Here is a 288,358-nt window from a genome sequence, read left to right as displayed (position 1 = left end):
CAAATAGCCACACCATCATGTTGCATAACCAACCATAGGACGCAATCCACAGTTACTCTATCAGAGACTCAATCACAGAATTTCAGGGTGAGATATCAAATCAATACTCACCTTGTAACCTTTTTCCAACTTCCTTCCTGAGCAACGGATGAGACATGAGAAATTTGAATTTGGTGGAAGTTCCTGAATCAGCACCCAGGACAACATCACCAGAGATGAATGCTTTGTGATTGGATTAAACAATATCACCTGCCATAAGCTAAAAAGGCTTATCTGATAAAGCACAGAATTCTGATATTGAAAGATGATTAAGTAAATCAGCAGCATGTTAAATATTAAGCATATCTTGGAACGTGATCACTGTGCTAGAGGTTACCGCATCATAGGAAATGAATCTTAAAAAAAAAAAAAAAAAAAAAAAAAAAAAAACAAGGTCTTTGGCTCTAAGACTCTGCTGAAGCATAAAAATGTACTTAAATGGGTTCTAGAACTGACCTTAGAAAGAAACACGGCTGCTTGAGGGTGCATTATTTCTCAGACCCCCTAAATATGTTCTTTCCTAACTCCAATGATGTTGCCCTCAAATATCATCAGCTTTTAAGGAAATATAGCTAAATCCATCATCTTGGCAACCTTCAAATTAAGATACCCTTTTGACTTTGTATATTGTTCCCATTTGAAAATTTTCTCTCCCTCTTCCATAATATTATCAGACTCTCTGGCCTTCCATGATGCTACAACAAATCTCTAGTCTATTTATTCTTTAAATACTTATTGAGTACCTACCAGGTGCCAAGTTCTGTTTTAGGCATTAGAGAGGTAAATTAGTGACCAGCAGGCCTTGCCATCCTTTGTGATCCATGACTTCACCAGTATTCTATTTTTCCTGCTTCAAGTCCATATTGTGTCTCCTCCATAATACTGGGGACTGTCTTATTGCCTGCCCCTAGTACTGTATAACCCATATTCCTCTAGCCCACAAGGATCTCCATACCCATAGTACCTGATTACTGTCCTCCCCTAAACAACCATGGCCAAATTTACCAGTTTCCATTTTAGGAGTTTCCATTCTCAATTACCATCCAGTAGAGCCATCCCCAATCCACTGTGTGCAATGTCCAACTTGCTGCTCACCTTCTCAGACGTGCTCACTTCAACTTTCTACCACTGTGATCTCCACATAATCCATGACAGAACTATATCTTAGTTTAAGACACAAGTAGAGCTCATAATTATATTATTTATAGTTGCCCCTAATAACACTAATGATATGACCATCCACTTGTGGCTCAGTTTATAGAAAAATACTTGCCTATCACTTTTGCATCATTCAAGTACTCTCTTCTTTTTCCTTCTTCCTCCTCTTTCTCCTCCTCCTCCTTCTTCTTTTCTTCTTCTTTTACTCCCCCTCCTCCTCCTCCTCCTCTCCTCCTCCAACTCCTTCTTCTTCTTCCCTTCTTCTTCTTCTTCTTTTTCTTCTTCTTCTTTTTCTTCTTCTTCCTCTTCCTTCTCTTTCTTCTTTTTTTCCTCCTCTTTCTCCTACTCCTCTTTCCTCTTTTCCTTCTCTTTCTCCTTCTATGACTTCTCTTACCCCCCCCTCTTTTTCTCCCCCTCTTCTTCTTCCTCTTCCTCCTTCTTAGAGAACATCCTATAAGCTCAAATTTTCTATAAAAGTTTTTGCACTATTTCTAGAATTATTTTTTTTTAAAAATCAGCATTGTTATGGCATGAACATACCCTCCAAAATATTTACATTTCAAAAATATATTTTATGTGTTTATACCTGAACACGTTTCTGTTAGTAATTTAGTTGCTTATGTCCATTAGTCCAGTCTATATTATTTTTTAAAATTTTTTAATGTTTTATTCATTATTTTTGAGAGAGAGAGAGTGTGTGTGTGTGAGCAGGGGAGGGGCAGAGAGAGAGGAAGACACAGAAATTGAAGCAGGCTCCGGGCTCTGAGCTGTCAGCGCAGAGCCCAGTGCGGGGCTCAAACCCATGGACTGTGAGATCATGACCTGAGCTGAAGTCAGACACCCAACCAACTGAGCCACCCAGGCGCCCGACTCCACTCTATATTATTGAATACAACTTCTTATGAATCCAATTACCTAGTAAATGGTAATTAATATTCTTTACTGTAAGCATGAAAGGTAAGAAATGGGACATAAAGGTAGAAAGAGAACAGCTGTCTGCCTACTCTACCATGTCTATGGAAAATAATGACTTGGAACATAAAAGAAACTCTCCAGAAGAAAAAGAAACTAGCAAGTGAAGATTTCTGATCTTGGTTTTAGTTGGTGTTGGATTGTTGGGCTTAGGAAGAAGGGAGTTGGAGGGATTTTTTGATAAGTGAGAGGTTCTTTTATTTTATTTTTTATTAGATAGAGCACACAACCCAGAAAAGTTGGGTTAAGCCATGGACAATCTGTAGAACTTGACACCCTTGAGAAACCACTCCACATCTCTGCAACTTATTCCCCTTTTACGTCTGAAGTGACAGGGTTGTGCTAGAGGGCTCTCTGATCTCAGAATAGGACAGTTATTCATGGTTTCCTGCAAACTGTACAACTTACCTGTATAATGATGTAGGCAGAAAGGGGTGCTCGCATCATAATCCCCTTGTCTCCAGTTTGTATCTGATAGTCCAAGCACTGGAAGATGTTCTGAGGGCTTCAGAATACTCCACCAGTGATAAGCAATAACAAAAAGCATATGAAAAAGGGCTTTTGTTTCATTGCTAAACCTTGGGATACACCTTAAGAATCATCTACGATATTGGGGTGCCTGGGTGGCTCAGTCAGTTGAGTGTCCAGCTCTTGGTTTTAGCTCAGGTCATGATCTCATGGTTTCATGGGTTTGAGCCCCATATCAGGCTCTGCACTGGCAGTGTGGATCCTACTTGGGATTCTCTCTCCCTCTCCCTCTCTCTGTACCCTTCCCCCACTTGTGCTGTCTCTGTGTCTCTCAAAATAAATAAATAAAAATTAAAAAAAGAATCATCTAAGATATTATTGCCCATTATAATTAATGGGCAATAAATTATGTTGCATTACTTCTTAGGTAATATTAACAATTAACAATGAAGAAAAACAACCAAATATTTAGAATCACAGATATTTGCAAAACAGCATAGTATCACCATTTAAATTATCCACATGTGAGTGGACACTGAGGACATTAAAGGTTACTTCAAGTTTTCATCTAGTTATTACATAAGGTCAAAAAGGCCGCCAAGATAAAGAAGAGGGTGGGCAAGTGCTATAAATTACAATCCTTGCTTTAAACTGCAGTTCAGATTTAGAGATACAAAGGGAAAGAATAAAGTACTTGTGTGGAGGATGTATGTGTTGAAAAGATAAAATAAACTGAACCAGTCTCATCTAAAGTGGTATTCTTCAGATGAGAGTTTAGTAAACACTCACCATGTGTTAGGCACAAACAAACCCTCCACTCACACTTGGAAGAATGCCCAGGGGCGCCCGGATGGCTCAGTCGGTCCCAAGCATCCAACTCTTGGTTTCAGCTCAGATCATGATCTCATGGTTTCATGGGTTCGAGCCCCACGTGGGCTCTGCACTGGAAGCATGGAGCCTGCTTGGGATTCTCTCTCTCCCTCTCTCTCTTCCCCTTCCCCATGTATGCTGTCTCTTTCTCAAAATAAATAAATAAACTTTAAAAAAAATTTTTAAATAAATAAAATTTTACAGTTCATGAGTTGAGCCCTGTGTCAGGCTCTGTGTTGACAGCTCAGAGCCTAGAGCCTGCTTTGGATTCTGTGCCTCCCTCTCTCTGTCCCTCCCCCACTCATTCATATTCTCTCTCTCTCTCTCTCTCTCTCTCTCTCTCTCTCTCTCAAAAATAGACATTAAATAAATAAAATTTTAAAAAATAAGATGCCCAAAATATGGGTCCATACAATCTATGAGCTTGTAGTCAGGTTGCTGAGAAAATGAACTAGCACTTAACCCACAATCAGGAAAATTACTAAATGCCAAACTCTTGGAGACTCATAAATTCATATAAATCAAGAGAGAGAGAGAGAGAGAAAAGATTCCTATAGTCTGGAATTATTGGATTCCCTAAAGAACAATGGGGTAAGTCAAAGCATCAGTGTTGGAAGTCTGACTCTCATTGGACACTTGCCTGTTGGGTGCCCTGGGTTGCCTATGCGGTAGAAATGGACATCTTCAAGAAGCCTGGGCAGTTTCTGTGTTGCAAATGAAGTACATGAATATACGAGGTGAGTACATGATCACTTGAAGTGCTTACAGAAGAATAATATAATTCTTGGTAATAGAGATGTTGGTAACCAAAGGGGGAAAGGGTAGCAATTTTGCCATGAAGAATTCCAATTTAGGATGGTTTTAGTCTAGCAATAATGTCAGGCTCTTCCCACAGTTAAGAGACAGACTCAATTAGGAATGTACCCTGTGGGCATTAGGTGCAATTGCCATCCTAGGGACAAACTGCACTCAATCAGCATGGAAAGAATTGCTGCTGTGCATCAAGCTTACAGCTCAATTCACTAACCCAGTAAAAGCTACATAAGGAGCAGCATCTAAAACACAGGCAGATTCCATTAACAGTTGGATCAGACACATAAAAAGTATTAAACTTTATAGTTATTTGTACTATGTAGAGTCTAAAAGAAAAAGGAGAGTAGCATTTGCTTTAGAACCTTCTTCCAACCATCCCCTTCCGAGTCCATTCCCCTCCATAACCAGAATGGCCTTCTGACTAGTCCCCTCTTTCTTGCTCTCCATGCTCCCAAACCATCACCCTCACTGCTGCTACCCCAGTCTCCCTGAAATATAGCCGTAATTGTTCTTCTTACCCTGCTCAAAAGCCTTGCGCGATTCCCAGCCAGCCCCATGGTGTCTAAATTCCTGCTCTCTCCATTTCCTGTCTTGTTTCCCCAATAAGCTTAGCCTTAAGTTCATGTTCCCTGCACAGATCTCTAAATTTTCACTTCTGCCATGGTCTGTTCCCTTTCCCAAGTTGGATGCTCTCCCCTCATCTTCCTCAATCCCTTTGTGAAGGTTTTAGAAATATGTCCACAAATACTTTGCTACTCTTTCCAAGGAGAGGTGGAATCTAATTTCCCTCCTCTTGAATTTGGGGTAGACTTAGTGGCTCACTTCTAACAAACAGAACCCAGTAGAAGTGATGATGACTCCTGGCCCACCTGGATAGAAATGCACCTAGAATCATGTAGGGTTGGACCTCTCTTGCAGAACTCCATATCTCTAGTATAGTGATGTGTATAACTTGCACAATTTTTTCTCTTATTAGAGGTTAAGATCTTTGAGGATTTGGCTCCAAATGTTTCCTCTTACCACAGAAGTTAGGTGCAGGAAAAAAAGAAATGGTAAATATTTGTTGAGCGAGTGAGCAGCTAGATTCTAATCTGAAATTCCTTTCCTTACCTGAAGACCTGTCTATCTGTGTTTATTGTTGTGATTTTAGTAAGGAATCACATACAACTGAAGAAGCCAGACACAACGTAAGAAATACTTCATTCTTTCATAACTTTTACAAAAGGGGGAAAACGCTCCAAGAGACATAATTAGCATATTCAAATTTTCCAAGCAGATCAGGTAGGTAGAACTAAACCATCACCATTTTGATGCTAGTCCTTGTCCAAAGCAAGGTATGAATTGAGAGGCATGGAAATCAAGAGATGACCACATTCCTGACCAAATCACAAAGTGCTCACCAATTTTTCTTCCCACTAAAGACAGAAACTTCTCTCTTTCCCATTGTTTGTGAGCTGACATCATCCCCTAGACCACTTTGACCCTCCTCACTATGGCCTCCGATTTGCTTTGTACAATATTAACCAGGAATCAACAGCAACATATGAAAAGTGAATAACCATTTTTGATTGTTTGTATCTAAAATCCAGGCTTCCCGTTTCCTCTGAGTAATGGAAAATGGGAAAACTGATTATGAACTGAGCATTAAATGTTCAGAGCATTTGGCTTTTAAAAATGAAAGCACAAAAAATCATTATGCTTTGTTGGAGCTCTCCAGACATAAGTACATAAAGAGAAGGATTCTTCCTGCCAGCCCTTGTCTTTGCCACTGGTAAGGGGACGTGCTGTCAGAGCCCGTGTCTCTGCTTCCTTTGACATATTTCTAAAGTGTCTATTATCAACCAATGTTCAGCCATCAGGGAAGCTCAGATTCAGGCAGTAATCGCCTAAGTAGGCAAACTGTACCTATCTCTTATGCAACTGGATTTGATCCTTGATCTGAAGCAACCACAATAAACCTACTGAGACATTTTGTACAGGGATAATTGTTTTTATAGTAAATCAGTATCCATTTATAGATCATTATATACTGTAAAACAAGGAATATGCTATTTATGCGTGAACTCTCTTGCATTCTTGACAAGTAAGACATCAATTCAGCTGCCTCCCCTTTCCTGAGCAACAGTGACAGCAAAAAAATCAGTGAGTTCCTGAGTTTCAGTTCTTCCCAGCTTGCTTTCAAATGTTAAAATAACATTGTCTCAGTTCCAAATTCCTTTTTTTTTTTATTTTTCTAACGTTTATTTATTTTTGAGACAGAGACAAAGACAGAGCGCAAGTGAGGGAGGGGCAGAGAGAGAGGGAGACATAGAATCTGAAGCAGGCTCCAGGCTCTGAGCTGTCAGCACAGAGCTCAAAGCGGGACTTGAACTCACAAGCCGTGAGATCGTGACCTAAGCCAAAGTCGGATGCTTAACCCACTGAGCCACCCAGGCACCCCTTCAGTTCCAAATTCTAATAAGATTTTTAAAAAGTGTCGTTTCTCAGTTTCCAAACTTCATCCTAAGGGTTTTGACCACTAGTGTTCCTACTCTCTACTCCCAAAATAGGGGTGGGACAGGGGGGCAAATTTTAAGGGACTGAAACCCTTTTGAGTAGTATTATTCCCACTGCCAAGTGTTAGACAAAGAGCACCTCTGCATTATTTTCTATGCTGGATAAATGAAATAAAGATTTAGGCAATAATTCAGGAAATTTAATCAATGTTGCCCATCAATATGGGTGATTCAAGACAGTATAATTTCAGTGCTTGGTAGTATAAGTTTTCAGCCTGGATTCTCTAGATAAATAACTATATTTCTCTTTGTTGGTGTGGACAAAGCTTTAAGGTGAAACCTTGCTTTTTCTTTTTTCAGTAGACATACCTGCCATTCAAATCGCCACACTTACAGCAGCATATTCTATCCAAACCAAACTAATGGACTCTAATGCACTATTGTTATTAATTTTCCTTATGGGTAGTGAAAATAGGTTCTCCCACATCCGGCTCTTTGGTTATTTTAATAAATCTCACCTCAAGCCCTATTGAATTTTAACTGGCTGAAGAAAGTCAGCAAGAACATAGCCATAGATTAAAGCAACGCTCGTCATAATACAACTTCTTGAAATGGAAGTGTGAAAAGCGAGGACAGCAGAGAAACAATCACGTGAAGATTATGCAGATGGAAGTCAAGAGGGAGAGAAAAGTCGCAGAAGAAATATGAAGAAACTCAGTGTGGTAATACAAAATTCCTATGGGTGTCTGGAAAACACCACAGGAAAGCAACCGTGTGTCCCTAATATAGAGAATAACAGATAGTGACCAGATGTGGTTCTGAGAGGCTGTTTTTTTGAGTCAGGCTTTTTTTTGGAAATGATAAACCTAATATATTTTCAGGATAAGAAAAGCTTCAGCATCACATTGGTCTGTTAATGGCTGCACATACAGATCAGTCACCATCACAAGGTGACTTGGTATCGTGGCTCGCCCATGCCCGCTGTCCTAACAGTGTCATCTTTCACCCTCAAAAGTGCACCAGTTTGGAAAACAAATTATTTGATCACCCTAATTTTTAGTGGGTTAGTGTTTAGAGGGAAAGAACAATGACATAATAAATGCATGTATCATCTTAAAACCATCTCATCTACCTCCCTCATCTCATGTTCCTCAGACTTGGTGAGAATAACCAGTAAATATACTGCTTCTCAGAAGCCCTCAACCTGACCCTTCTAATCCAGCTAACACACACACACACACACACACACACACACACACACACACACCATATATCTTCTTTGGTGATGCTTTTATGGAGATGTCCAAATTATTCCCCAAACAAGAATTGGTTCTTGTCTGCCAACAAGTGTTATCACTTTATCCGGCATCAAGATCAAGAACCACTGGTTCATTTGGTTTTACTGATCCTAGTTCATTCTGTCTCAATGGAGGCAGATCCCATAAGTAAAAATACATTAACCATAAGTTGGATTCAACATAGATAAACAGTGACAAAATGCATTCCCCAAACCCTGGTGTGCTTGCGAAGATTATGGCTGTTGGCCAGTAGCTCCACTGCACTTGGGTTGCAGAGGCTTGGAGAATAAATACCTCCATCCCAAGGACTCATAATATCTGCAACCCTCTGCTTGAAAGGCACTAGATCCTATCAAGTTACAAACAAAATTTTTTTATCTATTTTTAATTTCTTTTATTTTGCTCTAAACCCCTGTAAGCCTTCTTAGATCCTTCTGCCACAGTGTGGAAAACACACCAATAACCAAAGATGGTTCTTGCCTGCATAGATCTTAAAATTTAGAAGAATAGGGAAAACAAACCACAGGTCTCTGGTACAGAACATGATACAACAAGCGCCATGAAATAGAGACAAAGTGCTATTACAGTTCAAAAGAAGGATGAAATCGTTTCCATGGGGGTGGGGGATGGATGATAAGAGAAGACTTGGCACTGGATGGTGGATGGTGCTGTAATTGGTTCTTGGGAGGTTGTATAATGAGGTTAGATAATGGCAGAGATATTGAGGAACAGGCTTTTTGGTGGAAACAGCATACATAACGGTCTAGGAATTGGGGAGCCTGGGTAACTCAGGAAGTTAAGCATCCGATTCTTGATGTGAGCTTGGGTCATGATCTCATGGTTTGTGAGACAGAGCCCACATCGGGCTCTGCACTGACAGTGTGGAGCCTGCTTGGGATTGTCTCTGTCCCTTTCTCCCTGACCCTCCCCATCTCGCCTGTGCTCTCTCTCTCACAATAAATAAACAAACAAATAAGGTCTAGGAGTTAAAAAGTGGAGAGTATAATTGGGATAAAACAGTAACTCAAACCAGCAGAATGGCTATTTAGGGGTAAGACTTGTCCTGTCTAAAAAGTGTAGACTTCTGATATATATCTGAGGAGCCTAGACTGAGAAAGGAAAATGTACATGTTCATAGCATTGGAAGTGGGCGAGACTACCTATAATCTTATTAAGAATGTACCCAAGGGGCGCCTGGGTGGCCCAGTTGGTTAAGCATCTGACTCTTGATTTCAGCTCAAGCCATGATCTCATGGTTTGTGAAATCAAGCCCCACACCGGGCTCTGCACTGACAGCACAGAGCCTGCTTGGGATTCTCTCTCAATCTCTCTCTCTCTCTCTCTCTCTCTCTCTCTCTCAAGATAAATAAATACATAAATAAACTTACAAAAAAGAAAATAACAAAAAAATAAATACATAAATAAACTTACAAAAAAGAAAATAAATATCTGTTATTCAGTGCACAATTACTAAAGCTCAAACAAAATGCAGGTACTGAATAGTCCACTACTGCATACACTCACACAATGGCTGCTTTCTGCTCAAACAGAGAAATTTGGCCACGAGCTCCAAAGAGACCACCCCCCCCACCTCCAACACAGATGCAGGGTGTGTGTGAGAATCAGGAGACAGAACAGCCCCGGATCCACGCTCCTGTAGAATCCCATGTTCGTGTCAGGCAGCTGTGGTCCAGGATCACCCGTCCCAGCTCAGATCAGCTGCAGCGACGGATTTGACGCTCAGGCGAGAAGCAGAGCACAGGACACAGCATCGGGTCTCCCCACCTGCGTGACAGTCTCACTTTCCCCCACTCTAGGTCACCGTCAGTTTGATTGACGCACGGAACTGTTCATCTCTCTCCTCCCCAGGGAGGGAAAGGAAGAGAGAGTGCAATATTGTAGAGTGAAAAGTGGTTTTATACGCATCATCTTAATTTTCAGTGATGGAGAAAGAAGAAAAAGAACAAGAATTCTAAGTAGCACAGAAAGGTTCAAGGTTAATTTGATTGGCAATATATGAAATGCCACTTACCTCAGGCCATTTCAAATTGCCCCTCATTCTCTCCACAGTGAATGAAATGATTCTTTCCAAAGACAGGGGCATCAACTGATAATGGCTGCTATTACATATTCATACACCACTTTACATTCTGTAGCTTACTTGGCAGGAATTCTTACAAGTCCCTCTTCACAGATGTCAGAGGTGAGGTGGGGACCGAGCGCACTCTCACGGGCACTTTCAGCGGACAGAGGAACAGAGACCGGACAGCAGGTGGAGGAGTGAACCGCACCTGGTGTGCAAGTAGACTGTGCCTCTAACTGCCCGCCTTCCCACCTCAGCACATACTGGAAAATGCCCTTTCCAGAGACCTGGTGCTTTCTGTGTTATTAAGGACCATTTGCAGAACCCACAGCTTTAACAGTAAGGGGTACTTCTCAGTACTGGGAGGAGGAAGAAAGAATCATTTTGTGCCTTGAAGAACAATGTGAGAATTATCTTTCTACATTAAGGATAATTTCCTTATCCTAGAGAAACTAAGAACATTTGGGTTTTTTTTTTTTAAGGATTAAAAACAAAACAGGAGAAGTCAAATCGTGAGTTTCTATGCGCAGTTGACTTTCCCGGCTGCGGTGCAACCAAACATTCTTCTCTGGAGCCCAAGCCCAGGGAAATGGAGTCCAGTCAGTTCCCCATGCGTTTCCTGTCTAGTGAGCAGCAGGCACAACACAAGCCATTCTCATCCCCAGACAGGCCAGTTTACCCCGCACAAAGGTGCAGCCACAGGCAGAGTTCTGGAATAAGCCCATGGAAAGCTGAGAGGAAAATATGGGTGGCTCAGTGAATGCCCATCCCACCTTCAAAAGAAACAGAGCACAGGGATTATTTACACAGAATCATTAGCTTCACATTTTTAAACCATAATATTTCTCTCTCTCTCTCTCTGCCCCCCGCCCTCAGTTATTTAGTGACATGCCAATTGCTGAATTGCTTTTCATGATTAACTCTCTTATTTCAAGGTCAGTGATTGCCCTTAGCGTGATGACAGGGCTCAAGGTTAACACACAATTCAGATAAACCTTGAAATGTTGACCTATCATAAGTTCAGTGTAATTAAAAGGTGTGCCTATGCCTGAGCCAACTGTTTGAAACATGTTTTCTAGAAACCTAATGTATCTGAACTTGGCCGGAACATCTGTTCATGCATTTCCTTCACAGACCCATTGTTCAGAGCAATTTTCATGAAGCCCTAAAAATCTGCATGAAATTAATGACAGCAAAATGAGCTTCAGCTTATTTTTTAAAACTAATTTTAAATAAGAATTTCTGGTTGAAAAATAGGAGGCAAGGACTTTGGGGTTATGTAGTGCCAGAGGATATAAGGTGGGTTCAAATGCTTTAGGAGTAAATGAGGCCCTGTTGGTAGACTCTGTGTTTTGACATGCAATGGCATTTCTTGAAGAATTGTTCCTTAGAGTTATTCTGACCACAATTGTCTTCAGTGAGATTGATTTTTTATTACTAATGGGATTGATGCTCCCAGGTATATGACATAGAGAAGGAGAAAGTAAGAGAGAAAGAGATATTCCCCATGAAACTCTTCTAGAATAGTCTTGCCTCCTGCCTCTAAGCATCATTCCAGGATGCCAGGATGCATTTTGGCCATGTGTGGGTTAGGAGGCGCCCAGGGGCATTGCTTAAGGAACAAGAGGCAAAATTCTTACACCAAGAGGACAGTTGATCCATCCACGTTTGGCAGTAAATCAGCATGAAATGGTTGAAATTGAACAGGGCAACATGCTAAGAACAAGGAATGTGTCTGGGTAAACTAAATTCTTTGTGAAAAACACCTACCTAGGGTTTGTAATTTCAAATCTAAAATAATCATGTTATCCAGAGTGGTAAAGCCGGGAATTAGTGGCCAAACAGACTTAAGTTCTGAGAGAAAAGCTCGCCTGGGTAATAACTATGGTGATTTGTCCCACATCCATCAGACCCAGGGGCAAGAAAGGAAGGAAGCATGATGACACATACCAAATCATTCTGGAATCTCTAATACATGAGCTCGATTGCAAAACTAATATTATCTTTCTGGCTATTCTCCAAATTCTAAAATATTGATCGTCCATTCTTCACAGCACTAGAACAAATAATCCTAAAATGTGTATGGAACCAGAAAAGACCCCGAATAGCCAAAGCAATCTTGAAAAAGAAAACCAAAGCAGGAAGCATCACAATCCCAGACTTCAAGCCATACTACAAAGCTGTAATCGTAAAGACAGTATGGTACTGGCACAAGAACAGATACTCAGATCAATGGAACAGAATGGAGAACCCAGAAATGGACCCACAAACATATGGCCAACTAATCTTTGACAAAGCAGGAAAGAATATCCAATGGAATAAAGACAGTCTCTTCATTCAACAAGTGGTGCTGGGAAAACTGGACAGCGACATGCAGAAGAATGAACCTGGACCACTTTCTTACACCAGACACCAAAATAAACTCAAAATGGATGAAAGACCTCAATGTAAGAGACAGGAAGCCATCAAAATCCTTGAGGAGAAACCAAGCAAAAACCTCTTTGATCTTGGCCGCAGCAACTTCTTACTCAACACGTCTCCCGAGGCAAAGGAAACAAAAGCAAAAATGAACTACTGGGACCTCATCAAAATAAAAAGCTTCTGCACAGCTAAGGAAACAATCAGCAAAACTAAAAGGCAACTGACAGAATGGGACAAGATGTTTGCAAATGACATATCAGATAAAGTGTTAGTATCCAAAATCTATAAAGAACTTACCACACTCAACACCCAAAAAAACAAATGAAGTGAAGAAATGGGCAGTGAAGAAACAGTGAAGAAATGGGCAGAAGACATGAATAGACACTTCTCCAAAGAAGACAACCAGATGGCCAACCGACCCATGAAAAAATGCTCCACATCACTCACCATCAGGGCAATACAAATCAAAACCACAATGAGATACCACCTCACACCTGTCAGAATGGCTAACAAGAACAACTCAGGCAGCAACAGATGTTGGTGAGGATGCAGAGAAAGAGGATCTCTTTTGCATTGTTGGTGGCAATGCAAGCTGGTGCAGCCACTCTGGAAAACAGTATGGAGGTTCCTCCAAAAATTAAAAAAAGAACAACCCTACGACCCAGCAATTGCACTACTAGGTATTTATCCAAGGGATACAGCATCCATCAAAGGGGCACATGCGCCCCCATGTTTATAGCAGCACTATCAACAATAGCCAAAGTATGGAAAGAGCCCAAATGTCCATTGATGGATGAATGGATAAAGAAGATGTGGCATACACACACACACACACACACACACACACACACACACACACACACCATGGAGTATTACTCAGCAATCAAAAAGAATGACATCTTGCCATTTGCAACTACGTGGATGGAACTGGAGGGTATTATGCTAAGCAAAATTAGTCAGTCAGAGAAAGACAAATATCATATGACTTCACTCATATGAAGAATTTAAGATACAAAACAGAACATAAGGGAAGGGAAACAAAAATAATATGAAAACCAGGAGGGGAACAAAACATAAGAGACTCTTATAGAGAACAAACAGAGGGTTACTGGAGAGGGTGTGGGAGAGGGGGATAGGCTAAATGCATAAGGGACATTAAGGAATCTACTTCTGAAATCATTGTTGCACTGTATGCTAACTAATTTGGATATAAATTTTAAAAAATAAAATTTAAAAATTTAAAAAAAGATTGTCAAAGAAGTTTACAGGCTTAATAAAACAGGTTAGACAACTTCAAAAATATATATATATATTGATCGATAAAATGAAGATCATAATATCGGCCAGCTATGGTGGTTGTGGGAGTGAAATAAATATATAGCTCAGCCTCGTGCTGGATGTACAGCAAACTCTCAACTAACAAATGTTGTCGCCATTATGACCATACGTATCACTTTCACTCTTCAGTATTTAGCCATGAATAGATTTTATCGGAAAAGATGTATATTTGATGATAGTCTTTTTTTTTTTTCCCATTCACCGCAAGAGTATGTTTTGAGTTCCTTCTCTGTCTTAGGCACTGGGCAAGGCAGAGGGACTGAAATCCCAGGTGAGCAGAGTCATGAAGATGCATAATTCATGGTGGCTGATGGGGTGCTAAGACTGAAGACCCAGCCAGGAGATGTCAACTTACCACTTGGGAGGCCTTGCCAACCCAACTTTTAGACAAAAGGGAGTTATTTTTGCAAAAAGTAAATAAATAAAACTTTCATTTTAGCAAACCTAAGTAAGGTCTCTCTCAAAAGGATCCAAGTATACTGCAAGGAAGTATGAGCCAAACAGAAATGTAAGCAGTCAATTTGGGAGAACCTGTAAGCATCTGAAAGTCAGGAAAATGAAAAACATAAACTCACAGAATGGAAAGAGAGCCTCAGGCAACACTAAGCCATTAGGACTGATGGTTATTCCGGTGCAAAGGACCTCAGAAGATGAAAGCATCATCTTCAGCCCTGTCCTGGGTTTAACCACATTGGTCCGCACCCACACCCCTGTTCACACTGGTTTTTCTCCCAGGCTATCCTGCAATGCACATTTGTCTCAAATACTGGTCCATATGCTGCTTTGCCAAGGCCTTCAAGTACATGTGCACATTCTAAATGATAAGCAAGTGACTGTATTAGCTTTAGTGAACACATTAAGCCTTAAGGGGAAAAAAAATGCATGACTAGCTTTTGTGGTCTTTAATACTGACGATGTTTTTCCTGCCTTTAAAACATTCTTTTTGATATCATTCCCTAAAAGCGTCCAATTTTATTCACAATAAAAATCTGCTATGTGCAATGCCATTGTCTCCTTATAATTATTCGTAACAGTTGAGAATAATTTCCGTTGCTTTTATCACAATGCTAGCCTTCCCAACCTCTCATTTTTACATTTTGAACATTGGTACAAATTTTAAATCTATTGAACCACCCATGGCTAACCATAGCATTGCATTAAAAATCTTGTACCTCCCCTTTACATCAATTTACAATAATTCTTTGTTTTAATTGTCATTTAAATGTATCCCATACTTTTGTAAATTTCATCCTTCATCTGTATTAGTGCTAACTTTTCCATTTAGATTTCTGCTTTTGTCAAGTACTCCAAAAAAAAAAAATACATAGGAACACCAAAGCAGAGGCTATTTATGAAATGGAAATGCTACCGATAATGTGGATGAAAAATGAGATTTCATAGTGAACTGTATGACTTTCCAGGTATCAGGTAGAAAGGGAACTACTTTATACATACTATCTCATTTAATCTTCAAGACAATCTTAAAAGGTGCTGCTGTCATCACACCCATTTTACAGATGAGAAACTCAGGCTGGAAGACATGCAGCCATTTGTCAAATGTCACAAAACTAAGAAGAGACAAAATTCAGAGCTCCATCTGTCTCGCTCCAAGACCTAAGCCTTTTAAGCATTATACCACGTGTAGGAAATTTTATGTGCACTTTTATGCATGTGCTTTTGTGCAAAATGATTTTCATTGTTGAGGCAGCCAGAGGAAATCCCACACAATGGAATAAAGGCTTTGGCACTTTTAAGCCTCTTTACACTTTCATTTTTTTCCTTCTAATGTACCCCTTGCTATTGCTTGGTTTCCATTCAATCACAGTTAGAATGTCATAAAAGAGGTAATAATACAAATGATACTGAAATAACACATACAAAAATCCATGGAGAAAACAGAACAACATGAAAGCGTAGTCACAAAGCCCCTCACCTCGTGGTGGCTACTGCCTGCCCAGCATCCTGGCTTTGCAGCCAGCAGCCACACGCAGCATCACTAAAATTTCCATCTCTAAGATGTTATTATGGGCCTCATAGAACAATCTGTGTAAGGTCATATTTGCATAAGTCAAGTGTTCCACAGTCTGTACAGCGTCTTTACCTAATGCAGGATGAAATCACTGGCGTGGACCATAATTAACCCTCCAGATTGCCTTAAATGCCAGCCAGCTTTCACTTAGAGATGTGGCCAGAACATGGAAGGAGTGAGGTGGAGTTGACTATAGTCAGCTTACAAAAGCCAACACACAGAGCTCAGAAACCATTCAAGAAATACTCTTCTACACACCAATGTCCTTTATGTAATACGTTAGTACAAACAAGGGAAAAGTTAGTGTGTGAGTTGGCAACAGTGAGGACTTCAGGGGACCGTGTATGATATTACCAATTGTCATCCTTGAGCCCAGTGGCTTCCTAACTGAATTTCCAGAAGCCCTGGTTTCCTACCTCACAGCTGCTTTAGGAATGAGAGAAAAAGACCCAATTAGGGAGCCTACGGGTCTTCAATGCTTCCCTCAACCAGTGTGACTTCACTTTTGTCTGTTAGGTATGCTGGGGTTTCATGCACGATTTGACTGGGAAGAGTATATGATGCTAAGTATGAAGTCGGAACGCAGCTAAATCAGGGCAACTTCTACCTTTCACTTACATGCAGATGGTACTGGTCAAAGATTTAGCATCCTGCCCAGTGAGTGAAGCCTGGCTAGAGGCAAAACCTAGACCGGAAACTAACTATTTGAATTCCTGCTCCAGCGCTTAGCCCACCACACCTTGAATCTCCATTCATGACTTCTACTTCTTTCTACTCCCACCCTGGAACATGCATGGTTATCTTTTCCAATTTGGATAAATGCATACATGTGAGAGAAACACAGGTGGTTCCTTCATCACACCTTTAAAAACTGGGCAGACCCAGGAACCATGTAGCCTTTGAAAGCAAGCATCCACATCCTGTATTACATGTCTGAGCTCATGTGTATTAATCTATCTAGCCTTATTCCTTCAGCAATTACACTGTATGGTTCTCTAAGCTTTACCAAGCACGTGCACATATTTAGTCCCTGTGTAGAAACTGGCCCTTTTGCAGAGCAGTGGGAAATTATTTATCCTACTGGGAATGTTGAGGTTTACAGTTAGATGGGGCTTTACGGATGACCCAATCTAACTCTTCCAGTCTATAAGTGAGAAAACTGAAACCCAGAGAGGTTAAATATTAAATCAAATGATGTCATTAGGTCAGCACCGAAGACCAGATCAGCTGATTCCTAGCACCCCTCACACCATATGTTCCGATTCTATGCAGTGATACCTAGAGATTTCAGCGGGCCTTAGTGTTCCTGAAGATTTTGATGATTCCACTCATAGCTGAATATATTACCTGGCATATGGATACTTGACAGCTCAAAGGAAACTTATTTGCTTCTTTGTAGGAGTACCTCTAGGGACCTGTAGGGACCTTTCCCATAATTATCATAAATCCTCATGCTTTCCTTCATAGTACCTATCACAGTTTTGTGATATTCATTCATTACTTACTTACTTAAATGCATTTATTTACTTAATGCATCTTTCTTTTTCTTTCTTTCTTTCTTTCTTTCTTTCTTTCTTTCTTTCTTTCTTTCTTTCTTATGAAAATATAAGTTCTATGAAGGCAGTTGCCAGTTCTGTCTTGTTTAACATTTTTTTTTCAGACTGTAGCACAATGGCTAGAACACTGCAAAAGTTGAATGAATGAATGAGGGAATGACGAATGAGCAAATGAATGAATTTCACAGTACCTTAAGAATATTTCTATTGCTACACCTATAATATGGTATTTAAACCATGCACTTGTGGTTTAATAAACTAGGAGCTTCCTGAGGGTAGTATTTGTGCCCTCTTGTGTTGGCAATGCCTAGCTTATGTCTTATCAGTATGAAGAAGCCTGCCAATAAATGTTTATCAGATAAATAAATACATCCATTCATCAATAAAAATCTAATGATCCTACATATATAATAGGTATTCAAACACATTTACTGACTGCTTAACTGATTGGTTGGTTGGCTGATTGATTCATTGATAAAACTCCATAAAAATCATATGTTTTCAGGGTGGCATTTTTAGAGAGCCTTCTCACCATCACAGAACCTAGTGTATTCATGAGCACCCAAACATGTTTATTTGAAATATGATTCCTCTGAATTTTATTGTTCTACCCTTCCTTTTCTTCTCTACTAGTTAAGACAGAAATATATCCATCTCATGGAATAAGTTTTTATGCCTATTCAGGGAACTGTACAAAGGTAAATCATTCAAGAGTGGGGTAGAGCAGTTTTCTCTATATACGTCACTTCAAGTTCATTGAATCTTTACCTTGAAAACCAAAAAGGGGCCAAAGTTCAGGGTAACCACTTATGACTGTGAGCATCACGGCATGTAATAAAATAGTCATAGAGCTACTGTTTATTGGATTTGAGAAGGTCATTCTGAGTAGGGCTCAAGGCTAAGTGCCTAAGTGTATCATGGGTAATGCCTTGGATTTGTCAGTACCTTTTAAGAACATCTTTGCAAAGCAGATGACAGCCGTGGAAAACAGAACACACATACACACATTCCCATAGATCTTTTCCACTAACATTTTGGCTTTTCTTTTGAAATTTTACAACCTCTATTCTACAAAATGCAAACATAATAGAGACAGTCTCTCAGCAGCTACTGAAGGAGAAAAAAGCAACAGGAGTTAGTCTTTGATCTTTCCACCATATTCCAGGCGGAATGAAAAAAAAACCACTCTATTTGGCAACTGGCATGTATGTAGACATCTAAGCACATATATATTGCATCTACTGTTAGCCCTGCTCTCCAGGGAGACCAGGGATCGATTGGTAATTGAGATCTGCCACTGGTTTCAAACACTTCAATTCGTATAATCATTTTACCCTCTCCCTTCACTGTAAACCTTGGTAAAATGTTATTTAAGCTGCTTTGCCTCCTTGTTTCTCCCCGTCAATTGGTAAAGGGGTTTTAAAAGCGTGAACTCGCCAAGAGGCAGGCACCATGACATGATATAGGGAGGGTTAAATAAAGGACTGAATTATACATAAACTGTCCCTCAAAGGCTACATCATCAAAGGTCACCCATATTGTGGCTACATCACCTACTAGATGGCTCATACATGAAGGGGTACACTATTCAGCACATTCAATACTCCATACACTTTGGGCCCCAGCAGGAACCTAAGGTTCCTGGGCGCATTCGGTGAATTGGTGTGGTAAGCCATCAGAAGCTTATTTGGAAGAGCTACTAAGGAGCTGCCTGTTAGAGACCTCACCAAAGGGCAGAATGAGCATAAGCTGAAGGAAAGTCTCAGCATCAGAGCGTTCTCAGTGTGACTGAGGCCTACAGAAAGAGAGCACTACTGGGGGGAAGGAAGGGAATAGAAAAAGTTGTTTCACTAAAACCACAAGGCTTAGGAAGGTCCCCCTCTTCCACCTCCCAGAAATGATAATGCTGCTGCTGCTGCTGCTGCTGCTGATGATGATGATGATGATAATGGTGGGGGAGGACGAGCCAGAAGCCAGAGAGCAGCTGTCATTCTCTGCTTCACAATAAAATATAATGTAGCTCCCATCACCCTGGGACTCTGATCTGCAAACCGCAAAACCCAGAGACTGCCTTGTTAAAGTGGAGGGGTTGCATTAACATCTGGCAGCAATAGACATGCTTATAAGCACATCTGGGGAATTTCTGAAGTATTCAAAGTCCTGTGTGAGCTTCTTGGGACAAGTGAAATTTGGGTCCATGTTCATGTTTAAGTGCTCTCATTTGTACCCAAAACACAGGGAGGCTAGAGGAATCTCGGGACATATATATCTTCCTTTGTAATACCTTAGAAACTTAAATGACCATCAGATATATGTGAGTTGGGATCTATAATCCACATGATCAAGTGCAAAGTGCATTTTCACAAAATTAATTAGCTGTCCACTCCCTATGAGGACACTGTGCTAAGTGCTCTATGGAACTTTAAAGTTTTTTAAATGGGGCACCTGGGTGGCTCGGTCGGTTAAGTGTCCAGCTTCAGCTCAGGTCATGACCTCATGGTTCCAAAGTGTGAGCCCTGCATCAGGCTCTGTGCTGACAGCTCAGAGTCTGGAGCTGCTTTGGATTCTGTGTCTCCCTCTCTTCTCTGCCCTTCCCCTGCTCACGCTCTCTCTCTCTCCCTCTCTCAAAAATAAATAAACCTTTAAAAAAATTTGAAGTTTTTTAAAATATGGTACTTTTTGGGGCGCCTGGGTGGCTCAGTCGGTTAAGCATCCAACTTCGGCTCAGGTCATGATCTTACGGTCTGTGAGTTCAAGCCCTACGTCGGGCCCTGTGCTGACAGCTCAGAGCCTGGAGCCTGTTTCAGATTCTGTGTCTCCCTCTGTCTCTGACCCTCCCCCATTCATGCTCTATCTCTGTCTGTCTCAAAAATATATAAACGTTAAAAAAAATTTTTAATATGGTACTTTTTGATACTGAACATGATATATTACTGATTTTATATTTGCATACAGTCATATATAAGAAACCCACCTCCCCACCTTCTACTTTGATTTCTGGCAACTCTAGACCTTAAAGTCACTGCCGTCAACCAAATAAATCAGTTACAAAGGAAAGTGTTGTCAGTAAGTCCATGCACTTTACTCTCAGGAGAAAGAAAAATAAAGTCATTGTCAAGTGAGAACCGCAGGCTTAGTGTGATGCACAGATTTGGGGTCACTGATTTCTAGTTTAGCTACCTGCATTCCCCCGGTAACCAATAGCATAAGAAGTAACAACTGATGGCAAGGTGCGGGGGGCAGGGGGCCAGGCCAAGAAACTAAACACTATGACAGTCCCATGTCCTTGATTGACGTGATGGGCTGAGGTACCTCCAGGATCCCAAGGGCACATGCATGTCAACACATGTCAGCACAACGTCCCACCTTCAGCTAACATGTCCAAGTCATCACAAGGAGATGGGTTGCATTCTGTCTGTTTTGGTGACCTGGGTGACATGTAGCTACGCCACACTGAAGATGCTCATAATTTCTCTAAAAATATGTCCAACTAACCAGTTCAAGGATATCCTTCACAAAACTGCAGTGACGTGCCCAGAAATTAGGACCTAGATAAAACCAAATGAGAATCCAGGTTCTGATACCCGAGTGGGATATGGATGGCAGTGACAGAGCTTGGAACCCGAACAAGATTGGCATCTCCAGCCTTACATCCTGCAGGTGAAACCACTGAGATCTATAGAGAGAGAAGTGAGTTGCTCAAGGTCACAAGTCAGTGAACAGTAGGAATTGGGACAAGAGCACAGGTCTCAAGGATTCTAGTACTACCTTATTTTCATCGAAATACGCTGTCGCTTTTCTAAGGTAGTTTAACAGAACTTCCATCCCATGGGCTAAAACCTGTTGTTCAGTCTCCAGCTCACAACTGGCCTGGTATTTGAAGGAGCTCCCGATCCTGCCTGCCTTCATCTAAGTAAAACCAGAGTAAGGAAATTGGCTGGATTAAATCCCTATGAGCACATGTACAGCTTTCCATACCTGACGTAGATACTTTAAGCAACTGCTGCCACATATGTTTTGATGTGAGAGATGTAACGAGGAGAAATTATGTCCTATCCACAACCTATGGGAACAAGTGTATTAAAGGAAATGGGGGACAAGCATATACACGTCTTTTTCTGGTGTTCAAACATTTATTAAGAACCTACTATGTATCATGGCTCTGTCTACAGTTCAAGTATGCTAAGATCTTAAATGGAAATGCCTCAGAGTCTCAAAGGGTGACCCCAAGTCTTCTAACGGAGCCTGTGAAATTTAATAGTTGGGAGGCTAACACCAAATCTCATTTATTGCTGTTTTAAATGAAATAGATCACAGTTAATAAAGAGCCTGCAAATTAAAGTAACCCAGCAGTCTTAACTAGCAATTAAAATGACTTTTTTTTTCCCTATCAAAGGTGAAAGCATATGCTGGAGCGAATTTTGTCACGTACAAGATAAATGAGCAGTTTGGCTCAGCAGGGAATAATTCCAGTTCGTACTGAAGGATCAGTTTCAATATCAAAATCTTGTTCTCCCAATGTCAGGAGCCTGATACTGATTTCCTGAAGACACCAGGGCTCAAGAGCTTTCCCTGTGAGGACACAAGCCCGGGTATACCTTCCCCTCATCCCTCCCCACATACTCAGGGCAGTAAAGGAAGGAATAGAAGTGTGATATTATCTGGGTTGTGTTCAGAACCTAAATGCCAGCAAAAGGGTCACCTTCCTCACTGCTACTATGGGAGCACCCAACACTTACAGAAGTATGTAGGAAATGAGAAGCAGGCGGGGAGAGAAACGTGCCTGGCAACGTCTAATCTAGATGGATGCCCATTTTATTCAGCCAAAAAATTCCTAAGAGCATGTTGGAAGGACTAAGATGAGCTCTGGGAAGCACCAATCACGCTTTAGGAGAGAAGAAGGTAGAGGCCCATGAAACTGGACATAATGAGCGCATAATATTAATACAATAACGTGCAATACCTTCTGAGTTCAGCTATTTGGAACATTTCTTCCCAAGAACCTGACTTGCCTCTATGTGTTCATTTGCCTAGCTGGGAAAGAATAGAAGTAGTGGGGACTCCTGGGGGGCTCAGTCGGTTAAGCATCCGACTTCAGCTCAGGTCATGATCTCATAGTTCCTGGGTTTGAACCCCATGTTGGGCTCTGGGCTGACAGCTCAGGGCCTAGAATCTGCTTCAGATTCTGTGTCTCCCTCTCTTTCCGCCCCTCCCCCACTCGTTCTCTCTCTCCCTCTCTCTCTCTCTCTCAAGAATAAATAAACATTAAAAAAAAGAAAAAGAAACAGTGGAGGTGGCATGCCTGATGGAAAGACAGGAAATTTTTAATGACAACAGAAGACAAGAAGAAGATGTATGCAGAAGAAAAAAAGAAAATATACATAAATAGAGGATATATGGACAGATGTTTACATGGATAGACGGATTTATCCACATGTACCCATAATAGATATGGGATGGATGGATGGGTGGGCCAGTGAATGATCAGTATGAAAGAGGAAGACACCATTGCTAGATTCCTACTTGGTTTCAGTCACTGAACATGGAGCTTCCTGTGCATCATCTCATGTCAACCATCTGCGACAGCATGGCTATTTTGCCTGTTTCGCACATAAAGAAACTATCAACACAATAACATCGTCAGGGTTAGATTTGAAGTATGGTTCTATGTAGCCACAAAACCTTTGGGTTTTCCACTACCCACACTGCTTCTCACTCAAGGTCATGCTGAAATTTGGAAGACACTATATTAGAGAATGGAACACAAGCCATGTAGACTTGTTCCATGAGTGCATAATTATAAACTATACCATCAAATCTACACAACCATTTAACATATGCATTCTACTGAACGCCAGGATAAAAAGGCAAAAGAACACAAGAGATTCGTCACAAATCTCTCCCTACTTGATAGCAAGCAGGTGAGAAGCACATTTCTGTCCAAGATTGTCTTTCACCACCTCTATGCTCCACATCCTGACAGTGCCCACACCCCCACCTCCCAGCCATTTTTTACTCCAACAGTGCTCACACTTTTTTGTATGGGCAAATTGCCTCGGGTTTTGTTACAATGAAGATTCTGGTTCAGAAGATCTGGAATCTAAGACCCAGCAGTTCTAACAAGTTCCCCGATGATGTCAATGCTTCTCCTCTGAGGACTACATTTCAGGTAATTAACCTCCACTCTATACCCCATTGTTAGACAAAATCAACATGTTAACTGTAAAAGGCTATTTAGCATCATTCTGTGGGCACTGAGAACATTTAAAACTTGTAATAATAAGACACGTGATGTGGATGGAGGAGATTTGGGCTATCCATATATTTAAAGGAAGAGTATCTGTAAGTTGTAGAATCCTTCCAACCAGTCCCCAAGTCACTCAGCTGCCGTTTTACATTAATAAAACCAAGAACTGCACAGTAAAGAAAAGACGCCATCTTGATGCCATTTAAATATATATTTACTTCTTATTCATGATCTTTCACCCATTTAATTTTCTCTGAGAGATTATGCAGGTCACTTTTTAAATGGGTTTCAATGTTTCCAGGGCTGCAGCTCATTATAAAAATGTTCACAGCAGATAGAATCTTGCTTCAGCACAGCACTATTTTCAAACTGGCAGCCGCAGAAATCGGTATGCAGATATTGTACCATAAACATTAATTTAGTATTATGTGGAAGGTTGATTGATTAATAAATACATAAGCCAGGAAGCCTAATTTAACTCTTAATTCACTTTTTTTTTATTTCACAGAGAGGGAAAAATTAATCTAGAAGTGTTGATTGATTGAGAGTTTTAGTCTCGTCTAGACAGCCATGGAAAATGACTATGAACCTGGGACTTTGCAAACTGCATCATTTGCAAAATAAACCCAATCAACAAATTTCATCACACAGTGATTGATGGTCAGAAGGGAAAGGCTGTAGCGATCATGGAGGAGAAGAATATGTAATCATCCAAGGAAGCAGCTCGCCTTACAGAGTGGATAAAGGACAAAGAATTAGCAAATATTTTCAGCTCAGAGGTGGACACAATTGAAAGAAAATACGCTTGAAGGTTTTTTTTTTTTAATTAATGAGCATTAGAGCACTCCAGTAGACTAGCAAATTAGAATTAGTACATTGCATCCTTAAGAATGTACAGAATATAAACATGTTTTAGCTGTTGTGGTCCCACAGCAAAGACTGCCTGATGTAAAGAACCGACTTACACTCTTGCTATGATTAAAAGGTCACATTTAGAACCAACTGTTCTATATCAAGATTTGAATAGTGTTGAATTTTTTCTAAAAGCAAGGGAAGCATGTTCATTGTTCTCTTTTTGAAGAGTAGCAATTAGGCTGAGCAAGGCAATTGCTTATAAATTAGACCTGCATCTCCTTCCTGTGATTCTGGTTTTCCTTTCCAGCTCATATTTACACAATGACAATCAAGGTCAAGTTCCAAGCCCTAAGCCTCAGAAGGCTGACATCAGAATCATCAATATTGTTTGCATTTAGTGTGTCCATGGAAGGAAATGGAAGGAAGGAAAGAAGGTAACATTTGAGGACCTCCTATAATAAGAACTGCTAAATATTCTGCCAGAGATTCTGATCTAAGTTCCCACATCAACACTTTGGTTTATTAACCCCATTTTACAAATGAGGAAAAAATATCAGGGATGTTAGGATGATTGGCTGACACTGCAACCATTTAGGTTGGGTTCCCTGCAAGCTCTAACGCATGCTCTTTCTATAGCATCAGAATAATCTGCAGAGCTTATGAAAACAGACTGTTGGGCCCTATGCTCAGAACTGATTCCGTCAGCGTATCTGTTTCCTATTGCTGCTGTAACAAATTACCACAGTCTTAATGGCTTTAAAACACAAGTTTGTTAGTCACAGTCCTGTGAGTCAGCACACAGCTTAAGTGGGTTCTCTGCTTAGAGTCTCAGGGGCCAGAAATCAAGGAGGTGCTGGGAGGACCACATTCTTTTTCAGAGCCTGAGGAAAGAATTTGCCTCCTGGGTCATTCAGTTTCTCGTGCTTGTGGGACTGCATCCACATGCCTTGCTGGCTGTCAATCAAGAGCCAAACTGGCCTCTAGAGGCTGCCTGCATTCTTTCCCATGCTGTCCATGCAGCCCCCTCCAGCAGATCCCATCTCTCTCATATTTTGAACCTCTCAGACTTTCCTCTCCACTGCATCTCTCTGACTTCAGCCAGAGAGACGTCTCTACTTTTAAGGACTCACTGTGATTAGAATGGGCCCACTAGATAATCCAGAATAATCTCCTTGTCTGAAAAGTTTATGAACCTCAATTGCACCTGCAAAGTTCCTCTTGTATGTGATAAATTCACAGGCTCAGTGGATTAGAGGGTGGACATCTTTGGTGTCCGTTCTACCTGTTATAGTCAGTCTGGGCTAAGGCCCCACAATTTCCATTTCTAATATGTTTCTCGGTGATGCTGATGCTGCTGGCCCAAGACCACATTTTCAGAACCCCCGCTCTGGCTTCTTCTACTCCAAGTATGGCTCATAAATCAGCATGGTCTAGGAGCTTGTCAGAAATGCAGAATCCAGGGCCTCATCCCAGACTTTGTGGATAAGAAGTTGTAGCTTAGGGGCACCTGGGTGGCTCAGTTGGTTAAGCGTCCAACTTTGCCTCAGGTCATGATCTCATGGTTTGTAGGTTTGAGCCCCACATCAGGCTCTGCACTAACCGGGTAGAGCCTGCTTGGGATTCTCTCTTTCTCTCTCTCTCTCTCTGTCCCTCCCCCACTCACACTTTCTCTCTCTCTCAAAATAAAAAAAATAATAATAAACTTTAAAAAAAGTTTTTTAAAAAGTTGCAGCTTGGGGCGCCTGGGTGGCACAGTCGGTTAAGCGTCCGACTTCAGCCAGGTCACGATCTCGCGGTCCGTGAGTTCGAGCCCCGCGTCGGGCTCTGGACTGATGGCTCAGAGCCTGGAGCCTATTTCCGATTCTGTGTCTCCCTCTCTCTCTGCCCCTCCCCCGTTCATGCTCTGTCTCTCTCTGTCCCAAAAATAAATAAACGTTGAAAAAAAAAACTAAAAAAAAAAAAAGTTGCAGCTTAACAAAGATTCCCCAGGTAATTTGTGTGCACATGAAAGTTTGAGAAGCACTGTCAGAGGCCAGTGAAAAACAGGGCAAAACATGGGAGTAAAGTATATGTTTTATTTATTCTCAAAACATTTTGGAAAGACACAACTCCTCCCTTGTCCAGTGATTGCCCTTTATTTTCTCTGGGAACGAATGAAGTGAAGATATCTTACCTACGAAGTTATACTCGTAAAGAATTCCTGCACTTTCTCTCTGAGTGCCTTTAATCTGCCTGTCCCTACTCCCAATTTTAATTCAAGAGAGGAAAAAAAATATCCCTGTGAACTCAACCCCAGAAATGTTTGACCTCCTGGAAAAATTGCAGGTTGGATTCGATTATTCATTGGGCAACTTTGACAGGGACATCCTCCTTTGGTCATATCCAAAGTGTGATGGGAATAGATGTCAAATGGCACTCAGACGGGATTGAGGACGAAATACAGTCCTGGCCATCACCTATGACCAGAGACAGGGTGGGCTCCAAGAAACACAGTATACTCTACTTTTACTCTGCCATTAATAGGATTTCCTCAGTCTTGGAAAAAGATTTAGCAAAATCTCAGGGTCCCAGAGGAGAAGGAAATATCATTAACCCTTTTATTGAGGATGCTATTGGTTTTCTGTGAGTTGCCATTAGAGGAAAGTGACTGCAGTTAGAATATATTGAAGAAGACACAGAGCGAGACCGACAGCCTAGGACCAAACATTCGGCTGACTTCTATCTCTGGCCCAAAATGCCTGAATATAATTACTGAAATCTAATCATTAGACAGCCAGAGAATAGTGGAATAGGTTTCAAGATGTAGACATTAACTGAAAATTAATTAACTCAAATTCTGTTTTTCCTTAATTTAAGGTGAGAACACAACAAAAATGGACAGATGTTTGGGAGTGAAAATAAGAATATATGAGTACAGTGAAGTGCTATGAAGTTAACCCCATTGGTAAACCACAAGCTGACAATCTCTCTCTCTCTCTCTGTCCCTCTTTCTCTCTCTCTCTCCCCCCCCCCTCTGTCTCTCTCTCTCTCTCTCTCACACACACACACACACACACACACACACAATGCTGTTTCTTTTTTAGCGTGCCAAGCTCCAGGTAATAAAGACCCATATTGTCTGCTTAAATTGGGCATTTGTTCCAAAATGAGCATGAAGAACCATACAAACCATCTCTCAGTCCCAGTGCATCCTCTCTACCCTTGCACGTTTCCTCTTTGATCAGGTAAGGAGACTGTTTCCATTTCCAACACTAAACCAATCCTCTAAAACATTGCTAAATTCTCTGTGGGAACTCAATAATAAAAGTACCATGGGCTGGCAAAGGATGTCAGCAGCCCAGAAATGCTTAATGAGGTACCTGAAAATGTATGCAAATTATACCAGCAAAGAGTCGATAAGGCACCGGGCCATTCAGGCAAGATATGGGACAAAAGCCAAAGAGATAAAAACCACTCCAGAAACCTTGAAGGGAAAAGCAGTTCCCACCTCCCTGATCGATGCCATTCCCCACCTCCCTTTCTGGAAACTATTTACCTCAAGAAGCATTTACAGAAGAAAAAAAAAAATCAGTTTCCTGAAATCTGAAGAGTGTTTACCTTTGAAAACCACCTGGCAAAATAGCTTAGCTTTCAACCCTTCACTGAATTGCCAGTGTTCTTTCTGATCCATGTTTAACAGCAGTGGAGGAAGGAGAGAGTCCAGATCAAAGGTAGGATCCCTCAGGGGTCACTGGGAAAACACAAGATGACCCTACACTGGATTTCTGACCCGACAGGCAGTAGTCAGAGGTTGGCATACAGTCAACAAACCTTATAATTTTTGCCCTGTATTTGAGGATTGGGCAATATTCTAATTCTGTTTGACAAGTGGTTAGTCTATGATGTGTCTCTTCTTTAGAGCCTGTGACATAATATTTGCATTTGTTTTGGACACGGCTATTCAAAATGCTGCTACTGTTAGTAAGTCTCTTCTGGATATTCATGTGTGGGCTTCGCTGCACTTGTCCATGTAAGCACCATCATGAAAAGGGTTTTCTAATTCCTATCTCAACCATTTTTCCATTCCTCCCAGCTTCCCACCTATCTAACTTTTCTTTCTCTTCCTCTTCTCTTCCCCAGCAATTCATTCCTGAAGTTATTAGCTGCGGCAGAGCAGGTGAGGAACTACAAAGATGTAGCCTGCAGTGGGCTGTCAGAGCCCCAGCAGGGGCAGGAGTGTGCTTACCCAAGGGGGGTGAGTCAGCACAGATGTGGGGTGGACCACAGGGAAGGAAAGTGCAGTGGCAACAGAGATCATTACATACTGAGGGATCAGTCAATACATTAATGGATGGGGGAGAAAGGTTTCTCACTGTTTGCAAGGGGGATTGTAAACACACAAAGGGAGAAAACTAAAGTGAATGCTGCAGTGTTGGATTGGAAGTGGAAGAATCGGTTTCAACTCATGTTTTCCATATATAAAACGGATTATAAAATATACATGCAAATGCATAAGGGTGTGTGTGTTTATGTGTGTGTGTGTGTACATATATGTTCCCTAGTTCTAACCATTGAGATAGCTCACAAGGAGTGAGATTCCTGCAGCAATGAGCCCACTTAGTAGCCAGATCCCAGCTTCTAAATACCATTCTCCACTAAAAACAAAAACCAAGGCTCCTTGAGGAAATGACTAATTCTAAGACAGGGCCCAGAAAATTACAAGATGAGCCTGTGATATCTCATTAGACCAGCAAGCAATAGAGTCCTCAAAGGATGCTGAGGCCATATCAAAAGAACACAAGGCAGCTTGACTGAGATAGTACCAGCCAAATCAGAGACCATTTGAACATCAAAATAAATAATGATAATAACAGATTATAACTCTTGGAATAAAAAGAGGAAACCCATGAGTTCATATTGATATAAAGTAAAAAAATAATAATAATAATGAAAAAAGGTTTTGGTAAGGAGTGGGTTATTTCCATGATTTCAAAGTACCTTGCCCAAAGTACTTTTTTACAAAAGGCAAAGTAATAACTTTACAGTGGAGAAGGTTGGCAGACGCAACAGTAATCAATTAATCAGTGTGAATACTATCAGTAATGGAACAAATACAAATCATCCACAACCTCGTAAGATGCAATGAGAAGACAGCACGACCTCCATGTTGTTCTTCCCTACAGTGTGTAACCTGCATCTAATTATAAGAAAGCACGGGACAAGCTCACACAGAGAAACATACTGCAAAATAATTGCCTTGCAATCTTCGAAAGAGTCGAGGTTATCAAAGTCGAAGAAAGGGTGAAAACTGGTTCCAGAATGAAGGAGAGAACAGAGCCAAGACAACTAAAGGCAACACGTAATTTTTGAACTGGATAATTTTTCTCTAACAGGCATTCTGGGGAAAATAGGAAAACTTGAACAGGGTCTAAAGTTTCAATGGTTAAAAAAAAAAAAAGAAAAAAGAGGAAGAAGTTCTTTTTACCATCCTTGCAACTTCTCTGTGGGTTTAGGGTTGTTTTATAGTAAATACAATTCTATAAAAGAAACTTAATAAAATAAATCACTTGAATCTTAATAATTCTCTCCTTTGATGATTTCATTCACTCTGAAGCATACCCCCATTTAATGCAGATGATTTTCTGCATTAGTGACCTGTGGCTGCGTGACAAATCACCCCAAAACATTGTAGCTCAAAACCACCATCTATTGAGGTCAGTATTCTGTGGGTCAGAAATTTCACACGGGGTCAGCTGTGGTTTTTCAGGGATATGGGGCTGGGCTTACTCACATGTTTGTGGTCAGCTACCAGTCCTGGGGTGCTCCTTCTTTGTGAATTTAGTGGGTGTCAGTTGGGACTACAAAGGCAAGGGGACGCATGGTTGGTTAGTATCTAGCCAGGTGGGCCAGGCCTGTTCCCATGGCTACTCAGGTCTCCAAGAAGAACAAGACAGCAAGGATGATTTCCAGGAGGAAATCATTTATTCACAATAAAAATGAGAATAAATATTTTGTAGGATTTTCATGGAGATTAAACAAGATAATGTACTGTTGACCCTTAACACGCAGTAGGCATTTAAAATTTTTTCCATACTCTTTTCTCCTTCCCTAGGCAAAACCTACTCCCCTCTTAGAATTTCTCTTGACATGTTCCTAATGGTGCAGGCTTGTGGAAACATGGTGGTCATTTTCAAACTGTCCTTTTCCCTTGTCCAATCATATTCAACCTGCCCACCTAACTAAAGGCTTATATCACAGTTCTCTAGAACTTTTTTTTAACTCTTAAAAGGTTTTTAATAATCAAATGCAGTTCATTCCATTTCTGCAATCTTACTCAACACACTATGGATGAACATCTCACCTTTCTGGCCCTTTTGCCAGAGCTGCCCTTCTCCCTTCACCCCCTGCATCAGGACTGTCAGCGCCACAACCAGGCGAGTCAGATCATACACCTGAGCTCGCCTCCTCAGTGTGCCCAGCCACTTCGCTCAGATGATGCACCTGCAAGTTGCGGCCTGGTGGTATGACACAGGGCTCAACTTGACTGGAATACCTGGATTCCAGTTTCATCTCTACCACCTACTCACTGTGTGGCCATACACAAGGTCCTTAATTTCTCTTAGTTTCCTCACCTATAAAATGGGGGTGAGGTGCTGCCTTAAGAGGCGTTGGAGGATCAGATGAGGAAACCCACAGAAAGAACTTAGCCTGTGCTTGGTACCTGCCAAGGGCTTTAATAAGGGTTAGCCATTCCTATCACCGCCGTTCCCCCCCCCCCCCCCCCCGCCACCTTGAATACATTCTTTCCTTACCATCTCTGCTTGCTGCTCCCTCGGACCAGGAGCAGGACCAGGTAAGGTCCAGATCTTACCTTCCCCAAGGGCACCAGCACCAATAACACCTAACTGAAACCCAGCCTCTAGTGTGGCTTCCTCAAAACCATCCTCCCTCATCCCCACCGGAGAAACCAGTGCAAGTGGGAAAGTCCCAGACAACATTTCCCTACTAAAAGCTTCACCTGTAGCTGTCTTCCCAAACTATTTAGGATTAAGAACCAGTGCATTTCCCAACCAAATATCAATAACAGAACATATATTTGTAAAACGCAATGAAAACTAATTATTGGAAATTTTTCATGTAAAAAAACAAACAGAAAACACAAACCCAAGATTTCTATTATTAGATTTAATAGATATAAATACTCCCTTGGATTGTTTTGACAGTTTCTAAACACACTTATTCCCAATTGCACTCATCTCCCTAGGGACTCCTGGCAAAGAGTTGCTGAACTAAGAATGATCCTTTCTCCCTTCAGAAGTGCTGGTAGGTGTCCTACAGGACCTAGGCTCTGGCTAGTTTCTTTTTGAGTTGCCCCAACTCTCAATATTTATACATGTCATATACATATATATATGTGTACACATATATTTATACATGTCATATACATATATATGTGTATATGTGTACACATATATATATGTATATGACATGTATAAATATTAAGAGATATATAAAGATATATAAGATTTATATTTATATATATATATAATGTGTGTATGTGTGTGTATGTACGTGTGTGTGTGTGTGTGTGTGTGTGTGTGTGTGTATATATATATATATATATATATATAATTACTTGGGGTTTCCCCCAACTTGCAACATTTCTATCTCTATTCTTTCCCACAGGGGATTCCATTTCCCCTTTCCATTTTTGTGACCAGGAAACTCCTAAACATCTTTTGAGATTCTATTCAGATGTTGTACAGCCTAAAGTCTCACATGTCTGCTGTTGGTATTGAGGCTCTGTCCCTGGCACTGTGGTTGATTGCCACCACTGTCCTGACGTGTTTATCTGACTACCAGCACTCCAGTGGCTATGGTCCCACTCTGTCCTAGTAGCCATTGATTGCTAAGTCCCGCTACCTCCACCAAAGCTGCTACAATACTAGAGCTTGAAGGAAAACATCCCCGAGTGACTAAAGCCACCGGAGACTTTTAGTGAATCCCACTTATCCCATTTTTCTGTCCCTTCTCCTAGGGTAGCTGGGACGATAAACTTGAAGACTGATCCAGAAAATATTTCAAGGACACCAGCCTGTACATCAAGAGTTTTGCCAAATACCTACTACACACCTGGCATGCAGCTGGATGCGGTAAATACAGAAGTAAAGACAGAGTCCCTTCAGAAAAGTAATGCTTAGAGCAGTTCAAGAAGCACTATAATCATAGAATGTGCAAGTCGTTGCAGTAATTCAAGGAACAGCACGTAAGTGGTAACACAGATTTTAGTGCTGGGTCTGCATGAGTCTCATTTCTGTACATCTTCTTCACAGAGGCACTGACAACCTTTTCTCTCTTTTCAAGGATGTTTATACAGTGAACAGCTTTGGAAGATAGAAATAATGTCTTCTTCTACAGCAGAGGGAAGAAATGTTTGTTGTGTAGTATAACAAAATTAGTGTCTCCCTCCTGGGAAAAAAATGGGCAGCTTTTCTGGCATCCCATCTATTGTAAAAGAGGTTTCCTAAGCTCAGGTTTCCTCAGCTTGAAGCAAACCCAGTACATAGGCAGCATCTAGGGCCATGTGTTGCACCCATGGTGCTTGGCGGTGCGAAAGTAGATGACATGAGCATGATGTGCATGCTGCTTGCTCTATGGGGAGTAATAAAGTCCTTTGTCTCTTACCTGGGAGTGTCGTGTCTTCTATCAAATCCATGAAACTATAGAGGACTAATGTGTTAGTGTGAAAGTAGGGTAAAATCTAAGAGCTATCAGAGTTCTTGATATTTAGATGGTTCAAGGGAATTATTTCAGGGTCCTGACACCCACCTGATCTAAAATATGTAGGGTTTTCAGGGGTGCCTGGGTGGCGCAGTCGGTTAAGCGTCCAACTTCAGCCAGGTCACGATCTCGCAGTCCGTGAGTTCGAGCCCCGCGTCGGGCTCTGGGCTGATGGCTCAGAGCCTGGAGCCTGTTTCCGATTCTGTGTCTCCCTCTCTCTCTGACCCTCCCCCGTTCATGCTCTGTCTCTCTCTGTCCCCCCAAAAAAATAAATAAAAACATTGAAAATAAAATAAAATAAAATATGTAGGGTTTTGTTTTTCTTTTTTTTAGTGTTTATTTATTTTTGAGAGAGAGAGAGAGAGAGAGAGTGGGGGAGGGGCAGAGAGAGAGGGAGACACAGAATCCAAAGCAGGATCCAGTCTCTGAGGTATCTGCACAAGGCCCAACGTGGGGCTCCAACTTGTGAACCATGAGATTACAACCTGAACCAAAGTTGGACGCTCAACCCACTGAGCCACACAGGCACCCCTAAAACAGGCAGGCTTTGTGTAAGTTAGCCTCAAAGGCATTCTAGAACACAAAGTAAAGACCATATGGATGGGAAAGAAGGAATAACCACAAAATACATTTACAAAAATTCAAGTAGACAGGGTGCCTGGGTGGCTCAGTCCGTTAAGCGTCTGACTTTGGCTCAGGTGGTAATCTCATGGTTCATGAGTCCAAACCCCATGTGGGGCTCTGTGCTGACAGCTCAGAGCCTGGAGCCTGCTTCAGATTCTGTATCTCCCTCTCTGCCTTTCCTCTGCTCATGCTCTGTCTCCCTGTCTCTCTCAAAAATAAATAAACATTTAAAAACAAATTTTAAAAACAATTCAAGTAGAACAAGTTGACCAGATCACCATCAAGGGTTTTACACACAGTCACAAAACTAAACAAGTTTAGTTTTGGCCTTAAGGTCTACTTTGAGATAAAACTTTTAATAATATTAACCACAGATGTACAATTAGCTAATACAGTATTTTCCAACCAAACTGATGAAGAAAAACTGTTCTGTGTCATGTTAATTGCTATGCCAATAAAAATAGACTTTCCTTAGTTTCTTAACTGGAAGGAAAGTTCAATAGGTTTTGGTGTTTGAGTTGTTGTTGTTGTTGTTGCTGCTGTTTTTTCACTGAAGCCCTTCTTGATACTTCAATATGGTAAAAAAATATTTTGAATCACCAAAGGGGAAAGTCAGCAGCATGCAGCCTAGACCAAGCTAATCTGATCAGGTATCCTTTGTTTGAGGAACTCTGATTAACAACTATTTACCAGACTCATTGTTCTGCTCCTCCTGATATGAGTGATGTTTGTATAATCCATTTAAAAATCACTATGGCATTATAAGCAAACAAATGAAACGATAATTGAATAAAATTAATCGTTGGCTGGATTTGCCTTAAAATGTGTCTGTAGAATTAGGATTCTGTAGTCCTAAACCGTCATAACCTAAAATAAGTGAAATTCCATAAAGGTTTGTGTGTATCTGTTCTCTGCTCTGATGACCTACAAATTAATAAATCAAATATTAATTGCACAGGAACATTTAAGTATTTTAGTCATACATCTACATCTCTAGTTGACTAAACTGTTTCAAGATATCAATTCACTATGCATATATATATATTTGATTCAGACATTGTTTACTTTGCCAAAAGAGTGCACTTAGAGTTTTATTACATGCCAGGCCACTGAAAATGGAGCATAGCATACTTATATTAGTTCCATGTAGAAAGATATACAACATATGTAACAATATGTGTATCATATGAATATATATATATCATACATACACATTTCAGAAACACCTATGCAAGGTCCTTCAACCCTAAAACTGAAAGGAATAGGAAACCAATTAGGACAAAATCGACAACCCTTTGATTGTAATCCTTTGACTGTTGATCACTTTTTAGCTGAAACAAGGGTTTAATCATTGTTACAAGGTCACACTACAATATAAATGTAAGTATCATTTCCTTAAAATTGTAAGAAAAATTGCTATTTCTCACACTGAAAAGCTCTCTTGGCCAAAAATATTTGGAAAATTTTTCATTACCTATTGAATGGCAAAGATTCAACATATTGGCTCACTGCTGTCTATAAATTCACCCTTGAATCATTCCTAGCATTGAGCTATCATAGGGAAGGAAGACAGTCAATCGATATTTATTAAATAAGTAAATGAACTTTTCACCTTTTAGTTGATACAATGATATACAATTTTAAGTATATTTGCTGATGTCTATGAAATTCTTTACCACCAATCCATTTCATTCAAAGGATTTAAAAGTTTATTAGAAAAACAGACAAATGCAAAAGAAATGTTTAAATGGCTTATCAGACAATAATGAAATTACTGAAATCCTGAGGATTATATAAAATAAAACAATATACTAAACACAGATAATATTCTGCTTATATAAGTTATACATTTAAGTTGAAATGCAGACATGTTTGTCACTATAGTTTTTCTTTAATGAAATCATTACTCGAGTTTTACAATGTTCATTTATTTCCATTTTTTTAGCTTCTTATAGTGAGTGGCATTTATTTCATATAATTCTCCGGATTTTAACAAATTAATATTTTGTTATTGAAAATGTGATGCCAAGGAGTTAGAAATTTAGGCTGAAATCAATAAAACAGCTTAAAGCACATAGGTGACTTTTCTGTCCCTGTCCCCCAAATAACTTCTGTGTCTCTCTGGTTCATGGGCCTTGTTTCTTCATTTGTGTGAGCATTAGTTTTGATCTAGCCAGGATAATCGTCAGCTGCAAAGCCCTCTTCACCAGTGTGCGTGTATGAGGACTCACTGCCACACCTATCCCTAAGTTGTTTGTGCTTATTAGGCTCACATCTACAGAAAGATGAAAATCAACAATTCCCAGCCTCAATGAAGTTATGATCAATGTGAGAAGTCATATTTTAGATTCCAGGGAAGACAGTGGAGTTCAGGACCTTAGGCTCACCTTGTCCCACAAATGCAACTAGATAACACCCGCATCAGTGTAAATAATCCAGTGAACAAGCCAAGGGCTGGCAGAACAAACTGTCCACAGCTAAATGTAGAGAAGAGTCCACATGGAAAAGGGTAGGAAGGGTGGAGGCACCGTTGGGAGTTAAATGGCCCCAGAGGGCTATCTGCAAGAGGGAGAGATGGCAGGGTGGAGAGGGGAAAGAAATAGACACCCACACATACCCCAGGCACAGGGAAGACAAACCCCATAACATTTGGCTTTGAAAACCAGAGGGGCCAAATTTCAAGAATTTTTACAATCAGCAGGGCTTAATACCTGGAACTTTAAAAAAGTCACCAGGCTCCTGGGAAAGCCTGGAAGGTGAGAAGAAACTGAGTCCCCACCCTTAAAGAGACAGTACAACAAACAGCCCCACAGAGATACAGCATAGAAGCAGCAGTTTGAAAAATACCTGGGATTTGCAAGATGAAGATTTGTTTATTCATTTCAGAGCGTGTGCTGGAGGATCAGAGATCTTGGGAGATTTCTCCAGGGACAAAGGAGATGCCAGGTACCGTTTCCCTTCTTTACCCCCCAGGATGAACACACAGACACCTGCAGGAGCCAGTCAGCACTTACACTCACCACCTAACATACTGTAAGTCCACCCCATGCCCACATTCTGCTGCAGACATGCTCCCCGCAGCCCGGCCTCTGCTCCAGGTCCCCTCCCACAACAAACCAACACAAATTTTGCTAACACCACATGTCCTACCACCTGCATAGCTTCTGCGGATCTACCTCTTCTAACCTGGCCTGCTTCAGCCCCTAGCAGTTTCCCGCCTGCCAGCCCGGACCCCGCTGACACCACATGCACCAACCCCAGGTTCTACTACAGACCTGCCCCCTCTACTATGCACTTGGCTGGAGCCCATCCAGAACAGTGCCACAAGCTCAGCAGTGTGTAAGGATATGTGACAGGTGTCAGAATGACTCCCACCTGGAAAGAGGGAAAGATAACCATACACATCAGTCTGACTAAGGCCCCACCAATGTTGTCCCTGGAAAACAAAGGGAAATCACCTTGCAGTTCAGTGCTACTGCATGCTCTCTGGCAAACACCTGGCTTGACTCAACTCAAACCCAAGACAGCCCCAGACTGGCCCACTACCAGCACAGGCAAAGAGATCCATTACAGAGGCCTGGGCTGAGGGTGAAAGCAGCTCAGCCACACAGTAGGGCAGATGCAACACACATAGGAGACACCCTGAAGCACCAGATTCCAGGTAACAGAAGACATGGCACTGCAAGGCACTAGAGGACCACTTCTTCATAAAGGCCTTTACTTTCAAAAGCAGGAGACATAGCTGATTTTCCTAACACAGAGAAAAAGACAGGAAGACTTAGACAACATGAGGAGACAGAGGAATATGTCCCAAATGAAAGAACAGAACAAAATCACAGCAAGTGAGCTAAACAAAACAAAAATAAATAGTATTCCTGATAGAGAATTTAAAGTAATGGTCGTAAAGATACTCACTGGACTTGGGCTTAAGAGAAGAGTGGAGAACCTCAGTGAGACCCCTAACAAAGAGATGGAAAACAAAAAAGAACTCCGTAAATGAAGAACTCAACAAATGAAACAAAATACACTAGAGAGAATAAATAGTAGACTACAGGAAGCAGAAGAACAGATTGGAAACCTGGAGGACAGAGTCATGAAAAGCAATCAAGCTGAACAAGAGATATAAAAATAAGAAGAAAAAATAAAAATAGACTTAGGGAACTCAGCGACACCATCACATAATACATTTGTCTTATAGGGATCACAGAAGGAGAAGAGAGAGAAAGGGGAACAGAAATTTTATTTTAAGAAATAATAGCTGAATAACAGCTTCCTAACTCTGGAGAAGAAAACAGAAATCCATATCCAGGAGGCACAAAAAGCCCCTATCAAAGTCAACCCAAGGAGAATCACACCAGGACACATAGTGATTAAAATGGCAAAAATTAGTGATAAGGAGAGAATTTTAAAAGAAGCAATACAAAAGAAAAGTTACATAAAAGGGACACCGCTTAAGACTATCAGCTTATTTTTCAGCAGAAACTTCACAGACCAGAAGGCATGACATATTCAAAGTTCTGGCATGGGGGAGGGAACCTGCAACCAAGAATACTCTATCCAGCAAGGCTATCATTGAGAATAGAAGGAGAGATAAAGAGTTTCCCAGAAAAACAAAAATTAAAGGAATCCATGGCCACTGAACCAGCCCTGAAATAAATGTTACAGGGGATCTTTGACTGGAAAGGAAAGCCCATAACTAAAAATAAGAAAAGTAGGAAACACAAAAGCAACAAAAATAAGCATATCTATAAAAATCAGTCAAGAGATTCAAAAAATAAAAGTATATAAAGCATGACACCATCAACTAAAATATGGGGAGTAAAAAATGGGTTGAAACTTAAGTGACCATCAACTTAATATAGACTGCTATATGCATAAGATGTTATATACAAACTTAATGGTAACTACAATTAAAAAACCAGTAATAGATATGCAAAACTTAAAGAGAAAGGATTCCAAGTAAATCACTAAAAAAGGCCAGCAAACCATTAGGGAAGATAGCAAGAAAAGGAACATAGAACTACGAAAACAACCATAAAACAACTAACAAAATGGCAATAAGTACACCCCTATCAATAATTACTTTCAAAAACATGACTTCAGATGTAAGTGGACTAAACGCTCCAATCAAAAGACCTAAGGTGATGGAATGGATAAATAAAAAAAAAAAAAAAGCAAGATTCATCTACATGCTGCCTACAAGGGACTCATTTCACACATATAGACATCTGCAGATTGAAAGTAAATGGATGCAAGAGGATTTATCATGCAAATGAAAGTGAAAAGAAAGCCAGCATAGCAATACTTATATTGGAAAAATAGACTTTAAAACAAAGACTGTAACAAGAGACAAAGAAGGACACTATATAATCAAAAAGGGAACAATCCAGTAAGAAGATATAACAATTGTAAATATGGATGCACCATCATGGGAACACCCAAGTACATAAGGCAGCTAATAACAAACATAAAGGAAGTAATTGATAGTAATATGATAAGAGTACGGGACTTTAACACCCCACTTACACCAATGGGTAGATCATCCAAACAGAAAATCAACAAGAAAACAGTGACTTTGAACAATATATTTGACCTGATGAATCTAACAGAAATATTCAGAACATCCCATCCTAAAAAAGCAGTATACACATTCTTTTCAAGTGCCCATGGAACATTCCCCAGAATAGATCACGTATTAAGCCACAAAACATGTCTCAACAAATTCAAAAAGATTAAAGTCAGAACATGCATCTTTTCTGAACACAATGCTATAAAACTAGAAATCAACACAAGAAAAAAATCTAGGAAGAACACAAATACATGGACGTTAAATAACATACTAGTTAAATAACTAGACAGTGAATGAGTCAACCAAGAAATCAAAGAAGAAATAAAAAAAATACACAGGGACAAATGAAAATGAAAATACAGCAGTCTAAAATCTTTGGGATACAGCAAAAGTTGTTTTAAGAGGGAAGTTTATAGCAATACAGGTCTACATCAAGAAGCAAGAAAAATCTCAACTAAACAACTTAACTCTACACCTAAAGGAGCTAGAAAAAGAAGAAAAAAACAGTAGAAAAAAGAAAATATGAAAATTAAAGAATAAACAAAATAGAAACTAAAAAAAAAATATCATAGATCAAGGAAACCAGGAGCTGTTTCTTTGAAAAGATCAACAAAGTTGATAAATCTTTAGCTAGACTCATTAAAAAGAGAGAGGGGTGGGGGGACTCAGATAAGCAAAATCAGAAATGAAAGAGGATAAATAACAACAACACCACAGAAATACAAAATATTATAAGAGAATGTTATAAAAAATTATATGTAGGGGCGCCTGGGTGGCGCAGTCGGTTAAGCGTCCGACTTCAGCCAGGTCACGATCTCGCGGTCCGTGAGTTCGAGCCCCGCGTCAGGCTCTGGGCTGATGGCTCAGAGCCTGGAGCCTGTTTCCGATTCTGTGTCTCCCTCTCTCTCTGCCCCTCCCCCGTTCATGCTCTGTCTCTCTCTGTCCCAAAAATAAATAAACGTTGAAAAAAAAAAATTTTTTTTTTAAAAATAAAAAATTATATGCCAACAAATTGGACAACTAGAAGAAATGGATAAATTCCAACAAACATACAATCTCCCAAAACTGAATCAGGAAGAAACAGAAAATTGGAACAGACCAGCAACAAAATTGAATCAGTAATCAAAAAACTCCCAAAAAAACAACAGTCCAGGACCAGACAGCTTCCCAGGTAAATTCTACCAAATATTTAAAGGAGAGTTAATGCCTACTCTCTTCAAACTATTCCAAAAAATAAACGAGGAAGAAAAGCTTCCAAATTCATTCTAAGAGGAGAGCATTACCCTGATACTAAAGCCAGGAAAAGATACTACAGAAAAAAAGAACTACAAGCCAATATCTGTGATGAACATAGAAGCAAAAATCCTCAACAAAATATTAGCAAACCAAATCCAACAGGACACTAAAAAAATTATTCACCACAATCAAGTGGGATTCATTCCTGGGATGCAAGGATGGTTCAATATTTGCAAATCAATCAACATGATACATCATATCAACCAGAGAAAGGATAAAACCATACGATCATTTCAATAGATTCATAAAAAGCATTTGACAAAGTACAACATCCATTCATAGTAAAAACCCTCAACAAAATAGGTCTAGATGGAACATACCTCAACAAAATAGAGGCCATATATGAAAAACCCATAGCTAACATCAGACTCAATAGTGGAAAACTGAGAGGTTTTCCATTAAAATCAAGAACAAGACAAGGATGTCCACTCTCACCACTTTTATTCAACATAGTACTGGAAGTCTAGCCACAGCAATAAGAGAATAAAAATAAATAAAGGCATCCAAATTAATAAAGAAAAAGTAAAATATTCATGATTTGCAGATGACATGATACTACATATAGAAAATCCAAAAGACCACCAAAAAACAACTAGAACTGACAAATGAATTCAATAATGTTGCAGGATATAAAATCAATATACATAAATGTATTACATCTCTACACACTAATAAGGAAATAGCAGAAAAGAAATAAAGAAAACAAGCCCATTTATAATTACACCAAAAATATTAAAATACCTAGGAATAAACTTTACTCTGAGAACTCTGAAAAACATTGACGAAAGAAATTGAAGATGACAAAATAAATGGAAAGACATTCCATGCTCATGGATTGGAAGAAAAAATATTGTTAAAATGTCCATACTACCCAAAGCAATCTACAGATTTAATGCAATCCCTATCAAAATACTAACAGTATTTTTCACAGAACCAGAATAATCTTAAAATTTGTATGGAACCACAAAAGGCCCTGAATAGCCAAAGCAATCTTGAAAAAAACAAAATTGAAGGTATCATAATCCCAGACTTCAAGATATACTACAAAGCTATAGTAATCAAAACAATGTGGTACTATTACAAAAATAGACACATATATCAATGGAACAGAATAGAGAGTTCAGAAACAAACCCATGATTATATAGTCAATTGATCTTTGACAAAGGAAGCAAGAATATACAATGAGAAAGAGACAGTTTCTTCAACAAATGGTGTTGAAAAAGTTTCATTCATGCAAAAGAATGAAACTCTATCACTTTCTTACACCACACACAAGAATAAGCTCAAAATAAATTAAGGACCTAAATGTGAGATCAGAAACCAAAAAAAATCCTGGAAGAGAGCACAGGTAGTAATTTCTCTGGCATTGGCCATCGCAACATTTTTTTGATTTGTCTACCGTGGCAAGGGAAACAAAAGCAAAACTAAACTATTGGGATTACATCAGAATAAAAAGCTTCTGCACAACAAAGGAAAGAATCAGTAAAACTAAAATATAACCTACCAAATGGGAGAAGATATTTGCAAATGATGTATCTGATAAAGGGTTAGTGTACAAAATATATAAAGAACATATACAACTCAATACCAAAAAATAAATAATCCATTTTTAAAAATGAGCAGAGGACATACAGACATGAAAAGAGGCTCAACATCACTCATCATCAGGAAAATGCAAATTAAAACCACAATGAGATACCACCTCACACCTGACAGAATGGCTAAAATCAAAAACACAAGAAACAACAAGTATTGGCAATGATGTGGAGAAAAAGGAACCCTTGTGCACTGACGGTGGGAATGCAAACTGGTGCAGCCATTGTGGAAAACAGTATGGAGGTTGCTCAAAGAGTTAAAAATAGAATTATCGTATGGGCCAGTAATTTCAGTACTGGGTATTTACCCAAAGAAAATGAAAATACTAATTCAAAAAGATACTTGCACTCCTATGTTTATTGTAGCATTATTGACAATAAACAAGATTTGGAAGTAACCCAAGTGTCCATTAATAGATGAATGGATATAAAAGATGTGATGATATAGATATAGATATAGATATAGATATAGATATAGATAGATACAATGGAATATTACTCATCCATAGAAAAGAATGAAATCTTGCCATTTGCAACAATATGCATGTGTCTAGAGTGTACAATGCTAAGTGAAATGAGTCAGTCAGAGAAAGACAAATACCATATGATTTCACTCATATGTGGAACTTCAGAAACAAAACAAATGAACAAAGAAAAAAAGAGGCAACCCTAAAAACAGACTTTTAACTATAGAGAACAAACTGATGGTTACACAAGAGAGGGTAGGGGGATGGGTGAAATAGATGAAGGGGATTAAGAGTCCATTTATCATGATGAGCAGTGAGCAACATATAGAATCATTGAATCACTATATTGTACACCTGAAACTAATATGTAACACTATATGTTAACTATACTAGAATTTTTAAAAAATTAACTGGTCTACAGAATAGAATTCATTTACTCATACATTCATTGAGTCATTATTGATTCATTCAGCAGTGTTCATTTAACACATATTATGGCCCACGTCCTGCAAAAGATACCTTAGATGCAAAAGCTAATAAAACATTGTAGCCCAATGTAATGTTTCTTATTCCCCTTACATTACCTCTGCCTCACCTTAGTCCAGGCCCCATAGCTCCTCAACAATCAAAAAAGACTATCACCTACAGTTTTCTCCAGAATCTCCGGCCAATAGGCAATTGTTCAATCCTCCTAATGCACAAATTTGTTTCTATAACTTCCTTCTTCAAAAACTTTCAGTTGCACCCCCCTAACCTATGAAGTAAATTATAAATTCCTTAAACGAAAATAATTTAAGAATCTCTCTATCTTGGTCCCAATATATCTTTCCAATCCTAAAAAACTAACACATAGAGGAGTGATTTACATTATTACCTCAGCCTTTCCATATATATTATTTCATATATATTAGCCTGGGCTCTTCACATACTTTATCTTCATAATAACACCGGAGATTCACAGGGCACTATTGTGTGCTCCCCCAGAACATTTCATTTTTGCCTGGGCACACCAAAGACTTGATTTTTAAGCCCCCCCAAGATCTAGGTGGAGCCACATGACTGGCTCTGGCCAACGGAATATGAACAGATTTCTAGGCCTGGTCCCTAAAAGATCTCCCACACTTTCTTCCTCTCGCTTCCCTTCTATAGTGAATTTGGGGACCAAATATTAAGGACAATGGTGTCCCAAGATGGAGTCCCTAACAGCAGAGTTCCTCTCTGACCCTGCCTCACTGCCACCTCCCAAATCTAAACGGGACTAAGATGTTAGGAAACATCCGGTTTTTATTGTTTTCAGTCACTGAGATTTGAGTTTATTTGTTGTTTCAGCGTAAACTATTTTATTCTGACAACACAGGCAGAAATTAATTTGATATTCTTTTAGAAATGAAAACTAAGATTCCAAATGGCAAGTGACACATAAATTCATATATTAATAAGTAGGATTATAAATTCAGGTCTCTACTTTCTGTGATGATTTATATGTGAACTTCACTGGGCTCATGGATGCCCAGATAGCTAGTCACATATTACCTCTGGGTGTGTCTGTGAGGGTGCTTCTGGAAGAGATTAACATTTGAATCAGTAGACTAAGTAAAGATTATCCTGACCAATGCAAGTGGAGATCATCCAATTCATTGAGGGCCTGAATGGAACAAAAAGGCAGAGGAAGAGGGAATTTGCTCTCTGAGCTAAGTTACCTACCCTCTCCTGCCCTTGGGTACTGGGGCTATGTATAGTGTTGGGTTTATATTACCTTGCATATAAGTCACCCAATAATCATGTTGAATGAATAAATGTGGTGGTTTAACTGTTTAATCTATCATTAGTACATACATAGACTTACAGCAAATGTCAACGAAAGCCACTTCTGATAATAACACAGAGGAGTAATACATGCAAAGGATCTTCTGGACAAGATGTCCACTTTGATCTCCTTTATAAATACGGGACATTAGTTCTGATTTTTAAAGTGTACTTTGAAATCCTCTGATCTTCTCTAATGAGCCACTTGATTATATAAGGCTGTGCCTCATGTTTCAGCAATGAATTTGGCACTGTGTTCACCAGAGCTGGGCTTAGCAAATTTGAATAGTGGAGGAGACTATTAACAAGCAGTTATTCCTGTGTTACTTCTTTTGCCACAAACCAATTTACTTCAGCAATTTTTACCTACTTAAAAAAAAAAACTACACAAATTAGAGCATGTCTTTAAAAATAAATTCCTTCTAAATAAACCTTAGATGCAATTAGAATTATGATACTTTTTATGAAGAGCTGTGTCTCCTTCCATTTGGTGCTAGTGACAAAGGTTAAAAATGCCCTCCTATAAAATACCACATAATTAAACAAAGCAATTTTGTAATTACCCACTACACAACTGGATAAATTCCAAGTTTCATAATTATTTTAACCTATAGATGATCTACTTGTATAAAAAAAAAATAAGTCCAATGGATAAAAGAATGGAATTTCTCTTCAGCACAATTTAGTTTTGTTCCCATTCTCTCAACTTAGGTTTCTTTTTTAAAAGAATGAAAATAACAAATAGCAAACAGTTTCTGCTCTTTGTATCTCCCTCCTCACATAACTATGCACAGATATGGGAGTAGAATGTCAAGGAGAAAGCTTGAAAATTTTTGCAACCTAGCACTGGAAATGAGACATGGTGGTACAAGGCATATTGAAAACCCAACCCCCACCATCAACAGGTGTAAGAATAATGCCAAAGGAGAAGTTGAAGGAACTCATGATAATAATCTGATGCAGACAAAACTCTATTAAAACACAAATCCTTGTTTCCCAGGGATCAAATTACACCACTACGTAGGCAACTTTCCACCATGCCAACTTCCTGTGTTGAGCTTCCAAAAGTTTTCATCTAAAGTGCACACCATCTCCCCTCATCTTTGCAAAGTGCCCAGGCGGGCAGGCTCTCTCCCCACCAAGCTCCAGATAAATGTCCAGCTATCTCAGGGTCCACTCCCACTACCCCTGTCACACTAAGATGAAGACCGCCTATGAATAATTCTATAGAAGGAATCCATTCTGCACAATACAACACACTCTGGGATGACAAAGGGGAGAAAAACTCTTTTTTTTAAAAAAAACCATCCTTCAGAACTTCCAGGTCACTGGATGATTTTAAAATCACAGTGATGACCAACTACTTTCATCAAATATCCATGATACACCTTAGGCATTTTGCAAAGTACTAATCCTAATACCTTAGCCAAATGTCACCATGGGGTAGGTACCCTGATTAATTATTTAGTCATTTTATTTTGAAAGTAGTATTCTTGCTTTAGGCTCAGACCATTACCCCACAGCACATTGAGCAAATATCCACAGATTCCAGGAGTTTCTATAAATGAAAAGTCTAAAACCTGATGACATCTGATGAAACTGCATTCAGATCTCACTAAAAGAGCTTGATAGTAACTTTTCCAGAAGGCTACTTTTACCTTCTGGAAAAGTGCACAACAGAACATATTAACCAATGAGTCACAGGGTCCAAGTTCAATGTCCTTTGAAAACTCATCTCCCAGTCTGAGCATTTAGACTGAGGAAGAACAAGGGTCATTACATGACTACAGTGGTCCAGGCAAAGCAGCCTGGATTTGTCCCTCAGCCTGCCCCTCTTTCTGAGTTTTGGTATGAAAATAGATGTCTACATTATCTGATCTTCACATATATGGAACAGGAACACCCAGTGTAAGTTTCAGCTGGAAAACAACTTGAGGTAACATAAAGTGAGCATGCATTTATTCATCACTTCTTTGGCTTACCATTTTAAATCCATACGACAAGACTTTTTTTTTTTTTCCCATGAGAACTCGGAGGTTCTAAGAATTGAAGTGACTTTGTCAAGGTCACCTAATAAGAAAGTAATATAACTGAGCATTTGTCTCCACAGCCTACTGTCTTTCTACTATAGCATGTTAACTCCATGGATTTTAAGTTTAAAATGTTGACTTTATGTTTCTTAACCTCTAAATCTTTTTCTTTTTCTGTAAAATTGTAACATTCCCAAAATCACACAGCTGAAAATGGACAATTATGGGATGTGAAACACTGGCTTTGTATTTCTTTCTGACATACCACATTCAAACAACACTAGACATTTGGCCTTCCTCTGCCAATCCTCTTCTTCCTTTTGTCTCCTCAAAACCTGGCATCATCTCAAAAGCACCCTTCCTCTCAGTGACACACGTCTTATATACATCAAACAGATCTGGTAATTCTACCTTCAAAATCTTACATCCGTCACTTTTCCATATCTCCATCTCTACCTTCAGGACTAGTTACCATCATCTCCAGCTGAGGTAAGTGATGTCCATCATCAATCCAACCCTTCCCACAAGGCCAGGACCTTCTGGAAACATAAATTAGGCCATATATTACCTCAGTGCTTAAAACCCTTCAATGACCTCCTATTTCATTTAGGATTACCCCCTGGTCATTTCTCTCCTTTCTCCCACATGCCTTACTCATTATTCCTGTTCTTCATATGTATCAAGCCATTTTCTTTTTTTCCCCCTCTCCCATAAAATGTTTTATTAACTGAACATGACTGAACATGACATGGCCAGATATTATTTTATATCCTATGAGCCAACAATATGATCTTCGTTGGTACAGATCCTCTTAGGAGGGCTTCTGTAAAGCATCTTGTTTCCTTTAGCATTTTTCAAGTATAATTGACATATAACATTCTATTAATTTCAGGTTTACAACTTAATGATTCAGTATTTGTATACACTGCAAAATTATTACCACAATAAGTTTAGAAACCAACTGTCACCAAAGTTATAACATTGTTTCTTGTGATGAGAACTTTTTAGATTTACTCTCTTGGCAACTTTCAAGTACACACTACAATTTTGTTGACTTATAGTCACCATGCTGTATGTTTTTTCCCCCGTGACATTTATTTTATAGCTGGAAATGTATGCCTCTTGATGCCCTTCACTCATTTCACCTACCCTCCTCTCCTCTGTTCTCTATATCTATGAGTTTGGTTTTCAAATGTATCAAGGCCTTGTCCATTCCAGGGGCTTCATACATGCTAATGCTTCTGCCTGGGACCCTCTTACTCCTTCATCATCCCACTTCACAGGTATTTCCTCACTGGAGATACCCTTGCTTCTCCTCTCCCATTTCTACTGGGCCCCCCCTCTTCCCCTCCTTCATAGTCTCCTGTATCAAAGCATTGGCTAAGTTTCAATAACAAAGAGATTCCAAAAAACCAATGAACTTAAATAAGATGGAAGTTCATTTCTCTGTCAGTTATAATACATGAGTCCAAGGCTACAAGGGACACCCTGCCATCTTCAAATTGCAGCCTCCACTTGTGATCCAGAACTTTTGTTTTAGTTCTCATCATTTCTAGCCAGCAGGAAGGGGGAAAGGGCCAGGGAATATATGTGATTCCTTTTTAAGATGCACCTCTAAAGTGCAAAAAAATAGTCCTGTTCCTATCCCATTGGCCAGAACTTAGTCATGTGGACAAGCCATAAGAGATGGTCAGTGTTTGGTGGTGATCTCAACCAAAACTCAAGCATTCTATCATTAAAGACAGGCAGAAGGGACATTGGTGAAAAACAAGCAGACTCTATACTTTCTCTTTACAGGACTTATTTCAACTAATAATGACATATTTATTTGGTCCACTATTTGTTCAATGTCTGTCTTCTCTTTCAATGACAGAGAAACATTTTACCAGTTTGGATGACCATAATGTCACCATGCCTGACACAGTTCCTGGAGTATACTAGTTGAGTCATAAATGTTTAATGATTGAGTGAATAGCTAAGAGTTCTTAAAGAATTGTGCAAACTAATATGTCTACCTTCCTCTAAATATATTCTCAGAGGATAGAATATATACTCTGTACATGTGGGTGTGTACCTCCATTGACCTGCCAATTCCTATGATGCCTCTGCCCTTCAGCACCATTTCTTCCTTGGACACTTTATCTGGAACTTATTAACACTCCACTGTAACTTTTTTCATGACCTAGTTTGCATTTGTCACTGCTGATGACCTTCCCATTGTTCTTACAATTCTTTCTGTCTTCGTTTCCCTGCTAACCAGTGTTACTTCTGCCCTCCACCCAGATGGGCCAGTTACCCTTCTTTCATGCCTCTACTACAAAGAGGCTTTGCTCATTGGTATCAATTCCTTCTTCCATTCAACAACTTTTTGAATCGCCAATCTGCTTACCATGCTAGTCACCAAGACACGACATATGTGATATAATCTCATTCCCCAAGGAGTCTCCAAGTCTGTTTGGGAGGTAGACTAGAAAACAATTTGAATCCAAAGGAACAGGTGCCATAAAAAACGTTTGCTTAAAAAAAACATGGGAACTACCTCATTGTATCTGATATTATTATCATCGGATCATCCAAACTTTAAGGATAAGGAGGCTAAAGCTCAGAGAGCTAAAGTAATTTGCTCAAAGTCAGACATCTCCAAGTGAGAAAGTAGAACTGCCAGTTCAAGGCAATCTGATAAACTCACCATCTTTCCCCCCTGACAAGCTCTAATGCAATGCTACTCTACTCTGCTATGGTCTATTCTCCCCTAAGTTTTTGACATGGCTGTCAGCTCAGCCTCTTCTCCTTGTCCACAAGCACCCAGCTCCAAACGGGCCCCGTCGTGCACTCCATAAATTAGGGTAATGGCCTCTCGTGTTATTTGCCTCAGTCTAGGACCTTATCAGAACAGTAGGCACCCCCGGATGCTGGGCGGTACAGAGAGAAATGACATCTGTTTGCTGGTATGCCAATTACATCTCATGGCAAACTACCCCATACGTTCAAAAATAATGCACTCATCTCTCTCATGGTTCTGAGGGTTGACAGGGCTCAGGTGGGTAGTCCTTGTTCAGGAGCTCTCAAGCACTTGCAGCGAGATGCTGGCTGGGACTCCTCACTCACATTTCAGGTGCCTGGGCTAAGATGGCTGGAAAAAATGGGAACCGGGTAGACGGCTCCATGCGGCTATCTTGGATTACCTCACAGCACGGCAGTCTCAGAGCAGCTGGGCTTCCCACATGGCATCAAGCTTCCCCAAAAACATGCATTCCAAGAGGTCAGGGAGAAAGCTTTAGGCTTTTTTTTTTTTTTAATCTAGACTTGTAAGTTCCAGAATGTCACTTCTGCTGAATTCATATAAATCTAATTAAGTCAAAAACATCAGTCCATATTCTAGGGAGGCGAGTTAGACTCTACTTCTCCATGAAAGAAGTAGCAAAAAAATTGGCAGCCTTCTTAATCAACCTCATGTGGAGTAACACAGATCTGGGCTCAAATCCCAGGTTTGCCACTTACTAACTGTGTGACCTTAAGCCAGTTACTAAACCTCTCTGAAACTCAGTGTTCTCACCTTCAAAATGTTGAAAACACTCTTTCTCTCACCAGGCTGCTGTGAAAACAAAAGGAAATTCAGTATGTGAAATGGCATGTGCCAGGCAGGTGCTCAGTAGGAATTAGTCTTTTTTCCCCTCATGCTCTACCCTCACTCCCAAGCAGGTGGCAGAATAGGGTTTCCATAAACAGGGGCCAACTGAAAGAGCTCCCAGCTGCAAACGCTAAAGCAATCTAAACAGAAAAATGAACAAAGTAGTATTGGGTTATAACCCAAATTATAAAATAAATATTCCTGAGTCCATTCAGATGTAAACAAATACATAAATTTATAAATGGGGAGAAGAAACAAATATGCTCTGCAGAAGAATTCTAAATAATTTAGGTTAGAAATGGAGCATAACCCCCCATACCTCAACTGGGGACTAAGCATAGTGACTTCTTTCCAAAGAGTGTAGTACAGAAAGGGAGAAACCTGACCAACCCTACCCCAGCCAGGTGACCAAGGTCAGCATCAGTAGTTGTTAGTCATGTTGACAGTACGTGCTCCTCATATGATGTGATGGAAATGGTACTTAACCTCTGTGATCTTGCTCCAAACATCCATAACCCCAGTCCAACCATGAGAAAAACATCACACAAATCCTGAGAGATGAGTCCTTGACTAGTACTCCTCAAAACCCTCAAGGTCGTCAAAAACAAGGAAAATTTAAGAAACCATCAGAACCAAGAGAAGCCTGAGGAGACATGACAACTAAATATGATATGGCATCCTAGATGAGATCCTGACACAGAAAATAAAAAGGAAATTAAGTTAAAACTAAAGAAATTTGAATAAACTATGGAATTTAGGCATCATAACGCATCATTGTTGGTTCTTTAATTGTAACACATGTATCATACCAATTTAATATAGCCCTTGATAAACACTAAAAAGACTGATGCCTTCTGAGGTGTTATTAGTCTTAGTGGTCATGCCAGGCGATGCTTGGGCTCAGAAGCCAGCATGTTGAGTTGAATATCTGGGTTGAGTTGGGCAGGCTCTTCAGCTTGGAATCACATCTCATGCTAACCCAACACACTTGATTCCTGCCTTTTCTTTGTCCATGGCACAGTCACCTCCCAGATCCCCCAGTTCAAGACTTCAGAGGCAGCCTTTCACTGTTTTTGTCCCACTTTCTAAGTCCAATTGTTTCTATTCATAATTTTATCTTAAACCCAGTACCTCAACTCAGTACCACTGTCCTAGTTCCGTCCTCAGCATCAATCATCCACACCTTTATGATTCTTACTGTCCCCAAGCCTCCCTCCAATTTCAATCCATCCTCCAATGTCATCAGAATTGACTTCTCCAAAAAGGTATTTGATGGCACCAACCCCTGCTCAAAAGTCCCTCACTCCTTTCAGATACAAGGCACACCTACTAGCACTCATAGAAGGGTCTTCACATTGGCCACAACTCACATTTCTGCTTTCTTTCCCTGCCTGTCCCTCTGACACCTCTGGCAGTCAAACCAGATTGCCACTGTACTTCCTCACACGCGTCCTGGATTGTCAGGCCTTTGTGCCTTTGAGGGTCTTTGGACTCCACCAGGAATGCCCATGTCATCCTTTCCCCGTCTTTCCTCACTTGGTGGACCCCTCACCCCACAAACCTCACCTCAGAAGTTACCTCTTTCAAAGCTCTCTCTGACTCCCCAAGCAGAGACTCTCCCCAATAGCACCGCCTATGTGTGATTACACTTATTCTCACAAGAAGAGTCTGTCCTGTGAGGACCACCTGACATCCACCCGTGTCCTCCACACCTATAGCAACGCCATTCACACGGCGAGTATCCAGTAAATGTGCACCAGATGCTTCTATTCTATGACTCACCCCAGCTGTTCTGGGCCACACACCCCGGGCCCCTTTGCTCCCATACACCACCACCTCCTACCCCCATTAGAACTTTCTTTTTAGATGACCGTCTCCCTGTTGGCTCTTCTGAGGGTCAACTAGGACTTTGCAGCAAGAGTCAGCAAAATGAGAAAAGAACTGACACCTTGAGCTTAACTTCAGAAGCTTCCAAAGCTCAAGAGGAGACCCAAATGGTGACAGTCTCTCTCCTCTTACGTGAAATATATTCCCTTGTGTCGTTGTTATATCCTGCTGACTCAAGATGAAATAGCTGCAGCCAAAGGAAAAGGTTTGTTTTACCTAATAACTGCAGCATCCCAAGGCTTCCTCCCTGACTAATCAGTCACAGATTCCAAGAGAGAGCACGAGAGCGCCCCCTGCCCAGGCCCAAGGCAATAACTGGTCTCCCACCAGCCCGGATGTCACGTTGGAGTCTCTTCATAGCCCTCAGAGTCTGTAAGACACTCCCCTAAAGCAGAGCTAGATACCATAGGAACACGGGTCCAAAAAAAATTGATAATATGCCATTAGAAACCAAATTAATGAGGGAAAGGGAATTACAAAATAAATTTCCTCAGATGAATCATACAGAAACCCAAACACGTTCACATACATTGGTGTTAAGAAATAAGCTTAAATTTGGACCTCCAACCACTGAATACCAAAGGAATATCGAAGGCCACATCCAGATGTTTTCTGAAGTTCTTCTTAAAGAATTCTATTTTATCACAATGAGGCCATTTCTTTATTTTTGTACAACTGCTCTAATGATTTAAATTATAAATCATGTGAGATTTTTCCTCTTGTTTTGGTTTTTCATATATATTATCTCTTTTCCTAAATAGTAATTCTTATCCTTTAAAACACATAAGGCCAATGATGAGACATAGGGGGTGGAGACTGGCACAAAATTACTAGAGACCAGTGCTCCCCTACCGAGGGCCCAACTGTGGTGCATATCGGTAAAACTTCTTGCTGAAAAGCACTAATTTTTTTTTCCACTGGAACCCTAGGCCTTTTCTCCATGATCCTGACACCCAATGTGGATCTATGGCCAAAGCATAAATTCAATGAATTAACATTCATTAAAGGTTAGCATTGTTATATATTATAATTTTCTTAATAAATCTTTATCAAATTTTATAAATAAGTCAGGAGTAACTAATATACTAATAGGAATCAAAATCACAAAGACCACAGGGTTTTTTTACTTCAGTAGGTCTACATTTGATCATTAGCTTAGTAGTGATACAGAAAATTTCCTTTTTTTTTTTTTTTAATTCTCCAAACTGATATTTGCCTCAGAGATAGCAGCTGATAACAGAGAGATTATGAAAATTCTGGCTAAAATTAAAATGCCAAAACTGGATCTTCTGGATAATGAGAAACTGATTGCCTCTATTACTGGAGAGGAAATGAAAACAGCAATAGAAAAATTTGCAAGTAGCAAGCCTCCCGTGGTGATGAGTACCAATTGGAATAGGATAAAGCTTTTGAGGGAGAATCAAAAGATCTGTTATGCAGGATTTATGAGGACTGTCTACTTATGAGATCCATGAAAGCCCTAACTCGAGAGCCTTTGTTCTTATAATCTGTCAAAAGTACCAACGTCGCTCCTGTTTGCTTAATTAATTGCACTGGATTAAAAAAAAAAAAAAAAGCCTTCCAGGTAGGAACTGGATGAAATAATTCAAGTTGAGATCAGTGGTGGTCTCTTGCACGCCTGCACTTATTATATGTGCAAAATGTCTAATTTACGAGTGCCAGCAAATAGATTTAGACCTCCCTTCTACTGCACAGAAAGTCTTTATCATGTAGAAGAGGAATATTTACAAAGGCTGCTAAACAAATTTCATTTTCAAGAACTTGAGTAAATGACATAAAAGGCATGAACCTCTTTGTGATACTACATCAGTTACCAGCAAGAGTGCTTCTTTCTCCAGAGAAGGAAACATGTGGGATATAGGTACCTTTTCACTTCATCTGTTGACAAAAGTTTATGTTTGATTCAATAGGGAAGTGATTCAAGGTAAAAGTTAAAAGTCAACCATCCTTGGAAATGGTGTACTTCATTTTAAAGTAATGTGTTCACTCCACTTTTCAAATTACTTGAAAAACCTCACCTTATCAAAACCACAAGAATCTACAAGCAAACACTTAAAACAACAACAAAAAAGACAAAGACATAAAGCAGTTGTGCTCAACAGCACTTAGCAAGTGGGAAAGAATAAAATCCAAATCTCTCCAGCTAAAGGTAACTTTTTTAACAGACAGTATCCAAATATTCTTTCTTTGAAAACTTTATAGTTGATCACTTGTTCATTGTCTTTGGTTTTTCTCAAACTAGAGCCCCACACTGGGTGAAGGAGAAGAGAAATTTTCATGTTGTTTCAATTTTGGAGATCATCCGATGAGACAATACAAACAAATACCTGAAAGACCCACCAGGGCCTCTCCCCCATTTCTCAGCACCTTTGGTTTCTGCCTGACCTCGAAAATCCTCGCTGCACACGAACCATTCTGATGGCAGGTTCCACTTAAGGCAAGATTTTCCAGAATGGTAGCTTATTCAACCCAAAATATTGTATTTCCTTTCCTTTTCTTACAATTTTTATTAAGTTATGTACTACTATAATTATTAAGTTACTTGCTACTTACTTCTCAATGAAGTAAAAGGTAACCATAGCATATTAAAGAGTCAAGAGCAACCTCGTGTTTTACTGCAGCATTATTTACAACAGCCAAGACGTGGAAGCAATCCTAAAAGTCCATCAACGGATTAATGAATAAAGAAAATGTGGTGTAGATGCACAACTAGTCAGCCACAAAAAAAAAAAAAAAGAATGTAATCTCGCCATTTGCACAAACATGGATGGACCAAGAGGGCATTATGCTAAGTGAAATAAGTCAGACAGAGAAAGGCAAATACCATGTGATTTCACTTATTTGTGGAATATGAGAAAAAAACACACAAAAAAGCAAACTCATGGATACAGAGCACAGATCTGTGGTTGCCAGAGGCAAGGGACAGGTGTTGGACAAAAAAGGTGAAGGTGGTCAAAAGGTACAAACTTCCCATTATAAAATAAACAGGGATGTGAGATACAGTATGGTGACTGTAGTTAATAATAGCATGTTGCATATTTGAAAGTTGCTGAGAGAATACATCTTACTAGTTCTCATAACAAGAAAAAAATTATAACTATGTGTGGTGATGGATGTTAACTAGACTCATTGTAGTGATCATTTTGCTATATACACAAATATCGGATCATTATGTTGCAAACCTGAAACTAATATAATGTATGTCAATTTTATTTCAGAAAAAGAGAGGAATTAGGAACACTAAGTATATTTAGTGTACTCACAGAAAGGATCTTTTAAAACATTAATAACCTTCTTATAACATATTTTTGACCTATAAACTCATTTTTTTGACATTTTCTTATCCTCTGTTTGCATGTGAAATTAATATCTCTACCTTTCGAATATCAAAACCAGGCTAACTAAAGAACTATTATTGTTATGATTATAGAAAGAGATTGTTATTTCACTTTGCCAAAACTATTGCAGATTCCTGGAGAAGTCATAACAAGAAACAAATTGCTAAGGAAGCTATTAACTATTTAGTATTTCCAGCCATATGGAAATTCTAATATTATGTGTCCATGTGGATATGATAGGCATACTTAGTATGAAATTAATATTCTCTCAGTGGAATGTTTTAGTTATTTTTGTTTTTGCTTTTGTTTTTAGTATTTTGGTCAGCTTCCCATAAATGCCACTGCCTTTCTTCTTTTTTTTTTTTTTAATTTTATTTAAATACAAGTTAGTTTCAAAGTTGGCACAGTTAGGTTTCTCTCATGATATATCTGTATTTGGAAGATCGAATTCCAGAACAATTTATTATAGTTGTGAGAGCAGTTTCAACTGATTGGCTGACCTATCTAAGAAGGTGTATGTCAGATAGAGAAGGGTAACAAGCCATTGTTCAAGGGGGGGTCAGGTCTTTAGGAATTCTCTAGGGTTTCTTTGGGCCCCACACTAATGGCCCAGAATTAGCAGGCTCTTGTGCTTACTGAGCCAGACCCCAAACCTAGATTCAGCCCCAAATCAGGCTGGAAGCAGACACAAGATGGCCATAATCAAATGCAAAGTGCTGGGGGGAAAGGGGGTATGTATACACATCTGTGCCTACGTCTGGCAAAAGGTGGAAAGGGTCAGAAGAGGTAAGAAATGAGCAATACCTTGAAAGGTGATGAGAAAGATGTCTTATGAACAAGGAGGGGAAAGACATCGTCTAAGAGGGAAGTGAGGAGAAGTGGAGACGCACAGAAGGGTGAGGAAGTCTGCTGAGTTAAGGGACAGTGAGATGTTCACTGGGACTTGACTGTAAGGTGCAAGGGGGGAAGGTAGTGGTGTCATGTGAATTTGTGGGAGGTCTCCTGGGAGAGCAGAATGATTCTGGAGGAGCATCCTCCAGGACTGGCTTAGAGACACCAGCCAGCATGTACAACCATTTAGACTCCGGAAGGGTGACTTAAGAGCTCAGAATGGTATCATGTCAGCTGAGATGGTAGCTCAGATACTGGAGCATGCACATCCTGGCTTTGCCCCTTTCCAGCTTTGTGACCTTGGGCATGTTACTTACTCATCTGTGAAAGGGGAACAGTCACAGTATCTTTGTGTCATTGTGAAAATTAAATGCGTTGATTATGTGTAAGGCATTTTGCATGCACCCGGCACAGGCTAACATTACTTAAGTGCTAGGTAAATAAACTCATGACTGCAGCCATTAAAATACCAATTCTTTAGGAAAATCTGCTCTGGCTTCTAGGCTTAAAGGGAGCCCTATTTACAAAAATACATTCAAAGGATCACTGAGGTCTCTGACTCTAGAATCTTAACCCAATAACTTGCTCTGAGGAAGAATTCCAGTCTTGACCCAGGTGTTAACTGAACTGAACCTTATGTAAGAAGTTATAAGGGTTCATCCTAAAGTGGGTGCTTATTGGGCTCCCCAACAGAAATCAAGTAGAGTCTCTTGGTTTGCTTTAGCAGGCAGGGGAGAAGAAAGGCAGCAGAAGGATGAGTCCCAAGCAAAGCCAAGAGAAGAGATTTTTCCCCCCCTCAGGGCTCTCTGATTATCCTCCGCTTCTCTGAAAAGCAATCATTCCTTTTTATAGGTTCTTCAGAAAGAAATACAAGGTTATTAAGAACATTTTTTAATTCACATAGCCCAGATATTTTTGGGTAACTATGTCATAATTATTGAGTTATGTGTCCAGATTGTATATAAAATAAATTGCTGTATATATATGAGCAAATGAAAAATGAACTCCAATATTCTTTATAATTGCAGCTACAATCACCTAAATGGATCATTAAAATTTTTACAGGAACACTCTGGGTTGCATTTTGTCTTCAACTTAAGCCTGTGTGGCATGGGGTTCATCAAACCTCATTCGTACAAATAGAAATACAGAGTCATGTGGGACAATTTGCTTGCTAACTTCTTTTAGATTTGTGCTGCAAACGACTGACCTCTACTCAAAACAATGAAAAAGAGAACATGGCCAATTCTGCCCTAACAAAATAAATGCATGTATACATGTATGTAACATGAAATGCTTACTTTGAAATTCAGTCACACTAATGAATAATATGTCAGGACCAGAGTCTATTAACTAATTATTGTAGTTAACAGTGTTAGAATAAAAATCTCTTCCAAATGTTTACAACTCAGCCACTGAACATTTCTTTAAAATGGAAATTACTTTGAATATTCCACATATGTCTCCCCCACCATACCATTACCCCTGCCTAAATATAACTGTATGTATAAAAATAAGGGGTGATGGGGCGCTTGGGTGGCTCAGTTGATTAAGTGACCAACTTTGGCTCAGGTCATGATCTCGCAGTTTGTGAGTTGGAGCCCCACATGGGGCTCTGTGCTGACAGCTCAGAGCCTGGAGCCTGCTTCGGATTCTGTGTCTCCCCTTCTCACTACCCCTCCCCTGCTCACGCTCTGTGTCTCTCTGTCTCTCAATAATAAATAAGCGTTAAAAAAATAATAATAAGGGGTGAGAAAACCTGGCTAAAATATAATTTGTATGTAACTTGGGCTGGATGGAAATCATGAGAGTCTACTACTTTCCTATGGGATTTTTGGAAAAATAAATGCATCTGAAAATGTTTCATTTAATTAAATAATAAATTTTCTTTAAAAAAAAAAGAAAAGAAAAGAAAATGAAGTCAGGGGAATTGCAAGAAGAATGCTTTCTAAAAGAGACTAACAAAAGGCTTCTGATGTCACAAATTATATTACCTTTCAATACAACTATGCTCCCTAGTGGGGACTTGTAAAAGGTTTAGTTTAAATTTTTTAGGAGTTTGTTTCATGTAAGCATCACCACATATGCCAAATGATCCATTAAGGATGTTCCATTATAGCTTAAAGAGTTTTGAGTTAAATACACAGGGTATCGTGGCCTAAGATGCTAAGAAAATATGCAGCTCAATTTCCATTTGATGTAACCCTGAAGGAAAGTATTACCCATGGAACATTTGCTGCATTAAGGCAAGCATTTATACAATGCCTTCAGAACTACTTGGATGCTACTGACCCCTCTAGACAAAGTCCATCTGTCTCAACACTTTGGAAAGTTAGTCGATTCCCGTTATTCATATATGAGATATGCATTTATAAAGTGTGCATTGCAAACATGCCTAGAGACCTAAATTATATCTTCATGTTTTTATGAGGATTGTATATCACAGAGTCAATGCACCGTCCTGGCCCACACTCCCAAGACTCTGTATCTTGGGTCTTTCTCAAGCTAGCAGTTTTAGAGTTTGAAGTATGGACGTCCAGATTTTTCTCCAGTTATCCTGTTCTCATCTGTGCCCTCCACTGATAGTCAAGTGTCCTGGAAACACCTTTGAGGCCAGAATTACGTAAGAAGTGTCTGCATACTTTGAAAGAAAACTGATAGCCACAAGACACTGAGCATGCCCTGAGGATGTCCTACCACATGAGCCTCTGAAGTCGGTTCAAAGTCAGTGGTGCAAAAATATCCCCCGTGAATCTTGAACAAGTGCCATGTTGACAGAGGGAGACATCTGATATCCAAAAGGCAAAGCAAAAGATGCATTTCTCAGAGGAAGATTAGACAGCTTACTTCTGGAAACTACAGTTCTTCCACATTGGTCTTTTATATTTGGCTTTCTTTCCACTCACTCTCTCTCACCGGAAATCACCAAACCCAGTTAGATTTTATGGGAAGAAATCCAAGAACCCCACTGGTCTGAGAGAGGTGAAGAGTAATCAGAGACGACTGTATGGAGCAGGTAGGGTTCCATATAAGCTAGTTTAGACTTTTGTGTAGGTGCGGGTGAAGGAAGGCATTTTGTGCAGGTGAAGGAAGGCATTCTAAGTGGATAATAGCAAAACGAATAAGTCACAAAGACAGGAATGGCTGCAGAGTATTCAAGGAACAGTGACTACACCTGCTTCTCCAGAGGCCACATTTGGGTTGGGGATAATGAGATCGGTTGGGGCCAGATAGTAGAGGTTCTTAACTATCCGCCTAAGTGGGTTGGAATCTATCACACAAAACTGAGAAGTCATTAAAGGCTTTTGAGATCATGAAAACCACATTTCAGGAAGGTTTATCTGATGATTATACGCAGGAGAGATTTGGAGGCAGAGGATGAGTTGTGGGAAACTGGAAATTGGGAAGTATCAATACATCCTAGGCCAAACCTCTCTCCCGTTAGCTCCATATGGTGACTTGGTCTCAGAGAAACCCAACAGAGGAAAAACAAACAGCCTCCCTCATCCCATCTCACCTTCTCCCCATTTCCCAGGGCTAGTCCAGTGACATCTGCTGGGACAACACCCCTGGGAGAATTCCAAGTCCAGTTCGGAGCTCCTCCCCTCCTATTCACTTACCAAAGACACACAGATAGATAAGGAGAAGCCTTTCCTTTTAAGGGAACTGGATTCTCCTTAGCAGATAAGACAGCTTTAAGATTAGTAAGTCTCCACCTGGGACAGGGCCAGCTGAATAGATCTGAATTGCCCTGGATGAAAGACCTCAGTCTACAGAGGCTCCTTATCAAAGCTACTAATCTTTCTGCATATTCTTCATGCTGTTCCCAGGCCTGTCGAAGTTTTCTCCCACCTGCCTATCAAGTTTTGGGCCCATAATGTGGCCTAATGCCAGATCAGACCTGCCAGTCTCATTTCCAGCATGGCTTACCTAACCCTCTCTCCAACAAGACTTGTGCTGCCATCAGCTTGCTTGACCTCAGCTTGTCTCTCCAGTGCTTCTGGTCTCCAGTGCCCACAGTGGCCCTGACCCACCTTCTCATAGGGATGCTGTCACATAAGGAAGTCAGAGAGGGCTTGCAGCCATCTGGTCATAAAGTGGTGAGGGTTGGGGCGCCTGGATGCCCCAGTCAGTTAAGCGTCAGACTCTTGATTTCGGCTCAGGTCATGATCTCACAGTTTGTGGGACTGAGCCCCACATCAGGCTGTGTGCTGACAGAACAGAGCCTGCTTGGGATTCTCTCTCTCCTTCTCTTTCTGCCCCTCCCCCACACTTGGGCGTGCTCATGCTCGCTCTCTCGCTCTCTCTCTCTCTCAAAATAGATAAAGAAACATTTTTTAAAAATAAAAAAATATAAGGTGGAGCAGGTCTGAAACACATCAAGATTAATGGAAGGAAAAAGAAAGCCAGCAAATAAAGCATGCCTGATTTCTCCTATCATACATTAGTGAGAGGGCTATAGGCCAGTTCACTCTGGAAGACAGCACCATGTACAGAGCATTTCCATGGCATCTGGTGATAAAAACATGTTAATGAAATTAAATCTCAAAATGTCTTTCTGGTAGTGATATTGAGTACCAAGACCTAGAAACTGTAATTATCTGCAATGAGACAGAATGAAAACGAGACTTCTTTACCTCTGTTCTTTCAACGTGATTTAAATTGGGTCACTGAAGAAAAACTCAGAATGCTGGCTCTCAAGTATTCTTTATGACTAAATCCAGGTCAATCTCATTTCTTTCCTGTAAACAAATGTGAAATTTTTTTTTGTCATCATCTGTTTTGTAAAATATTTACATTCTAAAAATAAAATATATACATTCTAAATGAAGATGAGAGAAGGCAAAAAACAATGGAAAAATGGAATTGTTAACAGAATGCAATACAGGATAATATAGTTACTAAGGGACTTTGGTCTGTTCAGCCCCCTATACAGAATATCACAACACAAAAACAGCTTTCCACAAGTAAGCCTAGCCCAAAGTCCTGAAAATACAGGTGTGTCTGACAGTGATACCCAGGAATGTACAATGGAAGGTCTGAGTTTGTTCTTTCATTAGTCAGTAAGTATGTCATATATATCAGGGACTTGTAAAAGTTTAAGAATATTGATGGAATTTTTTTAATACTTTCAATAGTAGCAAAACAATCTCTTGTGATAAATGCAACAAACACAAAATGCTATAGAAACACACAGAAGGGACACTTAATTCAAAAGTGGAGTCAGGGCAGACTTTCCTGGAGGCAGTGACTTGAAGACTGCCATGTTGAGGATGAGTGGGGACTGACAGGGCGTGTCAGTGGACTGCAAGAGAAAGCAGCAGCAGGTGTAAAGGCACAGCACTGTGATTGTGCTGGAGACACACAGGGAACGAGAGATATTCCAGCTGATGAGGGCATGGAGCTCAAGGAAGGAAGTGCTAAGAGAGGGGCAGCGGACAAAGTAGGTAAGGACTGGACCATAGAAGACTTGGCTTGCCACGTTAGGGATTTGATTTTTATCGGGAAGGCAATGTGAAACCATGAAGGGTTTTTTTTTTTTTTAATGTTTATTTATTTTTGAGACAGAGAAAGAGCATGAACAGGGGAGGGTCAGAGAGAGAGGGAGACACAGAATCTGAGCTGTCAGCACAGAGCCCAATGCAGGGCTCCAACTCACGGACCATAATATCATGACCTGAGCCGAAGTCAGACACTTAACTGACTGAGCCACCCAGGCGCCCCAAAACCATGAAGGGGTTTTAGAAGCAATTGACATCATCTGATTTGCATTTAGAGCCCCCCTCACACTGGCTTCAGAACTGAGGGTAGGGTGAGGTGGGGTTAGAATGGGGACAGTGAAACTAGGCAGGACACTAGGGGGTGTTCCAGAAGAGACATACAAGGACTTCCCCCAACATGGTGGGAGCGAGAACACAAAAGAGGGAAGGGAAAGAGATGGGAAAGAGAAAGACTCAGCAGCACTGGGGATCTGGCTAAGTGAAGAGCCAGTCCCAAGGATTCATCACTTTGGGACTGTGTTCTAGATGAAGGGGAAGCCACTCCCCAAGATAAGGAGTGTGTCCGAAGAAACAGTGAGCTTGAATGTGAGGTTGGTCTGTGAGTTGCCCAAGTAGAAACTTCTTGGTCTGTCTGAATGTTCAACCTCAGAGGCTTACATCCAAGCATCTTTACATCTCTTGGGTCAAACTGAAAAGTTATCAACCACAGAATAATTTATCTCAGACTTTAAAGTATTAGATATTATGCACAGATACCAGCTTGTGGGGTAACGAGCTCTGTAAGCATATGACCCATGTGAAAAGTGCTTCTTGCTGCTCTGCAAAGTGAGCCTCACCATAAATTTCAGGAAATTACTGAGAATCTTACTGTTTAGATTTCTCAGTCCAGACAAAAACTCATTTCTCCTATTCTTCTTCTATTTTGTAAACAATGTCCTACCCAATGTACTTCTATTGTTAATAACTTTGTGTACAAAACACTGCTGAGAACTTTTTTAAAAGTCCAAATATATTGTCCCTTAGCATCTAAACTCCTTCAAAATTCTCTAATAAATTACTCAGATGGGATGCTTCTTGACCAAATTCAGGAAGGATTCCTTCCACATATCCTATGAAATACAGCAAAATGACTAAATTTCTAGCATGTATAGTGACTCAGTACTAGCTCTTTTATAGGAAGACAGCTCATGTAAAACAAAGCAAGATTTTAGTCTAAATGGAGCTTATGCATTGTCATCATCCAAAAGCCTCCCAAATTATTCCCCATATTAATACTTTTATAGAAGCATTTCCAGAACATTTCTGAGTCTTAAGTTTCAGGCCACATTTGACTAGGATTAGCAAAGCACCATTCACCACAGCACGGCTCTGAGGCAAGCCTGCAGTAAGGCCTCTCAAGGCGCGTCTCACATCACCACTGCTATCCGCCTCAACCTTGCATGATTCATGGAAGCGTCTCCCCTCATCCACCAGTGCTCAGTCCTCATCTGCTCTCAACACAGCTGCCTGGGGAGCCTCTGCAATCACTGAGCTGAATTATACTCATCCTCTGCTCCAAACCCTCCAAGAGTTCTCTCTTTCATCCACAAAAAAAAGCCAAAGTCCTCAATGGTGTTATGGTGCCCCCACAGACCTGCTCCCCTCCTAACTCCTTCACTTTCGTCCCCTATGATGCTCCCCCTTGCTTACTTCACTCCAGTCCCACTGGCTGCTATTCCTTCGAAACTCCTGGAACAGTCCTTCCCTAGGACCTTTGCCCTGGCTGTTCCCTCTGCCGGGAATGAAGACACGCTTATGGCTCAGTCACCCCACATCTTGCCAACTGTCACCTTCTCCGTGGGGTCTCTCCTGACCACTCTATTTAAAACAGAATCACACTCCACTCTTGCCCAGAATTCCCAGAGCACCTAACACTGCTCTGTGTTTTAGAACACTCATTTACTTATTTGTTGCATTGGCTGATTATTGTCTCCTCACACTAGAATATAAAGTCAATGAGAAGAGGGATTTTTCTTCTGTGTTTTGGTCTTGACTTCTGGTGACTAGATCCATGCCTGGCACCTAATAGGCACTCAATAAATATTCATTGAATGAATGTGAGTGCATAGTACGTGAATTCTTCATTGCCAGCAAGAGTTTACTGTGTTCAGGTCTGATCCAGAAAGAAAATTTTAAAGCCAGAGGAAGAATGGCTAGGCAGGCTATGGTTTTCCAAAACTGTGCACCAAGAGCACATGTTGGGGTCCCCATCAGTCACCACTAGCAGATCTCTAGGGAACCAATCTCACATTCTTCCTTTCAGCTATTCACTCATTTCTCATGCGTGCGTTTTCAGAAATCTTTGAGTGAAAAGACCTTTAAGTACTATACACGTTACTGCTGATATCTACTCACACACAACTGGAAAAAATAAAACACATTATCTTCCTCTTGTGCTAACACCATGCTAGGTGCTACAGAGGGTTTTTTTTTTTTTTTAAGATGAAAAGAGTGGTTCTGGTGTTCAAGGAAAACACAGCCTGGGTAGGAGGACTGGAAAGTGATTACATCTGACTAGGGGTGAGCTAAGAGCCATCTTCCTAGAAAAGGGACATTCGATCTCAGCCTTGAGTATGACAATGAGTTCGGCAAGTGGAATATAAGAAGACAAGATTTCAAATAGAGGGAAGAGAAAGCATTAAGGCCTAGAGGCATAAAGAGACAAGAATCTACTTCCAGGCTTTCTTAGCCACCTGTCTGTGTTTGTTTCAATGGGGGTATATGACTTTTGAAAACTATAAAGAAATGAACAAATGTAAGGAACATTATAATTACTTCCTTCCTTTGGAAGCTTGATTTGTTCAATCTGTATTTCATTCCAGAGATATGAAAGATAATATAGGATATTAGGGACATTTTCCCTTTGGTTGACCATCGAGGAACTTAGTCCCATTTTTTTCCTACTATTCTCTTCTTTCTCTACAGTTGTTCCTAATTTTGGTAGAACTGGAGTCTTCTGAGAATCAACAAAAATTGTAGACCCTCTCTCCAGAAAACTGCACATACACACTGCTTCTCAGAGTTTAATCCAAAGAACTGAATCCATTCAGAAATTATAGGTTTCTTTTTTATCCTTGTGTCCAATATAGTATGGGAAGACACAGTGGAAGAAGGGAAAGAGGTAAAAAGGCATAGAAAATTGGTGGATAGAAAGCAAGCACACATGTACACCAATTCATAGGCTCCAAGCTCAAAACCTCCCCATGGAAATAGAGCCCATAAAACTCCAAGCCAAGCACAAGAGATACGATGTGTAGCACTCTGCACTGAGCACCAGAGAAAACCAGAATGTGGCTATTCTCTCATGTCAACCTTTCCAATTTACAGCCCATTCTGCAAAGGCTGAATTGTAAAACCAGCAGGAGGCTTCAAAGTCAGAGGATACAGTCCTGTAACTTGATCTTCAATTTCCTCATCTGTAAAATGGGTGTAAAAACAAAATCCTCTCCTGTCTAACTCCTCCTATTGCTGTGAAAATCATAATAGATAGCATATGTAGAAAAGTTCCTATGCTCTCAATGCTTACGAATGATGGCTATTATTATTATGTCTGATTTGATATATAGCTCACCCTTCAGGATCAATACTTCTACAGCTCACTTGAAGGAAAAGCCCTTACCTACTGAAGCGCTCTAATCAATAGTAAACTGTGCCTAATGAAATCAGCTGCTCCCACATAAGCCCCCTACATACTACCTGACTGGTCAAGTAGAAGTTCCACTACCGAATGTCTATCAAACCCAGGTGAATCAGCAATGTTATTATCCTACCAAACAGGTATATAGGGAATGACAGATGTGCCAGAATATTACTCAGAGGAAAACAAGCATGGGAGCTGACATTCAGCTTTCTGCTAGAAATGCACCAGAAACTCAAGAGACCTCAGCAGAACTCATGCCCTCCCTTCTGTCCAAATACCCCCCTTGCTGCTTACTGTTGTCACCATTCACAGTGCCCTGTCCACCTGGGTACGTTTTGGGTTTTTTTTTTGTTTTGTTTTGGTTTGGTTTTTGTGGGGTTTTTGTAACATTTATTTATTTTTAAGAGAGCGACAGCTCTTGTGAGCAGGGGAGAGAGGTAGACAGGGGATCTGAAGCAGGCTTTGTGCTGAAGACCAGCCACTCAGGCGATGGCTGGTTTCCATCTTTCTAACTCCACGTCCTCCCCTCCAGCACACACACACAGTAAGAACCAAATCCTATTACTGTAACCCTCCGTTCTGTCCTTTACAGTTCAGCAATACTGTTTTTGTCTACACCACATCCATCTCTTGGAGAAATTATGGCAGAATCATCCCTGATGTGAGCTCTTTATAATGGGAGCCTGGGAATTAGATCAAGCTTTTTAGGTTGTTGTTTGTTGCTACAACCTTACCCATTTTTATTTTGCACAAACCAATTACGGACAGGAGCATGCTACAGATCTCCCACTATGATGGTGGGCTTGTCATTTTTGCCTTGTATTTATGTCAGTTTTTGCTATCTAAATATAAGCTGCATTATTAGGTGATTTACAAGTTTCGAGTTGTTAAGTTCTCATATTTTCCTCCTGAATTACTCCTTTTGTCAAAATGTTGTAATCCTCTTTAGCCTTAACAATGCTTTTTGCCTTAAGGCCCATGTCTCTTGCTATTAATACAGTTAAACTAGCTTTTTTTCTGTTACTATTTAGCTGGTATATCGCTCTCTACTCTTTCAGTTCCAATTGCTATGGCCTTATATTTAGACATTACCCTTGTAAATTATATATAGCTGGCTTGGTGTTTTTATTTTTGCCTTTTGACTGTAAAGAATTTTCTTTTTTTTTTTTTTATATGAAGTTTATTGACAAATTGGTTTCCATATAACACCCAGTGCTCATCCCAAAAGGTGCCCTCCTCAATACCCATCACCCACCCGCCCCTCCCTCCCACCCCCCATCAACCCTCAGTTTGTTCTCAGTTTTTAACAGTCTCTTATGCTTTGGCTCTCTCCCACTCTAATGTCCTTTTTTTTTTTTTTTTTCCTTCCCCTCCCCCATGGGTTCCTGTTAAGTTTCTCAGGATCCACATAAGAGTGAAACCATATGGTATCTGTCTTTCTCTGTATGGCTTATTTCACTTAGCATCACACTCTCCAGTTCCATCCACGTTGCTACAAAAGGCCATATTTCATTTTTTCTCATTGCCACGTAGTATTCCATTGTGTATATAAACACAATGGAATACTACGTGGCAATGTAAAGAATTTTCAATCCATCCCGATAATCCCTGGGTAAAAAGTGGTAAATTTAATGCAATTATATTTATTGTGCTTACTGCTGCTACCTTACTGTATGTTTTCTTTTCCACTTTTTTCTTCATTTTTTTCCTCCTTTTCAGTTTTGTATTGTTTTTATCAAGCTTTATTTATTCTTTTTCTCTCCTCTCCTTGGAACTTACAAGTTCTGTTTCTATCCTTTTGGTGTTTTGTGTTTTAGTATTTTGAAAAGCTGTCCCTGCCTCTGGGTACCCAGAACTAGGGCAGCTAACTGGGATAACAGGAATGGTGTCTAGTGTAAGGGCAGAAGGGGGTAGCCCACTTCCAAGCCTGGCCATACTCCTTCTGTGTGACACTCCACCCTCCTTCCTGTCCTCAGTGTGCAGAGAAGCCGTGTGCTAAAGGCAGTGGTGTCCCCAAGTGGAAGAAGTCCGACGTGCCGAGTCATCGCTTCAGAGGAAATCACTTTGAAATTTCAGGACTTATATGTTGCCTCAGCATAGTCAAAAGCATTCTGAAGGCCCAAAGATAATCAATGTTTTCAACGTCAGACAACCTTGGAATGACTTAAGTGCGGACACTCCCTCCCCACCTTTTGTATTAGGATTGTGCAGTAATTTCATTCCATCCTGATTTTACCACCCTTCAAATTCATCTCTGCTCGTGTTGCTTATGCACATTCACCCACATGCTCAGCATTCTTTCTTACACTCCTCGCTCCTTCCTTCTGGCTTCCATTCCCTTCTTCCTGGAGTAAATTAATGTCAATGTTTTTCATCAACAGTTTTGATGTTGGTACCCGACTCCGTCTTTCTTTACTTCTAAATGTCTTTATTTTGCCCTGCCCCTTGAGATATAGATTAACTGGTACAGAGTTTTTGCTAGCCACTATTTTCCCTTGGCACCTCGAAAAATATCATTCCGTTATATTCTAGCATCTATATCTGCTGATGATAAGTCTCTCATCAGCTTTTCAGTTATTCTTTTATAGTTGAGCAATGGTTTTTGTCTGGTTGCTTTTAAGATCTGTTTGCCTTTGGTGTTTCAAAATTTCATCAGGATATGTTTCGGTGTGGATTCATTTTCCTCATTCAGCTCTGGACACAGTGAATTTCCTAATCTAAAGACACATGTCTTTAGTCAATTTTTCCAGAGTTGCGGTCATCAAATCTTCAAGAATCTCCTTCTGCTCTTGTTTTCTTTTTTCACTCTGGAACTTCTACTAGAAACATGCTGGACCTTCCAGTTCTATCCTCTGCATCTCTAAACTTCCCTTTAACAAACTTCCACGTCCTACTCTTTCTGTGCTATATGCTTGATAATTTCAGATCAAGCTTCTAGTTCACGAATTCTCTCTTCATCTGATCACTACTGTTCTTTAGCTCTATTGCACTTTATTTATCTTACCTGCTGAGGTTTTTATTCTGATGACTATATTCTTTCATTTCTAGAAATTCTATTTGGTTCTTTGTCAAATAATCCTGGATCATTGTGAGAGTCTTGTTCTCATTCTGATCACTTGTTTTCTGCCCTTAAGTTTTCTGTACTTGTTGTCTGGTACTTCTACACCTCCATGATGTGCATGGAATCGAACCCCTCTATCTTCTTTGCTCACTCCTCAGGACTTAACTGTTTGTTGTTGTTGTTGAATTTTTTTTAATGTTTATTTATTTTTGAGGCAGACAGAGCACGAATAGGGGAAGGACAGAGAGAGAGGGAGACACAGAACCCGAAGCAGGCTCCAGGCTCCGAGCTGTCAGCACAGAGCCTGATGTGGGGCTTGAACTCATGAACTGTGAGATCATGACCTGAGCTGAAGTTAGACACTTAACCGACTGAGCCACCCAGGCATTCCAGGACTTACTGTTTTCTAACAGGTTTGAGTCCTGGTTCTATAACTGAATACACATGTATCTTGAGTGAATTACTTAACTAAATTTAGTTTCCTAGTCTGTAAAATGCAATTAAGGAGTAAAGCACCCGTCCCACAGTAGGGTTGCAAGTAGCAAATCAGCTAATATGTATATAACACTGTAAGCTCCAAAAACATAACTTTTGTTACAGCATTCAGCTCTGGATTTTCCCCACTACCTATCACAAGGTCTGCTCAGTGAATATTTGATTAAAAAAATATATACAGGGGCGCCTGGGTGGCGCAGTCGGTTAAGCGTCCGACTTCAGCCAGGTCACGATCTCGCGGTCCGTGAGTTCGAGCCCCGCGTCGGGCTCTGGGCTGATGGCTCGGAGCCTGGAGCCTGTTTCCGATTCTGTGTCTCCCTCTCTCTCTGCCCCTCCCCCGTTCATGCTCTGTCTCTCTCTGTCCCAAAAATAAATAAACGTTGAAAAAAAAATTAAAAAAAATATATATATACAAAATATAGATGGAAAAACTTTAAAACTTAAAAATATAGATTAAAAACACTGAAAGTTAAGTCAGTTATGATAAATTTTATTCTAAGGAGTTGTCCAAATGCTAGTACTCCTTGGGCTATGAATGCCCAACTTATAAATATCTCAAACACCCATTCATTCATTCATTCTCTATACCAGAATAGCCACTGTTCTAAAGATGAGATAAATAGAAATGAATGATGCAGAGTTCCTGCTCTTACAGGGTTTGCATTGCAGTGGGGAGGAACCAACAATAAATAGATCATCTACCAGATAAGGAAGGAAAGAAGGGAGCAGAGAGGAAATAGATTATGATTAAGGCTTAGTCAGAATCAAACTAAATGGATGCATTTTGGAAAGTCGTCGAGTTAATACTTTGCATTGAAAGGACTTGCTCTGTAGTGACTGAGCTGAGATTTGAAAAGAGGGAACCAGCTATTTGAAGATATAAGTAAGAGCAACCAGGCAAATAGGACAATGGCTGCAAAGGTTCTTGGGGAGCAGGTTTTGTTCTTTCAAAAAGTGCAGCAGCTAGTGTGTCTAGAATGTAGTCAGAGCAGGGGACTAGTAAGGTCAGGTCTGTATTTTGTAGGCCTTTGTAAACCAGGGTAAGGGGTCCAGAGTTTATTCTACTGGATGAGGGAAGCCGCTGGAAAGTTTTGAGCAAGAAAATGTCCTCATATTGAGTTCCATTCTTACAAATATCACACTGGCTGATCGATCTCTGAGATGGAGGACTGTTTGAGGAGATGCAGCGAAAACAAAAGGGGGACACTTGCATACTTTCTGCCTGGTCCCCAATCTGCCCAGAAACTGCTGTTGCCACCAACACAGACCACACTAGCATCAGGCTGTCTATACAGAAAGCTCTGGTCTCATACCGCCATCTGGTGGCCAGTACTGGAACTGCTTGAGCCTATAGCCTCTCAAGATCTACTGGGCTCTTCCAGAAAATCCTCCAGTCTTCTACTTCTCAATCTCTTACCAAATTCTTTCCAGTCCTACTCTTAAAAGCATCTGTTATTCAATTTAGCAATTTTTCTGTTTCTACAAATAAAATATCAACAGGATCTCTTATTCTTTTTTATTGTAAGTAAAAACAAAGTCTGAATTAAATTAATAGACGAGGTTATAATCTTATTAGTGAAATTTATTATTAATTCTAATAGGCTTCATGGAAATTGTGAGAATCAAGGTATCTTTCACCTTACAAACCACTAACAAACACTTGTAGAACATAACTATGGAGTAAGCATCATAATTTATGATGTTACTTTACTAAAGAGATTGGAAGTCAATCTCCTGTATATATTTTTAGTGCAGAATGTGGTCCTAGATGTGTAATCATAACATCTGGAACAGCTGGTATGTGCTGAAAGAAGTTCACCATTTTTTTTCTTTGCTTAAGAAAGTAGCAATTTGAAAGATGAGGCTTTGTTTCGAATGGGAAAGCTATTTATAGCCGGCAATTGGCAATTGTTGAAGCATACTGCGGCTAACTGTGTGTATGTATGTATGTATGTATGTATGTATATGTGTGTGTGTGTGTGTGTGTGTGTGTGAAACAAACTGCCTTTTACAGCAGTATAATGGTCAAATCTGAAAACTCTCAACTTTTTCTTGGCTAATACAAAGCAGCTCCTTTTATATTAATTTAAAAATATGACATTGGGGCCACCAATAGCCTTTGAGAGGAGTTGCCACTTGCAGTGATATGGCTAATTGCAGTGATTGATATAAGGAGACCTACTTCCTTACACTGATATTTTCTTATCCATCACATTGAAAGATCCTAAGAGCAATGCTTATTCAACTTTATTCAGGAAACTTTGACACATTCTAGCAAGTCTGTTAAACATTTATTTTGCCGGGCATAGGATCTCCTGCTGCTTTTGCTAGGTGGAGGTGAAGCCCTGCATTTTTACCCCAGACATAATTAGATTGGCTCTTACTTTGGGGATACTTTTGGGTCCTTCCACATCAAAGTAAGATCTGGATAAGAAGTAGCAAAACTCCTCTTTCTGGGAAAATTAATTAAAGCATGATTTCAGTAGCTGTTAATGTACCACAATGAGACAGGCCTGTTGAAAACCACTGTGCTCTTGGTAATGATCTTCTTTTCCCCAGCCCAGCCTTATTGCTGTATTATCCCAAAGTACCTCCTCTCATGGGCATACTCTATACGAAATGAGTTAGGGGTCTCAGCCCTCTTCTTAGCAGAGACTTGTCACAGGATCTTGCACCACCATCGGCAGCAATTAGCACTAATTGGTACCCTGGGCAGCAGTCGAACTGAAAGGTCAGTGATGGAGTGAGCAGGCAGGACGAATTACCCTTTCGCCTCTGGAAGTGAACTTATTGGCTCTATGTGGTGCTGTTCCGTCCCTGCCACCTCTGCCCGGCCTAGAAGCTGGATTCAGGGGGAATTTATTCTCTGAGGCTGTCAAACAAGAGTATTGGGGAAGGTCAGTTCACCGAGTGGGCAAAACAAAACTGCTGAGTTATGACCACGGAACAGCCATAAATAGGTCTCCCCTCTCCACCCCATATTACCTCACCCCTTCCTATCTCTCCCTCTTGCTTTCAGTTTCTTCCTATAATACTATAAATCCAATCAAAGCAGGTGCTCTGTCAGCATTTTCCTCGCCCTTACCACAGAGCCCACACACTGTCTGTGCTCATTACGGTGCACACCCGGGTCACTGGATGGCTGGGAAGAGACGGTGTCATTTGTCTCACCTTTCCTTCTCTGTCTGTTCGTCCTACCTGCTTCCTGAGAGAGGAGGGGGATGAAGTGAAGAGGAGTAAAATGAGGCCAGTGCAAAAGTCTCTCTTTATAGAATATTAATTCTGCTAAGCGCCTTTGTGTTTGTCATTCGAATACCTTTACCCTAGCTACTTTAAGTCAGCGGTTTGAGAAATCCTTGAGAGAACTGTCAGGGAACAATTAATAATCTTTTCCTCTGCTACAAGTAGCCACCACATGACTTGGCATCACTTTCAAGACAACAGAAGGCAAAGGAATGTTGGCTTTCTGCCACCTTATAAAACTTGCTCCTCCCGTTTACTTAACTCAGATGCCAGCACTATTCTGAAGGCTGAGCAGAGAGGAATATAGAAAGAGGAGTGAGCATCTGATTAACAAAATTACAAGTAAACTAGAATATCAGCATAGAAGTCAACGGCCTTCTTTCTGTCTTCATGCCCAAGAATGAATCTGAAATTCAACAAAAAAACGATTCCGTTTCTGCCTTTGCATTGCCTAGAAAACACTTCTCACCTAGATTTTGAAGCATTCACTTGGGGAAAGAACCAAGACATGGTTGACCTGGAAATAACTCAGCCTTGCAGAGATGTGAGAGCCCAGGCGTTAGACAAGCCCAAGAGGAACCTATCAAGATCGTTTATAACTAGATCCGTGTGTCAACCGCCCTACCCTCAACTCACTCAAGTGTTGGTTGGACTTGAAAGATTAGCCCAAAAGTGAAACCGCCAGAAGCATGCAAGGAACCAAAGTTGTTCTGATGAGTCCTCTTTTCTTTCCCTAGAAACAATTCAAAGTGAAGTTAATGAGGTGCCTGGTCTGAACCTCATTCTATCTCAAAGCCTGGCAAAACACCAGGCAATAGGAAGTGTGCAATACTGTTTGTGATATGAAAGAGTGGATAAATACCTGGATGGCCACATAAAAATCTAATAAAGGAGTACATTTTATGGCAACTAATTGACTTCATTCCATTCAGCCAAATTGATGCTCTTGGCCAGAGTCCAGAATTAAAGTGCCTGGAGCAAAATGAGAAACGTGTAACACTAGCTAGAGGGGTGACGTGCTTTCGTTTATTCAGTCAACAAACCTTCGTTCATGCTTATGATGTGGCAGACCCTGTGATAGGCACTTGAGCACAGAGATGAAAAGCATCAACTCTGCCTGAGTTTAGCATCCAGTCCAGTTGAGAGAGCAGAGATGGAAACAAATAATGGCAAAGCAAGTGACCTACCTATCCTGGGTGGCACCAGGAGAGGGAGGGAAGGGGCTCCCAGCCCTGGGGAGTTGATACAGGAGGGACCTTGGAGCTGGGTCTTTAGAGAGGGAGCAGAAAACCAAGATGGGAAAGGAAACGGTGCTCCGGGCTGAGAGCAGACAGAAAACTGAGCAGTGGACTGTGAGAGGTCACAGTGACCCTAGGAAGAGTGAATAGTTGTCCAGAAGGGAAAGGGAATGGGGCAGAGAAGAAAGGAGGCAGGAGAGGAGAAGGAGAAGGGAAGGAAGTGGTGCAAACTCAGAGAGCTTGCCTGAGAAAGTCTGACAGGGGCCTGTGGGCTACCCGGAAACAAATCTGGTCTGTAAGCAGCAGGCACACATGAAAAGAGTCAAGTGGGGAAGCAACCCGATCACATCAGCGGGAGGACAATTCACTCAGTTTGGTCAGTGTCCCTTTTGTTCCTCCCTCACTCCCCCAGTAGCTTCGTGGGTGCTCGAATGAATGAATGTTTGCAGAGAGATACTGCAAGATCCTGTTTAAACACACACACACACACACACACACACACACACACCACAGTGGAGGAAATCTTCTGGAGTAGAAGAAAAGTAAAGTCAGGGAGACTGCTATTTTAAGGGCAATGTTTAGGGGCTAAAACTGATGAGCCTTGATGGTTAAATGCCCCACAAGTTAAGAGAGAAAATGGACTTGAAGGGAACTCTGAGGTTTCTAGAGGGAAGATGGGTGGTTGAAGAAATGTTTACCGGAAGAAGACCAAAACCTCTATGTGTAGTTCCAAAAAAGAAGCACTTGGCCCTCAAAAAAGTCTCAAAATTTCCCTCACTGTGTTGAACTACTATATGTTTAAAGGCACGAACAAATGGCATGTTTCCTATCAGTGCCAGAAAAAGAGCAAAAAAATACTTTAACCCAGATGAGCCTCGTAGAGATCAAGGGAAGTATTATCTTAAAATATTACAGTTTAAGAAAGGCATCATTTGTGCGTCCCGTTCCTACAGTTTATAAGAAGGCAAATGCGACATTTGGAGTTAAGGACAAGAACGTGTTTCAGTGATAAAACCCCATGTTCATTCACTCTGAACCTCCTGATTTTAAATGCAATCTCAGTTTTATCTCATCTGAGAAGAGTGTGCATTAGTTTTCCTATTAAAGTTGGAGCTCAGAAATCTGTGTAGCTGCCTGAGGTCTGGAAACAGTGAACAAGGTACAAAGGTGAACCACATTTTATGCGCATAGGAGACAGACAAGGGAGGCAGCAGGCCCGGGCCACGGCGGCCCCTCCCTCAACCTCGCACACGTTTGCCTGCTCTGCACACCCCCACTCCTTCGGGGATCCAGGCCTGTTCATTATTAATTTTGCCTTTGGCGCGCACAGCACACACTTTCAAACACTCGGACAGATGGATGGACACAGTGATGCAAATAGTCTCTTCCCTGTTGCAAAATGCACCTGAAAATCACATTTTCCCAAGCTTCCCCTCAGGCATTTTAAATACTCAAAACCAGGTAAATTTTTCAATTCACTCAGAAGTTAACAAGTACTCCACAATTCAGGAGCTCTACTCAATCCCAAACGGAAGAGGTACTTTTTTTTTTTAAGTTATAAGCCACATAAGTATGATTTTGCACAATAAGCTAGTTCATTGGGTTTTTAATCTTTATCAAAACTGTAGAGTAAAATTATTACTACTTCCTAACTGGTTCTAGTAAAGGTTTACATTCTGCTCCTACTCTTTTCTCCACAATCCCAGGAAATTAAGGATAAAGCGTTTGTTAACAATGTTCATGTTACAAATGTAAACACAGGAAAGTCAGAAAACATTTTAATAAGGTTCTCAAAGTCATAATAATTTGCCCACTCTGCTCTTGTGCAAAATCATATATCCTTGTCCTGTTTTCCAAATCTATAGTTTACCGAGTAATGGATATGTGTGAATAAATCCCTGTTTGCAAAGAAAATCTTCATTTTTACTTTTGTTGACTTAAATTCGTAATTCACATCAACTGAGCTACTAAATTGTTTTACCTAAACTCACAGTGAAGAACTTAATTTTTCTCATTGTAGGGCTTGGTAATTCCTATCAGGACAGTTGATCAAATCAACTATTCATAACCTACTCTGCCTCTGCAAAGCTGTGTTCTTTTTTCTCTCCAATTTGCTCTCTGAAACATACCAAAGATGATCTGAAGCATGAGCGAATTTAAATCCCACATGAATTGTGCCTGGCATCTGTACTTTGCTTTCACATTCAGGAAGAGCTTTTCCGATGAACTCTCTTACAGAGACTGTAAAGAAAACGGAAATGAGAGGTACCAAACTGAGCAGCCCACAGAGAGCCTAACAGAAGACCACAGATGCCATCCCCCCCACTCAGTTCTACCTGCACAGGATTTGTTAGTGGCAAACAATTTACTCTTTCTGAGCCCTGCATGAAACATTTTAAGGATCTAACTCCCAATACAACAGACTACCTGACACAGAATCACAGCTACCTGGTTGTATTGCTGCTAGTCTATTAAAATTCCAAATCGGCTTATTAGTGTCTTTGTGTGTTTCTTCGGTGAACAAAAACAAGGATTCTGAAAGAACTGTCTTTTTAAGCCAATAACAAAGCTGGAGCCTATCAAAATGATAAGGCACAAAAACCTAGAGAATTCATTTTAAGTTGCTATCAAAGGAAAACAAAAAATGTGGAGGTCTTTTGACATACCAACAACTTCTCCTAATAAAAAAGAAAATGACATGCATGAAGACACTGACCAAGACAAAGGAGGGAAGTTGTATCTGTTAAAGACTTTTCACCTAAGTGACCATTTTCATTTGATGATGCTGAGCATTGTTGAGAAAATTAAGTAGATTCAAGGCTTCACACCTACATGTGCCTATTTCCATGAAAGACTTGAAATAGTTTAAAACAAGATGGTGTGGTAAGAGGATCAACAAGACAAATAATTTCTCTAGAAGAAACTGAAGTTAGAAAATAACTTCACTTCTCCCCAGTGACATCATGGGGACCTATGCTCTGCTTGAAAGCTACTTGGTCAATAGAAATATAGCTACGAAAGGGACCTGTAAAAACTGGACGTGGAACAAAGACCCCCTGGGAATGCTGGCGAGGGTTTCTGTGACTCCCGGGAGAGCCAGTCACTGCTGAGGCCCATCAGGAGAATCAGAACCCTCTCCCAGCTTTGCAAAATCAAGCAAGCCTCTGGAGTTCTTGGACAATCCAAAGAGGAGAGCCATAATAAGACTAATATTCTTCCATTAACCGTGGAGATTGAAGAATACCAATTTGTTCGTAATCTTTCTTTTTTTAAAGTGAGAAACATGACATTTTTTTTTATACCAATATTATGGTTCATGTCTATTCAATAGAAAATTCAACTCAAATAAAAAGTTGACATAAATATGCCAACTCTAGTGGTCAATATGGTCTCTGTCTCTATGCTATTTTGCAATGATCAATCTGTGTTGAATGGTAAGCAGGATTTCTTTTTAAAAAGAAAGTCCCAGGGTGCTTGGGCGGCTCAGTGGGTTAAGCATCCAACTCTTGATTTCGGCTCAGGCCATGATCTCAGTTTGTGGGATGGAGTCCTGCGTCACACTCTGCACTGACAGTGTGGAGCCTGCTTGGGATTCTCTCTCTCCCTCTCTTTCTGCCCCTCTCCCACTCTCTCTGACTCTCTGAAAATAAATAAATAAACCTTTTTTTAAAAAGAAAAACAAAAAGAAAGTGCCAAAGCAGGTTTATTATTGTGACTTTAGCTTTCTGAAGAAAACATAGTTTTAAGAAAATATTGAATGTGGCTTTCAAATTTCCTAAATATATCTATATGTATCTATAAGTAGACAGACACAGAAAAAATACCTAATGTCAAATATAAAGATCGGGTCCCTTCTTTGACCCTTCATTTGGGAGCCAAGTTCAGGTAGGTACCTACAATTTCCCAGCTACTCCAGGATGATGACCACTCCTTCTTATCCATTACTCAACTCTTGCATGGGTTTGGGTAATTTCATCAGTTACCAAAACGGAAACACTGGACTCTGATATTGCAAAGCAAATAATTCTTCGAGTTTATAGAGGGTATTTCCACAGGAAACCCCGGGTATCACCTCTCCTGGGTAGACCCAGGCACGTACACCAATGCCTTCCAGTACTGTATTTCCTATACACCAGAGCCAGATTCTAGAAGGAACATTTCTCCATCCCCACTTATATTCCATGGGTAAAATATTAAGTATGTTCAGAAAAAGTGCTCTCCATCTTGGTCAGGCCACCTCTGCAGCACTGCCTCAAGTTTGGGGGGCCACAGCTTGGTTTTTGGGTTTTTTTTAAGTTTATTTGAGAGAGAGCAGGCAGGGGAGGGACAGAGAGAGAGTGAGGGAGAATCCCAAGCAGGCTCTGCACTGTCAGTGCAGAACCCAACTCAGGGCTTGATCTCAGGACTGTGAGATCATGACCTGAGCCAAAATCAAGGGTTAGACCCTTAACCTACTGAGCCACCCAGGTGCCCCAGGGGACCACAATTTAAAAGGAGGTATTGAGTGACTGGAGTATGTATAAGGGATATAATCAAGATTCTCAAAGTAACGTCAAATGACAAATGATTGAAAAAGGACTAGAGATGTTTAGCCTGAAAAAGACAGACTGTCTTCTATTCTTCTCATTATAGTTTTGCAGAAAATGTTTGTTTTGTTTAGGAAAGGCTTCTTTTTTTGTTGGATATAAGGAGCCAAGCAGATTTCCATTCCATATAAGGAAGTACTTTCTTATAATTAGAATATACTGCCTTGTCAGCGATAGGGGTCCCCTCCCTGAAAAAATTTTCATTCACCATCTGTTAGCAATACTTTAGAAGACTATTTTGCACTAAATAAGAGGTCGAACTCCTAATCTCCAAGGTAGCTTGAAATTCCAGGTTTCTAATAGTTTATATATTTGGTTAGTTCTAATATACTTAAAAAAAATTTTTTTTGCATGAGAATTCTGAATCATTTCTGGAACCAATAGTTTCTTCTAAAGCAGTTCAATAAGCATCACTTGATCTGATTTGATGTCAGTAGGTATGATTCCCATTACCTTACAGATGGGGTAGTAGATAAAACTCTGAAAGCATGGGCTTCAATGTTTGACTTAAGTTCAAATCCCTACTCCGTTTGTAGCCTGTTGTGACCTAGGCAAGTCTCTTAAGCTCACTAAACTTTAATTTCCTCATCTGTAAAATAGGATAATACTATTTAGCTACAAGATTGTTGTAAGGATTAAGTGGGATAATGAACATAAAGAGCTTAGCAAAGTCCCTGGCTCAAGGAAACTCAATATAAGGCAGCTGTTATTATTAGACAACTCATATGCCCCTCAATGCTCCTGTGTCTGAGCAATGCACTATTGGAAGACGTTCCACGTGCATCCTCGATATCCACATATAGAAGAAGGTGGATGGGGGAAGGAAAGGACAAAAACCTCTGTGTGCATCAACCATGTATAGATAACTACATCTTAACATACATCTTTGTTTAATTTTTAATTTTGAGATAATTGTGGATTCACAGGAAGTTGTAAGGAACAAAGAGATATCTCGTGTGCTCTTTACACATTACATGCCATTTTATGTAATGGCATTTTTTTATGAAGTTAGTCATTGTTGTCAGGTTTTTCCCCCATCCACCTTACTGATGCAGAGTAGAAATAAATGTTGCTGAAAGCACAGAGAACCCGGGAGAGTGCCCACCCTTGGGACCTGTGCAGTCACTCTTAATTTTTCCCTTTAGCTTGACACATCTCACTCACTGCTGAGGCTTCCTTTCTACATAACACCTGTCCACAGCCTTGTGAAAAGCAGAACTCCTATTCTGGGAGACTGAACTTGGGATGTTGGAAAATGGTGGTGTTGTGGCTCATTGAGCAAAGGATGTAGTTGGTGTTTAACATGGCAATATTCCAATTTCTATTGATTAGATCAATTAATATTCTAGTGCTGAGGTGAGGTAGTATGTTTTCCTTCATCCAAAAACAATTAATTAATCTGTATTGACTGAGCTCCAGGGGAAATGTATCTTAGGATATGCCTGGGGTTGGTTTCAATACAGTTGGAGGCTTTCATGTGGAAAATTCTCTATCTAGCAATTACATGCAATGAGAAAACTTGAAATTCATAAGTGATTCAGTAACTCAAAAGCCATGAAGAGTGCAGCAAGAGCCAAAGAGGGACAATCTGGGCATGATTAGTCAATACACCAAACCAATAATTCCCCCCAAATAGCCAATCAACAGAGTCTGTGGAGAGCTTTGAAAAAAAACCACAGATTTTTACACCAAAATGCACCCATCGCAGCCCCTCAGGGTTCTTATCCAGTGGGTTGAGGCTGGGCCAAGGAAACAGCATTTCTCTCCAGCTTCACAAGGGCTCTGATTGATGGCTAAGGGTGAACATTACTGCCTTGAGCACACTATTTCAACACGAGGAGTCTGTGTTCATATTAGAAAAGAGAAAATACACTTCCTTTCACACCTACTCCCAAAATTTTCTGATCACTTTTATTTTAAAATCATTTTTTGCGATGATGATGATTTCCAGTTTTTCAAGTTACTTCATGGACATTGTCTACTTGCTGGTATTAGTATGCCAATTTCATGGAAGAATATGACAACTTCATCACAAATTTGAAAAAAGAAAAAATACTATACTGTACTGCCAGAATAATTCATTTGTGGTAAAAATTCTCACCAAAGCCAACATCTCCCTTATCCAGCAAGTGGTGATGGTAGATGAAAACAGGGGTGCTTGCCCAGGTACACTTCTACACTGATGAGATCAGTAACTCTTCTCGGGGCACCTGGGTGGCTCAGTCAGTTAAGCGCCTGACCTCAGCTCAGCTCATGATCTCCAGGAGTTCGAGCCCCGGCGTTGGGCTCTGTGCCGACAGCTTGGAGCCTGGAGCCTGCTTTGGATTCTGCGTCTCCCTCTCTCTCTGCCCCTCCCCCACTTGCACTCTGTCTCTCTCTCTCTCTCAAAAATAAATAAAAACATTAAAAAAAAAAAAAAAACCCTCTTCTTGGCTGCGCTTCTCCTACCCCTGGCCTCCCCCTGACAAACTCCTTTGCACCACCAAGACTCCTGCCCCAAATGCTACCATTAGGTGTATATTGGAACTTCCCCTGTAAAGACTATATAAGGGTTGGGAGTCAAATCTCTGGTATAGGAGCTTCAACACATTTTTTAATTAAAAGCCCATTTGAATATAGAGCTATTACATACTATAGTAATAAAATCAAACATTGACACTGTCTGTTCTTCAATAGCTTACAAGCATTTTATATTCAGAATCCCCAACCTAGAATTTCAAGAAGCATCCCCTTAGTCTTTGTGAAATAATCTACGTACCATTTTTCTCATTCCCTCTTTACTTCATAGTCTATTTATAACTATGCTTAAAGTGTTAGACTCAAAATGGACAGAAATGGTGCATAAACATAAAAGAACATTAAGTGTGGGGCACCTGGATGGCTCATTCAGTTAAGCATCCTGCTCTTGATTTTGGCTCGGGTCATGATCACGCAGTCATGGGGATTCCACTGCTCAGGATTCTCTCTCTCTGCTCCTTCTCCCCCTCAAAATAAATAAATAAACTTTTAAAAAAAAGAACATTAAGTGCAAGTAAAAAAGATTAGTCCATAATTTGCAATATTTAATGAAGCTGTCCTCCCAACAAGTTAGAAAGAACGGAGCCTACAGGGACTTCCTTAAGGGGGTTCGTGGAAGGTTTCATGGGGGAGAATGTTCATTTCAGGAAGAGGGTACCTCTTAAGATATGAATCGTCAGATACAAGAGATGAACTGAATAGGGGAAACATAGAACAATTAGATGGAGGCATCTCCCTTATATGCCTAAATGCCCTACACGCCAAAGGCTGGAATATAACGTATGACAACAGTGGTTCTCAAAGTGGGGTCCCCAGACCAGGAGCATCAGCATCACCAGGGAACCCATTAGACATGCAAGTTCTCGGGACCCATTCCAGATCTACTGAATCAGAAACTCTGAGCCCAACAGGTTGTGCTTAATAAGCTCTCCAGGTGATTCTGATGCACGCTCAAGTTTGAGAATGAATGCATTATAAGAAATCAAAATCTGGCAAGTCCGGCCAGATATTTTTTCTTCTCAGTCTGCAAGAATCCAAACCTGTCTTCCCCACTACAGGACAGTCTCTTTCAGCGACCCCTCCCCATTCTCTTACTCTTCTCTTCCTGCCTCCCCTCCTTCCTCCCTCACACAAGTACATAAACATGAACACTCACACACAGCCAGGTGAACACCTGTTCAGCATTCAAAGACCTGAAAATCAGCCCTTCCTTTCCTTTTCTTGGAGAGTTTATTTCCTAGGAGTGTGCAGTGCTGAGGCAAGGGGTGGAATTTAAACAATCCCTAATTAAGGAGGACAGCACCACATATTTATCACATTATACTGTTGTGTATTTACCCCTTGTCGCTCTGGATGCATTTGCATATAATCTTTCATAATTCAATTCACTTGTTTAAATCATTTCTTTTATTTTCACTTCTTTATTCGGAAGGGAACGTTTATTTTACAGAGCACTGGGGCCTCCCAGTGGCAATTTTAGGTAACTTCAGATTTTATTCTGGAAGCTTTGGAGGAATGGTATCCAAATCCTTAGCTTTTCACCTACTTGTTCGAAGAATAAGACGGAATCAAAGCAAGCTTTTTATCTGAGGTAGATTATATTGGCACGCGAGCTGAAATGTCCTCAGATGTTGGCTTCGACTTCTTGCATGTATCAGACTCCTCGTTCAGTCACTGGCTTAGCAGAGACGTCAGTCAGCAGGCGTCAGTTTCTGGTCGGTGTAAACATTGACCAGGAATACATCCAACAGAAAGACTATCAGAGACCAACGTACTCTGCGATTCCTTGTCCTCACTGACCTTGAAGCTTGCTCCCTGGAGTTTCCATCCCTACCATCCTGCCTTTGAAGTGACTGCCCAGGGAAGCCATCTCCCACCAGAAGTTTGAGACACATCGTTTTTCCTCCTCTCGATCCTGGAACATTCCGTGACTACACTGGCTGACGTCACTCTTCAGTGCCAACCTGCACAGTCCTCTGAGCTTCACCCTCACATGACAGCCTCTGAGAACTGCCAGCTTCTGGCACCATGGCAGCACCCGCTGAACCACATGGGCTTACATCCGGCCACCTGTCCAGACCCCTGGCCAGTGTTTGAGGCTCAGTCAGCAACATCAACCCCCCAGAACCGAGGTGCCTGTCATCGGATGAACCTCAGGCCATTTCCACTGAGACCAGCACTTTGCCGTGGAGATGCTGGTGAACGTCCAGTCTCCCTGTCAGAGTCCCTTTGCTCTCTTGTTTGGCTTCAAAAGCCTACACTGCCTGAGTCAAGGCTGCCCTCACCTTGAAAGATTGCTGAAAGGCGGTTTCTGGGAACCGGCATGCTCACATCACCCCAGGGCTTACCTCTGTGCTGAGGCAGTGAGCGTCAGCACCTAGTAACAGGCTTGTAAACACTAGCATCATTGACAGATCGGATGAGGTTTTAAAGTTCAGCCCCACCCCCTTGGCCTTTTCTGCTGAGGAGTCACCTGAGGCCATCCAACACCCCTCCACTTCCTTCCCCCTGGGTTGTCTTTCAATAAAAGAACAGCTTGGCTTCCACCTCCATGCCGCCTTATACATGGGGTCTTTCTTTACCCCCACACTGGCTATTTGAAGATCACTACGTATCTTTAATCCAGTATTTGTCCAATGTTCCGTGCAAAGAAAAAGTTAAGTATTTGCTGGGTATATACACACATTTCTAAAATCATACTCTTCATGGCACATTGTGAAAGGGAGTTCATCTCAGTAGTGTTCCACTACAGCTAATTTGTGCTCAGGAGGAAAATAAAGACAATATTCAATAAATTAGATTGCTCAGAATTAGCTAGAATAAAATTCAAATTCAGGATGTTCTTGCAGGGCTCAGAGGGGAAAAGGGACATGAAGCACCAGCTTTGGTGCCACAGGGACCGGGTTCCCATCTCAGTCTACCCACAGGTGTAACCTTGGAGAAGCTGCTTACCACCACTGAGCCTCGGTTTCTTCATACTTAAACTGGGCTAATGCCTCTAGGGTATTAAAAGGTATTCAGTGAGATGCCCTATGTAAAATATCTAAAATAGAGTGCAAAACAGTGAGTATTTCACAAATGGACTTATTTCAGCAAGGGGCAATAGAAGCCACAATTTTTTCCAGGGAGTAGTTCAAATGGGTCACTGTTGGCTGTCTGAAAAGCTTCCCACGTGATGTTCCTTCTGTCCAGAATGCATCCCCTCTCCCCTCACCATCTCCAGCTATACGGGTCACTTATCCAGCAAGCCCTCATTGACTCCCTGGTTGGATGTTAGGTTCTCTCCTACCAGAACAGTCTGTTCCCCACCCCACTCCCCCAGGCACTGATCTCCCTGTCTGCCTGTTCACGTGGAACTTTAGGTCTCTGGGAGGAGTGGCCCATCTACACTGTTCACTTTGTCTACAGCCCCTGCTTGGCATGTTGTGAGTTTTCAACAAATATTGAATTAATGAATGAATGAATGACAGCCATCAGATGGCTTCCTGGAAGAGAAAGAATAAACTCCAAAGGAAGTAAAAGGTAGTTGTATTAGTTGTCTTCTTGTAATTGCCTTTAACCCTCCTTGAGTTCTTTCAAAAATATGAAATCTGTTCCTAGTACGTGTAGCTCTTTGCTCTCTCCACTCCGAGAATGCTGCCCGTTCTTATTATATAAATTTATTACAACTATATAATCATTATACCTAATTATAATTTTATAATTATTCCTCAATTCCTCCTTTTAATACATAATTATGAAATGCGTTTATCATGTTTGACATCTAATTCTTAAATTGAATACCTATTAATCACAGAGATCCTAAGGAAGGAGGAAATCCTTGGTTTAAAAACTGTTAATAATTTACTAGATGCAAAGTGTACTTTTACCTCTGAACACCAGGTGGGTAGAAAACATTACTCATGTTTTTTAATCTAAGAATTTCTTACATTTTTATGGCCTGTTGTTTGGGCTTATTTATGATGGTTTGTGACAAAGAGACAACCTTTGCCATCATGATTTATACTCTTCCAACAAAGGAAACACAGAAAGAGATAAGAAACCCAAATTAAATCATGACAGTAAAAAAAAAAAAAAAAAAAAAAAAAACAACACAACAGTGAAGGTAAGGGGCTGACTCATAAAACAAAGAAGAGTATAGCTATATAGGCCGTGGACAATGAAAATATGAAAATTTTCAAACCCTAAACTACAAAATGTAGCATTTACCAAATAACTAGTTTTCAGAAGCCTTGTGTCCTATATTTGTGGCATTATGAAGTAACAGCTGGCTATTAAGATATTTGTTAAGGGACTGTTTTAATCTTATTTGGCCATGCTTCTGCTTGGAAAACCAGACAAAATGCTTTGGTATGGTAAAGCGTTAGTGGTGGCAGCAGACAGCCAGTATCTTTTCAAATTTTTTTTTCTTAATGTCATTTATCACAAAATTTGACCTGGACATCTGTTTTCATGTTTAATGATGCTTTTAAATTCCTTGATGTTTGAGCGCCAGTTCTAAAACTTGATTGGAGTTCATGTCAAGACAACTGCCTTAGAAACGAGGAAACTGGGAGTGCTGAGAGGTAAAAATCGTCCTGTGAGCTGTCCCGATGAAAGCACAGCTCATGACAGAGGCCAAAGGTCATTTGGGAGGAACGGACATCGGTGGTGTTATGCGTGCCCAGCAGTCTAAACTCTACACAGCTACACACAGTCTGAGGACACACCAGTGTCCAGCCGGAGAACTTTTCATAAAGGAACTAATAGGACAACACAACTAACCGGTGCTAACTAAGGCCCCAACTGCCCCGTTAATACAGCCACGTAAGAATACAGAGCAGTGTCTTCCATTTTATCTGGCACCTGGAAGCAGAGCCGACACTGAAACTGGGCTTGCAGGTAAGTATTCTGGACTGAATTTCACATCACAAACTCAAAAATACCAAAACCCGGATGTGGAAACCATTTGTGAACAATTTCCAGGCTCCAGAAAGAAGACCTAAAGAACTGGATCCACACACACACTCACAAGCGTCTATGGTTTTTAAATCTTGCTTTGCCTGTATCCCCCTGCACTGCGTGAAATTATTTATCTGTTCCAGGCCCAATCTTCTTTCTTATTTTTGCCTTATAATTTGATGGAGGAAAAAAATGCACATATTTGACAATTATTTTCGTCCACATGCAGACTTCATTGAAAACTAAGTTTCAATGAAGGAGGAGGCACAGGATATTAATTTTCTTCTAAGCGTATCAATAAACGCATCTGATCTACTTAAGGCTGACTTTAAATCTTTTATTTCTAGAGGAAACAGGTTGGCTCAGTTGGTTAAGCGACCGACTTTGGCTCAGGTCATGATCTCATGGTTCATGAGTTAGAGCCCCGCATCAGGCTCTGTGCTGACAGCTCAGAGCCCGGAGCCTGCTTCAGATTCTATGTCTCCCTCTCTCTTTACCCTTCCCCTGCTCACGTTCTCTCTCTCTCTCTCTCTCTCTCTCTCTCTCTCTCTCTCTCTCTCAGAAATAAACATTAAAAAAAACATTTTTTTAATCTTTTATTTCTGAAGCCCAAGGTTCCCAGTTTGCTTTCAATGTTAGTACATGTAAATCTTTTCTTGTATGAAAATCCTACCCAGTGGATATGTTTTACTTCCAAAGGATATTCAGAAATGATTTACCTGCCCATACACCAATGGTACTGTTTAAAACAAGTTGGAGGGGTGCCTGTGTGGCTCAGTTGGTTGGGCATCCGACTTCAGCTCAGGTCATGATCTCACAGTCTGTGAGTTCGAGCCCCACGTCGGGCTCTGTGCTGACAGCTCAGAGCCTGGAGCCTGCTTCGGGTTCTGTGTCTCCCTCTCTCTGCTCCTCCCCTGCTCACCCTGTATCTCTCTCTCTCTCAAAAAATAAATGAACATTAAAAAAATAAAATAAAAATTTTAAAATAAAAAAATAAAACAAGTTGGAAACGGTCTCTGCCCACAAAGACCAGGCACTTACAGAGAACTTCATGCTCCTGGAACCCAAGGATTTAAAAAAATTAAATTAAAATAAATTAAAATAAAATAAAATAAAATAAAATAAATAAAGTAAAATAAAGGAACATTCTGTTATGTTTCCTTTCCTGTTTTTTCCACAATAATGAATTTATACCATTGGCTCCAAATCTGTTCAGAAGTTACCCAATGCCACAAATCTTTATCCCAAAAAAAGAATATAAATATGGAATAGAAACCAATTTTTTTTTAATTCTGGTTGACAAAAATTGGCACAAGTGAAATAGGACATATCAGTAAATTCTAAAATAGAAGATTTTCGTATAGTATGTAGTTTCCTAACATCAATTGATACTGGCTGGGGCACAGCAATTTTTTGTGTTTACCTGTGTGTAACATGTACATTTTTCTTAATTTTTTTAATGTCTATTTATTTTTGAGAGAGAGACAGAGACAGAGTGTGAGTGGGGGAGGGGCAGAGAGAGAGGGAGACACAGACTACAAAGCAAGCTCCAGGTTCTGAGCTCTCAGCACAGAGCCTGACATGGGACTTGAACTCATGAACGGCAAGATCTATGACCTAAGCCGAAGTCAAAAACTCAACCGACTGAGCCCCCCAGGTGCCCCCATAAATTTTAAGCTGCAGAGAATCACTAGCAAGTTGGTACGTCTGCTGTGAAGCAACAACTATTCTGTGATAACCCTCTATTAAAACCTTGACAGTGTGTTTATTCTATTAGAAATCTGGAAAGTCACTGCAAGAATTGGACTAGGTTTTCAGTAGCCTAGTTTAACTTGTCAAAAAAAACACACACACACACACACACACACACACACACACACAGAAAAAGTGGAGTAAAGGCAAAATTCATAAACTACCTTGGACTAAAGTTAACAAATCAACTCCTAGCCATAAAATAAACTTGTAAGATAGAAAAGACTTCCTCAAATGACATCTTTTGAAATCAAATTATTATGAAACTGAATCTAGACAAGTGTGGAGAACCTAAAGCAAAAAGATAAAAGTAGACACGCACACAGTGTGTGTGGGTGGGTGTTAAAATTTGCAAGTGAATGCTATAAACAGAATAAAACAATGGCTATGGAACGTTGCATTTGACAGACTGACAGTTAGGAAAAGAAGAACCATATGGCTGGCTTGGTCCTAACTCCGTCTTGGAAAAGAAGGACACTTTATCTATTCTACCTAAAAATAGCTGGGTAGTGATAGTCAAACATTTAGCAGAGGAGCCATTGTATTCACGTGTTAGCCCTGGATTCCTGCCACCACAGCTAAAACCGTCCTAGAAGCTCGCGAGTCAGCTGTGAGGAGATTTGGAACTCCGCTGACCCGTTTGAAACTGCTGTGGTTTCAAGAGTCAACAGATACTATCGTAATTTGTGGGTGAGGGGCACAAGCTCAAATAAATCCCAAACACACCTATGTGTGCTCCTCATGTTGGCCAGCCTCGGGGCTCCATCCCTGCCTTCTTCTCTTTCCTCTTGCTCCATGAACGAGCTTTACAAGCCATCTCTAAGCTGAGGACTCTAACGTTACATCGAATAGCTGGGCTCAAACACTTTAGAATCACCTTTGACTCCTTGGCACGGAGGGAATGTCTGTTGGCTCTGGCTTCCAAATGCTTCTACAAATGACCACTTCTCACCACCTCTAGGGCTCATTCCTGCTGTGGGCTCTGCCCTCCTGGTTACCTGGACGGCTGCCACAACCTCCTAACCGGTCCCTTGGCCACTTCACAGTATTCTCCAAACGGCAGCCAGCGTGGTCCTCACCCGGACTGATGCTGTCTCCCTCTACTGCAACCATCCATCGATTCTCCACTTCACTGGAAAAAAGCCCAAGTGCTTTCAGTGGCCCTAGAGGCAGTGGTGCACACTGTGATGTGTTGCCCAAGTCCCCTTCCAGAAAACTTCTTACCTGGCTGCTCGAAGTGCTGCAGTAGACGGACCTCAACTGTCAGCATCCTTGGGGATGCCGAAGAGTCACCTCACACGAGGTCACAGAGCCTTCCCAGGGCAGCGTGCATCCAGTGACTGAGTGATGTGGGGTCACCAAGGCCCAACACAGGGCCACTCAGGCCATTCTCAGTTCAGGGCCTCATGGGGCCAGGCCTGCACTTCAGCTCGACCTTCTGTCCCACCCCTTTCCACAAATCTAGATACCAACAAGCACCCCCTGATCAAGAACTGGTGAACAAGACACCACCTCTGAGTCTGTTTCTGAAGAAGCCAGCCTGCAGTGACAATCAGACGTGACCTGGCCCCCTCAGCCCCTCTGACTAACCAGCATCCCCCCTCGCCCTGCTCCAAAGCACACTGGCCTTCACTGTTTCTGCTCAAGGACTGGCACGCTCCTGTCTTAAGGTCCTGGCCTGGCTGCCCCTTCTGCGTAGAACACACTTCCCTGGATATATGCACCGCTTCTTCCCTCACCTCCTTCCTGCTTTGCTTAAATGTCACCTTCCAAATGCACCTGCACAAACCACCCAGTTAAGGCAAGAAACGAGGAAAAATATAAGGAAGGGCGGTTCTCATTCTCCTAATGTCTTTGCTTACCCTTCTGGGGACTGATCCCATTTTGAAGAGACGACTTCACCCATTTACAAAGGAGCTTGAAAACTGCTGTTCTAAATACATAAAAGCAGTGCAGTTGTGAAGAACACAGGCCCTAGGGGCACCTGGGTGACTCAGTCGGTTAAGCGTCTAGACTCTTGACTTCGGCTCAGGTCATGATCTCACAGCTTGTGAGATCGAACCCCCGGCAGGCTCTGTGCTGACAGTGCGGAGTCTGCTTGGGATTCTCTCTCTCCCTCTCTCTCTACCCCTCCCCTGCTCATGTACGCATGCTCACTCACTCTCTCTCACTCTCTGTCTCAAAATAAATAAATAAACTTAAAGAACACAGGCCCTCTTCTCAGACAAGCTTGGTCTGAGGCCCACCCTCTGGAGCTGTGTGCTTGGGGCAGGTGACCACCCTCACAGCCCCGGCAAGGCTGCATGTGAGGCAGGGATAATGATAGTCCCTAGACTTCCTAGAAAAGTTGTGAGGATCACACAACTTTATGTAGCAATGGACTGTGAAAACCAGAAAAGACCACATAAATGTCAGGAGTCCCTGGGAGACAGCCCTGTGGGGTGCACAGCCAAAAACCCATTGGGAGTACATCAGCCTCCTTCTTACACATCAGGATCCTAGGAAGTCCTTCTGTCAGCTCTGCTGGACCCTGAGTGGCTGACAACTTCCAGCAAAGCACAGGGCTGGGCTTAGGAGAAGAAGTACCAGCCTGAGGAACATCACAAAAGTGATAACCACCAACCAATGGAGTCTGAACCACTGGTACAGAATCCTCGTTTTTTACCCTCCTCGCACTGACTTTAATTACATCGGTCTTTGTTCTAATCTCTAAGGTCTGTGTGAAGAAAATCATGTAGGATTTCAGGTATCCAGGTCTATATATGTGCATCAGAAAAGCTTTAAACTTTAAAACCAGCCCTGTATCTGGTGATTTGAGTTTAGGAGCCCAAATCTTTTCATGTGTATTTTCAACCCAAAGTTTTTATATTTATTTCTCTCTCTGTGATACAACATAACTGTACATGGCTTGAAAATTAAACAATTACTTCTCCAAAATCTCAACTGTGTTAATGCTGGCCTCCAGTCATTTTTCATTTACTAGAATGAAATGTCCTTGCCTGTAACCTCAGCTCCACATGCATGATTGATTTCAGAGGCTGTGCTCGAGGCCTACCCTGCCAAGGAGAGACCATCGACCACCTATAAGGTGGCACTAAGGAAAACCACAAAATTAATCTCCTAGTTACCATTATATTATGTATCTGCCTTTTCAGATTTACTTGCAGATCCCATTGTAATCCATTTCTTTATTTCTAAAGAATCAGATAAGCTCATGTCTAAAGCAATAGCAATGTTCATTTTAGAGATATTAAAAATTATCCTACAATTACACATTAAAAACAATAGTACCATTTAATAAAATGATAATAATAATAAATGGTGCTATTGAGGGATAAGAAAAGTCGACTGTGTCCTAACCAATGACCACACGGTACGGCTTAGCCATCTTCTAGACTCAGGTGCTATATGTGGGAAAATTCCTGTCTGGGGTGAGGCAAGTGTATGAGGCAAGTGACTTGGGAAAGTCACTGCTACATCAGATCATCCAGGGTCTTCTTTAAAGGAACACTCTTCTGGAAACCACCTTTCCTTTCCTTGCACTCCTCCGGCTTTTCTTCACAGCTTTATACAACTTAATATTCAGGCTGGGGAAACTGGAAATCTCCTCCAGGTCAAATAACTCCTTAAATCTATCTACAAATTTATTTTCTTTCTCCAACCTGAATTTCATGACCCAGAGGATGACGGTAGTTTCTTTGCACAGATGGTCAAAGGTAATGAGGAGTTCTTCCAGGAAAGGATGAGCGTAGACAACATCAGCTGCCAGGATGTAGTCAAAATTGTTGGAAGATCTGGGGAAGTTCTCATCTAAAGCTACACCCCAGGAGAGTTCTTTAACCTGAGGCAAATGCTTACATTTCATTTTGGTGTTTCGGGAAATATTATATTGCAGGTTTCCAAGTAATTCAGGTAAATCTGTGGCAGTCACATGTGCACCTATGAAACAAAGAACAGTAGGAAAAGTAACCCTCGAGGGATAAGGTAAAGCAATCAGGTTTCAGGCCAACATGCATTTACAATTCTGCACAATCGCTAACCCCACGGAAAAGACTGGTCACTACACACAGGAAGGAAATCTCTTCAAAACAGATGCTAAAGTAGCCTTATACATCCCCTTAAAAAAAATTAGATTCCCATGGTACTTTTGCACTCCATTGCATTTTCTGTTCTCCTGGGGTTTTTGTTTTATTATTATTTCTGTTGTTATTTTCTATTTACTATACGCTAGGAGAAAAATAATCTAGAGAAAGGGAAAAGTCAAAGGATTTGGAAACTCCTGCATCAAAAACCATAAAATACCTAGGAATAAATCTAGCCAAAGAGATAAAAAATCTATACACTGAAAACTATAGAAAGCTTATGAAAGAAATTGAAGAAGACACAAAAAAATGGAAAAAAGATTCCATGCTCCTGGATAGGAAAAACAAATATTGATAAAACGTCAACACTACCCGAAGCAATCTACATATTCAATGCAATACGTATCAAAATAACACCAGCATTCCTCACAGAGCTAGAACAAATAATCCTAAAATTTGTATGGAACCAGAAAAGACCCCGAATAGCCAAGCAATCTTGAAAAAGAAAACCAAAGCTGGAAGCATCACAATCCCAGACTTCAAGTTGTATAACAAAGCTGTAATCATCAAGATAGTATGGTACTGGCACAAAAATAGGCACTCAGATCAATGGAACAGAATAGAAAACCCAGAAATGGACCCACAAGTGTATGGCCAACTAATCTTTGACAAAGCAGGAAAGAATATCCAATGGAATAAAGACAGTCTCTTCAGCAAGTGGTGCTGGGAAAACTGGATAGCGACATGCAGAATGAACCTGGACCACTTTCTTACACCAGACACCAAAATAAACTCAAAATGGATGAAAGACCTCAATGTAAGACAATGTAAGGAAGCCATCAAAATCCTCAAGGAGAAAGCAGGCAAAAACCTCTTTGATCCTGGCCGTAGCAACTTCTTACTCAACACGTCTCCAGAGGCAAGGGAAACAAAAGCAAAAATGAAATATTGGGACCTCATCAAAATAAAAAATCTCTCACAGCCAAGGAAACAATCAGCAAAACTAAAAGGCAACCGACAGAATAGGAGAAGATATTTGCAAATGACATATCAGACAAAAGGTTAGGATCCAAAATCTATAAAGAACTTATCAAACTCAATACCCAAACAGTGAATAATCCAGTGAAGAAATGGTCAGAAGACATGAATAGACATTTCTCCAAAGAAGACATCCAGATGGCCAGCCGACACATGAAAAAATGCTCCACATCACTCATCCACAAGGAAATACAAATCAAAACCACAATGAGATACCACCTCACACCTGTCAGAATGGCTAACATTAACAACTCAGGCAACAACATGTTGGCAAGGATGCGGAGAGAGAGGATCTCTTGCACTGCTGGTGGGAATGCAAGCTGGTGGAGCCACTCTGGAAAACAGTATGGAGGCTCCTCAAAAAATTAAAAATAGAACTACCCTACGACCCAGCAATTGCACTACTAGGCATTTATCCATGGGATACAGGTGTGCTGTTTCGAAGGGACACATGCACCCCCATGTTTATAGCAGCACTATAAACAATAGCCAAAGTATGGAAAGAGCCCAAATATCCATCGTTGGATGAATGGATAAAGAAGATGTGGTATATATGTACAATGGAGTATTACTCATCAATCAAAAAGGATGAAATCTTGCCATTTGCAACTGTGTGGATGAAACTAGAGGGTATTAATGCAAACAAAATTAGAGAAAGACAAATATCATTTGGCTTCATTCATATGAAGAATTTAAGATACAAAACAGATGAACATAAGGGAAGGGAAGCAAAAATAATATAAAAACAGGGAGGGAGACAAAATATAAGAGACTCTTAAATATGGAGAATAAACAGAGGGTTGCCGGAGGGGTTGTGGGAGGAGGGATGGGCTAAATGCGTAAGGGACATTAAGGAATATACTCCTGAAATCATTGTTACACTATATGCTAACTAACTTGGATGTAAATTTAAAAATAAATAAATTAAAAATAAAATAATAAAAATTAAAGAAAAAAGTATTTGGAACCCTCAATGGAAAAATCAGAAGTCACTGCTGAAATAGGTTATTTCAGTACATAGGTTATTTGCTAAAAGAATGCTGAGCCCAAGTCATGTGAACCGAAATGAGGGTATATTACATGGGCATTCTATCATTGAACAGGAGGCACTCAGGTGCAGAAAGAATTTTTAATGTAATTACATTGGAAATGTCATGACATCCATGTTTATGCCCAAGTTTCAGCTTGACCACTTTACAAATATGAATCTTCCCATCAAAAGATGTTTAAAACCTAGCCCTGACACACACATAGTGTTCCTACAGCCAAGGACCACAGATGCAGGACAGAATACTCGTATGAAGAAGATGTGCACAGCCTCTGAGTGAAAAGCGAATAGTAGTGGTCATTTTCAGGAAGAAATTGGAAGAGGCAAAATTGTAAAAACCAATAACCAATAAATTTGGCCCTTAAAGTAAAATTTGAGCAGTAGCAGAGACTGAATATAACGTGTAAATAAATCTAGGGACTGGCCAATTCCACATCATCAGACAAGAAAAGACTGGTGTAAGAAATAAGAAAGCAGAACTGGGAGAGAAGTATAGCACAGCCCAGACCAGTTAAGAAACCACTCCTTAGTCACGATGACAAGTTTCTCTGGCCATTGATTATGTTTTGTGGGAAATATGAAACATGCGTATCATTGGTAGAATCAGAGAAATATGAATTGTCACATTCTAGTGTGGGTGGGTCTATCATTTTCAACAAATCTCTTTAAAATCCCAAGATCAGGAAGACCTCCTCCCACCACCACCCCCAACTTCCCAGAGTGAATATGAACTACCTGACTATGAAGATCTTTGTGTCTAGAGAGCAGAACACCATCTGTCTCCATCTTTTGTTATTTGTGTTGTTATACAAGTAGCCTAAAAGGACCAATTATTTTTAATGGAACAAATGACTTTCTGAAGCACAAATGTGCTCCTGATCAGGAAGCCTTTGGGTACAAATCCAGTAGTACCTCTGAGTACCCATACTAAATGGAATACTGACTTCAGAAAGCAATATCTGAAGAAGCAATTTTAAAATATATATGGAAGACTTCAAGGGTCCTATATTTCCCCAGCATTTAGAAAATTGTAAATTGCTAAATTTTGAATTCCTCTCAAGATTGTAGACTGGCAGGTGTGCACTTCTAAAGATCAAGAAAAGCAAGACAGACTTGGGGAGCACCCATCAGAGAAGGCAGCTAAACAGAGGCAATGCAACAGGTAACAACAAGAGAGGAAGTGAAGCAGGCTCAGGCGTATGTAGAGACTGTCACACATTCCATGAGACAAGGGAACACTGGTAAGAGAAGAAGGGGTCCCAGAAAAAGAACAGAGATGAGCTGGGAAAAGAAATTCAAGGGGAAACACCTAAAATTAGAAGCAGACATGATTGATAATACTCCTTCTCTCTTCCAACAGGTGCTTTTTCACGAAAGCACAGGGCTCCAAAACCCAAAAGGAATATCTGGCTGCTCAGGAATGTTGAAACAGGGCTACCATTTAAACAAAGATGGCCAGAGCCAGCGCAAGACATCCCCCTGGGCCTTGTATCCCACATGACTCCCCTAGCAGCCAGGAGGCCTGAACACAGCTCCCAGTTACAATACACTCGTGACTTGGTTCTCCATGAGAAGAATTAATACAACTTCACAGAAAATTCTGAAAGAAACCAGTAAGGTGACTTTAAAATTGGCAGTGTTTCAGAATGCCTGGGTGACTCAGTCGCTTAAGTGTCTGGCTCTTGGTTTCAGCTCAGGTCATGATCTCGCGGTTTCATGAGTTCGAGCCCCACATCAAACTCTGCGCTGACAGTGTAGAGCCTGCTTGAGATTCTCTCTCTCCCTCTCTGCCCCTCCCCACTCGCTGTCTCTGTCTCTGTCTCAAAACAAACAAACAAAAAAATAAATAAATAAAATTGGCAGTGTTTCTTGATGAAGCCCATTCAAACAATTAAGGAGCTAAAAATTAGCCTAGGTTATAGTAAACTAGACAGCAAAAGCAAGTAATTGCATCTGATCATGTAATTCTCTGACCCCATTCAATCAAGAGTCCTTACTTACCAAGTAAACTTGCCACGATGGAGACCAGCCCTGTTCCAGCTCCAATTTCAATCACATTTTTGTCAACCATATTATAGTGCTTTACATTTGTTTCCAGAAAATAGCATAGAACAAGGGCCTATGAAAGTTAAAAAAAAAAAAAAAAAAGTGCTCGGCAAGTAACAACAGAAACTGAAATTAAAGTCTATTAGATAAATACACCATATACACTAATACTATATGTATGTACATGTGTGAACATGTGTGTGTATACGTACACATCACAACAGAGGTACATCCTCCAACAGGTTCAATATTTAGGCTAGAAAAAGTCCTTGGGTACTGTTGGGGAGATAAGAGAAATGAAACTATGGAACTCAATTGTGTAGGTTTGATTATCTTTAAATTTTTTTTAATATTTTTTCTTTTTATTTTTGAGAGAGAGACAGAGCAGAAGAAGGGGGCGGGTGGAGAGAGGGAGACACAGAATCTGAAGCAGGCTCCAGGCTCTGAGCTGTCAGCACAGAGCCCAACACGGGGCTCAAACTCATGAACTGCAAGATCATGACCTGAGCCTAAGTCAGATGCTCAACCAGCTGAGTCACCCAGATGCCCCTGATTATCTTTAAAGACAGCAACTTCTGGGGTGCCTGGGTGGCTCAGTCAGTTGAATGACCAACTTCCGCTCAGGTCATGATCATGGCTCGTAGGTTCAAGGCCCGTTTCAGGCTCTGTGCTGACAGTGACGCCTGCTTGGGATTCTCTCTCTCTGCCCCTCCTCTACTCGTGCTCTCTCAAAAATAAATAAACATTTTTAAAAAATAAAATAAAACAAAGAAAGCAACTTCTAATAATAATAGTCATTTCAAAGAAGTGTGTGGGATTGGGGCAGACAGTGGTAGGGGGTGGTCTGTCCCCTTCATGGACAATTGGTAAAGGATTGGTGACATTTTAGAACACTCTGCATGTTGAGACTAATGGATTTCATTATGACTATTTAACTCAAATGGAGCCAGTTTTAATGGGAAATAAAAATGTTTGCTATTGTAAACTCCAATGGTCACAAAACACTGGCAGTGTAAACAGTGCTTGTTGTCAATCAACCCTTCAAGTCAAAAATAGAACTGATTGCTGGAAGTGTTTTCCCAAGTTTTAGTGCTGTTTGAGGTCATAAACTAGAACAATAGAACCTATTTTCTTTCTTCCAAATAGTACACAGTAATGAACAAAACTGGCTGAAAAACCATTGAAAGGTAGCAAATTCTATGTGAAATTATACCGATGGCCAAACGACAGCACCGTAAGAATCCATGGCTTCAGTAATTCGAATTTCATGACCAACAAAATGAAATCCCTCCCAGGAGGTGGTTGTTATTAAACTTGGAACAAAACATCTTGCCATGATCTCTGCAACCACTTTCTTGCTGTCATCATCTCTCTTCTCTGAAAGGAAAAGAAGAAGTTAATGGTTGTGATTGTTGTGTTAGTAAAAACCAGGAAAAAGAACTGATGGAAATGTAGCATTTCTACTTATTCTAAGTTACTTTTGAATATCCATTGACCTTATCTGCAGTATAATAGCAAGGTGAACTATTTTAAAATAACTCATACTACAAGCTAACATTTCATATGTCCACAGCTTTCTGATTTTCACAAAAGTTGAAATCACCATTATTCATTTCTGCAAAGCCATGTGAAACAAACAATAATTGATATTTTTTTAAAAAGCAATGATTTTCAAAGGCTACCAATCTATTTATCTAAAACAAGAGAAAGATTGGCGATGAAACATAAGATCTTGACTATTCATATTGGCTACACAATGCAATTGCAGCTATTTCAAAAATGCATCATAGTATTCCCTTTATGACAAAAGATATTCAATACCACCCAACAATATACCCTTGTATTATTTTATTATTACTTATTTTAAGTACATTACTTTGGGGCAATTAACGGCATCTTAATATCCAGGACACTGCATAAGGTTCATAGGCAACATCACCAGTTACTGAGCACATTTTAAACATGCCAGACCATGTTAAATATATTATATATGTTACTTCATGTAATTTCTTTTATTTCATGTAATTTTTGCAACAGTTTTGTGAGGTAAGGCATTATTCTTTGTACTTTTACAGATAACAAAACTAAAATTCAGAGAGCTTTATTAACTTGACCAAGCTCATGCAACTTGTAAATGAAGGAGCTAAATCTGAATTCTTTTGGTGGCTCCAAAGCTCCTTCTCTACTCCTAAAAAGCTATAATGTAACTTTTAAAAACTAGCCATCTCTAAGAACTTAACAAATTAGTTACGGAGCAAGATACACACCTCTAAGTCTCTATTTCCTTATTTGTAAAACGTGACAGAAGAATCTACATCAAATAGTGTTGGGAGCTTTAAATAAGATGATTCATGTAAAGTGCTTAGCACCTTGACTGCTACCTAAAGCTTGATAAATTATTATCATTATTATAACTGTTATTGTACTTTGGTCATGAAACTAATAATATAACAAGATCACCATGTAAACAAAAATACTGGATTGTGAGGTACCAGACAGAAAATTCTATACTTCCTCATAGAAGCAGAGAGTAGAACGGTGATTGCCAGGGGCAGGGCTAGGGGCAAGGGGGAGATAGTGGTCAAAGGGTACAAAGTTTCCTTTATGCAAGATGAATAGTTCTAGAGATCCAATGTAGAGCATGGTGACTACAGTTAATAATAATGTATACTTGAAATTTGCTAAGAGAGTAGATCTTAAGTGTTCTTATAAAAAGAAAAACAGTAACAACGTGAAGTGATGGATATGTTAATTAGCTTGTCATGTTCATTTCTATATATCTATACATATAGACATATATATCTATTTTACATATATGTAATATATATACATATATACATACATATATATAATATATATCTATACATATATATAATATATAAGGGTGTGTGTATGTATATATATGTATACATATATATATCTCAAAACATCAATCATACATCTTAAATGTATATAACCTCTATTTAATAGTCGATTATGCCTCAGTAAAGCTGGGGAATAAAAGAAAATTCCAGAGTTAAATAAAGAAGGGGTAACTCACCATGGTGGTGGTTACTAAGGGATGTCTTCACAAAGGAACTGTCTTAAGTTTAACCTTTGATCTATGATTTGCATTAACGGAGAAGCTATTTATTTCTTATACCAATCGTTAAATTCCATTGACTTTTCAAGTCTTGTTTCTGTGCTTTTGAGTCTGGCTAGTCCTTCTGGCCACTTCCCCCACCTCAGCACTGAATCCGGGTCTAGTTCTCTTCAACATAGTTCTTAACAGGTAAAAGAAGAAGGAGGGGAGGGGAGGGGAGGGAAGAGGAGGAGAGGGGAGGGGAGGGGAGGGAAGGAAGGGAGGGGAGGGGGGTGGCGGGGAAGGAGGAGGGAGGGGGAGGGGGAGGGGAGGAGGGGAGGAGAAGGGAAGGGGGAGGGGGAGGGGAGGAGGGGAGGAGAAGGGAAGGGGGAGGGGAGGAGGGGAGGAGAAGGGAAGGGGGAGGGGAGGAGGGGAGGAGAAGGGAAGGGGGAGGGGAGGAGGGGAGGAGAAGGGAAGGGGGAGGGGAGGAGGGGAGGGGAGGAGGGGAGGGGAGGGGAGGGAGGGAGGAGAAGGGAAGGGGGAGGGGAGGAGGGGAGGGGAGGAGGGGAGGGGAGGGGAGGGAGGGAGGGAGGGGAGGAAGGAAGGAAGGAAGGAAGGAAGGAAGGAAGGAACATACAGACAGATATACATACAACAGTGGAGTCTTGCCTGATGAGAGTGCATCATGACCTGATGGGGATGATTAACTCACACCTCAGTCCTGAGATCCAAAAATAAGCAAGTAAATAAACAAATAACAAATACAAGTATTTCCAAAAAACTGGGAGCAGTATAAAAACTTCTCTTTCTGGTCTTCATAGAAAATAAGCTCCTGCTAGAAAATTTATTTCCCAAATCTCAAAAAGTTAAAAACTTTCACAGTTTCCAACATTGCAACTATTCAAAGTTTTAAAACAGATGCACCACTCAAAATTAAAATGTCACAGAATCCTAGAATGTCAAGATGGAAAACACCTCAGATACCTTCTAGCCGAACCTTACACCTAATTTGGGAACCTCATGTTCCTGTTGGGTGTAAACTACATAGTCCGCTTGTGCAACCTCTTTCAGCATTTCCAATGAAGATAAATGTGCTACTTCACGAGGTGCATTTAGAAAATGTGACTATTGAAAATTCTTCTCAATATTAAGCCAAAATCTGACACCAATTTTTGTGTCTATTATTCCTAAAAGTAAGCTTCATGGTGAGCAAACTTCTATTTTTAAAATGTGTTCCAAAATTTTAGCAAAGGTGAAAATATGCAAATACATACATGGCCCCAGTGCCAGTCTTAAAAATTCTGGACTCAAGAGTATGTGAAAGCCTCAAGTGGCTTTCAAACTTCTCCATTGCACTGAGGCAAGAATAGAAGTGAGAGTCTTGAGTCCCTGAGTCCTAAGAGAAGATGTTATTGCCAGCTCTGTCCTCTTAGCTTCAGTAACATCATTCCCTAGTGTTCGGGGAGCAGAATGGCAAGATGGAGGTAGATCAAGTTTGACATTGTTGAAAACTTTCTTCAGAGGCCACAGTCACAGGAAGGACTTCCTGTCAACATGATTTCCCGTCCTAAATTCTGTGATCCTTCAGTAGAGTCCTTCCAAGGATCCACACAGAACCAGGTATCACCCCCAAAACACTCTAACTTAACAGCACACTATAGGAAGGACCCAGTCTACACTCCAGTCTACAGCACCACAAACACTGACCCTTGGCAGAGATCTAGAAAAACTTAAGAAATGAAAAACCAATACTTGTAGTAAAAGCCACCCTTGTAATCAATCGCACTGCACTTTTTCAATGATGGCATGCATTCACATGCAAGAAGGACTCTAAGAACCAAATAATGTTGGTAATATGCTTTTCTTGAACTTTAACTTTCATCTCATTATATTCACATGCCTTGCTAAAATGGGGTAGGGAAGGAGGCAGATTTGCTGTGGATGTTCTTTAGGGAAAAGCAGAGAACATTAATTGCTTCCCTGACCTTTAGCTGAATGTGCCTTCTTGGACCTCCTAGCATACTCTCTGTAAATGCAGTGCTTTCTGAGAAGTTACCCAAGGTATCAGGGATTAATAGATGTTAGAGTACACTAAATCCCAGGAGTGTCTCCTAAAGTTCCAATCTTTGATATAAAAACTTTGCCAGTGAATATTTACTGCTACAGCCTGACATCTCTGACGTTGCACTTTCTTTTAAAGGTTAGTAGACCAGATTAGTGCTGCTGTCCTAACAAGAGTGTAATAGCAAATGATTCCTGTTTTTTACAGTCTTTCTAAATAAACAAAACTAGTCATTTTTTTAAGAATGACTACAACTTTATCTTCATAAAGAAGTGAGATCTAAAAATATAGATGTGAATATATTATTATAATCAAATTATTTACACTTTCCAAAATAAAGGATCTCCAAAGAGATTAATGAAACAATAGCCACTATTAATTGCTTATATACTTAAAAGAGTACAACTCTACCCATATGTGGTCATTCAAAATTAATTATATACCTAGGATGCTATGTATCATACAGAAAATATTGTCAGGTTGAATAAAATTTAATTGATAATGTTTTATATTAATATTCTCTTCTACATTTAAATAATATACAAATACTATAAGCATTCCTTAAGAAGTAAGTCTCAGAAAAATTTAGTATAATTTATAACACGAAACTACAATGTACCAAATTTGGCTCTTTAAAATAATTTGTCTAGATGTAATATGTAGGATTTTAAAAGTTGGGACACCTGGGTGGCTCAGTCAGTTAAGAGTCTGACTTCCACTCAGGTCATGATCTCACTGTTGAGTTCGAGCCCCATGTCAGGCTCTGTGCTGACAGCTCAGAGCCTGAAGCCTACTTTGGATTTTGTGTCTTCTTCTCTCTCTGCCCCTCCCCCGCTCATGCTCTGTCTCTCTGTTTATCAAAACTGAGTAAATGTTAAAAAAAAAAAAAAGCAAATACACCCACCCACACACATGCAGTTATTTCTATCTTAAAACTTTGCTGTTTTTCAGCATAAACTTCTATTTAAAGATTTAAATAACAATTTTAACAGTAGTTATTTATTTAAATCAAAAGACATGTTTAATATTAAGTTTTAGCAATATCACCGCTTTGATGACAAGAGCCTCTGAACTGAAATCCAGTGGAAAGAGCTGCGTTAGTTATAAGGGCATTCTTACATAAAACTTGTAATAAAAAGGAGAAATCTATCCTGCAAACATAATATTCAAAGAATATGTTTTTTAAAATACATGCTTATGTGGCGCCTGGGTGGCTCAGTCCATTGAGTGTCCGACTTCATCTCAGGTCATGATCTCACGGTTCCTGGGTTCGAGCCCTGAATCGGGCTGTGTGCTGACAGCTCAGAGCCTGGAGCCTGCTTCAGATTCTGTGTGTCTCTCTCTGCCCCTTCCCCGCTCTCTCATGCGCTCACGCGCGCTCTCTCTCTCTCAAAAATAAACGTTTAAAAACAATTTTTAATAAAATAAAATGAATGCTTAGTTATTTGTTGAATATGGGAATGAATCTTAAGAAGATTAATGAATCAATAGATATTCTTTGGCCTTTAGTTAAGATTTGAAGAGAAATTTTTTCCAAAAAGTAGTATCGTTATCATACAATGGAATTCTAATTTATATTTCTGAAGAATATTTTTTCCACACATATTCTCCCCTTGTTACCTAGCACTTAGGCCCTGGGACAAGTAACTAAAACTGAGTCATGTTACACAAAATGTTGAATCTTGACTTTCCGATACGAAAAGCAGAAAGCTTCTGATTATCTTTACTTTTAGATAAAAGTTATCTACTATAATCTTAAGAGTATTATTAATGAATTTAATATTGAAAGAAATATCAAAACAAATTATAAATAAAACATAATTAAGACAGCATTACAATTAACTATGTTGCTATTTCAGGCTTACCTATTTGAATGCTCTTTGATACAAAAAAGTCTTAAGCACCATTTTCCTGCTATTAAAATCTTTGCTGACAGCGAATAAAATCTACCAGGTGCTCTTGTTCTCCTGAGAATTAAAGGTGTTTCAAGTATGAAGTGAAAATTAGCAGAATTCTGCTACATTATGATGATGCTTTTCTTAAGAGGAAAATTCACTTCAGAGACTGGATTGTAGTAAGCCTTCAAAAACAGGAGCTCTGTCTAGATTCTTCTCTTTTATACTTTTAAGGTCAATAACAACAGTAATAAATGGAAGGGTCAGATCACAGAAGTACAACCTCCCCCCCCCCAAAAAAAATGCCTTTAATAGCTCTGACAGGTGAATTTAAGCTTCCATTTAAGGGTTGTCATGAAAACCCGTCAGCAAAATTTAAAGTAAAAACCCCTCTACTAAATGAAAGAGCCTTGTCATTCAACTGAATCTTCTATTCAAAGGTGAATGTCATGTGCTTTTTAGAAATAGCTAGAGATTAAAAAAAAAAAAAGATGTTAAAGATTTTATTTTCCAATTAGTAAATGGTCACAGGCTAACCTGAAAGAATTCTGGATGTCTCAGCAATGTCAAGGTCTTGGGCCTGATGTTAAAACTAATCCCCGAGAAGATTTCACAAATATTTTTTGTCTGGAGTTCTGCTTAGTTTCAAGAATATACAGAGGCGGTCACTTTGATGCAGTGGATCAGATGAGGTTACATTTACAGAAGAAAGACAATTCGCCCTTTACTAGATGGCTCAGCATGCAAATGGAAAGGAAAAAAAGAACCAAAATTAGTTGTACTCAAAGTTTGCTTGCTGGGATCCCCATGGGGACAGACACCTAAACAAATGTGAATGAAGTGTGACAAGCACAATAAAAAGTATTTCTAAAGTGCTCTGGGAAGCACCAGTAGTGGGCGAATCTGGAGAAGCTGTTCTCAAGGAGGAGGGAAGAGGTAGGTGGCCAGGCAGAGAAGGGAGGAAGCAAGGTCAAGGGAGAGGAAAGTGCCCGGGGAGTGGTCAAAAGCCCCCCAGAGTTGGTGTAAAAGGTGCATGTTGGGGTGCTGTAGAAAATAAGTGGTTGCAGGGACAGGTTGGGGTTGGACTTGTGGGGACAAAGGGAACAAGTGTGTGCTTCTCAGGTGAGGAGCTGTGGCAGGAATTGACAGGAGCAAATTTAGCTCTGACAGCAGCAGTGAAGGCTAGGTGGAAGCTGATTAGTAGAACACGATTGCAATGATCCTGGCAAGAGCCGCAAGAGTTGAACTAGGGAGACACTGGGTCCAGGAGCCAAGCCTGCTTTCGCGAGCTGTAGAAGTTGTGGTAGATCCTCCCCTCGAGGGTAGCAATGGACATGCAAACGTGACACTCACTCTGGTGTTCTGAAGACGTCTGAGGCAGACTGTTATTTAAGAGTTATGTTTATTCAACACGTGGAGGATGTGTCAGTTTAGCAAATAGTTGTTCAGGCTGCTTATGAATGATTTCTCACATTAGTAATTATATGTGCGGTCGTACTCCCCCTACTACGTAAAATTTATCACCTCAGACTATAGTTTGATATGTCCCCTAAACAGCAATACAATTACTAAAACTTTCTTCTTTATATATTAAGGTAATGTGGCTTATAAAAGCCATTGACCCAACTCTGGAAAGATTTATAAAGATGCTTGTGGAAGGTTTTCACCTGATATCCCTACAGAATACAGTATACTTGGTTCTGAAAAGAATCAACTGACTGGGGACCAGAAACAGATCATTCCTAATGAGCAAACTGTAAGTCCAGCCAATAGCCCCAGTTAGAGCTAATTCATTCATCCACTCATTTTACTGAGTACCTGGGCACTATGAATATAAAGATAGGGTAACACACACCTGTTATAATAGAGATCTAACTAGTTCACTCAAAAATAGAAAGAGAAAGCTCAGGAAAGCAGGACCTGAGCCCTGATGATTATGAGTCCTGGAGTCAAATGAGAGAGGGCAAGACGTCATGCAGAGAAAACAACATGTGCAAAGGCCCATTGGCAAAGACTCTTGACCAATTTTCCGGTTTAGGAAACTCTGAGAACTAAAATGTAGGATGAGTGGGGGTGGGGGGCGGGGGGTAGCAGGAAATAAAATTCTTAGGTCATGCTAAGAAGTCTTGATTTTGTCCTATTGAAAAGAATGAGACACTGAGGAATTTTAAGCACAAGGCAAATGTGACAAGATTTGAATTTTTGAAAAGATCCTGCAGCTATAAAGAAAGATGTACAGAAGATAAGGAGGGGGAGCTGGCCTAGAGTAGGGGCAGCCAGGTGGAAGACAGCTATGACAGTCATGAGAAGAAATAATAAACACCTGAATCAAGGTGACTGACGCTGTCAGGGGGCATGAGGAGTCGGGAAACAGGAGTCGGTAAAATTGATGGGAGATAGTGATGAAGGGTATAAGGAAGGACCAGGCTGATTCCAGATTTCTGGGTAGCCAGGGAATGATGTTGCCATAAACTGAGACAGAAAAGATAGGTTGGGTGGGGGTGTAAATCTGCAAAAGGCAAAAAAATCATGCAGATTATCCTGCAGTAGGACATGCTAGCCACAGAGCTGTGTTGTTCAGACTAAGGGAGCCTGCCGCCGGGACCATAGCTGCCTGACAGCTCCCGCTGTGTCCCTCAGAAGCCATGTCTCCCCTTGGGGCTACCCGCTAAAGCCAGCCCGCTCCCATTCCACAGATGACCTGTACCTAGTGGGTGCCTCGCTCCCTCTCCTCTCGAACACGTCAGACCTGCACCGTGATCTGATGGCTTCCCCCTGCCCACTTCTGTTCCTTCCTTCCTTATTCTCCACAAACACTTCCCCTGGTAAATCTCCTGCAACATTTAATCCCATTTTGGTATCTGCTCTGATCTGATACGGCAGTAAGGCTGATTTGGGAGTCGTGCACAGAAATCACTGAGCCTTGGGTTAGGACTAACCTGTTCCAAGACTATTTTGTAACACATTGCTATGCGGGCTAACAGCTGGAGAGTGGCTGTTGAGAGGTAGGCAACATAAGATATTTTGAAAAGTTAATGTGGATGAGGTGTTACGCGGCTTGGACTCTTGATGTAGCATTAGAAACCAGATAGAGGATGTTTTAGGATCTACCACAGTCCTAACTTTAATCTGTGTATAATTTAGGTGACATCCTAGAATTCTTGGACCTTCAGGACAGTGGCAAAATAGAAGAACTGGGCTATGGGTTTGCTCCATCTTTTCCAAGCACAAGACACTTAAGTTTAAGAGTGAGGACAGGGAAAGTCAATATCCTTTAGCACCCAAGAAGTGAGTGTTCCACTGGTTAGTGGAAGTCTTTCCAACAAAATGCCATCTGATTCTCATGCCCCAGCAGCACACACTTACTCTGCCTGTGAACATATTTTTAAAGCTTTAATTGGCTCTGTAGATGATTATGGGGTGTGTTTTCTCATGTTATAAAATATTTTAATACTAGTTCTGTCTCAACCTTACCTTGAACCCCTTCCACTTCCTTTGTAACTTGCCAAATTATTGTATGCACAGTTGAAACCAAGTATTGTTACTAATGATAATGATAATGACGAAATTTTATTCATAAACTGCACAGAAATCGCATCTTCATTCAAATCACCTAAATGGCTGGATTTTCCAAGTGATCATGACTTTAAATGTTTAGGTTTGCAAAAATCACTACAGTAAAACTGTTTGTGTAGAAGCCACGTAGGCTGCCAACACTGGGCACCCACCCAGCTCTCTTGGCCTAAAGATATGCTCACCTAGGTAGAGGCCACCTGGTATGCCTAAAAAAGGAAAAATTAAAAAAGCAGAACTACATTTCATAGAAAACTTCCACAGTGTATAGACAAAGGAGAGAGAAGAAGAAAGAAGCCAAGATAATTAAATTTGTATGACAAATGTTCTACAAAAACATAGTAGTCACTCCTCCAAGGCAGTCAAGAGTGTCTGTCTGCACTTTTATCTCAAGGCAATGGGGACAGTTGCATTACACAACCCATGAAAAGTCACTCTTGATACTTAAAATGATGTAAAAATCAATTTCAAATAACTACTATTGCAGCAGAATTCAAACTTAAATTCCTCTATCCTCAGAGATCAAATTGCATGATGTACTTTTCTCTAATTAATACATCAGAGGAACCATAAACACAGACTTAAAATGTTTTTCTGTAAGTCTAAATCACCTTTCATGCAGGCATTTATAAAAACTTGCAGCCCTACCTAAAACTACTTTTATCTCTCCTCCTATCTAAAAAGAAATAACTTAGAAATCACAGTCATGTATTTAGTGTGTAGCACGTGAGGAAAAATTTATTCTACTTTTTCGTATTTGAAAAAGACTCCAAGTACTTAGCAAGTCTATATATCTAATTTGTCTGTCAAAATTATCTATAACATATCATCAGGACCATAGGTACAGCAGTAGACATCACACATTATTATAGATTTTTTCAGGTTAGCAAATACAAGCCAAGATACAATATGCAATTGATAAGTCCTAGTTCTCTTTAAGACATTAGGGAACACTGGGGTGCCTGGGTGGCTCAGTCAGTTAAGCAACTGACCCTTGATTTCAGCTTAGGTCATGATCTCATGGTTTGTGAGTTCGAGCCCTGAGTCGGGCTCCACACTGACAGTGCAGAGGCCGCTTGGATCCTCTCTCCCTGTCTCTCTACCCCTCCCTGCCTCTCTCTCTCAAAAATAAACTTAAAAAAAAAAAAAAAAAAAAGATGCTGGGGTGCCTGGGTGGCTCAGTCAGTTAAGTATCCAACCCTTGATTTGGGGCCAGGTCATGATCTCATAGTCATGAGATCAAGCCCCGCACTGGGCTCCACACTGGGCGTGGAGCCTGCTTGGGATTCTCTCTCTCATAAATAAATAAATAAACTTAAAACAAAAAAGGCAAGACATTAGTAAATACCACAAACGTAAGCACTTATATTCTATTAGTTGTTTCTCTTCTTAGAATTGGCTAAATTACATAAAGAAACATAAAATAATTTACCTTTTTGAGTTCCTGAATCCATTAAGTGATGAACTAATGGATGGCTATATATTGACGTTTTCTTGATCATTTCTTGAAAACTAGGCAAATAATATAATAAAATATCAAATGGTAATAATTCAAAAGTGTGTTAAGTGCTTTTATATTTACCTAATAAAGCTTAAGTAACATCAAATCTAGTATAGAAAATTCAATTAAAATTTCATATATTGATAAATCAGGATTTAAGATAGACCACCAAAACACAATCTATGCAATACAAATAAAAATTCGGACAGAGAAGAGTCAGAAGTTTCAGAAGCTACTGGAGAAAGAAAACATCCTTCACCAGGGACTACCTTAGCTATCACAAAAAAAGGCATCATCTTTATACTGACTGGTCAGATAGCAATCTTAACATTTAAGAGGTGATTAAAACATTGGGAGAAAATGGATTTTGTTCAGTGTAGTGAAAACCACAGTTTTCATCTGAAACAGCAGTAGATATAAAGTTCACTTGTTTCCATCACTGTATTAGTAGGAAGTACCCAGGTTCTAATAGCTCAACCACCAAATGGGCTTTTTAAGTAGCTTCTACTTTGAAGAACCAAATATGTTTAAAATTAATTATTCTGTGCCTCTCAAATAGAGCATATCCTGTGAACAAGCTGAAACAAGCTGTTATTCCAATTTAGGGAAGAAATGATTTGATGTTTTTCATCTCAGTTTTGGCTCCTATCATACATAATCCCTGTAATACCATGGAGTTATACAGCACTCCGTTCTTCCGGGGATCCCCAATCACTTTTCACAGCCACCACATTTTTCTTTGCAGTATGCCTCAATAAGTTAGAAGACCAATTATTTTCCCTACAGTTGACAAAGAAAACAAAAAGTCAAATGACATCCCCGCGATCGCTGGTGAAACAACAGCAACAGTGGCCACACGTTCTGTCCCCGACTTCGTTCCTCTTCCACTAAAAGACGCAGTGTTTATTACACGTGTCTGCCTAAAGCTCAACATTTATTAAATGTGAAATCCAGGGGCGCCTGGGTGGCGCAGTCGGTTAAGCGTCCGACTTCAGCCAGGTCACGATCTCGCGGTCCGTGAGTTCGAGCCCCGCGTCGGGCTCTGGGCTGATGGCTCAGAGCCTGGAGCCTGTTTCCGATTCTGTGTCTCCCTCTCTCTCTGCCCCTCCCCCGTTCATGCTCTGTCTCTCTCTGTCCCAAAAATAAATAAACGTTGGAAAAAAAATTTTTAAAAAAAAATAAATGTGAAATCCAGACATACCTAAACAGGTGGGCTGAGTTTCTAGAAGTTTAAAAAGTATCATCCACAACTTTTGTTTTGCTGGAGAGACCACTGAGGATGCATGAAAGGCGAGCCCAGAAGCACGCAGTTTGCTACTGTATACACTGGCAGCGAGTCCTTGTGGAAGGGATTAGAATCCTGACAGCTGCGGCTTTGGGAGCCTCTGGGTATACAGCAAGGAGGCTGGAATGCCTGTAAACAAGGGGGCTGAAGAACAGCAGGAACATTCCATGCGCGTGTCTCATGAGTAGAGCTAGAGCCAGTAGGCGAATATAAACCACTTGGACAGGTCCGTGAAGACTATGTGAGCAAAGTGATCCATTTTTGAACCTCAATGCCAAGAGTTATGTAAGACTTCACAGCTGTAATGTCCTGTGACGCAGAGGCCGCGGACTGTTTAGGTCACCTGCGCGGGTGTGAACATCATTTTTAGAATCACACAACCACGCCAGAATGTTAGAGAATGTGCTCTGGGCACAGGCATCAAGTTTCAATTCCTTCCTGCTCAGACTAAATAGGAAGGCTGAGGGTGCATGTTCCCTGTGCACCTGCACATGTATACACCTGGCTGCACTTCAGAGCACGTATACATTTCCCCAGGCACTGAAAATGCCCTTAAAAAGAAGTTACGATAGGTAACAAAATAGAGCAATATTATTAAGGTAAACAAAACTAGTGGACTGTGGGTAGATCTTCTAAGAAATACATTATATACCATGATGTATATACAAAGTTGACTTGGGGTCATGTTAATATATTGGACAGGACTAGCAGTCTGGGAACCTAATTTTAATTAGTCCTGTCAATAATCTGCTTGTGATTTTAAGCATTTAGTTAATGTGTTCCTTGGTTCTCTCATCTATAAAACAGGGATGTAAAAGGTACGCAGTATTTGTGGGATGAAAAAATGGCAGGTAAAAAAAAATATTCCACAAACTGCAAAATCCTAAACAATGAAAACTATTATTCATAGGTGGTTAATTCTAGGCAGAGGGCATTCTCTCTCTTTGGCTTTCTTTAAAACAAGAATAAAGAACCATTTGGTGAATAAAAATCACCTGTCTAGGGGCGACTGGGTGACTCAGGTAAGCGTTAGACTTTGGCCCAAGTCATGATCTTGTAGTACATGAGCTCAAGCCCCGCGTCCGGCTCTGTGCTGACAACTCACAGCCTGGAGCCTGCTTCGGATTCTGTGTCTCCCTCTCTCTCTGCTCCTCCCCCGCTCACGTTTGGTCTCTCTCTCAAAAATAAAGAAACATTAAAAAAAATTTTTTTTTTTTTAAACAGAACCTGCCTTTTTCAAGGGGTTGTTTAAAAGATCACGAGACCGGGGCGCCTGGGTGGCGCAGTCGGTTAAGCGTCCGACTTCAGCCAGGTCACGATCTCGCGGTCCGTGAGTTCGAGCCCCGCATCAGGCTCTGGGCTGATGGCTCAGAGCCTGGAGCCTGTTTCCGATTCTGTGTCTCCCTCTCTCTCTGCCCCTCCCCCGTTCATGCTCTGTCTCTCTCTGTCCCAAAAATAAGTATACGTTGGAAAAAAAAATTAAAAAAAAAAAAAAGATCACGAGACCTCAGTGCTGGATTTCTTAAGAGGCAGAATCCCTAAATCGATGATTTAAAGTGACATGGTAACAATGATCACTTCAGTTACACTGAACTGTCTGAAAAGTACATGGATACTTCTGCCTCCAACTGTAAGTAGCTTATAGCCTACCTCTGCTTCTGAGAACTAGAAAAGCAAATTACACACACACACACACACACACACACACACACACGAGAGGTCATCAGAGAGTTGTCAAGGCAACCAAGAATTCCAGGCTTTTGCTGACTATTGGGGTAAAGAGGCCGAGAGGGCAAGGGGAAGACAACAGGGAGGGATGCCAGTGGAATTTCAGGAGATCTCACAGAACCCAGGAGACAAAGTACAGTGTTTGGGGCCAGCAAGGTGGCCAGGAATTGGGAGCCCAAGATCCCAGGAAGCACAGAGAAATAAACCCCACACTCAGCACTGACTCTCCACTCAAGGCCTTTGCTCAATAAGATGTTTAGGGCAAGAGGCTAACTTCCCAACCAAAGAGTGGCTAGAAGCAGATGTAGCAGGGACCTAGCAGCCTAGGTGATGGCTGATCCTGGGACCCTGAATGACCTCATGGTGGACAGCTGCCCAACCGGCTCAGACTGGTCATCCTGTTGACTGGGAGATGAATAATTGTCCAGCTTATCTAGGCTACTGCATATGAACATCTCTTTGCTACAGGAGCTCAGCCTTCACCCCAGCTATTGTAGGGCAAAACAAATGTAAATTATCTATTAAAGACAACAAAATTCAATTTTAACAAAAGTACTATCTACAAACACATATGCAGAAAACTCCCAATTATTAGGTAGCTTTGAGAAATGAGGATAATATGAAAAAGTTAATGTCCTCCCATCCCATCCCCAAAAAAGTGTTCTGCTTCAAATGCCTCCAGAGAAAAGAAGCATTAAAAACAGATCTGAGTATTACGTGGAAGCCATGGTTGACTCCAGAAGAAAGCTGCTAGAGAAGACTGGTAGAAGCAGACAAGATATTTCAAATTGGGAAAGAATGAGTAATAAGCAAGGAAAAGCAGCAGCTGCAGATCAACTATTTGAGAAGTTGGGCTAAAAGGTGAAAATAAACAAAAGCCTAAAAAAAAAAAGCAGCCAACAGTCAGTCAACGGTTGTTGAAAGGTATCTGTATTTAGCATTCATTGGTAATGATGTCGATTATTTGAAGGCAGAGGAAGAAAATCAGTCAAGATGGAAAGACCAAAGATGTCAGAAAAGACACAGACTTGGGAAGACAGTACCTCTGAAGGCCAAAGAACCCAAGCTCAGCCTGCTCTTCACCATAAGCAATCAGAACTTTGAGAGCCGCTGTTGGGAGAGGTCTCAGCAGGAGCAACACTAAAGTAACCGTGGCCAGGACGCTCTAGAGCAATGTCTCTATCAACAGTAATCGACCTCTGGAAGCCACCCCTGAAGTCACCCACCTACACCGGTTCAGCCGCAGTCCTGAGCCCCCACAGCCACTTACACACAAGTCGGCTTGTGACAACCAAATCATCTTAAGAGAGAAACATTACGGTACAGAGGCTCCCGTATACAGTTAATACTCACAGGGGAATCACGCACCCCACTCCAGCTTCCTCATTATTTTGCTAGAACCACAGCAAACATACTTTTCAAAGGATGTGGCAGCAAAGTGAGGTTCCCTCCTGCTATCCTCTTACATGGCCGCTGAGGAAAAAGGGGAAGGTGCAGAAAACAGGACTTCACGTAGTTGTGGGCAACTGCCACTGTTATGGAATAAGAAATAAGGAGATCCACGGGGCGCCTGGGTGGCGCAGTCGGTTGAGCGTCCGACTTCAGCCAGGTCACGATCTCGCAGTCCGTGAGTTCGAGCCCCGCGTCGGGCTCTGGGCTGATGGCTCAGAGCCTGGAGCCTGTTTCCGATGCTGTGTCTCCCTCTCTCTGCCCCTCCCCCGTTCATGCTCTGTCTCTCTCTGTCCCAAAAATAAATAAACGTTGAAAAAAAAAAAATTTTAAAAAAATAAAAAAAAAAAAAGAAATAAGGAGATCTTTCTTCTCATCTGGGTCGGAAAGTCAGGGGGAATGCATATAGACACTGACCACTGACCAACAGAAATCCCTTCCTTTCTGTCAATGCTGTCAGAAAGCATCAGACACCGTATGATAATAGAAACATGAACAAAGACTGTGAGTACAAGGAAATACTCAATGACGTGGAAAACACTAGAAAAACATATCAGAAAACAAGTAACTGTCAAGCTCTGCATCCATAGTTTTACAAACCACACAATAAAAAAATTGTGCAAATACTTTTAATTGTACTATTTCATCACAACAAATTCATTACGAGATGTTAAGTTGTACCCGATGACGGAGAACACACTGGTTTAAATTAGCTTTTCCTCTTTCTCCCTCTGGTACCTCTCAGTTTGCCCTTTTTCTTCCCAAACACAGATCTGGCAGTCACCAGCACTGGTGCTGTCCCCGCTCGGTCATCATCACTAGAGCTGCTGCTGGTCGAGTCTTCGTCGCGGACAGGAGCAGGGCGCCCTGCTCTTGGCAAAGCCGGAGGGCTGATGGGGGGCTCCTCGGCTGCTTTCCCCCTTTGCAGGTTCACCAAAGATACATACTCAGCATCCTCCCCAGAAGACGCCCCGGATGACGGCGAGAGGCAGGTGCCCCCCAGAAACCCACCACATTTATTTGCTTGCTTAGGATCTGAAACCCTCTTTCTTTTCAGGTTTGATGACTCTTTCCGTTTATTTGCCATGCATCTCTTCTGGGTTTTTCCTTGTGCCGTATCCGGGAACTCACAGTCTTTCTCCATGGCAACAGACACCGCTTCTATTTCACTGGCCTCTTCTTCTCTTTCTTTTCTCAGCATACATGTCACAGCTCTGTTAAGTCTCTGGCTCCTAATACCCTTAGCATCTCGTCTCTCCTGTTGAGCTAATCTAAAGAAAGAATCAATTCGGAGCTGTGTCTAAAAAAATGAAATGAAATAAAAAATCAGCCAAGGAGGTAAACTTTCTAAAGCAAATCAAAGAGTTCCACCTTGATCACCAGCTTCGGAGGGCTGTTTCAGAGAATATGAATTCATTCTCTCTCAAAAGCCAAATCTCTCCTACGTGATTTGCTGGAGATAGGTTTTATTTTTCTAGATCATACTTAAAGCAGTACTTGTACCACCTCTGTCACCCCCAAGTCCCCCGTACACAGCTCAAATAAGAACCCCCTTCCAAGGCACGTAATGAGACTGAAATATTTCTCAGTAGCCAAAAAGACCACCTCCTCCAGGAGCGACACAGTGTCACGGGTCTGTTTCCAAATTTCACTCTTCCTTTCTTTTGAACTCATCATCCTCATGCGATACACTGAGGAGACAACCTCACAGCATATTGGGAGTCGTAGGAAATAGGCATGTGTTTTGGTTAGCAAACCCTCTTCTAGGAGGACAGTTGCATTCGGGAAAAGTTATATGCCTAATGTTCATCACACCATTATTTAGGAAAACCTGAAAATGGAGGGCCTGCTAAGTAAACTCAACCAGTAAGTGAAATCTCTTCGATGAAATGCAATCTGGTCACTTGAAATTATGAAGCCTATGCAATACAGAAAATAGTCCTCTGTTATTAAGTATGGGGGGAGTCAGATCTATCAGACTGCACTTATGTGTGACAACAAATCTATGTGGGAATGGGGGTGGGGGGTGGGAATAAAAGAAAATAGACCTAAATGTTAACATCTGTGTCAGAGAAAGTAAATAATGGATAATTTTAATGCATTTTTTTCACTCTCTAATTTAGGGGAAATAAATTTATACTAACTTCTACAAGGTAAGGGAAAAAACATATTATAATAAAATATATCTGAAATTAAGGAGTAATCAGTCACTAAGCCAAGAAGCTTTCCGAGTCTGTTGGCATACAACGTCTGTATTAGAGAGAGCCCTCAAATAAGCAACAGGAGACTCTTTCTGGAAAAGCATGTCAGTTTTATGTTTTTTTTTTTTTTTTCAAAACTAACCAAGCTTGATGACAACAGATTTAAATATAAGTATCTTACAGGATATGGTCCCATACGTACAGGTAAACCATTCAGTAGAAATATTTTGGAGGTTGTTCTGGGGTAGGAACAGTTTTCTGTACGGGTAGGAACATACTCACAGATGAGCAAGACACAATTATCTACCAACTCGGGAGAACTGAGGGACATACAAAGGCCTCGTTTCTCCTCAAAAATCTCTCCTGCCAACATGCCATAATGATGATAATTCACATATAGAATTAAGGAGCATTAGTACTTGAGGAGAATTTAATGATCAGGATTGCTTTGGACTGGACACTTCCCCGACTTTTTAAAAATGAAAATAGCTCTGAAAAAGTAAAATATTCAACCATAAACACCTCAGTGTGTGATCCATTATTAGACTGTTTTTTTTCAAAGTCAAAATGAATAATGCAAAGACACCAAAGTCCAGCCCTAAGAGTGAAATTCAAAAATTAAGACAAAGTGCAGTTTTCTTTTTCTGTTTTCCTCTGTTCTCTTATCTAAAGCATAATAATTTTTAAATGGATGTCATATGCCCTAAGATAAAAGAGTAACTCATCTTTAACAGCTGCCACTCACAGTCTTCCTAAGTTCACTCCTCACCCTGAATTTAGGAAAAGAGCTGCCATGATTACCTGCTGGGCGTTCAGTTGCTTTAATACTGGAAACAGAGACTCATCTGTCTTTGTCCTGTTCCAGCCAAAATAACGCTGACAAAATATGCAGGCAGTTAAGGCTTCTACGTGTTTTTAAATATATTTAAACAAGTGATAAATAAAAAGGTCCAAAGAACTCACCCTAATTCCATTCCCCAGATCTTAGAGATTTTCATATTTATAAGGAATAAGTGGTAGAGAAAAGAATGACAATGACTTCAGTGTCCTCTAAGATAAGACATATCCAATTCTCATTTTAGGACATCAAAGACTCGTTACTATGGAAAACAGTTAACCTAGATTAAAAACAAGTTTCAGATATCATACATACATCTCTGAGAGAAAAATACTGTAGTTAGACTAATACTGTTAAACGTTTAAACACCTATCCAAATCATTATTTAAATATGCAGAAAGGAACATATAAATAATAATAAAAAACAAAACTACTAATCTTTTCTTTCAGAATGAATTAATACTTAGTTTGTGGTAGTATCTATGAATGCTTATCACTACTTATTTCAGGAAAGACCTTGTTTAACGCTAAAGAGATTATTCATGATAGCTAAAACACAGAAGCAACGCAAGTAGCCACCTATAGATGGACAGATAAGCAAAATGTGGGGCACCCACACAACAGAGTGTTATTCAGCCTTAAAAGGAAGGAAACTCTGACACGTGCTACAACATGGATGAACTTTGAAGACATTACGCTAAGTGACATAAGTCAGACACAAAAAAGACCAATACTGTAGGATTCCTTAGTCAAGGAGGTCCTTAGTCAAAATCACAGAGACAGCTGACTGTGGTCACCGAGAGCTGAGTGGAGGCAGAAGGGGAGTTACTGTGTAATGGGGACAGGGTTTCGGTTCTTTCCGGATGAAAACAATATGGGGGTAGATGGTGGGGATTGGTGCACAACAATGTGAATGTATTTAATGGCACTAATGGGTACACTTAAAATGTTAAGATGATAAATTCTGTTCAGTGTATTTTACCACAAAAAAAAAAAAAAAAAGGAAAAGGAAAAATCCTAAGGAGAGAGAAAAAGGAGCATCTTAGATAGACAGAATGTTAAGAAAAAGTGGATCCCAGTGCATGTTCCCTCAGTTGCAAACGGAAACACATACTTGGCTCAGCGTTCCTTTACGTTTTAAGAAGTAAAAGGATATTCTCTAATTTTGTCGAGATCTGGCTTCCCCCACAGAAATGACCCCCTGGAGTCATCCACCACAGGTTTGAGGTAAGCGTCTGCCACAGCTGGGTTGGGAAAGCCAGGTGTGAGTTGCAGCTTGCGTAATTTTTTTTTCACTTTGGTGTCATAAGGGTCAGGTCTTATCTTCTTACTTTTTTGAGCTTCATGCCACCACTCTCTAGAAGGCAAAGGAGACAGACCACGACATTATAGTGGAAACGCTGCAGATACAGGCCTATACTTAGATAGAAGACGCAACGTCAAGTCCCGACTCCAGAACAAATTCTATGACCCACAGAGAACAACTTCATCATTTTTAATGTTCTTCACCACAACATGTAACGATGGCAAACACTGACTGAAAGCCTATCATGCCTGGCACCGTGTTAGCTCTTCTACACGCCGTATATCACACGACCACAGTCCGACCACTGTCCTCACATCACAGATGAAGAGCTGAATGCCAGCAGAAGTCACTACCTGCTCAAGATTTCACAGCTGGGACTGGGAGGGTCAGAACCTGAGGATCTCCCTCCAGAGCCCACAGCTTCTCTGGGTCTCTTTCTTGCAGTAAAATGAAGTAAACTGTATCATTTACCTCAAACCAACTATAGTAACAGACCCAAAAATATTTAAGAATATGTAAAAATGCCAAGAACATGTTAAATTTTTAAAAATGCAGAACATGAGTCTATATAAAGTCTAACATCAATTTTGGGGAAAATGCATATATGTGAGAAAGAGAAAACATAAGCAAGCCAATTTAAAATAAGAAAAACAGCAACAACTATTATTTTACTGCGGGCTAGGCAATGTTCTAAGCAAGGACAGAGCTGTTCATTTTCTTCTTCATATTTTATTCCTTCCTCAGTTTTTCCATTGTGACCGTAAGTTACCATGGCAGGTTCAAGAGAGCCACACGTTCCGTGACTCTCCTGCCATCCAGAAGTGGCTTGGCATCCCTTCCCTCGAGCCGGGTGGGCTCTGTGACCAAGGAAGTGATGCTGGGCCAGGTCTTCAGGGGCTGCAGTTTCCACATCCCGGCCCTGAGAATATCTGCCTTGGAAGCAGCCGACATGCTGTGAGGAAGCGCCCGCTAGTGAGGAGGTCCAGACGGACAGGGTCCACCATTCTGGCTGGGCTCCCCGCTGACAGTCAGCACCACTGGCCAGATCTGTGGCTCCAACTCCAGTGGATCCTCTAGCCCAGCGGAGCGGCCCCCCGACACACATGGAACCCAACAAGACACGTCCACACAGCCTCACCAAACTGCAGATTCATGGGCAAAATCAATGGCTGCTGCTGTCTGAAGCCGCTGAGGTTTAACGTATTTTATAATACAGCAAGAGATAACCAGAAAAATTTATACAATTAGGAAACACGAATGGCATAAAGTTAAAATAAAAACATAAAGATAACCCTCACCAATCTATACACTCAATGGAATTTAAAAAAACAAAACCTCTATCTCATGCTTAACATGCTTACTAGTATCAGAAACTAACTCAGGTTTGCTCTCAGCCAGCCCCACCTCACCGATGCAGGAGCGCCATCTAGTGTTACAAAAGACTAACTGCAGTCTTCGCCGCAGGGCCAAAAGGAAAAAGGAAAAAAGAATACTGTTTCCAAGAATGCACTAAGGGAATACCTGCAATTCTTCCCCACTCTTTTGAATTTTCACCTTTGAGATAAGTAATTCGGATTGTCCGCTAGGAGGAGCAGCACAACATGCTGAGCACTCCCCACAAGAAACAATCACCCTTCCTGAAAGCAAGAGGGCCAGGCACTCACATAAAGATGCAAGACAGTCGGCCAATCAGCCCTGCTGGCGGAAGCAACTGTGGTAAGACTGAAGGGTCTGGGCCCGGGCCAGGTCAGCGGGGTGGACTGCTGTTCTCTGGCCCTGCTCTTTCGGGGCTCTTTGGGCCCAGTGTTTTCAGACCTCATTTTCCCCCAAGCATCCAAAATGTTCTGTGAAATATCCCCCAGTTTAAATGTTGGTAGCCAATTCAAAATTAGAGCCCCTCTTTCGTGGTTGGCCAAACCATGCATAGCTGGGCTGAACTCGCAGGCGAGCCCAGAGCAGCTCCACCTTACAGGGGTGGAGGGTGACTGGCCAGGGCCCGCTTGGGGGAAACGGAACGCAGAAATGAAAGCAAGGCAACGTCCTCAATTTTACTGCTCTTCAGCTTCTCTTCCTGCTCTTTAACTCCACATTGGCCTTAACGCTGCCCCGCCAGGCACAGCGAAGGCTGCTCCTCTCTGCCATCGACCAGCTAGACAAGCAAACCAGAAATGGCTAAAGTGGACTCTGAAAATGTACACCATTCAACTGACAACAAACAAGCAAAATTTACTGAGAGAGAAAAAATGGCATAAATAGGCATTCACTGTATCACAAATTCAAATTTTCACCAACAAAAAAAAATTGGGATATCAAATTGAAAACCTAAATACCATTTTTACTTATCCTAAAATAATTAGGTAAGAACCCAAATCTATGTCTATAAAGACACTCAAATCATGTTTGTTTAGACTTAAAAAAAATAAAAATAACAACCAGCTTCGGATTAAATTAATTAATCACAATACATCAAGACTACCACAGAGTCATTAAAAACTGATACTTGGGGCACCCATGTGGCTCAATCAGTTAAACGTCCAAGTCTTGATTTCCACTCAGGTAATGATCTCATGGTAGTGAAATTGAGACCCGCATCAGGTTCTGCACTGGGCATGGAGCCTGCTTAAGATTCTCTCTCTCCCTCTGCCCCTCTCCCCTGCTCGTGCTCTCTCTCTCTCCCAAAAAATGTTTATTAAAAAAACTAAAAACTAAAAATTTAAAAAAGACCCTGATAATAACCTATACATTGTAAAAAGTAGATGAAATCATCCCATTCTTATAAAAAGAAATAATACACACTTATATGAGTACACATGTATGTATGTTTGTATATATACAATGAATAGAGTATACTGTGCATAGGAAAGTCTAAAATTATATAAATCAAAATATTAACTGTAACCATTGCTTTAATTCATGTCATAATTTTTCTATTATTTGTATAATAAAGTTATTTGCAGTTTTTCAAGTTACTGATATACCATGACCTACAAGCTACCTAGTAAGTGACTTCCAGTATATTATTTCCTCAATAATATGCAAATTATGAAGACAGAGATAAAGAGAGCATAAAATACATACATTGATATGTATGCTACAGCTGGAGTACAGCGAATATTAAAACCATTTCTGTATTTAAGTTTTAATTTTAATCACTGATCCTTTAGAGACGAACATCTGAGCATTTTTCAGACACAGGAGGCACATCTGGAAAGAACTCTAAAGAATCATTAAGTCAACTACTACCAAACAGTATCTCATGACAAGGTGGTGGTTACAAAATACCATCACAACCTCACAAATAAACTACAAGCCACTGAACTGTGAAATTTATGGTATATGACTTATATTCCAATTTTTTTTAAATGCGATCAATGACTAACCTGAAAGAAAGAAGGACTTTCACAGACATCGTCCTAACTACCATCTCAGTACCCGAAGGACAACACAACCTGGGCTCTGGCTGGAAGGCAGCCCCACCAGGGGACGCACCTGAGTACACTCAGCAAGAAGGACAGCAGGGCCCAATACAAAGTTCTCAGCATCCTATTTCCATGCCTTCTCTGCCTGACTGTTCAGAACACCTGACACACACAAGTACAGGTACATGTTTGTTTCTCTTCTTCCCCAAGAGCATGGGGCTCCGTGAGAGCGCAGTGGAGACTCCTACCCGTGAGAGCTCCGAGAGGGCTCCGTGAGAGCGCAGTTATCACTCCTACCCCAGTCTCGCAGGCTGTCTGACACACAGTCCCTACTAAATAAATATCTGAATGAATGAAACAGAAATTTCTACTTGCCTATGAAATCCCATAGGCCTGGCTATGTACCCCTGAACTAGGATAAGTCTGGTGTCTCTAAAAACATTGTCTCTGATTTCATTGAACTATAGAAAAGGGAAAACAAGTTTAGTAACCCAATCTATTCCTCCTTCTGTTTTCCCAACGAACAGTGATTTGTAACAGTTCATGATGTAAATAATAGTTCTGTTTGTTACACTGGGTATTTACATAAACATCTGAATTAAAGAAATTAACAAAGAACTTACGAGAATTTTAGGAGAGGTTCCAGGCCATGTCCAGGGAATTCATTGAGAATTTCCATGGCTGTAACACAACCTACAGTTGGTATTCCTTCTGTATAATCACTTCCAAGCAAATAGGCCAAATTTATTAATTTATTCCGGTCTAATCCTATAAAAGTAAAAATCATTTTATATTTTTAACATTTTTACTAGAACACACCAAGCAAGCCTCTGCCTCAGGGCCTTTGTACACTGAACTGCCTCTAGGGCCTTTGTCAGACACCCTCATCCCTAAGGTATGTACAACACTCACTACCTCTTTTTTTTTAGGTCCTAGCCCAAAAGCTACCTATCAGTAGTCTTTCCTTAGCACAACTCTGTATACGACAGCACACACACTTCCTGTGCCTGTAAGTCACCCTCTCCTCTTCTACAGCTTTATTTTTCTATATGGTACTTATGTCGAATTATGGTTTACACTTATCATCTGTTTCTCCTACCAGACTTTCATTCTCCGCTGTTTCCCCACTGCCAAGGACAATACCCGGCATAGAGGAATTGATATATATTTGTTAAATAAATGGGAAAAGGAAGAATCACTGCCAGAAAAGCCAACAGAGGGCCACGAAGCTCACGACTCCAGCAGGAGTGACTCCCCCCTGCCTCCCCATCTCTACCACCTTTGGTTTACTCTGGAGACCTCAGGTAACCAAAGTCTAAGCAGGTCAGGTAATTAAAAATGCAGAACATGCCTAAACATGACTAGGGTTTTAATTCTTAATTCTAATTTAAAAATCCTATTCCTCTATATAAGCAAAAGATCACTTACATGAAAACTTGTATAGACCAACCATTTCCATTAATAAATCAAATTAGTTCCTTGGACAGGAAAAAATTCATAATACAAATTCAAAGTAATCATACTCTGAAGTCTTACCAAGTTGGTTGTGAAAGTCCACATATTGGTAATATTCTACAAACTTGTTTTTATTAAAAAAGTTTTTATAGACATGCCGTGCTCCAAACAGCCAAATATCACTATCATCAGTGATTGTTCCAGAAGTTTGATCAGTCAAATCCAGGATGGCGCACTGAGCCTCTGCTTCCATGGGAGCCTCAATGTAGGGAATGCCAAACAGGCGAAGAAGTTCCTGAGGAGTTACAGACACGCAATCACCCCTGTGGAATGCAGGACCTGGCCGTGACCAGAAATGGGAGCAGTGCGTAAACATTTCACTTATTGCATTCCCTTGGGGAATCTGATTAAGTACAAGCAGCGCTATGTACCGTTAAAGGAGGCTTGAGCTGGTGCACCTACCTGGCTTTCCAGGAACATCTGCCCTGTCACGGTAGCAGCAATCCGTTCTTGCTGCTGTTTTTGTGCTTTCAGTGAATTCTGTTGTTCTAACAGGTTGCTCTCCAGAGTTTCCAGTTCCTCCTATAAAATAATTTCATCTGTAGATAATTATATCAATAGTCCAATTAAACTCATGTCTTACAAAAAGCTTGCATTTAGTCTGAGTAAATTACCAAATAAGCTCTCTTCCTTATGAAGTTTTCCACTTGGATTTCTGAGTAAGTCTGTAATTTCTTTAGAGTTCCCTCACTAAATCACACGGAAGTGGAGGCCATCCCAGACAGCAACCTACACAAAACAGGAGCCATCAGCAAGAACAAGGTGTATGCAAATAGAAACTGCGCATAAAGAAACTGTGGTATAGGGGGGCCTGGCTGGCTCAGCCAATAGAGCATGGGATTCTTGATCTTAGGGTTGTGAGTTCAAGCCCCAAGTTGAGTGTAGAGATTACTTAAAAGCAAAATCTTTTTAAATTTTTTTTTTCAACGTTTTTATTTATTTTTGGGACAGAGAGAGACAGAGCATGAACGGGGGAGGGGCAGAGAGAGAGGGAGACACAGAATCGGAAACAGGCTCCAGGCTCTGAGCCATCAGCCCAGAGCCCGACGCGGGGCTCGAACTCACGGACCGCGAGATCGTGACCTGGCTGAAGTCGGACGCTTAACCGACTGCGCCACCCAGGCGCCCCGCAAAATCTTTTTAAAAAAGAAAGAAAGCAAACTGTGTTATACATGCATACAATGAAAATACTATTCAGCCATAAAAAAACAATGAAATCTTGCCTTTTGTGACAACATGGATGGACCTTGAGGGCATTATGCTAGTAAAATAGAGAAAGACAATTACCATATGATCTTTCTTACAGGTGGAATCTAAAAAAATTTTTTTAATTAAAAAGATTTTAATAGGTTGTAGATACAGAGAATAAATTGGTGGTTGCTGGGGAGGCTGGGGAGGGGGAGAAATGGGTAAACTGTTGAGTTTTGGGTTTTTGAGTTTAAACAAATTGAATTTAAAAAAACCCTTGGGTAAGATACCACTTCCCATCCACTAGGATGACTAGAATCAAAAGGACAGATATAACTGTGGAACCCTTGTGCACTGCTGGTGGGAATGGTGTAGCCACTTTAGAAAACAGTCTGATGGGTCCTCAAAAGATTAAACACAGTTACCCTGTGACCCAGCAATTCTATCCCCTAGGTGTGGACCAAAGAGAAATGAAGACATACATCCTCACAAAAACCTGTACATGGAAGTTTATAACAACATTTTTCATAATAGCCAAAAAGTATAAACAACCCAAATGTTCACCAAATGATGAACGAATAAAATGTGGCATGTATCCATACAGTGGAATACTATTTGGCAATAAAAATAAATAAAGTCCTGGGGCATCTGGATGGCTCAGCCTGTTAAACGTCCAACTCTTGATTTCAGCTCAGGTCCTGATCTCTCGGTTTGTGAGTTAGAGCCCTGCATCCAGCTCTGCACTGACAATGCAGAGCCTGCTTGGGATTCATTCTCTCTCTCTCTCCCTCTCTCTCTCTCTCTCTCTCTCTCTCTCTCTCTGTCTCTGCCGCTCCCAGCTCACTCGTGCACGTGCACGCTCCCTCTCTCTCCCAAAATAAATAAATAAACTTAAAATTTTTTTTAATTAAAAAAAAAAAGTACTAACACATGCTACAACATGGATGGACCTTGAAAACATTCTGCTAAATGAATGGAGCCAGAAACAAAAGGCACAAGTTGTATGCTCCCATTTATCTGGAATTTCCAGAAAAGACAAATCCACAGAGACAGAAAGTCAATGAGTGGACCACTGATGAGTGGTTCCCAGGAGCTGAGGGAAGACATGGGGTATGACTGCTAATCAGTACAAGGCTTCTTTTTGGGGTGATGCACAGGTTCTAAAACTGTGATGATTACATAACTGTGAATACACTAAAAGCTATAAACTGTAAAAACTAAAATCAATTTCTATAGCATCAAAAATATGAAATACTTGGAGATGAATCTGACAAAGGATACGTAAGAGTTATACAAGGAAAACTGTAAAACACTGCTGAGAAAACTGCAAAAGATCTAAGTGAATCAAGATATATCCTGTATTCACTGATCAGAAGATACAGTGTTGCTAAGATGCTAATTCTCCCTAAATCGATCTGTCTATTCAACGCAATCTCATCAAAACTGAGAAGCTAATTCTAAAATTTATATGGAAATGCATAGGATTTATTACAGTGAAGCAACTTTGAAAAAACAAAGTCAGAAGACTCAACTTCACATTGCCTCAAAATTTGTGATGTTTTAGTTGGTTTTGGTATATCATACAAGGCACCAAAGCTCTTTTATTTTTCTAGCACCATTGAAAAGACTATCCTTTCTCCATCCAACTGCCTTTGTAGCATTGTTGAAAATCTGTTGTCCATACACACACAGATCTATTTCTGTACTTTCTATTAAGTTCTGTTGATCTATGTGTCTACCTTTATGCCAAGAGTAAACTGTCTTGATTATTGTTACTTGGTTCTGTTGCTGGACTCAATTTTGTTCTACTGATCTATGTATCTACCCTTAGCCAATATAATACTGTCCTGATTACTGTAGCTTTATAGTAAATCCTGATATCAAGTAATATAAGTCCTCCAATTTTTTCTTTTTCAAAATTGTTTTGAGTACTCTAGTTTCGTTGCTTTTGCACATAAATTTTAGAATCAGCTTGTTAATATCCAACAAAAATTTCTGTTGGGTTTTACTGGAATTCCATTAATCTATGGATCAGTTTGGGGAGAACTGGAATCTAAATGATATTGAGTCTTCCCATCCAAAACAAATGTATTTAGGTCTTCCCTGATTTCTATCATTAGTGTTTGCAGTTTTGAACGTTATCTTTCATATATGTTATAAGCTGCACACACAGTATTTTATGCTTTTAGGTGCTACTGTATGTGGTTCTTGCTGTGGACTGAATTGTGTTCCCCCAAATTTCACATGTTAAAGCCCTAACCCCAGATGTGACTGCATCTGGAGATAGTATCTTCAGGAGATAATTGTTAAATGAGGTCATAAAGGTGGAGCCCTAATCTGATAGGACTGTAGCCTTAGAAAAAGAGATATCTCCTTCCCTCTCTCCCTACCCTCTTCCTCCCCTCCTCTACCAGCCCCCTCCCGCACCCCACTCCACCCGTACCATGTGAGGACATGGCAAGAAGGCAGCCATCTACAAGCCAGAAAAAGAGCTCTCACCAGGAACCAACAATAGCCTGCACCTTGATCTTAGACTTCCCAATCCCCAGAACTATGAAAAAATAAGTTTATTTAAGGGAAAAAAAAAAAAAGCATGCAAATAGCTAATAAATGTTCATCCAGTAACTTCTTAAAGCTCAAAAGCTGTTTAACTTGGCTCTTTCTTAGCAATAAGTTAAAACTCAATGTCATATTATTACCAAATTAATATCTTGCCATTCATTGAGTGAACTGTCTGCATCTTTTTCAGCTTCATCGCGTGGCTCAATATCCAAGGCCTCACTTCCAGAGTTGTGTCTTAGGGGGCCCTCGGAGTCACCAGACACTTCTTCCTCCTCAGTTCCTACTGGTTCCTCTTCATCTTGTTCAGAGGGAGGTCTGGAAGCTTCATGTGACTCAGCTTGAAGTTCATCACTACTAGGTACACTCTGGACCTCAATGAAACTTCCTGAACCAAAATGAACAAGATCACTTTATTTATAAGTGAAACATTAAAACTATCCTGAAATCATCAAGAGCTTTCCAAAGTATCCTTAAAAATGTTTCACGGTGGGGGGCGCCTGGGTGGCGCAGTCGGTTAAGTGTCCAACTCTTGATTTCGGCTCAGATCATGATCTCACAGTTTGAATTCAAGCCCCGCTTGGGATTCTCTCTCTCTCTCCCTCTCTCTCTCTGCCCCTCCCCTGCTCGTGCTATCTCTCTCTCTCAAAATAAATAAATAAGCAAAAAAATTTTATAAAAAAATGTTTTACTCTCAAAAGATTTGAATTTAATAGAAAACATGTAACAATAACATATTACTATTAAACATATTTAATAATAAATATCTGTAACTTCACAATAAGCCTTTTCCATTAGGTAAACTGGCACTGCCTTTGAAGTTAGGAACCAAGCTTTCAAAGATTTGCATATAAGCTTTATGCAAATATGCTCAGTTAACTAATATTGTTTTAAAGTTCACAAAAGGGAATAATCAGAGATGTAAACAATCATGTAGGTTGCTAAATATGTTTTCATGCTACTTCACTAGAACATAGCAAAGAATGAAGCTGTGACTTAGCGGAAAGAATCCTGGATAAGTACTCAGGGGAAATAGCTCTTCTCTTACACTTGCCTTCCCTCCTCTCTTGTGTCTTGTCTTTTCTGTGAAAAAAATTGATTCCCTTCCTTCCCTTCAGGTGGAGGAGGCTAGATTTCAGGATGCAATCAGGACAGAGTGGGCTGGAGATCCCAGAGTGGGGACTGGAGCCAAGAAGACAGCCAGGACCAAGGAGGACACCAATGGGATCAGATGGTTACAAACTGAGAGAGAACAAGCAATTAGTTAATGTATTAAGGACAATAGGAGTCAGGTTTTTCACTGTTTGGAAAAGAAATTAGAACAAAGGTGGAAACTAATATGAAATCTGTAATATTGGATTGGACTGCAGATACCAGTATGAACTTACAGATTTGTACATGTGTGATTCATACTTATTTGTAGAGAAATAAATATAGATGGGTGTGTGCACATTTGTGTGTGTATACATAAATATATTTCCTGGCTTTGTCCCTGAGAGGGCCTGAAGCAACGACACCCCAGTAATGGTGAGCACACTCAGTGTCCAGACCTTGGTTTCCAAACATCATGCTCCATTACAAGGACGAGGGCTCTTTGGTGAACTGCTTGGACCCAGGGACAGGACAGGGCAGGATAAGTAGAAAAGAAATCTGGAATGTCTTGACCAGAAAGTAAAGAAATGCCCAAAATATAATGGGGAATTGTCCAAAGTCACAGGAGCCAGCCTAAAGGGGCCCACACTGGCCAAAGCTGGGACAATTCCAGAAATAAAGTACGACAGCATCATAAATCGCAATAATCATAATAAAGTAAGAATTCTTGGGTCCACATTGATATAAAAAAATAATAAATGGGGAAAGGGGGGAAATCTTCCTTACAGAAGGATGTAAACCAAAAAATATATAAGGAACAATGAACTAAAACACTATCATTTGGCAAGAAGCCTTGGGTGGCTCAGTCGGTTGGTCATCCAGCTCTTGATTTCAGCTCAGGTCATGATCTCAGTTGCAAGATCGAGCCCACAGCAGGCTCTGAGCTGGCCATTGAGCCTGCTCAAGGTTCTCTCTCGCTCTCTCTGCCCCTTCCTGGCTGGCACACTCACGCACTCTTTCTCTCTTTCAAAAAAAAAAAAAGAAAACAAAAAAAAACCCCTACCATTTGGCAACATGATAGTAATCATTTAGGCAAAAATCATCAATGAATGCTAAAACAGGTGGTAAAGGTTTGTTCAGAAACAGCATATTTACACAGACTCAAAAATTCCTTTCCATAAAATACTAATTACAAGGAAGAAACAGTATCTTTAGAATGAAACTCAGCAGACACCAGGAAAAAAGTGACCTTGTGTGTGTGTAGAGTCAATTCTCGCTATTCATTGCAGTATGTTTGATAAAGTCACGGCAAACTCCTAATCCATGAATAGTCATTGTTCACAGAGTAAATATATTTATAATCTCAAATCCTAATAACAACCTATCTTGGTAAATTCTGTTTTCTTTTTCTTACAAAAGAGGAAATGAGGTTTAGGAGTGTTAAGAGACTTGCCTGAGGCTGCCCCACTAACAGGTGCCAAAACTGGGATTCAAACCCCATCCAACTAGACCCTGAGCCAGAGCTTTTGGTCTACACTTCCCTGCTCCCTTCCATATTCACGCTCTGGTCACCTCTGTAGGACAGCTGAAATAAGAAGGCACAGTGACATCTTGTTCAACCTCAACTGGGAACGGAATGGCAATTCTAACTTTTAGCCACTTTATTCAGGTCCAGGAATGACCACAAAGACACTACTGATAAGTATTGATTCTGCATTACAAATAAATTTTAGTAAGTAGGCAACTTCACAAATAAAAACCTGTGAATAATGAGGATCGGCCATACATGGGGCACCTGGGTGACTCAGTCAGTTAAGCGTCCGACTTCAGCTGAGGTCATGATCTCATGATTCATGGGTTCAAGCCCCATGTCTGACTGTGCACTGACAGTGCAGAGCCTGGAGCCTGCTTCAGATTCTGTGTCTCCCTCTCTCACTCTGCCCCTCCCTTCCTTGTGCGCTCTCTCTCTCTCTCTCTCTCTCTGAAAAATGAACATTTTAAAAAAATGAGGATAGCCATATAGAAGTCTATGTACATATAAATGTATATAGACAAAGAGATATGATAAAGCAAATGTGGTAAAATGCTAGCCACTGAGGTACTGGGTAAAGGAACTAAGATGTTTTGTAATGTCTTTCAATTTTATTAAGTGTGTTATTATTTCAAAACAAGAAGTTATAAAAAACTAAAAGACTCACCTTTACCTTTTCCAACTAAGGTACTCCCTCCTTTTATATTTTAATTTTTTTTAATTTTTTAATGTTTTTTATTTATTTTTGAGAGAGACAGACAGACAGACAAGAGTACAAGGGGATGGGGCAGAGAGAGAATAGAAGACACAGAATCCAAAGCAGGCTCCAGGCTCCCAGCTGTCAGCACAGAGCTCAATGCAGGGCTCGAACCCACGAAACATAAGATCATGACCTGAGCCGAAATCGAACTCTTAACCAACTGGGACCCCAGGTCTCCCTTTAATTTTTTTTTAATGTTTATTTATTTTTGAGAGAGAGAGAAAGACAGAGAGAGAGAGACAGAGCGTGAGCAGGGGACTCCCTCCTTTTAAAAACAACAACAGAAAGAACCAACTTTGTGTCCTTGGCAAAGTCATTTCACCTTTCTGGGTCCCTAGTTCATCACCAGAACAACGCGGGAGCGAGACTACACTAAAGTATCCCTCGGCTCCTGCAGATGAGAAACAGTTCCAAATCTCTGAAACAGCACAAGCACCTACCATCAGATTCACTTTCTTCAGAGTCGATTTCCATGGGCTCCATGGACTTTGGAACTGAAATGAAGTCCTGGTCTGCAGATTCCACTGGGTTCTTGGCTGCAGATTCTTGGACGGTTTTCAGGAAATTCTCATTCTCTTTAGCATCAAACAATCCCGCATCTTCCAAGTTCCTTTTTGCCTCTGAAGGGACAATTTGTGTATTACTCGTTTCGTTCAAAATGACAGTGCCAGTGATTTTAGAAAGAGGACTTTTTTCACATTCTGCTTCATCCTCACTTGAAAGAACAGAGGAAACATATTTTCTGCCCGATGGACAAAGGTCTGGTTGCAGCTCAGACACTTTGGCATATGTTTCATCCCTCAATCCAGAACTCGAACTTGTCGGAGGTGTTGGAGTCCCTTCTCCTCCACTCTGGAGTCCGGGTGCATTGCTGTGTCTCTTCACTGTGCTTTCTGAAGGAACTGGATCTTTTCTACCCTTAACTGCGGACTCATCACTTGTCTGAAAGGCTGTGTTCGCCACAGTGAACCTTGGTGACATTTCTTCTTCTGGAACACGAGATTCGCTGACGGGCTGTGACACATGAGCCGAGTCTGCCGGCCTCTGGCTACTGTCAAGGCTGGTGTCGCACTCCTGTGCAGAGTTCACACAGGCCAGGTGGGGTCCTGCTGGCAACAGCACTCCTTTTCCATCAACTTTCTTAAGGCCTTCATCAGTTTCCTCATCAGAACCCTCCTCGGGCGGCTTTTTCACTCCTGATGCTCCCGTCTGCACATCGTTTCCTGCGCGCATTTCCATGTCTTCATCGTCGTCGTCAAGAGCCTTCTGAATAGCTAAGAGAGTGAGCGGTGACACGGGTACGTTCTCCCCGTCAGACTGCCTTCGGCCCTTGCTCTCCCACTCCTCCTCCGAGCTGCCCCCCAGCACGGCAGCTTGCACAGCCAGGGATGTTCTTGGAGGAGGAGGGGTGGTGGCAGGCTCTTCCTGTGGCTTTAGTTTTCCACATGGAGAGGACTTCACGTCAAAAGACTTGCTCTGCATTTCACTGGAAGAAGGAAGAGCCTCTGAATCCACCCCTGCAGCTTTCTTAGCTTGAATACCTGAGGAAGAATTAAAACATTTCTCATTACGTAGTTTTACAGTAAGACACTATACCTCTAGTATGATGAATAAAACAACGCTGCTTCTCATAAATGAAGTTACAATTTTTCATTTAATCAGCACTGAGTTAATTTATTAATTTTAAAGTGGGCTGGTACATGAACACTGAATAACGTATAGAACTGCTGGATCGCTATAACATACACCTGAAATGAATATAACATTGTATGTTAATTATACTGGAATTAAATGTTAAAGCAATAAATTACAAGAATAAAAATAAAGAGGGTTGGTACAATAGTAGGTAATCCATTAACAACTACATACATTTATTACTGCACAAGTAGAGTCTAGTTCATAGAATTCAGAAACACGATAGATTTTTGGTTTCCAACCATCAGGTAAGTGATGGTGCCTGATACCTCTTATCAAGATGTAATGTGAAGTGTCTTCAGAGACCACTCTCCTCGACTCTACCTCCTTCAAAAAGCCCCCTTCCTCTTCATATTGTCTTTGGATTTGTCCGGACTGTTGCTGATTCATTTCCCTTTGGACATTTTCTATGTGTTGGTTTAGATAGTTTTTTTTAAGCAAGCCTTTGAGCTGGTACTGTGAAAAGTCATTAGACTCCTAAAAGAAAATAAATAAATATAATGATTCTTTTGTATTAAATACAGATAATATTCCCACATTTCCATCCCTTTCCCCAAAAGGGGACAAAGAGCAATTGATTTTTCCCATTGGTGATATTTTTGTATTATAAAAGTAAAATTTGAATACTAGCAAAAAACTATAATTGCCTTATTAAAAAATAATCTTTAAAACAGAAAGAACTGGGCAAAAGAAATCATGGATACTGTTTATGACTTAATGATTTACTCAAAAAACATTTATTGAGCATGTAATCCATGCCAGGCACTGTGACATTTTGATTACGGCTTAATAGATAGGCAACCTTCCAGAATGCAAGTAAGGTGCCTAGCATGGTCCCTGACCTATAAAAGACACCAAATAAATCACAACAGCCACAGTTATTAATGATAAGTTAACATTTATAAAGCATTTCCTGGGAAGGCATTCTTCTGAGAGCTTTTACGTGTCATCCCATATTATTTCCAACCACCCCACAAGACACATGCCATTATCTCCATTTACAAATGAAGAAGCTGAGACAAACATGTTAACTAACCTCCCTAGAGTTGCAAGGCTAGTAAGTGGTAGATACGGGATCAAAAACAGGTTGCCAACTTTATATTGCTTCTATTACTATTATGTTATTATTTACCATCATTACTATTACCAATATTGCATTTGCCCAATGTACAGATTATACAAAGGTCCCACCTGGCTGACCTAGCACTTCCCTTTGCTATCAGAAGCACAGATTCAATGGGCGGCTGAGCCACACTACCCTCCCATCTACAGACCCCAAGTTCCATGGTGGCAGGAAGAGAACAAAGGGGAGAAAATCATTAGGGACCGTCTCCCTTCTTCCCATGTCTTCCCACCATTGTTTACATAACCCAAACTGTATCTCCTCAAAGGCCAGCCAGAGATCTTTTCACACTTAAGAAATAAAGTACTTGATACACAGACTGAGCCTGGATTTTTCCCCTGAAATGAAAATAAATTTACTCCTAACCTTTGTATATCATTTCTGTGTACCTTCATATTTTCCTATGTTCACATACTTCGTGGAAAAACAAAGAAGTGATAGGGAAAGAAAGAGCGCCTGTCTGCCTTTTGCATATTTTTGGTATCAATTTAAGAAATGTTCAAAAGTCTGTAGAAAAAAAAATGCTACATCCATTCATCAGGAATAATGCTGCTGCAAAATGCATATTCTCTGTCCTCCAGTGAGTTAGAGAATGATGTGAGAAATCATAGGTAGTAGCAGTAGAAAGGGAAACAAAGCTCATTTGCCCACTAAAGGCAGTAGTAACTTCTGGTGTAGCATGACCAGGAGACAAGCTTGACCCCAACTACGCACACCACCTGCTCCAGGTTTCTGTGGCTGTAGAGCCAGCACAGATGCTCCAAGCTACGGATTGAACCACTACTGAACACTTATTATGTGAGAGATACCGACATAGGTGCTGAAATTACAGAAGTGAGCACGACAGGCACATGTGAATGCTCAGAACCAGAAAGAAACATTACAGGGTGTTACGAGAAGACAGAGCAGGAGGCAAGACTTGGTCTTAAATGGTAAGTCAAAAGGCTTCTTTGAAGAAGTGTGTCTAAGTTCAAACTTATAAACATATGACGCTTCCTAGGATCTCGGAGACACAAATGCTGTTTACTAGAAGCAGATATTATATAAGTAATGCTTATCAATTTCCACTTTTTTCTAATGGAAAATCTTGAAGTTCTTAATCGTAAGCATGGATATGCTGTTGTATATTTCACCTCTGGCATTGCTTCAAATAATGTTCTTCTTCGCTTGGTAAATTCTTTCATATCAGTCAAGATTTCATGCTTTATTTCAAGAGGCAAGCTGCTGAAGTCTTCAGATTCAATATCTATCGCATGAGGATTATGAAAGAACTCTTCCTGTAAAGAGTAAAACATAACACCGTGAAATTTACATTTCATACACTTAATTCTATTTATCCTGAGAGATATTTATTGCACTTACAAACATAGTTCTACATAATCTACAACAGACTAAACACAGTTGTACATAATCTGCACTAGGTCCCAGTGAATAGACAGATTAAGGAATACAGCCATTCACTCACAGATTCATCCAGTAGAAAAAATACTTACCAGACACCCCTAATGTACCAGACACTGTTCTGGGTGCTAGGGTATTATGCAGCTCATGCCAGATAAAGTCCCTACTCTTAGGAGTGAACTAAAGACATAATAATGAAATAAATAAATAAGTGAATGAACAAGACAATAAAGCAAGTTAATCTGATTAAGAGAGTTGATTAGGAGAACAGGAAGAGAAAAAACATTTACTGGTAGACAGAAAAGACCTCATTAAAAAACGACCTGTGAGCAGGGACTTGAAAGACACCAACAAGCCTGATCAGGACATCCCAGGCTGCAGGAACAGCAAGTACAAAGGCCCTAAGGCAGGGATGAGCCTTTGATATTTAAACATTATTTGTAACTCCCTTAATTAGATTAGTTTTGCTTTGGTCTTAACCTATGATCAAAAGTGAAATAAAAAGTGAAAAATTCACAGACATGAAAAAGTATAAAACTTTTCTAAATTTTAACTAATTACAAAAGTGCTTTAAAACTCTTCTATAAAGAAAATAAAATAATACAGTTAGCTTTCCTGTATGTAGGCATGGTGTATGTGTATGTCCAAAGCGGCCAGCACTGAGGACAGGCCAGTCATGCTCACAACACCCATGCTTTTCCCTCAGTAATGTTCCCAGCAGCCCTCTGAAGAAGCATCATTATTATTTTTCTTCTACAAAAAAAGAAAGAAAAGCAAGCCAGCCAGCCAGCCTTGGAGAAGTTTACTATGTCTAAGATCACACAGCTAGTGAACAGGAGGGCCCACACTTAAATGCAGGACTTTCTGACCACAGTGCTCATGTCTTCACCAAGACTGCTATCTTTCACTACATTAATAATGCAGAAGCTCTACAAGTTGAGGGATCCTGAGCCTGAGGTTTTAGCTCAAAGGTCTTTTTCCAGATGTACCAAAACAAGAGGAACATAAAAGACCAGTTAAGTTGGGAATCAAAGAATATTACCCACTATTCAAGAAACTTGAAAAAAATTTTAAAAACTTGTATAGACAGTACAGCCTCAATTCATAAAAATGTCATCCATTAAAACGTGTGTGGTCATGGTTTTAGAACATGACCACACGTTCTCTGATCCCTCTTTTCATGTAATCCTTCCCCTTAAATAGGGGGCGGCCTGACTGACCAGCTTCTCACAGACAGGACATGCAGGAGGGGAGACTGCACGACTTCAGAAGTCGGCCAGAAAAGGCACAGGGCCCTGCCAGGCACTGGCTCTTGGGATGCCTGCCCCTGGAACACAGTGCCACGCTGTGAACGAGCTCAGACCACACGAAGAGGCCCCAGGCAGGTGTTCTGACTGACAGCGTCAACCGGCAGACATGCAGTGAGGAAGCCCTGGAGGGGGCTCCAGCCCCAACTACAGTCTGTCTGCATCTACCCGGCAGTCATGCAGACAGCACTGCCTCGCTGAGCTCACCAACCCCCAGAATGGGGAGAGAAGACGACACACAAACAACCATTTCCACGTCACCCGGTCACGCGGCAATGGGCGAGTGGAACCTAAGCATAGACGTGGTTACACGTGTATGCGTACATGTATATCTGTCACATACAGATCACATACAGATGTACCCAGACACACACAGGTACTCAACCGAAATGAGGAGGGAGGGAGAATGAATTAACATATACCGAATTACCTGAAGTCATTTATGGGTGCTACCTTTTCTATATTTTTACACAGGTATGCATTACTATTTGTTGGTGGGTTGGTCGGTTGGTCGGTTGGTTGTAAAGGAAAGATGGCTTATTTTGGATATCTGGATATACATAATGGCGAACCAACTCCACATAAATGTGCGCGGGAGCATGTGTACTTATACATATATTCACAAGTGCACACTTATACACACATGCACAGTAAGAAGGCGTCTGTTTTTCAGGAACTTTCATAAATTCACACCACCTCATTATTCATTTTTGTGTCATTCATTTCAAATGGTAGAACATATTCTGAATTCAAAAATTACGTATGTACCTGTAATGCTTGTTTCTGACTCATTCTTTCTTGCCATTCTTTTTCGTCTTCTTCTTCTGAACTGAAAGCCAAGCATACGTTTACAGTATCTATGATTTAATGACTTATGAAAATACTGCTTGAGGCAAGGGGCTGCTAGCTACAGGGGCTACAAGGGTGAGTAAGATGGCAAGACATGGGTTGCCCCTGTTCCCACAGTCTGGAGGGGACACGTGTGAGTGAGCAATTACAGTATGATCTAGTAACTTCCACCACAAGAGAAGAGTAATAAGGACAGTCACCTCTCTCCAATCTGGGGGGTCCTAAAAGCATTCTGGAATCTGGCAATTACACTGCTTGCCCTGAGCCCCAAGTAAGTGACAGGTCTAGTTGTAGGGCATGAGGAACATTCACGCAGAGAAGTATTCCAGGCAGAAACTGAAGTTCTATAAACATCTGGAAACAAGGGAAAGAAAGCCTGCCTGTACACGGTATAAAAACAGTGGGTGGTGAGGATGGGAAGCATGTGATTAAGGGGCTGGAATTTATCCTCAAGAAATGAGAAGCTAGGAAGTGTTTTAGGCTACACAATGACATTATCAGATTTGGGTTTTAACAGATTCTACACTATAAAGAAGAGATTGAGCATGGTGGGTAGGAGTTCCAGCCAAGGGTAAGACCAACCAAAGACAAAGACAGAGAAAGAAGTGTAGAAGCCACTACGGTAATTGCAAGAAAGGACGATGGTGGCAGTGATGAAGATAAACAGAAATGGCCTGATTCAAAAGCTACTTGGGGTCTCAGGAACCCCTGGGAAAGGTATGGGGGCAGGTAGGGGCAGAGGCACACTCCAACCACAGAAGCTGCAACAATTAACAGTGAGCGAGAGGAAGTGCCAGAGGAAGAGGGGCGTGAGAAAGAGTGGCCAGAAAGGTTCCCAGGTAGCTGGACAGCACGGGCACCGTGTCACACACGGCTGAAAAGTGCGGTCAGCTGAGGCCTGCAAAGCGTCTACTGGATTTAGCGAGGAGGACGCTGTGTGTGGTCTCTAAGCACGGTGGTAGGAGACAGAAGACACGGGCTGAGAAACAGGTAGAGACAGCAAGTGCATGCAAAGGGTAAGAAACATGTGTACGAATGAAACATCAACAGTGCTAACACGGGGTCTGCAGAAAGAAGAGAACAATCAGCACAAACCAAACACAAGTACAAGTTAGAATGAAAAATGAAAAACATTCTAAAAGGGACAGAGAATGCATTTTCAGTTGCATTCATTCCCACATGCCTCATCATGCAGATAAAACCCAAAGATTTAAATCTGTCTAAATACACAGACAATTACTATTTGTAAATAGTTAAACATTTACCTGTTTTTTTCCTCCTTCTGTAAAGGTGGCAAAGCATAGAGGTCATCTCTTTGAACTTGAGTAAGACTGGGGAGCGCTTCATCTCTGAAAAACACACACAGACTTCGACACAGGTAACGGGATTTAGGATTTTAAGTCAGGATTTTGACGACACAAGCCCTGCTGAGGAGGTGAGAAGAGGGGAGACACAGGGCAACAGGTTTCTTGCTGCTAACCTGGCTGCCCAGGCCACTGTGGTGGGAAGTAAGCACGGCCTGGAGAGAAAGAGGGCGGCTCCCCAGCACCTCAGCCAGGGCCTCAGCTACAGGCACGGACACATGCCTCATACAAGTACAAAGTGCACGCAATGCATCATTACAGCCGTTCTCTCTCCTTATCAAAGCTGACACCCACCAGAGAATTTTCACAATTTCAAATTACCAGGTCAAATGGACACCCCACTTACCCCTCTCATGTTACCACCTATTATCTGCTGAGTTAAGGTTAGGGAAAGGGTTAACCCAACAAAAAATTAAAAGCTTTAAGTCTTTAAAATTAATGCAATTTGCCTCTTGCCTTTTGCTTTTTAAGGCAGTTTTGATAGCTTGTCTTTTCAAAAATGTTTTCAAAAGCTTCTCTGTAGTTTTTTTGGAATCACTGGTTGCCAAATCCTTTCTCTGCCTTCTCTTAGCCTGTGAAAAGAAAGGGTAGAGGATTCTATTTCAGGGTATTAGTATATTAAAAATATTTCTCTAATTTTTTTCTATAGAATGTGGTTTGTCTGAGCTTTCAGACTGTGGATGCTTTAGTACTTCCTCCAAAGTGTTGTTTATCAGTGAAAATGTTCAGGTCTCTGATATGTAAAGCACACCGAGTTTCCATCTAGCGATTACTGAAAGAACTAACTAGTATACAGTATTTGGGAAACAATTAATTTATTTTCAGTTTCTTTTAAATATCCTTTAATGTCCCCAGAAGCCTAAAACTAAACAATATAGTTAAGTAAATGCTTCTCCAAAGGATTATATCAATTAACTAATGTATTCTGTAAAAATCACTGTTATGCCAAAACCAATTTCTGCTATTGGCCTTTATAAAATAACATTACTCAGATGCCACCCGGTCCCTCAACATCCAAAATTATATCATAAGAAATCCTAAATTATAGAGAAGTATCTTGTAAGTAATGTCCAAGTAGGAAAAAACAGAATAGTCTCCATGCTTATGGTGGAATATAAGGAAGAAACACAAAACATTCTCTTCCCTTCTAAATTAAGATATAACACTGTGGAAGTGTAAGGTGTACAATGTGTTGACTTGATACATTTATATATTACAAAATGATTACTACAGTAGTGTTAGCTAACACCTTTAATCATGGGGCAGGGGAATTGGGGAGATGTTGTTTACTTTAGATAAATTCTGGAGTTCTTTCCTGTCTAATCCTTCCAAGGAGTGCCTGATACAGTGTATCCTGGATAATTTAACTGCAACATGCGAATCTATACCTTTTACTGAGGGAACAAACATCCCCAAGCTACTGCAGATCCTTACTTTTATCCTGTATTCTCACTTACTTAGACAATGCCTGTCCAGTGTAATTATGAAGTGATGAGCTGGCATTTTCAACACATAAAAGTCCTATGTCCAAATGGGTGCTATCATTTGGGGCATACACATTTACTCCACAGTTCACGCCTTTGTTCCAACATTGTTTGAAACTACTTTCAGAATAAAGAAACTCCTGGGGTGCCTGGGTGGCTCAGTCAGTTGAGCTCAGGTCATGATCTCATAGTTTGTGGGATCAAGCCCAGAGTCAGGCTCTGCACTGACAACACAGAGTCTGCTTGGGATTCTCTCTCTGTCTCTCTCTTCCCCTTCCCCACTCTTGTTCTAGAAAGGAAGGAAGGAAGGAAGGAAGGAAGGAAGGAAGGAAGGAAGGGAGGGAGGAGGGAGGGAGGGAGGGAGGAAGGGGGGAGGGAGAGAGGAAGGAAGGAAGGAAGGAAGGAAGGAAGGAAGGAAGGAAGGAAGGAAGGAAGGAACTCATTATCATTGTTTTATATCCTGGCTAATTTCCTTCCTCGATAATCCACTTTAATCACACCTGGCACCACACAAAATCACCTATTCCTAACATCCCATCAGTGTTTAAACACTGGGGACCCACGATCTCAGATTCAGAGCATTTCCCCAACAGGTTCTCTGTAGCGCTCAGCAGCATAGCTGAAACATGCATAGAACAGCTACAAAGATACTCTAGAAGGAAAAATCCCAAGTGTAAGAATTTTAGTAGTTTTATTAAAAGTTGAATTTTAGCATTGCACCCAGGAGGTACTCTCACAAATAATCCTTTTTGAAAAGAAAAAGTGTTGGGAAGCCTGGGTGGCTCAGTCGCTTAAGCCTCCAACTTCAGCTCAGGTCATGATCTCATGGCTCGTGAGTTTGAGCCCCACATCAGGCTCTGTGCTGTCAGCTCAGAGCCTGGAGCCTGCTTCAGATTCTGTGTCTCCCTCTCTCTCTCTGCCCCTACCCTGCTCATGCTCTGTCTCTCAAAAGTAAACATTTAAAAAAAATTATTTTAATAAAAAATAAAGAGAAAATTAAAATTATACATGAACTTTTTTAAATGTTTATTTATTCTGAGAGACAGCGAGCATGCGTTCATGCACAAGTAAGGGAGGGGCAGAGAGAGGACCCCAAGCAGGCTCTAGGCTAACACAAAGGCCCAATCCCACAACTGCGAGGTCATGACTTGAGCTGAAATCAAGAGTCAGAACCCAACTGACTGAGCCACCCAGGTGCCCCGAACTTTTCTTTCTCTCTAAGAATGCAGAAAGAAAAAAACAAAACAAAACAGATGACTCTTACCAAAGTCTGTTTCTTCAACAGTGGAGCATCCCCATCAAACACAAAAATAGGACGAATTCGAAAAAATAAGAGTTTGCAGAGCCGATGAAACAAAGTGAGAAGATGAGCATTTTCTATCGAGTTCCCATGGCGATCCCGGACTCCTCTTAGTGCCTGGTTCAACCAAATGCTAATATCTGGTAGAATTGTTAAAGGAAAGATTTTGGACTTTCTTCCCTCACCCCCACAATTTCAACTTCCCAATAACCGATATCATCTAAACATTGAAACTAAGCACTCATCACAATTCATTTGAAATTGGAGAATGTTTAGCCCTGATGGAATCTACCTAAAATCAGTTAATTTTATTTGAACCCTTACTACTGTTCACATACTGAATTTTAAAATCTTACATCAATAGATGTGTCCTTTTAGAAAATCTAATTGCAAATAATTGCTTCTTTAAAGAAAACTAATAATCTCTACAGAATTTTCATAAATTAGCACAACTCTTTTGGAGAACAATTTGGCAATTCATAGCAAAAAAATGTAAAAACTTGCATTCTATTTTACTACTTCTTCCAGACATTAGTCCTCAGAAAATCATCATAGACTTACAATAAGAGTTACTTTCATGAATGTTTACAGTAATGAAAACATGAAAAACAATGTAAAAGGTTTCCAACAGATCTTTAAACTAAATTATGATATACTGATTTGCTGAAATACCAAAGAGCCCTCAAAACTGGAAGCTACAGAAGCATATATAGTGATAAGAAAGACAATCACAAAATATTAAAGGAGACAAAACAGGTCACAAAACTCCGGAATGCATAATTATATTTTATAATATACAGGATACGTTAAATATAAAAAACTAGAAGTTCAGGCACCAAAATATTAACAATAGTTATCTCTTTTGCAATTACAAGTAACTTACATCTTCTTGGAGTTTGCTTATATTTAACCTTTGTAAAAACTGCTGCTTACCAAATTACTTCCTACGTGTCCGCACGACAGAGGGATGCAGCACGGCGGGTCCTCCCCTCCCCATCTCCTTGCCAGCTCCTCTAATTCTCCACTCAAGCCTGGCTTCAGCAGTGCTCTCCCTCAGGCCCTCTCCCCTCCTCCTGCTGCACAGGCTGCCTAGGCCACCTCAGCACCCCCACACCACACCCTCTCCCTATGTGAGCTCTGTCCTGACCCTCAGACTAGATGGCCTAGATGACACCTCTACCTGATGCCTCACAGATGTTCCCAATTTCACATGATCAAAACTAGACACAGGTCTTTTCTACCAGGCTGCTTACGTCCCCATTACAGTGAAACCTGTTCACTGGAGTCAGATCACTGAATGTCATCCCCTACACTCCCCTCATCCAAACACTACCAGATCCTATCAATTCCACCTTTCAGCCCGTCTTGAAGGTAGACCCTTCCTGCCTCCAGGGTCTTCTCACATGCCCCTTCTTCTGCCTGAGTTTCTCTCTCTTAGCCTAGTTATCTCCAACTCATAGGTCCCGGTCTATGCGTCACTTCCTCAGCCCAGACAAAGACCTCCACTTATGTGCTCCTATTCAAAACGTATTGCTTATTATGTGGCAGAAAACCCACTGAGGATATAGCACTGAACAAAACAAGGGGTTTGCCCTTGTAGAGTTGACAATGTAGTGGAGGGAAAAACCAAACCATGGGCTCCATGCCTTGTCTAGACCATGTTTTTGTACACTGCTCCCCTTTCACAGGACATATAGGAGTCAACAAATACTTGCTATTAAATGAGCTGAACAGTCAAGTATTTAAATGAATGTATACTACCTAATTTATAACTGTAAAACAAATTAGGCCAATCAACAATTAACTTAATAAATACTATGAAAAAAATAGTGGAAAGCAAGCTATTATTATATTCATTCCTATATTTGAGTGCTACTATGTGCCAGGCTTATCTAAGATCCCAAGATCTTGAGATAGAACAGTAAACATAGCCCTGAACAAAACAGATATGGTATCCATCTCCAAGAAATTTGCACTCCAATGGGGAAGATGAACAATAAAATAGAAGAAAAATGAATAGATACATATTATATATTATAGATATACTATAATACATATAGATATAATACAAAAAAAGCAAATAGAGCAGAGTAAAAGGACAAGAGGGGCGGGGATCAGTAGCTCTTTACTTAGGGAAAGCCTATGTGAAGAAATAGTGGAGTCCTGAATGAACAAGAGGAACAGTGAGATAAGAGGGACAGCAAATGTGAATGCCCTAAGAGAGAAGCATGCTTCCACTGAAGGACAATGTGGCAAGATCTGAGCCAAAGGAGCAACAGAGTTGATGTGCATGTGCAGCCACCGGAATGTGACTTAAAGATCACCCCAGTGGACGAGTGAGGAATAAACTAATTATAACATCCCTAGTAAAAGCACACAGCAATGGTGGAGACAAGAAGTGGCAGGATAAAGGATCTACCTTGGAAGTAGGATTTGGTGTTGACTTAGTTCTATACTGTATTGGATAAAATATTTCTGCCTGGCTTGTTTCTGGTTGCTACACTGTTGGACAGTATTAAGTTTCTACTTAAACCATTATTTTGAATGTTATGATCAATGAGAAAACCTAATTTCAGATCAGTGGCTCTCAACTCTGGATATGGCTCTCAACTCTTCAAACTGGATAGGAAACTTTTAATTCATAGATTACTGAACCAGATATGCCTAAAATTCTAAATCAAAGATACTGAGATGTCTTTTTTTTTTTTTTAATTAATCTTAAGTGGTCTCAGCTAGGGTTGAAAGCTCCAGCTTGAAATTACTTTTTAAAATTATATAAAATAAGGCATTCTGGAAATATTTGCATATTTTGACTTGCCTAATTTCAATAAGTTTATTTAAAAAAAAAGGAGCATTAAATTCATCCCAGGGCTGGAAAAAAGTTAAATCCGCAGCAAAGCCAGAATCACTTCATAGATAAGACCCAAAGGACCAATAACATTTTGAAACAAAATATAAATTACTTTAGTTCATTGTTAGATGATTTAAAATTTAATCTCCATTAGTATGTATAGCCTAAAGAGAGTATAATATTTTGCTAACAGAGTTAAATGCAGTTTACAAATGTTAAGGTCCACAAGAGTCAAAAGTTAAACTGCTAATTATTATTGGATGCATTTAGATTATATAAATAAACAAGGCACTCATCCACAGATGGTTAAAAAAATGTATTTTAAGGATCCAAGAGTAAATTATGAACATAATGTGTCATGGAAAATTTCTTCATTAACATAGAAGACAAAAATATTGGAATATAGGTCAGATATTTGAATTCGAATTCCCATGAAAATGTTACAAAGCTGGAAAGAGCCCAAATGTCCATCGATGGATGAATGGATAAAGAAGATGTGGTGTATATATATACAACGGAGTATTACTCAGCAATCAAAAAGAATGAAATCTTGCCATTTGCAACTGCATGGATGAAACTAGAGGGTATTAATGCAAGCGAAATTAGTCAGAGAAAGACAAAAATCATATGACTTCACTCATATGAGGACTTTAAGATATAAAACAGATGAACATAAGGAAAGGGAAGCAAAAATAATATAAAAACAGGGAGGGGTACAAAACATAAGAGACTCTTAAATATGGAGAACAAACAGAGGGTTACTGGAGGGGATGAGGGAGGGGGGGTGGGCTAAATGGGTAAAGGGCATCAAGGAATCTACTCCTGAAATCATTGTTGCACTATATGCTAACTAACTTGAATGCAAATTAAAAAATAAATAAAAAGAAAATGAAACAAAGCAAAATCAACTATAGGACAGCAGTCAAATATTCTTTTTACATATATATATTTATACACACACACACATATATATATACACATATATATACATATATATGTGTATATATATATATGTGTGTGTGTGTGTGTATATATATATATATATATATATATACACACACACACACATATATAAGCTTGTATTTATAACTGGAGGATCATTGATAGTCCTCTTTAAATGGTTTGTTCTTTCAGACAAACTTAATAACCTCATGAAAATTATTTCATGTCCCAAAAGAGCTCCCGAGTCATCTAAAACACAGGTCACCTGAATTCTAAATTAAATGCTTTACCTTCCTTACTTTGATTTTCCCAGAAAATCAGAATGCTGAACTTCATGCGTCAGCTCAGTGATTTTACGAATCATCAATTCTTCATAGAGGCTGCCACATAAAATGCCTAAGTCTTTGCTGAAGTTTGAAGGGTTCCTGTCACCGAAAACTGCTTTCCTTCCCATAGAGTTCTATAAAGAAAATCTTTAGAAAGCAGTGAAGAACCACTAGAGGGCAGCAATAGCGCGTTGCTTTAAAACAACAGACTCTCCCTTTCCCGATACAAGGTATCCTTCAAAAACTTTGAAGCAAGGCAAAACTCATTACGGGTGTATTTCAAGATTACTCACACTACAGAAAATATAATCATCATCTTACTTTATTTGAAAAACTATCAGTGTCACATCGTGTACAAGTTGTCTCCACACTAAATGACAGCTCCTCACTCAGTGGCCCCTTCTGCAGGACTCCCACATACTCTTAAACTGCATTTACCGCCGACAGCAAGTATTTGCAGGACTCTTGTCCTCCTAGATTACAGCTCCTGTGCCCACCTAGGGACTGGCACAAGGTACCACCAGCTTCCAGAACAGCCACTCAAAGGTGAAGGAGGAGGAGGAGGGAGAGAAGGATGCTTAACTTACAAAAAGACCAAAACTTCAGAAACAGCATTCACAGGTTTTGATAAAGCAGAAAAACACTTAATTTCAAAGACACACACAAAACCAGCCAGACATATGCACAAACGACAATCTTTTAAAAGCCTATCACAGAGGCCGGGAGGTTTAAAAACAGAAAGAAAAAAAAAGGCCACTGTGTACCTTTTGAAATCTTTTCACTGTTGTACTACATGAATTCCCTAGTCCAAAACTCATAATAAAAAATTGTAAAAGTTACTTTTGAAAAAGAAAAAAAGGTCAAACACCTGTCCACACTATCCTTGTTCTCTCTAATACGCGTAAGTGGAGCAGTGGAGCAGGGCTCAGGACCCGCGAGCAACACTACCGGTAGGAAGTCCGCATCATTTAACTCCACGCTGACCCCCAAGCCGACCGATGCTTTTAACCTCTACAATATTAACTAAGCTTTCACTTAAATAACCCCTTTACTCCTCATACCAACCCCGCGTGCAGATACTATTACTACCTCCACTTTGCAGACGAGAGGAGGAAAGCACTGCCCCTAAGTAATAAAACCAGAGGACTGCAGCCCAGCGTGGCACTCCTGCAAAGCGGGGGAAAGCAGACACTTGAAGAAAAAACGTCGCGAAGGAGATGCCACTGCTACCCCGCGGGAGACCGTCGCCCTGCCAACACCACGCTGGGCCCAAAAAAGGGAGCCGGGAGTAACTGCCTGACGCGGGTCCCTGCACCCGAGAACCGACGATGCGTTAAGGATACCCACGGCGAGGATCTTCCCTTCCAGCGTCTCCGGGCTCACTTGCCGCCCGGAGCACTCCAGCAGCTTCCAGAGCCCCTGGACCCCCATGAGGCCTCCAGCGACACTCGGCGGCGGGGTCGCGGGAGACCTTCTATTCCGATCCTACCACAGCCTGCACCACCGCAGGGGCTCGGGCGGAGGGAGCTCCCCCTGCTCCCACCCAGGGAAGATGGAAAATAATACAGGGTTTCCAGGGAAAACCGGCACCGGCGAAAACGGCACTTCCTGGCGGCTGACACTGCCTCACGGAAGAAAGGCGGGAGCCCAGAGAATGGCCGGCGTCAGGGAGGCGCCAGTCCTTCTCTCTCCTAAGGTTTGGCCCAAATGTGTGTCCTCTTAGCGGAAGAGCAGTGAGGGGACTACGCAGACGAAACAGCCAGGGGGTCCCCCAACACCTACTGTCCCGTAGAGTTAACGCGTAAACCCACACAAAATGGGTTAGGCGGACGGGTCTCCGCTTCCATTTAATAGCTGCTCAGGGCGGAAGTCCCTCCTCACAGCCCTACTATAGTCGCTGCGCCTTTTCCTTCCGGAAGCGAGGGGGCGGGGCAGCCTCCGTGTTTGTGTCCAGTCATTCCCGAGCTTGCTCCACGCTGGCATTCTGTCGCAGCCAGATGTTGGAACTGTGCGCTGAGGTCATTGATTTCCATGTGGTTTTTCCGTACCATTCCCCCCCCCCCCCACCGGCCGCCACTTCTGCAAACTCTTAATACCAACTTTAGGACAAAACTATCAAAAATTGGTTTTTAGCAAAACTACTTCCCAAAGTGTTGTTTTTTTGTTTTGTTTTGTTTTGTTTTTTTGCATTTCCTCCATGTGTGGAATAATCCCCACAAATTGTTCCTACTTGTATTTTACAGAGGTTAATATAATTGCCTATTCTATTTTTGTTCCCCCCTCTCCCCACCTGCAACGTAGATTATAAACTTATTGAAACCAAGAATTATCTTGTTGACTGTTAGAGCCCCACTCCCAACACTTAGGGATTCCATAAAAGCCCCTAAATGACCTCTGTCGGCCTCTAATCTAAAGCTCTCCAGTACATCTTGCACCCCCTGAAAGAGAATCTCCCGGCAAGCCTGGCAGCCTTTGGTCCAAATCCTGACTGAGCCACACAATAGCCCTGTGTTTGTGGGCTGAGTTGTGTGCACCTCTAAAATTTGGATGTTAAAGCCCTAAACCCCAGCCAGCACCTCAGAATGTGACTCTATTTGGAGATGGGGCCTTTTAAAGGTGACTAAGTTAAAATGAGGCTGTGAGGGTAAACCTAATCCAATCTGACTGGCGTCCTTATCAGAGGAAATTTGGGGCACACAGAGAGAGACACCAGGGATGTGCACACTGGGGAGGACCATGTGAGGACACAGCTAGGAGGTGGCCATCTGCAAGCCAAAGAGAAAGGCTCGGGAAAAACCAAACCTGTCAACACCTTGATCTTGGACTTCCAGCCTCCAGAACTGTGAGAAAATAAATGTGTTATTTAAGCCACCCAGTCTGTATGGTAGAAGACACCATATGATCCTAAGCGAGTTTCTTCACCAATGAGAGTCTGAATAAAGTGGAGATGCCACCTCCCTGGGGTCATTCTGAGGTCAGTGATTTAATATGAAACACCTAAGGGGTCATAGTGCTCAAATTAGTTTGTTGAGGGGGGCCTGGGTAGCTCAGTCAGTTAAGTGTCCAACTCGATTTTGGCTCAGGTCATGATCTCATAGTTCCTGAAATGGACCCAGCCCGGGACCCACGTGGAGCCTGCTGGGGTTCTCTCTCCCTCTCTCTCACCACTCCTCCCCCACTCATGCATGTGCACGCGCGCTCTCTCTCAAAACAAATAAACTTAAAAAAAGAATTTAAAATAAAATTAGTGTGTTAAATTAATGATTGAAGGAGAATATGCTACGGGTAAAACTAATGTACAAACTGTGATGGCTCACAGAGCAACTTGCCTGAGCTCTGTTAGGTGTCTGGGAAAAGGAAAATTTGGAAGTGTTTTTGCTGCTGCACCAGCTTGGCCTAAAGATGGGACACAGTAGTAGGGAAAGGAACAGTTTCAGGATTTGATCTAAATGAACATTTTTTATGCCTAAGAGCTGAGTAAAAACAAATAGCCAATGAAGGCATTTGAGTATTAGAAGTGCTTTTAAAACCAGAGCGACATTTCTTGAGTACAAAATATTCTTTTGAAGGAACAGGAACTAAGGGGTGTATAGTTGACTTACAGTGAATTGGCTCCTTTAGATGCTGCTTAAAGGGCTCACTATCAACATTCTGAGCAGTAAAATACACATCTTTTGGAGAAATGATAGCAAGGACTATCTACAAATCACTGTTCTAAACACTGTACGTGCATTAACTTATTCTTCAAAACAATTTGTAAAATAGATGATATTCTCCCCATATTACCAATGAGGAAATAAACACAGAAATATTCATCTTAACTTCCCCTACGTGATACAGCTAGCAAGTATAGAGCCAGTATTTGAGCCTTCAGTGCTTCTATGGAGACTCCTAGGAAGAGATGACCAATAAATCAAATAGGACAGGAGTGTTACTAATCTTGAAAGAGAAGTGTGCAGTAACTTGCATATGGTTTTTGGAAAATTAGTCTCTGTAAACCTTACTATGCTCTTAATAACTGTCAAACTTGTATATCAAGTTATTAAGTAATCCTATATATCAAGACTTTTCTAAAATTATTTGTGGCCAATAGGCAATCTGTATAAACTCATCCTCTTTTCCTAGGTGTCACTGTATTCCTTGTTGCACTTGTCTCCTTTCCTCTTGGTTCCTCCTATCTACCTCTTCTCTTAAATATTTCATTAAACTCTATGAAACTGCTGATATTCAACCATGTTTGACCTACAAAAATGACAATTTTGTTTGGTTCAAGCTTATATAATTAAATTTTCTACTTCCTATTATGTAGTCTTACAGGAATCTAAAATTATAGTCATAACGTATATTGTTTCATTGATTATAAAAATCAGATATAAGATGGTTTCTTATACTACTTAGGCGGAATTGTCACGGGCTTCAAACCGAATTCCAAGGGTACTCCCTATGTAAAAGAAAGGTTCACAATATTCACATTATTAAAAGTAGAAAACAAAACTTTATTTGATGAAAACTTCTTAAAAGTTCCAGAGTGAAGTAACAAAATCAACAACCTACAAATCTCTCAGTCCTTTGCATTTCACGCAAAATATTCTCTTCAGAAAAATGACCATTTCACAATATATATCCCTGTCTGTAGGCTAGGCATGTCTGAGTGGATAAATGGATATAAAATTCAAAAGAGAAGAAAATGAAAATATTTTAAAAATAAAAATCTGAACCCTCTCCTTGAGGTGTATTGCAATATGGTTACCAACATATTCAGCACCTTGTAATAATCAAGTTACTGATTTGAGTCATGAACAGCCCCTGAAATGAAAGAACATGTCACAGGCTGACAGCAGAAGAAAAATTGACATCAACTAGAGAGGAGCTGAAATACATGAAATCCACTCTTTCTGAACTATTTAACACTCACTACAAACAGCTAATTGTATGACTTAAAAAAGGAAGCAGCTCAGAGTTGGGAATATGGATATTTGTCCTCTGAGTGGCAATGGCATTCCTAATGCATCTTTAATGCTGTTAACAACATAGGACTCCACACTCAGGGACCAGTCAAATATTGGAAGATCTCATTTCACAGATTACCTTGGATATAGAAACTTTGAATTCCACTTTTCTTTTATTCTATCCCAAAACAAGGTGCACTGTAGACAGAAGTCTTTCAAGGCCTGAAGATCTTGTCAATATTGGATGGTAACATACCAAGTCAAGAAAGCCAAGAATATCCCGAATCAATGCACCAATAGAAAAGATCAGTTTCTTGAGTCTTCGCTTTGCCTCTTTATTGAGGATCCTGAAAAAGTTAGTCAGGAAACAAATGAGGCAGGCAAGATGCTGCTTGCAAGTAAAAGAATTCTAGACTCACTAAATAATTTTAAATGAGCTTTAACCATGAGAGAAAGCTAGAAATCAACAGCCCAATTTTCTTTAAAAGGGCAGATGGTACCTTTTATCTTGAGTTTAGGAATAAAACTATCTGCAACAAATGTGTGGCGATCGAGTTATAAGAAACCACTTCATGCTTAAGTATTTCAAATCATGATGCTATTAAGTGAATTTGTGTTTGATTTGTTTATATGTAATTTTATCGGATTTTGTGAAATTGTCCATAATGTTTATATACTCTTTAAAAGGACAATAATCTGTGCTTACCTGCTTCTATATCTGAAATCACCCATCATAATCATATACAAGCTTATTTACTGGAGAACTACAAGGTTATATTTTGTACCACAAGCTCTGTTCCTATTTAGTGTAGACTTAATAAAACCTTCTACTGTCTTAATGCAGTCTTGTATAGAGCAGTCGTGTTTATAACACAAGTTGTTCAGTACCCAAGATGGTCAGTCATTCCCATCATAATCACTGTAACCCTGGTAACCACTGTTCCTTCTCTCATGGATACTGGACATCTTTTTCCATGCCGAGTCCTGATGGAAACTAGCACTGAAAGACCGGCCCAGGCGCCCATGCTGCTTCTTGGAGATATTATCTTCACTCTCAGATTTGGCTATTCCCTGGGCATGTGTTGGAGGTTGTGATTCTTGTCTAATGGTTCCAAATGGAAAGTTCCAAAGGCCAAATCGTTGCCAGTTAAGTCTCTGGAATGCTATGATGCAATGCAAATTTCCCCCAACCTGAGAAGAAAAAAAAAAAAAAAAAAGTTGGGTTAAGAAAGTGAAAGGAAGTTAATTATACTAATAATGTGGGTTCCTATGAATTGCCTTATTTTTCCCCCTTCACCTGCCTCAAAACAGTACTTACCCTTTTCAGATACCATCAGATCACCTTATCCTGCATCATTCTTGACCAGCTGCCTTTACAAAAATATAACAATGCCCACAGGAGCCAAAACAACCCCCCCCACCACCACCCATATGACTCTGCACTGGTCACACACACTGCTGCTTCCCCATCTGCCCAATCCAAACACCAAGATCTCCTCTTCCTGTCTCCTATATGTTCTTGATGTTAGTAGGACCATATCAGTGGAATGTCAACTCAATCCACAGAATCTACTTTCACTGAGAACCTCCCCAAGCCTCCTTGTTTGTACACATGACTCTGCTTCATGGCCACAGTTCATCTGGCTCAGAAGTGAACACCTGACCCAAGCTGGGCCAAAACTATGGGACTGAGCCTGGGCAGGCCACTCTCAGCCTATCTAGACTGCTCACCTGAAAGGGAGACATAAGTTGAAGTTCTTGATCTTCAGAAAGTAAATATTCAGACAGATAAGAACAACATGTAACTCCCAGAAGAATGAGACAGAGAAGCTACTTGGCGCCTGCCACCATTCTTTTACCAGGTACCAGTCCCTTCTGATTCCGGGCTATCCTCCTTGTGTTTTCATTCTAAAAATACCCCTCTTTCCTGAACATAATTTTCACTCTTCTATCTGAGATAATCTGAACTGGATTTCTGTTATTTACAACCTAAGGAGTACTGAGTAAAACAGTGCCTTTTGTCGGCTTGGGAAATATCTTCAGCTACAATGGTGTTCTTACCTTCTTTGTTTTTCGATACTGCAGCCCCCTCTCTAAGTGTCGGATATCTAGATATTCTGGATTTTGAGTGTTGAGATCAGTAACAATATCTGCCCACCTATAGTGAAAAAGGAAGGATAAAGCACACTTTTCTCTAAGTACAAAATACCACTGTAATGGAACTTTTCACATGAGCAATTTGCTACAATATTACCATAACGATAATTCTTTCATAACAAGATTGTTCCACATCCTAAGCCCTAATTCTTTTTTTATGACAAGTCTGCTTAACCAACTATTGCCAAGATTCTTGGTTCAAAAAATGGCTACTTTCATTATGAAATACATATTTATCAACCCGTTAAATGACATCCTGCAGGCTAGAGTAGAAACAGCCCATATTTCCGTTTCAATTAGAGTCGAGTTTTCAAAAGATTTCAAAGTTAACGTGTTTATTCACAGATAACATGATTGATTGTATAGAAAACACAAAGCAATTACAAATTACTTTGGATTATAAAACTATTACTGGAATTGTGAGTCTGATGAAAATGCAAGATTCAAGGACTATGTAGAAAAATAGATTGCATTTTTGTACACTACCAGAAACTAATTCAGAAGTGAAATTTTTTAAAGGAAGGTGCCAAGAGGTACAAACTCCCAGTTATAGGATAAATAAGTACTAGGGATGTAATATACAACATGGTGATTATAGCGAACACTGCTGTGTGACATACAGAGAAGTTGTTAAGAGAGTAGATCCTAAGAGTGCTCGTCACAAGGAGAATTCTTTCGTTAACCTACTGTAGTCATCATTTCACAATATATGTAAATCAAACCATCATGCTCTACACCATTAACTTATATAGCAATATGTGTCAATTATGTCTCAATAAAACTGGAAAAGAAATTTTTTATTGCAAATGGTATCGATTTGCAATACCATCAAAAAACATAATAAACTTATAGATCTGTACAGCATAATGGCTACAGTTAATAATACCGTATGGTACACTTGAAACTTGCTGAGAGAGCAGATCTTAAGTGTTCTCACCACATATAGGCAGAAAAGGTAACTACGTGAGCTGATAGATATGTTAATTGACACTTGATTGTGGCAACCATTTCACAAAATGTAGATCAAATCAGCACACAGTACACTTTAAAAATATACATTGTATTTGTGTATTACAACTCAATAAAGCCAGGAAAATAAAAAAAAATAAGTAAAAAAAAAAACAAAATAACAATATCAAATATTGGAGAAGATATGAAGAAAAGCTGGGTTCTCCATACATTGCCTGTAGGAGTATAAAATGGCATAACCCCACTGGAGAACTTTCTCCCAGCTTCTTAAATACACAGCTATCCTATAATCAGCAACCCCAATCCTAGATACCTATCCAAGAGGAAGAAAACATATAAACATGTCCTCCAAAAACTTGCACAATAAAATGTGGCAGATCCATACAGCAGAAAATTATTTGGCCATATCAAGGAATGAAGTTCTGGTCTATGCCACAACACAGATGAACACTGAAAACTTTACTCTAAGTGAAAAAAGATACGAAAGTCCACATATTGTATGATTCCATTTATAGGAAATGTCCATATCAGGCAAATGCACCGAGATAGAAAGTAGATCAGTGTTGCCAGGGAGTGAGGGGAGGGGGCTGGGGAGTGACTGCTAATGGGTATGGGGTTTTAGTTCCTAGAATTAGATCATGGTGGTTGATGCTCAACTCTGAATATACGAAAATCCACTGAATTGTATACATTTATAAAAGGGTGAACCTTATGGTATGTGAATTTTATCTCAGTGAAGCTGTTACCTAGAAATTTTCTAACAATATAAACATTAGCGTTCCTAATAGCTTTACCCACATAAGACCAAACTCAAAATAATCCAAATGGTCATCAACAGAAAAATGGATAAAAAATCGTGGTAAACTTACACTAGTTAATACCACTCAGCAGTAAAAAAAAAAAAAAAAAAATCATGATATGCATGACAAAGTAGATGAATCTCACAAGGTTACTTAAATGATAGAAGCCAGATAAGAAAGAATATTTTATGACTCCATTTACATGAATTTCAAGAACATGCAAAGCAACCCATCATGACAGAGCAGAGGCTGTCTATGGGGACTGACAGGAAAGGAGAATGAGGGTACTCTCAATACAATGAAAATGTTCCATATCTTGATTGCAGTGATGATTACACAGGTGTATTCATTTATCAAACTCCACCTAATTATACAATTAAGATCTGTGCATTTCACTATATGTAAATCTTACCTAAATTAAAGAGAATAAGGGAAGTTAACATACTTTTTACAGTGAATAGCAGGATGTTTTCTACTTGATTCTCCAATTAAGATCCAATACTCTACTTCTTGTGGTGAGAAGGGACCCCTGCTAAATATAAAACAGATTAAAAGTAGGCTTAATAAAGGTCATTCACTCCCTTGAAAATATTGCTTCCACTATGTTAATAAAAAATATACTAAAGTTATTCAAAGATGACATTCATTAATACTAGAATAGATAATTGGAGTTTAAGCTTGAACAAACTTCTTAAGACCATTAAAGAGAAAGCATAAATAAAACTTAGGTCTTGATCTCAATTATAAAATCTAGGGATAAAAAAAAAAAGAAAAAAAATGAAATATACCACCTCTTAGAATCTAAAAAAAAGGGAAAAAAATCCTAGCATCCTACAAGCATTCTTCAGCTACTCCTCTCCTTTCACTGTGCATTTAGAAGTTTTCAAAAGGCATCCTAAAAATGAAACCCTAAAGTCAGATGCCTAAATCCCACTCCGGGAAATTCAAGTAGATCTAGAGGGATTTGCACAGTTGTAAAGGCATCTCAGGTGATGCTTAGGTACAGGCAGAGGTGTGGAACTCTCCCCTAATGGGTACAAAGTTGGACTACCTACTTTTTCATGTTTTATGTTTGATAGATGTCTGGAGTAAGGTGAAGCCTCAGGATGAAACCATAGAAGAAACAATATACCTCACCTCCAGAGAGATGAATAAAACATTTTAGGAGTCGGAGAGATCAAGTACTTTCCCTCTTGTTCCTCATTCACAAAACTATAATGTCCAGCTTCCTGGTTCTCCCAGATCTCAGGATACTGCCCCAGCATCCCCCAACCCCACAGTGCCTTGAGAGGGACTCATGCTTGCATGGCCTCCAGCCTCAAAGAACCCATCCTATCCCCAGATGAGGAAGCCATGTTCTCCCTGGCTGACCTTCAGCCTTCACCAAAAGAAGAGGGCTGCCCTCTCCTCCTCCTCAATGACCGATGCTACCCACCCAGGAAAACACTGATAAATTCCACATTTTTCACTAGGAGGAAAGAAGATGCTTCTTAATGTGCTCAGTTGGGACAACTTTTTGACACAAGATCCCCTAACTCATTTTCCACGTGAACAATGGATGAAAACACAGTGACATAATACGTGAAGTCCTTTGCAATCATTTTGTAATAAAGGTAAAAGTGGTTTTTCAGATGTCTTTCATTGCACGAGTCTGAACAACAGCATCTAAGTGGATAATGTAAAAGCCCAATTAACCAAATGCAATTCTGCAAAAGAACTAGCTAAATATTTAGAGCATAGTCTAACTTGATGCAAATGAAAGAAATAATCAAGGCTTCCAATTTCTGAGTGACTAAATATTTCCTAAATGCTTTCTTTTTTTGGTGAGTTACCCACATAAAATATGGAAATGCTTCTCTCAGTAAGTTATCCACATAAAATATGGAAATCCTTACCTGAAAGCTTTATTAGCTTTAACAGGAGTTGCTTCGAAGCCAATTGGACAAAAATAATGATTTTGGCAATGATAGATATAAGCCAGTGATTCATCTTTCAATCCATGAGTTAACTTCGACAAGGCCCCAGAAGCTACACAAAACAAAAGCAAACAAACTGAGGAACCATAAAGCACTGTGGACGCTTTACGCAAATGACTAGCTAAGGACTGAAGGGAAGACATGACTTGGAAGACACTGACATTGCTGGGGGAAAAGGAGAAGCTTTATAGATACACAAAAATATGAATAAATGTAGTTTCAGTTTTACTCTTTTGACTGAAATTCAGATAAACTGAATAGGAAACTTAAGACCTGAAATATGTCCTTGCTTACCAAAATCTTCTAATAACACCTACTTGTCTACAGAATTTAATTACCACATAAAACCTAACACCTAGTGTGTACAACAATGGTCTCAACTTTTCTGGTTGTGCACATCTGTCACGGGAAATTTCTGAATCAACATGCCCATGAGAAGCATTTTTGTTTATAGATACTATGGTACTAATAGTACTTTATAGAAGACATACAAAAGGTAGGAATTTGAAATTAAATTAAAATACTGACAATATAGGGGTGCCTGGGTGGCTCAGTCAGTTACGTGTCCGACTTCAGCTCAGGTCATGATCTCACGGTTTATGGGTTCAACCCCCCCCCAATCAGGCTCTGTGCAGACAGCTCAGAGCCTGGAGTCTGCTTTGGATACTATGTCTCCCTCTCTCTCTGCCCCTCCCCCACTCACGCTCGCCTGCTCTCTCTGTCTCTTTCAAAGATGAACAAACTTAAAAAAAATTTTTTTTTTAATAATGACATTGTATTATGTTCTTCTCATTCCACAGTGGTCATCTCACACAGCCCCAGCAATGTATACGTCCCCAGTTTGAAGAGCACTGATGTTGATGGGTAGATAGTACACAGACTCCAAAAATGCAGACTTTCCCCGCTAATACACACTTTAATGTTTCTACAAAAGTTACCCAGACAGGAGGGACAGGTTTCTCAAGCCAAGTAATGAGATAAGAACATCTCTCGGACAGGCTGATCATACCACAGACTCCTTCTTTTATATTTCCCACAGCTATATTAGTTGTGAAGTAATTTCAAAAGTAGTATCATAAGCAATAAGTTTTTACCAGCACTCAATATTTAAAGCCATTGACTGAGGTCTCATTAACATGCATCTCCCGGAAGAAACTAAATTATTCATGAACAAATAGCCCATTAAAACTGGAAAGCCTAAAAATAGGTGAAGTAGATGAAAGCTTGCAATTTGTGGTTTCTCTAATTGACTTTCTGGCCACTGAGATGGTTGGAGACCACTAAAAACAGCAGGTCAATAGCTGTAGCACAGCTAAGAAGGCAGGACCCCACCCTACCCCTGTAGATACACGAGATTTGTGGGCTCCATGGAGACAATAACATTTCTGGCTTAAATTCTTTCTCCAAGGCTTCATATAGGTCTTTCCCATAGATTTTACTTCATGGCCAGAAGCACCAGAACGTACCTGTATGGCAAGGTGATCTTTTCCACTAAAATCTCCATTTCATAATGACAAATGATAAATCTTTCTGCAGATTTTGGTTGACCTCCCCTGACAATTTAAAAACTGACACCCAAGGGCAGCTCTAAATGAAGAACCATCAGAACTAAAAGTCAGAAGAGGGTCAGTATGTCACTTCCTTCATTACAGATGGGTTCTAGGATAGTGAGCAAACATAAATGTATGCATTTAGTCTCCTAACAGATTCAATAATTACAAAAGATGGTGACACACATAGTTGGTTTAGAAAAAAATCTTCAAACCTTTCTTAAAATTGTGAAAATGCCCCATAAAAAATTTTCCGAAATGACTAAAAGTTTTAATGAAAAGAATTTTTATTTTAGCTTCTTAATGGCTATCTTTAAGTATTTCACATTATCCTTCTTTAAGTCGAATGTAACACAAAACACCTGTGAATAGTAATGAGTCTAATTTCCTAGAATATATTCAGGATTTCAGAAGCAAATGAGATAACTAAGAAAATTTGCCCTCATTAACCTTCACATCTTTTTGTCCACTGTAAACACTCTTTGACCATGTCCTCATTTTCTAGAAGACATGAGGTGATTTTTCTTCTGTAGCATAATGGTTATTGGCTTAGTGCTAGCCAGGGATGTTTCTGCTCCTTACCGCAAGGTTCTGATTGATTTAGAGCAGGGATTAGCAAGCTTTTTCTTAAAGGGCCAGAGAGTAAATATTTGAGGTTTGTGGGTCATGAGCACTACTCATACTACTCAACTCTGCCATTGTAGCATGGAAACAGCCATAGGCAATGTGTAAGCAAATGGATATGGCTGTGTCCAATCAAACTTTATTTACAAAAAGGACTGTAGTTTGATGACCTCTAATTTAGATCAGTAATTTTCAGACTTTTTTCCATATGGAACCCTGGTGCAAGGAACGTTGACATGGCATACTAGTGCATAAAAAAAGCCAAAAGCAAGTTGCTGTGGCCAAAAAGGAGGTAGGGAATCTAGATCCCAAGTTCTCCCCCGACCCTGTACCAAGGCACCACCATAGAATTCCCATGGCTCACCTGAGCACAATCTGAAAATCACCATATTTCCTATCAATGGAAGACCCAGCTCTTGAAAAAGAGGTTGGATAATGCCTCTTTAGAAAGACCACAGCAATAGTTCTCAAGCTTGACACACAGGACTTGTTAAACACTTGATGGCTGGTACCCAACCCCAGAGTGTCTGAGCCAGCAGGTCTGGAGCGGGGACCAAGAATTAGTATGTCTAACAAGTTGCACAGGTGATGCTGATGTTGGCATTCTGAGAACTGGCCTAGAGTTAAAGGAAAATTTCATTTAATTCAATTCAGTAAGCAATTTCTGTGCACCTACTAAGTATACCAGGAACCGCAGGCAAACAAAAGGCAAGTGATACACAGCACCTGAAGCTGCCCTCAGAGGGAAGATAAAACAAGTAACCTTAATATAGAGTGGGATAAGACAGAGCCACAGAAAAGGGTTGTAATTCAAAGGAGGAAGAGCACATCAGGTTTGAAGAATCAAGAAAGGGAACATTCAAGACAGAACTTCACCAAGTGGTAGGATTTCAGCAATCCGGACAGAGGAACGGGCATGAGGAAAAAACAAAGTCATTACAGGGGAGGGATGTAATTAGGGAACAGCAAGTCGTCTACTTTAGAATCTAGGGTGTGATAGCGTAGCAAGGCCTACCGTACAGCACCCCAAGAATTTCAGGACAAGGTCAGAAAAATGTCACCCTCTGAAATAAAAAGACAGTAAATGCAGTATTTACTACATTGAGGTAGTCATCTGAAGACGTAACTTCCAGTCAGGAGAAGACATATCAATGTATTACTGATGGAAACTAAATTCAGAACGATGTTCAGCCTAGACCAGAGAATTTCTAAAAAAATCTGACACTTAAGTAACAAAGCAATCACTTCCAAGTGCAGGACCATGATCTGTATGGCACACAGAAGAAGAAAAGAACTAGGAGAATCAGCTGGCCAGCTGAACGGTGAGGAGATTTCCTGAGCTGCAGACAAGAGAATTCCGGTGCCTTGGTTTATTATATCTCTCACTGTAAGTTAATATATAAACAGTCTGGGTTTTTTTCGTTTCTTTAGTGTGAATTTGTTCTATACAGGTTGATTGATCATCTATAGGAAAACTGTAGAGAAGTCTAGAAGAATACATCAGAATGTATTTTACACGTTCAAAGACAAGAACCAGGGGGTGCCTGGGTGGCTCAGTCGGTTAAGCGTCCAACTTCAGCTCAGGTCATGATCTCACGGTTTGTGAGTTTGAGTCCCAATTCAGGCTCTCTGCCATCAGCACAGAGCCTGCTTTGGATCCTCTGTCCCCCTCCCCCCTTTCCCCTTCCCCCGCTTATGTGCACAGGTGCATGTTCTCTCTCGCACTCTCTCAAATAAAGAAACATTTAAAAAAATCCTCCATTCCTTAAAAAATAAATAAAAACAAGAACCAGATTCTTTAACCCACCACATAATATCATCCTACAAGACTCTTCCTCCCTTGACATCTTTTAAATACAACTGGTTCAGGGGCACTTGGGTGGCTCAGTCAGTTAAGCATCCGACTTCAGCTCAGGTCCTAATCTCACAGCTTGTGGCTTCAAGCCCTGCATCCAGCTCTGTGCTGACAGCTCAGAGCCTGGAGCCTGCTTCAGATTCTGTGTCTCCCTCTCTCTGCACCTCCCCTGCTCAGGCTGTGTCTCTGTCTCTGTCTTTCTCTCTCTCAGAAACAAACATTTAAAACATTTAAAAAATAATAAATAAATAGATAAATACAACTGGTTCATGTAGAACAGCAGTGAAAGGCCAGTCTGCATTGGCTTTGAGTGATGCTAACAATTTTATGCTTTAAGCAAGCACTAGAGAGCTCCTAAAATAGAAGGATCTATTAGCACTACTCTTTGAAAAGATCTACCTGCCACAGTGTCTAATAAGAATTGGAGAAACCAGTGGATGAGGAGAGCAGAATATTAATGCATCATCCAGCCGAGATGTGCTAAGGTTCTGTAGTAAGCTCATAGTAGTGGCCACAGTGAGAGTATCTGTGAGTAATATCGGGATAGGGCAGAGGTAGCTATTCTCTGTTACGCAAAATTAATGAGTTATGACACATACCAGAATAAAGATGGTATACATGAACATTAGTATAACTGCTAAGCTAGCTGATTTTTAAAAATTAATCAAGGGGCGCCTGGGTGGCTCAGTCGATTAAGCGTCTGTCTCTAGATTTTGGCTCAGGTCATGATCTCACAGTTTGTGAGTTCAAGCCCCATATCAGGCTCTGAACTGACAGCTCAGGGCCTGCTTGGGATTCTCAGTCTCTCTCTCTCTCTCTCTCTCTCTCTCTCTCTCTCTCTCTCTCTCTCTCTCTTCCCTTCCCCTCTGCGTGCTCTCTCTCTCAAAATAAACTTACAAAATAAGATGAATCGAGATTTGCCAGGCATCAATGTTGGTAGCTAAGCGAACCAAGAGTTTTAAGGTATCTGAATAATAATAATAGTAATATAATGCTAAAACTGAACCACTAGTTTGAACTAGTTGCTGACAACTTACTCAGAGTTTTATTATGAGTGATTACATCTCTGAAAAAAAAATACTTCCCTTCATATCAACAGTTAAATCTGCTAATTGTATCAAAATCCCTGTATTTTGTTTTTAGTCCATGAGTGAGCTCAGTTTCCACTGACTGAGGGACCGCTGGAAATGAGCAGGTCAGCAAACACTGGGGAGTTACAAAGTCGAAGAAACCTAGAACCCAGAAAAGCAGGCCTAACAGTCATTACAGGATAACTTAAAAAGAGAATATACATTTCAAAGTATTTTTCAAGTGAACAGCAACCGGTGACAATGGTATTCACTACTGAACAAATGAGACTACTCAGTCCACTGAGACAAATGAGAAAAGCCAATTTTAGAACTTTTTCTTCCACAAAGAGGGAGAACAGAAAGGTCTTCTGCTTGACACAGATATCGCCCCTCCGACTACAATCAGAAGTTCTAGGGCAGCATGAGCGAGGTCACAGGGCACCACATATGGACTCAAAGGGCTACCGAAGGCAGTCCTTGCGGTCAAGGAGCTGGACAGACACGTTAAAAAGATGAAACGTAAGGCTGCATATGCCAAATGGCCAATGACAAATGCAAATAATCAGTCCTATAGCAATTAAGAAGTGGCACCTTAAGTGGCAGGGAAAGCTTCAGCAATATAGCAGGGTTTGTGCAGGATAACATTGTTGAGAAGGAAGACCAGAAAATTCCATGGTAGGAAGCGGATCAATTATCCTTCAGGAAATACACACAGAAAAAGAAATAGTCAGGGAGGCACCCGGGTGGCTCAGTCAGTTGAGCATCCAACTCTTGATTTCAGCTCAGGTCATGATCTCATGGTTTGTGAGATGAGTCCTGCAATGTTAGCATAGAGCCTGCTTAGGATTCTCTCTCTCTCTACCTTTCTCTCTCTCAAAATAAATAAATAAACTTTATTTTAAAAAAAGGAAAAGAGGGGTGCCTCGGTGGCTCAGTCAGTTAAGCGTCAATTCTTGATATTGGCTCAGGTCATGATACCACAGTTCATGGGATCGAGCCCCACAATGGGCTCTGCACTGACAGTGTGGAGCCTGCTTGGGATTCTCTCTCTCCCTCTCTCTCTGCCCCTCCCTTGCTTGCCCTTTCTCTCTCTCTCTCTCTCTCTCTCAAAATGAATAAACATTAAAAAAATTTTAATAAAAAATTAAAAAAAGAAAAAGAAATAGGAGTCGAGTATCGTGATAGGGAACATGAAAATAGAAATAAAACCGTGAAGGGGCGCCTGGGTGGCGCAGTCGGTTAAGCGTCCGATTTCAGCCAGGTCACGATCTCGCGGTCCGTGAGTTCGAGCCCCGCGTCGGGCTCTGGGCTGATGGCTCAGAGCCTGGAGCCTGTTTCCGATTCTGTGTTTCCCTCTCTCTCTGCCCCTCCCCCGTTCATGCTCTGTCTCTCTCTGTCCCAAAAATAAATAAAAACGTGGAAAAAAATTAAAAAAAAAAAAAAAGAAATAAAACCCTGAAAATATATTATTAAAATTCATTTGAAGAAATGGCAGCAATCCTACTCCCCATGCCAAGAAAAGGGGGTTGGGTCAGGGGAATAGGTGAATAAGTAGTTTATAACACTCCTCAGTGAAAAAGACTTCGTGTACGTTGGAGGAAGTTTAAACATACGGGTAAAAATGTCTGTAGAGCCCAGTGCCACACAGCCTAGATTATTAGGGGTGCTGGTTAATCTACACATCAAATCATTAAATTAAAAAAGTCATAAAGAACCCAAGAAATAAAATAAATAAAATACAAACCCTCAAAAATCTGCAAATGAGAGTTTCTAAGAAAAGTATGGCATAAAATCTTAAAGGTGGACAGGACATTTGGACAAAAATTGCTTAAAATTCCAGAAGAGTGGTTCCTAAACCAACTGTCTCCGGGGCCCTATTAGTATTTTCTTACATTCCATTAATAAATAACGACGTTTCTTAATTTGGGAATTTGATTAAATTTACATAACTGACGTTTCTGCTATACTCAGATTTTCTTTGATATCATATTCTTTCTGATATCACATTTCTTTCATATTATAATTCCTCTGAGTCTTCATTATTCCCTTGATTTACTTTAATTGTATTGACCTTTCTCTGCATAGAACCTGCCTCTCTATCTAGATGCTTGCTGATATTCATACAACAAAAATCTACAAACTTCTCTGATGAAATCCTCTTCTGATCCATAGGCAATAAGCAAGAAAAGAAATCCTGAGACTCAGGCTGGTGTCTCCCGGGCCCCTCCTCATAATGCAGTCTTGAGACACCACCCTGAGAACTGTGTTATGGTATTTTTCCATTGTCTCAGACACATATGTGTGACATCCTCTCCATCAATTATTCCTTTATTTATAGAAAAGATCTGCCAATCGCTGCTCTAGGTTAATGATTCACAGTGCGGACACATCCAAGTGGTTACACAAGACCTCTTGGGGCACAGAAACAAAATACTAGAACATTTACTTCTGTTTGTTGTCATACTTAAAAAAACTAAGCTCTACTAATATCTACTCTATGGATTGAGCATGCATGTCGCAAAAGGCCACATGTCACACATGTGCAGTCCCCAGAGAAGAGTCAGAGTTCCACAGAAGAGGTGCTGGCTTACATCAGTAATTACTGCTTAATGAATAGAATCATTATTATACTTTGTAATAACGAGAAAATGACTGTTCAAATCTTTTGGGCCAGAAAACGATTCTACTTATTTTGCGAAAATAAACGTAAAGAAAGGTCTTAGGGCCAAATTATCCATTTTCTTTCACAAAAAGTCAAACGTCCCAAACCCACTTATTTGATGACAATGACACTCCAGTAACACTGATGTCAATTACAGTCATCATGGCAGATGCTTTTTAAAAAAAAAAAAAAAATTATTTTTTCGGGGCACCTTGGGCAGCTTAGTTGGTTAAGCACTTGACTCTTGATTTTGGCTCAGGTCACGGTCTCACAGTTGCATGAGTTTGAGCCCCACATCGGGCTCTGCGCACTGACCACACGGGGCCTGCTTGGGATTCTCCCTCTCTCCCTCTCTCTCTGCCCCTTCCCTGCTCGTGCTTTCTCTGTCTCTCTCTAAATAAATAAATAAACTTAAAAAAAATTTATTTATTTTTAAGGGAGAGAGAGAGAGAGCAAGCACTCAAGCGGGGGAGGGTAGAGAGAGAGGAGGACAGAGGATCGAGGCAGGCTCCTGCTGACAGCAGAGAGCCTGATGCAGACACAAAGCTCAAACTGGTGAACCCTGAGATCACTGACCTGAGCTGAAGTTGGATGCTTAATCGACTGAGCCACCCAGGTGCCCCTGACAGATACTTTTCTTAAAAAGAAAAAAATGTAACAATCTAAAAATCAAACAAACCCCCTGTGCTAAGGAGAAATAGAGCATTTGGGAGAAAAAATGTTCAGTAACATTTCTATTGGTATATAATTTTGTTGGTGAAAATGAGATATGTTAATTATAAAAAATACTAGCCATATAATAGCTCTAAAATGTGCAAGGACCGTTAAAAGCAGCCAACGCTAGGACCCACGAAGCAAGTGGTTAGGTTTGAGATCTGCAACCAGGAGACCTGATCTGACACCTAAAAATATCACTCACTACTGTGTAACCCTGTTCAGTTTATTGAACTTTCTCCACATCTCAGTTTCCTCATCAGTAAAGGGGGAAATGATACATCTGTGCAGGACTGATATGGAATTAAAGCAAGTAAATCAGTAAAGTGCCTAGCACAACTAAATTCCCACTAAAAGATGGTTTTACTACTATAAAGTCAATGCTTAAAAACTAAGAAATAATAATATATAGTAAAATGTATCAAAAATGCCCTTCATTTAAATGAAATTACCCTCTAAAGTTTACACCATATGGGCAAGGTGACAGTGGTCAATGTGATATACCATATGATCATGGCCATGATAAACATCTTGTTTTACAGGCTGATATTATAAGCTATCAACACCATAAACTAAAGTACAGACCTGGCAAGGGTAAAATCTAGAACCAACATAATTAATATTATTTTCCTTTAACTTGAAGAGATAAGGTATAAGGTGTCTCTTTCCTAGAACAAAAAATATATACATTCTTAGGAAATGTGTCATCTGGCTAACAGGGAGAAATTACTAAATATTAGTAAAAAGTACATTAGGGAACACCAGGGTTACCAAAGATGTTCCTTACTTGTCAGTGCTGATGTGGCTCAGTCAGTTAAGCATCTGACTTTGGCTCAGGTCTTGATCTCATGGTTCATGAGTTCGAGCCCCACATTGGGCTCTCTGCTATCAGGACAGAGCCTGCCTTGGATCCTCTGTCCTGTTCTCTCTGCCCCTTCCCAGCTCGTGCTCTCTCTGTCTCTCAAAAATAAACATTTTTTTTCAAGTTCAAAATTAAGCCAATAATCTAAATGATATGGAAAACTCTCTATATATCCATAACCAGTACTACTCCTGGTTAAACAGTGCTTGGTTTAATTACTATATGCATATCGATGAATAAATCTGGTTTTAAAGAACAGATGTTGATCAAAATACACAAATTAATCACAGAAATATGATAATATCCATGGTATATTGTGGTCTAAAGAATTCTGAGTTTAGGACTGTTTCATACAACTAAACATACATAAATGTGAAAATAAACACAAATATATAAAATACAAAGTTTTTAAACTGATACATCATTTTATCTTCCCTGTGATACATATACCCTACATCACCCTGCCAATGACATTACAAAAACACTGGTTAAAATACTGAAAAGATCGTTAAAATACGTAACTGATGCACTTCCAGAGATTAAAAAAGAGATAAAAATAGATCTTAAGAAGGCTTTTGTCCTGAGGGTTTCTGCTAAGCCCCATAAAATTTAAGGTACTTCAATGGCTGCAGGAAGGATGCAGGAAGTAAGCCTGGGGTTGCCCAGGATGGAGAGGGAAGGAAACCAGAATATGTCACCCAAAATATGCCTCTTTGACATAAAATTATTTTGAGCTGAAGGCAATTAAGAAGCCACAATGCAGGAAAAGCTCTCTCAACCCGCCCCCTCCCAACCTAAAGGCAGGATGTAAATTTTTCTTTTACTGGAGACAGACTCTTAGCCCAGAGATGGCACCAGAGGAATCTGCAAGCAAATCTTACTCCATTAGTGCCTTCTCAAAAATGTAACCCTCCCACAGTCTGCTGTCCTGGGACACTGAAAACGGCTTCCCTTTGTCCTGTCACTTCTTTACAAAGGTAATTGTTCTTTGTTGCAGAGGGTAAGTAAGCTGTCCTAAGCCACCACGCTGAGTTACTTTTCAGTGAGGTTTCTCCCACCTCAAGTTGCGCTGTAAACATTCATAAACTGGCTTTCTCTTGTTAATCTGTCAAATATAACTAGCATATAACTAAACAATCCTTAAAATCAATTACTCTTGGGGCGCCTGGGTGGCTCAGTCGGTTAAGCATCTGACTTCAGCTCAGGTCACGATCTCGCGGTCCGTGAGTTCGAGCCCCGCGTCGGGCTCTGGGCTGATGGCTCAGAGCCTGGAGCCTGTTTCCGATTCTGTGTCTCCCTCTCTCTCTGCCCCTCCCCCGGTCATGCTCTGTCTCTCTCTGTCTCAAAAATAAATAAAACGTTAAAAAAAAAAATCAATTACTCTCTGTGATAGCCAAGACTATTCTATCATGGAACTTTGTCACTTTCAAAGTCCATTGTCCTGTTATTAGATGTTATTATGTAGGCCTAACATCAAATATTCCACAATCTTGGCATTCCTTTTTAGGAAGAGGAGCTACAAATTCCATGTTTCTTCCTGAAAGAGTTTTACCAGCATGCGCGCGCGCACACACACACACACACACACACACACACACACACCCCACAGGCCCAAATAATACAAATAATGTGTTGAAACAGTGTTTAGGACATGTTTCAAAACTCTAAAAGTTCTACATGCAAAGAGGAGGACAATTAAAAATATTCACCGGTATATGGGAAAGCACCCTACAGATTTCTGTTACAATTTCCCCCTTGGATAAAGACATATAGAAGTAAAGACCGTGTTCAGGGTTTACAGAACGCCCCATTAATCAAAAATCAGCCAATCTTTGTGATGGATCCTAAAGTGTGTGTGTGTGTGTGTGTGTGTGTGTGTGTGTGTGTGTGTGTGTGTATGTGTAAAAATCTTCCATGTGTTTACCTACCAGTTTCTCCGGCTGTTTTATTCTTCCCATGAGGCTTATATAGAACGTACGAGCATCCTTTTACGTGAAAGTGGTCATTAATTTGTCTAAACCATCTGCAAATGACAAGAAAATGTGCTCATAGCAATATTTCCATAGCACAGATAACATCAATGCCATTCCAGAGAAATTCGGGCAGCACCCAAATTTGGCATATCCACTAGCAGTTGGGGCCCAGCAGCTGGAAACCTGGTCCACAATCCACTTCTACAGCACTGCTATTTCACAGAACTAGAAATAAGGTATTGTCTGTAAGTGAGGACTTCATACCTCATAAGTGTTGTATTTCCAGTGAAAGGGCCGAACCTAATATCTTCAAATGGAGGTTGAAAGCCCAAAATATGTAAAGCTTCTTCTTGGGTAACAGGTGGCAGACTAGAAAAGAAACATTGCCTTTCATTTTGCAGTTCCAATCGCATGCAAATGATAACCTGTCTCAACATTCATATGTCCATCTGATTTGGTTTTTGTTTTGTTGTTGTTATTTTTTTGTTTTCTTTTTTTTTTTTTTTTAATTTACACCTGAGTTAGCATAGAGTGCAACAATGATTTCAGGAGTAGGTTCCAGGGATTCATCCCTATGTGTAACACCCAGTGCTCATCCCAACAACTGTCCTGCATCTGATTTGTAAACAATTTTACTAATACAGGTGACCTTTGAACGACGTGGGTTTGAACTGTGCACTTACACACAGATTTTTTCTTTATAAATTCAGTGCAGAACTATAAATGTATTTTCTCTTTCTTAATGAATTTCTTATCAACATTTTTGTTCTCTAGCTTACTTTATTGTAAAAATACAGCATATAATACATGCAAAATACTACATACAAAATATGTGTTCATCTACTGTTTATTGGTAAGGTTTCTGGTCAACGGTAGACTGTTAGTAGTAAAGTTTTGGGGGAGTCAAAAATAATATGTGGATTTTAGACTGCCCTAACCCCTGCATTGTTTAAGGGTCAACTGTATTTTTAATGTTTATTTTGTCACAATAATGCATACTTACTTTTTCTTAATTTTTTTAACGTTTATTCATTTTTGAGAGACAGAGAGAGACAGAGCATGAGTGGGAAGGGGCAGAGAGAGGGAGACACATCTGAAACAGGCTCCAGGCTCTGAGCTGACAGCACAGAGCCTGACGTGGGGCTCGAACTCACAAACTGCGAGATCCTGACCTGAGCTGAAGTTGGATGTTCAACCGACTGAACCACCCAGGTGCCCCAATAATGCATACTTATTATTTTCAGCTAAAGGCTTATAAAAAATAGCAATTTATTTCTCGATTTATGAAAAATCTATTTTTAAAAATGTCCAATTACAGGAGCGCCTGGGTAGCTCAGTTGGTTGAGTGTCTGGCTCAGGTCATGATCTCAGGGTCATGGGATCAAGCCCTGCGTGGTGCCTGCTTAAGATTCTCTCTCTCTCTCTCTCTCTCTCTCTCTCTCTCTCTCTCTCTCTCTCAATCTCTCTCTCTCTCTCCCTCTGCCCCCCGCCCCACTCTAAAAATAATAAAAATAAAAGAAATAAAATATTTAAAAAGAAATCTTCAATGACAGAAAAAGCAATACAAAGTAACTTTGGAATTTGGAGTTTAGGGATACCACTAAATTAACATACTTACTTTCCAGCTCCTATTGTGCTGTACAAGAAATTCCAACAAGAAATTAATGAGGAGATGCCACAAGAAGTCTTATATTGCGGTCGGCTTATGCAGTACCTGAGAAAACAAAACGTTGCTTTCTTCACTTGAATGAATACAAAATATGCATATAGAAATATAACACTCATGGCAACTAAATGTGTTAACATAATGAAAACTTCTCTCATTAAAGCCAAAGTAAAATCTTTACTCCCTTAAAATATTTTTGTATTTATTAAACGTATCAGAAATGCATGCACAGCAACAATAAACCATCCAGTTTAATAAAGTTAGCTAAGTTTAACCACTAATTAAAGTAGATGTTCTCCAAACCAATGGAAAAAAATAATGATATATAAATGCAGATACCAACTACTAAAATTTCAGCATAAGTTACTAGTTGAGCTGCATACATGATTATTTGCAACTTCAAAAATACTGAAGAAATGAAACAAAGCATTGTCCCCATGTATCAACTTTTCAGAGATTTTTCCACTCAGACTACAAAACATCCCTTTATCACCCACTGTGTCCAACTAAAACCAGCAGCTCCATTGTCACAGAGAATTTTTTTCTTTTTAGAATTTAATTTTTTAATTTTATTTATTTTATTTATTTATTTATTTATTTATTTATTTATTTATTTATTTTGAGAAAGAGAGAGCACGAGCTGGGGAGAGGCACAGAGAGACGAAGGCAGAGGATCAGAAGCAGACTCCACACTGACAGCAGAGAGCAGATGCGGGGTTTGAACTCACGAGCCATGAGATCATGACCTGAGCCAAAGTCCAATGCTTAACCGACTAAGCCAGCCAGGCACCCCATACCACAGAGAATTTTAAAATGTAGCACAAAATCCTTCCATAGCACAATTTCATTGCACTGACTAATCCAGACAATTTTCCAAACAGTCATGTGTCAAGAGAAGTGACCACAGCTAACATGAACAGAGGAGAAAAGAAGCAGACTATTCAATTTAAAAAAAAAAAAAAAAAAAAAAAAAGAAAGAAATAGTGGGGCGCCTGGTGGCTCAGTCGACTAAGTGTTTGACTTCAGCTCAGGTCATGGTCTCACAGCTTGTGGGTTTGAGCCCTGCATCAAGCTCTGTGTTGAGAGTTTAGAGCCTGGAGCCTGCTTCAGATTCTGTGTCTCCCTCTCTCTCTCTCTCGCCCTCCCTGGTCATGCTCTGTCTCTGTGTCTCTCAAAAATAAATAAGCATTAAAAAAATTTTAAAAAAATAGTATTGGGTTTCAAATTATTTCCCTAACTGCTTTCTTTTTTTTTTTTTTTTTTTTTTTAAGTAATCTCTATACCCTTGAAGCTCAAACCCACAACCCTGAGATCAAGAGTCACAGGTTCTACTGACTAAGCCAGCCAGGCGCCTCTCCCAACTGCTTTCTATTGAAGGTGCTAATAGTAGACAAAACAAAAAGGAGAAACAGGATTTATCATCACTAAACACAGTTTTAGTATTACCTTACAATTAATTACAAAAAGAGGGGAGCTGGGTGGCTCAGTTGTTTAAGCATCTGACTCTTGATTTCGGCTCAGGTCATGATCTCACGGTTGTGAGACTGCGCTCCTCCTTGGGCTCTGAGCTGAGTGAGGGGCCTGCCTGGGACTCTCTCCCTCTCTCTCTGCCCCTCCCCATGCTTGTGCATATGCTCAAGGGCGCATATGCTCGCTCTCTCTCTGTCTCGAAATAAATAAAAATATTTTAAAAATTAATTACAAAAAGAAAAATTGCAGGTGTATGTTTATTTGTATATGTGCATATAATATGCATAATGCACATACATAAGTCAACAATGACCCTTGTATCTACAGGCTTAAGATACAAAAGATAATTATGGTTACTAAACTATACGGTTATTATATAGTCACATAATACAGGGATTGTTATGGATTGAACTGCACCCACCTAAAAAAGATACACTGAAGTCCATGGGGCGCCTGGGTAGCTCAGGCAGTTAAGCATCCAACTCTTGATTTCGGCTCAGGTCATTATCTCATGGTTTGTGAGACTGAGCCCCACATTGGGCTCTGCACTGAAAGCATGGAGCCTGCTTGGGATTCTCTCTCCCTTTCTCTCTGCCCCTCACCCACTTGCAAGCACGTGCTCTCTGTCTCTTCTCTCTCTCTCTCTCTCTCTCTCTCTCTCTCTCTGAAAATAAATAAATAGGGGCACCTGGGTGGCTCAGTTGGTTGAGCGTCCGACTTCGGCTCAGGTCATGATCTCACGGCCCATGGGTTCGAGCCCCGCATCAGGCTCTGTGCTGACAGCTCAGAGCCTGCAGCCTGTTTCAGATTCTGTGTCTCCCTCCCACTCTGCCCACCCGCCTCCCCCTGCCACTCATACTCTGTCTCTATCTCAAAAATAAATAAACATTAACAAGTTTAAGAATAAATAAATAAACTTCTTTTTTAATTAAAAAAAGATACGTTGAAGACCTAACCACAGGTACCTATGAATACAATCTAATTTAGAAATAAGGTCTTCACTGGGGCGCCTGGCTGGCGCAGTCGGTTAAGCGTCCGACTTCAGCCAGGTCACGATCTTGCAGTCTGTGAGTTCGAGCCCCGCGTCGGGCTCTGGGCTGATGGCTCAGAGCCTGGAGCCTGTTTCCGATTCTGTGTCTCCCTCTCTCTCTGCCCCTCCCCCGTTCATGCTCTGTCTCTCTCTGTCCCAAAAATAAATAAACGTTGAAAAAAAAATTAAAAAAAAAAAAGAAATAAGGTCTTCACAGATAAAATCAAGTTAAGATGAAGTCATACTTGAGTAAGGGTGGGCTCTTAATCCAAGATGGCTGGTGTCCTTATAAAAAAGAAAAAAGGGACATGCAGAGAGGAGAGTGCCGTGTGAAGACCCAAACACATGAAGGGAAAACTCAGAGACAGAAGTGTCGCAGCAGCAAGCCTGGGAATGCCAAGGACCGCCAACAAGGCACCAGAAGCTAGGATGAAGCAGAGTCTAGCCCTCGGATTTCAGAGGGAATGTGGCCCTCCCAACAGCTTGGGCTCTGACTCCCAACCTCCAGAACTATGAGCCAGTTCCTGTTGATTTAATCCAGCCAGTTTATGGCACTTTGTTATGGTAGCTCTAGGAAACTCATATGCTAATCATCATCATCCAGGAAACACTACAAACTGCTTTACATCCACAAAAGCAAAAAACCCTGAACACATTATGAATGGTTTTGTTTATAGCTATTTGCAAGGCTGTTTAAAAAAGAACTCCTACCCACAGAGATGACCCTGACTTGAGAAAGTGTTGGCGTTACAGGGCTCTCATATTTCAAACCCAGAAGCTAACTTCCATAAGAGCTCATGTATTCATAGCTACCACCTACATTCTGTTCTGCAACTAAATTTCCAACAAATGGACTTAGCAGTCACCATGACTTGTTTCCTGATGCTTTTCCATTCCTTATTTTTTCTCACCAGATATCTTGGGTGGTTGACGTTCCTTGTTGAGTGGCTAAGAGCTCATGGCCATTGCAGTCACTCAATTCTTGCATGACTGGGAGTCTGTTGCTTCCATACTTGAATGACAACATAAATAGGACACTTGGGTGACTTTTTCTCTCCTGAGAAACATGATTCCACTGTAGCCTGATAGCTAGTACTGCCATGATGTGAAGACCGAGACCAAAGGGGTAATTTCCCTTTGTACTGGTTTTGCACTGTATACCCATGACTCCTTATGCTTGAACTCCAGTAACTCCACCAGAACATGCCTTGGTGCTGGTCAATCTGTATCGGTTTTCCTTTCCTGGGACACAATTTGCACTTTTATATCTGCAGACTCTAGCTTTTCCTTCTTTTGGGAATGTTCCTTCCAATTGTGTCTTTCAATTTTTTTTTTTTTCTATTTGTTCTGATCTCTTTCTCAGGAATACCAGTTACTGATATTTGGAGCCTCTGTCTGTTACCCATATCTCTCTGTTGTTGTTGTTGTTGTTGCTGTTTTTAACAATTTTATTTTTAAGTAATCTCTGCAGCCAATGTGAGGCTCAAACTCATAACCCCAAGATCAAGATTCATATGCTCTACCTACTGAGCCAGTCAGGCGCCCCAATATTTATCTGTCCTTTAATCCTTTTTATATCTTTGTTATTTTCCATTTGGGTTTTGTGCAATTTCCTCACACTGACTCACCATTGACTTAATTATGTTTTTCACTGGGTTGGGTTTTTTTTTTCCTGCTTCTAATGTGGTTTTCACCTGTGCAATGACTTTGTCCTCCACTTCTTTCTGTGGGCCTGTCAATTATTTCCCCTTCTGTAGTCATATAATCTCTTCTTTGACTTCATTTTGAAAAATTGTATGAATTATAACTTTTTTGATATAAAGGGCTTATTGTCAATTTTAACTTTATTTCCTTGAATAACTTTTCCAAAGATGTATATGCCTTCCACAGTTGTCTGGTTTTATTTGCAATTTTTATACACATATATCAAGTTGCTTCCTCTGTCTTTCCTCATCCTTGAATAGAGCCGATTATCACTGAAAGTTGTTTGCTGTCTTCAACATCCCATGGTCAAATTTGTCAAGTCTGCCCCTCATTTTTGTTTTGGGTTTTTTTTTTTTATAATTTTGGTAAAGACACATAACATAAAATATACCATCTTAGCCAGTTTTTAAGGGTACAGTTGAGTCATGTTAACTATATTCAGTGTTGTGAAAGAGATCTCTAGAATGTCTCCATATTGCAAGACTGAAACTCTACACCCACTGGACAACACCTTTTTCCCCCCTCCCCCCAGCCTGTGACAAACACCATTCTACTTTCTGCTTTTATGAGTTTGACTACTTTATACTTCATATAAATGGAATCATACAGTATTTCTCTTTTTGTCACTGGTGACCACCATTCTACATTCTTTCTCTTTCATTTTGACAACTCTTAAGTACCTCTTACAAATGGAATCACACATTATTAGTCTTTTTGTGTCTGGCTTATTTCACCTAGCATAATGTCCTCAAAGTTCATCCATGTTGTACCGTGTGTCAGAATTCCTTCTATTTTAAGGCTGAATTAATATTCCATTGTGTGTATATACCACATTTTCTTTATTCCTTCAACTATCAATGGACACTTGGGCTGTTTCCCCTTCCCAGATATTATGAATAATGCTGCAATGAACACAGTATGCAAATATCTCTTCAAGATCCTACTTTCAATTCTTTTGGATATATACCCAGAAGTGGGATTACGGGATCATATGGTATCTTAGTCAGCTCAGGCTGCTATAACAAATTATGACAGACTTAGTGGCTTCAACAACAAACAATTATTTATTTCCTATAGTTCTAGAGGCTAAGAAGTCCAAAACTGAGGTGCCAATGAATCTAATGTCTGGGGAGAAACTGCGTATGGCCATCCTCTCATTGTGTCCTCACACGATGGAGCAGAGACAGAGGAGGAAGCAATCTCCCACTTCCTGTCCTTTACAAGGCACGAATCCCATTCATGGGGGCTCCCCCTTCATGACCCAATCACCTCCCAAAGGCCCCATCTCTTAATACCATCACATTGGGGGTTAGGATTCCAATATATGAATTGGGGGGAGACACAAACATTCAGCCACAACACACATTCTATTTTTAACTTTTCGAGAAACTTCCACACTATTTTCCATAGGGGCTGTACTATTTTAGATTTTTATATTCCTACCGACAGCACACAAAAGTTCTGATTTCTCCACATTCTTGCCAACAACTATTATTTTCTGGCTTTTTCATAGTGGCCATCCTACTGGGTGTGAGGAAATACCATATTGCAATTTTGATTTGCCATTTCTCTGACAATTAATGGTGTTGACCATCTTTTTGTATGCTTGCTGGCCATTTGCATATTCTTTGGAGAAATGTCTGTTCAAGTCCTTTGCCCATTTTTTAATTGGGTTCTTTGGTATTTTTGTTGTTGAATTGTAGGAGTCCTTTACATATTCTGGATATTAACCCCTTATCAGATGTATGATCTGCAAAATATTTTCTCCCATTCTGTAGGATGCCTTTTCACTTTGTTGATGGTTTTCTTTGATGCACAGAAGTTTTAAGGCTTGATATGATTCTATTTGTCTATTTTTGCTTTTGTTACCTGTGCTTTTGGTGTCATATCTCAGATATCGTTGTCAAATTCAATGTCATGAAATTTCCCCCTAAGTTTTCTTCTAGTCCCATAGTTTTAGGTCTTTACATTTATGTCTTTAATCTATTTTGAGTTAATTTTTGATAAGCAGGGTCAAGTTCATTCTTTTGCAGGTGGATATCCACTTTTCCCAGCACCATTTGCTGAAGAGACTGTCCTTTCTCTATTCCATGGGCTTGGCACCCTTACGGAAGATTGTTTGCCCATGTACATGAGTGTTTCTCTCTGGGCTTTCTATTCTGACCCATTTGTCTACATATTTGTCTTTATGCCAGGATCACACTGTTTTGATTATGTAGCTCTGGGAGGTTTTGAAATCAGGAAGTGGGTGGCCTACGTTCCACTCTTGCCATCACTACCTTCCCAGCAATTCACTAGAGGCACTGTCCTTAGCTAGAAATTAGGAAGTAAAATAATCCAGTAGCGATCAGAGGAGCAGGATGTCTCCTTCCACAACCCCTACCTGCATTTCTGTAGTGCTGAACTGGATCTCCATCAAGAACTCTGATGTTCCTCCCCTGGTGCAGTGGCTCACACCCCTAGATCTAACCAAAGGGTCACCGGATGGTTTAAGGACTGCCACATGAACTTTAGGGAAACCTGTACCATTTGAGGCTAATAGTAGTCTTTGCAGTTCTTGGTGTCCTCTCCCTGCTGGTCCAGAGTGCAGAGGATTTGAGAAGCATGTATTAGAGACTATGGTTTGGGGATATTGTTAATTCTTTGTTTCAGGGAAGATAAGAGTTTTCCCCTATTTTTTATTTTCTTGTTATTGTTTCCATGGGTTTGAGGCATAGAGGCCAAGGGCAGGCCACCCCAAGATGGGTCGCTTTGACATGAACATTATTTTGAGTTGAAAGCAATCCAAACCCAGCAGATTCAGAAAAAGCTCGTTATCCCCCCTCCCCCCCCATCAACTGCCTGCCTTACCAGGAAGAGAGCTATTAACCAGAGACTCCCCTTTACCTGAGAAACTTATCTGCATAATAGGGTAATTTTTGTTTTTCAAAACATCTCCTTTCATCTCCCTACTAATCACCTTCCTCCTCTTATCCGCAGACTCCTACCCCTCTCCTTAGCTCACATAACCTTCATGTTACCTTAATGTCTTTAGAATTTCCATGTCTGTGTGAATTCCCTGTACATACGTTGATTTTCTCCTGTTAATCTGTCTCATGTCAATTTGATTCTAAGTCCATCTAGAAGAGCCTTGAAGAGCAGAGGAAAGCTACCTCCCCAATAGAGAGAAGGAATGGAGTAAACAGACCTTATTCTGTCATATTTAAATCTCCAACTTCTATCCAAAACACCTCTTCACAAAGTCTTAGGGTCACTCCTAGACACCCTTAAGATTTTCCATATTTCTTCATCAGTCCAAACTTGTTTACTGGTCTTGTTCATGACCAGCCTAAAACTTTTACTGACTTTCTACTATCTCCTACAGGTGTTTCCATTCCAATCGTACTCTTGTAATATCTTCAATGGGAAATGAGTTTGTCATCCTAACAGTGTTTCCCCTCAGGTTATTTCTCCCATCTATCCTTCCTCATCCAAGCCTTATGGTTTCACATGTCATACTATTAAAATACAATTACCCAAATTTGTTGTTAAAACAAATCTTAGGTGTAAGGGATTAGAAGCAAAAATGGGCAAAGGCTTTCTCCAAAGAAACTAAAATTACTGTTTTTGATTCTAATGCCTCTTCTCCAATACAATCTACATCCTTATTACTAACAATTAATCTTTTAAAATACCTTTTTGTTAAGAAATCATCAATGGCTTCTCTCTACGTCAGGAACAACAACAAAAAAAATCTAAATCCTTAGCCTAGTGTCCAAGATACAGATCATGACAGGTTACAAAGAAAGAATGTGAACTTTGGAGTCTGGCTCTCTTCAGTTTTAATACAAGATCTGCTTCTTCACCATGTGATGTTAGGTAAGCTTCTTAGCTTCTGAACTTCACTCCAGACAAGCCTGTCTAATCTTCATTACCAATACGCAAGACACTCTCCTCCCATCCATGCAAAGACCTTTGGACCCTCCTCCATACCTCTCTTAAGACCCAGCTCCTCAGTGAAGCCTTTTGATGATCATTATTTCCTCTCATGTTGGTAGTTTATTCATACCCATCTTGTCTGAAACTTGTCTGAGATATTTTATATTTCTCTGCTTAGTCCCCATTTCTCACCTACATTTTAAACTCTGAGAAAACAAACACCATGTTTTGTGTATCTCTGTATTCTCGGCCACAGTAAAGGGTCCAATATTTATTAAATAGGTGATAAAATCTAACATTTTTTAAACCTCACACAAATAATTTTTAAAATCTCAACCCATAGGGGCACCTGGGTGGCTCAGTTGGTTAAGCCTCTGACTTCGGCTCAGGTCATAATCTCACGGTTTGTGAGTTCAAGCCCTGCATCAGGCTCTGTGCTGACAGCTCAGAGCCTGGAGCCTGCTTCGGATTCTGTGTCTCCCTCTCCCTCTGCCCCTCCCCTGCTCAGGCTCTGACTCTCTCTTTCAATAATAAATAAATGGTAAAAAAAAAAATTTTTTTTAATCTCAAATCATAGACTAGTAATATCCAAAAGCCATCATTAATTAAACATTTTTTTTCTTTCAAATAGGAACTGTATTCCAAGGTAACCAAACAGCCACAGTTGATGAGTGAAAGCTCTTCTTATTGGAAGAAGATCACTAACTAATAAAGGGAGAAGATATGAAAGAAATTTGAAATATCACCATTTTCCAGCAAGGATTCAGGTAACAATCATCAATGGGTTTGGCTAAAACCACTAGGTGAAAAGTTAATGGGGACAGGATATTAGCCTGATGCCACTGTCCCCCCCACTGATTATGTGATGGTTGCAGAAAGGAAGAAAAAAGAACTTGACAATGTGGGCTGACGCTGTCACCGCCTAAATCCGATAATCAGTCTTAGAATCTAGTACGGGATGACCAGATACTATGCATCCCCTGATGTGATGCAGTATGAAGAACAAAGGGTCACTGAGGCGGTACTGTGGTCTAAAATGTTCCATCAGAATCTAAACCAAGTCTGTATGTCTAACTTCCAGCTGTCAGGAAATACTGAGGCTATAGAAATAATTTAGACAACAGGGGGGAAATATCAGACAAATCCAGAAGGTAGGACACTCTACAAGATATCTGGCCAAGTCTCTTTAAGAAGTTAATCTAGGGGCCCCTGGGTGGTTCAGTCAGTTAAGTGTCCAACTCTTGATTTTGGCTCAGGTCACGATCTCACGGTTTACGAGATTGAGCCTCGCTGTTGGGCTCTGCACTGACAGCATGGAACCTGCTTGGGATTCTCTCTCTCTCTCTCTCTCTCTCTCTCTCTCTCTCTCAATCTCTCTCTCTTTCTTTCTCTCTCTCTGCCCCTTCCCTGTACTCTCTCTCTCTAAATAAATAAATAAACATTAGAGAAAAAAAAAAAAAGAAGTCAATCTCCTAGAATTTAAAAAACAAAAGTGAGGGGAGGGAGGTAGAGACTGTTCTAGGTTAAGACACACATACAAGCCACAACAAGCAAACACTAAGTGTGGTTCATGGTTGGGAACCACAATGAACAACCAGTTGTAAAAATACTTCAAAACAATGTGGAAAACCTAAATTTAGCCTAGGAATTAGATACTATGGAAATATTATTAACTTTATTAAGTATGACAATGCTATTGTGTTAAGTGTGGTTAAGGAAAAAAGTCAATTTTTAGAGATTACCATCTTCTGAGATCTAATACTTTCCGCTGCTTAATATCTTCAAGAGGAGAATACTGAGGCCACTCCCTCTGATGTCTTCCTTTTTTGTCTGAAGTTTTTTTCTTGCAAATTTGTTTCTTTACATTGCCTAGACACAAGAATACAAAGTAAGCAAAATGCTCAGGATGAAATAAGCCATTATGGGAGTATAATTAATTATGTAAAAGGGACCCCCGGGTGACACAGTTGGTTAAGCAACCAACTTCATCTCAGATCATGATCTTGAGGTTCACGAGTTTGAGCCCCACGTCACATCAGGTTCTGTGCTGACAGCTCAGAGCCTGGAGCCTGCTTCAGATCCTGTGTGTGTCTCTCTCTGTGCCCCTCCCCAACTCGAGCTCTGACTCTCTCTCTCAAAAATAAATAAACATTTAAAAAATGATGTAACAAATTAAAAAGTAACTGCCACTAGTTCTCAAAATGATATTGCAAACATGTTGCAGAAAGACATGTATCTTCAAGAATACTCCCCTGGCTTAAAGAGAGAGAATAAATAAAAACAAGTTTAAGCAATCATGAGTGTAGTTCCTATCAGATTCTTACACTTCCAACTCCTGATCTAGTCCCTTCTCTAGGAAAAGAATCAATCGCAAAATCTTTGGTTTAGAAAATCAAATTACCAATGGTAAAATATTTAACTAGACCACTTTCCAGAAAATGAATCCCTTTCTACAAAACAATAAAACCACATTAATGTAACTCTGTTAAGAAAGTAAAAGCAATAGATCCAATAATGCAATGATGCGATATTTAAAAATACCTGCAGGCCTTACAGAGACCACAAAATGGATTAAGAATGATGCTCATGTGTACATTATGAAAACGTGACTTCAGCACCAGGAACTAGAACGGAAAACAAAGTCTTCTTTCTGTGTGTGTGTACATAATGAAGTGTGCACGCACACACACGCACGCGTGTGCACACGTGAGCACATGCAAGCAAACACACACACACACACACACACACCACTCTCTCCAAAAGACATGTAAAGCAAATAGGAGGGTCACCTAAGGGGGAGGAGAATTGGAAGCTAGACAAAAAGAAGACAAAACTGAGAATGAGACACTGCACTGTTTAATTTTTACACTTTTTGTTTCTGAACGATGCTAATGGATTACTCAGGCAAAAAAAAAAAAAAACAAAAAACACCTATTTAATTAAAATCTTAACTATAGAGAAATGATGGTTACCAGAAGGGAGGTGGGTGGCTGTGGGGGAAATAGGTGATGGGGATTAAGGATGCACTTGTCGAGATGAGCACCAGGTGAGGTATGGAATGTTGAATCCCTACATTGTATGCCTGAAACGAGTATTACACTTTCTGTTAACTGACTGGAATTTAAATTAAAACTTTAAAAAATATATTAATAAATAACATCCAAGTTTCATGTCAGTAAAATACCATTAACATTTCAGACAGCTATGCTCAAATACTTGAATAAATTTCACACATACTACATTTTCGATGAAGTGATCAAACCTGATATGAAATTATATTAGAGCTAATATTTTATTTTTATGAGTTATTCACAATGATAAGACATAGATTATAGAGAGATATGTCTAGAAAACAAACACAGGAAGGGGTTTATTTCATTCGCCTTTCAATAAAACCCAAACCAGCTGGAACTCAGAAACTATGGTGACACAGGGGATTTCTCTGATTTTTGTTAGATGTCATAATGACAAACACTGTAATATCCAGACACCAGTTTTTCCCCACTGCCTCTAGCTATTCGAAGTCTTCACAGAGAACACAAAATTTCCACAGAGCTGAACAACCAGTGGCAAATATGAGCTAAGTCCCATTCGGACAAATTTCTTCCCCTAATAAAATACATCTTAGAGACTGACAAGATGGAAAAACCACTGTCCAGCGTTTCTCCAATGTCTTGTCTTCACTGCCCCATAATGCCTTAATGCCCTATGCAGTTTTCCCAGCCACTTAAAACCTTAGAGGCTAATGAAGCGTGCTAATCAGTGCCCTCAGCACTCCCTGGGGTGGTCTGGCCCCACACGCTTTCCTCTGAGGCTACCTAAGCCTGCCCTCTGTCCCCTTCAACTTTACGCCTCGGAGCCCCCCGGGCTAAAGAAGTGTGTTCCAAATAAGCATCCTTGGTAAATCCAACTGTTGCCACACGGGCAAAATTCCATTCAGCTTGGGAGAGAGGAAAGCTCTGGCAAAGTGGGAGCTAAGTTTGAGAGGAGAACGTAACATACCCACGCCTGAACACTGTCTCCCCATCTCATCAACCCCAAGAACCTCTGCCCACTGCTGTCTGTCACCGCCATGTTCCTTCTTCCGTTCCCCACCTGGCCCACAACACACCATTTGGCTCTGACACCAAAAGGAACACACATACACACACAGCTACCTCTATTCACCACGCTGCCTTTTAGAGAAAGGTCTGAGCATAGCAAAAAGTAGAGTATCTGCCATCTTTTTGACTTGAGGAACCACGGGACAGAGTTTGGGGCAATCACTGTCACTGGAAAGTGAGGTGGGTGGGCACCCCAGAAATGAAAGAGCCAGAAAAGGGGAGACTCAAATTCTGTGCATAAATTTGGCCCCAATCTTAGGCTGGCTCTGGAACCATGCGTGCACAGAGCAGACCCCAAAGAGCACAGCTAAGGCCAAAAAATATTGGACAGAGATTTCAAATGTCCTTAAGGGACAGAATTTGTGGCTTTAGTCAAACCAAATCTATTGGTGCTAAAATTAAAAACAAACAAATGAACAAACTTGAAATAAAGCACTCTTTGGAGGAATATACAAGAATCCAAAATCAACACATTTCCAATACCCAGCATACAATCCAAAATTATTGAATATGTGAGGAAACTGGAAAATGTGACACCTTCTCAAGAAAAAAAGATTAGACCAACTCGAAGATGACCCAAATTTTAAAACTGGCAGATAAGGATTCTATCTTATCTTATTTTAAGTAGGTTTCACACCCAGCACAGAGCCCAACATGGGGCTTGAACTCACAACCCTGAGGTCAAGACCCGAGCTGAGATCTCGAGCTGAGATCTTAACCGACTGAGCCACCCAGACACCCCAGCAAATAAGGATTTTAAAGTGGATATTACAGGGGCACCTGGGTGGCTCTATCAGTCAAGCATCAGACTTTGGCTCAGGTCTTGATGTCATGGTTGGTGAGTGTGAGCCCTGCTATGGGTGAGCCCCACTTCTCTCTCTCTCCCTCACTCTCTCTCCCTCTCTGCCCCCCATGGGATTCTCTCTCTCTCTCTGCCCTTCGCTCATTTGCACCCTCTCTCTCTCAAAAAAGAAAAAAGAAGAGAAAGAAAAGAAGGATGAAAGAAGGGAAGGAAGGAAGGAAGGAAGGAAGGAAGGAAGGAAGGAAAGAAAAGGAAAGGAAAAAAGAAAGTGGATATTATATCTATGCTTTATGAGATAGATAAAATCTTCCAGTAAGGAATGAGAAGATAGGAAACCCAAGATAGGAAACAAAAACTACTTTAAAAATGTAAATTCCGGAACTAAAAAAAACAATAATCTGAAACAAATAATTCATGGAATATACTTATCTTTAAGAGATCCACTTTATCTTTTTCTTCAGCTATCAAGTTTTTATCAAAAGGAAGATGAATCATGTCTTTTCCAAGGCGAGCTGACTAACACACAATGTTACATTCGTTTCAAGTGTACAATATAGTGATTCAACAACTCTATATGCTACACTCACCATAAGAGTGGCTACCATCTGTCACCACACCACACTATTACAGAACCTTGACTGTATCCCCTATGCTGTGCCTCTTATTCCCATGAGGCTTCACTCTCTAACTGGAAGCCTGTATCTCTCACACCCCTTTACCCATTGTGCCTGTCCCCCACCCCTCTCTCCTCTGGCAACCATCACTCTGTTCTCTGTATTTGTAGGTCTGATTCTGCTTTCTGTTTGTTTGCTTGTTTACTCGTTAGTTTCAGGTTTTAGATTCCACGTTAAAGTAAAATCATACAGTATTTGTCTTTCCCTGTCTGAACTATTTCACTTAGCATGATACCCTCTAGATCCATCCATGTTGCAAATGGCAAATTCTCATCCTTTTTTTTTGGTTGAGCAGGAGAGATGCACTTTAAATATAAAAAGATACAAGTTGAAAATAAACGGACAGGAAAAGATACACCATGCAAGCACTAGTCAAAAGAAAGCTGGAGTAGCCAGATGAATATCAAACAACATAGCTTTCAGAACAAGAAATATTACCAGGAATAATGAGGGACATTTCATGACAATAAGAAAGGTCAATTCAACAAGAGGAAACAATACTCATATTGTGTGTGCACCTAATTAATAGAGTTTCAAATTACATGGAAGCAAAAATCAACAGAATTAAATGCAGAAAAGATAACAATCATAGCTGGAGATTTTTAACATTTCATTTTATTTTTTTTTTTAATTTTTTTTAACATTTATTTATTTTTGAGACAGGGAGAGACAGAGCATGAACAGGGGAGGGTCAGAGAGAGGGAGACACAGAATCTGAAACAGGCTCCAGGCTCTGAGCTGTCAGCACAGAGCCCAACGCAGGGCTCGAACTCACGGACCACGAGATTGTGACCTGGGCCGAAGTCGGCCGCTTAACCGACTGAGCCACCCAGGCGCCCCTTAACATTTCATTTTCAGGTGTGAAGAGAACAAGACAAAAATTCAGTAGTGACACAGAAGATGTGAACAACACTTTGGCCCAATCACAAACACTTTGACCCAATGTGTATTTCTAGAACACTATACTCAACACTACACCCATATTTTCAAATGCACACGGTACATTCACCAACACAGACTGTGTGTTGGGTCATAAAACAAGTGTCAGCCCATTTTAAAAGACGAGTTCATATGTCCTCTGTCCACAATGGAAATAGATTAGAAATCAATATCGGGGCACCTGGGTGGCTCAGTCAGTTGAGCATCAGACTCTCGATTTTGGCTCAGATCATGATCTCATGGTTCCTGGGATCAAGCCCTGCATAGGGCTCTGGACTGACAGCGCAGAGCCTGCTTAGGATTTTCTTTCTCTCTCCCTCTCCCTCTGCCTCTCCCCTGCTCACGTGTGTGTGGGTGTGCGCACACACGCTCCCTCTCTCTCTCAAAATAAATAAACTTTAAAAGAATCAATATTTAGAAAAAGCCCCAAAGTATCTGGAAATTAAGCAGCATACTTCTCACAGTAACATATATATCAAAGAAAAAATCACAAGGGAGATCATAAAATACTTCAAATTACATGATAATAAAAATACAGTGTATCAACCTTCGTGGGCTGTGGTTACCAGAGTACTTACAGAGCCATGTTAAGCACTAAATGCTGGAAGCAGAAAAGTCTTGAATCAAAACGTTGGAAAAAGAAGAACAAAGTAAACCCGAAGTAAGTAGAAGAAAGAAAATAATAAAAAGCAGAAATCAATAGAATAGAAAACAAACAATTGAGAAAAGTAACCAAGTTAAAAGCTGGTTATCTGAAAAGATGAGCAAAACTGATACACCCCTAACCAGAAGAAAAAGGGAGAGAACATAAATTACCACTATCAGGAAAGGAAAGAGGAATTATTGCTAAAAGACCCTGTAGACATTAGAGGGATAAAAAGGACTATTAGAAATAACTTTGGGGAGGGACACCTGGGTGGCTCAGTTGTTTAAGTAGCCAACTCTTGGTCTCGGTTCAGGTCACGATCTCATGGTTGGTGAGATCGAGCCCCGTGTTAGGTTCTGCACTGAGAGCTCGAAGTCTGCTTGGGATTCTCTCTCTCCCTCTCTCTCTCTCTGCTCCTCTCCTGCCCACGCCCCCCTCCCTCAAAATAAATAAAAAACATTTTAAAATATTTTAAAAATTACTTCGGGGGGCCTGGGTGGCTCAGTCAGTTAAGCGTGAGACTCTTGATTCTGGCTCAGGTCATGATCTCGCAGTTGGTGAGATTGAGCCCGCATCGGACTCCATGTTGACAGTGTGGAGCCTTCTTGGGATTCTCTGTCCCCCTCTCTGCCCCTCCCCTGCTTGTGCTCACTCTCTCTCTCACTTGCTCGCTCTCTCAAAATAAATAAATAAACTTTAAAAAAGAAAAAAAAGAAATAACTTCATGCCAACAAAATTGGCAGCTTAGATGAAATGGACAAACTAAAACTTGACAGAATCGATGGGAATCAAGACAACTCCATGATCACAGTTAGAGATTTGTTACACCCCTCTGTACAGCCCTCAGAAAATAGGAGAGAACACTTCCCAACTTGTCTTAGGAGACCTGCATAGCCCTAATTCCAACAACCTGAAAAATATATTACAAAAAATTACAGACCAATCACCTGTAAATATAGACACAAGGTGAAACCCCCCTGACACGCTGAGAATACAAATTTACATGACATTCTGGGAAACAAGTCAAGCTGACAAACAAACAAGAAGTATGGAGGTTTTACAAAAAGAAGCCTAGAAGTAAAATACAAATCCCACCTCCACCTCCTCCTAGCTATCGTCTTTCCACAAGCACCTCAACCTCTCTGAGCCTTAATCTCTTTACCTACAAAATAAGAGTACCCACCACATAAAAATCCTGTATTACTGTGAGTTCAAAAGAAAGAAGTGAAAAGCAGTAGTGTCTGCCACAGGGCCACCACCCTGCAATTGCGAAGGCTTTGTATTGCACCCTGGGTGAATAGCGCCCTCTTAAGTTGTGCAGTACACAACCTAGTCAGTGGTACCTGGAGACCCTGCTGGGTGCTCAAACAATTTTAAAAGGAAAAAGCCACAGTTATACAGAAGAAAAAAACTAAACGTTTAGTTGGGAAAGATGAATTCATGTCTCTGCAAAACTAAAAAATAGTGGTATGTTATTCTAGCCACCTCATTAACCACTTCTAAGCCACTGTATACTTATCTGCAATACCGGTATTTTACAGCATTCTTAGATTTTTCAAAGCTCTCAAAATGCTAAGGTTATGTGTGCAGTTTCCAGTGGCAAGCCATTAATGAACTAAATGTCCTCTGCCCAAAGTTACTTCTTAACTACAGTGATAGGCATGATAGCAATGTTCCTTGTATAGCAGTATGAAAAAGGAAACCATGCTTAATGGCAAGCTTAAACAAGATACATTGTTTTCTTATATTTTCACATGGGAAATTCACGCCTCCTTCCTTACCTGATTTGTGTTTCAAATTTGTGGTCACCCCATCAAATTCAGACTTATCAATTTCCCATGCGAGAGGTAGCTTGCCCAGGCTATTGGATAAGTTGTCCAAGCTATTTTCTTCATTGTAGATGATCTCTGATGTACTAGTTGGGATGCCAATGTATCTTGATGGGTTATTTCCCGCAGATAAAGAGGTACTATCAGGAAGACAAGAAGAGCGGGTTGAATTTGGAGGTTTATAGATTGAGGTTGCCTGGTTGAGAAAGGCATAGTCTGAACAGATGGCATAAATTTTCTCTCGAGTATGGGTCACTGGACAGCTCCACGGATAATGACCATCTCCTTTGGGGCCCAAGGGTGCCCCCGAGGCACGAGTGCAGAAAGACTGTACAGCACCGTGTAGATTCTCTTCAGGAGACTTTCTCTCGGATTTGTGCTCACCATTTCCAGAATCATTTGCCCTTTCTGCTTCTGCAACGTTAGGCATTGAATGCAACTATAAAAGTTCTGTTAAGGAGAAGTTGCAACTCTTTCTGCTACTCAAAAACCAACTGTGACAATCGTTTAGAGCATCCTACAGAAACTTGGGAGCTGCAAAATGAGATCCTAAGAAAAGAGGGAGGAAAGAGAAACATCAACAATCCACTAGACACTACAAAAGACTAAGAAATATATCAAATGTTTCACATGGGTTCATTTAATGAACATTTATTTTACAACTACTAAACACCTAGAGTCACCCCCCATCTGCTTTATTAAAAAATTATTTTACAATAATGCTTTAGAATAATAAAAAAATACAAACAACTCAATTAAAAATGGGCAAAATATCTAGAGGCGCCTGGATGGCTCAGTCAGTTAAACATCCGACTTCAGCTCAGGTCATGATCTCATGGTTCATGAGTTCGAGCCCCACATCAGGCTCCGTGCTGACAGCTCAGAGCCTGGAGCCTGCTTCAGATTCTATATCTCCCTCTCTCTCTGCCCACCCCACACAGGCTCTGTTTCTCTCTTTCTCTCAAAGATAAATAAAAACATTAAAAAAAAATGTTTTTAATAGGCAAAATATCTGAATAGTCACTTCTCCAAAGACAGTGTAGAAATGGTCAATAAACACAACGAAATGATGTTCAGCATCATTAGCCATCTCGGAAATGCAAATCAAAACCACAATAAGACACTATGTCAACCCAGCGGGATGGCTCTAATGAAAAAGATAGACGATAAAGATTGTTGAGGATGTGGTGGAACTGGAACCCTCATACACGTCTGATGGAAATGCAGAATGGTCTAGTCACTTTGGAAAACAGTTCCTCAAACACTTACAGAGTGACCATATGATCAAGCAATTTCACTCCTAGGTATATAGCTACGAGAAATGAACACATGTGTCCACACAAATGTTCGTAGCAGCATTATTTATCATAGCCAAAAAGGAGAAACAACCCAAATATCCATCAATTGATGAATGGGTAAGTAAGATAAATAAAATGTAGTTTATCCATGCTACAGAATATTATTGGGCAATAAAAATAAATGAAATACTGACCCATGCTACAACACAGATGGCCCTTGAAAGCATTATGCTAAATGAATGAAGCCAGTCACAAAGGAGCAGACAGTGTATGATTCCATTTATATGAAATGTTCAGAATAGGCAAATCTCTAGTGACAGAAATTAGATTAGTGGGTTACCTACAGCTGGGAGGGAGGGGGAGGTTGGGGATGATGGGGTTTCTTTTTGTAATAATGAAACTATTCTATAATTGATTGAGGTGATGAATCCACAACATTATGAATATACTAAAAGCTACTGAACTGGACATTTGAAACAGGTAAATTATATGATGTGTGAATCATATCCCAATAAAGCTGTGCATCCATCACCACAATTATAGTTAGTAGTCACTAACTTGTGGTCAGTCTCAGGAAAAACTCATTTTCAAGTCTACACCAGTTCCTTTGGGGAAGAAAACAGAACAGTTTAAATAGCAACCAAGGGCATTTGAGGAAGTCAAAGATTTACAGGACCTTGATGAGTCAGACCAGCACAGGTGGTACAGGAGGGCACAGGGTGCAGGTGCCAGTTCTGAGTGTGCCCACCCCACAGGGCGCTAGTGATAGAAAAGTACTCAAGAGACACAGCCCGCCCCAGGTAACCAGTCTGATGTTCACTAGTCAATATCTCTGCCCATTCACTTATTTTAAAAAAATTAGAAGTGAGAATAATTTTCTTAGGTTACAGAAAATGGTTATATAAAACCCCCCATACAAATATTGAATGACAAAAACCTCTAAGGCAATAAGAAATAACAGAAGGATTGCCACAAGAGCCGTGGTCCCTCTAAATCTGTGAGCAGAGGGGCGCCTGGGTGGCTCAGTCAGTTAAGCGTCCGACTTCAGCTCAGGTCATGATCTCACAGTCCATGAGTTCGAGCCCCGCGTCGGGCACTGTGCTGACAGCTCGGAGCCTGGAGCCTGTTTCAGATTCTGTGTCTCCCTCTCTCTCTGACCCTCCCCCATTCATGCTCTGTCTCTCCCTGTCTCAAAAATAAATAAACATTAAAAAAAAATTTTTTTTAAATAAATCTGTGAGCAGAAAACTAGTAAAGGTAACACATGTCCTACATGTAATTTAAGGTAACAGAGTTCATTACAAGAAGGACTCCATATATCCTACAAGAGATTCCATTCCCTTTATTTTTAAGGAATGCTTTCCTTTTTTCTTTTTTAATGTTTACTTATTTTTGAGAGAGAGAGAGAGAGAACGAGTGGGGGGGAGGCGGGGGGGGGGGGGGGGAGAAGATCCAAAGCAGCCTCCAGGCTCTGAGCTGTCAGTACAGCTGACTAGAGTAGGACACTTAACCCACCGAGCCACCCAGGCACCCCAGGAAGGCTTTCCTTCCATTCAAACCTTTGAGGAGTGAGTTTTTTGGAATTGGTGCAGTTTATAGTTATTCACAGAAAAGTCGGTTTGGCTGGAACCTCCCCACCAAAGATGGAACCCCCAACAGTATCATTTGGGAAACTTCTCTTGTTTTCAAGAAATCCTGGGAGTGCTAGCAGTGGATCTCTTCACAGGAAGCCCTGGGAGTGCTAGCAGTGGATCTCTTCACAGGAAGCTTTAAGCCTTCTCTTTCTTCCTCATCTCCTGGTGTCATGGTGATGTTGGAGGAAGACGCAAAGAGAAGCTTGTATCTGAGGCTGTACAGACCACACTGGGCTTTTCTGAGGAGTCGATTTCTCTGATTCTTAGCAGATGACCTAACAAAGCACTTTCTACTGAGCTGTTGTCCTGGTGCCTTTCTCTGAGAGCCAGCGTGGTGGACGGAGGTAGGTATTATTTGTGGCGTTGGGGCTGTATGGGTGGGTTGCGGTAGGGTGCATAGGGCCCTGGTAAGTAAGGGGTAGTGACCCAAGGGTGTTGGAGTCCATCAGAGGGAGTGGTGGGGACAGAAATGCTCCGGGCACTGCCCTTGTCTCTTCATCTCAAGCTTAGTTTCTACTTTGTCACAAGCTTCCTTCCTCAGATTTAATAGAAGTGTGCCCATGGGACCAGCTCTCTGTAGCGTGGGGATGTTATGAAGAACGCTCATTTGGAACATATAGAGAATATTCTTATCAAAAACATAGGCAAAAGGAAATTAGTGCATTTGAGCACAAAAGGTAGGGCTGAGGGGCGCTTGGGTGGCTCAGGTGGTTAAGCATCTGACTCTTGACTCTTGATTTCTGCTCAGGTCATGATCTCACAGTTCACGAGATGAAGCCCCACATCAGATACTGTGCTGACAATGCAGAGCCTGCTTGGGATTCTCTCTCCCCCCTCTCTCTACCCCTCTCCTGCTTGTGCTCTCTCTCTCTTGTGCGTGCTCTCTCTCTGTCTAAATAAATAAATAAATAAATAAATAAATAAATAAACAAACTTTTTCTTTAAAAAAAGGTAGGGTTGAACTTTCTGGAAGCTAAAGACAAGAAAGAACATAGCACTTAATTAACAAAAAGTTTAATAGTCTGGTTTTCTTTGCATTTTGGGTTTGTTTGCTTTTAAATAATAGTCACTCAACAAGCATGATCTCTTTGGTTGCACTTCTACAAAAAAAAAAAAAAGTGAAGATCATCCACATAAGGGCATAATTTATATCAATTGTCAATAAAAACCAATACGGTATGAAAACATTCTCCTTTGAAGCATTGTTTATGGAAATTTCTCTTTGAAAAATTGTGTAATGTTTCTAGATTTTTATCACAGAAGTAAAACAAATGACAGAGAAAACTACTACAAAATACCAAGATATGACACAAAGAAAATGAAAATCATCCAACTCCCATGACCCAAACGCTGTTGATGTTTATTTTCTTCCCTTAATATCTGTCAGATCTGGGGAATGTTCTCCCCATGTCAGTGTGAGCCCCTGAAGCTAACTGATGTTAGTATTATTTATTATTATCGCATGCTCAGGCTTCCCTACAAGAGAACTGAGCACAAGTTATTACTGATAACAGAATCATTAGAGACAGCAATCACTGTATTATGTTGTAATTATAGCCTCAGGAAACACTGAGGGACAAAGGTGCCCTTGTCCCTCCACTAAATAGCCTGTAGCTTCTCTGGTTTTGTCACACCTCATATCTCCTTTTGTTCCTATTTTGGTAAACCATTCCCAAGTTTATCCCCACTCCTAGCACCACCCCATCCCCGGGATGATATTTCTAACCTGACCTGTGCAGAGTTATTAGAAAATAAAGCTTGGACACATATATATGCTCACGTAACTCCCCTGCCTAAAACCTTCTGCTCTTAGAACAAAAAGCCAACTCCTGGCCCCAGGATGGATCTCCTTAGCCCCATCCCTCTCTCACAGCCCCCTTCCTCCTTCCAACTTTCCAATCTCTGGATGCGTTCTCCTACTCACCCTCCAGTATTTGGTTAATCCCCATTTATTGCACATATCCTTCCATGTCACTTTCTGGAGATTCTTTCTTTGCTCCCCAAACCAGGCTAGGTCACCCTGTGCATACTCAGTACCTTTCCTTAACAAGTCTTACCAGGGCTATCCCCAGGGAAGAGCATTTTTTAAAAGTTTCATCAACAAATACTTAACTTGTAAGTGCCTACATCATGCCAGGCATTATTTTAAGCCCCGGATTAGGAGCCTAGTAGATTCCAGGAAGATTTACTAGGAGAGGCTTTACGAATCGGGGGCTGGACATTAGGCTAAACAGCCTCTCTTTCCTCCTCCCTGGGTGTCGTCTGTGAGAATGATGTTTCCTAATCCAGGTAAGAGAGGAGATGCTCTATTACGATTTTACTAAGAATGTCTAAGGACCTAAGGCTCAATTTAATGATGTTCTCAACCATCATGGCACAGGCAACAGAAATACTGTTTAACTGTGAGTGAACAAAATTTTATAAAATGCACCTGTAAAGTAACGATTTTTAGAAGTCACTAGAACGAACTGTTCTGTCAAATAAACGCTCCATTTGTAAGGTCAGTATCCATCGCCTAGGCTACATTCTTTTCGGGTTATATTTCCAATCCGTATTTTAAAGTATCAAGTTGGCTTAGGGAACGAAAGACCTTCAGAAGTCTCTTCAGCAAGCCTCCCCATGTGACGACTATTATCTGTATTCCATACGGAAGGCCAGTGAAAGGTAATAGCATGGAAGTGACTTACTAACAGTGGAAAAGGCGCCCACGAGCTGGGCCAGACGCGCTAAGCCCCAGCGGGTCAGGTCTCGGTCCTCCTCCCCGGTGTCCTCCACACGCGCACCAGGCCCCTTGCCGGGCTCAGACCCGAGCCCCTTCCCGGGCTGCGGCCGCGGGCCTACGAAGGATACCGGGTCCTCCCGGCGGAGTGCAGCCCAGGCTCCCGGGGCAAGCGAGCGGAGCTCCCACCTCCCTGTTCTGCGAAGCTCGCGGCGCCGCCAGGCTCAGAGGCCGCCGGGACCCAAGCGACAGTCTTGCAGGCCGGTCCCCGCCACGCCGAGGCGGTGTGTGAGGAGGCGGCGCCGGGCGAGGGGAGGAGCCAGGCTGCGCTCCCAGCCCGCGCCCCTCCGGCGGCCGCCTCGGCCCGCGCGCGCTCTCCGGGACCCAGCCCCCCCAGCCCCGGTCCCCGCAGCGAGGCCTCCGGGCCGCTCCGCCCGCCTCCCGCCTGGGCCGGAAGCCGGAGTCCGCCGCTAGGGGGAGCGCTGCGGACGCCCGCGGGGTGATCGCCTCCAACCCGCCCGGGGCCGCGGGAGGTTCCGGACGCTCGACGCTCCAGTGCGGGTGGGACGCGTCAGTTACTGCCCCCGGGCCAGGAGGGAGTCGCCTATTTGAGCTCTGAATGCACCAGTTGAAATCGATACTCAAGACAATTGCAAAAAATTAAAAAACAGACAAGCCCCGCCTGGACGCCCACCCAGGCCAGCTTTTGCCCGCGGAGCCCCCCGGCGGATCTGGGTTTTCCGGGCAGCTGGCAGAGGTCCCGAAAGGGAAGTGGGAGGGAGAGCTGGAGGCTCTGGGTCCGATACCGGAGCTCCGTGACCCCTCCTGGTGACCTCCCCCCCCCCGCCCCCGGCCAAGGGGCAGACGTGCGGGGAAGAAGGGACGGCCACGGCGCGCTCCCGGCCAGGCCCTGCCCGGCGTGGCGTGGACACCCGCGCCAGGCAGGAGCCACCGGTATCCACGCGGACATCTCCAAATCGGGCTTTGTTCCCGAGAGCACTCGCCCCTCATCTCCCTAACACTCCCATGTTGCGGCCCAGCTCTTCACCCCACTTTTTCCCAGGAAGAGGACGGGCACGGATGCAGTGGCCACCGCTTGGATGGTCACGGGGCTCCAGGGAGCCCACGGCCCCCGGCAACCCAGGCGGCCACAGGCGGCGCCCAGGACAGGCGGGCAGCAGCAGGCCCTGCCCGCGGCGCGCAAGTGCCGGGCGGATGGCCCCGCGCGCTGGGCGCACAGCAGCCCGCAGCCACCTCCGCCCGGCCCACAGCCCCGGGTACCTCTCGGCCTGTCCGGCGGGGTCGAGTCGCTGCGGCCGCCGCAGAGCCGGCACCGGACCCGGATCACAGCTTCCCGCGCGCTGCCCGCGACGTGCCTCCAGTTACCCTGGGGCTGGCGTCTCTCGTCCCATTGGAGCGCGCGGGGACAGCGCCCTGGACGGCTGTGCCCGGCGACCGGTTGTCAGATATCATTGACAACACCTTCCTTTCATCGTGTTTTATAATACCTGCCCTCTGCACGTGCGGAGGGTATGGTGACAATTTTTATTCTTTACTCTTAGCTGTGCCCCCGCATGCCCCTCTGTTGGGCACCGTGTATGTAAGCGGTGACCGCAAAGTAAATAAACGAGTGAGAGTAGGTAAAACCTGGCAGGATTTCCGCTAGTTCTATCGCGAACTACATGTCCCAGGAAGCCGTGGAGCACGGACGCCACCGCGCCATCCACTTGGAGAGGGCCTTACTCAGCCCGGCGACACGCGGGCCAATCCCCTCGCCCTGCACCTTGGGCTGGAGCCTGAGACCGATTCGCCCCCAAGGATGCTCCAGTTGTAAGAGCAACGCAAGTTTATCATTGTCGGGAGAAAGAGGAGCAGCGTGTTTGGAACGGGTGGCATCCTTCAGCCGGACCAGCCAGCGATCCGCCTGTGACTGTCCTGGGGGAGAGAGGAGACCCGCGCGCCTGCCCAGCCCAGCAAGCGACACCTTTTTGGAGTCGTGTTTCCTGCTGCGATCGGCCAACGTGCCCCTGCCCAAGCCGCCGCTGGTCCCGTCCACTTCTTCCACTTCATTTATCCGTGGATCATTTCGAGAGTCGGTCTTGTAAATGTTTAGCATTTTGCTGCTTTACTGCTTCTTTCTGGGGACAGTGCCAGCACTTTCCGAGACCGGCGGAGAGAGGCGACTGAGTCCGGAGAAGAGCGAAGTATGGGGACCCGGGCTGAAGGCAGCTGTCGTGCTTCCCGCTCGCTATTTCTACATTCAGGCGGTGGATACATCAGGAAATAAGTAAGTCCAGAAACGGCTCCCTATTTTGGAATGCAGTGAAAATGGACCGTTTCTCCCTTTTTTTATCCGCCCAAGGTTTTTCCACAGCGGTTTAAATTCCAGGATATTTGGATGCTATCCACATGCGGTTGTAACAGTCTTTCCCCATCCCAATCAATTTTTCCCTGTAGCTTTAGAAATGTTTCCGGATTCCCTCTTCTCCTAGATATTCTGACAGGGGAGACAAAGCCTCTGCACTTTGCTGGAAGTTGTGTTTCTACCTACTTTTGCTTAAGCTGTTGTAAGGAATGTATACACCCAGCTGTGAAAAAGTCGGTTGGTTCATCCCTCTCTGGTGCTGCCCTCTGCTTTCAGGTAGACTTCTGCAGGTGAGCGAGTTTTGAAACACAGAGAAAAATGAAACACTATTTGAAATTTTACAGTTAAGAGGGAAAGTATCAGTGTGAGTCTCCTGTGTGTTTGTAACAAACATTATTGCATTCCATTGAATTCAACCATTAAGATGATAACTTAAAACGGACTTTTAAAATTCACATACGTCTGGGGCACTTGGGTGGCTCAGTTCAGTCAGGAGAGCTTTCTGCTGAGGTCAAGATCTCAGGGTCCTGGGATCAAGCCTGGAGTCCGGCTCCACATTCAATATGGAGCCTGCTTACGATTCTCTCTCTCCTTCCCTCTGCCCCCTCCCTAAAATATAAATAGAAATAAATAAAATGCTCTGTGTCTCTCTCTCCCTAAAATAAAAATAAAATAAATTAGAATTCACATCTGTGAAATGATTGTCTTTTTGTTATTCAAGGATGCTGACCACATATATTTTGTAAGGGGAAAAAAAAACATCTTGGGTATTCCAAGAAAAACTTTAAGAAGTTTTCGAAAGCAGAAAAAAAAAAAAGTTATCAATTGTGTCACTTGGGTAACACAATTGGGGAAACTAAATACCATTTTAACAATCTTAATAGCGGGAACACTCACTTAAAAAAAACTTTTAGGGGAGACTGGGTGGCTCAGTCGCTTGACCATGGGCCTCTTAGTTTCAGCTCAGGTCATGAACTCACAGGGTTCATGGGTTTGGCCCACCAAAGGCTCCATGCTGACAGTGTGGAACCTGTCTCTCTCTCTCTCTCTCTCTCTCTCTCTCTCTCTCTCCCCCTTGCCCACATGCACCCTTTCTCTAAGATTTCTCTAAGAAAGAAAGGAAGAGAGAGAGAAGAAGAAAAAGAAAGAATCATTGAAAGAGATTTTTCAAAAGGTCGTTATCTTTACAGGCACCATTTGACCACAAATTTCCAGATGCATGAAATAAATAGTAGGTGGACAAGAGGGTTTGTGTGTGTGTGTGTGTTTTGGTTTTTGGTTTTGTTTTAAGGAGAGAGAATATTCAGCGGGCTCCACGCTCAGCACAGAACTCAACGCAGGGCTTGATCCCACAACCTTGGGACCATGACCTGAGCTGGAAACAAGAGTCAAACACTCAACCTACTGAGCCACCCAGGCACCCCAAGAATATGTTTATGTGTGGAATGCATAAGTGGGTTCTATGTTTACATGAATATGTAGCCTTTAGATATTCCCTTGAAATTTTCTAATGAAATGTTTATGTTATTGTGGCCTTCTGCCATCCTCTTCTTTTTCTTAAATCTCTGATCCATCACATTCATTCCGGCACTAAAAGCATATGAGAGAGGCAGCAAGCATATATGTTAGGGGGAGAGTTTGAGAAAAAGAGTAAGGCTGACAGACTAGAGAGCAGAATCTTTGTGCATTTGTGCCTTAAAATAATCTTTATATCTTACTGTTCTTCCCGTGACAGGTTCACATCTTCTCCAGGTGAAAAGGTGTTCCAGATTAAAATCTCAGCACCAGAAGAGCAGTTCACTAGAGTTGGAGTCCAGGTTTTAGACCGGAAGGATGGGTCCTTCATAGTAAGATACAGAATGTATGCAAGCTACCAAAACCTAAAGGTAGAAGTTAAATTCCAAGGTCAACATGTTGCCAAATCTCCATATATTTTAAAAGGTAATTTGGAACATAATTTTACAACAACAGTGTTAATGAAGCCATATAATGGATATTTGTTATGTGTTTTGAATGGTGAGTGAAATTGTTACGGTGATATTTTGTTACTTGTGTGTAATCAGGGCCAGTTTACCATGAAAACTGTGATTGTCCTTTGGAAGATAGTGCAGCCTGGTTACAGGAGATGAACTGCCCAGAGACCATAACTCAGATTCAGAAAGATCTGGCACATTTTCCTACGGTCGATCCGGAAAAGATTGCAGCAGAAATCCCAAAAAGATTTGGACAAAGACAAAGCTTGTGTCATTATACCTTGAAGGACAACAAGGTACAATTAAGGTTTGCTTGTTTGACTTGGTGACTTTTTTTATTTTGTTTTGTTTTCCTTTGACCCTTTGGCTCTAAGTAGCTACTGGGTTTTATTAAGTATCATTCAATGGGGAGCTGGCTGGCTCAGTTGGTGGAGCGTGTGACTCTTGATCCGGGGGTTGTGGATTTGAACCCCATGTTGGGTGTAGAGGTTACTTAGAAATAAAAATCTTTAAGGGGCACCTGGGTGGCTCAGTTGGTTAAGCGTCCGACTCTTGGTTTCAGCTCACAGGATGATCTCACAGTTTGTGAGTTCGAGCCCCACATCAGGCTCCGTGTTGCCAGTTCAGAGCCTGCTTGGAATTCTGTCTCCCTCTCCCTCTGTCCCTCCCCTGCGCGCGCGCTCTCTCTCTCTCTCTCTCTCTCTGAAAATAAATAAATAAACTTTAAAAAATAAAATCAAATATTTTTAAAACATAATTCTGGGGTGCCTGGGTGGCTCAGTCGGTTAAGTGTCCAACTTCGGCTCAGGTCACGATCTCACAGTTCGTGAGTTCGAGCCCCACGTTGGGCTCTGTGCTGACAGCTCTGAGCCTGGAGTCTGCTTCAGATTCTGTGTCTCCCTCTCTCTCTGATCCTCCCCAACTCACGTTCTGTCTCTCTCAAAAATAAATAAATAGTAAAAAAATTGTTTTAAATCATTCTAAAGATCATTGTGATACACTTTACCTCATTGAAGTCTGCCAGTCCTGTTAGATTAACGTAATAAATGTTCATTTCTCTTTTAGGTTTACATCAAGACTCACGGTGAACATGTAGGCTTTAGAATTTTCATGGATGCCATACTACTTTCTCTGACTAGAAAAGTAAGTATTTTTTTTTTCCTCTCAGGTAAAGACACTTTCAGCCCAGGTTTTACAATATAATTTTTAAAAATAACAGCTTCAGTGGTACTCTATCCTGGAACCTTATTAAAATACTATTCTGAAGCTTTATGTCCTGGAGAATACCTGCATTCATTTCCTACTGTTGCCGTCACAAAGTACTGCGAGCTTGGAGACGTAAAACAGCAGAAATTTTTGTTCTCTCGCAGTTCTGGAGGTTACAAGTCTGAGAGCAAAGTGTCAGCAGGGCCTTGCCCCCACCCCGACCCTCCTGAGAGCTGTAGGGGAGGACCCTTCCTTCCTCCCCCTGCTTCTCGTGGCGTGCCGGCCATCCTTGGCACTCCTTGGTTTGCAGCCACATCACTCCAGCCTCTGCCCCATCATCGCACGGCCTTCCCTGTGTGTCTCTCTCTTCTAAGGACACCAGTCATATTGAATCAGGGCCCACCCTACTCCAGTATGACCTCAGCTTAACTAATTATAACTGTAACAACCCTATTTCCAAAAAATGTCTTTCTGAGATACTAGGGTTTGGGACTTTTGCTTATCTTTTGTAGGGGACAGAATTCGATCGATAACAATACTTTTGAAGGGAAAATGTCTTAAAATAAAGTTGGCTTAATACTCAACCTACTTTGAGCCCAAAGAAGACATCATCTGTTGAATCCTGTTCCTTGGTATAATGAGCTTTCAGCAGGGTTCTGGTGGAGAACCTGACCGTGATAGTAAAATGGCCGATACGAAAAGCTCTACCCACATTTGTTACCAGTTGCTTAGTAACAATTTATTAGATAATCTGTGTCTACATCTTGATTGAATTACTCATGGGAAATCATAGTATCTTCTCAGAATTGCATAGCATTTATAGTGAGTTCATCCTGAACATAGGTGGCTACATAGCATGCATATTCTGCCTCCTTTAAGCTAAGACATCGGGGTGCTGTCAAGTTTTCCTTGCACGTGTATCAATCCATGGAAAAGTAAGACTGCCCTTCAGCTATTTGCAAATGACATACAAGATAAAGGGTTAGTATCCAAAATCTATAAAGATCTTACCAAACTCAACACCCTGCCCCCCCCCAAAAAATTATCCAGTGAAGAAATGGGCAGAAGCCATGAACAGACACTTTTCCAAAGAAGACTTATCCAGATAGCCAACAGACACATGAAAAGATGCTTAACATCACTCATCATCAGGAAATCAAAACCACAATGAGATACCACCTCACACCAGTCAGAATGGCTAAAATTAACAGCTCAGGCAACAACAGATGTTGGCAATGATGTGGAGAAAGGGGAACCCCCGTGTACTGCTGTGAATGCAAACTCATGAATGCAAACTGGTGCAGCCACTCTGGAGATATATATATAGATAGGTATATATATATATATATATATATATATATATATATATATATATAACGGAATATTACTCAGCATTGAAAAAGAATGTAATCTGGCCAATTGCAACAATGTGGATAGAACTGGAGGGTATTATGCTAAGCGAAATAAGTCCTTTAGAGAAAGACAGATATCATGTGATTTCATTCATATGTGGAATTTGAGAAACTTAACAGAAGATCACAGGGGAAGGGAAAGAAAAATAAGACACAAGACACAGAGAGGGAGGCAAACCATAAGAGACTCTTAAATACAGAGAACAAACTGAGGGTTGATAGCGGTGAGGTAATTGGGTGATGGGCATTAAGGAGGGCACTTGTTGGGATGAGCACTGGGTGTTGTATATAAGAGATGAATCACTAGGTTCTACTCCTAAAGCCAAACTACACTAAGTTAACTAACTTGAGAATAAAATTTTTTTAATAAATTTAAAAAAAAAGAACATGAAAATATTACAGAACAATGTTGAGAAAGAATGTAAAAAAAGACTGCCCTTCAGGACTCCAACTTTTCAAGATGCTTCTCAGACTGACCACAACAGTTCTTGCCTAAAAAGTAGGTCTTGGGGTGCCTGGCTGGCTCAGTCAGTTAAGTATCTGACTCTCGATTTCAGCTCAGGTCATGATCTCAGGGTCGTGAGATCCAGCCCCATGTCAGGCTTTGAGCTGAGCGTGTAGCCTGCTTGGGATTCTGTCTTTCCCTCTGCCCCTGTCCCAATCACAGGCTTGCACTCTCTATTTCTCTCTCTCCAAAAAAAAAAAAAAAATATATATATATATATATATATATACACACATACACACACACACACATACACATACACATACACATACACACATATATCGATGTTTACCCCCAAACATTTACCTGTGGCTTGATATAAAACCAGGATCTTTGAACATGTCTGTGCCACTTGTTGGTAGAAGCAGCCTAGCTTGGAGTGCCAGCTTTTGTGTCCGGCTTCCAGAGTTTAGAGTCTGGTCCCACCACCTACCTACCTGGGATGTATTTTTTAAATGGGAACGTCTGGCTCATTAACCAGGAATGAAGGGTAGAGTCCCAAGTTCTTTTTTGTAATTTTTTGTGTTCTAATTGTTTTCCAGTAATTCTTTCTCTCTTTGATCATCATAGAGTCTCTTGGCAGCATTAAAACCGAGATTACCTTTGTCATTTCATCCCCCCCCTCTTTTCTTTTGAAAGAGAGAAAGAGAGAGAAGGAAAGTACATGCAAGGAGGGGAAGGGCAAGAGAGAATGTTTTTTTGGTGTTTTTTTTTTTTTTTTAATTAGAGAGAGAGAGAAAGAGCACGAGTGGGGGAGAGGGTCAGAGGGAGAGAGAATCTTAAGCAGGCTCCATGCCCAGCCCGAAGCCCAACGCAGGGCTGGGCTCGATCTCACCACCATCAGATCATGACCTGAGCTGACATCAAGAGTCGGACGCCTACCCAACTGAGCCATGCAGGCGCCCTTCATCCCTTTTTGAAGCAAGCCTATTGGCCACTGTGGAGGCGCCACAGAAAGGAAATCTAGTATACTGAGATATACAGTATTGTGAAAAATCACTCACTATTCAAATTGGCCTAATTATCATTACCTGAAGCTTGTAAAGCTGGCCTTTCATCTGGTCGGATTTCTCATTTGTGTTTCCCTGCTCCCCGGGTGGTCCGGCTGTGCTGCAGGATAGAACATTACAGGAATGCAGCCAAAGTGAAAAGGCAGAGAAATGCCACCGAGGAAGGAACCAGTGCAGGATTCGAGGTGGCTGAGAACAGGACAGCGTGCACACCACGGGGCAGGGGGTGTAGCGCTTCCTTGCAGCGAGGGAACGACCTCCCGTCCCTTGCTGGGTGGCGGTCCCTGCACTATGGCTGTGTGCACCTCAGTTCGTGCCGCAGCCTAGCTCCCTGACCGCTCCCTGTGGGGTCTCAAGCACAGGGAGCTGGGGGCGGCCTGAGGGCCGGGGGCACCTGCACTTCAGCAGAACATGAAGCACATCCCCTCGCAAGGAGGTGAGTGCAGCCCAGACTGAGGGCTCCATTTCTTGGTAAAGAAGTGTTCCAGACCCGAGACCCGTTCTTCCCATTCTTCTGTGACCAGGCAGGGGCTGCAAAGACTGCACGAGGCTGCCTTTCCCAACACATGAATCCATGGATGCTATTATCCACTGCAACGAATGTAAATAAGCTCTTCACTTTCTTTTTCCAGGTGAAGATGCCAGATGTGGAGTTTTTCGTTAATCTGGGAGACTGGCCTTTGGAAAAAAAGAAATCCACCTCGCACATCCATCCAATCTTTTCCTGGTGTGGCTCCACGGATTCCAAGGATATCGTGATGCCTACCTACGACCTGACTGACTCTGTCCTAGAAACCATGGGCCGGTGAGAGATGGGTCTAAGATGACCCAGAGCCTTGGTGAGTTCTTTCCCAGCAGCCTTTGCAATGTGACAGTTTGGGAGGAAAATCTGTTGCACTTTTTGTCTTCCAGAGTAAGTCTGGATATGATGTCTGTGCAAGCTAACACAGGTCCTCCCTGGGAAAGCAAGAACTCCACCGCTGTCTGGAGAGGGCGAGACAGTCGCAAAGAGAGACTGGAACTGGTTAAGCTCAGCAGGAAACACCCAGAACTTATAGACGCTGCCTTCACCAACTTCTTCTTCTTTAAACATGATGAAAGCCTGTATGGTCCTATCGTGAAACACATTTCATTTTTTGATTTCTTCAAGGTATGACATCAATTGTGTCCAATCCTTTCTGTTTTTCCAAATGTCTTCATTTGGGGGAAGGAAACTGAGGCCTATAAATTCTAGGGGGTGAAAGAGGTGAGCACAAAATTTAGCGAACATCAAGGCATGAGGCCCTGGGGACCACTTTGGCAGCATGAGGGGTACAAGGTACCCAGACCTGACATTAAACATGCATCAAGGGAGGGAGGCCTGGGTGGCTCAGGTGGTTAAGTGTCTGACTCTTGGTTTTGGCTCAGGTCATGATCTCATGGTTTGTGAGTTCAAGCCCCAAATAGGGCTCTGTGCTGACAGTACAGGGCCTCCTTGGGATTCTCTCTCCCTTTCTCTCTCCGCCCCTTCCCTGCTCGCTCTCTCTCTCTCTCTCTCTCTCTCCTTCACTCTCTTTCAAAATAAATACATAAATTTTAAAAATATATTCATTGAGGAAGCTTTGGGCCTGGGTAGGGCTAGAATTTTTTCCCCAACTCACCCTCAAGGTAAGCACATTTCAGCTCCAAATCCTTTCTTATTAATAAATACATGTATGTGATTTTACAAATTCTTCTCCCCAGAGCATCGTAACAGTCTAAAGAAGAGATAAACCAAGTATCTCACATCAGACTTTCTGATGGGGAAGTGTCTTGAAACCCATGCAAATGATCTGCCTGGGAATCCTGGAGATTAGGGAGACCTTTCTGTGTCTAAAATGTGGACTGCTCTTTTTTCCTGTGGAGGGATCCTTTTTCTAACTCCTTCTTCTAGGCGGTGGGACACTGCCTGTGGGGTCTCAAGGCATTCTCTAAACCACTAAGTGGTTTTTTTTTTTAATTTTTTTTAAGTTTATTTATTTTGAGAAAGAGAGAGCAAGCGGGGTAGGGGCAGAGAGGTGGGGCGGGGAGAGAGAATCCCAAGCAGGCTCCACGCTGTCAACACAGCTGACACAGGGCTCAAACCCACAAACCACGAGATCATGACCTGAGCCGAAGTCAAGAGTCAGATGCTCAACCAACTGAGCCCCCCCAGGCGCCCCTAAGCCACTAAGTGGTTTTTAAAGACCCATGTCATGGAATGAAAGGTGGACAAAAGGTACTCACCTGTCCTCAGAATGTGGGAAAGTAAGTGATTCGTCAACTCTGTCTGCACCTGTGGCCAGGTTTCCTTTGGATAGGTTCCATGGCAGCAGGAAGTCCTAAATAAGGCCGTAAGTTGAATTGTCATCACTTCCTCCGTATGCATTTCACAAAGACTTGTGAAAGAAAGAGAGGTTGCCAGCCATCCCTCATCAGTGGGTGTAGTGCCAGGCCTTTGCACTTGCTACAGCTAGAGAGTAATTGTTACCATGGCTCTAGGCATATTTGTATTCATAGCCGCTCTTGCATCTACGCTTATTAATTTTCTCAAGACTTGTGTGTGGCCATCTGATGTTTAAAAGGTATGGTTGGGGCACCTGGGTGGCTCAGTCAGTGAAGCGTCTGATTCTTGATTTCTACTCAGGTTATGATCTCACAGTTGTGTGATTGAGCCCCGCATAAGACTCCACACTGAGCATGGAGCCTGCTTGAGATATTCTCTCTCTCTCTCTCTCTCTCTCTCTCTCTCTGCCCCTCCCCCACTCTCTCTCTCTCTTAAAAAAAATTAAAAGGTACGGTTAATATGGCATAGGCTACGATGCTTAGGTGCTCATACATGATCAGTAAAGTATTAGAGGGATTACAAAATCACAATAAGCCTATCTTTCCTAGGTTGTTGACTTTGGACAGCAGTCTTAGTATTGTATTGTCTGCTCTAATGTTAGACTTGTGGCCCCCTTGTGAAATTTGGGAGAGCATCACAATAAGCCTTTAGCTCTAGGCCAGGTGTCAATATGATAGCACTTACTCCACGGCCAAGGCAGAGGGCAAAATCTGGCCAGTTCGTGTCTGCCAATGATGAGGCTTCAAGTGCGGAAAGAGGAGGGAGTAAAGAGAGTGGAGAAGGGAAGTGTGATGGAGGCTTCTCTTCTGCTGTTTTTCAGCACAAGTACCAAATAAACATTGATGGCACTGTCGCAGCGTATCGCCTGCCGTACCTCCTCGTCGGTGACAGTGTTGTGCTGAAGCAGGACTCCATCTACTACGAGCACTTTTACAATGAGCTGCAGCCATGGAAACACTACATTCCAGTGAAAAGCAACCTGAGCGATCTCCTGGAAAAACTTAAATGGGCAAAAGATCATGACGAAGAGGTAAGGTCAGTCTCTCCTGCCCCACCGTCACGGGCTCGTTTTCAATGTCTTGTGCCCGAAGAGCATCCCGGATGCTGAGCCATACACCCTTCCCTCTCAGTGGGAGGCCGCCCCCCCGGGGTAGCACATCTGTCCCCCTCAGGGTGAACGCCGGCATGGGGTCTGGATTAACTGTCCACTCTGCACTTGAGATAAAAAGCTAGAGGTTGGCCTTGAGGATGCTCTCTCTTTTTTCGGTCAGGTTGATCAGAGCCTCAGGCACTGCCTCCCCTTTACTAACAATATGAAAATGTTCAAACGGGCAGGAAGAAAAAGTTCCTGCAGGATTGCATGAAGTAAACTTCAGGCAAATTGCTGAGAATTGTTTAGGCAGTTAAGCTTTGTCTTGCATTTACTTTACAAAGTCATTGTTACCTCATTTAATGTGTGCCTTCTCTCTGCAAGAGAGGCTTCATTCTAGAAGGTCCAGTATGATTCCTCAAACTTTCAACTCTAAAAAAAAACCTCCCTTTAATTTGAACGTACTGTTGTTAAATGTTCCCTTTACCACATAACACTACCCTCAAAGATTTTTCCTGCCGTTGTCCCAGGATACATGTACCCTGAAGATCAGTTTGCATATGTGTGCACGGGAAAAAAACATGTTTCATTAAGGGACTTTGTGTTGTCATTGTTCCCGCAGGCAAAGAAGATAGCAAAAGCAGGACAGGAATTTGCAAGAAATAATCTCATGGGCGATGACATATTCTGTTATTATTTTAAACTTTTCCAGGTCAGTATTTTCTAAGAAAACAGACATACTATTTGCAGTTGGGCATGTTAAGAGCAAATAACATTTCACGTAATAGTTTCTAAAAGTATATTAATATAAAGAGATACATACACTTCTCTGTGGGCAAAAACCAGGGACCAACATCAAATCATAAAGAAAATAGTACAAACCTGACATTAGCTAGACAAGAACGCTACAACATTATGGGGAAAGTATTTATGTTAGCACTCTGTATTGTGTGGTTAAGAAATTGGCCTCTGATCCTGCCAAGTTATTGTGTATGGATCTGTATTTTCTCTTTGTACAATCTTTTTTTTTTTTATTTTTTTTTTTAGTATTTATTTTTGAGAGAGGAGAGTGTGAGTGGGGGGGGGGGGGGTTGCCAGAGAGAGAGGGAGACACAGAATCAGAAGCAGAGTCCAGGCTCTGAGCTGTCAGCACAGAGCCTGACGTGCGGCTCAAACCCACAAATTGTGAGATTGCGACCTGAGCCAAAGTCAGAGGCTTACCAGCTTAACCGACTGACCCTCCCAGGCACCCCTGCTGTTGGTACAGTCTTGCCGCTGCTTTACCATTTCTTTGTCTAAACAGTGCCCCGTGGGGCGCCTGGGTGGCGCAGTCGGTTAAGCGTCCGACTTCAGCCAGGTCACGATCTCGCGGTCCATGAGTTCGAGCCCCGCGTCAGGCTCTGGGCTGATGGCTCAGAGCCTGGAGCCTGTTCCCGATTCTGTGTCTCCCTCTCTCTCTGCCCCTCCCCCGTTCATGCTCTGTCTCTCTCTGTCCCAAAAATAAATAAACGTTGAAAAAAAAAAAAATTTTAAACAGTGCCCAGTGTCTTCTGACCTATACTGCTGACTCCATATGAGTGGTGGCTTCTCTTGGAAACTGTTTTCATGGGCCTAAGCATTTAGGGATTATAATCAAAGTATATCTGACAACTTAAAAGGGTATTTTTAAAAAAGGCAGTAGTTAAAAAAATTAAAGATAATAAAAAATTTTTAAAATGCAGTAGTTAAAAAAACTTAAAGATACTAAAAACTTTAAAAAATACAGTAGTTAAAAAAATTAAATAAAAAATAAAATATAAAAAAATGCAATAGTTAAAAAAATTAAAGATAAAAAAATAAAAAATGCAGTAGTAACAAGTAATTTCCTAATGATACTACTAGATCTAAATTAAGATTTTTTTTTAATCTCAAAATTGCAGGTATTGAGCCCCAAATCTTAGACTCCACTCCAGAACGGTTGATCTGTTTCTGGTCTGCACTGGCTCCTCCCTCTTTCTAACCTTCCCAGGGGCTGGTGAAGGGACGGAGAGGGTGAAGTGGAAGATTTACTGTCTGAATTCCTCAAGGTCCACAGGCTTGTGCTCACTCATTCGGATTACATTTCCTAGAGCATCATCACCTGGCCCAGAGCCTAACACACAGCAGGCAGATGATAGATCAAGGTGGTGGCCGAGCTGTGCAAGCCATGGTGGAAATATGTTCTAGCCTCAAATTCCCAGTCTAGGGCAGACTGTGTGCACAATTATTTTCACTTCAAGGCAGAAGCTGGCAAAACCAAAACCGTACAAGTCATATAAATGATGGGGGCACCTGGGTGGCTCAGTTAAGCATCTGACTTTGGCTCAGGTCATGATCTCAATTTGTGAGTTTGTGAGTTTGAGCCCTGAGTGGGGGCTCTCTTGCTGTCAGCACAGAGCTCGCTTCAGATTCTCTGCCCCGCCCCTCCTCTGCTCCTCTCCTTCTCTCTGCCCCTCCCCCCCCCCACAGGGTTGTCTCTGTCTCAAAAAAATAAATAAATAAATACATTAAAAATAAATAAATGAAGGATAGAATAAGGAGAGGTGCAGTAGCAATCAGCAGCCGGTGTCCAAAGGACAGCCACCTCTCAGAAACTCTGTTATTGGGGGTTTAAGGGGAGTATGATGAATTCTGCTTCTCACAACTTGACACGTATGAATTAAAAGGACCATATCCTAGCAAATTCCACTGTATCTGATTTGGTGGATGTGCTCTGAGTTACAAAAGGCACACTTCTGACTTGTTGCTTCCACAGGAATATGCCAATTTGCAAGTGAGTGAGCCCCAAATCCGAGAGGGCATGCAGAGGGTAGAAGCACAGACTGAAGATGACCTCTTTCCTTGCACGTGCCATAGGAAACAGGTAACCCGAACCGGCAGTGGCAGAGCAAGAACTAGTCTTGTTCCAAGTCGTCATCTGTCCCTTCAGTCCTTCAGTCGGGCAGCCACTATTTGAGCTTCTCTGGGGGCCTGCCTGCCCTTCAGTCTACCAGAGGGGCAGATGCCGTGGGAACAACATGGCCAGAGAAAGGGCACACAGATGCAGGTAGGGGAGAAGTCCAGGAGCTCCCGGCAAAGTGGAGGAGAGCCTTTTTTTAACGTGAGAATTCACATGGCCTTTGAATAGATGTTTATAATTTTAAAAGTGTTTTCACATGTGTCACGGGAGATGGCTTTGGCAAAACTCATCATCTCAGTTTAGAGATGAAAAATATATGACCGTGATTATTCATATATTACCAGATTATGCATTTAAGAGCAATCTCTGTTCATACCACCAATATATACTGATTTCATTAACAAATGGTAGATTTACACAGACTTGTAAGGCTAAAAGGACCTTTTAGGGGGGCGCCTGGCTGGCTCAGTCAGTGGAGTGTGCGACTCTTCATCTTGGGGTTGTGAGTTTGAGGCCCATGTTGGCACAGAGCCTACTAAAATATTTTTTAAAAATTAAAAAAAAAAAAAAAAAAGGACCTTAGGGGTCACCCAGGAAATGCCTTCATCTTACGCTTATAAAAACAAAGCCTAAAGAAGAATTTAGCTCATAACCACTCAGCTGGATTATAGCAAGGCTAGGACCAAGAACTAGTCTCCATCACCAGATTGTGTGCCTGGTTGTGTGTAAAGACATGATGTGGCAGGGGAGGGTTGTTTTGATTGTAATGCTTTTTGTTTGAATGAATATATACTATATAAAATTGTAGTGTATATCTCTACACTCTATGTATACATATATATTACATAAATGTATACATATGTAATATATTGGCTTGACATTATTTTAAGCAATGTCATCATGTCTAAAAGAACAAACTCAAAACTGTGATATTGTGACCAAAAATGAGAAGGCAGATTTGGCAGTTATCATGCCTGACTCACAGGGGGTTTGAAATGAATTAAGTGACCGCTATCCAGTGGTATGATAGAATCAGTTTATATAAGCTCACTGTCTGTTACATATTAAGAATTTTGCACACTAGTTAATTTCTGGTACCTTGGAATCTGCCTGGTGGGGGAGAGTCGCCATGACAACAGCAGGTGCTACAAATCAGTTTTTGTTATTTCCTTTTTTTTTGTTTGGAGTGCAGACTTGCCACTAAGTAACTAACCAACCCCCTCACCCCCACCCAGAAACGGTTCTTCATCAGTGTTAACGCTTGTCAGTGCTGGAAGTTCATTAAATTAGTTAAAGCCATTGACCAAAAAAAAAAAAAAAAAAAAAACTTGCTAGACTTTGGGGCACCCGCCTGGCTCAGTCAGCAGAGTTTGCAACTCTTGATCTTGGATTGACCCCACATTGGGTGTAGAGATTACTTAAAAAATAAATTAAATGCTTAAAAAATAAAATCTTTTAGGGGCGCCTGGGTGGCGCAGTCGGTTAAGCGTCCGACTTCAGCCAGGTCACGATCTCGCGGTCCGTGAGTTCGAGCCCCGCGTCAGGCTCTGGGCTGATGGCTCAGAGCCTGGAGCCTGTTTCCGATTCTATGTCTCCCTCTCTCTCTGCCCCTCCCCCGTTCATGCACTGTCTCTCTCTGTCCCAAAAATAAATAAACGTTGAAAAAAAAAATTTTTTTTAAATAAAAATAATAAAAAAAAAAAATAAAATCTTTTAAAAATTTTCCAGAGTTGAAATGTACCCGCTCATGAAATTTGTGATTTGGTATCACAACACTTCTGTTGGCTCCAAATGAAACTGGGCGGCTTCCTTTCTCCAGTCCTCTTTTTTTATTTTTTATCTTTGAGTGATGCTGGGGAGTACCAACACTGACCAGTGGACTTAGAGGCTTCATTAATTTCCTCCTCCTTGTCTGCTGTAGCCCTTCACAGATAAGATACATAACACAAAGCCCTTTACAGTAATGCAAACACTTACATGTTTGTGTTCCCCGTCAGCAGTCTGATAAAATACAATGTGACTTTCCCCAGGAGGGATTCCGAGCATAGTCCCAGGCCCTACAAACCTTTAGCGCCCACTTGCCTTTTTCGCTGCTTCCACCTTTAGGGGAAAATAATTAATAGACTAACGTAAGTTATCTTGATGCGTATAAGACTTCTTGATGGCACTAAATATTTTGCTTCTTAATTGCAGACCAAAGATGAACTCTGATGTGCAAAATACCTTCCCTTCAAATAATGGTGCTCTGAAGGCTCTTTTTAACTGACATAGAGGAATGTTTTTTAAATATTGATTCTGTGGACAATATAAAGTCTGCTATGTGATTGGATTATGAACATATGTTTCTTCTTCTTATGCAGTATTCCTGTGACCATCCTTTAAAGCACAGTTTTAGAATTTTATAATAAAACCACTTTTATTTTAAAGACCTGTGTTGTGCTAATTATTAGCTGTGTTTGGACCGTGGAGCAGTACACAGAGGGAGTCTGGGCCCTGGCCTCCGTGTCGAGCATCACAGCAGCCACCACCTACGTGCACGCATGTTTTATATGACAAAGCAGTGAACTGCTGTCTGCATGCCACTGTTATTTTGGACATTTCATCCACCGTGACCAAACATAATTCCAAAAAATACACCTAATAAGGCCTGCATCTGCAATCCAGATTCTTGCCACTTCCCAGTATGCATCTTACAGTCCAGCAAAACCAGCTGGACTGTTCTGTACGTTCCTTGTTTCTTACCTTCCTTGGTTATTTTTTCTCTTGGTCTGGAGTGCCATGACTCTCTTCTGGCTCAGTGACCGTCTGGTGCACATCTCTGAAATCACTCCTCCAAATCTCCCCATCTGCATACTTGAACCACGTAGTTACCTGACGGTGTTAGTGATCTCATCATTACCAGACTTTAAGCAGAGATTTGACTGCAGAGACCATGATCTTCCACATCATCTAAAAGGGTGCCCACAACTAGAAAAGCTCAATGAATATCAAATTGGTGAATACCTAAAATCACTGAAATGTGATTAAGAGAATTAAAAACAGGCTAAAAAGCCTAACACTGAACCATAATATAATGTCGTATAAATTTCTTTACCTAATGGTCTCCCTTCCATCTATCTTCCAGTTAAATAATCTATTGTATTTTTTTTTTTACGTTGTGGAATGTATCCTATGCACAGAAGACTATAAAACATGTATCTGCATTTTGAAAATAATTGTAAGAAAACACCCATGTAATTATTGTCAAAGATTCTTTGTTTGGCCAAGGTTTAGTCAAGTTCCTGAGCCTTCGAGGGCCATCTGGGCACTTCCTTATAAAATACGGTTTCAGCAAAAACTCTGCTGAGTCCATTTAGTAAGAATCCCCATCCTCCACATCCAATCACTCTTGGTATCTATTCGGGTTCCTGGTCCTCAACTATCCCCCCTAGGTGATTGATCAGATTGGCCTGTCCTTAGCAAGAATCCTGTTGAGTCAGATTTGCCAGAATCCCTCCATAACCCTGATGTATCCTCTTAGTAATTTTCTATCCACTGACCTCCACCCTGCTCCTTGGCTGTAAATCCCCACTTTTACGCACTGTATTTGGAATTGAGCTGGTTCTATACTGAGATCTCTTCCCCGATTGCAATAGTCCTGAGTAACATTTTTTTTTTTTTTTTTTTTTTTTTACCACTTTACTGTCTAGCTCTGATTTGCTTGGATATTACCACTCAGGTTCAGAAATGGAACACTGCTGTTCCTTAGAAGTTCCCCGTCTCTCCCCCTATTATCTCCCACTCACCTGCTCCCATGTGGCCAATATTGTGACGGTTGTGATCATCTTTTCCTTGTACAGTAAAATCTTGGTTTGGGAGCATAATTCACTCCAGAAACATGCTTGTAATCCAAAGCACTTGTATGTCAAAGCGAACTTCAAGAACCATTGGCTCAGTTGTGATCATGTGACGTTTGGCATCACCTAATACTCGTGCTGCAAGACATTGCCTGTGTATCAAGTTAAAATATATTAGAAATGTTTGCTCGTCTTGTGGAACACTCACAAAACAAGTTACTCGCAATCCAAGGTTTTACTGTACTTATTTATAGTTTTACCACCTACATATTCCTCCCTAAGCAATGTAGTTGAATTTTCTTTTTGTAAATTGATCTAAATGGAATCATACTGAACATATTGTTGTCATTACTTGCCTGTTGAAGCACAGAGTGGCAGCACATTCATTTATATATGTAGGCAGTATTTCATTGTATCAGTAGGATTCCTCTTTTAGCCATTCTGTTACACATGGACTTTTGGGTTGTTTCCATTTTTGACAATTCTAATCAAAGCTACTATGGGCATTCTTATTCATGTCTCCTGATTACATCAGCTTTGGAATAAAATTACTGGGTTATAGAGTATATATGTCTGCAATTTTGCTAGATAATGTCAAACAACTTTCCAACTTGATTGTCCCAATTTGCATTCTCCAGCAGGGTACAGGATTTCCAGTTGCTGTACTTCCTTGCTAACACTTGCTGTTATCAGACTGAAATTTTTTGCTAATCTGGGGTAAAATGGTAACTTACTATGTTTTGATTTTCATGCTGACCATCTTTTCATGTGCTCACAAGCCATTTGTGTTGTGTTTCCTACTTTTTTTTTATTTGTTTGTTTATTTACTTACTTTAGTTCATTTCCCTACTAAGTTGTTTGTCTTCCTGGTAGATTCATAGAAGTGTATTTTAGAGCAAGTACTTTGTTGATTGACTCTGCTGCATAATTCCTACTTTGTGGCATGTCTTAGATTCTTCTGGCAGTGTTTTTTCATGTTCAAAGGATGATGATTTTTTTCTTTCATAATTGAGTTTTTATCGGTTGTGCTGAGGACCAGTAAGACATCTCAATTTGTACACAATTCTTAACATACATATCAAAAATCTAAAAAAATCATATAGTTGTGATTCTTTCCTAAGTTATTCCAGTGACTTTCCAGCTTAAACTTTGGAGGCAAATTTTCCTTAACAGTATATCAAGTATCAATATCTTCAAATGTTGACACACTGTTACATTATTAAGTCCCATTAATTCACAATTTAATATCATATACACTACATACACAGATTTATAATCCTGCACAGCACGTTAACAAAGTTACTAGGAAAACCAACCAAGATGTTACAGAACTTACAAAATTCTGACAGGGAGAGTCAAGATCAAGGAGTGGTTTTCTTTAGGAAACAATATTTTTTTTAATGTTCAAGACATGTTAAATGCATGACAGACTCCCAATTGCCATTCAATATGCTTTGTACTGTAGAATATAAAAACTACCCCATCTGTGAAATGTTGAGCTGATACCCAAGGCAGTCAAAGCCTCCCATATTCAATACCCCAATATTTTCTGATTGTACCAAAAAATAAATAAATAACAAGAAAATGATTTCACCTCTTTAAAAAAAGCATTGACACTTAAGAAATGGGATGAAGTGGGTGTCTCTCCTTAAAAATGTTTCTAGAGCTACTAAAAAACTTGCATCTGTAAAATAGTTGATCAAAGTACTCCTCTGAATTGTACAAGAAGGGGGACAGGATGACTGATAAGACATGGTATGTATGATATTAATCAGACGTAGCTTCTTTCCCTCCTGCTTCATCAGGGGCTGGAATCTCCTCGTTTTTAGTTTCTCCATTTTCTGCAGGTAAGTCTCTTTCGTTTCTTGGTTAGCCACTTCAGCCTGGTTTCCCTTTGCTCCCCTTTTCCTCTTTGCTTGCACTTTTTTGTCTGAAGATTTATCCCTTCCTGCCCCCTTTTTTGGCTTCATTTCCATTTTTGCAGGAGCAGGTTTGGCCAACAACCTCCCCCCATCTCCTCTTGGACTCCTCCTTCGCAGCCCCCTTGGCAGAGCTGGCCTTCCTCTTGGGCATCCTGAGGGCGGGCTGGGCAGGCAGAGAGGCTTCTCGAAACCTAGCTGACTGGCCGCTGCAGGGCCTCCCGGCCCAGACGATGATGATTTCAACATAGAGGAATATATCAATCTTTTCTTTAGTGGCCAGGGCTTTTTGTAACTTGTTTAAGAAATTTTTTCGAATTGCTCCATCACTAAGCGGGTTTCCTATGTTATTTTCTGTGTAAGTTTCTCAGGGCTGCTTTGGCCAATTATTACAAACTGGGTGACTTAAAACAGCGGAAATTTATTCTCTCAGAGTTTTGGAGGCCAGAGTCTGAAATCAAGGTGTTGGCAGTTTTGGTTCCTTCTAGGAGCTCTCTCTCTCCATGCCTCTCTTCTGGTGGCTTCTAGCTTCTGGTGGCTTCTAGCAATTCTTGGTGCTTCCAGGCTTGTAGACACATCACTCCCATCTCTGCCTGGGTCTTCATAGTGTTCTTCCCCTCTGTGTGTCTCTGTATCTTCTCCTTTTCTGTCTCTTATGAAGACACTAGTCATTAGATTTAGGGCCCACCCTAAAAGCAGGATGATCTCATGTTGACAGCTTTAATTATATGTGTAAAGACCTGATTTGTAAGTAGTTACATTTCACAGATAGGCATGTCAGGACTTGGACATATCTTTTTCTGGTCACTAATAATTCTGCCCACTACCTCTTCTAAAAACATTCTTCTTGAGGGGCGCCTGGGTGCCTCAGTCAGTTAAGCTTCTGACTTCGGCTCAGGTCATGATCTCACAGTTTATGAGTTTGACCCCCGTGTCAGGCTCTGTGCTGACAGCTCAGTCTGGAGCCTACTTCAGATTCTGTCTGTCTGTCTGTCTGTCTGTCTCTTTCTCTACCTCTACCCCGCTCACATTCTGTCTCTCTCAAAAATAAATAAACATTAAAAAAATAAAGAAAGGGGCATCTGGGTGGCTCAGTCAGTTGGGCGTCTGACTTCAGGCTCAGGTCCATGAGTTCGAGCCCCACATCAACCTCTGTGCTTGAAAGTGTATGAAATGCATACTTGAGGAATTGAATCTAACAAGAAATGGACAGGACTTTTAAAGAGAAAATTATGAAAACTTGAAAAAAAAAGCTAATTAAATTGAAAAATATTACACGTTCAGGGATTGGCAAAATCAATATTAAAGATGTTATTTCTCCCCCCAACCTGGTATATAGTCAGTGTAATGCCAACCAAAATATGCCCTGCCCCTTTTTATGTGGAACTTTTCAAACTTTTTCTTTAAAAATGTATGGGCCTGAAAAGTACAAGAAAAATTAAACACTCTTGAGGAAGGATGAATTATAAGAACTTTCCCTACTACGCAGCAAAACTTTTTATAATGCTATAGTATTCATCACCATGTGATGTTGGTGCAGGGATAGAAATATAGAACAATAGCAGAATAGTGATGCATAAACAGACCCAGCCCCACGTGTATGTGGAAACTCTATCTGCAATCAAGAACTGCTGAAAGGTTGGAGAAAGGTTGCACAATACAGTGCAGGGAGCTAGGACAGGAGGGTGTTAATGATTCTAGTACAAATTCCAATGTGAGGGGTGGTCTCCACACCACAAAGCAATTCTCAGACACAGCTGGGTATCTTACAATTCAACTCAATTCTGACACTATCTACCTTGAGATAGCATCCGATTCCACAGGTTAAGAGCTTAGTCCCATAAGACTGCCCTCCACTTCAGACTGAAATCCCAAATCCAGGTTGTTACCCTTGCTTCTGACCGATTGGCTGTCTATAAATCATAGATTACCACAACCCCTTCTTTGGGTTCAATTAATTTGCTAGAAAGCCTCACAGAAATCAGGAAACCCGTTTACTCACTAGATTACTGGTTTGTTACAAAGGATATCAAAGGATATTAATTAATAGCTAAAGAAACACATAGGGTGAGATTCCCAACCAAGGAGCTTATGCGCTTGGGTTCAGTGGCCCATGATTCTGGTTCACCAGCCTGGAAACTCTCCAAACCCAGTCCTTTTGGGTTTTTATGGAGGTTTTATTATAGAGGCATGATTGGTCAAATCACTGACCATTAGTGATTGACTCAACCTCAAACCCCCTCTTCCCTCCCAAGGAGATTGGGGGTGGGGTTAAAAGTTCTAAACCACTAACATGATTTGTTCTCTTGGCAACCATCCTAGCTACTTTACAAAAGTCACCTCATTGCCATAACAAAAGACACATTATCACTCTCTTAGGAAATTCTAAGGGTTTTAGGAGCTCTGTGCCAGAAATGGGAATTAAGACCATGTATATATATTTCTTATTAAAATTCACAATATCACAGATACCCATATATGGAAGGAAAGCAACTGGATAGCTTGCACACAGTATATCACCAAAGGTCAGTTCCAGGGAGATTAGTGACAAAACACAAAACATAATATTTTTAATCAGCAAAGAGGCTATCTCTACATTATACTAGTAGTAAAAACTTTAGTGGCTGAAATGGCTGAAGAATTATTATTCCTTCACTTTGTGGCTCTGATGAATAAAGCCTTAGGAGTTATTACTAAAAAATACCAACCCTAAAAGTTTCTGGAACATGTCTTTCTCATTGTACAAATCTTTTTCCCCCTCAGTCTGAGAAGATTGTCATTTCAATCTATCACAATGGCACTGCCACAGATGACCTGTGTGTGTTCCCTGGGCCTCCAATGACACATCAGCATAGCAGGGATTCCCCTTCTGAACACCATGTCTGGTTGTAAAAATAAGTGAGAAGTGGGTGCTGACAAGATAGCTTTCATAATATGCCTCTGCTTGCCTTATAAATCTTTTGTTTATGTGTACATGAGGAGAGTTGAGATTGCAGTAAGGAATTCAGGAGGAATGACTTGGGTTGATGAACATGGAATGTGTGACCCGTTGATAGATGGGAAACTTGGCAAGTCTCACGGGCCAGTTCTCTAAACCAGACTTTCAGAGGGAGCCTTTGAATTAGGGTATGAGAAAGTGAATTGAAAGCTTCATATGCTCATATAAATGTGTATACAGTTTTCCTTCTCCAAAAAACATTTTCTGCAACTTACTTTTTCACTCAACAATACAAGGATCATAGGAATATATGCCTGTAGTCATAATGCTTCGTGCAGTGTGAGAGGAGGGAAGTTTGGTGTGTCCCCAGAGTTACCCTGCCCATCAAGGGTTTATAGCAAAATGGTCCTACGGTTGACATCACAAAAAAAGAACAACGAAAGAAAGAAAGAAAGAAAGAAAGAAAGAAAGAAAGAAAGAAAGAGAGAGAAAGAAAGAAAGAAAGAAAGAAAGAAAGAAAGAAAGAAAGAAGAAAACCACAATACACCATGGATCTCCTTCTGAAAGAGGACTTTCATTACTTCCATTTTGAACTCAAACTTTCTTTAAAAAAAAAAAAGGTTTATTTAGTTATTTTGAGAGAGGAAGAGAGAGAGCGCAAGCATGAATGAGGAGGGGCAGAGAGAGAATCTCAAGCAGTCTCCCCACTGCCAGCATGGAGCCCAATGTAGGGCTCAGACCCATGAACCATGAGATCATGACCTGAGCAGAAATCAAGAGTTGGATGCTCAGCTGATTGAGCCACCCAACCACCCCTGAACTCAAACTTTCTAATTGATTAAGTTCTTCTTCCAGCTTTCTCTTCACTCTGGAAAAAGACCCTGAGGGCAAAGCACCCCCAGATGGGAACCAAAAGTACTCCCTCAGGCAATAAGGGGTTTCCTGAGCCAGCAAGACCCCATATCATTGACTTCAAGACAAAGACCCACCAGACCTTCACTGCCCACCTGCATGTACCACTGACCTTTGCCCCACATTTCCTCATATAAGCCTGGAAATATTTTTGGCACTTCAGTGACAGCCTTTGAGCCATTAGTCTGTGGTCTTCCGGGTGTCGGCCTCATGGAAATAAATTCCTCTCTTACTTCACCACCACTTGTCTTTGTGCCTTTGGGTTTTGTCAATGGTGAGTGGTTGCGCCTGGTCGGTTTGGGACTCCCCAGAGTCAGTTGCTCTTGCACCCCGGCATGCCAGCTACATTTCCACAGTCTTATGTTACATTTTTCTTAAAAAGGAATCCTGGATATGGAGAAAGGATGTGGCTATAAGAGGTGGTGTGAGGGATGCTTGTGATGCATCGGTCCTGTATCTTGATTATAGTGCTGTTACCCGAACATATCACGTGATCAAGCTACATAGAACTACACACACACAGGCACGCATGCACAAACGAGTGACAGAAAAGAGGGAAGTTACCATCTGCCCTAGGCTTGGGGTAGATTTAGTCATTCAAGAAATATATGATCCCACACACAGGAGATTCGAGGCATAACAACAAAACACCCTGCCTTTATGGAGAGTTTACAGTTCTCTGAGGCGACAGCTACATTCACAGTATATTAGGTAATAAGGAGAGAAGGACAGGAAGTGTGGCTGAGGGGATGAGGGAAGGCCGCAATGAGAGAATGACTTGTAAGTGAAGAAGCCACCGAGATGCTGGGTTACCACTGTGAGGTGGGGAACAAAGGCAAGAAGGAAATGGTAGATAAAGTTAAATTTCCTTATAACCTGCAGCCCATTACTTGACGGAGGCAAAGTAGACTGTTTCTCCAGGAACTCCCTGTGTCTTAATGTTAATGCTTTGCCAGAGGGAAAAGCAACTTTAGCTCAACAGTAGCTAGGCCTCCAGGATCCTGGATCCTATGAGTCTTCTTTAGCATATGAAAACCCTTTTGGACACTTCCCTGGACTTTACCTCCCCCCATCTGCCCCATATTTAATCAGTCACTCCTCACAATCTGCGGGAAGCTCTTTTTACCCAGGGGTCCTGTCCCTGTGCTTTAATAAAACCACCTTTTTGCCCCAAAGACATGTCAAGAATTCTTTCTTGGCTGATGGCTCTGAACCCCAACACTTCAAACTTCATCAACTGGAGGATGAACAGCCAGGGCAAAAGCCCTATACGGGGGCCCCGTCTGGTGGGTTCGGGGGTGACGATACCAAAGAGGCCTGGGTGCAAGGAGCCAGGGAAGGTGACCAGTGGGAAATAGAAAGGTAAGAAATGATAGGACTGATCATACCGTTAAAAAGAAAACCACAGGCCCCAAATGGAGTCACTTATATTAAAACCCCACGTCAGCAAGCCAAGACTTAACACTAACTTAACTGCAGTTTCTATCCCCGATCACCACCAATGTAACCTTTAACCAGTCAACATGGAACTTCTTGGTCAGCACTACAGCACTAGGGAGTTTACTGATAGACCCCGTCCATTCCCCTTAGGAGGAGGACCTTGCCTAAAATAATGCATTACTTGCTAATAATTGCCTTCTCTCCACCCCACCCCCACCTTTAAAAGCCTTTCCTCTCCTGTAGCTTGATGGAGCTCTCTTTCATTTGCTCAACAGGATGCTGTCCAATTCATGAGTCATTCAGTAAAGCCAATTTGGCCTTTTAGGAGCCAAGGACAGACTGCCTTCAGACGTGCCACTTTGGCATATTGATTATTTTAAATAAATTTACTTAATGTGAGAAATAAGCCCACTGACCCAAAGGAGGGATGGGGAGACGCAGAGCGCAGTCGAGGGAGGCCTTAATCAATGCTTTCGCAAGAGCAGGTGTCTGATGGACAGGCACATGCAGGGCAGTTACAGCAGACAATTTGTCGCCTAGCGTGCAAGTCCCCCCCCCCCCCCGTCCCTCATTAGCGGAGCACTGCAGAGGTTACAGCCTTGCCCGGATGTCATCCATGCCCCGTAAGGCAAAAAGTATTCAGACTGGAACAAAGGTACGTTCCTTGAGGTGCTGCAGAGACTTCAGTTCTTTGGCGCATGCTCATCGCAAAGCTCGCAAAAAAAATAAGTCCCTGGAATGGAGAGGGGAAGGAGAACCCGGACGTGTCTAAGGGTGTGGGACTCCATTGTGGGGGAAGGGTTGGTAGGTATTTGCAATACGTTGTAAACCTATTGTTAACTAGACAGCACAGCTTTCATTTGGTATTTCTGAAAATGAATCATCTCATTTCTCATACTTAAGAGACAGCCAGTACAACCAGGACACTCAGAGCCTCCTCTGCCCCCCTGAAAGCAAGAAATGAATTTCCCATGCGAGTGATACCCTCCCTGTACAAGGAGGTAATGAGTCATCCTTATCACCAGAAATGGGAAACTTAGAGCTGAGAAAGTTGTGTAAACAATCCTTGTTACTTTTTACTAACTTACTTCCACACCCAAATTCTGTTTAGAATTCCTTACTAATTGAAGCTCCCAAAGTTTTCTTTGTCCTGTCAGTTCTTCACAGATTTATTGTCTCTTTGTCTAAAAAGTAGACAAACTGGCTGCCTCAGTCACTTCTTCAGGTCTCAATTTCATAATTGAGCCTCTGTGCGTATGTAATAAAATTTGGGGTTTTTTTTTTCTCCTGTTGATCTGCCTTATGTAAATTTAATTTTTAGGCCACCTAGAAGATCCTGAAAGACAATTTCTCCTTCGCTTCAATCTGTTAAATTAGTCAGTTGAGTTCTTATTGTTTACAACATAAAACTGAGGAGCTAATGGCAGAGTAGTAGGAAGAGCCTAGGCTTGCCTTTTTCCTTGAACACAGCTAGATAAATACCTCATCGTTCTGAACACCCAAGAAATCAACCTGAGGACTGAAATAACAAACTGCACAACTACAGGGAGAGAAGAAGCCACATTGTGGAAGGTAGGAGGTGTGGAGATGTGGTTTGGGGGAGAAGTGGATTGAAGAGGCTGCAGAGGGGAGGGAGCCCTGTTCATGGAGAGAGGAGAGAGAGAGAGAGAGAGAGAGAGAGAGAGAGAGAGAGGAGCGCACAGGATATTGCACAAGGAAAACACTTCCCCAAAGCCATTGACTAGGAAAATGAGAGGGGCTGATTTTTGTGAGATTCTACAACCAGCAGGGCTCAAAGACTAGAGTTTTAGAGGTCTGTGGTGTGGCCAGCGTAGAGCCTGGAGGGCACTGCAGTGCTCCTGTGGAGAAGGAGGGCAGATAGCCTCGTAGTGGACAGCCCAATCTGAGGGTTCCCTGGGATGCACTGGGAGAGATGGTCCCCTCTTCTGAGAGTGCATCTGGGAGAGGAAGCATCGGCTCTCTGGGAACAAAAAGAGCCAGTGGGCAGCATTTCACTCCCCCACCCCTCAGGATAGGTGCAGAGACACCTGCTGAGGACAGCTAACCTGGACACTGGCTCTTTGCTGCACTTTACTCCAAACTCCATGCCCCTGTGCTTTGGTGGAAACTGCCCTTCTGGGATAAGCCTGCACCAGCCTCAGAGTGGTGAGATCCTCCCGCAGAGGACCAGCATAGGTCCGCACCACATCGGGTCCCTAAAACTTGGGAGTTTTAAAACTCAGCCAGCCTGCCTGGGATAGAACACAGGTGCACTGCATTACTGTGTGGGCAGAGGGCCCAGACACAGACAGGGTGGAAACAGGGATGTGAGGGACACCTGAGACACACAAATGGAGGTTGTTCCCTCTTCTGGAAGGGCCTCCCAGGCAGTGATGGTCACAAACTCCCCTTTCTGGGGAGTGGAAGGGGGCTGGTGCCATTTCTCTCCCCCACCCTTCAGCATAAACTAACTTCAGTAAGCAGCACAATTGCCAATACTGGCGGCCTAAACTGCTTACACCAAACCCTGTCCCCTTGCATTCTGCAGGTGCTGCTTTTCTCTGGTAAGTGTGCCTGAGAACCAGTGCAACAGGCCCCTGCCTCAGAAGACCAGCACAAACACCTCCACATGCACCACATCTACTGAGCATAGAGTTCTGCAAAGCTTCAGCTTTAGTGGAAACAGCATCAGGTTTCTTTTAACAACCAGACCAGAGCACACCTAATTGAAACTTGCCACACTCTGGCCAAGGTCCTAAAACACTCCCCACTTCAGGCAAGGAGAAGCTCTGCGGAGGACTGACCTGAGGGAAAGAGCAGCCAAAACACAGCAGCAGAGTGCACACAGCATACACCAGAGACACTTCCTGGAGTGCCAGGCCCCGGGGAATATATGACCTCTTCTTTATAAAGCCATTACTCTCAGGAACAGGAAACATAAACAGGCTTTCCTAACACAAAGAAGAAGACAGAGACCTAGACAAAATGCCAAGATGGAGAAATTCATCCCAGACAAGAAAAGGCCACAGCCAGGGATCTAATTGAAACAGATATAAGTATATGCCTGATCCAGAATTAAAAGCAGTAATCATAAGGATACTAGCTGGGCTTGAGAAAAGCAAAGAAGACATTAGGGAGTCCCTTACTGCAGACTTCTGAGACATAAAAACTAGGCAGGCCAAGATGAAAAATGCAACAACCAAGATTTGAAACTGACTGGTGTAATGACCACAAGGATGGAAAAGGCAGAGGAATGAATAAGTGATGTAGAAGATAAAATTATGGAAAATAATGAAGCTGAAAAGAACAGGGAAAGAAAAATATTAGATCATGAATGTAGACCCAGGGTACTCAGTAACTCCATACATTCATACCATAGGAGCCCCAGAAGAGGAAGAGATGGAAAAGGGGGCAGAAGGTTTACTTGAGGAAATTATAGCTGAAAACTTCTCTAATCTGGGAAAGGAAACAGACATGCAAATCCCGTAGGCACAGAGAACTCCCATCAAAATCAACAAAAGTGGGCCCACACTAAGACATATTGTAGTTAAATTTGCAAAATATAAAAATAAAGAAAAATCCTAAAGAACCAAGACAAAAGTAGTCCTTAACTTACAAGGGAAGACAAATACGGTTAGTAGCAGATATCTCCACAGAAACTTGGCAGGCAAGAAGGGAGTGGCATGATATATTTAATGTGCTGAATCAGAAAAATATACAGCCAAGCATACACTATCCAGTAAATCTATTCTTCAGAAAGAGAGATAAAGGGTTTCTCAGACAAACAAAAACTAAAGGAGTCCATGACCACTAAACCAGCCCTGCAAGAAATATTAAAGGGGACTCTTTGAGTGGGAAAGGAAGACCAAAAGTTACAAAGACTAGAACGGAATAGAGAATATCTGCAGAAACAATGACAAACCAAGTAATAAAATGGCACCAAATACATATCTATCAATAATTACTCTGAATGTAAATGGACTAAATACTCCAATCAAAAGCCATAGGGTGCCAGAACGGATTAAAAAAAATCTATATGCTGCCTATAGGAGACTGAGTTTAGACCTAAAGACACCTGCAGATTGAAAGTGAGGGGATGGAGAACAATCTTTCATGCAAATGGATGTCAAAAGAAAACCAGAGTAGCCATACTTATATCACACAAACTAGATTTTAAACCAAAGACTATACGAAGAGATGAAGAAAGGAACTATATCATAATAAAAGGGTCTATCCAACAAAAAGATCTAACAACTGTAAATATTTATGCCCTCAACTTGAGAGCCCCCAAATATATAAAACAATTAAGAACAAACATAAAGGAACTCATTGATAATACAACAATAGTAGAGGACTTTAACACCCCACTTACATCAATGGACAGATCATCTAAGCAGAAAATCAACAAGGAAACAATGGCTTTGAATGGCATACTGGAACAGATGTACTTAACAGATATATTCAGAACATTTCGTCCTCAAGCAGCAGAGTACACATTCTTTTTGAACGCACATAGGACATTCTCCAGAACAGATCACATACCAGGTCACAACTCAGGCCTCAACAAGTACAAAAAGACTGAGATCCTGCCATGCATATTTTCTGATGACAACACTATGAAATGTAGAGTCAACCACAAGAAAAAATTTGCAAAGACCAGACATACATGGAGGTTAAAGAACATCCTACTAAAGAACAAATGGGTCAATGAGGAAATTAAAGAAGAAATTAAAAAAACACATGGAAACAAAAGGAAATGAAGACACAACAGTCCAAAACCTTTGTGATGCAGCAAAAGCAATCATAATAGGGAAGTATGTAGCAATACAGGCCTACATCAAGAAGCAATAAAAGTCTTGGGGGTGCCTGGGTGACTCAGTCAGTTAAGTCAACTCATGATTTTGACTCAGGTCATGATCTCACCGTTCATGAGTTCGAGCCCCAAATTGAGCTCTACACTGACAGTGTAGAGTCTGCTTCAGATTCTCTCTCTTCCTCTCTCTCTCTCTGCCCCTCCCCTGCTCTCTCTCTCTCTCTCTCTCTGAAAAAATAAATTAAAAAAAAAAGAAAAATCTTAAATATACACCCTAACCTTTCACCTAATGAAGCTAGAAGAAGAACAACAAATTAATCCTAAAGCCAGCAGAAGAAGGGAAATAATAAAGATTAGAGCAGAAATAAATGATATGGAAACAACAACAGCAAGAAAAAAACAGCAGAACAGATCAATGAAATAAGGAGCTGGTTCTTGGAAAGAATACATTGATAAACCCTTAGCCAGACTTATCAAAAGAAAAGAGAAAAAAACGCAAATAAATAAAATCATCAATGAGAAAGGAGAGATCACAGTCACCACTGCAGAAATACAAACACTTATAAGGAGACTATTATGAAAAATTATATGCCAACAAATTGGGCAATCTAGAAGACATGGATAAATTCCTAGAAATATATAAGCTACCAAAACTGGAACAGGAAGAAATAGAACACTTGAATAGACAGATAACGAGCAAAGAAATTGAATCAGTAATCAAAAATATCCCAACAAACAAAAGTCCAGGGCCAGATGGCTTCACAGAGGAATTCTACCAAACATTTAAAGAAGAGTTAATACCTATTCTTCTCCAACTGTTCCAAAATATATATATAGAAGGGAAATTTCCAAATTCATCCTACAAGGCCAGCATTACCTTGATTGCAAAACCAAAGACCCAACCAAAAATGAGAATTACAGGTTAATATCCCTGATGAACATGGGTGCAAAAATTTTCAACAAAATACTAGCAAATTGAATCCAACACTACATTAAAAGAATTACTCACCACAATAAAGTGGGATTCATTCCTGGGATTTAAAGTGGTTCAATATTTGCAAATCAATCAACATGTATATGATATTAATAAAAGAAAGGATAAGAACCATACAATCCTCTCAACAGATGCAGATAAAGCATTTGACAAAGTACAGCATCCATTCATAACAAAAATCCTCAACAAAGTAAGGATAGAGGGAACACACCTCAACCTCATAAAGGCCATATATGAAAGACCCACAGCTAATATCATCTTCAATGAGAAAAAACTGAGAGCTTTTCCTCTATGGTCAGGAAAAAGACAGGGATGTCCACTCTCACCACTGTTTTTTAACATAGTAGTGGAAGTCCTAGCCTCAGCAATCAGACAACAAAAAGAAATAAAAGGCATCCATAGTGGCAAGGAAGAAGTCAAACTTTCACTATTTGCAGACTACTATGTAGAAAACCTAAAAGACTCCACCAAAAAATTGCTATAACTGATACACGAATTCAGTAAAGTCACAGGATACAAAATCAACATACAGAAATGGTTGCATTTCCAAACATCAACAATCAAGCAGCAGAAAGAGAAATCAAGGAATAGATCCCATTTACAATTGCACCCCCCCCAAGAAAAAGATAGATAGGAATAAGCCTAACCAACGAGGTAAAAGATATGAACTCTGAAAACTATAGAACACTTCTGAAAGAAATAGAAGAGGACAAAAAGAAATGGAAAAGCATTCCAGGCTCATGGATTGAAAGAGCAAATATTATTAAAATGTCTATAATACCCAAGGCAATCTGCACATTTAATGCAATCCCTGTCAAAGTACCACCAGAATTTTTCACAGATCCAGAATAAGCTATCCTAAAATTTGTATGGAACCACAAAGACCCTGGATAGCCAAAACAAACTTGAAAAAGAAAAGCAAAGCTGGAAGCTTCACAATCCTAGACTTCAAGTTATATTACAAAGTCATAGTTATCAAGACACTATGGTACTGTCACAAAAGGATACACAGAGCAATGGAACAGGATAGAAAACCCAGAAATGGTCAACTAATATTCGACAAAGCAGGAAAGGATATACAATGGAAAAATGACAGTCTCTTCAATAAGTGGTGTTGGAAAAAATGGACAGCAACATGGAAAAGAATGAAACTGGACTACTTTCCTACACCACACACAAAATAAATTCAAAATGGATGAAAGATCTAAATGTGAGACGGGAAACCATCAAAATCCTAGAGAGTACAGGCAGCAACCTCTCTGACTTTGGTTGTACCAATTTTGTACTAGGCACGTCTCCAGAGGCAAGGGAAACAAAAGCAAATATGAATTAGTGGGACTTCATCAAGATAAAAAGCTTTTGCACAGCAAAAGAAACAATCAGCAAAACTAAAAGACAACCTTTGGAATGGGAGAAAATATTTACAAATGACATTTCGGATAAAGGGTTAGTATCCAAAGCTAATCAAACACAACACCCAAAAAGTAAATAATCCAGTTAAGAAATGGGCAAAAGACACAGACAGACATTTTTCCAGAGAAGACAGACATACAGACGTCTAACAGACACAGAAAAAGATGCCCAACATCACTCATTATCAGGGAAATACAAATCAAAACTACAATGAGATATCACCTCACACCTGTGAGAATTGCTAAAATTAACAACACAGAAAACAGCAGGTGTTGGCAAGGATGTGGAAAAAGGGGAGCCCTCTTGCACTGTTGGTGACAATACAAACTGATGCAGCCACTCTGGATAATAGCATGGAGGTGCCTCAGAAAGTTAAAAATAGAACTACCCTTTGATCCAGCAATTGCACTACTAGGTATTTACCCAAAGGATACAAAGATACTGATTCAAAGGGATACATGCACCATGATGTTTATAGCATCATTATGAACAATAGCCAAATTATGGAAATATCCCAAATGTCCATCCACTGATGAATGGATAAAGAAGATGTGGTATGTGTATATACAATGGAATATTACTCAGCCATAAAAAAAATGAAATGTTGACAGTTGCAGTGTGTGGATGGAGCTAGAGAATATTATGCTAAGCAAAATGTCAGGACAGAGAAAGACAAATACCATATGGTTTCACTCATTTGTGGAATTTAAGAACAGATAAACATAGGGGGAAAGAGAGAGGCAAACCATAAAACACACTCTCAATTACAGTGCACAAACGGAGCGTTGCTGAAGAGGAAGCGGATGGGAGATGATCTAATGGGTGATGCTCATTAAGGAGGGCACTTGTTATGAATACTGGGTGTTAAGTGCAAGTTATGAATCACTAGATTCTATTTCCGAAACTAATACTACAATATATGTTAGCTAACTGGAATTTAAATAAAAACTTGAAACAAAAAATATGTGTAAACAATATAAAACCTTAGTGGTCATTGTAAGGCTTTGGCTTTAGTTATGAGACAGATGGGAAGCCTCTGGAAGGTTTGGAGAAGGTGTTTACATTTCAACAGGGTCTAGTTGGTTGCTGAATTGTTCAAGTAGCAAAGAGGTGGAAGTAAAGGTGGAAACAAGAGACCATTTAGTAGACTCTTTCTGTAATCCAGGCAGAGTTGATAGGCGTGGGGGGTGGGGGTTCTGACCAGTCTGGCAGAAGTATGAGCAGTGGTTGGATTTTGTATATATTTGCAAATAGAGTCAACAGCATTGGCCGATTGTTTGGTGTGAGAAAATGAATAATCAGAGTTGACTCCACGTTCATTGACCTGTGCCACTGTTGAAATGGAGCGGCTGGGACACGGGGAACGGTCCAGCGTGGAGGGAGTCATTGGGTGAGGCAGGGACTGAAAGTCACTCACCACCCACCACCAGCTTGTTAGCGAGCAACCCCCGCCCCAGTCACCCGGAAGCGGCTGGAAAACTCCCGCTCCCGGCGTGCCCTACGCGCCCGCCCGCGCGCCCGGGGGGCGGGGTCTGCGCGCGCGTGCGCCTATGCGAAACGGGCTGGCGGGTGCGGCGAGGCGGTCGCTTCGAGTGTGGTAGTTTGTTCCGTGAAGGGAGTGCGGACGGCTAGGCGGTCTCGGCCACCTTCCCGGGCCCGGTAAGTGCGGCGGCGGCGGTTGGCGTCGCTGGGTGGGGGACGGCCTCCAGAGGAAGGTGCTGGCGCGCCTGGCGGCCCCGTCTGAAACATTAGGGCTCGCGGCCGGCGCCCCTCGACGGCTGCTGGTCGCCTCCGTGAGGCGTTGGGTGTAAGTGCGGTGCCCGCGGGCCCGACCGCCGGGGTTTCGCCCTCCTGGCCGCTGGGGAGGCCGCAGTGAGGGGACGGCTCGGGCGGGGAGAGCCGAAGCTGCCGGAGCTGTGAGGTGGTCGCGCCGGGCCCCGGGGGCGGGGGGCGGCCACCGCGCACCCCGCGCACGCGCGCCAGTTGAGTGCACGAGAGGGTTCTCACAGGTGCCTTGGAACCCTAAATTCTTGGCGGGGAGGTGGGGGGTCGCTCCGAATTTCTGCCCTGGTCCCGCGTGCTGTCTGGTGTGCACCCACCCGGCCAGGTCATCGGCCTCCGGAAGACTTGAACTCTTCACGTGTTTGCTCGCCCGTGACCTCCAGCGCACCGCTGTGGACACACTGGACGATGCCCGCGCAGTTTTTCGGTTGGAAGTTGGGGTGGTCGTGGCGTGTCGGTCCTTGAGCACGAGACGTGATCGCCTCTTGCGCCCCCGGTATTCGTGGTCGTCGCACAAGTCCCTCCGGAATGCTCGCGAAGTACGGAGACTGCAGATTCGTCCTCAGGGTATCCCTGTGGCTCTCCTTTTACAGTTGAAGACCCTGGGGCAGAGCCAGACTGCTGCCCTGCCCTGCCCTGTCCGAATGCGAAACCAGAGGTCGTAACCCAGACTGCGGAGACCGGGTTGCACCGTATCCCGGAACAGTTTCGTTGGTAACCGAAGTAGCCGGTGGAGAACAAGGGCACCAGCTGTGAGGAGTGGACTGTTCATCCGGAAACCTGGCAGGCCGTAGAGTTTCTCCGAAGGAACCCAAACATCCAGGTGGTTTCGGGAGAGTAGAGCATTCTAGGCCAAGAAAGTGGATTGAATACTGGCTCCTGGAATCTCACTAAAATTACGGTAAAGGGGTTTTTTTTTTAGAAGACTTAAATTCAAATGATGGAGAGAATGGGAAAGGAAACGATAGCAGTAAAGTAGTGGGGTCCGGAAGGCAAAGGTTCTTAGCAAACAGCGTAATTCTAAACCTGCAGCAAGGAACAGTGTGGAACAATTGAATGCAAAACACACAAACTGGCAGCTGCCAGCGAAGGAAGTGGTGTTGGGGATGCACCTAGGTGAAATCTGTTGCAGAGGTAATTAGATGTGCGCATCTCCTTCCCGGTTTCACACTGTTGGGTGACTGCCTTCTCCCACTAGAAGGCGGGAGGCTCTTGGGAGAACAGAGGACGGAGCTTTGAACCAGGGGACCTCAGGTACAGTTAACTAGGGGGCTGTGTTTTTGAAGGCAGGGACGCTGAAGCCTGAAGTCCTTTATTCTCCTCCTCCCCCCCACCGAAACCCGAGGATTTTTGTAGCCAGACCGATTCCCCTCAGGCTCAAGTCAGAAAACTTTTCTGCACACATAACACACACGTGTGGAAAGATAGTAAGCGGGTCACAGTGGGGGCGCCTGGACTCTTGATTTCACCGCAGGTCCTGACCTCAGGGGGCCAGGGGGTGATCGAGCCCTCCCATCGGGCTGTATGCTGAGCATGGAGCCTGCTTGGGATTCTCTCCTCCTCTCTCTGCCCCCTTCCCCCCACCCCTGCAAACAAACCTTAAAAAAAAATAAGTTGGTCACAGTGGTTACTTCTGGGAAAGGAAACTCCATGGCTGGAGGAAAAGAATCTGAGGAGGGTTAACTATTTACATGTTTGTCCTTTAAAAATTTTGTAACATATGCAAATATTACCTATTCAGAAATCGAATGTATTCCTTAAAAAATATAATTGCAAGTGAATATACCCTTTGATACAGCAGTTCCTCTCCCACAAAGTTATTACAATTGGTCTACACACGTGAGAAAATAAGGTGCATACCATTCATTGCAGCATTTTAGCAAAAGATTAGAATCAGTGTCAGTGATGGTTGGTGAAATATATCATGCACAACCTTCCCTTGGGATATTCTGCAGCCATAAAACACAATGAAAGAAGCTCATTGTATAGAGAAAAGAGTAAACAAAAGATGTATGTTAGGTGGTGGGGGATTCAGAAAAATATGAGTTTATTAAAAAAAGGGGTGTGTGTGTGTATATATGCATAAAATATCTGGAAAGATACAGAAGAAGCAGGTAATATTGGTTGACTTTGGAGAAGGGATCTGGGTAGCAAGGCAAAAATGGAATGAGGGACACTTCACTGTATATTTTTGGTACCTTTTGAACTTTGAACTGTGTTATTATCTCTATTCCATGAATGAATGAATGAATAAATGTTAACAGGAAAAAATAGATGGATAATGGAGATCTTGGTGTTGGTTATACCTTGAATAATAAGAGATCTCTTCCATAGGAAGGAATGCTGTGTAACAGTCCCCAGATCTCAGTGGCCTAACATTTCATGCTCTTGGGTTCTTCAGGCCAGCATTTTTGGTTCTTCAGTGGCTTAGATCTTGGCTGGATGAGGCTGGACTCCAGACTTTACTTTCGGGTTCATATCTGCTGCAGCGTGTTATCTTTGTTCTGGGACCCAGGCTGAAAAAGCAAAAATACCTGGAACATGCTTTTCTCATGACTGGGGATGGGAGTTCAAGGGGGCTTCTGGAAATTTGCTATGTGCCAGCTCAGAAATGGCACATTACAACTTTCGCATATATTTCATTAGTTAATGTAGTGTCTCATAGTCAAGGCCCAAATCATAGGGTGGAGATGTATGTACAGTACATATTGGGATGCTCTGCAAAGTCACCTGACAAAAGGTGTGGATACATACTTCTCTTGCAGGGTAGGAAGAAGAACTGAATGATGATAAGGAAATAAGTTAATGGAAAGATACTGTGAAATTAAGTTAAAGATAGTTGGTTGAAAATAAAGATGCTTAGGGAAAAAATATGCATATATGCCAAGATACAACATTCTACTTTGGTATGAATTTTGTTAAGATTTCCATGTCAAGGTATCATATTGGCTTTTCTTATATAACATCTGCCATTCCCACACCTGGCCCTGTAACCAATTCTGGGTGCCCATGGTTTTAGGAACCTTGGAAGTAATTGAGTAATGCATATGTAAAGGCACCAGTTCTTAGAGAAGTAGTTCTAAATGTGTTTATTTCAGCTGCTGAATGTGTTCATTCATACTTCTTATGTCATGTCCATGTCTGCCAACCCACCGTTCACAACAGAATCTTCTTTTCAGGGAGATGTCCTTTGCTTCTCAGATGTAATGCACTTTAAGTTTGTTACTCAACAGTGAAAATGAATCATACAGAGGTAATACATATTTTCATATGTTCTGCATCTTTAGGGTTCCTTTTTTTTTTTTTTTTTTTAAGTCATGTGGCTCCAGAGTAATTTTCTTATTTTCAATTTGTACTGTGGTAGACAGTAACATTAGTGGTTAAGAGTAAGGACTTTTGGAGCAAACTACCTGAGTTTGAATCCTAGCTAGTAGCTATGTAACCTGGGCAAATTACTTAACCTGCTGTGCCTCCATTTTCTCATCTATAAAATGGAGGGGATAATAGTACCTTATAGAATTATTAGGAAGGTTAAATAAGTTAATACATATAAAGCACTTACAGTACTTGACAATAAGTACTTAAATATTAGCTATTGTTAATAGTGCTTTTTATTTAGAGGCCATGTGAATCATGGGTCTCACAAAACAAACATATAGTTGTTCAGTTGTCTGAATAGGCAAGGAAGTAATTTTTGATCCCTTTATTCTCTTGAATTCCAGGTTAAATTAAAAATACCTTTTGGAAATAAATTACTAGATGCTGTTTGTTTGGTACCTAACAAGAGCTTAACATATGGAATAATTCTTACACATGGAGCGTCAGGAGATATGAATCTTCCTCATTTGATGTCACTGGCATCCCATCTTGCATCTCATGGGTTTTTTTGCCTGAGATTTACCTGTAAAGGCCTTAATATTGTACATAGAATTAAGGCATATAAATCAGTTTTGGTAAGAAAATTTCTTTATATTTACTTGTAACAATTCTGTTGTAAAATTCTTAATACATTTAAGACAAATTCTATTTATTTTAAAAAACTTTTAATGAATATTCTTAGAAACTCAACAGTACCTGAAAGCTGTATAATGGATTTCTCTTTTTTGCTGTCAGTTTCCATGGAGATGAATGCTCACATCATAAATATCCTATGGTACTGCCAAGGGAAGCTATTTGTGATATAATAATTTTCTTACTGGAATGACATAACTTCAGATTATATAGTTCTGAATATTTGCCTACCATACTATGAATGTACAAATAAATATAGCACAGTTTGAAACTAAAATCCCTGGATAAAACAAAGTTGAAATTTTTTTAATCCAGATTATTTCAAACTTGATAGATTTTTCAGGGCTTTAAATTAGACGTTAGTGTTATTAAATTCTGTATCAGTTGGAAGCTTTTACTGGCTTCTTTTTTTAATGTAATTCTTAAAAATATTTAAGTACCTGAATCTTGAATTTTTTAGACTGGTGAAGTGATTTTTTTTTTTTTTTCCTCACTTACTTGCCTGTATTACTCAGGATATGATTTGATAGTGACAGCATGATTGGAAATGCAAAGAACTGGTTACCTCTTTCAAGAAGACTCCCTTAAGATTTTATGGTTGTCTTTACAAAGATTTTCATACATTTCAGTAATGATGGGAAATATATGTTGGTTTTCCAGTCGAATATTTTATAGGAGAAGAATTGATAATTTTTTGGTTGGTTTTTCTAGAATTACCTAAAGACCTTAGGAGAATACAAATTGACAGGTGTTTTCCTTGGCGGTAAGTTATAATACTTGCTTTTAAATTTACTAATATTAATATAGGAACAGGTAATCAAGAAGTAAAATTAATTGATGACAGGAAGCTAATTTAAGGATTTTTTGTTTTGTTTTGGTAAGTCACTTTCTTGTGTAATATCAAGGTACTTTATATGTTTAAAGTAGATTTAAACCTCATAGATATGTATTGTAACCCAAAGATCTCTCATTTTATTTATATCTCTGAGTCACCCTCTGTAAAATGATTCCTTCACAAGGATCTTTAAGTATTCTTCAGAAAAATAATTCCTTTTTTTTTTTTTTTTTTTTTTTTTTTGACTTAGGATCATTTTTAGCTCTATATAAGGAAGCTATAGATGTCCATTATGGGTATCGCAGCTTGTTAATTGCCACCTTTTGGAGTTAAGTGATGCAGTTATGATGGATGAACAGTAAATGAAATCTAATTTGCCATATTATCACCACTTCTTTATATGAATGTTTATATATCAAACTGAACTTAATTTTAATTGATTTTAGGTCGTTCAATGGGCTCAAGAGCAGCTGCTTCTGTAATGTGCCATATTGAGCCAGATGATGCTGATGCTTTTGTTCGAGGTCTCATTTGTATTTCATACCCACTGCACCATCCAAAGCAGCAACATAAACTTAGAGATGAAGATCTCTATCGTATAAAAGATCCTGTATTGTTTGTGTCAGGTTCAGCAGATGAAATGTGTGAAAAGGTGATTTACAACTTGATGTTTGTGTAAATGAGAGAGTGAATGAAAGACAATTATCTTGGGAACAAGATCTTACCTGCAGCTTTCAGTCTCTTTAAAAGGTGCTGATTGGACTAATGCTAGTTTTGTGACTTAGTTACCTGTTGCTTTGGAGAACCGAGAAATATAAGCATACTGACAGAATTCATCTGCCTGGAAAGAGTTGCTAAATGGTTTGACTCTTATTTGGGAATGAAAGATTAATATCTGAATCTTGTGTTTTGGGGATTACTAGACTATACATTTGTTTTTATCATTTCAACATTCAAGCAGCCTCTTCAATTATAAAATTGACTCTTGAGAAAAAGTTAATAACTTGTACATGTTACTATATATTGCCAATAATGAGTACTTGATCTGTTTGTGGTATTGCTGTAACTGAGACGTAGACTGCCACTTCTGTGGACATTTCTTTGCATATTCCATTGCCTCGAAAGTTGTCAGTAGAGTAAGTATTTAATAAATATTTAGTGAACGGATGCCAGTATAGGCGGTGCAGGAAAGAGAGAGAGAATCCTTATTAAACACTAAAAGAGCATTATTAGTCTAGTATCTTCTTCTTTTTTTCCTTTAGAACTTGTTGGAGAAAGTGGCACAGAAAATGCAAGCTCCCAATAAAATCCACTGGATTGAGAAGGCAAACCATTCCATGGCAGTGAAAGGACGTTCAACAAATGATGTTTTCAAAGAAATAAATACACAGATTTTGTTTTGGATCCAGGAAATCACTGAAATGGACAAGAAATAATTGTATTTAGCTAAAAGCCATGTTATTTTGGATACAAATACAGTTCATTTGATAAAGAACAGCATACCTCTTGCATTATGAGATATTTCAGATGAATTTAATGTTCCCCCATTTTTAAAACATGTTTTAATTGTGAAATTAAAGTTCTCTACAAAATATCTTTTGAAAGCACTGTTATAGTTGTATAAAGATGATGTACAAATACTGAAGGTGGTCTACATATAATTTATTTTCATTAATATAGTTAAGTTTTGAAAAAAATTAAACATTTGAATTTTGTTACACTAGAACTTTTGTCTTATTTTCTTATTTGTCTTATTTTCTGTGCAACTGAGAAAGTAGTCTAATTTTGCAGAGCAGTGTCTTTAAAAAAGGAAAATAAGCATTACATTACTGTGCTGAGTGTGGTCAGTTTTATAGAATGTATACACTCATTCACCTAATCTTTTAAATCTCAGTTAAGGGATAGGAGGGAAGATACATTTTCAAATATGGGGACCCTGAACATTGTTTTTGGAAAGAAGTAACAACTTTCATTCAAGAAAGGTTTACCGGGAGCACCTGGGTGGTTTAGTCGGTTAAGCGTCTGATTTCAGCTCGGGTCATGATCTTGTAGTTTGTGAGTTTGAGCCCTGCATCGGGCTCTGTGCTGGCAGCTCAGAGCCTGGAGCCTGCTTCAGAGTCTGTGTCTCCCTCTCTCTCTACCCCTCCTCCACCCACGCTCTCTCTCCCCCTCAAAAATAAATAAACATTAAAAAAGTAAATGTTTACTGAAGGCCTGTTACAGGCAAAGCTTGATTGGGTTTGCAAAGATGAGTAAATACTTAGAGCTTAACTATAACAGAGGAACTTGATGTCTCGACCTCTCCGAATAAGAGGAGAATGAAATAAGGACTAACATCTGTGCTGAAATCTAGGCAGACTTAGGGCACTTCATTTTGTCTTAGGAAGTTCAGTCAATACCTGGACTGGACTTGGAATGGTGTTGAGTTATATATTAAAAACACGGTGTCCGTGTTTCCTACGACGGGCACAAAATGTGATGGGGCTGATGATGTGTAGGTTTGTAGTGAAGGGTGTTTTTCTATAGTAAGATACTGACTCTTTTTTTCCTGGCCTCTCTACTGCTCTAATATTAGGCCCTTCAGACAGCCTCAAGGTGGATTGGACAGCTTGCTGACTTTTGAGGTCCCTCATTCTCTGGTGGGGTCCATGGATTTTAATTATTTGTTAATTTTTCTCAATAGTGCATAAAGAACAGAAACCTGGGTAACAGTGTCCAAATCGTTTATATTACAGAGTGAAATTACATACCACTATGAAATCAAAATGTCAGTGTCACTCAGGATATAATAGTTACTTTTTGACTAAATTTCTTAAGGCTTAAAAAAATTTTTTTTTTAACATTTATTATTGAAAGAGAGAGAGAGCATGAGGATGGGAGGAGGGGCAGAGAGAGGAGGAGACAGAATCCAAAGCAGGCTCCAGGCTCTGAGCTGTCAGCACAGAGCCCGACGCGGGGCTTGAACTCACAAACTGCAAGATCATGACCTGAGCCAAAGTCAAACACTCAACCAACCAATTGAACCACCTAAGCACCCCTGACAAGGCTTAAATTTTAAAAAATAGTACATAGTACATAATCCTTGCTTAACATTTGAAACTTTAAAACACTACTGATATCAAGGTATTATAAACACATAAAACACATCCAGAGCTGACAAATATAATTACGGTCTACAAACAAATACAAATCAATTGGGAAATATTAATATTAAAAGTCAGAAATAAAACTAATGGGAAAATAAAAAGGAAAACTTACTATAGAGCAGACCATAACATAAAAAGGACAGTGAAGAAGGTTAAAAGGTTACTAACCAGGCTATGTAGTCATATTTGTTGGCAAATTAAACTATAGGGATAATATAGGTGACCAAAGATACTACATCAAACATAGAGATGACGTAGATGGTCTTTTAAAGTTGATTTTTCCGTGAGTTACTTGTAAGAAACTTCCTGATTGGTGAAATAGCTTGTCATTTGAGAGCTGTGTACCAGGGCAGGGCTGGGGAGTGTACAGCTCCCAGAGAGATGAATGGTATGTCTAGGGCTGGAATGAACATTTGTGAAAAGGGCCCAGCTGCTCTTCACAGATTTGCCATGTCTTGCAGGGAAAAGTTTGAGATTATGGTTAAAGAGCTGTCCTGGCACCGCCTCTGGTGGGCACCCTCAATAGCACGACCACTACCTAGACCAGTAGTTCTCCACCAGGAGTGATCTGGCCCCATAAGGGACGTTGGCAACGTCTGGGAACTTTTGGTGGTTATGGCTGGGGTGGCGGTGCTACTGGCATCCGATAGGCGGAGGAAAGGGATGCGGCCAGCAGTGTAATGTGCATGGCAGCCAGCCGTAACAAAGCAGGATCTGATCCACAATGTCCGTGGTTTCCAGGTGGAGAACCTGGGGGTTATCTTGAAATCCTTTCTCCCTCACCATTAGCTTTTCTACCCCCTTCCAAATCCATTTGTTCCTTATAAATACGTTGCCCGATCATGAGTTTTCAGTGTCTGATTCTGTCATCTCTCTTGTTTATGCTGCCATTACTCTTAATCCAGGCCTTCACCAGTTCTCATCTGTATAACAGCAGTCACCTGATTTTCCTATTTTGTGGTCTCCTTGCTTCAACAAACCAATTGACACCCTCAAGTCAAAAACTATGTTGGGGGCGCCTGGGTGGCGCAGTCGGTTAGGCGTCCGACTTCAGCCAGGTCACGATCTCACGGTCCGTGAGTTCGAGCCCCGCGTCAGGCTCTGGGCTGATGGCTCAGAGCCTGGAGCCTGTTTCCGATTCTGTGTCTCCCTCTCTCTCTGCCCCTCCCCCGTTCATGCTCTGTCTCTCTCTGTCCCAAAAATAAAAATAAAAACGTTGAAAAAAAAACTATGTTGATGGATCTCCAAAAGTGACTACTAAGGTTGAAGTCCTTGGTTCAAAGCTCTTCACAATAGGCCCTATCAATATTGTAGCCTGATTTCCCCCATACTATGAACCTGGACAACACTGCACAGCCCTGCACAGCGCTCCGGTTAACCTGGACAACACAAAGTTTTGGAACAAGGCTTTCTGCCTCGTCTTCCTGAAACTTTCTTGTTGGTCCTCACCTGTTATCAAATCCTCCTCATCCTTTAACATGCTTATATTCTCTTTCCCCCTTCACAGCTTTTTTTTGAATTACTCCAACCAAGTAGCCCTCCTTGGAACTCAAGTAGTATCTTCCTCTCTGTTCACATGCTGCCTTTTCAGTAAATTATTGGCATATTTGCACATCACAAATACCCCATGTCAGGGAATGATTTTCACTGATCTTTGTATCCATAGAGCCCTTTTTAGTTGTTCAGTGCCTTACATATTCATTATTGAATATTTGTTGTAATTGAACTAAGATATTTATAAAGGGAGAATTTCTAACCACTATGAGCAGTCCCTGGTTTTATATTGCTGTTTTATACACCTATTATTGGGACTTTTTCCTGATACATAAAAAAGGAAAAGCCTAGGGGCACCTGGGTGGCTCAGTCGATTAAGTGTCCGACTTCGGCTCAAGTCATGATCTCACGGTTTGTGGGTTCGAGCCCCGCGTCAGGCTCTGTGCTGACAGCTCAGAGCCTGGAGCCTGCTTCAGATTCTGTGTCTCCCTCTCTCTCTCTGCCCCTCCCCTGCTCATGCTCTGTCTCTCTCTCTCTCGAAAATAGATAATGTAAAAAAAAATTTTTTTTAAAAAGGAAAAGCTTAGTTTCACAATGTCCAAATAGTGTGAAGAATGTGACCTTGGTACATATAATAGATATTTTAAAACTTAAACAGAATTTTTTGGAGTGTTCTCTTGTGTCTATGTTCCTATTAGTGATGGAATTTCTCTGGTGTTCATTATTTTATTTTTTTATTATCTTCATAATTTTAAGAAATAAATCCAGTTTAGCACTTTACTTTTTATGCAGTTTACTTGAGATTAACACAGGAAGAGGTTTCTGGTGTAAAGGACATCAGTGTCTACACTCAGAATTAGGTGACTTTTTTTTTTTTAAGTTTATTTTTGAGAGAAAGTGTGTGAATAGGGGAAGGGGCAGAGAGAGAGGGAGAGAGAGAATCCCAAGCAGGTTCTGTGCCATCAGTGCAGAGCCCGACACAGGGCTCGAATTCACGAACCGTGAGATCATGACCTGAGCTGAAATCAAGAGTCGGAAGCTTAACTGACTGAACCACCCAGGCGCCCCTAGTAGGCAAGCCCATAGGAACAAACATGACAGAGCTCTAAAGGAGGATATTCTTTACCTCTTGCACATTCCCCATCAGCATGAGCGGTTCCTTGTCAGTTCTTACAGAGCTAGTCTGAGGCATACTAATCAGGGATTCAGTGCCATAAAGCTCTGCAAGGTCTCAGGAACTATAAAGTGTTAAGACATTGAGTACTGTTTACAGTAGTTCACATTAAATGAGTTAGAGAATGCCTGCTGTCAGGCAAGAGAAATTGAGTCTGCCTTCTAGACTTTGAGGGAAAGTGAGCAGTACTTAAACCTGGCTCTTAAATACATGCGAATTCTGACATCAGGAAGCCTCACAAGGAGCCGTTCTTTGGAATCACTAGAGATAGGGCAAAAAGGGAATTCACCACCAGACGATTCCAGAATGTACCTTTGGTTTTCAGCATGTAACAGTAGATTGTTGAGGAACATTGCTAACAGGCCCCTCTGGCAAAAAGAAGTATAAAATGGGATGTTCTATCTTAAGAAAACAAAATCAGGCAGGCCCATAAGAGACAGACAATAATATCTCACCCAGTGACAGTGAGACATACTAAAAAATGATTTGGTATCTGTCTGAAACTCAAACTGCAGCATTTCCTTTAGTTTTTTGTTCTGTTTTTTACTAACTCTGTCAACAGTACATTCATATTTTCCTAACCACAAGCACAAAATGCAGTATTCCTGGTGGTACTAGAAAATGGCTATGTCTAATTCAAGTTTGTTCTGCATTTTTTGAATTACAGGGTAGTAATCAACTGTACGAAGGGATTGTTTATAGAATTATATTTTCTTTTTGTGAAATTAATAAAGGATTATTTACAATTTTTAAATTTAAAAAACTACTAAAGCACCAAACATGTCTCACTAGTGAGCTTTCATTATTGCTAAGGTAAGTTGATATGAGCTCAGTTGAATACCCACTATGACACGTGCTGTGCGTAGGCCCAGACCCGTCACTGCTGCTGCACTTGATCAAGACACTGAGCAGCACTGGACATTTTTTTCTGGCAGAGCATTGCATGGGGTTATGAGATGGGCATACCACCTTTTTGTGTTTTGGAGCATCCAAAATCGAAGACTTCAGAATGAGACCTCAACCTATTTCACATTTTACATAAAAATGTCAACGGAATTTTATTTCTTTAAAAGAGCGGTGCGGAATAGACTGGAAGATAATACATTTTTGCCATTGTGGGAACTTGTAGAGTCCTGGACTCAAAATGACTGGATGGCAATCTTTTTTATAATTTTCCTAGGAATTATTTTTGAGATAATACTCATAAAGATTTATACATCCTTTCATAAGAAACCTGTACTTCCAGAAAAAGGTAGTTCAGGGGCCCAGGAGGTAAGAGCAAATGGTTGATTTCTTTCTCCCCTGTTCTTCAAAATCACACATGAGAATAAATTATAAATTTAACTTTGATATTTGGGTTACTCCTTTAACATTTATCTTATTGTCTCCCTTGAAATAGAAGGAAGACTGTTGCCTGAAAAGCATGAAATTTGGTAAATATTATATCATTTCATATTTTAATATAAAACTTGTTCAACCGGAGTTGCTTCTATTGGTGTCCTGACTTTTTTTTTTTACTTCCCACTTATCTCTAGATAACTGGTCAATTCGTTCATCTTCACCTTCGGAAGAAAGGTAAGTGATACATTGTGAAATTAAATGAAACAGGTTGGGTTTGTTCTATTCAAAATTGCATTTACATCTGAATTACAGAAAAGCGTTTTCCCATATGTAAAAAAGACCACAGCTCTTCGAAGTCATAATTCAGTTGAACATTGATTTTAATGGTTGCTCTGTTCCAAGCTGTGTTAATGACTTTTCATATGCTATTAAAATTAACCTTCCAAGGAGGTGTATTATTACTGCTTATACAAATGAGGAAAAAGAACGTTTACAGAGGTTTAGTAACTTGCTTCCCTATCCAATCTCTTTCCCCCCCACACACAAAGAAGCAGTAACACCAGTTCTGATCATTCAATTGAAAAAAATATCATTTAGCACCTACCGCAAGCCAAGAAACCCTAAGCTGGGTTCTGCAAAAGTGACACTCTGTTTATACAATCCCAAAGCATCCCAAAGGATGCTAGGGATTAAATATGACAGCACTAGTCTTAACTGCTATTAATATTTGAATTGCTCTTATCAAAACCAATTCGACAATTATTAGATATATCGTCTACAATGAACATTGTGTTTGATACTGGGTTACAAACAATGAGACAGTGTTCTCCACAAGCTCACTTTTTTCCTTTTAATGTTTTTTAATGTTTATTTTTGAGGGAGAGAGACAGAGCATGAGTGGGGGAAGGGCAGAGAGAGGGAGGCAGAGAATCTGAAGCAGGCTCCAGGCTCTGAGTTGTCAGCACAGAGACCAACATGGGGCTCAAACTCATGAACCTCAAGATCATGACCTAAGCCTAAGTCGGACGCTTAACTGACTGAGCCACCCATGCACCCCAAGAAGCTTACTTTCTTGTGGAGGAGACATATACATAAAGGATAATTGCATTGCAGTATGGTAGCATGATGATAGATACATTAAGAGAATATTGAGGAGATACTTAAGCCAGCAGGTGTGTTGGGGATGGCTTCATGAAGAAGGTTATGCTGGAGCTGAATTTTATTTATTTATTTTTGTAAAGTTTATTTATTTATGTTGAGAGAGAGAGAGAGAGAGAGAGAGAGAGAGGCAGGGGCAGAGAGAGGGAGAGAGAATCCCAAGCAGGCTCTGCATTGTTAGTGCAGAGCCTGATGCGGGGCTTAAAGTCACAAACCACAAGATGATGACCTGAGCTGAAGCTGGTACTTTAGCCAACTCAGCCATCGAGGCACCCCTGGAGCTGAATTTTAAAGAATAAATAAAAATCAATCAAAAAAGGACAGCAGGGTGTGCCTGGGTGATTTCTGCTCAGGTTATGATCTCACAGTTCATGGGATCAAGCCATGTGTTGGGCTCTGTGCTGACAGCATGGAGCCTGCTTGGGATTCTCTCTCTCTCTCTCTCTCTCTCTCTCTGCATCTCTCTCTCTCCTTTGGAATAAATAAATTAATTAAAAAAATACAGCCATTTAGGAGGGTAAGGAGGGTATTCCAGGACACGAGTAGATGGAAGGAAATAAGAAACAGCAGGGCTTGTGCAATCAATTATGATTATTACAGGGGAAATATATGGCTCCTATGGTGGTGGGCAGCATATTGTAGTGAAAAAACACACATTTTGAATTTTAAAAAGTCTGGGTTTAGATCATAGTTCCTCCTCTTAATGATACTATGATCTTGGTTTAAACTCACTGATACTCCATTTCCTTACTTTTCAAATAGCAGATAGAAGAATTGCCTCTTAGTTAGAATGATATGTGTAACAAAGCAAAAATACTTTGCCCTGGTACCAGAATTATTTTGGGGGGACAGAGCTATGTTTAGGAGAGCATCTTTAATTATTCTGAAGGGAAACTGCTTGAATATTGGTAGAAGCCCATGCATAACACTGGTCAAAGTGCATCGCATCAGAGACTGAGTGAATTCTGTCTTGCTTATGAGATGGGAGAGAAGAGAAGGGTGGAGGGGTGAGCACAGAGGAAGGAGGAGCAGGGGGAAAGAGGTGAGGCTCAGGACTGAATGGCATAATGGACATTGAAGGATGAGACCAGCACTCAGTATCTGAGATCAGGGAGAGCCCTGCTGGCCCAGCGTAGTCTCGCTTATCTTACATTGATCAGGTTTTGGGGGATGGTTTGTTTCGAGATTGACCACAGCCTCAGAAGTGTGTTCCTGGGAGAGTTTGCCACCATTATATGACTTTCAAAGCTAGGAGCTGTCAACGACGGGTTATTTTAAAAGTGTATCTCCTAAAGGGAGTTATCATTGATAAAAGGATTTAAAAACAGATTTTGTATTTATTTGTTACTATGACTAGAGGACTGTCCTAGGACTACAGTCCATTGAATGACTTAATGGATTTACAACTATGGATATTTACTTGTTATCATGGCTATAGACCTGTTAGTCTTTTCCTAGGAGTGTGGGGATTTCTTTTTAAAACTTTGAAGGCCAATTGAGATTGCTGGGGAGAGGCCAAAGGGCATTTCAAAAGTGGAGAGACATGTCTAATGTTTAAGTGGGTGCTATTTGTGTTGCTGTAACCAACTTCCCTCCATTTCTGCCTTCAATTCTGAGCCACATTTATGGGTGGTTTGTGTATGTGGATTTCCGTCCCCCACCCCCACTTACTAAACTAAAAGAAAGGGTTCGATTGTATGTCTGGGTCAGCTTGTTGTGGATGAGGGTTAATAATCAGAAACCTACAGGCTGTGAGTGGTCACTTAGCAAATGTTTACCGAGTTCCAACTATGTGCCAGGCATTGCTGTTGGCCCCTGAGATCTATTACTGAATACAAAAGCAATGATTCTTGCCTTACATTTTATTTTGTAAAGTTTATTTTATTTTATTTTTTAAAGTTTACTTATTTTTGAGAGAGAGAGTGAGCACACACAGGAGGGGCAGAGAGAGAGAGAGAGAAGGAGAGAGAGAGAATCCCAAGTAGGCTCCACATGCAGGTCTTCAACTAAGGAACCGTGAGATCAGGACCTGAGCAGAAATCATAAATCAGATGCTTGACTGACTTAGCCACCCAGGAGCCCCTGTTCTGTCTTCTATGTTAAAAAAAAATTTTTTTTTTAAGTTTATTCATTTATCTTGAGGGAGACAGAGACAGCATGAATAGGGGAGGGGCAGAGAGAGAGAGAGAGTGAGAGAGAGAATCCCAACCAGGATCTGCACCACCAGCACAGAGCCCAATGTGGGGCTCAAACTCAGGATACAATGAGGTCATCACTTGAGCCGAAACTGAGCGTCGGACGCCCAACTGGCTGAGCCACCCAGGCACCTCTGTCTATCTTTTATTTTTAAAGGATTATTCTGCCAGTTGAGAGTAGACTATATTTAGTCAAGGGTCTAAGCAGATGGGCAGGCTATTGAAAATAATCCAAGTGAGAGATAAAGGTGACTGATACCAGGGTGGCAGCAGTGGGACGTGGTGCAAAGTGGTTGGTTTCAGAATGTGCTTAGAAAAGTAGAGTCAACAGGGTGCGGGTGTGAGAGAGAGAGGGGACAAAAATGAGTCCTGACAGTTTTGGCCTGAGCATGTAGAAAGATGCAGTGGTCAAAAACCCAGATGAAGAAAACTGAGGGGAGCAGGTTTTGATGGGGAGATCAGGAATTTTGTTTTGCATTTGTTGAATTAGAGATACTGAGTTGATATCCAATGGAGATAGTGGATAAGTGTTTTGGAAAAGATGTTTGGTAGAGATACTAAGTCTGGTGGTTGTTGGCATATGGGCAATATTAAAAGTTACAAGAGAGGATGAGATTTCAGAGGGACTGTGTGAAGAAAAAAGGAACAAGGACTGAGTCCTGAGACACTTCAAGGTGATCGGGAAGAAGAAGAGGAGCCATCAAAGGACACTGAGAAGGAGACACCAGGGAGTTAATAGGAAACCAGGAGAATACGATGGCCTGGGAGGTCATCAAATGGACAGTACGTAGAGCTGGTGTGCAAGATAGGTATCAGACCCATATACCTTATAAATGTAGAAACAAAATCCTCAAAAACATACTAGCGACCCAAATCCAGCGGCATATTAAAGGGATTATACACTGTGACCAAGGGAGATTGTTTCTAGGAATGCATGGTTGGCTCAACATATGAGAATTATCTACTATTGTCTTATTATGTTTAAAAACACAGTATTTTTGCTGAAATACATGTCTTGCATTTAAGCTTTCCTCTTTTTCCTGAAACATGCAGACATCAATTTTCTGTATTTCTTATATTCTCATTATTTGTTCAACCTTAAGTGAATAATCACATTCTTGTCCTGATGAAATTTTATCCTAATTATGTCTCGACACTGGTGTAACTTATTGGAGTCACTTGATTCCCCAGAATGCTTATGTATCCTTCCTGTATCTGTTAGGATATTTTCATTCCCAGGGAACAGAAAACCATGATGCACACTGTCATACTAAGAGAATTTATGATATTATATAATGGGAATCCTGAGGCAGAATAGGCTGCAGAATGGATTGATACAGTAGACCAACAAGTTCATTAAGGTCCTGTATCTCTCCCTTTGCCTTTCTCAGTGTTAGTTTTATCTTGAGGTGGGTGGAAAGGTGGCTATCAGAGTTTCAAAATCAGAGCAGCAATGTCCAGAGGAAGTAAAAGGCCATTTTTCTCTGTGTCTTTCTTAGGAACAAGGCAGCTTTCTCCATAAGTCCTTACAAATCTTTGTCTTATTCTAGGATCAGTTCATGTCCGCACCTAACCTAATCACTTGGAAGTGGAAACGAGATTACTATGTTAGACTTAGTCTAATCATTTGATGTAGAATAGATGTTAGAGAGTCCACTTCCATGATCATTATTCCAATCCAAAATTGTGCTGAGAAGCACTGACCTAACATGTAGGCTTTTCTCTCAATCAGAAATAAACAGCTGTTAAAATAATCTGGGTTTATATATAGAAAGCTACAGTTAGTTTATGGTATTGGACACTCTTCTGTTGTATCTAATAAATTTCCACAAGAATATTTAAAAAAATTTTTTTAATATGTATTTATTTTTGAGAGAGAGAGAGAAAGAGAGAGGCAGAGGGGGACGGAGACACAGAATCCAAAGCAGGCTCCAGGCTCTGAGCTGTCAGCACAGAGCCCGACGTGGAGCTTGAACTCACAAACTGTGAGATCATGACCTGAGCTGAAGTCAGATGCTTAACTGACTGAGCCACCCAGGCGCCCATCCATAAGAATATTTTTAACCTTTGGGTGCCTGGGTGGCTCAGTTGGTTAAATCCAACTCTTGATTTCAGCTCAGGTCATGATCTCACAGTTCGAGAGATCGAGCCCCACACCAGGCACCTCACTGACAGCATGGAGCCTGCTTGGGATTCTCTCTCTCCCTCACTCTCTGCCCTTCCCCTGCTGTCATGCACACATACTTTCTGTCTGTTACTCTCTCTCAACATAAATAAATAAACTTAAAAAAAAAGAATATTTTTATTCTTGTCAAATTTTCATGTAGAGAACAGAAACAAACTGATATTTCTTGTAAAAGGATATACAATAAAACCTTGGATTGTGAGTAACTTGGTCTGCAAGTGTTCTACAAGACAAGCAAACATTTGATACTTTTTAACTTGATAAATGAGTGATGTTTTGCAATGTGGGTAGTACATGACACCGAATGTCACATGATCACAATGGTTCTTCTCCCTCTCTCTCTCTCTCTTTTTCTCTGCGAGATTGTGGGTGATCATCTCCCATGCTCGGATGCTTGGTCTCAGGCTACAGTGTTTGGAAGGTGCCCACAACTGGCACTAGTGTATTTTTTGTCACTTCAAAGTACCTATGGACAGTCCTTTGTTTTTCCACACAACAGTAAGCTTAGGAATACTTTGCTTCATTCTAGGTCAGGCTGCCTGCAGATACAGACCCTTTCCTCTGCTGTCTTATTTCCAGTTACATTAAATACAGTGTATGACAAGAATTTATTAATACTGTACTGTAGTCAACATCCATGCGAGTATATAAAATGGCCCCCATGCAGAAAAAGAGTCCATTGAGCCAATAGATAGCAGTGAGACTGTCAGTGATAGTGAAAGTTGTTCTACACAATAACCCTTCTCTTGTCTCCCTCATACCAGCCACGAGGGTTTTCAAAGGTAAGTGCAGGTTAATTTATTTTTTTTCATATTTTGTATTTCCTTTATTATTTTCTATTATATTACAGTATTGTAATCATTTTATATGAATATTTTTGGGTTGAAGAATGAATCACTTGAGTTTCCATTATTTCTTAGGGGAAAATTTGCTTTGATATACAAGTGTTTTGGATTACAAGCATGTTTCCAGAACAAATTATGCTCACAAACCAAAGTTTTACTGTAATTTTAACTTGCAACTTTGACTCTTTGCTGTCAAAAGTTGACTTTGAGGGGCACCTGGGTGGCTCAGTTCGTCCAGGTTCCAACTCTTTGATTCAGCTCAGGTCATGATCTCACAGTTCATGGGATTGAGCCCCGAGTTGGGCTCTGTGTTGACAGTGGAAAGCCCACTTGGGATTCTCTGTCTCTCTCTCTCTCTCTGCCCCTCCCTTACTTGTTCTCTCTCTCTCTCTCAAAATAAATAAATAAATTTTTAAAATAGACTTTGGGATAGGTTTTTGAGGTAAAAATCCCTCATTCTCTGAGAAATGAGAATAATTTACTTCACTTTGTCAGTGGATTGATTTATTCAATGAGTGGAACTAGGTTATGAGTTATTCTGTAATGTGAATAATGACTTTTCAATTCATCTTTATATTGAGCTGTGTTCTTATACTCTATTGAGTTACCTTAAATCTATAAGAGAGTTCTTGTTTGAAATATGTCTTAAATGACAACTCATTTACAAACTGTTTTCTTATATTCAGAGTTGATGAGTTTTCAGTAAGAACAATTACTTCATCACTTAAAACTGAAGACAAGGAAGGTAACTTTGAAGATAGAGTTTCACCAACAGATGAAGTAATATGGTCAGGTACTAGTGAAAGTAAATATCAAGTAAGTTACTCTAGTGAAAGTCGTATGCCATCTTCACATGGGACTAGCTCATCTTTGTCACTGTTTCATTCAGAAGTAAAGGAATTTTTTCTTAGCCATAGAGGATATGAAAATGAACATGAAACAGCACAATTTTCATCAAGGAAATTATTTGCAATATTGAAAACCAACAAAAATAAAAATCCAGCATTTTCTTCTGACTTTAACTTTTCAAGATGCTCTAGCATCTCTAGAGAAAGTGAAGGTCTAGATATGGCACCATGTCCTCCTGCCCACTTATTTCTTTCCAGAGATCAAGTCAGACTTCTGGAAGAAACTGTGAGAAATCAAATTCCTTTAAAACCCAAAACTATCTTAGAGAGTAAAACTACTTATCCATACTCAAGACCTCAAGAGTCCTTGATTCAAAATCAACATTCTTTTGGAATGCATATTCCTACCCAAGCACAAGATTCTTTTCCAGTACAAAATGCTACTCAGAATCAAGGTTTTTATGAAGCCAGATTTACTAGTCAAGCCCAGCAATTTGTTAACAACCAAGAATCAGTCAACAGCCAGCCTGATATCATGGCCAGGTATTTTGCTCTGCCTCAGGATTTGATTAGGAAGCCATTTTCCAGCAGCACACAAGACTCCTTCCAGACCCAAGTTCTGGGCAGAAGCCAACATTTGGTTAATGTCCCACATTCTGTTGAGACTCAACATTCAATCAAGGGCTTAGAGTCTGATAATAAACACTTACATGAGACCCAATATTCTTCTGTTTGGTTTCAAGATTCAAACCAGATTAAACATTTAACGCAGGGGCAAAATGCTATTTTTAAGAATGCCAGATTTCTAGTTTTAACTGTAAGTCCAAATTCATTTGCAGAAGGGATGCTCCAAATAAGGAGTGTAAAGCCAGAGGGCCAGAAACAAATTGCTTCTTCAGAATTAAACCAGTATTCTGTATATAGCTCAGTGCCTCTTTCACTTACCTTTGAAAGGCAGAAAAACTGGAGAAAAGCATTACACGGTAAAAGTAAACTTAGTCGCAAAGTTTCATCTCAAAAGTCGAAGAAACCACCAACTCCATGGGTATTTCAAATGACAGTATGCCACACTTCAAAACCTGGCAAGTTAGGATGCAAATATAATGCTAAGAAGAAAGAATTACATCCAAGGAAAGGTGTATCAGATATAGCTTTGCATCTTCTTTACTTTTCCAAGCTTGTTCCTCCTTATAGTAAGAGGTATTCCAGAAAAAAACTAGTAGAAGTCATGCCAGGTGTAACAGGATGTAGACATTCTCTGCTGAAGCAAAACAAGTCACTAGATGCAGAGAATGTCAGTTGTGTGGGGTCTGTTGAGAAAAGAGGAACCTCAGGCAATGCTAAAAATGTAAAGCAGCATGGCAGAGAAAATGAAGGACAAAAAAACATCTCAGCAAAACTTCCATCCTGGGTAGAAGAGTCTTTCATGGTCAATACTTTTCCATTAAAAGCACCTTGTTCTTTATTAATAGAAACAAACTGGAAGAATAAACAATCTCTTAAAGACCCAATTACACAAGAAAAAGAAATTGGTATTGCAGAGTTCCATGCCCCCAATAGTAAAAAAACATCTGACCTGCATATTCCAAAGCATGAGTCACCTTTAGAAGAAGCTATATCAGAACCTTGGCAAAAATTTGCTTCCTCTTCTGAAATGGAATCAAACAGAAGAATGAAAACACGGGAAGACCTAAAAAGTACAGAGAATTCCCATCTTCCACTTTCAAATGGAGAGGAGTTACCAACTAATTCGCCAGAAACACAAAGGTGCTTTCCAAACAGAAATATACAGAAGGAAAGAGATTTTCTGGAAATTGTTCTGGAGACTTCAGAGGTCAATTTGCTCATTTCACTAGGAACTAAAGAGCATAAAAGCAGTGAGCAAGTAGCAAGTGTAAAAACTCAAGAGAGTACAGAAGATACAGTTATGAAGGAAAAGAAACCATTAATCCTTCATGTGACAGAATGTGATGACCCAAGTGAAAGTGAGAGACTGCAATGTAACACGAGAAGCAACATAAATATGCAAGATAAAAGAATATTTGCAACGTTTCACAATGCCACTGACACTACCATTTCTGGGCCGCCTGATATGGAAATGCGGAGCAGATTAAAAGCCAAGACAGATACATCGACAACAGGGTTTAGTTATTCAGTGGTAGAGCAAGAGAAATTACCAGATGAAAAGAAGGCATCGGATGCAAAATACATTGAGGAGAGATGTATTAAAAAGCCACAAGAACATGACAGAGAGGAAGAGGAACCAACTTTACAAGAAGCAGTTCCACAGCTGAAGCAAGATTTCAGGGTCAGCCTGCAACTAAAGCAGAAGCCTAAATATGTCAGATTTGAAATTAAACAGAGCAGTTCAGGTAGTAGAAAAAACCAAAATAAAGAGCAAGAGGTACAACCACAAACTCTTTCTACAGAAACAATTGTGGGGACTGGTCCATGCCCCACAATGGATCCATTTCAAGTTCAAGTAAAGCAAATCACGGACAGACCTACAGGCAGAGAGACTGCAGATGCGAAGAATCCTCTTACAGTGCTAGAGAACTCACCAGTGGGTGGTGTTATAACTGATACAACAGAACGTGATGTCCCATTTGGTGGAAGCCCCAGGAAGATACCAGATGATCATATTGCAGAGGAAAAGGAAGACTTAAAACGAGTTTTCCCTGCAGCTGCCCTGGGGTTGTTCATCATCCGCACACTTCCTTTATCGTCTTTCAAAAGGCAGAAAATCAGAAGAAAATGGTCAGGAGCAAAAACGGTACTCGGTCCCAAACTTGTCATCATGAAAGTAAAGAAGCCAGCAAATTTACTGATGCCTAATATCAGTAGGAATGGTATACCAAGTCTTAGGAGAAGATTGAGAGGCAATTTTAAAATCATAACTAAACAGATACTGCAAGATAAAATTGTGTCTGATGTGCTTGTGAATGTTACTTACCCCCACATGTCTACTGTGCCTCGTATTAGAACGCACAGCAGACTCAATGCGGAGAATCCCGGCCATACCAAGCCAAACCAAGAGGAATCAGAGGATGAAAGGGAAGAAAAGCATTCCAATTTTATTAATAAAGGAAATGACTCTGGAAACACACTAGAAGAAGCTAAATTGCAAGATGAAGTGAGAGGGGACGAAGCAGCTCGACCAGAAGCAGTCCTTCATGGTCCCTGGCACCTCAGATTGAATGCAAATCCCGAGAAGGAGTTCAGAACAGAGGAAGAAATGCCTCAACCAGTTACATCCGGAGAAAGTCTTGTGGAGTCTGTTGACACCCCAATAATGGATCTACTTCATGTTGAGAATATGAAGAAAAGCCTAGCAACACAAGCAGACTTAAAACGCACTGCAGATGCGGAGATACCTCTTCCGACATCAGGAAAATCAGTGATTGGAGACCCTATAAACCAAACAAGAGAAAGTGATGTTTTAGATTATGGAAATGATACAAGGGAAATGGGTTACTTTTTTGCAGACACAAAGGCAGAACTATCAAAAGATTTACCAGCAATGTATTCAGAGACTTTTAATTGCCACATGCCTGTTTTAACTCACTCAAAAGTGAATAAAAACAGAGTACGATTCTCACACACAGAATGTCCAGTGAAGCCCAAGTCTGTACCAACGAATACAGTGAAGCCGTCAGTTTCGCAAGTATTTAATAGCACAGGTCATAGAAAGAAATTGGACTCCGAGGCGAAGGCCAAGTTGGAGAAGATCAACCAAGCTAATGGATTGGTATATGACTTTATAAGTAGCCTTTTTTCTCCTATGCATAGCAGATTACAAGGAGAGACAAACAGCTTCTGTCACACTCAGTTAAAGCAAGGGCAATTAGCAGAGGAAGTGAGACCACGGTATGTTGATTTCTTTGATAAGTGTAGTGCATTCCATGACCAAGAAGAAAAAGAGAAAGACGGAGAGGAAGTGGAGCAGAAAACATTGCTAGAGGCAGCTTCGCAGCATACCCAGCATCTCTGGCCCTATGCATGTCAAGGGAAGGAGACCCACCTTGACGAACAGTACACAGCACTGAGCAGTTTAACACAGGAGCAAGATGCTCAGCACCAAACATGGTTTGCACAAACTGCCTTGCAGACTAGCCTCCAGATGGCTCCTAGAGAAGGCGAGGAACTCGAGAAACCCAGCCAAACAGAACATGCCATAACAGCCCCTATGGGTGCCGAGAGTCCACCTCCCAAAGCAGAGAACTCATCATTTGATAACATTTTCAACACCATGACAGAGTGTGACTTACCATCTGGTGGAAACCCGAAAAGGGTAGTAGATTCTCACTTTGTGGAAAACAATTCAGAGTTACCAAAAGATTTGCAAGTGACATGCCTGCATTCTTCTGGTTCTGTTGAGCCCTTTGTTTCTAAATCTGAAAGAAAGGAAAACACATTAGAATTAGCAAGGAAGCAAATAACAGCAAATCACAGATATAGAACTATTAGGGGAAAAAAGCCATCAGCTTCACATATGCTTAATGGCACGCAGAGCAAGGGACTGCAGTGCAATTTTAAAACAAAAATGAAAAAGCCACAACAAAATAAAAACGCAGCAGATGCATTTCTCAATATCATTCAGTCCTGGGTGCCTATTTTGCCCAACACCAAAATGAGTAGCGGATTAAATGTAAAGACAGATATGCAGAGGGTAACAGGACTTGATTATATGCAGCTAATGCAAGAGAAATTGCTAAATGGAGGAAAAGTATGTTGCCCGGATCATATCGTGAGTACCTTATCTAACAGTATGAAAGATGGGAAAGAGGAGGAAGGAAAACATGAAGTGTCACCAGCTCCAGAGAATAGCCAAAGCTTCATATTCAATGTGTATCAGAAGGAGAATTTTGACCTTGTCCAATCAGATGAGGAGCTGAAACAACCACAAAGTCGAAATCTTCAGGTACAACCACAAATACATGGTACAGAAACTGTTTTAAGTTCTGCTTCATGCCCCATACTGGATCAGCTTCAATTTGGAGAGCTAGAGAGTTACGCTGGGTTTTCACCTCCTAAGTCAGAGGAAGTGAAGAATGATGAGATCATTTTTCCTGCAAGAGAACATGGTGTCCCATCTGACGCAAATCACCAAAAGGAACAGGCTGGTGGTGTTGAAAAGAAAGACACAGTGACTTTTGATTTCTGCCTACCTGCTTTATCTACACCCCAGAGAAACTTCAAATATTCAGACAAGAAAACCTCAGTGAATACCAAATATGGACTTTTAAAGGCAAAGAAACTGTCAGTTTCAAACATATTTAATATCAAGGGTGCTGTTAGCCCAAACCATAGAAAAGAATTGGGATGTAACCCTACAACCAAAATGAAAGAGGTGCATCACGGAGAAAAAATGGCAGCCAAAATGTATTCTTTCATGACTATTACCCCTGACATTAATACGTATAACAAGATAGAAAGAGAAAAAGATATGTTAGGAGAAAGAAGTCTCAGGGCTAAACAAGTAAAGCAAGCAACATCACCACTGGAAGGGAATATTACTTCAGATGACACCAAAGAAAACAGTGTTCAAGATGAGGAGGAAGAAACCGGTGACCAGGAGATATTAAAAGTAATTTCACAGCACAGCACACATTTCAAATTCTGTTCAGGCCAGAGGGAGGAGCTTGACCTTCATCAATCAGAAAACCAAGGAAGTGGGAAAATTCTCTTTGTTATAGAACAAGACATCCCACAACAAATGCAGCCTACAGATTCCATGCTGGGAGAGAAGCCAAAGAAAAGCCACCATCCACAAAATGGTGCAATATATATAGCAAGTTCAAAGCTTCCTCCTCTAAAGTCAAAGGACTCACTAATTGGTCAAGTTTTAGTGGATACAGTGAAGGGTGGTGTCCCAAGTGTTGGGAGCCATATGGGGGAACTGTACCATCATGGTAAAGAGGAAAATGCAGAGTTTAAAAAAAATCTAGAAGCAACTGTCCTGGAGTATTCGGAGGTCTCCACGCCTGATCTGTCTGAATCGAAAAGGCAGAGAAAGACATTTACATGTAGAGCCTTAAAAAATCAAATGAGTCCCAAATGTGTAATTATGAAGGCAAGGAAAACGCCAATTTCAACAATATTTAGTATCTCAGGGAATGGTTGTCTAAAAAACTTACCTCCAAAGACCCTGAAATCACAGAACATTGACTTTTTAATTCCTACAAAGTGCTCTGGGGTACTGGAAGATCTTATTGCAGAGAAAAAAGAAGGATTAGCACAAGAATTTCCAGCAACGATTCTGGAGTCTTTGGATTTATCCACACTTGCTTTACCTGCATTGAAAAGAAGGAGAAACCATTTAAAATATACAGAGAAGAGAAAGAAAATGAGTCTCAAATGGGTAACTTTGAAGACAAAAAAGCCACCAATTTCCCAGACACTTCACATCACAAAACGTGGTATTCCAAGCCATAGAAGGCAATTCAAATGCAACTTCAGTATCATGATGAAACAAGGTAAACCCGTGGCAGACAAAACCCTAAATGCCATCTCCTCTCCCATGCCTGTTTCACTTGACGTGAAAATGCATAACAGAATAAAAGCAGAGTCAGATGTGTTGTGGACAATGAGATTTAGTCACGAACGGCAACAGCAAGAGCTGTCACCAGATGGAGAGAGAGCCAGCGGGGCCTTTTCCAGTGACAAGAGGGGCCGTGCCTCCAGGGGCATGAAGGAGGTCAAAGGCCAACGTGAAGAAGCAGCCCCACGGAGTTCTCAGCACTTCAGTTCCATCACTGGTAAAATGGAGGAGCCTCGCTGTGTGAGATCAGAACTAGAACTGGAGAATTCAGCAAGGAAAAAAATCCCAGAACCACTTAACACAGCTCAGGAGCAGCAGCAACAAACACTTTTCACACAAAGCGTGTTGCATTGTGTTTCCTGCACTATCTTGAATTCACTTCCAGTTGAGAAGCTACCAAAAAGAACGAAAGCACAGAAAGGCTTGCAATATGCAAAGAGCCCAAAGCTTTTATCTCCGGAGCTAGGGAAATCTGTTCGTGAATCTTTAATTATTACAACACAGAGTGACATCCCATCTGAAAGAGGCCCTAGAAAGGAACTTGCTGGATCTACTCCAGAAGGGAAGAGAAGATTGCAAAAGGATTTACAAGGGAGAACCTTGAAGTTTTTGGACTTCTCCACTCCAGCTTCATCTGATTTTAGAGGGTGGAGAAAGACACCACAAATCCCCAAATCTAGAACGGGGAAAGCACAGATGGCATCAATTTTAAAGACGATCCACATTGCTAGGTCTGCAGCTCTTAGCCATGGAAAGGAACAGGACTGCGTCTTGGAAAACATGGCCCCAGAAATATCTCAAGGTATGTCAGATATATTTACGAATACCTACCTTTCACATACACCCGTTTCACCTGCCATCAAAACGCATCAAAAAATAAAAGCAAAGAAAGACCCATTAAGGAATAAAAGCAGTATTTCACAGCTAGAACAACATGAAGGGGAAAAACTGTGTCCATATTCCTCTAATAATGGGAGAAACTCAAGCAGCACATCAGAATCAAGATGGCAAAGTGGGAAAGAAAGAGAGGGTGTTGGAGTTTTATTCGAGACAGGTCTACATTTCCTGTGTAGTACAGGAAGGAGAAAAGATCAAAATATGTTTATTACAGAGCAGGAAGTACAGCGACAGACAGTGGTTTCAGAAAATAAATTGGAGTCTACTTGTCCTCCTCTGATTCCACTTCACATTCAAGAGCTGAGGAAGAACATCCCACCACAAAAAGACATACCACATAGACTCAGTCAAAAGATTCCATGTCCAAAATCAGGGACAGCACTGTTGGACTACTTTTCAACTGATGGAGCAGAGTGTAGTGCCAAATCTGATGCGAGCTCTGCAAGGAAGCTGGATGTTCACATGGCAGTTTCCCTACGACCTGAAGACAAGGGGGAAGGCATAAAAACTCACAAAGTAGTGAAGCACAGAGTTGATCAAAATATTCCACCGGGAAACTCAGTGCTTGGAGATCCTGATGATGGAAGCTCTAGGAGGAAAATGAGTGGTCGCATTGCCAGAAAACATAGAGAGTTGCAAAGAGATTTACTAACAACGTCCACAACATCCGTTTTCTCTGACTCTATAAGGCAGGAAAAGGTATTAAAGTTTCCAGGAAGGAAAAATCTCACGGGTCCCAAATGTGTAACCATGAAGGCAAAGAAGCCGCTTTGTTCACAGATGCTTCATATCACTGAGCATGATAATCTCTACTGTAGAAAGGAACAGGACTGCAACTTAAAATCTTCAATAAAAGACAAGCAACAAAATAAAAGTATAGCTAATGCATTTTTGTCTCCCGCACCTGTTTCGGCTGATAACAAAATAGATATCGAAATGCAGAGCACATCAAAAGCAGAGACAGATCAACTAAGAGTAAATCTGCACAGCCATATCCCTGCAAAGCGAAGGAAATCACCATGTGATAGGGAAGCATGGAACCAGGCCAGCTCAACTGATATGCAAAACAGATCAAGCAAGACAATGAAAATGAATGTGCAACATGAAAAGGAAGAGGAAAATATCCAAAGAATGTTATTGGATTCAGTTCCACACTGTGGGCAACACCACCGCTTCAGCGCCGATCAAATGAAAAATCCTGGTTCTTCCCAATCAACATCTGAACTGAATCATTCAGAAGTCAGAAGGACTTGGAATTTGCCTTGGACAGCACAAAAGATGAGACAAGAAGAATGCTTTAGAGAAACCGTTTCGGAGCCTGTTTCTAGACACATGATGACTTTTCTTCAAGTTGAAACAGAGAAAAAAGGTCTTTCTACTCAAGAAGGAATAAAATGTATGGAACGTGTAAAGACTCCATTGCCAAAAGCAAGGAAATCAGAGACCGCTTCAATAAAATGTGGCACTCTATGGGATGGAAATCCTAGGAGACGTTGGGATAGTCCTATCTTGGGGAAGAAGGCATGGAATCAAAATGACTTAGTGAGAACAGTCTTAAAACCTTCAGATTTTTCCAGCCTTGATTCATCTGTACCCAAAAGCCAGAGCTATGCATTGGAGTTTGTAAGCAAGAGAAGTATAGTAAGTTCCAAGCATGTAACTTTGAAGGCAAAGAAACGACCAAGTTCACAATTGCTTAATACCATAAGGTGTATTACAGGAAGCCATAGAAAGAAAAAGGAGTGCACATTTCAGTACAAGATGAAAAGGAGACAGTGGATTGAAAGTGTTGTAGAGGCGTCACTCCCTGCTGTTGAGGGAACTGAGATTCCACCATCCAAGATAGTGACTGATAAACACTCATTCAATACAATAGCAAGGAGCACCATATATAACAGAACACTTCACAAAAATATGCGTGGTCATACTACAGAAGAAAAGGCAGAGTTAGAGGAAAACTCTGCCACAACTTTCTTGGGGCCTTTAGATTTCTTCACACCTATTTTATCTGACCCTGAAAGCCAGAAAAACACAGTACAGTTATTAGAAGAGAAAATCACCTTGAATATCAACTGTTCAATTATGAAGAAAAAAGAGCTGGCAATTTCACAAATACCTAAGATCAGAAGGCAGTTTACCACAAAATACAGGAATAAACCTGGATCCAATTTAAAAACGAAAATGAAACAGATGAGGCAGGATAAAAATGTGGCTAATACATTTCCAAATACCATTGACTTCACACCGGATACTCCTGACCTTAGAAGGCAGAGCAGATTGAAAACAGGGATTGACAGAGGATCACAGTTCCGTCACACACAGCCAACACATAGAGAGCTGCCAACCGAAGGGCTAGTGATTTCACAACCGCTTCATGCTACCAGTCGTGCTGCTTTAAGCAATAATGAGCGACAGGAAAAGAAGATAGGCACGAGGAGAGAGAAAACTGTATTACGTGTGGACCTCAAATCCGTATATGATTCCATGCCTATTTTTTCACACATAAAAATGGAGCCATCACCTAGTACCTGGGGTATCTCTGAAGAGTCTTCTGAAAAGGGAAATGCCCTAAACAAAGCAAATGCTAGCTCTGCTTATGCCTGCACACCTGTGTATCTTCAAATCATAAAACATAAAGCTATGGCAAAAACAGCAGATGTGAAAAACAGTATGCATACCAAACGGGTAAAATTGAAAGCAAAGAAGCTACCTGTTTCCCAGCTGTGTCATACTATAGGATGTAGGACCAGAAGAAACAAAAAGGAACAGACATGTAACATGAAGAAGCAGAAGAGGGAGTTCCGGCAAGATAAAACTGTAACAGATTTACTTCTGAGCACTATTTGTGATTCTGGATCTGGTCCATCTCAAATTAAACAGTTTACAGAAGTAAAAAGGGAGAAAGACAGGCCAAGAAAGCCCCTTTACACTCCTCCCCAGCGAAAGCTAGAGAAATCACTAAGCCAAAGAAAAATGTCATCTTCAGAGTCCACTGATATTAAGAATACTATATCAAGAAATATCAAAACACTGAAACAATACATTAGAGCGCAAAAAGAAAATCGCCAAACTCTTTTACTAGACATTCTCCCTCAATGTAGAGATCAGTTAGTGATTGGCCAACAAGTGACGAAGGAGCTTGACCCCGTGAAAATAGGAGTAACGTTGGAAAGAGAGGTATACCCTGGTCTATCTTCCCAGAACAGGGATATCGATTACCCTAGGTTCAATGCCCCAAGAGTTAGAAAACTTACAGGATGTGAATTCCTTGTTGCACAAAGAGTGAAGGAAGAAGACATAGACATGGTTGAACGTTTGGTTTCAATTCCATCGGGGAGACAAGTATCAGAGAAAACCGATGCTTCATTAAGTTCAAAAGGACAGAATATATTTCTCACAGAGTTGAATGCTTCTCAACAGAAGACTTGCAAGGAGCAAGAATTGCCAAAACAAGGAAGTGTTTCAGTGACAAATCTGGGGTCTGTTGCCTACCCCATTATGGAACCTTCTCGTTTGGAAAACACAGGAAAGGTAGCTGAGGAAGAGATGTACACCAGCAAAAAAAATATTTCACATCTATTGGGAAGAGAAGATATAGAAGAAACTGATATCTTCCAAGGCTCAAAAGGACAGAAGTTTCTTTACACCAATCTGGTGGCCCAGCAAAATATATCTGCAGTGCGGAAAGGAGAGGTGGAGCCAGATGACATTCCTGAAAGTACTGTGGATTCTGTATCTTGCCCAAATAGGGATAATCATTTCCAGATAACACAGGTGGTAAATACAAGGAAGGAAGATGTAAGCATTCCTATAAATTTATATGTAAATCCATGGAGAAAAGAGCAATCACAGGTAACTGATAGTCCATTGAGATTAAATGAAAAGAAAATGATTTTTTCTGAAAAACTGAAGGCGAAGCAACTACATAGGTCTATGCAGAATAAAGAAAATATTCTGGAATCCATTTCTTCACGCATAGTGCATCGACTCCATAATAATAAGCTAAAGAAAAATGTCTCAGCGAAAGGAAGGAGTTCAAAAGTTTTGAGTTCAGTGGTAGATGAAGCATCAAATAAAGCAGATACTCCAGTAGACCAACCTCCATCCTCAGAAGGAGTTGACTTGCACAACAGGAGAAGAAAAGAACCTCAAAAAGAAAGTACATGCAAGGCTCTTCCAACATCTGTTTCTTATTCCTTGACAGATGTCCTTCAGATGAAATTGCCATGTGTAAAGGAAGTATTAAAGGCTCCAATGTACCACACTTCAAATACAGAAGGAATTGGCTTGCCTGTTGAGGGAAAAGAAGAAAAGCAACCAGAATGTATACACCAGATTTCTCCAAAACCTGCTTCTCACTCTTTGAGGGACATATTTCAGAGCAAGATGCCATGTAAAGAGAAGGCATCAAAAGAAGTAGTTAGCACCATGGATTACATTCCAAGTACAGAACAAATTGGCTCGTTCATTACAAGACAAGACAGCAAAGTGCGGATAGGTAAAGGTAAACCATGTATGAAACTGACAAGCTTGTGTGCTTCCTTACCATCTCTACCACATACTGATGTGAATTCAAGAATAAAAGTAGGGCAAGGTAAGTCTGGAATACTAAAGAGCTGCCTTCTACCTCTAAAGTCCCAGGTATCATCAAGTGTCAGGAAAACACTATTTGCAAAGTCAATTAATAGAGATAGTTTAAGCCGTGTAATAGAATCAAAACATTTGCCACAGGGAAAAAAGGAAGATGGAGAAAATATAGTATATGTGAAAGACATCATGGGCCTCAAATGTGTCACTTTTAAAGGAAAGAAAACATCTTTTAAATATATACTGCATGGAAAAGAGCCACAGTGGAATAACAAAGAACAAGAGGAAACGATGCAGAAAGATAAAAGTGATCTAGACATGGTTCAGAATAAACACCATGCTTCCTTTCCTTCTTCACTGCACCTGGAACGGATGCCTGGAATAAAGGAGGTCCTCATGCGAGGAATCGCAGGATTTTGTCTTCCATCACTGACACTCAAGGAATTATCTGATGCAATGGGAGTATGTGAGGAGCCAACTGATGATATTTTAAGCAGTATAAAAAAAGCAAAATATATGCCACGGAGAGATAGAGTAGAAATGGCTTTGGAAGAAATAATGCAACCCAAAAGAATAGCTTTGAAAGTGAAACAGTCTCCAATCACACAGGAATTACAGTTGAACATCAAAGAAAATGAGAAAAACATTCAGGAACATAAAGATAATCAAGTTGGGATTCGGAACACATCTTGTATTTCCGTCTCTTTTCCATCTTACTCAGAAGTGGACATAAGAATAACAGGGGAAGAAACCAGGCTAATAAAAAGAAGGTCCTCTTTTCTACAACCAGAACTCCAGGAGTCATCAGATATAGAAAAAACAGCATACAAAGAGTCTGTTTATGGTGATATCTCAAGCAGCATAAATAAAGCCAAAGAACATATAATGCAGGAAGAAGAGGAGAGAGTAAAAAAGGAAGAAGTCATACCTTTCAGGGAAAAGAAATCACCAATTTCACAGGAAACCCAGCTGGATATTGAAGAGCAAGAGACAAAGGTACAAAAAATTAAAGATGAGCCAAATGTCCTTGTGAGCAATACCAGCCCTTGCATAATTGCTCCTTCTCATTTAAAGTTGGGTACAAGAATTAAAACAGCAGACTCTCTAACTGAAGTTGCAAGATACTGTATTCCAGAACTATCACACCAGAAATCATCAGATGCAGTGAAAAAAGCAAATAAAGAGTCCATTGATGACCATGCCGCAAGTGATGTACAAGAAGCAAAAGACTATGTGCCACAGAAAGAAGAGGGTGATGTAGAGATATCAGCTGAGAGAGACGTGATGCATCCAAAAGATAAAGATTTAAAAAGAAAGCAAGCACTTTCACAGGACATACCACCGGATCTTAAAGAGCAGGTGAACGTGGATCTGGAAAGTGAAGAGCAGGGGAGAATGGAGGGAGGAGGTAAAGGTGAACGGGAAGTGGTTCTGCCCACACACGGGGCTTCTGAATCTTCTCTAAGTCACCATGAATTGGACACAAGAATAGAAGGAGAGGAAGACAGCCAAGGAATAACAAGACCTGCTGTTTCACAACTACTGTTACAGAAATCATTTGAGGCAGGGAAAACAGCATATACAAAGTCAACTGGGGATGATATCTCAAAGGATCTAAGAGTAGTGCAAGAGTATGAGCCAGAGAAAGGAGAAGATGGAAGAAAAATAGTAAATATGAAATATCTAATGTATCCTAAAGGCACAACTTCCAAGGAAAAGGTATTACCACCCCCACATGTACTCTATACCTCTGGGAGCTGTGGCTCCCAAATTGTAGAAGTACAGACAAACATGAAGGAAAAATTAGGAAACCGACAGGAAAGAAGCAAACTAGATAAGCTTCTGACAAGAACTTCTCTACTTCCATTTAAGTTAAACAAAGGTATAGGAGGCAAGGAAGAGAAAGAAGGAGTAACAAGACCCTCTCTTCCACCCTCATGGCACAAGGAATCATCACATGCCGAGGAATTAAAATATATAGTACCACCTTTGAATGGCATCGCAAGCAGTTCAAAAAGAACAGAATACATGACACAGACAGAAGAGGAGAAAGCAAATACTTTTGAGGAAGACATAATGCACCCCAGGTACATAGCTTTGAGGGCAAAGAAATCACCCCTTTTCCTTATACTCAAAACAAAGAAACTGCAAGTCAACATCAAAGAACAAGGGGAAGTGGGGCAAGAAGATAACGAGGACACTGTTGTGCTTCTGAGCAGAATTCATCCTTTCATCACTTCTTCAACTCATCTTAAGTGGGACACAATAAAAGATGAGGAGGGTGAGCCAGGAATAATAAGAAATGATGTGCCACATCTTGAGCTCCAAGAATCATTGCCTTCAGGGCGAGTGGCACCTACAGAGTCATCTGATAGCCATGTGATAAAAGAAGAACAACACCCACGACAGGAAGAAAGGAACAGAGTACAAACAGAAGCCACAGATGGCTCAATGCGGCCCAGTGGCACAGATTGTAAGGCAAAGATATCACCACCTCCTCCTGTGTTCAGGGTTACTGAGCACAGTGCTTTGAACAACAGAAAGGAACCACAGTGGAGCATGATGGAGAAAGTAGAACAAGAGCAGCAAAGAACAGGTGACCCTGATGTGGCTCGGACAAAAACTCCTCCTTCCACACCTTCCCCACCTCACCACAGTTTGGACACAAGAACCAAAGAAAACAAGGACTCACTTGCAATGATAGGATGCTCTCCTTCACAATTGCTGTGCCCTGAGTCATCAGATGCAGGAAAAACCAGACATGCAGATTCCAATGAGGGCATTGGCTCATTCGATGTAACAATAAAAATTAATCAGCCTATGCCATGTACAAAGGTAAAGAACAGAGTAAACATAAAAGATGGGGAAGGTAGAAGATTCCCAAAAATAATCACTTTGAGAGCAGAGATATCCTCACCTCTACATCTATCCAGTAGAAAGAGACTACCTTTGTATATTAAAGAGCAAGGGAAAGAAGTGCAAGAAGGCAAAAGTGAACCAGAAATGGTTCTGAAGGAAGCCTGTGCCTCCTTGCCTTCTCCATCTTGCCTGAAATGGGACGGGCAAATGAATGAAAAGGAAGACACATTAGAAAAAACACACTTCACTTTTCCACCATCAAAAATTCAGGATCCATCCAATTCAGGCAAAGAAGCATATACTAAGTCATTTTATGGTGAGTTAAAAGAGAAGGATAGACTCAAAATAGATATTGAAGACAAAATGGTCCCAAGATGTATGGCTCTGAAGGCAAAGGAAGTACCCCTTTCACATATACTAGATACCAAAAAATTGCAGTGGAAAATGAAAGAGCAAGAGAGAAAGATGCAGAAAAAGAAAAATGACCTCGTTGAAAATCTGGGAAACATCTGTACTTCTTTACTGACCCTACCATATCTTAAATTTGGCAAAACAGAAGGAGAGGGGTACATGATAAGAATTACAAATGTGCCTCTCCCACAACTACAGTCCAAGGAATCACTAGATGCAGTGAAAACAGCATATGCAGAAACAACTGATGGAGAACTTTCAAATGATGTAAAAGAATTAAAAGAACACACGTTACAGAAAGAAGTGAGAGATGGAGAGAAAAACGTGGAGATGAATAGTACAGTGGCTCCCAGTGATAGGCATTTAAAAGAAAAGAGATCACCTATTTTACTTAGATACAATCTAAGTGACCATCCGTGGAAAACTAAAGACCAAGAGGGAATGGCTCAGGAAGGTCAGCGTGAGCCAGGTGGTACAATACCAACTAAGACTTGTACTTGTACTTGTAGATCTTCCCCACTTCACCTTTACAAGAATCCCAGATGTGAGAAAAAGAGAATGGCCATATTAACAAGATCCTCTCTTTCCCCAGTCAACTTCCAGGAATCATCAGATTCTGAAGATGTGGAAAGTGTAGAGCCAACTGCTAGAGATATTTTAATCAGTCCACAAAAAGGAAAAGATCAGATGCCCCAGAACAAGGAGGGGGGTGAAGTAGAAACAGTAAACCTCGTGTTCCCCAAACATCAAGAAAAGAAGATACAAGGAAGTAAAGATGAACCAGGTGTGGTTCTGGCCAACACTTCCTCTCCATCTTCGTCTCTCCCTCTCCTCCAATTGGATAAAGAAATACAGGTAGATGATGAAATGTTAGTAGCTACAAGGTCTGTTGTGCAGAGAGTATCAAATGCCAGAGAAATAGTACATACAGAAGCAATCGGTGGTGATGTCTTGCAAGATAGTCAAAATGCGAAACAATGTATGCCTCAGGAAGAGGAGCAGGACAGAGAAAAAACAAATATGAAAAGTATGGCGCATATCACAGATATAATCTTGAAGTCAAAGAAATCACCTCCTTCACGTATGCTCCATAGAACAGAATTGCATCTAATCATTGGAGGGCAAGAACCAAAGAAACATGAAGGTCAAGGTAAACCACCCTGTACAGTGCTCAGAAAAATTTATGTTTCCAAACATTCAGCTAACCCTACATTAGATAAAGGTACACAAGTAAATGAAAAAATGCTTGGAATTAGAAGGCCCTCTCTACTTCCATGCATGCTTTCAGCATTATCAGGTGCAGGGGCAATTCGTGATGTAAGAGAAAGAAAACAACATATGTCACAGAAAGAAAAAAAGTATGAAGTGAAAACAGTTGATATGAGGATTAGGATGCATCGCAAAGAGGCCAGGATTTCATCAATTTCCCATATCTTTAACACAAAGGAATTTGTGTTGAATATTAAAGAACAAAAGGAAAATATGTGCAAAGGTGAAGATGAGCTACCTATAGTTCTGACAAGGACTTTTCTTTCCATCCCATCAGCACCTGCCCTTTATCTAGACTCAGGGAACAAAATAGACAAAGATGTACCAGGAGCTACAGGATCCTCTCCTCTCCAGCAAAATCTCCAGGAATCATCAGATACCCAGAAAACAGCAATTACAGAGGTAGTTGCTGGTGATAGTGAAATCGTTGTGAAGAAAGTCAAACACTCTGTGCCACAAGAAGAGACAGTGCAACAGTGGACATCCAACTTCATGGTCAGTGTACAGCGAAGGAATGAACCTCCACGAGTCAAATCTGAAGGAGACTTGAGTCTGTTAGTTTTAAATTCACAGCATGAGGACATTTATTTAACAGGATTTGGTACCATAAGTGGGAAAAGGCTGGAATATTTCTTTACAGGGCAAGAGGCTCGACCAGAAAAATACAAAACAGAAACTTTTACTACGTTTCTTTCCTACCCCACAAAGGATCCAGCTAAGATGGCCAACCTGAAGAAAGAAACTGAAATAATGGATGATTTAAACCATAAAAGGAGTCCTAAGAGTTTAGTTTCACCACCAAGGAAAATATCCAAGGAAATATATGTCACATTTGGTACCCCTGTACGTGCAAAAGGATTTTCTGTTTCAGAGCAAGATGCCCCCCAACAAAAAACGTTATCCAAGGCATCTCCAGGATCTGGAAATTCATACACATCTGATAAGCCAGAGAAAGAGGTACAAAATCATGATAAAATGAGCAAAATGCCCTCTTCCAAAGCATTAGCCCTACAGACAAAGGGATTGCTTGAGAAAATGAATATCACAGAGTTAGATACTCCCCCAATTATAGAAGAACAAGAGATTGTTGTGAAAAAGCAAGTGGTGTTACAGTCTGAAAGGGGACATAAGACCTGCCTGGATTCCAGCCTTTGTCTTAAACTCCCACTTAAAGATGGAAGGCAGAAGACGCAATTGGAAGCAGATGTATGCAAGCAAACTATGGTGTACCCCAGAATACAAATACTACCAGGAACACATGTGGATATTACAGTGTTTGATACCCTCGGAGGGAAAAAAGAGCGGGCATTGCTGGTGCCAGAACAAAAGGAATGCATTCTAGAATCATGTCAGAAGCCTCTTCCCTTCCACTGGACTTTTCCAGCTCAATCTGAAGATCTGGAAGGAAAAAATAAAATGGACACCAGTGCTATTATAAATCTGGAGCAAAAAACATTAGAACTGGAAGAAGGGGAATTAAAAATAGACACAAACATAGCTATCTGTCTGGAAAAGGACAAAACAGAAATGTACAAACACATCATTGTCAGTCTAGAGGAGAACTTAAAAAGGGACACAAATAATGTTGTAAATGGGAACACTCCATCTCCAAAGGCAGAGAAGTCTCAAATTAACACTCAGGTGATCACTCATATAGGAAACAGCTGCCCAATCAAGCAAAAACATAAAAAGGACCTAGAAGTCCCTGGTGCAAAACAAAATATTCAGCCACGAAAAATGTTTCAAAAACATATTCTGGATTCATTTTATGCCTACATTCCTCTTTCTCTCAAGTTTGAAGGCCAGAAAGGCAGATTAACAATAGCAGATTTGAAGAGAGAACTGAGCCCCAAATATTTAACTATGAAAACCCCAAATCACCCAATTTCACAGATTCTTAATAACACAGGACGTGGTATTCCAAGCAATAGAAAGAAATTAGAGTATGACTTCAGCGGACCAAAGAAAACAGTTTTGTGGCGTGAAGATACTTCAGGAATATGTATCAGAAGTCTTTCTATTTCCACGGTGAATTCATCTCAGACTGAAGAAACAGCAGAATCTGAGACAAACCTAGAAAGAGAAAAGATACTCTGTCTTTCTGAATTCCAACAGAAATCACCAAGCACTAGTGACGTTAAGAGGAACAGCTCAAACATTGTAAAAGAAGGGTGTCCTCCCTTCCCCCCACTGTCAAAATCAGAAACAAACCTCAGCCATGAAGCAAAGGAAAACATTTTGATTCCACAAACAAAAGAAGAAAACGTTGTTCCAGGGCCTGATAGCTCAAGGATCATAAAGGAACCCTACTTGCTTATGACTGAGAAAGAAGAAAAGGCACCAAAACCCATTCTGACGCCCACAGAGTGTCCACTCATGTCTGATGATCCAAAGGACAGTGTAGAAACCCACATGGAAAGTACCCTAAGCATGAATATTTCCCTCCCAGGAGTAGAAGAAACACAACATGGGGCTGAGCTACTCGATATCATGGGGTGTGCCTCGCCACCAGAGCAGGGGGATCAGAGTGAACCTATCCAGGACACAACGACACCAAAGGTCCAGCAACAAAAAACTTTTCCAGGAAGTGGGCCTGTACCATCCCAAGTTAAAAGTAATGAAATAAAAGTAGTGGCAGAAAGGACAAGTGCTGAAAGTTTACTTCCTCTTTATGAAGCAGTTAAAAATATCTTGGAATCCCAGATAAAAAACATGATTCAGGACAAAATTTGTGAGGATATACTGGAAAAAATAAAAGCTCATAAGCCTGATGCTTGGAAGTCACCATCTTTTGCAGGAAGTTCAGATACAACATCCACAACAAAACCTCCCAAATTGCAGCCAAAACTCATTTTGGAACGTCTTCTTCCCAAAGAAAACAATAAGCTCACTAATCATTTAGAGTCAAAAGCGTTTGAAATAAAACTGAATCTGATACCAGAGATAGCAAAAAAATCTTTCCACAACTTCAACTTTTATCTAAAACAGTCTATTTCAGAACATAACAGTTGGAGGCTATATCCAAGACATAAAAAAATGTGCTTTTTGTCTCTAGAAGGGATTGATGCTACAGAACCTAATTTAAATCAGAAATACCCCAAGGATTCACCTCCTGTCCGCTGTATGAAGACATTGATTGTCAATGTTTCAAGTGACGGCAAAGAGATCATTGCAAACCAAAAGACTATTAGAAAGCTAGAAAGTGTAGCATCTTCAGCAACTTCTGCTAATGAGATGCCATTGACTCCTATTCTTCCAAACTACTCAGCAGAAGAAAAAGACAAACTTTTTGTACACTTTTCTATAAAAACATTAGAGATTCAAATGACAGCCTTTCCCAGAATTGTAAGAGAATCCTACACAATGGCCAATGCTCAGAATACAAAGAAACCTTTATCTAAATTTGTTAATTCTGGTACCAAAGTACCAAAACGAAAAAACAAAATTTTGTTACTTTTCGAGGAAAAATCTCTTCATCAAATAGATCTTGATTTGCAATACAAATACCTTCATTTTCTCCTGGGGCTTCCAGTCAAAAGTATGTTCCCTAAACCAAATGCACTTCCCAAACATATCCTGAAGTTAAACACAGTTGCAATTTGTAAAAATAGAGATTACAGGGGAGAAAGCGGTGGTGGTCTTTGCATTGACACAGAACCGTTAGTACAGCACATCTCTTCCAAAAAGCAAAGTCCCCATGAAAACTCATCATTGATGAAAAAATTCCTCAAGCCAAACCATGTGTGCGCTTCTAACGCTGATCAACAGGCCACAGCTCAGAAAGATAGTACAGTTCTTTCAGAGTTAAAGTCTCATGTGACTCCAGAAAAAGATAAACAATGTCATGGGTGGTTTCAAGAAACAAATACGTATAAATATTTTGATCCAAAGACTCAGGAAAGTGCTCCCCATTTAGTTGATTCCCATTCAATTCCGATTTCTGAAGATTCTGCTGAGAGTCAGACAAATATTGAGAGTCTAGCCAACTTGGAGGCATGCTCAGCTCTTGAAGTATATGGGAGCAAAGAATGTATGTTCTTAGAAGCAAACCCATATTTAAGTCAGGAATCCCAAAACATTCTGTTTGAATTACAGAAAGGCATTCCTTTGGAAAATCTCTACAAGATGAGAAAAAGCAAAACTAATTTGAAACCATTTTACAGGGAATATTCAGGTTCCCATCATGGTGTCAGAGGCTGTAGAAAACATTCCTCAATTGTGACACCTACTTATGAATCCCACAAAAGCAGGAAATACGGGTCATCTGACACAACGCCATTTCCTGACTGGTTGTGCTATGGTTCATTAAATACTGTAGACGTTCCATCTAGCTCATCTTCTGTTGCATTCAGTGAAGGGAAGTCTTCATGGTCTGCAGGGCACAGAACCACCTACTCTTTAGCTCCCTTAACGGAATCAAATATCAAATTACATCTTGCAAAAAGCCAAGGCAAACCTTACAGTCATCTTGAAAGCAAAGAAAGAAAGAAGGCAAAGTTGGATTTATTTCGAAAGAACAACCTTCATTGGGACTGTGATTACAGTTATACACAGAATAAAGAGAAATGCACAAGAAAGAAAAAAGTATGTAATTATGAGTCAGAAAGATTGAATCATTATGCAAGCAAACCTAAGTTACCATCAAAGCCTCATCGAGAGGATGTCTACTTCCATTCTGAAAGCAAACAAAACCAGCCGTTTTTTTATGCCTGTATGCCAGCAGATTCGCTGGAGATTATGCCTCAAACCATTCGCTGGACTATTCCCCCAAGAACTTTAAAGAAGACAAACTTCAGAGTTCCTCTGGTGGCAAAGATTTCAAGTTCGTGCAATATATGGACTTCATCCAAAAAGCTCTTGGGGTCTCTCTTGGAGTCCTTCAGTCCGGTTCATCCAAATGGATATAACCATATCTAGATTCATCTGAAGTGGAAAGCTGGTTGTTATTGTGGTGTTCTGTGAAAAATAAAATCAGATAAAGTCAAATGGTCTTTTCATCAAGTGTCTTCTAAACCAATAATGTTTTATTTCTTTGGTAGATTTGCACAACTGTTCTGGACGGATGGGGTGGAAAAGCAGATGACTTTGGGCTTGATCCCACCATGCAGTGGGGTCTCCTTTTAGTTTATGCTGCCTTCCTCATAATCGCACAGGAGAGGACGCTCTCTTCCTATCCCACACCAGTGACTGAGGATGAGTTGAAGGACATGGAGCCTATAAATGAGATTGGGAGAGAATGACCAGAAAGTTGGGACTGCACAGAGGGAGAGAGTTTTTTAAATAGCAGTGAGGGTTCAGTAATGTCAGATGTCACGAAATACAGGAGTAAATGCTGATTTTGCGAAGCCAGATTCCTGTGATGACTTTGTCCTCCTTCTGGACCTCAGCAGCAGCTCATTGACCTACATGTGATCATCATCTGCCATCACGAGGGGGGCGGGCATCAAATCATACTGGGCGCTCGCTCCGGAGCATTGCCACTGTGCAGGAACATCCTCCGGGAGGGGCAGGAAGCGATTCTGCAGCACTACCAGGGGAAGGGAGACTACCTCCCCGTGTACCTGTACTACCCGCCTTCCTACCACTGCCTGCACACACACTTCACCGCCCTGGGCTTCACGTCCCCTGGCTCAGGGGCACAGCAGGCTCACCTGATGGTGGAGGTGACTGAGAACCTGGACTGTAATGCCAACAGCAGACCTTACCTTTGCCCTTGGGGCTGATGACCCCTGCTTGAACTCTTGCAGGAGGTCCAGAAAACCCAGGTCAACCCAGGGGCTGGGGGGAGAACACTACAGATCGGTGGCATTGGGGTGGGGGTGGGGCAGCAAGAATTTTAGCAACAAGTGAATATTTTAAAAATATATTTTGTACCGGCTTATTCCTAGTATGTGAATAAAGTACGGGTCTCATTCAGAAAATAAATTTGGGAGGGGGGGCTCATAAATATTCCATAATGCCAATCATTTTATAATTAAATGACAAGACAGATGATAGTTTTTCATATCACCATTACATTAATGCCAGGAATAGCAATGCCTCCTTTATTATAAATGCTACTTGATCTTTTTAAAACATATATTTACTATACTTGGAATATTTGGGCATGATTAATAGAATAAACAATTAGAAAGCATTCCATTTTTTTTTACTAAGCAAAGTACATAGTTTTATACAATTTACACACAAGTTTTAATGTTAGCAATAGAAATAATGAAATTATTTCACTTGTTGATATTTAATAATAAAAAGGACTTTAACTCTGAAGACATGCCCTACAACCATACAGTAGATTTTGTCATCAATATGAGAGTCTTGGTATCTGATATGAGTTATGTCCGTGGGGTTTGACAATCAGATGGAATATATCAGTACTTATTATAGAAAATTTTGAGCACGCACACACACACACACACACACACACAAGAAAACAAAATAGTATGATGTACTTCTAGGTACCCTTCACCTAGCCCTCAAACTTTAACCTGGAGCCAAAGCTGCCTTATCTACTTCTCGTCCACTTCTCCGTGAGTATTTTGACACAAATCACAGACATATAATTTTATCTATGAATATTTTCTATATCTCTACAAGGTAACTATTTTGTAACATAACCATCTCATATCTTAAAAGCTAACACTGATGTCTTCATATCAAATAGTCAGAAGATTTTCAAGTATTTCATGATGTCATTTCCTAAGTTGGTTTGAATTGGGATATAAAGAAAGTCACACTATGTGCTTGGTCTTTTAAGTCTTTTTTTTTTCTTTAAAGCTTATTTATTTATTTTGAGAGAGAGGGAGAGAGAGAGAGAGAGCACACAAGCAGGGGAGGGGAAGAGAGACAGGAAGAGACAGAATCCCAAGCAGGCTCTGTGCAACGCAGGGCTTGATCTCATGAATCGTGAGATCATGACCTGGGGTCGAAATCAAGGGTCAGACGCTTAACCAACTGAGCCTACCCAGGTGATTCTCTTTTATTTTTATTTATTTTTTAATTTAATTTTTTAATTTTTTAAAATTTATGTCCAAATTAGTTAGCATATATGCAACAATGATTTCAGGAGTAGATTCCTTAGTGCCTTAGGTTTTTGCTTGCTTTCTCCTCTAGGATTTTGATGGCTTCCTGTCTTACATTGAGGTCTTTCATCCATTTTGAGTTTATTTTTGTGTATGGTGTAAGAAAGTGGTCCAGGTTCATTCTTCTGCATGTCACTGTCCAGTTTTCCCAACACCACTTGCTGAAGAGACTGTCTTTATTCCATTGGATATTCTTTCCTGCTTTGTCAAAGATTAGTTGGCCATACGTTTGTGGGCCCATTTCTGGGTTCTCTATTCTGTTCCATTGATCTGAGTGTCTGTTCTTGTGCCAGTACCATACTGTCTTGATGATTACAGCTTTGTAATCTGGGAATTGAAGTCTGGGATTGTGATACCTCCTGCTTTGGTTTTCTTTTTCAACATCGCTTTGGCTATTCAGGGTCTTTTCTGGTTCCATACAAATTTAGGATTATTTGTTCTAGCTCTGTGAAGAATACTGGTGTTACTTTGATAGGAATTGCATTGAATATATAGATTGCTTTGGGTAGTATCAACATTTTAACAATATTTGTTCTTCTATCCAGGAGCATGGAATCTTTTTCCATTTTTTTGTGTCTTCTTCAATTTCTTTCCTAAGCTTTCTATAGTTTTCAGTGTATAAATTTTTCACCTCTTTGGTTAGATTTATTCCTAGGTATTTTATGGTTTTTGGTGCAACTGTAAATGGGATCGATTCCTTGATTTCTCTGTCACTTCATTGTTGGTGTATAGGAATGCAACCGATTTCTGTGCATTGATTTTATATCCTGCAACTTTGCTGAATTCATGAATCAGTTCTAGCAGTTTTTTGGTGGAATCTTTAGGGTTTTCCATATAGAGTATCATGTCATCTGCGAAGAGTGAAAGTTTGACCTCCTCTTGGCTGATTTGGATGTCTTTTATTTCTTTGTATTGTCTGATTGCAGAGGTTAAGACTTCCAATACTGTGTTAAATAACAGTGGTGAGAGTAGACATCCCCGTCTTGTTCCTGACCTTAGGGGGAAAGCTCTCAGTTTTTCCCCATTGAGGAGGATATTAGCGTGGGTTGTTCATATACGGCTTTTATGATCTCAAGGTATGCTCCTTCTATCCTTACTTTCTTGAGGGTTTTTATCAAGAAAAGATGCTGTATTTTGTCAAATGCTTTCTCTGCATCTATTGAGAGGATCATGCGGTTCTTGTCCTTTCTTTTATTGATGTGATGAATCATGTTAATTGTTTTGTGGATACTGAACCAGCCCTGCATCCCAGGTATAAATGCCACTTGGTCATGGTGAATAATTTTTTTAATGTATTGTTGGATCCAGTTGGCTAATATCTTGTTGAGGATCTTTGCACCCATGTTCATCAGGGAAATTGGTCTATAGTTCTCCTTTCTAGTGGGGTCTCTGTCTGGTTTTGAAATCAAGGTAATGCTGGCTTCATAGAAAGAGTTTGGAAGTTTTCCTTCCTTTTCTATTTTTTGGAACAGTTTCAAGAGAATAGGTGTTAACTCTTCCTTAAATGTTTGGTAGAATTCCCCTGGAAAGCCATCTGGCCCTGCACTCTTGTTTTTTGGGAGGTTTTTGATTACTAATTCAATTTCCTTACTGGTTATGGGTCTGTTCAAATTTTTTATCTCTTCCTGTTTCAGTTTTGATAGTGTATATGTTTCTAGGAATTTGTCCATTTCTTCCAGATTACCCATTTTATTGGCATATAATTGCTCATAATATTCTCTTATTATTATTTTTATATCTGTTGTATTGGTTGTGATCTCTCCTCTTTCATTCTTGATTTTATTTATTTGGGTCCTTTCCTTTTTCTTTTTGATCAAATTGGCTAGTGGTTTATCAATTTTGTTAATTCTTTCAAAGAACCAGCTTCTGGTTTCATTGATCTGTTCTACTGTTTTTTTGGTTTCAATAGCATTAATTTCTGCTCTAATCTTTTTAATTTCCTGTATTCTTCTGGTTTTGGGTTTTATTTGCTGTTGTTTTTCCAGATCCTTAATGCATAAGGTTAGGTTGTGTATCTGAGATCTTTCTCCCTTCTTTAGGAAGGCCTGGATTGCTATATACTTTCCTCTTATGACTGCCTTTGCTGTGTCCCAGAGGTTTTGAGTTGTGGTGTTATCATGTTCATTGACTTCCATATACTTTTTAATTTCCTCTTTAACTGTTTGGTTAGCCCATTCATTCTTAAATAGGATGTTCTTCAGTCTCCAAGTATTTGTTACTTTTCCAAATTTTTTCTTGTGGTTGATTTCAAGTTTCATAGTGTTGTGGTCTGAAAATATGCACGGTATGATCTCGATCATTTCATACTTAGGGCTGATTTGTGTCCTAGTATATGGTATATTCTGGAGAACGTTCCATGTGCACTGGAGAAGAATGTATATTCTGCTGCTTTAGGATGAAATGTTCTGAATATATCTGTTAAGTCCATTTGATCCAGTGTGTCATTCAAAGCCATTGTTTCCTTGTTGATTTTTTGATTAGATGATCTGTCCATTGTTGTGAGTGAGGTGTTAAAGTCTCCTACTATTATGGTATTACTATCGATGAGTTTCTTTATGTTTGTGATTAATTGATTTATATATTTGGGTGTTCCACATTTGGTGCATAAATGTTTACAGTTGTTAGGTCTTCTTGGTGGGTAGACCCCTTGATTATGATATAATGCCCTTCTGCATCTCTTGATACAGTCTTTATTTTAAAGTCTAGATTGTCTGATATAAGTATAGCTATTCCGGCTTTCTTTTGTTGACCATTAGCATGATAGATGGTTCTCCATCCCCTTATTTTCAATCTGAAGATATCTTTAGGTCTAAAGTGGGTCTCTTGTAAACAGCATATAGATGGATTTTGTTTTCTTATCCATTCTGTTACCCTCTGTCTTTTGATTGGAGCATTGAGTCCATTGACATTTAGAGTGAGTACTGAAAGATATGAATTTATTGCCATTATGATGCTTGTAGAGTTGGAATTTCTGGTGGTGTTCTCTGGTAGTTTCTAATCCTTGTTGCTTTTGATATATATATATACAATAATATATATACATAATATATATATCCTTGTATTTTGAATGACAGCCTTGCTGGATAAAGAATTCTTGGCTGCATATTTTTCTGATTCAGCACATTGAATATATCATGTCACTCCTTTCTGGCCTGCCAAGTTTCTGTGGATAGGTCTGTTGCAAAGCTGATCTGTCTTCTCTTGTAGGTTAGGGACTTTTTTTCCCTTGATGCTTTTATGATTCTCTCCTTGTCTGAGTATTTTGTGAATTTGACTATGATATGCCTTGCTGATGGTCGGTTTTTGTTGAATCTAATGGGGGTCCTCTGTGCTTCCTGGATTTTGATGTCTGTGTCTTTCCTCAGGTTAGGAAAGTTTTCCACTATGATTTGCTCACATAACCCTCTACCCCTATTTCTCTCTCTTCCTTTTCTGGGACCCCTATGATTCTGATGTTGTTCCTTTTTAATGAGTCACTGATTTCTCTAAGTCTTAAATCATGCTTTTGTGCCTCAATCTCCCTCTTTTTTTCTGCTTCATTATTCTCTATAAGTTTGTCCTCTATATCGCTGGTTCTCTGTTCTGCCTCATCCATCCTTGCCACCGCTGCATCCATCCGTGATTGCAGCTCAGTTACAACATTTTTAATTTCATTCTGGCAATTTGTTACTTCTTTTATCTCTGAAGAAAGGGATTCTAATCTGTTTTCAACTCCAGCTAATATTATTATTATCGTGATTCTAAATTCTGGTTCAGACATCTTGCTTGTATCTCTGTTGGTTAACTCCCTGGCTGTCGTTTGCTCATGCTCTTTCTTTTTGGGTGAATTCCTTTGTTTTGTCATTTTGAAGGGAGAAAAGGAATTAGTGAGGTAGAAAAATTGAAATTAAAAAAAAATAAAATTAAAAATTAAACACACACACAAATCAAATAGATGATGCTAGATCCTAGGTGTGTTTGGTCTGGGTGTTGAAAGTGGTTTGACAGATTAGAGGAAAAAAAGGGGGGGTAGAAAAAATAAAAGGGAATCGTTTGAGAATTTGAAAAAATGAATACACCGAAGTAGACTAAAATGAGATGATGGGGGTAAAATAGAATTTGAAAAAAATACAGAAAAGTAAAGAATATAGTAGAAAAAATGAAAGAAAAATATTTTTAATAAAAATTAAAAATAAATACGAATATTTTCTTTTTCTGTATTCAAGAAAAAACAAAAGCAATGAAAAAGAGAAAAAAGATTAAAAAAAGCAAGAAAAAAGAAAAAAGGAAATCATTTGAAAATTTGAAAAAGTGAATACACTGTAGTAGACTAAAATAAAATGATGGAAGTAAAATAGAATTTGAAAAAAATTACACAAAAGTAAAAAATATAGTAATAAAAATTAGAAAATATTTTTAATAAAAATTGAAAATAAAAATGAATTTTTTTCCTCTTTCTGTATTCAAGAAAAAGAAAAGTGTAAAAGAGAAAAAAAAGAAAGAAAATTGAATAGATGAACCTGCTAACAGATTGAAGTAGGACTGAAGTCACTTCGTTTTCCCCTAGAAGTCAGTCTATGTAGCGCTTTATAGTCCATAAACTGAGCCAGTGGTGAGACTTGTTCTTGAAGATCGAAGTTGGCCCAGTTGGGCGGGGCTCAGTGTAACGGTTCCGCTTTCCACTAGATGGCGCTGCTAGCCTCCTGGGGTGGATTATTGCGGTGCTCATAGGTGCGTATGCGCATGGGCGGGAGTGGTGAAAAATGGTGCCACCCAGACACGCAACTGTTCTCCCAGGTCAGCAATCTCACACCCATCCTCTGTCTTCAGCTCTCATCCACTCCCCGTTTTTTCACTCTCTGTGACCAAGCCCCAGGCAGTACCTCTCTCCCGAATTTGTCTCAGATGTGGCTTTCCCCGGCCTCTTACTTCTGAAGGACTGCGGCTTTGGCCCGTTCTGCCCCTCTGCGGGAGGGTCTCACCGAGCAATGGCCGAATGAGCAATGGCCGAGTGTCGGCTGCACCCAGGAACACCCGCTGGACCCTGCTGTTGCCGTTGCCCTGAGACTGCGGCCAGGTGCCAGCCAGCCCCAGAAAAAGTTCGCGAGATAGTGTAGCAGCAGCATTTTGGGGATTATGGAAAATCGCAACACACATCTGGCACCAGGCTTCCCCCTCAACGACCTTGCCCCAACACCAGCAAATGTGGCTGCCTTCCGGGGTCTGCTGGGACCAGGTGGCTTCAACGGTCTCTACCAAACGTCCTTCCAGCAGTGGAACCGCTTTTCTCCACGTGGCCCGAGAACCTCCCGGATCCCACTCTGCTCCTGGGGATTTGCCCTTCCCAGCAGAACACCTCCAGGTATCGAGCTGTGGAGTTGCAGTCTTTGTGCTCCCCTTGTTTACAGTCTTAATGGAATTTAAACCCTCTCCTTTCTCCCTTTTTAGTTTAGTCCCTGAGGCTGTTTCCAATTTTCCACTTTCCCTCCAGCTACTTTTGGGGAGGGATGCTTTCCCGTATGCTCCCCCCTCCCTAGTCTTGGTCCTCTCTCCGCCCACAAAAGCGGTTCCCTACCTTCTGCGGCTTCTTGCTCCCCAAATTCACCTCTCTGCGCCATGTACCTGCTGAATTCTGTAGTTCAGGTTGTGCAGATTGTTGTGTTAATCCTCTAATCAGTTTTCTAGATGTGTAGGATGGTTTAGTGTTAGTCTGGCTGTATTTCATGGACGCGAGACACACAAAAAACTTCCATGGTATTCCACCATCTTGTCTCCTCCCCCAGGTGTTTCTCTTTTAAATCTTTATTAATCCATAGGCTTTTCCTTCCATTGTTTTTTTTTCCTTACAGTTTCTCAGATTGAAGAAACCAGGTTGTTTTTTAGTTTCCCATGATCTGTGTTTTGCAGATAGTGTCCCCGCTGGCAGATTGAAATGATTAGCTGGATTCCTAATTGTTCCTTAAAAAGGTCTTCAAATAAGACATCCAGATGGCCAACAGACACATGAAAACATGCTGAACGTCATTTCTCATCAGGGAAATACAAACCAAAACCACACTGAGATACCACCTCACGCCGGTCAGAGTGGCTAAAATGAACAAATCAGGAGACTATAGACGCTGGAGAGGATGTGGAGAAACGGGAACCCTCTTGCACTGTTGGTGGGAATGCAAACTGGTGCAGCCGCTCTGGAAAACAGTGTGGAGTTTCCTCAAAAAATGAAAAATAGACCTACCTTATGACGCAGCAGTAGCACTGTTAGGAATTTACCCAAGGGATACTGGAGTACTGATGCATAGGGGCATTTGTACCCCAATGTTTATAGCAGCACTCTCAACAACAGCCAAATTATGGAAAGAGCCTAAATGTCCATCAACTGATGAATGGGTAAAGAAGATGTGGTTTATATATACAATGGAATACTACTTGGCAATGAGAAAGAATGAAATCTGGCCATTTGTAGCAACGTGGATGAAACTGGAGAGTGTTGCACTGAGTGAAATAAATCAGACAGAGAAAGACAGATACCATGTCTTCACTCATATGTGGATCCTGAGAAACTTAACAGAAGACCAGGGGGGAGGGGAAGGGAAAAAAAAAAGTTACAGAGAGGGAATGAGGCAAACCATAAGAGACTCTTAAATACTGAGAACAAACTGAGGGTTGATGGGGGCTGGGGGAGAGGGGAAAGTGGGTGATGAGCATTGAGGAGGGCACCTGTTGGGAGGAGCATTGGGTGTTGTATGGAAACCAATTTGACAATAAATTATATATATATATATATGTAAAATAATAGAATTATAAATTAAAAAAAAGTCTTCAAATAGATTACACAGTCTGCAATATTTTATTTTTTAAATTATTTTTTTGATGTTTATTCATTTTTTGAAAGAGACAGAGCACAAGCAGGAGAGGGGCAGAGAGAGAGGGGGACACAGAATCTGAAGCAGGGTCCAGGCTCTGAGCTGTCAGCACAGAGCCCAACGTGGGGCTTGAACTCATGAACCACGAGATCAGGACCTGAGCTGAAGTTGGATGCTTAACCGACTGAGCCACCCAGGCGCCCCCATGTGCAGCATTTTTAAATAAAGCATATCGTTTCAGAATACTGGCTGTCACTTGTGGCAATTCAAATTTGAAGCTGTTAGAGCTAGCTACAGAGCTCTCTATAGTTAAATATTACATAGACCCGTTATATAGTTAGAGCTATTAGAGCTGAAATGGTGAAATTTCCTACCATAAATGATAAGGACAGATTGAGTGACTAGTTCTTACATCATGAAAACATTTTGCATCCTGAGACATCAAATGTCTAATTGTTAATAGAGAAATATTGTACATTTCTGAATGTAAAGGTAGGTAGAAAAGGGCGTATTTAGAGTAGGAGAAAAATCAGCACAAAGTTCAAATTTTGGAAAGCTGATCAAACCCAAACCATCATGAATCCCAAAAAGTGACCTTTTTGTTAACTGCCTAATATCTTCTTCCAATATTTTTTTTGGCTGCACACTGTTTGATCACGTCTTCAAAAAAACCCCAATTTTGTAATAATTTTTCATATAGAGATCAAAAGTAAACCAATCTTCTAGTGGTTGGTGAAGATTTATTATTTATTACTGACAATTAAAAAATGCCGGCACTTTTGCTGACTGAATGGCCATTTTGCATACCATTTCACCTGGAACCACAAGACTTCATTAGAACATGATACATCAAATCAGTAAGATGTAGGCCAACAAGCTAAGATGCACAAAATCTGTTACTTTACACACACATGACCTTGCTGTCTGCTGGACTGGTATAGGTTTGTAACACAGCAACAAGCGGGTAAACTCTGTCATGTGATCGTCATCAAAAAAGTAAGTATACTAAATATATCCTGTGTGCTCTGCTTTTTTGAGTATATTCTTGCCAGAAAAGACTATCCTTTTGGATGAGGTGTTGTAGAGAAGGATTTATCAGCTTAGACTTGACACAGCTGATGGATGGAAAATTTTCTCCAGACCAGTTTTTTATACCTCCCTCCCATGTCCTGTTTGTCCTCTGTCATGGACGTTCCTCCTGCCCTGGGTGCTGTCGGAAGTTTTCATATGATCTAGCCCCGGACCTTACCCCTGACCTCATGTCCCAACCTGGGATGTGTCCTTCACAGTGGGCAGAAGGATTCCTGGAACCAGTGGCAGGGCGCCTGGGTGGCTTCCGTTTGTTAAGCGTTCGACTCCTGGTTTCTGTTCAGGTCGTGATCTCATGGTTTGTGAGTTCAAGCCCCGAATCGGGCTCTGTATTAGTGCCCTGAAGCCTGTTTGGGATTCTCTCTCTCCCTCTCTGCCCCTCTTCCCCAAATAAATAAATTAATTAAAAAAAAAAGTGAATGCCAATCACAAACATTTAGCCCACTGAACCCAAACTACAGGCAACCTAACTCCACTTCCCCTGAGATAGATCCCAAAAAAGGTTTGCAGCCTCTCTGATCTCACCAAATATGAAGTCAAATATGACAGATGGTAAGTCAAGCTAGAAAGATAATATTTCTAACTAATTACAGTTAAAATATCTCATTTATGAATCCTTGGGGGCCCTCCAGCTTAAACTGCTTTAGCTTTTATGGTACCTCTGCTTATGCAAATCAGACATTAATTTATTAATTTCCATATTCTAGCATCAAACATTTATTCAGTGTCTGCCGTGAGCCAGGCCCTGTCCTGGGTACTGAAACCTGGACTTTGGAAGGTCCCCGTTACAGATCGAGAAGAGACGTCTTTGCAGAGCCCTGTAACAGGCTCCCACATGCACACATACAGCTTAGTGGTGTCTCATTTTTCCAAGACACATGCATATGTTCCTGTATCTTTGCTGGAGAAAACCAAAGCAGTTCTGATGTCACAGTTATTTGGCCTGAGCCATCTATCAAGAATTACCCATTTGGAGTGGATGTTGGCAAAACGATGAACACCCAAGCCAAGTCTTCTGGTGACCCACATGGCCTGGTTTCTTTTAGATACACAAGACTCTGGGGGAGCTGAGACTCGTGTATTTCCTTTTGGCTTTAAATACCCGAGTTATAACAGATGCTGATGGTGCATTGACATGCCACTACAACTGGGGGGAAAAACTTAAGCTCAAGTTTTAAAGGGAATGAGGGATCTTGAGAGGACAGGGTGGAAGAAGGGTTTTTCATAAGCTATCCTGTGCAAGATTTAGACTTAGTTCTGAGAAGTTCCTAGTCCTACTGCACACCTACATCCCTCAAGGGCCTTGGCCCATTACTCGGAAGAACTAGAGGAAACAACAGGAATTCATCCTTAAGTCAGAGGTTCCCAAACTTTCTCAGTGCCCTCAGTGTCTCTGATTGTAAACCTAGACCAAAACAAATAGCCAATAATTCTTCATATTAAGTAGCTTAGGTTCAAACAACTTAATTATTATTCATATCTTAAAAACTTAGCAGTTGTTTGAAAAAACAATATGTTTACATTTTTTTAATATTTATTTTTTGAGAGAGAGAGAGAGTGCACACAAGTGGGGGAGAGAGAGAGAGAGGGACAGAGAGAGAGAGAATGCCAAGCAGTTTCTGTGATGTCGGTGCAGAGCCTGATGCGGGGGCTCAAACCCGCTAACCGTGAGATCCCAACTTGAGCCAAAATCAAGAGTCGGACACTTAACCAACTCAGGCAGCCATGTGCCCCAAAACAATATAAGTTTAAAAATGTTTTATTTTAGAGGTGCCTGGGTGGCTCAGGCTTCAGTTAAGTGTCCGGCTTCAGTTCAGATCATGATCTCATGGTTCCTGGGTTCCAGCCCCACATCAGACTCTGTGCTGACAGTACAGAGCCTGCTTGGGATTCCCTCTCTTCCTCTCTCTCTGCTCCTCTCCTACTCACGTTTGCTTGCTCTCTCTCTCTCTCTCTCTCTCCAAATAAATAAATAAACTTTTAAAAATGTTTTATTTTATTTTTAAATAACCACAATTACTTGCCAAGGGGATGTGTGCCTATTGGGCGCTGAACAACTTTTCAATCTTTAGAATCAGATTGGAAATGCCACACCGATTTTTGTGCAGTGTTTTCTTTTAAGTCAGCAAGAGCTAGAAAATCAGCTTCACAATACATCGAGGAACGGAGAGGAATGTAGCACCATCTGATAATGTAACTGTGCACCACCTTGAGCTAGTAGTTCACACAGTGTCCAACAGGTGTCGCCATGTTTCCCTCACGACAAAAATATTTCATGCGGCCACAGGGCACATGGTTGGAACTGCCACCTCAAGTTTGTTGCAAGGCTCTATTTTTCTAGTTTGTTCAAAAGCAGGTCTCCAAGAATAATAGGACAATGAGGGCAGTGTGAGTGGGGTGAAGGAACAGAGTCATGAGACACTAAAGCTGGATGGATTCATTTCTTTCTCCAAGCAGATAACCGTACATGCACATAGTGGCTCCAATTTGTGTCATCTTACTTTTTCGGCAAGAAAACTCTGGTGGGCCTTAGAACATTCCATAATCCATTCACTCCCACCTCTCCTTGCTATTTCATACCTTTACTTCTCTCCTCAAACCTCTAATACCTCCTACTCCATCCTCACAAGCAGATGACCTTGCTTCATACTTCACTGAGAAGAGAAGAGAGACCTTTCACTGACTCTCTTCCCATCTGTACCTGCCATGGATGGACGGTCCTCTCTACCATTTCAAGCCAGTGCCTCTGCACATTAGATCCCAGTCCTCATCTAGTCAAGGAATCATTTTAACATTCTCCCCTCTCTGTACTACATCATCACTTTTTCTCTCTCTACTGGATCATTCCCAATAGCATATATGCTATTATTTCTTCATCAAAAAAAAAATACTAACAGATAAAAGTCCCCAAGTTATCCTTTAACCTCTCTTCTGCTGCCAGCTACTTCCCCATCTAGTTTTTTCTCCTTGTAAGAAAAATCCTCAAAGAATTCTTCACTCGCTTTCCCATTCCTCTTTTCCATTGTCTTATAAATCCACACCAATCCTTTTCCCCACCACCCCCAACACCTAAACTTTTCTTACAAAAGCCACGAGTAACCTCTACACAGTGAAATGTAATATTTTAAATCTAAATCAAAAAGCATCTTCAATTAGCAATATCTGACCCAGGTGAGCTCTCCCTGTTTCTTCAAGCAGTTTTCTTCTCTTGGCTTCCATGATACCACAGACTTTTGGTTTTCTCCTTGCCTCACTGGCTTCTACTTCTCAGTTGCATCTGCTGGTTCTTCCTCATTTCCCTGATCTCTTAACGTACTTGGTTTCCTTCCCATTCCCACCATGTCTTGGAAGAACATGTATATGTTTGATTACTCCAAACTTACATCACCAACTCAAATATCTCTCCTAAACTCTAGGCGTAGATCTCTAATTGCCCTCTCAGTTTCTCCACTTGTTTGAGTAGTAGATGTTTCAAACTCAATATAACCAAAACCGAAGTACTGATCTTCATGCACAAACTTGATCTGTCCATAGCCTTCCCCATCTCAGTTGATGTCACTCTATTCTTCTAGTCGTTCAGATAAAAACCTAGGGTTCATGTCTCTGGTTCCAGATAAGATGCTATAACACCTGCCACCCCGTTTCTTCCTTTGGCTGTAGATAAAAACTCTGGGCAAAACATATAAAATAAATATGAGAAGGCTCTGAAAGGTAGACAAAATAATGCAAATTAGCCAAGGACTTCAGGACACAAAAAAAGGGGGGGGGAGGTGAGTTCCCTGTTTTATATTTCTGCTTATATATCCTCTTCTGGGGACTAGAGAATGTCAGAACCCAGAAACAAGGAGCAGACAAAATAAAGACCTTAAGAAGAGACTTCTTCCTGTAACCAAAGGACCAGGAGAGGGGAAGCTGAGCAGGACAGAACCCTTTGGATAGTACCCATCCTACTCCTCACAAATACCACAAAAACCCTATACCCACTCCACTCTCTGTGGAGTACGATGGTCAGCACTGGTGCTGTGAGCCCCGGACTTCCTTCCTGTCCTCTGGTAATGGGGTGTCACACCTTCCCCTTCCTACCAGTTAGGGGTAAGTTTTCCATGGAGACTGGATGGCATCTTGGCTTTCATTGCCACCTTGCAATAATGAGGTGGTGCTTCTCTCAAGCAGATAGTGGGGAAATGATTACTTAGAGAAAGGAGCAAGAGAAAAGAATTCCTTACCTTTGCATATGAAGTACTGGGGAGACTCTCAAGCAACCTAGGCATGAAACAGACCAGAATCAAACAGCAAAGGTTTTAGAAGTGAATTACAGTGTGAAATGCTAACTAGGATGCAGATTGGCCTCTAAATAGCACAAAAATGGGGCAGACCAGTATAATGCAGCAAAAGCTTTGAAGACTAAGTTGACATTTCCACAAAAATGTAAGGGGGGGGGAAGCAAAAATGGGCCAGGATGTATGTTCTAAAGCCAAATAGGGTAACTACCTGCCAACATAGAAGAGTTAAAGAACTGGGTTCTCACAATATCCAAAAAATCCAGAGCACAATCAAATACTATTCACCACATCAAGAACCAGAAACATCTCATCTCAGTGAAAAAAGAATCTGCCCAAGACTTTAAAGTATTCATCCCCAAAATGCTTCAATAAGCAATTAGAAACAAATGGAAAAAATGAAGTCTCAGAAAAGAAATAGAAGATATAAAGAGCCAATTGAAATTTTCTAAGCTGGAAAATTAAATGAAATTAGCAAATGCATTGAATGCCCTCAATAGCAGAATGGAAATGATATACAGAACAATCAGTGAACTTGAAGGTAGGTCAGAAATCTGAGAATTCCCAAAGGAATTCATGCCAAGATACATCACCATAAAAATTTTGAAAACGAAAGACAAAAACATTGAAAGCATTCAATTCAGAGAGAGATGAAACATTTCCTTTGGGGAAGAACAATTAGAATAGCAGTGTATTTCTCATCAGAAACCGTAGAGCCTGAAGGTAATGGCACCACATTGCCTAAGAAGTGAAGAAAAAAAGAGCTTTTAATAGAGAAGTCTATATTTAACAATGTTTTTTTTAGAAATGAAGGTGAAATACATTCTCAGGTAAAGGAAAATGAAAATAATTTGTCACCAGTAAACCTTCCCTAAAATAATTGCCAAAGGAAATTCTCCAAACAGAAAGGAAATGATAACAGAAGAGAACTTGGAACATTGGAATGAACAAAGAACAACAGAAGAGATGAGTATATGAGAAATCTAAGAGACTAGCCTTTGATGGTTGAAAGCAAGATGTGATTCTTACAAGTGGATTTTAAAAGGGGGATTTGTAAAGGGACCTAAATGGCAAGCATTCTATATTCCACTGTTAACTACTATTTAAATATGTTTGTGAAGTTCCAGGAAGACTCCCGAATGACCAATGCATGAAACCAACCAGCATGAACACCAAAAATGTTTTAGAAGTGAACTATGATGTTGCAAACACCCAGAATCAGATCCTGAAGTCTGTGTGTGTGTGTGTGTTTAAAGATTATATATACAATGGTATATTTTTAAATTATATATGTGTCTATGCATACACAAACACACACATATATGATATATTCAAAGTCATCTTCAGAGAAATCAAAATTGATTACCAAATATCTTGCAGGCAATTCCCCAGGGGAATGCAGGAAAAGGGAAACTGGAACAAAACACAGAGGGAATAAACATTTAAAAAATATAATAAAATGGTAGACTTCCATCCTAACATATTATTTCAGCCATAAAAAAGAATGAAATCTTATCATTTGTTACAACACAAATGGATCTTGAGGGCATCATGCTAAGGAAATTAAGTCCAACAGAAAAAGACATTGAATGGTCTTACTTATATGTGGAATCTTTTTTTAAAGTGTTTTCATTTATTTTGAGAAAGACAGAGACAGAGCGAGTGGGTGGGCGGTGGGGAGAAGAGAGAGAGAGAGGTGGGGGGGGGCGTGGAGAGACCCCCAAGCAGGCTCTGAGTCTCATGCAGGGCTTGAACTCATGAGATCATGACCTGACCTGAAACCAAGGGTCAGATGCTTAACCGACTGAGCCACCCAGGTGCCCCTATATGTAGAATCTAAAAACAAACCCCCATCCCCCACAAAAGGAGCTCATATTGGTGGTCGTCTGAGGCATGAGGTGGACATGGGCAACATGGGAGGAGGGAGTCAAATGAAATCCCACAGGGGGAGGGAGATGCCAGGACATGAACTGTGTTCTGCAACACCCAGTAATACCTCTATGCGATTTGCCATGCCATTTCTTCTAGAATTCACTACCACCAAAGGTACATCCCTATATTTTCCCCAATTTCATTTTAAGATGTGTATAAATTTCATAGTTAAGATATTTGCTGGTTTTCTTAAAACACTATCAAATATCTATTCCCAATCCCTCCTGCACAACATATAAACAATTCCATGGCTTTTCTAGCAACTCAGATACGCTCCCAAAACACCCAGAAAAGCATAACACCACATTTCAGCCGGTTCATTAGTAGATTTAGAACAAGCACATCATCATAGGATTACAAGGATTATTACAAAATAAGCCATATCACCTCTCCCTGCTGACAAAAATAGACTGGAACTCTGGAAAGGAAAGCTTGCCCTTCGTCCAAGAGTCTCAACTGATTGTGAACTAACGCATGGTGCATTTACCGGGCCTCAGCATTCCTCTGTGTTCATTCTAAGGTAACATGTCATGAATTCTTCAAAACTCAGCTGTTGCTGGCATATCGCTTTCCAAAGGGAGTAAATAAGTTGCAACATACATTCTAAACACCAAATAATACTGCCCTGATGGACAAAGCAAAGCCATGGACCATATCGTGAGTGGCCATTTCATTAGGGAAGTTCTGTTCGCACACAAGCCAGGGAGAGCTCAGCAGCCAACACTTACGAAGCACCAGGGACACTTGATACACATCGGATCATGTACTTTTCACACAGACCTCGTAGTACGACTCTTCCCATTGTACAGATGTGGAAACTGAGGCCCAAAGTATCAATAACGTGCCCAAAGTTACCAAGGAAGGGACAGAGAATATACAATTCACAACATTTTTAAAGATCAGGTTTGAGATTTCAAAGGTGGCTACTTCAGGCTGGGGAGGCATTTATTTGCGTCTGGTTAGAAAAGTTCGGGGAGCTCTGGCCTTCTCTCTGCCTCTCCCTGAACCCCATCCCCCGACCTCTACACTCGTGTTTTTCCAAAGCTGCTGTTCCTCCCAGGCCAGCTGGAGCGAACAGGAAAGTGGAGAAGCATGGAGTTGACAGCCAGGAGATGTGGGGTTGGGCCCAGTTCTGTTACTATCTGCAGAACCCCCATGGGCTTTCCTTTATAAAATAAGCCAGATTTGTGATCTTCCCTGTCTCTGTCCAAGAGCCCTCTCCAACCCAAAAAAAAGATACTTGACTTTTTAGTTAGTATAATGTCAGCTGTCTCCTTTCGGTCTAATATTCCATGATTTGCCGTGAATTCTCACGAAGCTTTGCTTGGCAGCTCATACCAGCCCAAGTGATTTCTCTCTTCTCTGAATGCAGGGCTCATCATTTGCCAGATAGAGTGCTGTCCTGACATTATTCTTGCCCCAGAACCTGAGAAGAATTCAAAAGGAGACCCAAATACCATTTGTCTAAATATATAAAAGTTATAAATCAAACTAACAAGCTGTTATAAAAAATATGTTCTATCCTTCTGCTGTGACAAATAAATCTTCATAATACCCTGGAAGCCCCGGCTCAAATTTAGAATTCTCAGACTTCTTAGAGATCTGCTCTGGAAAGTGACAGTGCAGGGAGGGTGACGCTTGGTCTAGGACGCTGGCCCCCAGCCCACCCCCCTTCCTTCTCAACCTGGCTCCATGCCCACAAAGAGCATCATGCTTGTGGGTGTGGACACATCAACACACATATACAAGCTTCATCAACCATTCCCAACACACACACACACACACACACACACACACACACACACACAGACCTGTCCCTTGCCCCACCACTGAGTCCTGCCTTCTGTGATCATTCCCTGTGGAACAGACTTGGAAAAAAACATGTTCAGACCCCAGGAGTTGGCTCAGGTCTGTTTGGACGAGATATTATACAGTCCCAGGAACCCAGAGCACAGTCCAGAAGGAAGTGGGTGGGCATGACCCTTACTCCCCACCCTCCTCCTCCTCCCAGTACACACACCGGGCACTCCCTGCCTGGAAGGTGGGCTCTGCATGGAACAAAGTTGGGGGCTCTAAGATCTGGATGCAGAGCACGGGACCCTCCCATGGGCATCTAAGGGTGGTACTAACTTTGTGACATTGCTTTTATCTGTTCTTTTATCTCCCTTATTGTCTTCTTGTTAGATAAGATTTTCAGACAGCTTTGCTTCCTGTGGGTCCCAGACTTTTCCTATCATTTAGGTAAGGTAATTGGATCTCTTACTTCCAGCCTATTGACAGGGTTTTATTTGCACAATACCTTTTTTGTTCTGAGATTCTTTATTGGGCATTTATGCAGAATTCTAGAAATCTAAGCAATCAACCATTTGGAGTTAACCACATAGCTCTAGAGTCCTGGCTCAAAAGCATTTCTTCTACACTTCATGTTTCTTCATCTTAAAGTCAGGTTTTTTTTTTAATGTTTATTTATTTTTGAGAGAGAGAGACAGACAGAGCATGAGCAGGGGAGGGGCAGAGAGAGAGGGAGACACAGAATCAGAAGCAGCCTCCAGGCTCCAAGCTGTCAGCACAGAGCCCGACGTGGGGCTCGAACTCATGGACTGTGAGACCGTGACTGAGCCGAAGTCAGACGCTCAAACGCAGAGCCACCCAGGTGCCCCATAAAGTCAATTTTCTAATTTATTTGTCATTTATGGTAACTAGCTTTCTCTAGTATATTCATCACATGGACTATGACTGTCATGGCCTCGAAACCATGCGTGTCCCCATATGTGTTTCTGTTGCCACCTGGTTAAATGCTACTTTGGCTGGATATGGATTCTTGGGTTGCAACCTTTTTTTAGCCACAATTCATAAGCACTATCTGTTTCCTAGCCTGAAGTGATGACAGAGGAGACATTCAGTACTATTCTAAGTCTTTTTCTTCAGTAGGTTTATTTTTTAGTTTGGAAGCTTTTCAGTTTTGTCGTTAGCCTTGGAGTTCAGAGATTTTCCAGGATATGGCTGTGTCTAGGTCCTCGGTCTTCTCTGGAGTAGCACGGCCCTCTCAATTCACAATCTGGGTCTCTCTCTCATTTAAGGGTATCAATGTATAGTCTATTTTTTTAATTTTGTAATGTTAATTTATTTTTGAGACAGACAGAGACAGAGTATGAGTGGTGGTGGGGGTGTGGGTGTGGCAGAGAGAGAGGAAGACACAGAATCCAAAGCAGGATCCAGGCCCTGAGCTGTCAGCACAGAGCCCCATGTGGGGCTCAAACTCACAGACCACGAGATCATGACCTGAGCAAAAGTCAGACACTCAACCAACTGAGTCACCCAGGATCCCCAATGTATAGTCTATTATTGCCCTGCTATTTGTTTTTTGTCTCTTCTGGGGCACCTGTTATCTGCACAGAAGGGTTTTGAGATGTGTTCTTCCACATTTCTCATCCTTCCCTTCATGCTTTATATTTGTTTTTGAGATTATCTTCCACTTGATCTCCTGGGCCACAAATTTGTGTCTTAGCAATGAATAACCTCTCCTTCAATGCATCCATTGATATTTTTTTTTGTAAAGGAATGGTTATTTTTATTTGGACTTTATAACATTTTAATTAAAGGATCACACATAAACATGCACAGATTATAAGTGTCCGACTGAAACATTTTTGCAAGAACACTCTCATTTAACCATCATCCAAAACAAGATATAGGAAGCTGCCAGCACCTCATCGAGATATAGAAAGGGGTCTTCATGACCCCTTCCAGAAATTACCACCCCTACATAGAATCAGTCTTCTGACTTTCATCACTATAGATTTGTTTTGGCTTCTTTTGAACTTTATACAAATGGAGTCATAGAATATGTACTTTTTTAAAAAAAGCAATCTCTACACACAACGTGGGACTTGAACTCACTACTCCAAGAGCAAGAGCTGCGTGGTCTACCTACTGAGCCAGCCAGGACCCCCACAGAATATGTACTTTTTGTGGGAGGCTTCTCTTGTTCAACATGTTGTTGTGACCTTCATCCATTTAGAACTGGGTGGTTTACTCTCATTGTTGTATAATATTCCATTGTCTGAAGGCACCCCAATTTATTTATCCATTCTACTACTGATAGACAAACAGGTTGTTTGCATTTGTTGGCTATGTCACTCCTGTGAAATATGCTGTTATATGCATTTGTGGAGGGGTACATATTTGTGCACGTCTGTAGCGCATACTCAGGAATGGAGTTGTGGGTGCAAAGGGTACACGTAGGCTCAGCTTCCCTAGATACTGCTAAGCGATTGTTCAAAGTAGTTGTACCAGTTCATCCTCCCACAACAGTTATGAGAAATCCAGTTGCTTCACAGCACTGCTAGCCTTTATATGATCATGTTTGTCCCATTTTACCCTCCCGATGGTTTATGTGAGATATTATGACTTTAACTTGCATTTCCACAATTGTTGTTTGCTTAATAAACTGGTATCCAGTAAACTTACTAAATTCAGTTATTAATTCTAATACTCTGCCTGTAAATTCTTTTGTTCCCCGCCCCCCACATACACAACCATATCTGTAAATAATGGTAGTTTTATTTCCTCCTTTCAACGCTATATATTTTTTATTTATTCTTGCTAGAACTCCTAGTGCAATGATGATAGGAGTGGTGATAGCTGGTCTCATTGCCTCATTTTCAATAGCAGAAGGAAAGCCTTCAGTATTTTACTGGGAAGTATGATGGGTGCTGGAGGCTTTTTGTAGACTCTTTCATTGGGATGAAGAAGCGTCATTCTATTCCTAGTTTCCAATAGTGTGTTTAAATCACGAACAGGTGTTACGTGTTATCAAATGTGCTTTTCTACATCTATGAGATGATCATACAACTTTTCTCCTCCCCACCCCCGCTCCGTTACTGTAATTTTGAGTATTAAACCACCCTTACATTCCTGGAATAAAACCCATTCGACATAATGTACGCTCTTGTCATGCATACCTTGATATGTTATCATTTCGTTTCCTTCAATACACTACTGATTTTTTTAAATTTGAAAACAGCATTTTTTTGGTTTTGTTTCTTAGTTCCGCCGTGAATCTGTATGCTATATTCGAATCTCTCTGAATGTTCTTTTTATGCACTTATGTCAGCATTACCATCTGTGCCCTTTTAGAAATAGCTCTCTGTCACTAGGCGCTGCGGGCTCAGTGTGTTCTGCTGGTTCTTCCCATCTTCGGCTGCTGCACCCATAGCATTTTCTTTTGCTCCCCTGTGGCTCTGGTCATCCCTGGGGACTCCGATCCAGCGCCCGATGTGCCCTGAGCAACAGTTCTGTACATAGTGGGAAGTGGAGTAGCTTCGTCCCCGGTGGCAACTTGGCCATTCCCTGCTGAGATGGAGAAGTCTATTGTCTCCTACTCTTCTCAGCTACAAGGCCAAGGCTCTCCAGCCTGGGAATTTGGGAGGGTTCAGCCCAGCTCTGCTCTTCCTCTGCAGGTCCCCAGCGGCAGAAGCATGAGCAGGTAATCCTACGAAAAGTCATCTTCCCCTCTCAGATCTGTAGATCTGCACCAGCCACGCTTTTTCCATGAGCCCGTTTATCTAGACCATCTCGCACTCTCCCTGCTAGTCCTCAGGCTCTCTTGTAGACCAGTGAGGGGGGAAGCTAGCAAGGTCCCTCCCCCTCTGCACCCTGGCAGGTCCCAAGTCCTCTTCAGCATATCAAGGCAAACCATGGAGTCTGGATGCCCAGCAGCTACTTTGCTCAAAAGACATAGTTGGTGGGGCACCTGGGTGGCTCAGTAAGTTAAGCGTCAGACTCTCGGTTTTGGCTCAGGTCATGATCTCACAGTTCGTGAGTTCAAGTCCCTTATCAGGCTCCATGCTGTCAGTGCAGAGTGGGATTCTCTCTCTCTTCCTCTCTTGCTGGTCCTCCCCCACTTCTCTCTCTCTTTCTCTTTCTCTGTCAAAATAAGTGGACTTAAAAAAAAGAAGTGGTTGGAAGAGGAAGGTGGCAGGGCTGCATGTAGGTCGCCACCTTCCCAGAAAGCCCCCTACCAGCACTTTTTTAATGAACCTACTAGATCTTGAAGGATTTGCATGAATCACTCCCCCAAATACCGTTCTCTATTCATGTACCATAAACAATATATGGTAGTGTTTTCTTTCACACCCTCGCAATTATCACATACCCATCAAATCTCTTAAAATTTTTCCATATTAAAAAAAAATTTTTAAACGTTAAAAAAAATATTTATTTTTGAGAGAGAATGAGGGGGGTGGGGCGGCACAGAGAGAGAGGGAGACAGTTTCCGAAGCAGGCTCTGAGCTGCCAGCAGAGAGACCATGTGGGGCTTGAACACACAAACCGCGAGATCATGACCTGAGCTGAAGTCGGACACTCAACCGACTGAGCCACTCAGGCACCCCTTAAATTTTTTCTATCTAATGAATGTTAAATGGTATCTCATTGTTGTTCCTTAAATAGCTTTACTGAGGTATAGTTGAAGACACTAAACTACA

General features: G+C 40.9%; 5 protein-coding genes and 1 pseudogene across 9 annotated transcripts; 3 read left to right on the top strand and 3 right to left on the bottom strand.

Moving 5' to 3' along the window:
- Positions 1–90,694: 90,694 nt before the first annotated feature.
- Positions 90,695–107,878, bottom strand: LOC124516167 (putative methyltransferase-like protein 21E). The gene is made up of 4 exons (XM_047085401.1): positions 107,809–107,878; positions 96,999–97,162; positions 95,741–95,858; positions 90,695–91,510 (listed from the first exon to the last, which is right to left on the bottom strand). The coding sequence occupies exons 1-4, from the start codon at positions 107,876–107,878 to the stop codon at positions 91,071–91,073; spliced, it is 792 nt and encodes a 263-aa protein (XP_046941357.1). The 3' UTR covers positions 90,695–91,070.
- A 5,076-nt stretch (positions 107,879–112,954) lies between these two features.
- LOC124513577 (DNA excision repair protein ERCC-5-like) lies at positions 112,955–191,352 on the bottom strand. Of its 2 annotated transcripts, XM_047081713.1 has the most exons (24): positions 191,265–191,352; positions 184,285–184,881; positions 177,082–177,208; positions 167,170–167,265; positions 165,816–165,920; positions 165,507–165,601; positions 154,161–154,293; positions 152,711–152,797; positions 150,401–150,497; positions 149,299–149,530; positions 139,236–139,411; positions 136,944–137,059; positions 136,389–136,472; positions 135,043–135,103; positions 132,700–132,843; positions 130,713–130,920; positions 129,189–130,289; positions 125,506–125,753; positions 122,021–122,140; positions 121,640–121,853; positions 120,727–120,871; positions 116,535–116,735; positions 115,342–115,426; positions 112,955–113,639 (listed from the first exon to the last, which is right to left on the bottom strand). In XM_047081713.1, exons 2-24 carry the CDS (start codon positions 184,760–184,762, stop codon positions 113,049–113,051), a joined length of 4,944 nt encoding a protein of 1,647 aa, XP_046937669.1. In that variant the 5' UTR covers positions 184,763–184,881; positions 191,265–191,352; the 3' UTR covers positions 112,955–113,048. The 2 variants fall into 2 exon arrangements, with proteins under 2 accessions (XP_046937669.1, XP_046937667.1); XM_047081711.1 differs by lacking the exons at positions 149,299–149,530; positions 150,401–150,497; positions 152,711–152,797; ... (5 more) ...; positions 184,285–184,881; positions 191,265–191,352 and adding an exon at positions 144,734–145,196.
- Positions 191,353–191,816: 464 nt separating this feature from the next.
- POGLUT2 (protein O-glucosyltransferase 2) lies at positions 191,817–207,231 on the top strand. Its single transcript, XM_047081719.1, has 10 exons — positions 191,817–192,270; positions 194,084–194,289; positions 194,412–194,617; positions 195,387–195,464; positions 199,087–199,259; positions 199,367–199,604; positions 201,619–201,828; positions 202,511–202,600; positions 204,662–204,769; positions 206,999–207,231. The coding sequence occupies exons 1-10, from the start codon at positions 192,089–192,091 to the stop codon at positions 207,014–207,016; spliced, it is 1,509 nt and encodes a 502-aa protein (XP_046937675.1). The 5' UTR covers positions 191,817–192,088; the 3' UTR covers positions 207,017–207,231.
- Positions 207,232–210,408: 3,177 nt separating this feature from the next.
- On the bottom strand, positions 210,409–210,714 carry LOC124516098 (non-histone chromosomal protein HMG-14-like; annotated as a pseudogene).
- A 13,928-nt stretch (positions 210,715–224,642) lies between these two features.
- TEX30 (testis expressed 30) lies at positions 224,643–231,424 on the top strand. 4 transcript variants are annotated; one of them, XM_047081685.1, is made up of 7 exons: positions 224,643–224,729; positions 225,446–225,753; positions 228,032–228,105; positions 228,575–228,805; positions 229,575–229,626; positions 230,145–230,350; positions 230,961–231,424. In XM_047081685.1, exons 3-7 carry the CDS (start codon positions 228,091–228,093, stop codon positions 231,132–231,134), a joined length of 678 nt encoding a protein of 225 aa, XP_046937641.1. In that variant the 5' UTR covers positions 224,643–224,729; positions 225,446–225,753; positions 228,032–228,090; the 3' UTR covers positions 231,135–231,424. The 4 variants fall into 4 exon arrangements, with proteins under 4 accessions (XP_046937641.1, XP_046937652.1, XP_046937660.1 ...); XM_047081696.1 differs by having other exon boundaries at positions 224,649–224,729; positions 225,236–225,753; XM_047081704.1 differs by lacking the exon at positions 225,446–225,753 and having other exon boundaries at positions 224,653–224,729.
- Positions 231,425–236,556: 5,132 nt separating this feature from the next.
- On the top strand, positions 236,557–266,371 carry CCDC168 (coiled-coil domain containing 168). The gene is made up of 9 exons (XM_047075345.1): positions 236,557–236,784; positions 236,912–236,945; positions 237,048–237,087; positions 243,923–248,301; positions 248,893–251,427; positions 251,821–258,765; positions 258,814–263,046; positions 263,161–265,535; positions 266,036–266,371. Exons 1-9 carry the CDS (start codon positions 236,557–236,559, stop codon positions 266,369–266,371), a joined length of 21,105 nt encoding a protein of 7,034 aa, XP_046931301.1.
- The last annotated feature ends 21,987 nt before the right edge of the window (positions 266,372–288,358 follow it).

This window comes from Lynx rufus, unplaced genomic scaffold, assembly GCF_022079265.1.
Source record: "Lynx rufus isolate CCGP_SWC_20201006 ecotype Redwood Valley unplaced genomic scaffold, mLynRuf1.p SCAF_1, whole genome shotgun sequence".
NCBI classification, from domain to species: Eukaryota; Metazoa; Chordata; class Mammalia; order Carnivora; family Felidae; genus Lynx; species Lynx rufus.
Note: the sequence above shows the minus strand (reverse complement) of the source record. Positions and strands in the feature narration are given on the sequence as shown.

Coding starts and splice junctions, on each gene's coding strand:
- LOC124516167 (XM_047085401.1), bottom strand. CDS start 107,878: ATGATCAAGAAAACGTCAATATATAGCCATCCATTAGTTCATCACTTA. Junction 97,163..107,808: donor GGATTCAGGAACTCAAAAAG/GTAAATTATTTT, acceptor TTTTCCTTTCAG/AGAAGAGAGATGATGACAGC. Junction 95,859..96,998: donor GTGCTGTCGTTTGGCCATCG/GTATAATTTCAC, acceptor TAACTTTCATAG/GCCCTTGTTCTATGCTATTT.
- LOC124513577 (XM_047081713.1), bottom strand. CDS start 184,762: ATGCCTAACGTTGCAGAAGCAGAAAGGGCAAATGATTCTGGAAATGGT. Junction 152,798..154,160: donor AAAGCTAATAAAGCTTTCAG/GTAAGGATTTCC, acceptor TTTTATATTTAG/CAGGGGTCCCTTCTCACCAC. Junction 121,854..122,020: donor AGATGTTCCTGGAAAGCCAG/GTAGGTGCACCA, acceptor GTAACTCCTCAG/GAACTTCTTCGCCTGTTTGG.
- POGLUT2 (XM_047081719.1), top strand. CDS start 192,089: ATGTTTAGCATTTTGCTGCTTTACTGCTTCTTTCTGGGGACAGTGCCA. Junction 195,465..199,086: donor TACTTTCTCTGACTAGAAAA/GTAAGTATTTTT, acceptor TTCTTTTTCCAG/GTGAAGATGCCAGATGTGGA. Junction 199,260..199,366: donor GTCCTAGAAACCATGGGCCG/GTGAGAGATGGG, acceptor TTTGTCTTCCAG/AGTAAGTCTGGATATGATGT.
- TEX30 (XM_047081685.1), top strand. Junction 228,806..229,574: donor AGGCATATAAATCAGTTTTG/GTAAGAAAATTT, acceptor TGGTTTTTCTAG/AATTACCTAAAGACCTTAGG. Junction 230,351..230,960: donor CAGATGAAATGTGTGAAAAG/GTGATTTACAAC, acceptor TTTTTCCTTTAG/AACTTGTTGGAGAAAGTGGC.
- CCDC168 (XM_047075345.1), top strand. CDS start 236,557: ATGTCAACGGAATTTTATTTCTTTAAAAGAGCGGTGCGGAATAGACTG. Junction 248,302..248,892: donor GAGTCCACCTCCCAAAGCAG/AGAACTCATCAT, acceptor AACATGAAGTGT/CACCAGCTCCAGAGAATAGC. Junction 258,766..258,813: donor ACCTTCCCCACCTCACCACA/GTTTGGACACAA, acceptor TTGCAATGATAG/GATGCTCTCCTTCACAATTG.